At 38.1% G+C, this 288,358-nt stretch overlaps 4 protein-coding genes and 1 long non-coding RNA gene across 13 annotated transcripts; 2 read left to right on the forward strand and 3 right to left on the reverse strand.

Annotated features, from left to right (window-relative positions):
- Positions 1 to 8,771: 8,771 nt before the first annotated feature.
- EXOC5 (exocyst complex component 5) lies at positions 8,772 to 61,449 on the reverse strand. 3 transcript variants are annotated; one of them, XR_007133196.1, is made up of 19 exons: positions 61,174 to 61,449; positions 49,437 to 49,531; positions 48,666 to 48,813; positions 46,653 to 46,847; positions 41,826 to 41,890; positions 39,330 to 39,358; positions 38,215 to 38,324; positions 37,657 to 37,701; positions 37,405 to 37,545; positions 36,248 to 36,330; positions 35,049 to 35,258; positions 33,186 to 33,333; positions 24,125 to 24,233; positions 20,039 to 20,159; positions 18,247 to 18,333; positions 16,326 to 16,434; positions 15,933 to 16,148; positions 13,343 to 14,992; positions 8,772 to 10,447 (listed from the first exon to the last, which is right to left on the reverse strand). XR_007133196.1 is itself a non-coding variant. In XM_047767432.1 (18 exons), the coding sequence occupies exons 1-18, from the start codon at positions 61,198 to 61,200 to the stop codon at positions 14,804 to 14,806; spliced, it is 2,127 nt and encodes a 708-aa protein (XP_047623388.1). In that variant the 5' UTR covers positions 61,201 to 61,449; the 3' UTR covers positions 8,772 to 14,803. The 3 variants fall into 3 exon arrangements, 1 of the variants encoding a protein (XP_047623388.1); XR_007133195.1 differs by having other exon boundaries at positions 8,772 to 9,603; positions 10,396 to 14,992; XM_047767432.1 differs by having other exon boundaries at positions 8,772 to 14,992.
- Positions 61,450 to 61,539: 90 nt separating this feature from the next.
- Positions 61,540 to 86,253, forward strand: AP5M1 (adaptor related protein complex 5 subunit mu 1). Of its 4 annotated transcripts, XM_047767433.1 has the most exons (8): positions 61,540 to 61,927; positions 68,165 to 68,810; positions 73,229 to 73,456; positions 74,240 to 74,379; positions 75,098 to 75,183; positions 75,273 to 75,391; positions 79,732 to 79,828; positions 85,370 to 86,253. In XM_047767433.1, exons 1-8 carry the CDS (start codon positions 61,854 to 61,856, stop codon positions 85,450 to 85,452), a joined length of 1,473 nt encoding a protein of 490 aa, XP_047623389.1. In that variant the 5' UTR covers positions 61,540 to 61,853; the 3' UTR covers positions 85,453 to 86,253. The 4 variants fall into 4 exon arrangements, 2 of the variants coding, with proteins under 2 accessions (XP_047623389.1, XP_047623390.1); XR_007133198.1 differs by lacking the exon at positions 79,732 to 79,828 and having other exon boundaries at positions 75,278 to 75,391; positions 85,370 to 85,492; XR_007133197.1 differs by lacking the exon at positions 85,370 to 86,253 and having other exon boundaries at positions 75,278 to 75,391.
- Positions 68,628 to 158,968, reverse strand: LOC125119871 (uncharacterized). The gene is made up of 4 exons (XR_007133199.1): positions 157,996 to 158,968; positions 153,097 to 153,184; positions 70,316 to 70,396; positions 68,628 to 68,688 (listed from the first exon to the last, which is right to left on the reverse strand). It is a non-coding gene; the product is annotated as an uncharacterized LOC125119871 (long non-coding RNA).
- On the forward strand, positions 158,906 to 191,496 carry NAA30 (N-alpha-acetyltransferase 30, NatC catalytic subunit). 2 transcript variants are annotated; one of them, XM_047767435.1, is made up of 5 exons: positions 158,906 to 159,053; positions 159,319 to 160,087; positions 165,362 to 165,485; positions 167,992 to 168,047; positions 177,906 to 181,337. In XM_047767435.1, exons 2-5 carry the CDS (start codon positions 159,320 to 159,322, stop codon positions 178,041 to 178,043), a joined length of 1,086 nt encoding a protein of 361 aa, XP_047623391.1. In that variant the 5' UTR covers positions 158,906 to 159,053; position 159,319; the 3' UTR covers positions 178,044 to 181,337. The 2 variants fall into 2 exon arrangements, with proteins under 2 accessions (XP_047623391.1, XP_047623392.1); XM_047767436.1 differs by lacking the exon at positions 177,906 to 181,337 and adding an exon at positions 190,794 to 191,496 and having other exon boundaries at positions 158,921 to 159,053.
- Positions 191,497 to 220,918: 29,422 nt separating this feature from the next.
- On the reverse strand, positions 220,919 to 261,209 carry CCDC198 (coiled-coil domain containing 198). 3 transcript variants are annotated; one of them, XM_047767438.1, is made up of 8 exons: positions 260,849 to 261,209; positions 258,468 to 258,559; positions 245,266 to 245,352; positions 243,309 to 243,407; positions 242,082 to 242,241; positions 225,720 to 225,898; positions 222,253 to 222,292; positions 220,919 to 221,324 (listed from the first exon to the last, which is right to left on the reverse strand). In XM_047767438.1, exons 1-8 carry the CDS (start codon positions 261,069 to 261,071, stop codon positions 221,227 to 221,229), a joined length of 978 nt encoding a protein of 325 aa, XP_047623394.1. In that variant the 5' UTR covers positions 261,072 to 261,209; the 3' UTR covers positions 220,919 to 221,226. The 3 variants fall into 3 exon arrangements, with proteins under 3 accessions (XP_047623394.1, XP_047623393.1, XP_047623395.1); XM_047767437.1 differs by having other exon boundaries at positions 243,309 to 243,410; XM_047767439.1 differs by lacking the exons at positions 220,919 to 221,324; positions 222,253 to 222,292 and having other exon boundaries at positions 225,643 to 225,898; positions 243,309 to 243,410.
- Between the last annotated feature and the right edge of the window lie 27,149 nt (positions 261,210 to 288,358).

A 288,358-nucleotide genomic window follows, 5' to 3' on the forward strand; every position in this document is an offset into this window, starting at 1 on the left:
TTTCCTTTCCCTCAAAGGAAAGAGGGGAACTGCTGGGTATGCACATGCAAGAGAAAATAGCAAAATCTCTCTTCCTACCAGAAATGTACGTTAATTTCACTTGCTTCACATTTGCCCACACATGAAACTGTCAAAAGGCTTCTTAATTTTGGCCATTCTGGGAAATGTGTAATAGTATCTCATGTTTTTAATTTGCAATTCCATAGTAACCAGTGAGGTTAAGTACCTTTTTATGTATCTGTTGGGCATTGAATATCCTCTCTGGTAGACTGAACTTCAAATCTTTTGTCATTTTTCCTATTGAAATGTCATTCTCTTAATGATTTATAGACGTGCTTCGTATGTTTTGGATATGAATCTTTTACCAACCATGTATATATTCCAAATATTTTCCCTACTCTGTCTTGTTTCATCTTCTTTCCTTTTTTCTTCAACAGAAGAGATGATTTATTTTACACATTACATTCAGCCACAAATGAGAACAGAACTAGTCCAGAATGTCATAGGTTCAGGGCAAAGAACCAAAAGGGACCATTTTGATATGAGCATATGGGTCTCTCAAAGGTGGTCAAGGCAAGAATAGCGATAGATGTTCTAGATCCACTAAGACAAATTCTAGACAGGAGACATGCAGTCCAACAACCTGTACCAGCGTCCCTGGCCTCCAGCTTTCCTTGTTTCTTCTCCTGTGGCTCCCATGGGTGTACAAGTTTATTTGGCTCTCTGCCTCATCTTTCTTTTGTGCTTCAGCCTGTGCATTTGCTTCTTTCTCCACTTTGTTCTTATGGTGCAGAAGTTTCTGAGAAGATGGTGCTATGACTGAGAGACTTCAATCTCTTAACATACACCAATATTTCTTCAAGAATCTTCATGCTTTCAAATACAGCGTCCCAAACTCCAGGTTCTAGAAATTCAGAGGCTTTCTGGCCTAACCCTCACTCCTAACTGCAACGTCTATTCGTCTTCTGCCTCAGTATGATTGGGAGTTCCTAATTTAAATATAATTCAATTTAGAGTTAGTTCTTTTACCTGCAGATAGTTTTGCCTATTCTATCACAAAGGTATTTGTATTACCTTCTAGAAACTTTACTGTTTTATCTTTCACATTTGGGTACACACAACACCAAGAAATTATTTTTGTGTATGGTATTAAGAAGTGGGGGAGGGATCAAAATTCATATATACTTATTCTCAGCACCAATTTTATCATAAATCAGTATCTCTGTGTTGGTTTATTTCTGGGTCCTTTCTTTTGCTCTATTGGTCTATTTTTCTATTCTTCTATCAACATCACTCTGTCCTATTACTGTAACTTTTCAGTAAGTGTTGATGTCTAGTGGTAAAAGTTCCCCGACTTTTTCTTCTCTAAGTGTATTTTGGCTATTGTTGGACCTTTGCACTTCCATATGAATCTTAGTCACTCTGTCAATTTGCACAACAAATGAGATGAAATTTTGATTTTTTTAAATTAAATCTACAGATTACTTTGTGGAGAACTTATAATGTTGAGTCTCCTGATCCATAAATATGACCTTTCACTCCCTTTAATTTCTCCATTTTATAGATTTAGGCAGAGGTCGTGCATCTTTCATTACTTTTACTCTTGGGCATTTGATGTTTTTGTAATAGGTGTCATTTAAAAATTTTAATCTTCAAATTATTGGTATAAAGAATAATTTGTGTAATCTGTAATATGTAGATTTTGTATCCAGCAATCTTGCTAATTTCACTTATGACAACTTATCTGTAGACTCTTTGGACTTTATGTGTACACAATCACAATATCTGCAAATTCTTTTTCTTGAATTACTGCATTGATTAGGCTCTCCATTACAATGTCAAACAGAAGTGGTGATAGCAAGCATTTACTGATCTCAGGAAGAGAATTTTCAATATTTTACCGTTATTAGTCAAAGATATCATCTGAGCCTAAGTTTTCTTCACAGGAAAGTCTTTAATTAAGAATTTTTATTTTTTAATATATACAAAATTGTTAATATTTTTCTATTTCATATTAGTATTTTTTAAATTTCTGAAGTATAACCTTAATTTTTAAAAGTTACTGGTAGAGTTGGTAATACTAATCTTTCATTTTCTTTTTAAGGTCTGCAGAACATGTACACAAGTTCCCTCTTCTTTCCTGAGATATTTGCACTTTCTCTTTTTTTACTTGATCAGTCTTGCAGGGGTTTATCAGCTTCATTTATTTTTACAAAAAAAAAAACCAAAACCAAAACAAAACAAAACAATGTTTTTATTGATCCTCTTGCTCCTTTTAATATTTTACTGTTTTCTGTTATTTTCCTTCCTTCTTTCATATGTTTAACTTGATGCTTTATTTTTGAAGTAGATTTAAATAGTTGTCTTCTGCTTTTTTTCTTTTCTAATATATTCACATTTAAGGCTTTAAATGTTTATGAATTGCTTTAGCTGCATCCCACAAGTTTTGATGAGTTGTATTTTTACCATTGTTAATACATTTTCTAATTTCCATGGTGACCTTTTTGATTCCTGAGTTATTTAGAAATTGTTTGGTTTAAGCATATGGAACATTTAATAAACTTTTACTTCTAACAATGCCACAGTAGTCACAAAACATACCCTGAAAAATTTCAAACTTTTGAAAATTGTTACATTATAGCCCTAGACATAGCTAATTTTATAAATTTCCATGTGCATCTGAAATGAATGTATATTCTGTGGTTGTATTTGACTATTAACTTACTTTTTAATAATCTCCTTTATAGAAAAATCAAAATATTAAAATTTATTTTAAATATATATTTCTCTTTACTGATATATTTAAATATATATTAAAAATGAAGTATTTACTAAAATTCAAATTTTTAATAAAATTTGTATCCATAATTTTATTAGTAATCACAATGAAAATTTTATTTCATTGTGTAAACAAAATTGCTAAAGCAGAACAGAGGCATTTGAAATATAAGGATGACAATGTGGTTTTTTTTAATCAGACCCAGAAATAAAATAACTCTAGAGGATTTTACTAATCCTTTGGTTAACTAGTAGCCTGCTTTAGACAGCTCAGTCATGTCAAACTTTCAACAGATTAAAAAATATGAATTCAGGGGGGCACAGTCTTTGAGGCATTAGCCTGATATGACCCTCATTTTCCTGGCAAAGCAATAAAGCTGTATTTTCTTCTTCACCCCCTGCCCCCCACCGCCCCAAATGGATTTAGGAGTTCCTGTCATGGCTCAGCAGAAACAAATCTGACTAGTATCCATGAAGATACAGGTTAGATCCCTGGCCTCACTCAGTGGGTCAGTAATCCAGCATTGCCATGAGCTGTGGTGTAGGTCACAGATGCAGCTCGGATCTGGCGTTGCTGTGGCTGTGGCGAAGGCCAGTGGCTACAGCGCCACTTCGACCCCTAGCCTGGGAACCTCCATTATGCCATGGGTACAGTCCTAAAAAGACCAAAAAAAAAAAAAAAAAAGAGTTCAAATTTGTCTCAAATCCAGCAAGTATTTTTAATTTTTGGTAGATCCATTATCTGTAATTACACTTTCACATACTATTGCCAAGGAATCGTTTTTGTTAGCTTCAATGAGATAAATATGCATTCTCTGTTTTTTGTTTTCTTTTTCAGCCACCCCTGTGGTATATGTTAGCTCCTGGGCCAGGGACTGAATCCGAACAGGAACTGTGACCTATATCACAGCTGCAGAACACCAGATCTTTAACCCATTGCACCAGGCCAGGAATCAAACCAGGCGCCTCCAAAGAGACAAGCCAGATCATTAACCCACTGAGCCACATGCATTCTTTGGGATTACAGTGAAATATGACGGCTGAGAACTATGTTAAAGATCTGCAATGTCTTCCCAGAGGAAGATACTTGACACATCCTTAAGGTTAAGGTTAAAATTCTGGCTCAGAATTGGGAGTCAAAATGTAAAGCATTCCTCGCATTCCTACAACCCAACTGCAGGAAGTCATACTTTCCTATTTAAATTTTCTAGAGGATTGGTTGGTGTCTTTCCACTTGAGTGTACCCATTATACCCATATACTAAAATTTTAGAAACCTTTTTTCTTGCTTTAAAAATAAAAAGTCAACAACTATATATTTATGAAATAACGTATTATGCAAATTTCAAAATCATTCCTCTATGTTCCAAAGCTATAGAGAAACAATGGATGTTTTTCTTCTGCCATTTTAGTATTTCCGAAAAAAATGAAGATTAAAAGGTTTACGAAATATTTTTATGACCTTAACCAAGTTCTCCTGGTTAGAAAATAGAATTTCCGGGAGTTCCCATCATGGCGCAGTGGTTAACGAATCCGACTAGGAACCATGAGGTTGCGGGTTCGGTCCCTGCCCTTGCTCAGTGGGTTAATGATCCGGCATTGCCGTAAGCTGTGGTGTAGGTTGCAGACGTGGCTCAGATCCCGCGTTGCTGTGGCTCTGGTGTAGGCCGGTGGCTACAGCTCCGATTTGACCCCTAGCCTGGGAACCTCCATATGCCGCGGGAGCGGCCCAAGAAATAGCAAAAAGACAAAAAAAAAAAAAGAAAATAGAATTTCCTCCAGCACTTACTGACATTCCCCCTAAGCCTACTTTTGCTACTGTATGTAATGTGAGGCAGTAATGTTAGTATTCACCAAGATATGTAAGCTAAGAATCTTTAAGGCAGTAATGTTAGTATTCGCTAAAATGTATGCCAAGAATCTTGGAATCATTTTTGATTCCTTCTCTTCCTTGCCCTCCACATCCAATAAGGTACAATAGATATGTCTTACTGCTTAACCTTCTAAGTGTTTCCTGAGTCCATCACTTCCTCTTCATTTCTGTGTTACTCCTTGACCAACCATCCAGATTAATGCAGTAGCCTAGCTTCGCCTCACTTTTGCCCTCTCATCTGTTGCACACCTTCCTATCAGTCAGCCATCTTTTTAAAAAGAGTCATTCATGTCATTCACCTATTTAATCATTAATGGTTGGTTCTCTATTATTCTCAAGATAAAGCCTAAACAATTAGCATAGCATTTAAGACTCCTAATATACTAACCCTGACCCAAGTATTCCAGCTTTACTTGCCTTTTTGATGGACCACATACCTGAGTTCTACTCGCAGGAGTCTACCCATTCAGTGACTATTCCAGTGACTGATGTGACACACCTTTGCAAGTATGAGTAATTTCTACCTGGACTGCCCAGCTACCTGATCCATTCCTGAAATGCTCCTTGCTTTTTAAAAGTCTAGCTGCACTATTCACAATAGCCAAGACATGGAAACAACCCAAATGTCCATCGACAGATGATTGGATTCGAAAGATGTGGTATATATACACAATGGAATACTACTCAGCCATAAAAAAGAATGACATAATGCCATTTGCAGCAACATGGATGGAACTAGAGAATCTCATCCTGAGTGAAATGAGCCAGAAAGACAAAGACAAATACCATATGATATCACTTATAACTGGAATCTACTATCCAGCCACAAACGAACATCTCCTCAGAAAAGAAAATCATGGACTTGGAGAAGAGACTTGTGGCTGCCTGATGGGAGGGGGAGGGAGTGGGAGGGATCAGGAGCTTGGGCTTATCAGACACAACTTAGAATAGATTTACAAGGAGATCCTGCTGAATAGCATTGAGAACTTTGTCCAGATACTCATGTTGCAACAGAAGAAAGGCAGGGGGAAAAATGTAATTGTAATGTATACATGTAAGAATAACCTGACCCCCTTGCTGTACAGTGGGGAAAAAAAAAAAAAAAAGAAGTCTAGCTGCAATCTAACCTCCTTTTATGAAATATTAGAGGTGACAGAACAAAGTTGTTAAAGCCCTGGTTCTGGAAACCTGTAGTTATAATCTGAATTCTCATTCTTATTTAACCTTGGTCAAGTTATCCTAGCTTCTCTGTGCCTCAGTTCCCTCACTTGTAAAACAGGGATTCCTGCCTCCCACTGAAGTATTATTAAGCACAATAACAAATGTATTACTAGTAAGGTGCCTAACACTTAACAGGTATTTAATAAAAAATAACCATAATGGTTTTAATTACCTGCTCTCCCTGCCAGCCCACAAATTTAATAACACCTCCCTGTGGGCTCTCACTGCACCTGGTTCATGCTACTACTACAGCACTTATTACAGAATCATTATAATTGGTTGCATAGATTAACTTTCTCACTAGGCTAGACTTTGCTTTTTGTCTTTTTTAGGGCCACACCTGCAGCAAGGGGAGGCTCCCAGGCTAGGGGTCGAAGCAGAGTTATAGCCTGGCCTACACACCACAGCCACAGCAACACCAAATCTGAGCCGCACCTGGCTACGCTGGATCCTTAACCCACTGAGTGAGGTCAGTGATCAAACCTGCTCATGGATACTAGTTGGGCTCATTAATCACTGAGCCATGATGGGAACTCTTAGGCTAGACTCTTAAAGGCCAGATCTTTTTACTTAACATCCTTAAGGTCTAAGACAGTACCTGACAAAGAACAGCATTTCAATGTTTGTCAGATGAATAATGAGTGAATGAAGTGCTCCCACACAGGACTGGAGACACCTTCAAAAAAACTGACAGAAGTGGTAAGGATGAAAAATGATCACAAATGTCCTTTCTCCCCACTTTACAACATTTGCAAAAGGCCACAATTAGTAAGTGACAAAGCCAACCAACATGCACAGTTAGGCTCAGAAATGACTTATTATTTATTTATTTATTTATTTTTGATTTTTAGGGCCGCACCCAAGGCATATGGAAGTTCCCAGGATAGGGTCAAATTGGAGCTACAGCTGCCAGCCTACACCACAGACACAGCAACGCCAGATCGGAGCCTATACCACAGCTCACAGCAATGCTGGATCCTTGACCCACCGAGCGAGGCCAGGGATCATACCCACATCCTCATGGATCCTAATCAGGCTTGCTAACTGCTCATGACAGGAAAGCCTATCTATTTCTAACATCATTGTAGCTCTTAACAAAATGCCTGCATTTGGAATTAAGAGTTTTAGCAGTAATCAGAGAGAACCAAATTGAGAGTTGAGCAACTTGGCCAAATATAAACTCCTATTTCACATTAAGTTTATTTTAACATGTATTAAATCTAGTCTGGATATAGACTTCTCATACAAAGTCTATTTGACTTAAATGTATTTTTATTTGTTGGCATATATACAATTTTTAAATTATTTTTCCTTTGAATTTTATTAGTAAAAATATCCTACTGGTATTCAGTCTTTTAATGGCCAGATTTCCAGTCTCGGAAACAGTGTCTCTGATGTACTTTACTATTAACTACTCATAGAAGCAGGGACATGTATTATAGGAAAACCTATGATTTCAAATTTAATTCCTTCAAAATATAAGTTCCATGTTTTGGGGCATAAACACTTTACCAGTCCAATTCAGCTTTACTAATGTGATCATTACAGCAAAAGAAAATACACCCAAAATGGTTGATTTTGAATGATGAAATTATGAGTAATTTTTATTCAGAATTTTAAAACCTTTACATTACATGTTTTGCATAATGGCAGTTTTCATTCCCCCACCTTTGTCCTAAAGCCAATGCCTCAGAGGCTGAGTGCAGTGAGGAAGCCCTCCTCCTGAGTAAGGGAGGAGAGGAGCACAATATGGGGTACTGGAACTCAAATGAGATGAAGAGGGTGTCACACAGGAGTGTGTATGTGTATGTAAATTTAAAACATATAGGTATACACACACATAAAGCCCCAAAGCTTCATCCACTGAGAAGGTGTGGTGGCACAGACACCCCAGTTATAACAGGCACATCTCACACAAATTGTAGTTTCTAACTAACAATTTCCAATAAGAGGTAGAGAAACAGTTGATTCCAGAGCTGGAGCAGGAAAGTAAAAGAAAGTTTGGAAAACCCTGTGTGCTCAAAAGTTAGAAAGTACTTAAAAAATGATAGCAACATGTCAAAAAGACATAGGAGACAACTTGAAGGGGCTCCCACTGGTCAATGGCAAGACAATGTAAGACTCAAATAAATAACAGATTATAACTCACTGACTAGAAAACCATGAATTCATACTGATATTAATAAACTGAAATTTTGATTAGTGGCAGGATATACGCATAGCTTCAAAATACCTCTCCACAAAATACTTACAAAGGGACAAAGTAACTTTACTGTGGAGAAGCCTGATAGGAAGTACCTTAAGCAAATGCTCATAATGACTATTATCAGAAAGGGGGGCAAAATGAAATTGTGCACCACTATCTCATAGGATGCAATAAGAACACAGAACTGCTTTTCTAATACCTCTGCCAAAAAAAAAAAAAAAAAAGGCACAACTGGAATCTATTCATGAGGAAACAGATAAATTCAAATTTAGGGACATTTTACATAATAACTAGCTTATAATCTACAAAAGTGCCATGAGTAGCAAAAGACAAGGAAAGACCGAGGAACTATTTAAGAGTGAAAGAAACTAGAAATACAACCTAAGACAACACATATTTTAAGTGGATCCCTGTAAAACATTACTGGGATGATTGGTGAAACTTGAACAGAATCTTACGATTAGATGGAGTAATATTATCAATGTTAATTTCTTGATTCCGATAGCTGCATTGTGGCTACTATATAGGAGAATTACTTCTCTTTGGAAACAGAAAAGTATTGCAGGGTGATGGGACATCATGACAGCAACTTATTCTCAAAGTGGAAAAATTTTATTTGCACAATATTTACAACCTTTCTGTAAGTTAGAGATTGTTTCAAAAACTTTTCCTTTAAAAAGCAAAAAGCAGAAAATTAATCAATAGATTTTTATTATTCTCAGAGTTGATAAAGGAATTCAATGAGATATATTAACTCCAAAAAAACAATTTTAATAATGATGAATTCTGTCCAATTCCTATGTCCACTGTGCATATACATGGTCTTCAAAACCGTTTTAGTTTTGTCATTAATTCACCCAGAAATTCTTCTCACACAACTTTAAGAATCTTAAACACACACACACACACACACACACACACACACTCTCTCTCTCTCTTCCTATTAAGATAGTGGCATGTTCATAGGTGCTGTTCAGTAGAGAGAAGCTATGTGAGTTCTATTTTTTATCAAATAAAAAAGTATTACCATAAAAATAACTTCTCCCCCTTGTGGCAAAAATTAAAAATACATTCTACTGAAAAATCCTAATATAGAGGCACTTACTTATAAAGTATTTTCACATAATTTCATGTGAAGAGCACACAGCACTTGCAAACAATATACCGAGAGGTAATTTTAGTTTTCTTTAGTTTGGCATTGCCCAGATTCTATTTGGATAATATCCTCTGCAAAAAGCTGTAGGTTTGACAGACTGCCACAACAAAATGCCAGAGTTCAAAGAAACCAAATTTACTCACAGTATCAAAGAAACCAAATTTACTCACAGTATAAAGATTAAAATAACAGGTAAAAAGGAATGGCCCTATTCCAAGGCACCTGCCTATTTAAGATTTTAGGGACATCAAGAAGGCTTCCTACCTCTCAAAGTTTAATCTAAAAAATCTGAAAGTCCACCATTGGAGGTTAATTCCTTGGAGTTGGTTCCATCCAATCTTCAGACTTAGTTTATTAATATGAAGACATTCTGGAAGAAAGACATTTTCCTTCATTTAAGATTGCCAAACAGTCTTGAAAACAAAAGGAAGTAACTCATCTGAGCTAAAAATGAAACTTTACTCATTCCAGATTCTTACCCCTATTCTTAACCCTCCATACTTCTTCCTATTAAGTCACTAGTCACTGATAATTCTATATATTACTGATCTTCCAATGATTATAAAGTAATTTAAGTGGTTTTTGAAAGTAAACTTAATTCTAGTTTCAGACTTTTAAATTGAAAGTGGCTCAGTTGGATACTGTCTCTTCAACACAGTAATATAAATATTAGTATCTGGCTAAAATGAATTATTGACAATTTTAATACATGTTGCACAGTACATATTAATATAGAAAAATACATGTTATCAGCAGCATAATGTTGACCATGTTCTAATCCATTCCACCTGCTCAAATATTAGTGCAAATAATTATATATTTGTAATGCACCACTGCTGTCTAGCGCAATTCTGTGCCTTCTGAATAAATGACTTTCCTCTGAGGTTGTTTGCTGTTTGGAGTATGATGGTGATATATTCATATTTAAATTGGCTTTGTATGGTGAGGCAGACCGCATCTTCTAAACCACTTAGAAAATGAGCAAGTATGGTTAATTACTTGTCTCTCCCCCCAAAGTGTTTACTCATCCCAAGAAATGAAGTTTAGTGTTACCTCCCAGATAACAATGTTAAAGTACGCAGGGCCTAGTTTAAAAATATCAATCTTGTTAAGCCCAGAGTTATCAACCTAGCTGCTCCAAATCACCAATTAAAATTCTTACTCTCTAATGTGTCAAGTTTCTCTCCTATATACACTTGAGGGCTGCTTCTCCCCTAAATTTGGAAAAAGAAAGACTGATCAGTGGCAGGAAGAAAAGTTAAAGAGTTAAGGAAATTTTTAAAAGATTAAATATGCAATTTTTGATGACTTGAAAAATCACTATATATTGCTAATACACTGAGCATATTTTTCTGCTTTTTACTCCAGCATCAACCATTTACCAACTACCAATGCACTAAATAATCAACTGAATTGGCAAACTTATGACATGAAAATGGTCTGCTTTTCAAAGAAAAAATATTGATTTCCTCAGCTCTACCAACTTTCAAGGTAGAGTTGTCATTCACTTCCATGTTACAAAATATGATACAAAATACCTGAATTTTCTGTTGCAAAAATTATTACTCAGAAATAGTATTATGATTATGCAAAACAATAATCATTAAAGTGCTTTCTGATGGAAAGATTTCTAGTAGGTACAAACTTAATAATTAAAATTTCATGACCATTTATAAAAATTTAAAAACCAATTTAAAAATTATGACCACACTGGACACATTAAAAAAAATTTCCAATAGTAAATTAGATATTAGCCCTGTATATCAACTTCATAATCAAAACACTACAATGAGAACCAAACACTGGATGAAAAGATAATTAGATTAAGAAAAACTAATGAGCCTAAAAACTAAAGACTTACTTAATGTTACATAAGGAGAATAGTGTACAGAACATAGGGAGTGAGTGAGAAAGATTCAGGTTTCAATCTGAGCCTTTTATTTAGCTATAGATCTTATGCAGATCTACTTAAAGCTTTTTTTGCACTGGGTGTTCCAGCTGTCAAATGAAGATAAATAATAGTATCCTACTCCTAGGGTGACTCTGAAATCAAATGAGATAATGTAGGCAAAGGCCTATTAGCACAGTGCATGGGACTTAATAAATGTAGCTATAATTATCTTTATTATGCATGAAAAAAATTTTAAATGCTGTTTTACTTTATGTGGTATTATCTACAGTAAAAACATGGACTGGTCCTTTCCGCCAAAATACCCAGTGTATTTCAGGACCGACTTTCTCAAGCAGAGAGAAGTTCTATGGGAACTGAATGAACATAGTTAATAAACTAACTGGATGAAAACACAGAATACTTTGTATGTCAAATTCTTCACTAGAAATCAGGAGAAATCACTATGCTTCTTGAAAACATCTCACAACTCTGAGTTTATGGGTAATACATATGTGTAAAACTTAAAAGTTTTTTGCATTAAAAAAAAAGTTAAATCCCAGATGCACTCAATGAAACTTGCTTAATCTTACATGCAGTTCAAGCACATCTGAGGCACTTCTTTAAACACAGGACTACCTTAAGGGGTTTTGTGCCATTTCAGGAACAAAAATCTCCTTATCTACATATATTTAAATATTCGCCATCATAGATGAGGAAAAGGTATTTTAAGGAAGCAGTAAATTCCCTACTGTGAATCAATCTACTGGCTGATAATTAACTATTTTACTGTGAGACAGAAGGTTGATACTCAGATAGTGCAATACTTAAAGTGAAAGGGGAAAGTGAACGGTTTATAATGTATCATAAATTAACTTACTTAGAAGCTCTTTTTAAAACAAGAAAGGTGCTAGGGACTTACAACCATGGTGATATCAAAATGAGGCTGCTGACTGTCTTGGAATAGTCAGGTAGTCAACTGTTTAAAAGATGCATCCAGTCATTATTTAATAATTCTTCCTAAGTGTTCATCTGCTTTTGTTAGCTGTCATTTTCAGTATCACAACTTAGAGAAGCTAGACTTCCTTCTAAATCTGTGTTCTGTATTTCACTTTCGGTACTATCTTATGAAAATATAATACACTCAATCCTTTTCTTCAGTGTTTCTACATTTTCTAAAAACATGGTGTTTTAGAGCATATTTTTCAACTTCAAAACATTATCTCAACATTGCATGTTAGCTCATATAAAAGCATGGAATATTATAAAGATTCTCCTTATTCAAATGTTGGCTAAACTTACTAATATACCAAGTTCCATTATTGCCATCTAAAATTTTTACCATGTGCATATTAAAAACATTTTAATTACTGATCATCTCTTTTGAGCAATATATTTTGGACAAAAGTTTTAGTGTCCATTAATATGAAAAAATACTTAAAAACTGAATGCAAAGAATGCATATTGATTTAGACGACAATTTTTTTTCTTAGATAAAGAAAATCTGTTTCTAATTTGGGTTACATAATCAAGTATTTTTTCCACTTAAAAAAAGGAAGTGAGAAGACCTACCTATGCTATGAAAAATAACAAACATCTTAAAAGTTTAAATAATAATTTATAACATTCGGTATGGATGTCCTTAATATCTAAAAATAGAGTGAAATAAAAAAAAACAATTGCAGGGAATTTGTTTATTGAGCTTTAATGTTAACACTTCTAAATTAAGTTTTCACTTATGAGTTTTCTTTGTTACTGTCCTATCAATGGACATAATAGAAAATATTGCACAGAACTCAAACACGAAAATAATAAACAAAATATCGAAGCCACAAATATATGCTTTACATCTTAAAAATGAATCCAAACAAAATAATCTGAAGCACTTCTCTGATTTGGAAGTCTTTAAAATGTTTTATGTTTTATTTGATCATTTTTCCCCTTTTTTTTAAACAAATTGACAGTGTGTACAAAGAGTTCAAATGGCCAGTAGAACTACTGCTTTAAAATTGTTGGCTTTTAAGTAACAGAGGTATAATTTGAATTCACATCAGAGCTTTCTAAAATGGCAAAAGTACAAGCCTATGACTTTCTCTAGTATCCAAAGCCTGTTCTGGCTCTCCTTCGGCTAAGGAATAGAAAACTAGACAGCCTTCTAAAGCTGCCATGATTTCCTAAAATGCTTTGATAAAAGTTGGCATATTTCATTTCTCTTGCTTACCTTGATAACACTGGGCTAAACAGAAAATGAAGAAAATTCAGTCAACAGTAACTTAAACGGTAGCTAATTTGCTTTGGACCTGGAAATTTTGGTAAAGTTGATGAATATTCAGAAACATATTCTTAAAAGTAATTTTCCAAAATTAGGCCAGAAAGTCTACATTCAAGAAAAAAAAAGCCAAGAATGAGTTGAACATTAAAGTTTATCTGTTCCTGGAAGACTATGGACAACACAACGGAAACTTAAATACCACATATAGCTAAGAACGCATTCTCACACAGCAAGTTTATAGTTTTCAGAGTAAAGGCCTTTCTAAATTTCCACTTGATGTTTAAAATTTTATAAGTGATTTATTATGTCACCATATTAAGCCAATTCAATTAACTACATTCAGTAGGAATCACTTTAAGAAATGCCTTGAAAAAGGTAATGACAGAAACTACAGATTTAAAAAGCAACTAGTCCTTGCAAAGCTCATCTCAAGACTCAGAATATATAATGCTATCAATTCCCAACTCCTCTTAAAATAGAAGACTACCTGCATGTTTAGCCATTCACTCTTATTCCAGTTTAGCATAAAGACAGAAATCTTAAAGGATTACACTGCTGCTAAACATGGTCAATACTTCCCATATGTACCATTAAGACTATACCTCACTTTTTACTTTCCTTATGGTTCTTTAGTTAAGATCTTCCAGCTTATCTTAAGTGAAATACAAAATAAGGTAGTTTTATTAATTTCTTACTAGCATTGGCTTAAAATCTGTTTACCAAATAAGAAATTGTAAACTTTAAGTTTTTTTAACCCAGAAAGCAGATGTATTCTGATCCAGTGCTAATACCTACCTAAAACACTTCATCATTTTAGTTTTGTTTGCAACATTTTCCTTGGAATAGTATTAAATATAATATTTTTTCTGTACTTCAGAAAAAATCCAATCAACCAACTATAGAATTTATGCTCAAATGTTAACCTTTTGAAAGAGAAAAATGTTCTCCAGGAAAACCTAAAATAACTCGATTAACAATTACCAGTGCTGAAAAATTCATTAAAAATTGATAAATAAATGCAGTTCTGCTGTATTTTACCCATTATTAGTGCAAAACAGGATGGTGGAATCTCCCAATGGAATATGTTAAAGAACATGAACTGGAACACTGTTAACATCTCATCTGCCTTCTGACACCAACATTTTCTAGGATGAAAACAATGACATGTAGTTTCACAGAATTTGAAATTTCTAAGTTCAAAAATGGAATTAAGTTCAACTTAAGGGAAAAAAGCAAAATATGGTTAAGCAGAGCCCAAATTTCAAATAAAATCTCAAGGGAAAATATGGCTGCTGTTTTTCCAAACAGTCATTTTTCCATAAAATGTTGGCTGTGTCATAAGAAACCTCCTGTGCTTTCTGTCAACCAAGACCTGCTGAAGTACAACACATTTCCCTTGTAAATTCAACCTCAGCTGAAATGTCGAGCAAGGCGGGCAGATCTATAGTCAGCACGAAGTTGTACGAAGGAGTGAAGAATGTTCTTGTCCAGGTTAGCAAGTTGTTCTCCTGAGCAGACTTGCTTTAAATTATCTGGGGCAACTACCAGAAGATTGCAAAGTGCATGCAGAGTATCAAAAAGCTGTAATACCAGTGGAATCTGAATTGAAATAAGAGAAGGACAAAAATTATATTGAAACAAAATAATTTCTAGTTTTACTCTCTGTTTGTAAATTCTTCTCACTTAAATACTTGGTAGTTAGGACTTAGTAATGTTAGACAGTTGAATATTTCAGAATTTTTAAAAGCTCTTGAAGTACTAAAACTCAAATACTTCAGATGTTATATAAACTCACTATAATCTTTCTGGTAAGATTCATATTATTTCAGTTTTCTTAAATAGTAATAATCATTATACTCTTGTGGACTAGAACTAGTTATCATTAATTTAACGGTTTTCTTAAATAATTTAAACCTTAAGGGAAACTGGTTTCAGAAAGACGTACATGAAGAAAGAACATATTTTCTTTTCTTTTCTTCTTTTTTTTTTTGTGTGTGTGTTTTAGGGCTACACCTGTGGCACATGGAGGTTCCCAAGCTATGGGTTGAATCGGAGCTGTAGCCACTGGCCTATGCCAAAGCCACAGCAATGCAGGATCCAAGCAGCGTCTGCGACCTACACCACAGCTTATGGCAATGCCAGCCAGATCCTTAACCCACTGAGCGAGGCCAGGGATCGAACCCGCAACCTCATGGTTCCTAGTCGGATTCATTTCTGTTGCACCATGATGGAAACTCCAAGAACATATTTTCTTGATATATGCACATATACAGCATCAGTTATGGATGTTAAAAAGGTCACTTGGCTTGTGGAACTAAAATATAGCCCTGTCTAAAAAAAACTCAAAGCAAAAATGTTTTAATATCAAAAAAATGATTGGAACAATACTTTTTCAGTTAGGAAATGTTAGGTCTGTCTTACTACAATACCAACAAAACTTATAAACTTTCCACTAATGATTATAAGTCATACACATTTTTTCATGATCTGACTTACGTTCTTGAGCCTATTTACAAGTTTGATATTTGTGAATACATACCTTGAAGTCTTTGGCACACTTCCTATATTCAGCTACATCACAAATTGCTAACATGCCACCCATACAACTATAGGAATATTGTTGAAGATGCTCATAAATAAGTCGATGAAAACGTACTCCAAGTTCCATCAAAACTGTATCCACATTCTTCCCATCCATGGAATTTTTAATCTTCTCCACTTGTTTTCTTACATAAGCACAGACTTTAACACAGGCCTGTAAAATTTTTTCTATACTTATTACATAGAAATGTATATCAGCTTCTCTAAGGAGAAAATATAATTTCTCATTAATCTCTAAACATAAAAGAAAAAAACTTGGAGCATAGCATAAAACAATGAAAATGTTAATAAAGCAGATATTTTTACTAGCATATTGAATCATTTTACTCACATTAGTATACTGAATCAAAACATTGTTTTCATCTTCTGGCTTAAAATCTGTTTTCTTTTGTTCTGCAGCCAAGATATGCTTCATCTGTCCAATCATACAATTTAATGTCCTAGAGAATGAGAAAATCACATATTTGATCCATTTAACTTACTTTATATTTGCTTTTATTTATATTATTTATACTAAATTAAACTTATATTATTTAACTTCATGTCACCATAAAACTATTTTACTACTGGTATACTTCAGACTTAAAAAAAGTAAAATTAAGGTCTTGATATCAAAGAGCTTAGTTTTATTAGCTTCCTGCTCAAAACACAGAGCAAAGATTCATTTGCCCATTACTTTATTTAAGGAAATCTTAAAGATTTTAGAAGCCTGTCACTAATTTATTTCCTTAACAACTATATTTGAAGAATGCTTAGGAAGAGGGTAAGATTAAAGGCTTAAGAAAAATGGTCAAAGTTTGGAAGAACAGGTGAGAAGAAAAGAAATTTCAGTCTAAGGACAAGTAAGAGGAGGAACAAGTAACAAGTGGTACTGAAGACCCAGCTGAGAAATGAGAGCATAGGTTTGTAATGGCACCAGTAATGTTTGAGTTATGTCATATTCTCCAAAGCAATCAACCATCTGGTTATAGGAATCAAAGAATGTACACTAACCCAGAGTTTAAGATCTGTAAGGCAGTTATGATTAAAGGAAATGAATTTTAGGGTAATTACAAGGAAGTAATTAAAGAAATGGACCAAGCAATCTAAGTAAACGAGTGAATAAAATAAAGCTGGAAAAAAGTTAATCGATTGGCAAGATTTAATATCTTCAGGGCTTAAGTTCCTGCTTAGGTCTGAAAACAGGCATATGAAGTCTGTTTTGAGGCTTTGAGAGTGATATTCAGATTCAAGGTTTTTGTTACAGATGATATCAAGACCTAACAGGATATGGGAGTAGGAAACTAAAGCAGAGATGATCAAGAAAATGAATGAGTCACACATCTGACAGTGGAAATAACCTAACACAAGCTTAAAAGAAAAATGGTAAGCCAGATGCTCAAATCCTCAATAAATGTAGGGGACTGACATAAATTATTCAGAGACAATAGCAATAAGAAAGGAAAGATGATGTGAGTTTCAAAGGCAAAGGGATTCTGGCCTAACAGTAGATGGATACTGGTCTGAAGATACCAACAGGGATACAGGTGAATTCTGAGCTCATCTCTTAGCCCCACAGTACATGAGTAAAAGAAAATTCCAAGTTCACATTCAAGAGGCCAGCACAGACCACTGTTTCTGTATGTTTTCTATACTTTCTAAGGCTTAATGCATCCAAGTTCTCCAACTCCCAAATACGATTCTCAGGTATTACGATGCAAAGGAAGAAGAAACAACTTAATTATAAGGTACTTAGGTCAGGAAAATACATACTTCTTGAAGTGATGATTCTAATGCATATGTTCACATTATAATTATAGGAAATGAAGTTCTGAACATGTATAATCTCATGTTGCCCTGACTAAAACAAAGGGAGAGACCAGTTTTTAGGGTTCTTTTAAGTATATAATTCTTCAATAAACTAATCTCAATAATTAATTTTACAATATCCTTAATTTTTTCCAGTTTGATTCTTCAATTTTATTTTTCTCTTTTTTATCTATGATAGAGTATCACATACTCTATGGCAGTTCTTATCACAAAAGCATGCATGTGTGGGTGTATATATACACATCTGACTGAGTCACTTTGCTGTACAGCAGAAATTGGCACAACATGTAAATCAACCATAATAAAACATAAAATAAAATGTTAGTACAGAATGGTATAAATCAAGACTTTTTTCTTTTAAAATCATTTTCATGCTATAATACTATAATAGTGTTTTTATAATTTAAAAAAATGCAAGAGAAATAAGAAAACTAACAACTTGCCTATCAATGCCAGTATCCAATTTCATCTCCATTTGTTCAATTATTTCTTTTTTCTTCTGAAGGCATTCAGATAACTTAGGAGAAGAGCTATTGAAATGTTTAAATAGGAAAAGAAGTCACATTAGTAGCCTTACAATTCTAAAAGTTTCTCAAATGCATATGTGTATTTACATATACAGAGAGATAAACACATTATTATTTTGATTTGCTTAAAAATTCAAGAGGCTTATAAACAGTAATTATTCAGTATTCCATTATGCTCAACTCATTATAATAGTCACACTAGGAAATATTAACCAGTAAAAGACAAGGAAGAGGAGGATTTAGATTTCTTCCTTTCATCCCTGAGGAGATAACCCTTTAGATATTTATAAACATATGATTTTGAAATTTTGGAATAAAATAATTTGATATCCTTTTCAATTAAATTTCTGGTATAATAATAAAAGTCAGAGAGTCTTGAGAATATAGTAAATGATACTAATTAAAATTTGGAGACTAACACCCAATCCAGTTGTATTTAACTTTCCTATATTAAAAAAATAAAAAACGAAGAAAAAAACTTGGTAGTTATATTTGCCTTCTAAATGTTACCTAAATGTCAAAATATTAAGGAGTACGCAATCCTAATAGTTATGTGAATTCTTTGCTATGTGGCAGTACAGCTAAAAAGTATCTTTCAGAATGTGATTCAGGGAGTTCCCATTGTGGCTCAGTGGTAAAGAACCCAACGAGGGTCCTTGAGGACATGGCTTTGATCCCTGGCTTCACTCAGTGGGTTAAGGATCCAGCACTGCTGTCGGCTGTGGTGTACGTGGCAGACACGGCTCAGATCCCACATTGCTGTGGCTGTGGTGTAGGCCGGCAGGTGCAGCTCCAACTGGACGGCTAGCCTGGGAACTTCCATATGTTGTGGATACGGCCCTAAAAAAGACCAAAAAAAAAAAAGTGATTCAGAGATCACAAGTGACTTTTGAAATAGTTTCTAAACTAATGATTCTTGGCATATCAATGTTTTAAAAAATGTCTAGAATTTTATATAAATATTTTTCATCTTTAATAATAGCATTATTACACATACAATTATCTAAGGCATGTTCTCTACCTTATTTAATCCTCACATGCTTTAAAAGTTCACATAAATTGATGGGAAGACAGAAACCAAACCTTACTTACTATCTCATCAAAACCTGTCCTACTGATATCATAAAATTTTTGTTGTACATCTTTTTATTATAACTGAGCACAAGCTAGAAGTCCTCTTTCATATCAGATTTAGGATTATGACACATTCAATCCTTTTAAATAAAACAAAATTAATACCCCAGTAGGAAGAGAAAACAGGCAAGAAAGAAGTAAAAGGACTTTTATGTTTAATTTCACACCCTCCTGTCCTGTTTGATGTTTTAATGAAGAGCTATTATTTTTAAAATTTAACAAAAAGAGGAGTTCCCATCCACTGTGGCTCAGTGGGTAAAGAACCTGACTAGTGTCTTTGAGGATGGGAGTTTAATCCCTAGCCTCACTCAAACAGTGGCTTAAGGATCTGCAGTTGCTGCAAGCTGCAGCATAGGTCGCAGATGCAGCTTGGATCCTGCATCGCTGTGGCTGTGGTGGAGGTTGCCAGCTGCATCTCCAATTCGACCCTTAGCCCAGGAACTTCCATATGCCACAAGTGCGGCTCAAAAAAGAAAAAAAAAAGAAATAAACATAAAATAAAATTTAACAGAAGATATGTAAAATATTAAAATATTCACTGACATACCAATGAAAGTCAGACAATTTAACCAACCTTATTAGTGGCATAAGGTGATCATTAAACTGCTTGTCAAAAAGATGAAAAATAGTATTGGCCTGGTGCACAACATCCAAAAAATAGAGATTTGCATTCTTAGAATCCGAAGAAGGGATTCCTAAAGTTGGAAGGCATATATATGTTAGAATCATACTTGAAGGAAATCATCTAAGCAATAAAAAAAAGAACGTGGATTTATACAATATGTTAGATATACAACAGGAATAAAAGTAATTGCTGTTTCAATAAATCAGCAATATTTTTTGTGGACAAAAGAGTAAAATAAGCTTGTTAATAACTTAATAAAATTCATTCCAAGTTTTTATGCCCAAATTTTCACCATCTACTCAAGTCGTCACTATTTGCTAACTCCCCCAAAAATCAATAAATGAATCTATACCTTCCTCTTCCCTTTATCACCCTTTTATGCCCAATGATTCATGTGAGCCATAAATATACTTCTACCATTTTTCTTATAACCAAGCCTTATTATCTTTGATAACAGTTAAAATAATTTTTTCACTAGTACCCTGGTTAAAATATCCTTATTTTTTATGTCATTTATTGTTGCCATAACAATGTACTTATTAAACTTAATACCACCATGTTCTCTACTATTTCCTCAAAAATATTCAAAGTCTCCTCACTGTCAACAGAATAAATCCTGATTTTTAGCACTTTATTCAAGCAACTCCCCAAAGCAGACAGCTGACCTCTGCAGATTTGTTTTATTTTGTGTGTGTGAGAGAGAGTAATAGTCCCTGTTAATTACAGGCATTTATGTTTGTAGCTAAAATTGAAAGGCATAAGGGTCTGGGGAAAATATCCCCTAAAAATGAGAAAATAAAAGTTTAGTACCTAGAGTTCTTTACAGGATGGTGATTTTTTCAAAGTTTTAAAAATGGAAAACAAAGGTGTTTTATTTTCCCACAAATGACAAAATCACCAATTGGTAAGAAAATTAAAGGCTCCAACACAAACTTATAAGAGAAAAAAATAAAGTTAATACACATGTAGAAAATACTAATCCTTGTCACTAATGAAAGTCACAAAAGGCAATGTTTTTAACCACTAAATTATTAAAGCTTTTAAAGACTATTCGGTGATGTGCAGAAAAACTGTACAATCATACACACCAGTAGCAGTATAGATTAGGCAGGGAAAATCTTTTAGGAAAACAGTTTATACATATAGAAATTTTAAGAATTTGTAACACACTTTGATCTGGTCTTTTCACCTCCAGAATTTTATCCAAAGAAAATTCAACATAAGGAAAATATTTTAAGCTCTACAATGTTTATTGTAACATTATCTATATTACTAAATTGCTGAAAAGATCCAAAATGTCTAATAATATGAGGTGGTTAGATGTATAATATATATGCATGACAGAATGTTATACAATCATTAAAAGTAATAGCAGTTATTACTAATTAAATAGCTATATGGAAAATGTTTATAAGAGACATTCTCATCCTACTGGGAAATTTCCCAAGCCCTTCCAAATTGTGAATACTGCTATTAAAATAAAAAAGTTAAGCTTTCATACTAGCTAAAGAACAAATCCTTCATACATATGAAGCCTAATTCATGTTACTTTATTATCTTCTTTAATCTTCATATCTTTGAGGTGAACATTATTATCCTAATACAAATTACCACACTGGGTTATCTGCAAATGGCAAATGTTAAATACTTGATACTTATCAAGTGTCTGCTGTAGGGGAAAAAGGCAGGCTACCAATGCTTACCTACATCTTGAGAGCAACTAGGTTAAAAAAAAAAGGGTAAGAATAAACCACAACGTTACCAAATTAAGAGTGATTTTGCTTCAAAGTTAGAAACGTTATAGAATGATGTCAAGCATTTTTGAGGATCTGCATGTGTTTTCCAGGTACTAACTATAATAGCAATTAAGAAAGGCAAGATTCCTGCTTATATGTTGTTCTCTCCACTTAAAATACTTTCGTCAAATAATTCAGTTTATTCCTTCACTTCATTCAATTCTAGTTCATGTCTCCTCAGTGAGGCCTCCTCTAAAAAGGCCTTCTCTAAAAACTACCCTTTCTAAAAAGCTCTCTGCCCCTGAATTCTCTGTCGTATTTCCCATTACTATTCTCTATTCCTTACTCAATTTTACCTTCATTCATTGCACTTACTAGTCATTTGCCTATCTTTTCCACAAGAATGTAAACTCCATAAGTACAAGAGTAGGCAGTTAATGTGTTCAATGAGTAAATTTTGGTAAGGCAGATATTAACAGATGAAAATTTCATTGCAATAAGTTCTATGAGAAGTTAATTTAATGATGAAATAATGAGTAACTAGGCTGGGAAAGGAAGGTCACTTTAGCTAGGTCAACCAGCAAAGGCCACTTTAAGAAGGTGGCACCTTAATTAAGATCATAAGGTTGAAAAGTCAGACATGAGAAGAGCTGAAGGAAAAGGATTGGGGGGGGGGGGCACAACACCAAAGGCAAAGAGCCTAAGTGAGGAAAAAGAATGAAGAACAAAGTGGCTGGGGTAGTGAGGGGAAATACAAGAGGGTGCCAGATCAAAAGCCATGCTTTTGGAGTTTGTCGTTTTCCCCCTAAGAGCAATAAGAAGCCACTAAAGGGTCTTAAACAAGACAATTTAAGACCCTTAAGTTTATAACATGACCATTAAATGGAGTCAGTTATTTGGAGTGGCAAGAATGTACAAAGAGAGGCCAGTTAGAAATGGATAGAGATGCTGATGTTTAAATCAGAGTAACATAAATGGAGATGGAGAAAAGATGAATGTGAGTTATGTTTGGAAGTACACAGACTTTGCTGACAGACTGGCTATCAGGTTTGACGAAAAGAAGAATTACGGCAACTCTTGAATTTGGGATGTGAGCAAATAGTAAATAATAATGCCTTTTGTTTTCTTTTCTTTTTTTTTTTTTGGCTTTTTAGGGCCACACTCATGACATACGGAAATTCCTTGGCCAGAGGTCTAATCGGAGCTACAGCTGCCAGCCTACACCACAGCCACAGCAATGCAGGACCCAGCCACATCTGCATCCTACACCATAGCTCACGACAACGTTGGATGTTTAACCCACTGAGCAAGGCCAGGGATTGAATCCACATCCTCATGGATACTAGTTGGGTTCATTGCCACTGAGCCACGACAGGAGCTCCCAATAATGACTTTTATTTATTTATTTTTGTCTTTTTGCCTTTTCTAGGGCCACTCCCGCGGCATATGGAGGTTCCCAGGCTAGGGGTCTAATCGGAGCTGTAGCCGCCGACCTATGCCACAGCCACAGCAACGCGGGATCTGAGCCACATCTGTGACCTACACCACAGCTCACGGCAACACCAGATCCTTAACCCACTGAGTGAGGCCAGGGATCAAACCTGCAACCTCATGGTTCCTATTTGGATTCGTTAACCACTGAGCCATGAAGGGAACTCTTCAATAATGCCTTTTAAAGTCATGGTAAAGAATGGGAAAGGAAAAAATTTAAGTGGAAGATAAAGAGCTTCATCTGGGATATGTTAAATTTGAGATGCGCAAATCTCAAAGTCAAGCGAGGCAACAAGATCAAGTGAGAGGTCAAGGAGGCAACTGAATTAATGGTACTGGAATTAAGGGAAAGAGACATTATTATCCTATTAATACCAACAAACCCAAAAGACCAAAAACAAAAGTAAAATTTTATATGAGTCTATTCCTTTCCAGGCTTATTGTGAATATTTTCCTTTCTAAAACTTGCATTATTCAATTGTCTCAACCAGAACTGCTATCACTTCCATTTCTGTTCCCTTGATATTTCATAACTTATAACATTATATTATGTTCTGCCATACATTGCAGTAACTTTATGTAGCTTACCCTGCTCTACTCAATGTGAGCAATACGAGAACTGTGTCTTTGTATAGCTTTTAGGATCTGACAAATCCTTGCATTACAGAAGCTCAAAAAGCATTTCACTGTACTCAACTGATTTTGACACACAGGGTTGAATATATATAAGTCAACATTATACATACAGTTTAACCAAATAGTATCAAAGAAATTTAACACAAAATATAACACAAATGAATGTACTTACCAGCAAGTCCTGTTTCCAGGGCATAATCAATATGCTCAATACATAAAAATTCCACAAGAATAGTAAAAATTCTAAAGGCATTCCTTGGTAAATCAGAAGGATCAGACAGCTTTAAAAACAAAAACCAAATACATCACTCCTCAAGTTTACCTTTAAAAAAAGGGCAATTTTTTAAAGCAATCAACTTTGTGTAAGTCAGTATTCAGGTATCAAAATGTTAATTTAAACCTCTTGCTCTCCATCAAAAATGACTCTCTTATATACATATAGTTACAATGCTCCATATCTATCTACAACTTTCCTGGATTAGACTAAATCAATGTTTTTTGGATCTGGATCACAAACCATTGGTGGACTGTGACAAGAAAATAGAAGCGGAGAGAGAACCAAGAAAAAACAGTCTAATGTCACATTAAAGCCAAATATACTTTAATGAAATGTACACATACAAACATATATAAATACATATAATAAATGCATATTCAACTGCATTGTGAATTTCCTTTATTATTATGAGTCATGGTCAAAGAAGTTTGAGGGCCACTAACTGAACAAAAGCTATTCTAGCAAAACTCAGAACAAAAAGGATTCTTTATTTTATTGGAGGGTGGGGATGTGGGGATGAGAAATCAGTAACAGATACACTATAAAATATGACTGGCTCAAATCCCACCTTCATCACCAACTAGTTCAGTGAATCTTTGAGAAGTTACTTAACCCCACCAAGTCTCAATTTCTTCATCTGTAATGTAGGAATAATAGCATTTACATCCTAGCCTTGAAGTGAAAATAAAGTATGAAAATTCATGTCAGGTATTTTTAGCATAGTGTTTGCTATGTAATAAGTCCACAGTAATAAATGTTTATAGCGATGTTGATGTTGCTGATTAACTACTCAGTAAAAGAATTATCAGTAGTAATGCTGAGAAAATTAAATCCCTTTTTAAAAGAAAAAGAAAATTATCTCTCAACTTCTTATAGTTGCTTCCTATGTTATCAATTGATTGTTGCATATTTGTAGTTTCTATTCATACACGCTCTCAGAGTAAGGCTTGCTGTCTGATATATACAGCTGGGAGCTGAAGTGCGTAACCCACTTTAAATCCCCTAAATCTCCACTGATTATAAACACTAATTTGGTATCACTCAATTCCCTTCTTGGTCTTCATAATACCACCCCAACCTTTACTCTCATCAGTATCTCTATCACCACCCTCACCACCCTTCTTTTCTCACTGATGCTTAACAGATGTCCTTAATAAGTCACAAAAAATAAATTAAATGTTTAACATTGCTCCTCTTTACATTCATAAGTTCATGTATAACTGATGGAAGAGGTAGACTGAAAACTAGTGAGGATGTAGAAGACATAAACATAATGTCCATCAACTGGACCTGACATTTATAATGCTTTCTGAAAACATTAAGATATACATTCTCTTTAAGTATTCACATAACATTTACCAAGATGGATCATATTCTGGGCTAAAAAACAAGTCTCAATAAATTTAAAATTGGTTCATATCACACAAAGTATGTGCCCTCTAAACACAAAAGAATCAAATTTGAGTCAATAGCATAAAGATATCTAAAAATCCCCTAATACCAAGAAATGAAATAACATACTTCTAAGCCACTCATGGGCCAAAACAAATCAAAAGGGAAATTGAAAGATATTTTAAACTGAACGAAAATGAACACAACAAATTAAAATTTGTAGAATGTAGCTAAAACAGTCCCTTAAAGCGAAATTTATAAGACTAAATGCCTATATTAGAAAATATGAAAAGTCTCTAATCAATGAACTCAGCTTCCACCCTAAAAAAGCTAGAAAAAGAAGGGCAAATGAAACCCAAGTAAATAGAAGAAAAAGAAATAATAAAGACTGGAAAGCAATGAGAAACAAAACAAAAATCCATGACACTAAAAGAGAATTCTCTAGGAAAATCAACAAAACTGACAAACCTCTAGCCAGAATAATCACAAAAAAAGAACCAAATTATCAATATCAAGAACAAATATGAGGCATCACAATAGATTGTACAGATATTAAAAAGATAAGCTACCATACATAATATAGATAAATGATAAAGTCCTACTATATAGCCCAGGGAACTATATTTATCTTGTAATAACCTATAATAAAAATATATATATATATAACTAAATCGCTTTAGTGTGTACCAGAAACACAGCACTGTAAACCAACTATATTTCAATTAAAACATACACACACACTTAAAAAAATCAATTGACCATAAAAAAGGGATAAGTCAATAACATGAACAACTTAATCCCAATAAATTCAACAACTCATGTGAAATATACAAATTTTAAGACACAAACTATCAAAGCTCATTTAATACGTAAAGTCAATATTCCTAATGAACATGAACACAGAAATTCTTAACAAAAGTTTGGCAAACCTAATCCAGTAATATATAGAGAGGATAAAACGTGACAAAGTGAGGTTTATCAAAGGAATAGAAGGTTAACTTTAGAAACTGATCAATGTAATTCACACATTAACAGAACTGTTAAAAAAGTATTTGACAGAATCTAACATCTAATCCTTATAAAAAACACTCAGAAAACTAGGAATAAAAGAATATCCTCAATCTAATAAAGAACATCTATGAAAAACTTGCAGTTAGCATAAGACTTCATTATGAAAGACTGACTGAATACTTTACTCAAAAATAATGTAAAGTGTTACATGCTCTCGCCACTTTTATTCAACATTGTATTGGAGATTCTGACAATGCAATAAGTAAGGCAAGAGAACAAAACAACAGGCATCTATATGGAGAGGAATAAGTAAAGTTGATTTTACTGGCAGACAACATGATATTCTATACAGAAAATCCTGTAGAATCTACAAAAAAAGCTATTACAATAAATGAGTTTAGGTAGCTTGCAGGTACAAAATCAACATAGGAAAATCGATTGTATTTGATAATTTGGTATTGCTAAGATACCGATTCTCCACAAACAGAAATATAGATTCAATGTATCCCAGTCAAAATTCCAAACTCCCCCCTTGAAACAGAAAAACATAATCATTATAAGACTTACAGGGGGAGGGAGAAGGAGTGGGATAGGTAGGGAGTTTGGGATTGATAGATGCAAACTATTCCATTTAAAATGGATTAGCAATGAGATCCTGCTGCACAGCACAAGGAACTATATCCAGTCTCTTGGGACAGACCATGATGGAAGATAGTATGAGAAAAAGAATGATATGTATGTATGTATATGTTCGACGGGGTCACTTTGTTGTACAGTAGAAACTGACATAACATTGTAAATCAACTGTACTTTAATAAAAACATATTTTAAAGAAAAAAAAAGACTTAACATAAAAATACTTTCAATGGAAATGTTAGAGGACCTACACGACCTGATTTCAAGATTTATAGTTTCATGATTCAAAACAGTGAAGCATTAAACTCCTAGAAGAACACATAGGCAGTATACTCTTTGACATTGGTCTTAGCAATATTTTTTTGGATTTGTCTCCTCAGGCAAGGAAAACAAAATCAAAAATAAACAAACAGGACCTAATCAAACTTAAAAGCTTTTGAACATAGAGTTCCCATTGTGGCTCAGCGGGTTAAGAATCCAACTAGTATCCATGAGGGTATAGGTTCGATCCCTGGCCTCACTCAGTGGATTAAGGATTTGGCATTGTCATGAGCTGCAGTGTAAGTCACAGATGCGGCTCTGATCCGGCATTGCTGTGGCTGTGGTGTAGGCCAGCAGCTGCAGCTCTGATTTGACCCCTAGCCTGGGAACTTCCACATGCCATGGGTACCCTAAAAAGACCAAAAAAAAAAAAGCTTCTGCACACTGAAGGAAACCATCAACAAAAAGCCAACATGCTGAATGGAAAAAGGTATTTGCAAATGATATGCCAGATAAGAGGTTAATATCCAAAATATATAAAAAACTCATACAACTCAATAAAATAAAAACCCGATTAAAAAACGGACAGAAAATCTGAACATTTTTCCAAAGGAGACAGTTGGCCAACATGCAGACGAAAAGATGTTCAACACTGACTGATCATCAGAGAAATGCAAATCAAAACCACAATGAGATCTCACCTCACACCTCATACAGAACGGCTATTATCAAAAAAAATCTACAAACAACAAAAGGTGGCAAAGATGTGAAGAAAGGGGAACCCAAGTACAATGTCAGTAAGAAGGTAAATTGGTGCAGCCACCATAGAACACAGTATAGTGGATCCTCAAAAAACTAAAACTAGAACTACCATATGATCTAGAAATTCCAGTCCTGGGTATAGATCTGACAAAAACTAAAGCACTAGCTCAAAAATATACATGTGCCCAATGGTCACAGCAGCATTATTTTTTTAAAGTACAGTTGATTTACAATGTTGTGCCATTTTCTGCTATAAAGCAAAGTGACCCAATCATATATACACATATATTCTTTTTTAAGAAATATTATTTTCCATCATGGTCTACCCCAGGAGATTGAATAGAGTTCCCTGTGTTATACAGTAGGACTTTTTTATTTATCCATCCTATATACAATAGTTTGCATCTGTTAATTCCAAGCTGCCAATCTATCCCTTCCCTACAACCTTCCCCACTGGCAACCACAAGCCTGTTCTCTATGTCTGTGAGTCTGTTTCTCTTTTGTAGATAGGTTCATTTGTGCCATATTTTAGATTCCACATAAAAGGGATAGCATATGGAATTTGTCCTTCATTTCTTTTCTTTTTTTTTTTTAGAATGTCCTTGGCATGTGGAGGTTCCTAGGCTAGGGGTCAAACTGGAACTGTAGCTGCCAGGCACAGCAACACCAGATTTGAGCCACGTCTGCGACCTACACCACAGCTCACAGCAATGCCAGATCCTTAACCCACTGAGCGAGGCCAGGGATCAAACCTGTGTCCTCATGGATGCTAGTCAGACTTGTTTCCAATGAGCCATGACAGGAACTCCTGTCCTTCAATTTCTGACTTACTTCACTTAGTATGATAATCTTTAGTTGCATCCATGATAGCATTATTTATAACTGCCAAAATAGGGAAACAACCAAAGTGTCCATCAACAGATGAATGGACATACACACACAAACATATAATGGAATACTACTCAGCCATAAAAAGAATAAAATTTTGAGATCTACAACAACATGGATGGATTTGGAGGGAATTATGCTAAGTGAAATAAGTCAGACAGAGAAAGACAAATATTATATATCACTTATATGTGAAATCTACAAAATATAACAGGCGTTCTCATTGTGGTTTAGCAGTTAAGAAACCCAACTAGTATCCATGAGGAGGCAGGTTTGATCCCTGACCCCAATGACTGTGTTAAAGATCTGGTGATGCCATGAGCTGTGGTGTTGGTTATAGACGTGGCTCAGATCTGGCATTGCCAGATTGGACCCCTAGCCTGGGAACTTCCATATGCCATGGATGTGGCCATAAAAAATAATAATATTAATTAATTAATTAAATAAATAACGCAACAAACTAGTGAATATAACTAGTGACTATAACAAAAAAGGAGGAGACTCTCACAGATATAGGGAACAAACTAGTGGTTACAGGGTGGGGAGGGGCAATATATGAGTGGAGTAAACTTCCTATAAGATCAGCTCAAGGATGCATTTTACAACATGGGGGTAAAAGCCAATATTTTATAATAACTGTAAATGGAAAGAACTCTTTTGAAACTGTAAAAAAAAATTTTTTTCTTCTTCTTTAGGGCCATACCCACAGCTAGGGGTTGAATCAGAGCTATAACTGCTGGCCTATGCCACAGCCACAGCCACACTGGATCCAAGCCGCATCTGTGACCTATGCCACAGTCCACAGCAACACCGGATTCTTAAGCCACTGAGTGAGGCCAGGGATTGAACCTACATCCTCATGGATACTAGGCAGGTTCTTAACCCACTGAGCTACAAAGGGAACTCCTCAAAACCAAAAAAAAAAAATTTTTTTTTCAATTTTTTTAAAGAAAGAAAACAAAGGAAACAAAAGAAAAGAAAGAAAATAAAACAGGACATCTTCGTGACTTTAAGTCAGACAAAAATTCCTTACATATGATACCAAAAATACCACCCATAATAGAAAAGTATTAAATTGGATATCATCAAAATTAAGAACTTCTATTCTTAGAATACTCTTTAGATAAGAAGACAAGTCACAGATGGAAAGAAAACATTTGCAAATGACACATCTGATAAATGAATTTTAACTAGATATGCAACTATCAAAAAATAAGAAAACAACCCTATTTTTAAAATGCACACGAAATAGCGCAGATAATATATATGGATAGTGAATAAGTGTATGAAAAGATGCTCATCTTCAGTCACTAGGAAAATGCAAACTAAAACCATAATAAGGTATCATTACATACTCTACTGGACTGTCTAAAACTAAAAAGACTAATGATACCAAATGCTGGAAATCATGTGGAACAAACAGAACTCTAACACACTGCTGGTGGAATGTTTGAAACAACTTTGGAAAACAGTTTGGCAGTTTCATAAAAGAATAATAATATGACATCATATTGCTACTCATGAGAAACGAAAGTGTATGTTTGCATAAAGATATATATATGAATGTTCATAACAACTTCATTTGTAACAACACTAGAGCTAATCTAAACTGCTATCAATAGGTAAATGAATACACAAATTGTGGTACATTCACAAAATTAAGTAGAAATCAGCAATAAAAAAACATACTAATTAATACACACAACATGAATGAATCTCAAAATAATTATGCTGAGTTAAAGAATCTAGAAACACATGTATAAGTTATGGATATTTTAATCCCAATTATTAAAAATTCTAGAAAAACAATTTCTTGTAAACATCCTATTTAGCTTTGAATACTCAGTCCTGAAGTATCCCCCTTCTTTTTCAAAATTAATCTACAGTGAACAGATCAGTAGTTGCCTGAGGACAGACCCAGAGGGAGGGGACAGGAAGATTTTAAAGGGGCAAAAGGAAATTTTGGGGGTGATAGATCTGATCTCGAGTGCATTTATAGCTCCACAAATGTACACATAATTTACCAAAGTTATCAAACTGTATAGTTTAAATATATGCAGTTTAATGATTGTCAAACTGTATCTCAAAGTTACTAAGTTTTGAAAAAGAAAGGGAAAAAACCTAATCTTTTTAATATCCTTTAAGCTTCCATCATCATCTATAAGGTCAAGTTCAAGTTTCTAAGTATGGTATACAAAGAGTTGTTGCCTACATTTCAACCTCCCATCTCATTACTCTCCCCATGTCTTTTTTTCCAGGCCCATCCAAAGCATCCAGGCTAGGGACCAAACCTATGGCACCAAGCCATAGTAGAGACAACACCAGATACTTAACCTACTATGCCACTACTCTAAAGTTGTTTATCACACCCATGCTCATGTATACCCCTAAACAACACATTGTTTCACCTTTTATTATTTTATTTTTGGTCACACCAGCAGCATGTGGAAGTTTCTGGGCCAGGGGTCAAACCCACACCACAAAAGTGACCCAGGCCACTGCAGTGACAATGCCAGATAGTTAACACTATAAGGAAACTCCTTGTTTTACTTTTTAAAACTTTATATTGTGGTATACTAAACATATCTTTTCCCCATCTTAATCTTCTCATTCAACATTTGAAATTTACTCATGCTGATACATGTTGGTATATAGTTTTCTACTGTATGAACAACTTCAGTTTGTCAATTCTCTATAAAGCACAGTTTGCTTCTAATTTTTCACCATGACAAACAACGTTGCTTTCCATGTTTGATATGTCATGTGCACCTATGAGTTTCTCTAAGGAATTAACAAATTACTCTCCAAAGCATGCCAATTTTTACTTCCATCGGCAATGTATGAGAATTTCTATTGTGTCAATCCTTACCAATACTTAGAATCAACAGGCCTCTTAATTTTTGCCAACCTAATGAGAATGACATAGTATTTTCCTATTTTAAGTTTCATTACCCGGAGTTCCCATCATGGCTCAGCAAAAACGAAAATCTGACTAGTATCCATGAGGACCCAGGTTCAATCCCTGACCTCACTCAGTGGGTTAAGGATCTGGCATTGCCATGAGCTGTGGTGTGGGTCACAGATGTGGCTCGGATCTGGCCTTGCTGTGGCTTTAGAGTAGGCCAGTGGCTATAGCTCCATATGCTGTGGGTGTGGCCCTTAAAAAAAAAAGTCAAAAAAAAAGTTTCATTTCCCTAATAGACTGATTATCTTTGGATAATTTACATTTTCTGCATTTGTGTAGTCTTTGATTTGTTTTCTATTTAATTATATGCATAACTACATTGATTTATTATCCATCAATATAAATATATATACCATATACATCAATACATATAAAAATTAGGACTGCCTCAACTCTCAATTCCATACTTAAAAGGATGCATCCCAGTATTTTCCTCTGTAAAATAAGAATAACAACCTCATAGGTTTGCTACAATGATTAAATGAGTTAATACATACTAAAATGCTTAGAAGAGTGTCTGGAACATAGTATGTGGTATATAATTATTAGTCACTATTATTTGTCTCAAAAATCTTCTGCTAGTAATATTGGTTATAAACACCTTCTGGTAGGCTGTGACTTACCTGTTTACTTTGTTAAAGTGTGTTTGGCGAAGAAACTCTAAATTTTAATGAAGTCAATTTTTCTGTCTCCTTTGATATCTGTGTTCTTAAAACATCCTTTTCTCCCTAATGCTCTATTTCTTTATGAGATAGACAGGTCTAATCTCCCCCCCTTCATATCTTGATTTAATATCTCAAAAAAAGAAAATTTGATTTGCTCAACTTTAAAATAATACATTTTTTATAACTTGTAATATACTTCTAAGTAAGTTAAAACTAATTCTGTTCTCCAAAACAAAAATTTTATTTTATTACAATAAATAATTGTTCCTAACCAGAGAGCAGAGTTACATCTTAGTATAAAGAAGGCAAAAATTAAAATACACAACTATATATAAATAAAACTGATTTACAGTTACAATTTTACCATTACTCTTACCCTATGACATCTTTCAAAGGCTTGTTTGGTTTCTTGTAAAAGATTAACCACCACTTCTTGAGATAGGAAAGTCTCCCCATGAGTATCGATACTTGGCCCCAGTGGTAAGTTGGTACGTTGTCTAATTCTCTCTTTCAAATCTTGAATACTAGTGCATCATACCAACAAATGAAAAAGAACACTTTATAATACATAGATTTCAATTTCAAGTACTCCCAAGTTTAGTATACATGAACTAAAAAAAAGAAGGAAAAATGAACGAATAGCCAGGATACCTATGAGTTCTAATTTCAATAAGTAGGTTCTTATAGTGAAACAAACATTAATCTCTAAACAGAAGACTTTCATCTGAAAAAAGGAGTAGATTTGGAGTTATGATCTCTACAGTCTCTTTCAGCTCTGTAATTCTGACTCAACAGCCAAAGCTCTTTGTTTTCCTTAGTAAGTGGGCTTTTCCGAGTAAGTTACTATTCTGATAACTAAATGGTCCTGCTTAAAACAAACTTTAAAATTTTAAAGCTTTTAAAATATACCTGCCATTTAAATACACATGCATTTCTCATTATCAAACAAGATACATTCTACATAATTTAGCTTTTCTCAATGATGAAGGGTCATTAAGAACATTTATTATATGGTGGTATCTTTAACCAATTTACTTTTTGGCTGCACCCACGACATGCGGAAGTTCCCAGGTCAGGTTCAAACCCATGCCACAGCAGTGATCTGAGTCACTGCAGTGACAATGTCGGATCCCTAAACTGTTGCACCACAAGGAAACTCTTATGGTGGTATCTTTAGGTTAGAATCCTTTTTGTTCCTAGAAAATATAGCTCCGGACTATGAACTAATTTTTTAAACAAATTCTTATTACTGTCCTATAGTTTTTCTGTTTTACTTTCCACTGCCCTTTCAAATGTCACCTCTTATTCCTAATCATCATCTCTCCATAATCATTATTTAATATATGACAAACTGGGAAACAAGAAACTGATTTGGGTATGCATTATGTGAACTGTCAATTCTTACTATACAGCTCCACAGAATCATTTGGCTTCAGCCCAGAATCAACTAAATTCCAGATTACTGAGATTTAAATACCTGAGTCACCACCAATTCTTAATAGCAAATCATTTTCTTCTAGTATGTAAATGCAGATTTTAATGTATTAATTAAACAATTTTATGTCAAGTCATTAAAATGCTAAAATTGAATTATTTGTAGGATTTTTTGGGGGGGTTTTAACACCACACCTGTGGGAGTTCCTGCTGTGGCACAGTGGAAACAAACCCAACTAATATCCATGATGACGCGGGTTTAATCCCTGGCCTCGCTCAGTGGGTTAAGGATCCGGTGTTGCTGTGAGCTGTGGTGTAGTCACAGATGCGGCTTGGATCCCATGTTGCTATGGCTGTGGCATAGGCTGGCAGCTGCATTTCTGATTCAACCCCTAGCCTTGGAACTTCTATAGGCCACAGGTGTGGCCCTAAGAAGCAAAAAAAAAACAAACAAACAAACAAAAAAAAACAAACCCACACCTGCAACATCAATAAAATGATGTGCTTCCTAGTTAATAACTACTCTGTCTGAAAAAAGGAAGGAAAAGAAAGACGGAAGGGAGGGAGGAACTCTTTATGTATCTGTATTCAGCTTTACATTTTAATCATGTTATGTTAGAACACTTTAACACCTGGCTCAAGAGAGAGGATTTAATGAATGGTGTAAGCATGAATTGAATCGAAAGAATTCTTAATAGAAATTTCTAATGACCATCGATATTTCATCGATATTAATTTCTGTCCAAATATAATGAATTTTTTAATATCTTTAGTTTTAACTATAACATTTAACAGAAACACTTACCCTCCTGTGCCAATGGATCTCTTTTGATGGTTTTTTGAATCATAATAGCGCTGTAGGATCATAGCACTTCTGCTTTTCAAATATCCAGTCTCTACTTCAATATAATTCTCCAAATAGGAAATGAAAATGGACTTGATAAGCTTAGACAAGAAAGTCTGTTTATCAGTACCTAAGTTAAACTCCATCAACTTGCTGGAAAGATTTGTGGTTCTTTTCATGGAAAAGGTGGGGGGGAAAGATTAATGTATATTTTAGGTATAGTAACAATATCAAGAAATACATATTTTAACAATGTGAGTTTTTAATAACTTCTGTTAAACAACAATTTATTAAACCTTGGGCAGTTACTTAGGATGCAGAGAGCAATATTTAGGGTTAAATATTAAGTAGAATGAACATTACAAACAATACTATGGTTTTGAAAACTGCTGTGAACTCCTAGAGATGACTTAGGAGAGGAAACTGAGGCAACCACCAGCCTAGAAATGGCAACAGAGGCAGAATGGCTTCAAGTATACCATTCATGACATGGTATCCAAGTTAAAATACAGAAAGGTCTACCCTCTGTTTATTCTATTCTGTCTCTATCTTTGGACTTTCCTCTAATTTTCTGTTTATTGTCGGAGATAGGCTCAGAACAATGCTGCTGTTGAGATGGAGTTCCTGTTATAGTTACTTTTGAAAACACTCCTCTCAAAATGATGACACTGAAGAACATTCTATAGAGCTGGAAAAAAATTCTTCATGAAGCTTCTACAAAGTATAACATTGTTATTTACCAAAGCACAAGACAAATTCTCACATCAGACTTAAGTATGAAATTGTCAATTGACAAGAATGTGTCATTCCTTTCCTCAATTTCTAAAGTTTTTAACTGCAAATAAATGTAATATACTAGTTCTCAAAGAAAGAAATAGTGAACTAGCTTACAATTAAAATCAGAAACAAAATGCTTAAGTCTTAGTGTAAACAAGGCTTTATATTTCATTAAAGTACATTAATATAAAGCATAATATCTAATTCCTTAAGTCAACATACTACGAATATTGCTCTTGTACAATACTAGTCTTCAGCCAAGTATTCAATGCTAAAAGAGCTACTGCTATCCAACAAACTGTTTTTCAAAAATAACTGAATACTTCCCTATGTTTGGAAAAAAAAGAAAATGTGAAATATTATTTTCTAATTAAAAAACATACCTTGTATATAAATCATAGAGATTTTTGAGGTACTGCTCTGCATCAGACTTCCTACATTCTTCTAACTGGTCTTTCACAAAGCTCTAAAAAAGGTCAATATTCAGTCAATTACATAAATATTAAATTACAGTCAATATTTTTTCTCTATAATTACTCCACATTCTTGAACTGCTCTGACTTAATTCCAATGGAAAAGGAAATGCACAGAAAAGAGACCAATATAAAAAATAAGAAAATAGGTTTTAAATTTTTACTGCTTCTCCTACTTGCTTGTACATTTATATCACTGTTGGGAACAAGCAGTAAGAATCTCAAATATGGTGTCTTTTGAAACTGGCCAACTTGCCTCATGAAGTACCTTGGGGGAATAAAAAAAATCCCCCAAAACCAAAACCTGAAGCTATACCAGTATGGTCAATTCCTTAAAGCAGCATTTCCCAAACTGCTGTCTGAGCAACACTGGTATCCCTTGAGACACTAATAGGCATTACTTTAAAACTGGAAAATGCTGTACATTACATTTCCATTTGTAGAGAATCACAATACATATTAAAGGCTATTAAAAGTCCTGAACTGTGTTTTAAAAACAATATTTATTTAATGATGTTCAATCCATTGGTAAATATAGTTTACAAAAGTACAGAGCTAAAGAAGTGAAGGTCATGAGTCCCTGCATTTTTCACGTAAGTATCATATTATTAAAATTGAGCTTGTAATTCCTATTTAATTTCAAAAATGCCATCTACTGATCAAGATAAGAACCAAATGGAATTTCCTGGTGGCCTGGCAGTTAAGGACCCAGTGGTGTTACTGCTGTGATGTGAGTCAATCCCTGGCCTGAGAACTTATTCATGCCACAGAAGTGGCCAGAAAAAAGATGAGAACCCAATAAGTAAAAAAATCTGAAGCTACTCTACCTCAGTCTATTACTACTACTACTACTGATATACAAATTTCATACACATGCTCCAATGATACAATGATTACCACCTTTTTCTTGGTGAACAACAAAACATTTTTTTTAAAGCATGGCAGTGTCATTCCTTTTCCCTATAATGAATAAGTGGATTACTAGTCCTAAATTTAAGGAAACTCAGTTAAAAATACCAAAAAACCCATACTGCCTTAAGAACTACTTAGTCAGTGTTTAAAATTACCTGTAATTTGATTTCAAATACATTTTGAATAAGTTTAGCCAATACAGTTTCTGGATTACTAAAGATATCGCCAACTTGTTTGTTCACCCGTTGACACAGTATTGCTGCATCTTCAAATATATCATTTCTCAAGTAAGCACCCTATACAGCAGAGGAATTTTACATAATGAATATATAATTTTAAAATATTTTTAAAAACACAAATTAGCATAAAATTTTTTAAAAGTCCAACAAAATATATGGCTATGTTACCTCCTGGCACTGCTTTATATAAACATCAACACAATGGGAATAACCCTATGAAAAAGAAAGGAATACATATCACTGTTCTGGTTCATTTAAAATAATAATAACAACAATCTCAATAAAAGAGGTATTATATGTAATAAAGCTATGTCTATGCTCCAACAAATGGCTAACAGTAATAGCTACTCTCTGGTTCCCATACTACCACAGATAGTTAAGGTCAAGCCTTCTTGTTTTTGAATTATTTCATTTTATGTTTGGCTGAAAAAAATACATTAAACACCCAGAGTGCAGAAAATATGACTTTCTAAGTCAAACTATATAAAAATTCGGTGATAAAATATTAATAATATTGACTATAAGATCCCTACTTAAATAATATTAAATACCTAGAATTTAACATAATTTCTGGAGAAAAATACAAAATGCATATTCAAATTATTCCAAACAATGAAAATTAACTTTGTGATATACAACAGAGGAAAATCATATATTATTAATATATAGAATTCATACCTCTACATTCTTAAAGACTAGTCTACATTTGTAATTTTTACTATTTACCTTAAAATGAAGTAAAACAGCTGCTACTTCTCTCATTCTGGAGATTTCACCCCTTCTTTGAGCACTGGTAAACTCCTGGATCAGCTGGCATTCTAAATCATGGTATTTACCTAGAAACAGAAAGTCATTCAGCTACAATGAGACAGGATGTTCAACTTATTTATGAGTATATGGTTTCTTTACAAATATAACGGCTATAATGATTTAGCTTTCTTTTGGAAGAAGTGCAAAAACCATTTGAGATTACAGGCAGTGGATTAAATCCCTATAATAAACTACAGGTAAAACAGGTGAGCTCTTACAGCCTGACTGCCATTTACCACTGTTACGTAAAAAAGAGCTGACGGGGAAAAACCCTCTGGGTGTCACTTCTGACAGCAAGAGATCAGAAAAATCTTAAACCTAAAACTACAAAAAAGGTGAGGATAATCAAAACTTTTATGATTTTAAGAGTTCAGATCCCTTTGCCGTAAATAACGGCAGATTCAACCTCAAATTACACCTTAAGACAACACATGGTATTTGATTCACTATATTCTTGCGACTATTGCATTACACTTTTGGGAAAATAGGTGGTCTTTGAACTTCTTTTAATGGCCTCCCAAAGAGTGACTACTACTACCACGAAGCCTGGAAATACAGTATCTTTTCAAGAAATCTCAAGTGATCTGATTAAAATATGATCTAAAGATCAAGAATCAAATTATCATGTAGAGAGTTAAACAGGTACTGAAATGGTCATACAAATTTAGCTTTAAAAAAGAAACCTACATTAGAAATATATGTATGAATACAAAACAATCTCCAAGATACACTGTTAAATTAACAACATAAGGTATCAAGCTATTTGTACAATACGCCACCAATTATTTCAAAATAAATTGGGGCTGCAGAACTAAATTCTATACAGACTTACATGATTTATGTCCTATACTTGTATGTCCATAGAATACTCTGGAAGAATATCCAAGACAATGATAACAGTTGTTTCAATGAAGAAGAATCAAACCCAGGAATGGGGTGGGAGGATGACATTGCTCCCACTCTCCCCTTTTACTAATTTTTTTCTTTTATACAAGTAGTGTAAAAAGTTAAATAAATATAACCCCACTTACTTGCAATTTTGGATTTAACTTCTGAAAATCTGAAAGATAAAAACCAATGATGAGGCTTATTAGTTGTAACAAATGTACCATAGTAACATAAGATGTTAATAGTAAGGAAATTAGGTTTGTGTTTATATGGGATCCCTCTACACTAAATGTTGTCATAAAAAAGAAGGAATGAAAGCAGGGAATGAAGTGACGGAGGAAAAGATAAAGCTAGGGGTGAAGGAGTACTGACAAGAAGCATGCCACAAAACAAAACTGAATTTGGGCAATGCAGATGGGATATCTGATGCTCACTAGGGAAATTCACACTGAATAACCAATTCCCTTTAAAGAGGGAAGAGTTCTGTGTATGGCATTAACAACCCAGCCAACCCCAATCACCAATTTATGGTCCTGACTCATATTCACTGGCATTTTAAATTCACTTGGTATTTGTCTATTTTCTCCTCTGTTGGGATATTTTCAAATGAAGTTCCATTATTGTTACTTGAAATAAAACAATGATAAAATAAACATACACAAATGAATTATCCTAAAACTAGAAAAATAAAATAAAAACTATAAAAAGAACCCTGCGATGTGCCTAGCAGAGTAACCATTCAACCTCTGCAAATTCAGAAACTAAAATATCTACCTTACACTAAAATTTTTTCAAATCATAAATATCAAGGGGGAATGCACAACAAGTAAAATCAATGTTAAGAGATTTTATATAATCAATTTGAAGAGTGGTTGGCAAAAGAGATGCCAAAGACAAATGAAGAAGGTAAGTAATTTAGAGAGCTATACAAAATTGATATACAAAGTCACAGTGGATCACACACAGAGTACATGTTAGGCCATACTGATCTCTGTGAAAAAAAATTAAACTTGATTAGAATATACTGAATTAATACAGAATCAATTGCAAGGCCTGGTAGAGAGGCTGAACAAAACTGTAAAAGAAGTAACTGACATAGAAGAAGATTAGTACATGACTATGTGTTTGTAGGGGTGAGAGGTAGATGTACAACAATTATCATGAACCTATTGTGAGCCACACATTTTACCCATTTAAGTAAATGGTTTAACTCTAAAATAAAATAAAGAGAGGGGTTTTGTGGCTGACAATAAAAATCATTACTTGGAGTTTCCATTGTGGCTCAGCGGGTTAAGGATCTGGCATTGTTGTGAGCTGTATGTAGGCCAGCAGCTGCAGCTCTGATTCAACCCCTAGCATATTGAACTTCCACATGCTGCAGGTACGGCCCTAAAAGAAGAAAAAAAAAAAAAAAACCTTACATACAGTACTGAGCAAGTATGAGATTATTAATAAAGCTAAGTGATAGATGCTCATGACTGCTAATCTTCATGATGATAAAAAGTTGAGAGTAGGGAGTTCCCATCGTGGTGCAGTAGAAACGAATCTGACTAGGAACCATGAGGCTGCAGATTTGCTCCGTAGCCTCGCTCAGTGGGTAAGGATCCAGCTTTCCTGTGAGCTGTGGTGTAGGTCACAGACGCAGCTCAGATCTGGCATTGCTGTGGCTGTGGCTGTGGCATAGGCTGGCGGCTGAACTCCAATTTGACCCCTAGCCTGGGAACCTGCATATGCCGCAGGGGCAGCCCCAAAAAGCAAAAAAAAAAAAAAGTTGACAGTAAAATGAGATCTATTTTGGGATTAGGGAATTCACTTTCATTCCGTGTTTGGGACATAATGGTGAAGCTTTAAGTATAGGAATATATTTACATTCTACCTCTACCTAAGGATCTTCAAATATTACCAAAGAATAAGATAAATATTATCTATTTTAAAGGAAGACTTTTTTTTTTAAGATATTCAAATGGGAGAATCATTATTAACAAGATTTTATTAAAGAGTGTGATATTCCATGAACTAAAGGATAACATGAAAGAATTTCCTTCTCAGTGAAGTTTCTTTTGGGATGAAACCATTAATATACCTAACTTGGCAATGGTCCTAGGGCCTTGCATCTTAAAACAGTACCTCTTAACCTGAGGTCCCTAAGAAGGAACCTACGGATAGGCTAAAGGGTCTAAAATTCCATGAAACCATATACAACAGCCTGTGTATCTGAATTTTTTAAAGTAATTTCATAACTACTGCCAGCTTTTCAAAGGTGTCCAAGACTCCAAAAATCTTAAGAACGTCCATCTAGAAACAGGAAAAAGCAGCTCAAGAGCCCCCGGTGTAAAACTTTCTCTATCCCCTCCTACCCTGATCATCAAAGTCCAAAAACTAAAAAGCCAAAATCTCACGCCAATCAATTTCAAAATTCTCTACAATTTTTTCTCAAAAGAAAAAAAAGGATTAAAATTATTTCAAGATATATCATTACATTTAGTTAAGAGACCACATTTTTTCAATCAACTATTACATACAAAAGCAGTGCTCATAAGTTCATGTTGAATTAATCAGCAGAATCATATAGAAAAAGTATGATTTTATTCTATAAATTACATTGTATAATCAAATTAGCTCTTGAGGAAAAAACTTGCCTATCAAAAGGTAACTCCTGGGCGATTAGGTGCAACTTCTGAATGATGTCTGCTGCCTCCTTTATCTATTAAAAAATAAAAGCAATAATTAAAAACTTTATGCATATCAAAAATTTTATATTTGAGAACAGCAATATTCTCCTATGTATGCCCAGAGACCCTCACCCAAACAATTTTCTTTTAAAACATACAACAGGAGTTCCCATCGTGTTGCAGTGGAAACAAATCCGACTAGGAACCATGAGGTTGTGGGTATGATCCCTGGCCTCGCTCAGTGGATTAAGGATCTGGCATTTCTGTGAGCTGTGGTGTAGGTTGCAGGCACAGCTGGGATCTGGCATTGCTGTGGCTGTGGTGTAGGCCGGCAGCTACAGCTCCAATTCGACCCCTAGCCTGGGAACTTCCATATGCCATATGTGCAGCCCTAAAAAGACAAAAGACAAAAATAAATAAATAAATAAGTAAAACCTTCTGAGCTACAGAAATACATCTGGAGTATCACCAATGAGTCAACAGGAAAATAAACATTTATCTTTATGGTACTGAAATCTTGTGATTTTATAATGCCATAATCCCCCCCCAAAGAAACCTGCAGATCAAATTTACTCCGAAAAAAGTCAAATCATTGATTGTTGAAAGCAAGATTAATTATCTTCTGGGCTTATGAAAGGATAAACAAGATTTATGAAAATAACTCAGACCACTCAGCTGTATATTTAAGTGAATAAAATGCCTGTCAATTAATTAAGTTATAAACCTTGTTTTAAATAAACCTTGTTTATTAAAGTTCAATACTAAGTCTCTTGAATGGAATATGATATAGAAATGTTTATACTTATTCAAGTCGTGGAACTAAAGGGTTTAGACAAGGGGTCTAAAATTCTTAAAATGCAGATATTTGTGTATACTGACACTAATGTATAGAGGAGTTACATAATATTTACTTTTTTCATTAAAGTATAGTTGATTTACAATATTGTGCCAATTCCTGCTGTATAATGTTTCTTTTTAAAACTGTAAACAAGTATATAACTTCTATTTTGGCGCATATTCAGTAACTTATTTTATGATCATTCACTTTCTTTTACACTGAAAGAACAGAAAAGAAAAGACAAGAAAGGGAAAGAGACTCTCTCGTAAAGGGAGAAGAGCTGAGAACATTAATTTAGAACTTTCTGAGTACTCATGTGAAGTCTAGCAAGCCAACTATGGAAAACAAAGGCAAGGCCAAAAAATATTGTTGTTGCCAAACAAGTCAATATAGATAGCCTTTCTGCTTTAGTTATCACTTCTCTCCTAGTCATCATGTCACTGTCATTTTCAGTTATCACTCTTACCCTGCCACACATGGGCACAGATACCACTGCAGTATCACTTTTCACCAAGCTATTTAGTTGTACTAGCAATGTCCACCCTTTTCTCCTCACCAATACCCCCTTCAGAAAGAACTTGCCTGGTACATGTTTTATGTTCCCATCAGGAGTCTGTTCTTGTTCTTTTAAGAGATGGAAGTTAGTGTTTGCAAACTTCCTTTAGTGTAGTAAAGAAGTAGAGCAGTAAATAACACTTGATTTTATGAAATTCCTACTGGTAATTATTTCATAAAAATTGTTTCAATTCAAGTAGCTCTTAAGGTCATCCACCAGTGAAAATATACTCTAGGTACAGAAGCTTTCAAAACCACAATCTAACAACTTGCTTACATCTGCTATTGATATTAGGGTAAGGTGAGAGACCACCCAGGCTAACAGGTTAAAAACAATCAGGGCCACCAGGCATTATTTATATGAAGAACAATAAGCTGTGAGTCTAAGAAAAATAACTAACATACTTTGTGACAGAGGTAAGAGGGAATATATACTATGGACATAAAATTGTTTGTTTTTTCCACTGAAGAAAATTAGAAGATTCTGAAAAGCAAAGATTAAAAAAAAAATCTTTCAATATTCAAATACATACTTTCCTACCTATATGAGTGATTTTTCCTTTTCTTTCCATTGGGAAGGTGGTTGGCACAGAGTACAGAAACTGAGACAGCCAAAAGTTTATCTGGTAAGTAGCAATCTAGTACCATATATGACATTCCAAGTGTGGTTTTAACACTTCCTTAAGTGTGATAGGCCAAAAATGATTCACGATTAGCTTTAAAAAGTAACCCAAAACTTATGGGGGACATGAGCGAAAACCAAGACAACTGGGAAAAGAGGACTAAAGTATAAGAAAAAAGGAACACACAAAATGAAAGAAAATGGGATATGGCAGAGAGCAAAGCAAAGGAGAGAAAATAGGAATCAGCTTAAACACTGTTTATACTTGCTCCTCAAAAATTACAGATGGCTAGTGACCAAGCGAATGAACCAGCAAGGATATTACTTTTTTTTTCTTTTTCTTTTAATCAAAACCTCAAAAACTAAGAGACAACAGTAACACCATGAACTACACAATTACTTGAGGATAAGTGAAATGTTTAAAGAAAAGTGTGAAGAACATAATTTCATTATGCAAAACATTACAAGCAATACAAGTCAGGTTAAAAATATGTGTAATCAGGAGTTCCCATCGTGGTGCAGTGGTTAACAAATTCTACTAGGAACCATGAGGTTGCGGGTTCGGTCCCTGCCCTTGCTCAGTGGGTTAACGATTTGGCATTGCTGTGAGCTGTGGTGCAGGTTGCAGACGCAGCTCGGATCCGGTGTTGCTGTGGCTCTGGTGTAGGCTGGTGGCTACGGCTCCGATTAGACCCCTAGCCTGGGAACCTCCCATATGCCGCGGGAGCGGCCCAAGAAATACCAAAAAGACCAAAAAAAAAAAAAAGTGTAATCAGTCAATTTTAAAATGTTTATTCTTCTCTAGATTCTAAATGGCTGTCTTGAGCCACATCAAATAAAGAGACCAAATCAAACTGAGAAAAATATCTGCATTTCATTTATAGCAAAGCATAAATATACCATACAATCCAACAGGTATAATCCAAGGTAAGAAGATCTAAAGATCTGAAATCAGAATTATATACAATTTTATAAAAATAAAATAATTTTAATAATATGTATAAATATACACTTGTATAACACATTAGAAATATGTCTACTTATATTTATATTTAGAAAACATAAAATAGAAGCATCCCATAAACCGTCCTGAAAAACAGTTCAGTGTTCAAGTCCTGTGCATGTGTGTGCATACTTTCATAAATAAAAATACATAAAAGCATAAAGGTTAGATATTGCCGCTGTTTTACAAGTGTTTAAGTACGATAATGTTCCTGATGTTAATCTTATCAGTTCTACTTTATACTATGAATATACTTCGTGAAATTCATTCTTTAAAATATTATCTTTAGAGGAATTATCTTTACACATGTAATCATTTCTTTCAAAGATGATCTCTAAAAATTATAAATTCTATAAAAGCCTATGTAGTTCCTACTCACACACAAAAAATGCATTTAATTCAAAATGAACATTAATAATATTTAGGTGTTTTTTGCTTCTTTGTCTTGTTTTTTTTGGTCATGCCCATGGCATGCGGAAGCTCCTGGGCCAGGGATCAAATCCGAGCCACAGCAATGAAAACACTGAGTCCTTAAGCTGCTGAGCCACCATGGAACTCCAATAATACTTAGCCTTTAACATCCCACTATCTGAGATATTCCATGGAATAAAATCAGAATAATTCTGAAAGACTATTCAATGTATACGTGGGCAATGTTACTACGTGCATGTACCATGGATAAGAATATCTATTTTTTGGGAATTCCCGTCATGGCTCAGGAGAAATGAATCCATGAGGATGCAGGTTTGATCCCTGGTCTTGCTCAGTGGTTTAAGGATTCGGTGTTGCTATGAGCTGTGGTATAGGTGGCAGACACAGCTCAGATCTTGCATTGCTATGGCTGTGGTGTAGGACAGCAGCTGCAGCTCCGATTCGACCCCTGGCCTGGGAACTTCCATATGCAGTGGGAGTGGCCCCAAAAAAGACAAAAATATATATATATATCTATTTTTTCACACATTTTGATTTTTTCCCTTGAGGGGAAGAAAACTAAATAATCTTCTTCCAATATTGTAGAGTAGCCAATACCATGCACCCTCAGGTCAGGAGTAAGTGACTAGTGGTATGAAAAATGTTAATATAAACAATTCAGATTTTTGAATTCTCTTTGGTCTAAACTATGCTTTAATTCTTCGTAAGAGATCTTTATTCAAGTAATAAAAACTAGAAGCTCTGAATTCCCTACACAGAAAGAGCCTTCAGCCTGTCAATGATTTAGGTCAGACTACCCTCTTAGCCAGAATGTGACTATTAAATTCTGCTAATATTAAAAGTTAATTATAAGACTTATTTTTTAAATAAATTTTGTAAATTTTAATGTGACATATTTGATTTTAAGACAATATGATTTTATCCAGTTTTTTATTTTTGCCATATTTTATTCTTAAAAAATTTCATTTATTTTATTTGGTTGGGCACGCCCACAGCATGCAGAAGTTCCTGTGCCAAGGATCAAACGCATACCACAGCAGTGACAATGCTGGATCCTTAACCCACTGAGCTGCCTGGGTACTCCAAGAAATACTTACTAATATAGTTACTTCAGCATTTCCAAACCATACATAATTTCATAAACAAAAATGCCAAGCAATCCAATTGAAAATTTGAATATAAACACTTCATGACAATTTGTAGGCAAGTGTACACTTCAGGATACTGAATGATTTGAAGTTGGCTACTCAGTGATTTGAAGTCTGGAAAGTAGTAATTGTAGTTCATAATCAGGGCATTTTTATTAACACTACAATTTGCTATCATCCTTCTGACAGTGCTCACCTTTTCAGAATTTGTAAAAACATCAGATTTCAATTCTCCATCTAGAAACTCATTAAAGTATTTCATCAGTTTCTGAGCTTCTACTGCCCGTTGCCTGGGTGTGTTTACCCCCTCTAACTGGTCTCCAAGGTGACAGACCTTGGTTGCTACATAGCTGATGTGCTCATCTAGTTCTTGGAAATGTTGGAAGGCAACCTAGGAAAAATGTGCAGAAGCATAAAATAAAATCAGGGAATCCAGTTTATACATAAATTTATATCAAAACTAAACCACCAATCTCATCGGCTACTCTCTCAGGTAACTAAAAGTAATATACAATGTTATATATGAGATGATCTAGAAAAACAATTTATATCCATTAGGACTGCATGATCTAAAAGCTTTCTAACCAAATTAGATACTTTTATCCCTTTATTTATTAAAATAACCCATATTTTATCATGATACATTTGTTAATTAACAAAACAGCAAGGCAACTTACTAGCTATCCTAACAAAATTTCTAGTACCATTTAGTCCTAAATAATGATTCTGAAACAAATTTAAGTATCAAAGGGACCAGATACTTGAACAACCTGCTTTCTATTATACTAAAATGAGTCAAAAATATGTAACAAACGCTGATTAAAAATATAGTATTTAACATATATTTTAAATATTTAAAGAGCAATGCTAGTATTACAAATATGGTAAAACGGTTCCTGTCCAGTTTTGTAAACAGGATAGACTATAACGATTATTCTACTGAGGCAAAGGTACATTACTTCCTAGAGTATTCCTCCCCTTTTTTCCAGAGGACACTGACTGTTCTGTGGCAGACGAAAATTATGTACAATGAATGCCTTAGAATTGTCAATAACAAAACTGATGATAACTTAGTTGGTACTTTTATTCTAACCTTAAGTTGAAGAGAAAAAGCTGCAAATATTGACTAAGGATTTCCTCTGTGCTGGACACTATTAAAAGCATATTACATATTTTTACTTATTTAATCCTTAAAAAAAACCTATTTTATTGATGAAAAAACTGAGGCACAGAGGTTAACTTGCTTGAGATGACAAAGCTAATAAGTGGCAGAGTAGAATGGATCTAGAGCTTCTAAGATTAAATAGCAATACTATTATTATTACCAAGGGGAATCTGCATTGGAAGTATTTGGAATCCATCACCTTAACTACCTAAAAACACATTCTCCACCTTATGTAAATTCTCTACCTTTATTAAATATTTTCTAACCACCATAAATACTTAAGTGAAAGAATCTGAATACATGAAATCTGAGCAGAAGTCAGCTTGCTAATCCCTAAGACTAAAGAACAAACAGCCTCTGGAAGGATGATAAAAATGCTCTTCTAACTACAGTTATAAAGGGCAATCAAGTTCCACTTAAGGCTCAGGCTGCGAAAGAGGTTAAGAGGTTCCAGATTAAGTCTAGGGCCTAAAAATGGCTAAGAAGCATGGCCTACTTACCCCACAGTAAGTCTAGTAATCTAGTTCTACCCCAAAATGGACTGAGGAAGAGTTCTGCATATGCACGTCCCAGTTATAACCGAATTCTCATTAGGGAACATAACTTGTGAAACTTGCAGACCAGGTTTCCTCTAGGAAAAAAGCTGACCCAGGCAGTAGTTGATCTGGTGCTTTATGATTAAATAAGAATTCAAATGACTACCTAATTATCCAAACTAATCATGAGCTCCTAAAAATACAGGTCTGGTGAAGTGTCATTCTTAAAAGTTTGCATTATTAGAGAGGAAGCAAGGACCACACTGTACTGGATACCACCACATCTTAAGAAGGGAGTACTGTGATTCCCAAACCAACACTCAGTAGCAAGCAAGTGTACCAAGAGCGCCTAATAACTCATTAACACTTTACCCCATGAGATGGGAACAGTATAAAGAAACCTTAACAATTACTATCATTTGATTGGACTTTTTAAAAAACCTAAAACTGAAAGGAAATAAAGATGTTATAGCCTGTATAAACTATTCATATTTAGTTAAATGTTTACCTGATTGCTTTTCTGGAGCTCTTGTACCTTCTTGGCAAATTCTTTAGCTTCTTTCTGACACTGTTGCTCTAGTTTCTCTACTTTCCTTTGAATCCTTTCATCCATTATCTGGAGTTCCTGAATATGATTTACAAATTCTTCTAATAATCTAACAAAGGAAAATTAGAATATGTATCAATCCATCTATCATTGATTACTAGCAAATGACCAGTTCATTTATAATTGTAAATAAAGTACTAATGAGCATTCCTCGAGGTAGGGATAAACATGTTAATTTATTAGGGATTATCTCTGCTAGGGATTATCTCTGACATAAATGAAACCTCATGGGGAATCTCCCTTAACCCCCAGAATAGAAACCAATTTTATAGAAATAGTCAAAAAGGTAATATGTACTATATACAAATAATACTGTGCATCCAGGGTATGGTGAACTTCTATTCCCCCAATTTAAAACTATTTAAAACAAAATATTCAAGATGTTTTATTTTAGAGACATAGCCAACCTTTTCTAATTTATTACCATTTGGAGAAAATATTAAATTCTTATAACACAATAAAATTCTTTCCCCCATATCACTTAAAGTCCTTCTCTAAAATAAAAGAAATATAAAAAGAACATAATAAATCACAAACCCCTAACACTTCTTCTTTTTATTAGCCAGCTGTTAACTCTCTTTACATAAATGCTGAAAAGAATTCCAAGTCACCTCTATTCCAAACATAAATTTGTACTAGACTAGGTCTATGAAAAAAAATTTTTTACTTCACCTTTTAGGATCAAAAGCTTCAGGTCCCCCTCTGGAGCCTCCTCCTGGAGTTCTCCATACAAGACGTTCAATATACTCATCTGCCACAAAAGGCTCCTAGTTTACAAAATAAAAGTTTTTAAAAAGCTTCATAAGCAATAACTTAATACTACTTACAAAAATGAATAACAGGTGAGAACTTGAAATTAAATTACTAATAATACATTTATATTATTAAAATGTACAGTTTTTTCAATTAAAAAATCTTCAACAAAGTACTTAATGAAAATTCAACTATTAAAATATTAAAGCAATACTATGAGCAGGAACATCTCAATGGAAAAATGAGCAAAGGAAACAAATTCATAGAAGAACTATAAATGGCCAAGAAACCTGAAATATATACAGCCTTACTAGTAATCAAATAAAGTCAGGTTATCACTCCCCCCCTTAATTATGATATGCAATACAGGAAAGGGTACACTAAAATTCATACTCTCATTGTTAGAAACAGGTACAATATTTTTGGAGGACCCTAGGTAAAATTTTAGTAATATTTAAAAACACTACAAATCTCATTCCTTTTAACCCAGTAAATAAATCTACTTTTAAAATTCTAAAGGAGGAGTTCCCATCATGGTGCAACGGAAAGGAATCAGATCAGGAACCATGAGGTTGCGAGTTCAATCCCTGGCCTTAATCAGTGGGTTATAGTGTTGCTGTGAGCTACCGTGTAGGTCACAGACATGACTCAAATCTGATGTTGCTGTGGCTGGTAGCTATAGCTCCAATTTGACCCCTAGCCTGGGAACCTCCATGTGCTGTGGGTGTGGCTGTAACAAGCAAAAAAAAAAAAAAAAAAACCTAAAGGAAAAGCAGTTATGAGCACACAAAATTTCTGTATTTTGTAGAACACTGAAAAATTACTCACATAAATATTCAATAAAACATTACTGAAAAATTACAGTAAACTTACAGGATAAAAAGCAATATGTTCCTATTAAAGTCATACTGTAAATTTTTTTAATGAAATGAGAAAAACTGCTCACATAAAATATCCGATTTTTATAAAGCAGGATAAAATTTTCGCAGCAAAAAAAACTTATTAAAAAAAAAAGTGTATTTCAGGGAGTTCTCACTGCGGCTCAGTGGGTTAAGAACCTGACATAGTACCCATGAGGATGCTGATCCTTGGCTTCACTCAGTGGGTTAAGGATCCGGCATTGCAGGCATTGCTGCAAGCTGTGGTGTAACAGATGCAGCTTGGATCTGGCGTTGCTGTGGCTGTGACCCCAGAATTGCCCTTCATTCACTGGAAGTGCAGCTTTAAAAAAAGAAAAAGAAAAATTTTCCAAAAAAAGAGTAAAAGGCCCAATCAGGAAATAAACATTTATATGTTCACTATCAGCTGACAATGCATTTTTTAGACTAACACACACTGATTTACCTATATTTCATACTACCCTCTTTCATGCAAATAGATAGCATATATTGCTTCCCACTTAGCATGTAACTTAAACTGGTATCGTCTGCTGGTAATTCCAGTTTGAATTTTTATGTGTAAAATTTTCCATTTGTTAATCACGCTTTAAAAATATATTTTCAGTTTGGGGTTAGCAGATGCAAACTATTACATTTAGAATCGATGGGCAATGAGTTCCTGCCGTATAGCACAGAGAACTATGTCCAATTGCTTAGGATAGAACATGATAGGGGATGACATGAAAAAAAGGATACACACATACACACACACACATATGACTGGGTCACTATGCTGTATGGCATAAATTAGCACAATACTGTAAATCAACTATACTTTAATTAAAAAAATTTTTTTTTTCATTGGAATTCCCTAGTAGCTCAGCAGATTAAGGATCTGGCATTGTCACTGCTATGGCCAGGGTTTGATCCCTGGCCCAGGAACTTCTGCATGCCACAGATGTGACAAAAAAAAAATTCACTGATAAACATTCACTGAATAATAAAATTTCCAGTACCAAGCAATCTATTAAGCTTTGGAATTAAAAAAAAAAAAAAAGATATATGAAATAAAAGCTGCATCCTTGAGAAACTCATAGCCTGAAAAGGGAAAAATATATAAAGAACACAATAGTATGTGTTAAGTAAATTTAAACAAATTTCAGTTTTAACATTGCTAAGTGAGTTGTTAACTCAATAGGTAGTTGAGAGATAGAAATGGGATGTTCCTTAGTTCAGCAACTTAGTCTCTGCCAGGCACTGCAGTAGGGACTAAGAATACATTTATGAATTCAATACACAGGTCCCTAAAAGGCCTCACTGAAATGATGTTCAAGGTAAGGATGCAAACACTGAACAAGTAATTACAGCAACAACTAATTATAATTATGATAAATCTTAGAGAAAGAAAAGTTCTGAATGCTCTAAAAATACATTACAGCAACAAGAGACAATGGGAAGATTATAAAGAATGGAAGAAGATTGGCAAAAAAAAATGAGTACTGCAACAGTCTAACTTTCTGAGGATATACACTTTAGCTGAGACAAGAAAAGTCAGCCAGACAAAAACAGAATAGTTTTCCAGACCACTAGAAAAAAAGAAGACAGAGTTTAACCCATTAAGGAACTGAAAAGTAAGCAGGGACTAGATTACAAGGATCACATATACAGACTACCTCAATAATCCAACCAAAAAGTAGCCCCAGTTGCAAGTATCACATACCACATGTAGTATCTTCCAAGTTCATGCTACATGGCCAATGATTTGGCAGATACATTCTTTTCTATCCCTGTCAGCAAAGAGGATGAGATGGTTCATGGTCACACAGAACTGACAATGGTATATACATTTAGTTTTTCTTCAAGGCTGTGTGAACTCTCCTGCCCTCTTTTATAACATGATCTGTACCATGTGGACATTCTGCAGAATTTCTTACTGATCCATCATACAAATTGACATCATGCTAACTGGGCCAAATGTACAAGAATTGGCTAGCACATTGAACAGGCTTGGTAAGACATATGCTCCAGAGACTGAGACATATACTCTACAAAGATTCAAGGGCAGAGTGAATCAGTAAAAATCTTAAGGTAGTGAAGGGAGGCTGAGACATCTCATTCAAAGTAAAAGACAAACTATGGTACCTTACACCTCCCACCAGAAAGAAGGACACATGCCTGGCAGGCCTTTTCAGGTTATGGAGGCAATATATTCCATACCCACTCTGGCACATACATCAGTTGACACAAAAGCAGGAAAGAACTCTATGGAAGTAAAGGCAATACAGCCTAGGAAACCCTATAACTTTAAAGAAACCAGTGTCACACTTAAGTATTAAAGTAATAAATGACAAGAATCAGTGTCATATGGAAGCCCTAGTGAGATAATCACAACACAGATCCCTGGACTGTGAAGCAATATCATGCCATCTGTAGCAAAGAAGTATACATCTTTTAAGAGATGACTCCTGGTGTGCTACTGGACCCTGGCAGAGACAGTACACCTACCAGAGCACACAAAATGACCAGCATCCAGAACTATATAACATCAGGTGGGTTCTAAAAGACTCCCCAAGTCATTATGTCAAGTGGACCCAGAAACTATTCATCATAAGGATCAAACCTGTACACGGCCAGAACGCAAACTGCATAAGTAGGTAGCCCATACTCCCGTCTTCCACTACTTTTGCACTAGCATTCTTCCCTCAATTCACATGTATGGCCCTATGGGGACTCTCTCACAACCAGCTGACAGAGAAGGGAAAAGCATGAGCTTGGTTCATGAAGAGTTAGCTAAGCACCCAGTAAACTATAACTACAAGTGCTGCTTGGGCATTTGGCTATATGGGTGTGAAATGAATGAGGACAGCAGCTGCAATTATAACCTCACTTTGCAGTGGCCTTGAAACTCAGCAGCAAGGAAAAAAAAAAATCCTTCCAAAAGGCAAAGCTTTCAGAAATACACCTGGTCATCCTCTTAGGTGGAAAGAAAACTGACCTGAGGTTAGAATAAATATGGACTCACAGACAGTGGCAAAGGGCCTGGCTATTAGAGGAGAAAGACTGGAAGAAAGAGAAGAGGGAAGGCTGGGGTAAAGGCATGTGAATGGATACATAAGAGTTAGCATGAAGTATGAAGATCTTAGTACATGTTAACATCCACAAGAAGACATATACCACTGAAGAAGAAATAAACAACTAAGTAGATAAGATAACTCTGCCAGCTGACATCAGCCTGCTTCTGCATTAGCATACTGGACTCAAGAACAAAGAGAACACAGTACAAAGATACCATGGCCCCAACAGCATGAGGTCCTGATTACCAAGGCTGATCTACGACTTCAAAGCCAAATACCTAGCTTGAGTGACAGAGATCAGCTCTGAGACCCCAAAACAGTCCCATCCTTCAAGCTGACTAATCAGCCATGTAGTAGCAAGCTGACTACATGGGCCCTTTCTATGCTAGAAGAGTAATTCATTCTAACGGGAACAGAAACATTCCAAACTGAATTTGCCTCTCCTCAGAGGAAGTGTTTGTTCCTTTGGCACAGGATTCCATGTATCACACATCAGACCAAGAGAACCCATTTTACAGCAAAGGTTGTAATCATGGGCCATATCACAAACCATACCATCCAGAACCTGCCAGTCTTATAGAGCACTGGAAGAGCCTACTGAAGGTATAGCTGAAGTACCAGTTCAGAGACAATACTCTATAAAGATAGAGCACTAACCACAAAGATGCAGTATACATTCTGAATTAAAAACCTTTATATGATGCTGGGTTCCCAAAAGGAAAAACACATGAGCCTGGGAACATGGAGTAAAAGCAGAAGTGGCCCTACTTATCATGACTCCCAATTTGTTCTTGCTATTCCTATAATTCTAAGGTCTACAAGGTTAAAGGTCTTGATCTCCAAAACGGGAATATTTTGTCTCAGAAAATAATAAAAGTCCTAGTAAACTATAAGTGCTGCTTGGGCAGTTGGCTATATATATCCAGGGAATAAAAAGCAAGAAGAGGAGTGACAATCTGGCAGGGTAACTTAACATTATCATTAGAAGGCAGGGCTGCTACTACACAGTGGGTGAAGAGAATAATATGTCTGACACACAGATCTCCTTGTTGGATCTTGTGATATTCCCTTGACCAAGTCTGAAAGTACACAGATAGGTGTAGCAATTCTGGCCTAAGAAGAGTAAGGTATGGTAACTGGTTAGAGCCCCAAGAGCGAGTTAGAATGGAGAGCATAGAAAGGAAACAGTAAGTATCAGTTGCAACCTGAGACCATGTACAGGTTGCAAGGGGCTGTAGTTCATCCATCCCACTAACCACCTTCTAATTTTACTCCAGGAAAAGAACCCCAAATGGAGTGCTGGAGGAGCTACTCCCCAAATATGTATGAAGACACAGGGTCTAGTGGCACAGGGGTGAGCTGTGGTGGACACAGCGATGTGTCATCCAGATCTCCCTTCAAGAAGGAAACTTGCAGTAGCTGCCAGAGGTGCTGTCAGCACAGAGCTTTCACCTGGCAGTATTTTCAGGGATTCCCTTAACTACAGAGAGCCACTTCACTCAATATCATACTTTTCCCAGTGTAGTCTATACCCACTCACTAAGATGGGCATATAAAGGCCTGAACACTTTGGTAAAAAGTAGGACAACTTTGACAGGTCATTTTAGTTCCAGAACTTCCCATAGGGGCCATCACCACTGCACTGGGCCTGCACTGCACTGCTTAGGCCCAAACCTGCTTCTTTATCCTGCCCTTTCACATATATTCAGCCCAAGGGTTCTTCCTAATAAATATTCTGCACACTAAAGTCTGTCTCAAAGTCTACTACTCTGAGAAAAATTGCAACTGTAGTAGTCTAGTCAAGAGATGCTATTGACTCAGATGAAAGTGGCAGTGGAGGAGATACTATGATATAGTCAGGTTCATGAAATGTTAGAGGATAAACTCGTACAAAGTGCTGATAAACTGGATGTAGGGAGAAATTTTAAAAGGAAATCATGATTACTCATAGATTTTGCATCCTGAAAAGTGTGTGAATGGTGAGTGGTACCATTTACTGACACTGGGGAAGGAGATGGAAAAGGGAATGGGGACACAAAAACTCTCTTCTGCATACACTGTGTTCAAGAAGGCTATTAGACATGAAAGTGAAAATGTAGAGCACATAGAAAAATAAGTTTGTATTACAAGGAAGAAACTGGCACTAGATATAATTTTATAGTTGTTTAAAACCTCAAAACTGAATGAGATCATCTAAGGTGAAGGGCATGCCAACATTTGGAGATGAGGAGGAACGAGATCTAACAAAAGGGACAAAGTAGGAGAGACCAGTAAATGAGAAGGAAAAATTAGGAGAAAATAGTGTCCTGGAAACAAAATGAAGGTTTTATCCTCAGAAGCAAATAAATTATCACAAGAGTTTAAGATAAATCAGCTCCTGACTCCTATGGAAAAGAAGTTTCAAAAAAGCAAAAAACAAAAAACCTTTTCTGCTGATTAAACCAAATAAATCCTAATAACTAATTTTTCTAATACTTAACACTGCTGCAAAGACAGTTACAATCAGAAAAAGATTAACAAATTATAAGATTTCCAAATGACCAAGTCTTCCTAATAGAATTCTCAAAGACACCTATAAACAATTACCCCAAAATTCTTTTAGAATTTCACAAACCTGACAAAGGGACATCCTAACCTCTATCTTTCTATAGTAATTAAGAGCAAAAATGAGCAAAACAAAAACAAAAAACTAAGCATGCATTCCAGGCTAGGATATTACATTAAGTTCAACTTTACATAATTCCATTACTGGGCTGATCTGTTAAACCAATTTCATAGTCTTTACAAACGCTACCTATTGTAATAAAACATGGGATCTGTGGTCATTTTCTATTAAAACTTAAGATCTCAAGCTCTTGTGCAGGAACATAAATCCCTAATTTAACATTTTTTTCCTTGAGAAAATCCAACCAAACTTTTACATTTTCTTATAGTACCGTTCCAAAAAATAGATCCAATAAAATGTTACAGCCACCCATAAACTTGAAGAAACTATATTTTCCCCTAGCCTGGATTAAAAAAAAAAAAGAAAAAAGGCTCAGAGGATTTCAAAGAAAAGTATTTCTATGTTCTGTTACACCAACTAATAGGTCCTAAAACCTGTAATATATATGGTGCTTTTGTTAAGTTCATTATGCATACCACTGCCAAACTAATCATTAAAACGCTGTTCCCTTTTAGTCAGAAACTTCCCTAAGCAATTCCTAATTCCTAAAACTCTGAAGTTCACGCTCTTAGTATTAAGTCTTTTAAGTTCTTATATTATACTACTTAAACAAATTTCTTTGCACCTAAAAATGAACAGGTACACTTCCACCAGCCTATACTAGTCTTCTCTTCAAATCCATGTTACTCCTGTCACCAGGTAATTCACCCCACAAGGATACTCCTTCTCCAATAATTCAATCACATTTATATAATTATTCAAAGACCATTTCCTCCTTTAAGGTTTCTTTCCCTACATGATTTCCACTGATTTCTTCACTCTTAACCCCATGAGGCTTAAAAATTCAAGTCCCACACAGAAAAATATAGCACTGCCATTTTCATTTATTATGTTTTGGTAACTTTTGTAAGTTTCACTCTTTTCCACACTGGCAAGGGCAGGATTTGTCATACATTTCTCTTGATTTCCAGCTGTGGTCAACAGAATAATGTTGCACATGCCACAATAAATCAAACACTTGTTATTAGGGCCATGGCCAAATCTCCCACAGAGGATCCTGAAAATCAAGACTTGCCTGGAGTTCTCTTGTGGCTCAGCAGGTTAAGGATCCAGCACTGTCACTGCAGCAGCTCAGGTTGCTATGTGGTATGGATTCAATCCCTGGCCCAGGAACTTCCATGGGCCACAAGTGCAGCCAAAAAAAAAAAAAAACTTGCCCCATGCATCCAAAACCAAACAGGCAAGACTATTAACTTCCACTCCAGAAATAAAGAACAGACATTCTGGAGTTCCCGTCATGGCACAGCAGAAATGAATCCTTCTAGGAACCATGAGGTTGCAGGTTCGACCCCTGGCCTTACTCAATGGGTTAAGGATCCGGCATTGCCATTGCTGTGGCGTAGGTTGGCAGCGATAGCTCCAATTTGATCCCTAGCCTGAGAACCTCCATATGCTGTGGGTGCATTCCTAAAAAAATACAAAACAAAACAAACAAAAAAACACAGGCATTCTATGGTGCTATAAATACGAGATCCTAACAAATCAAATATGTGCTTTATGCAATTCTGGCACTGGAAATAAATGAATTTCACTACATTTGGCTTGTCCTTTTTAGCCACATTTGATTTGATTCTCATGAGACTCTCTGTATGGCATGGTAAACTTGAAGGAATTACATTTATTGAACATTGATTCTTTTGAAAAGCACTACAAATGTTTTACTCTGTTTCAAGCTAGCAAAATGGTATTTATTCTATCCAGTGGAAAGGTGGAAAGATAAAGTACATACGAGATAACTAAGGGACTCAGCAACAAGCATGCTAGGAGCATCTTTTGTTTCGGTGTTTGATCTTCACCCCTGGCTCCAGACACAGACCTTCTAAAACTCTTGTAATTTCCTGAGTGGTGAGGTTGATGGGAGTGGCTTACACAGAACTCCTAAATCCCTTGGAATCTCCTGGGTGATAGGAGCATCTTTTGTTCTACTGAAGTAACTCAGTGGGCTTCTGAATGGGGGCTGGTCACCAGAAAGATCAAGCATGATTAGAAGCTTGGAACTTTCAGCTCCATCCCCTATACTATGATGGGAAAAGGAGAAGGGTTAGAGATTGAGTTAATAATTGATTATCCCTATGTGATGAGACCTCCATAAAAATCCCTAAAATGTGAGGTTCAGAGAACTTCCAGGTTGCTGAACACACCAAGGTGCTGAATGGGTGGCATACCCAAGGAGTATATGGAATTGCTGCACTCCTTTCCCATAACCTGCCTTAAGCGTTTCTCCCATCTGGTTGTTTCTGACTTGTATTTTTGATATTAAATCAGTAATCTAGTTAGTAAACTGTTTCCCCAAGTTCTGTGAGCTGTTCTAGCAAATTACTGAACCCCAAGGCAGGAGGGGGGTGGTGGTCATGAGAACCTCCAATTTATAGCTGGTCAGTGAGAAGCAAAGGTAACAACCTGGACTGCAACTGGTAACTGAAGTGGGGGCATTCTTGTGGGAATGAGTCCTTAACTTGTGGGATCTGATGCTAATTCCAGCAGATAGTAGCAGAATTAAAGTGAATTCCAGGACACCCAGTCAGCATCTGTTGGACAAATGAACTGAATTATGGGGGATAAAATCCCCACACATCCCCTTCACAGAAGTGAAGTAATACTAAGAGTAGTGGTAGAGTGCTGAGAAAAGAGGTTTTTAGGGTTTCAATGTGGAGAAAGGAAAGCACAATTCGATTTACTGCTGCATTAAAATCAGGCTGCATAAAACTAAGTAGATAAAACTAAATACATCCTGACTTCTGTTTTCCATAGTTTCCCAGCTGTGACTAAGAAAGGGAAGAAAGAGCAAAAGGCACACCCCCTGACTTGTCCTACAACCTTGGTCCTAAGACAACAGCAACAGGAAGTGACTGCTTTGACTTAAGTTTGTTTTTTGTTTTTTGTTTTTTTTTTCCTTCTCCCTCTTAAGCAAAGAGACCAACTTTTCACTTACGGATGAAAATTATTAGAAGTAGAGTCCACGATAGGGCTGAAAAGATAAATACATTTCTTAATCATAACTATTAGCATATAATTGTTACTAACATAATATGCTTTAAATTTCAATGAAGCAACAAGCTACATCTGATCAAGAAAGAGAAAGTCACATGCATTAAGATTCATACGGTCACTCTATGAATCTTCTGGACACAGGGCCTCTATTATCTCTGGTAAGTAAACATTACCTGCTATCTCCTAACTGGAGTCACTGAGTTAACTTAAACCCTAATTTAGTTTAACTACTTTATACTAAATGGCAAGAGCCTAGAAAGCAAAATATAGTATATATATTTCTCTACCTTGTCTCCTTCCTCCATAGGGGTAGGGAGCAGAAAACAAATATATTTTCAAGGAAGTTACATGGACTCATGTCAAACATTTTTTTTTTTAAGACATAATGTGGTCCAAAACACAACTGGTAATGTCAAGCAGTATTCATAAGCTCAAAGGTTAATGACTTATTTACTGCAGGACAAGACAACAGTTTTCTTTCAATGGCTGGCTAGTCATGTATTCATCAAATTAAAGATTTCAACTTCATAGACCCTTTTCTACCTTTACAAAAATGTGAAAAATAAAACGAGGAACTACAGAACTACTTAATATCTTGCTCAAGAACACAGAGTAAAAGCTTTTAGCAAAAAGAATTTCTCCATGCTCCTATGTCAATCAATAAGCACAATTCTGGAATAATAGAAATTAAAGTGTATACTTCCTTACACTTAAATCAGAGAAAGACAATATTTCCAAATTCTTTCTTATAATTATACTCCTTCGCTCACAAAATACTATCTTAACATAATTTATCATAACAACAGCATATATTATACCTCAACAAATGCGTTTTGGATCCAAAAGCTGACAGAAACCCAAAATATAGTTAACACTAACCAATGAAAAATTGCCAGTTGTTACAGAAACTGTGGCATTCAAATTTTAAGCCAAAAAAGAAAAACAAAACGACAAAACAAAACCTGCTGAATTTGAACGCGGAAAAAAAAAGGATCCAATTTTCACTTCTGGAGATATTCTCTATTGTCGGCTGCAGCCTCCTCAATTATTACTTACACTTTTGTTATTCAATACGAAGCACAAGCACACACAAAAAGGGTCCTTCCTTCCTGTTCCTCCACATCCGTTTTCATTTCTTTCACAAGAGGAATCCCTTATACGTTTCATCGTTTGGTGGTCCCATTACAATTTTTCTATTCTATTTTCTCAAACAGCACAGCTTCTAATATTGGATTTCCCTAAATTGAATTTTAAGTTTTAGAGACTGAAAACGGTCCAGGAAACAAATTAGCATCACTGTCTCAGGTGTTAAGGATTCTCTAGTTAGCGATCGGGGCGGGGGGGGGGGGCGTTAATAGTGCATTTCAATTCCTCAAGACCTGAACCCAAATGTTAATCTTAGTGTTGCCTTCCTTCGGTCGGAAGGATTTAGGAGGCCTTTATTGCCCTAAAAAATACCACAGCCTTTCAAAGGAAGGGTAAACTGTCAGGCCTGTGAGTGCCACTTCTAATACCGGCTAACGGAGTCATTACTCCACCACGAGAAACCCCCAATAGTCCCAATCTGAAGGGGGTGGGTGGCGGGAGCTAGACTATTACGCGGGGATCCTACAATCGGGCTCGCCCGACTTGGATCACGCTCCTCTTCCCGTGCCCTGAGTCAGCCCTTCCCATCCGACTGCCGAGCTCATCTTCCTTCGCCCAAACCCGCGAAGCCGCCGTCCAGCAGGGTGGACAAAGCCAACCCTCCTGGGTTGGGACTTCGGGCTCGCTCCCCTGCCCACCTCCCCACCCCGACCCCCAGGCCACCCCTCCCCCATTCCACGCTCCGCCCGCGCTGCCACCAGAGCCGCCACCCCACCACTTCGCATTCACACCTTCCTTCGGAGGGCTGCTCCCGGGCAGCGGCGACCGCCTGATCCTCTGCCCACCCACCTCACTGCCTGCACCCCGGGCCTGCGACTCCCTGAAGAGCCGGGGGGACCCACCTCGAAGAGCTCGGCCGTCGTGGCCATGCCGGCCGGCTGAGAGGCTCGTCTCGCAGTGGATGCCGTCTCCTCTTCACATACTGCGCCTCAGCGGCGCCGGGCACAGGTTTCTGCTGGGGTCGCCAGCTCCGGCTCCCGGCCGCCGCGGACTGCCCTGCTCTGCTCAGAGCCCAGGCGGGGCCGTACTGCGGCCATGAAGCGAAGCCGCAGACTCCTGTCAGCGGCCTCCTGGCGCCGCCCGCGCCGCTCCCATTGTCTCCGCCTCGTACGCCGGAAGTGGAGCTGCGCGAGCCCGGGGGGCTGTCGGGAGGGGCCGGGAGGAGGTGAGCAGCGGGCAAGCCGCGGAGGCTCGTCGCGCGGGCGAGTGAGGAACCTTGAACCTTACGGGCCACCGTCCCGGAAGTGGACTAAGGAGGAAGAAAGTACTTGGGTTGCTAGGGATAAATAAGTTTCTGAAGATTTTCACTGCGGAATTGCAGAATTTTGGGGGCGTGTGTTGGCCAGGAGGGACTCACAGGTTTTAGTCACTTCACCTGAAGGAACTAGTTTCCCTGATGAGCCCGACCTTTTTGTGAATGCGTGAACCTCAGGGCTTTTGGTAAGAGTACGCCTGAGAAAGCCGGTCTGTGCTCTTCCTCCGTGGCCACCTTAGAGATGAACTGATGCCTTAGTGGTTTATCATGGCCCAGCGGGCAGTGTGGCTTATAAGCCACGAACCAGGAACTTCACCATGTGGCACCATCAAATTCTCCAGGTAAATGCAAATCTGAATCCTCAGGCTTGTTGATCGAATGGATGGATGGTGTAGCATAGTTTTGTGATACTATGTACCCCTGGTCCCACACCAGGGCAAGTTATTTAGCCCCTGTTTCCTCTGTTAAATGGAAATTGTAATACTACTATCTCATAGTGTTTGTGAGAAGTGAGTTGATGCCTAGCACATTTTAAGTATTATGTATTTTCTAATATTAGTATTACTGTATCTTGACTACATTTGCATAAGATTGACACGGAGATGACGAAAGGAAATTTACTGACCAGTAAACATGTTTTACATTTTTTACTTTCATTAATAAAAATTATTCAAGGACATTTTAACCCATTTTGGAAAATCCTTGCTGAGGAGTATCAGACTGTTATTTTCATCTTACTATGTTTCATTCCTAGAAATTCTCAAGTAATTTACTTGAAAGTCCCTAGTTGATGGAGAAAATTGAAAAATCACGAAAAATTAAATTGAATTCACTTTTTCTTAAATGATAATCTGGTTCCACTTTTAGAATTTGCCACATTTTATCAAAATAGCTCTATGAAGAGAAATATACAATAACCCCTTGTAAAATGTGGGTGGCAATTGAGAAATGTTTTTCACCTTTTATTCTCTGTTATGGACAGTTCTTTCTTGAAAACATTCATTCTTCCTTCAAAAAATTTTTGTAGTGAAGTAGCTAGCTCTGAATTGAGATTGAGGCTGATAAAGATGATTGAAAAGTGGTAGACAACATGTATGTGAAAAATTCCTTCTTTGCAACTTAAACAATTGTTACTAAAGGCATCAAGACTTGGAGTTTACCATTTTCTCTGGGATACCTGGCATCTATTTGTTGTTGTTGTACCTTAGCAAGTTAATAATAATCTTTAATAATCCTCAGTGTCATCGGTCCATCTATCCAAGGTTCTCCTGCTTTACTTATGTATTCCCTTTGATATCTTTATTTTTGCTGTTTCCCTCCCTCTCACAGGTACCTCTTATGATTGGTGTTATACTTTTGTTTGTGTATATATTTTACAAATTATATAATTAAGTGTGCTCTAGACTTCATTCCCTTTTCTTTCATTTGTCAGATTTCTCAGCACTAATTTTAAGAAACATCTAGATTACTCATCTAAGGCAGCGCTATCCAATAGAATTTTCTTCAGTGATGGAAATAGGAAATGTTCTAAATCTATGCTGCCTAATATTGTAGCCACTCGCCAGATGTAGTTGTTGAGCTTTCTGAAATGTGGTTTTTGGAGTTCCCGTCGTGGCGCAGTGGTTAACGAATCCGACTAGGAACCATGAGGTTGCGGGTTCGGTCCCTGCCCTTGCTCAGTGGGTTAACGATCTGGCGTTGCCGTGAGCTGTGGTGTAGGTTGCAGACGCGGCTCGGATCCCGCGTTGCTGTGGCTCTGGCATAGGCCGGTGGCTACAGCTCCGATTCGACCCCTAGCCCGGGAACCTCCATATGCCGTGGGAGCAGCCCAAAGAAATAGCAAAAAAAAAAAAAAAAAAAAAAAAAAAGACAAAAAAAAAAACGAAATGTGGTTATTGTAACTAAGGAACTAAGTTTTAAATTTTGTTTAATTTTAAGTAGCCATGTATGGCTAGTGGCTGCTATATTAAATAGTGCAGATCTCTAGGCCATTGCTTCTGCTTCCTCTGTAGTACTCCATGGTTTACATCTGCCACGTTTTACCTGTGTCCTTCCCCTAGTGATGATCTCCCAGATTGCCTCCAACTCAGCTATCAAAACAGTGCTGCAGTCAGTAACCTCAAAACAGTTCCATGGGACATATCTATACTGATTTTTACTAAATATTTCCAAATTGTTACCTCCTCAGAATAGTTTCACCAGTCTGTACTCTCACCAGCAGTATCTCTCTTCTTTCCTAACACTTATTCCCCTTGTTGACATTATTGGTGTAAAGTATATCTCACTTTCATTTGCTTTTCTCTTTTTAGCAATGATGTTAGTTAGCCCTTTGGGTTTCCTCTTCTGCGAATTGCCTGTACACATCCTTTGTTTTTCCTTCAAGTGTGCTGGGTTTTTCCTATTATTTTGTAGAAGTTCATTGCATAATCTTAATATTAATCTTATGTCATTTTCAGTTATTGCAGACATTTTAACTTATTATCATTGGATAGTTAACTTTTTGTTATCTTTGGTTTTGTTGCAAAGTAGTTAAGCCTTTTGGGGGATTTATTAAAGTCTTTCCCTATCCTTATGTCCCAAAGATATCTTCCTACATTATCTTCTCTTGACTTCATCATTTTATCTATTGTATTTAGGCCTTCAGTCCATCTAGAGTCTATCTTTGGATGTGGTGTTATGTAGGAATCCCATTTCGTTTTTCTTTATACTGTGGGCCACTTCTTCCTAATGTCATATTCCAAACAGTATATATTTTCTTTATTGATTTGTGGACCTGTTGACAGTTTATTATGTCTCCCATATAAACCGTGGTCTATCTCAGATCTGTTCCTTTGTTCTAATGCCAATACCATACTGTACTTTATCTATGGTTTTGTAGCTTATTTTAATATCTTGTAAAGGTAAGGTTTGTGTACTTTACAGGAGAGTTTCTTTAAGAGGTCATGCTTATTTTCAGAATTTTTCCCACCATGCTCAAAATATTTCAAAAGAAAAATTCAGGTATGTTGGCGTGAGCTTTTCAACATCTCTATGGAGGCAACAGATTGGGTTCAAATAATTCATCCGTCACTTATTTATTCTGTATTATTGAATGAATTCGTTACATTTCATTTTTTTCTATTTTCTGACTTCTTGGGGCTAGTGTTAGAGTTAAACATAAACTGGCATATTATCCACATATATGCCAAAGGATAATGGCCATCACTTAAGGTTTAAGGATACAAATGATCTTTCCTGTATGTAACTACTTTTTCTCAGCTGTCAAAACAGTGCTGCAGTCAATAACCTCAAACAGTTGAGGACAAAACTTGGTTCAGTTTCTGCTTTAGAGATTTGCTGTCTGGATAGATAGTAACAGCACCAACTTAAGTCAAGTGTAGGTTGATATTGTTCCCCATGGCTAAAGGGCCATTTAAAGTTCAAGTCCTATTTTAGAAAAGATCTAAAATAAATCTGAAATGACAGATTGAGTCATCCAACAAAGTATTTATTTAGTACATATTGAGGCATTGTCTAAGGTCCCAGATTAATTTATCTTTATATTTTCAATCATGAAATTCTTACACTTAAGAAGAGAGATATTAATTATCCGCTAGGGGATAATACCCTGGACTAGATAGAGTTCAGTCCAGAGTTCTTAACTATTCTTATCCAACGACTGAGAGAAAGAAGTGGCATTCACTTGCTAGACAATAACTGAAAGGCTAGCTAATTCTTTCCTTTCCTCAATCAAGAAAATGCATGAAAGTATAAATGAGTGAGGTTCACTGGTACATGGATAACTCTGAATACATTCTTTTTTTCTTTTTAAATTATTAGTAAATATCACTGTTTTTTAGTAGTATTAATGAATTAGTACAAAAACATTTTGCTAGGTGTGTCTTTGATCCTTGATGAGAACTCTTCATATGTTCCTTAGCCACTCTTTTATTTTACAAATAAGAAGATAAACTTAGGCAAGTTAGGTGATTTGCACAGAAGGTAATAACTAATAGATAACTTTGTTGTGGACATTGGCATGGAGCGATAAGGAATAGGAAAGTGCTTTTTTTTTTTAATTAAGAAACTGTGATCTAACATTTTTTTAAAAGAGCAAAAGCATCTTCCGTTTGCTCCCAAGAAAGGATAAATTAGTAACTTACTGTTCAGCCTAGAGCATGCAAACCATAAAAGATTATTCATATTTTATTCTTTTTGTTACCTCATAGTATCACAATCTATCTGTACTCCCACTGATATGTGTATAGTATACAAAGATTTTCTTGTCTTTCCTTTCCTTTCCCCTCCCACTTTCCTTCTTCTTTCCTCCCTCCCTCCCTTTCTAACTGAAGTATAAATTGCTTGTTTGTGCTTTACTAAAGTGTTGAGAAACCTCTGGAAGCATTCATACTGAACTGAACTCATGGTAGTGGGTACTCCTGGAGGCAGGATTGAGTGGGGAGAAGGACATTCGCTGTGATTTAAAAAAAGGAGATGAGGAAATAGTGTTCCAGGGCCATAGAGCTAAACCACTATTACTAAAATACTCTTACATATTTTTATAGGGGTTGGAAAGAAGGCTCAGGGTACCAAGTGTACTCAGGATACTAGTGAATCCAAAATGTGGAAGATTAAATTGAACCTCTTTTTTCAATTCTACTCTACTAAGATGGAATCAGAAAGGAAAAAAAAAAAACCAGTCCTGTGCAGAGATGGGATAAATTTATGAAGGGGGGGGTCAAAGAGTACAAGCTTTCAGTTATAAAATAAAGCCATTGGGATGTAATGTACAGCATGATGACTGTAGCTGAATTATACAGTATTGCATATTTGGAAGTGGCTAAGACAGTGAATCTTTCTTTTATTATTACTTAATGAATTTTATTACATTTATAGGTGTACAACAGTCATCACAGACTAATTTTAAGGCATTTCCGTCCCAAACCCTCAGTGCATCCCCAACCCCCCAACCTGTCTCATTTGGAAACCATAAGTTTTTCAAAGTCTGTGAGTCAGTATCTGTTCTGCAAAGAAGTTCATTGTGTCCTTTTTTTAGATTCCACATGTAAGTGATAGAATTGATATTGGTGTCTCATTGTCTGACCGACTTCACTTGGCATGGTAATTTCTAGGTCCATCCATGTTGCTATAATTGCCATTATTTCTTTTCTTTTAATGGCTGAGTAATATTCCATTGTGTATGTGTACCACATCTTCTTGATCCACTCCTCTCTCAATGGACATTTAGGTTGTTTCCATGTCTCGGCTATTGCAAATAGTGCTGCAATGAACATTGGAGTACATGTGTCTTTTTGAGTCACGGTTTTCTCTGGATAGATGCCCAGGAATGGGATTGCTGGATCAAATGGTAGTTATATTTTTAGGTTTCTGAGGAATCTCCATACTGTTTACCACGGTGGTTGCATCAATTTAAACCCCACCAACAGTGTACTAGGGTTCCTTTTCCTCCACACCCTCTCCAGCACTTATTGTTTGTAGACTTTGTGATGATGGCCATTCTGGCTGGTGTAAGGGGGTGCCTCATAGTGGTTTTGATGTGCATTTCTCTAATAATGAGTGATGCTGAACATCTTTTCATGTGTTTTTTGGCCATCCGTAAGTAAGACAGTGAATCTTAAGATTTTTCATCACAAGAAAAAAATGTGTGACTATGTAAGGTGACAGATTTTAACTAGACTTATTTGGTGATTATCTTGCAGTGTAGACAAATATGAAATCATCATGTTGTACACCTGAAACTAATATAATGTTATATGTAAATTATACCTCAGTTAGAAAGGGAAGGAGGAAGGAAAGAAAAAGGAAGGTGGGAGGGGAAAGGGAAGGAAAGACAAGAAAATCTTTGCAGCATTATTTGTAAAAACAGAAAAATGATTTATCTACCAGTGGGAGTACAGATAGATTGTAGATCCTTAACCCAGTGGAGTACTATGCAGCTATAATTTGGAAAATGAAAAAAGTAAGTTTCACTATAAATGTATCATTCTGTTTTTTTAAAAATGACTGTGTTTATGTTTGTGCTTTGATAAAGCATTGAGAAACCTCTAGAAGGATGCACACTAAACTCATGGCAGTGGTTACTCCTGGAAGCAGGATTGAGTGGGGGAGAAAGACATTCTCTGTGATTAAAAAAGGAAGGAGATGAGGAAATAGAAAAATAAAAGCGAAAGAGAGAAAAGAGCAAAGTTTTTATGGATGCCTAAATATCTACATCTATACACTCCTTGCCTACAAAGTAGGAATCTGAGTGGCCAAGAGACTAGGATTTTTGAATTAGAACCAGGTACTCTACCTTTTTAAAAAGTTAACTAAATTGAATTGTTTACAATAATAGATAATGATACTTTATCATTTGAGATATATCAAGCACACAAGAAGTGGTTACTATAGTAGGAATTTAACATGTGTATAATTTACTTGTGCTTTTTGTGTGGGTGTGTGTATTTGCTTGTTATTGTGTGTTTTGTTGTTATTGGTGTTTGCCTTGTGTTTTGTGTTTTGGTTTTGGACTTTCAGGTTTGTTTGTTTTTTTTTACTTGGAAGAACTAATTATAATCTTTTTGTTTCCATTAATGTAGGCGATATCCAACTGTTGAAAAAAGAGCCAAAGTCTTCAATGGAGCAAGTTATGTGCCTGTTCCTGAAGATGGTCCCTTCCTTAAAGCACTGCTTTTTGAACTGAGATTATTGGATGATGATAAAGACTTTGCAGAGAGTCGTGATAGCTGTTCACACATCAGAAAAACATCCATTTATGGACTCCCAGTAGGAAGTGAAGAACTCTGGCCAGTTGTTGCTTTTCTGAAGAATGGCATGATATATGCTTGTGTTCCACTGGTTGAACAAACTTTATCCCCTCATCCACCATTAATTAGTATTAGTGGAATTTCACAAGGTTTTGAACTTCTTTTTGGGTTACAGGATTTTCTTTACTCGGGTCAAAAAAATGACACTGAGGTAAATACAAAAGTGAGCCAGTTGCCGGACTTGCTTCTACAGTCTTGTCCATTTGGTACTTTGTTAGATGCCAACTTACAAAATTCATTGGATAGTATTAATTTTACTTCTGTTACTCATCCACAAAAACAGCCAGCCTGGAAAGCTGGAATGTACAAAGGAAAACCACAGGTTTCTATTTCTATCACTGAAAAGGTAAAATCCATGCAATATGATAAACAGGATATAGCAGATACATGGCAAGTCGTTGGAGCTGTCACTTGCAAGGTGAGATTTTTCTCTGGTACTTGTTTTACCATACCGTTTAAGATACTTAAAAGTAAAATTTCCTAACTTTATTTTACATCATTGTGTGACATCCTTGATTATTATCATAAACAACAGTCATTAGATATTATATTCATGTGAAATTTTGTTATTTTTTTCATTCCTTACTAGTTGTACTGGTTATATGAAGTTAACCTTTGACCAACATAGGTTGAACTGCATGGGTCCACTTATATGTGGATTTTTTTCACTAAATAACTACGTTGAGTATAATGCTATCTCCATTTGGTTGAATCCACAGATGGCAGAACTGTGGATACGGAGTGCTGACTGTAAATTTATACACAGATTTTTGATTTCACAGAGGGTCAGTGTCCCTAACCCTCACATTGTTCAAGGGTGACCTGCATTGCTGTGTAATGAATTGCCCCATTACCACAATTAATAAACGTTTATTATCCTCATAGTTTCTGTAGGTCAGGACTTTAAGAACATCTTAGCTGGGAACTTCTAGTATGGAGTCTCCCATAAAGTCACAGTCAAGAATTCAGCTGGGGCTGTAGGTACCTGAAGGTTTGACTGAGGCTGGAAGATCTACTTGCAAGGTGACTGAGTCACAGAGCTGGCAAGTTGGTGCTGGTTATTAGTGGGAGACCTCAGTTCTTTTCCATATGACCTTCTCAACAGGCCACTTAAGAATGTTCTCACAGCTTGGTAACTGGCTTCCTTAGATCCAGTGATCAGAGAGACAGGTTGACAGACAGCCACATGAGGCATAGATGAGAGCTATTTTTATTACCTAGGCTGAAAGGTTACATAGCATCACTTCTGCCACTTTCTATTTATTAGAAGCAGGGTACTATGTCTGGGCCATATTTAAGAAGAGTGGAATTAGGCTCCATCTTTTGAAAAGAATAATATCAAAGAATTTGTGAAAATATATTTAAGGTTACCATATCTATTTTTCCTAGAAGGGGTGAAATTGACAAATCTCAGACTTAAGATCTAAAATCATTTTCAAGGGCTCATGTTTTATTTAAACAAGTCACTAGGTTAGTGTAGGGCTCTCAAGTTTAAGGTTAGATAATAGGAAAAGACAATAAAAATAGCAATGCCACACTCAACAATGATCAAAAATAAAAACCCTCCAAGACAATGCCTGTAAATGCATATTAATATTCTCAGATGTCTTTCTGTTATCTTTTTTATTCCTAACACTTATGAATATAAACTTTTTATATATATCATATTAATGTTGAGTGCCTATATACAAATGCAAAAGATAAAATTAGATTTCAAGAACAGAGAATTAGAACAGTTCTGGTGGAAAACTTGGGTCTTTCTTTTCCTTTTTAACCTTAAAGTGACCTAAAAGTTTATGTGTCTGTTTTAAAACAAACTCACTTCTATCATGAAAAAAAGACATTCCAGTTGTTAATTTTATTAGAAGCGAGTATCATAAATGTTCCCCAAATTAAGGTGTTCAGAGATTATGTCATTCATACCTCTTAAAGCTGTAGAATCCACTTTTCTTGTAAGTTCTGTGAAATGAAAGTAGGAAAATTCACCATCTCTGTTTTTTCATTCTGTGGCAATAAACAGAGAATGTTATATATAATTTAATGTTAATATCATAGTGTTTAAATGTCTCAGTTCATTGAAGGCTGGCCCTAGTTTATTGCTTGTAGAAATTTTGGATTGGCTCCTATTCTTAGTCTAATACAAATAATCATTACCCCACCACTAATTTCTCTCTCTTTTTGGAAAAGCCATAAAATTTTCTCAATCTTTTCTCATTTTTAAAATTAGATAAGTACTTAGGTTCCTTCTGTTTTTATAATTGCTGTTTTAAAGTCCAAATTTACATGTGCCAGATTGTTTTAAAGGGTAGTACACAAAATTCTTCTAGAATAGATATCATCATCCCATAGTAAATGGCTAGTGCTCTGGCATTTTAAATGCACAGATAACAGATAATTTGTTGGTTATTTCCATAATGGTTGCAATTTCTCTGATTCCTTTAAGAATGTTAAGAGAGTTACACTATAATCTAAAGTATAAACTGAATATTTTGAAAGTTTAATACTGTTTACTATTAATATTTGATCATTTATTATCTCCACAAATATTTGCCAAAAAATTAAACTTTTTTCTTTAACTCTTGCTATCCACATTTAAAGAGTAAAGTATCCGATAATTTAAAGTTTAAAACATTGAAATATTCTTAAGTTTTGTAGTAGTTATCCAGAATTTTTATTTTCAAACAAGACTGGTATTATTCTTGACTGAAAGACTTTTATAAGTCACTAACTATACATAGTACTGTTCATAATGCCTGCCTGTTCTCTAAATGTTTATACAGCAGATATATTTATGAATTCACACATATGTCAAGTGGTAGATTAAAAAAAATGAAACAATTCATATTAGAATTGCACCCAAAGGTAGGGCTCATAATCCGAAAAAGATATCCATTCAGCCAACATTATGTGAATGTCTCTTGTACATAGCAATGTACTAGACCCTAGAGATAACAAAGAAAAATGTAACAATTCTTGCTTTCAGTAAGTTTAGTCTTAAAGAAGGAAATAAACAGGGGCACAGCCAAATACCCACAGAGAGTGGGCAGTTAATGCGTAATGCAGCCTGTCTATATGATAGTGGAACTAGCGGCTTGCATTTGACATTACGCATTATACCTACTGAGTTCCACTAACTCTTAAAATATTGTACAAGTCTAGCCAAACATATCAGTAAATCATATATGGCTCTCTTGGCCAGATTTAATTGAGTGCTTTAATAAAGGTAAATGTGAAGTTTGCATTGAGTTACAAAGGAAGAACCTGACTGGCCCCCTCCCTCCCCCAACAAGTAAAGTATATTAGTCTGGTTGGGTCAGAAAAAGGGCCACTGTAAGATTTATGGGAGTAAAGGTGTTTAGTACAGGAATGAGGGCTTGCTTAGTCAAGTGTAGGAGGAGCTGGAAGAATAAGTCTCTGATCCTCTGACAGTCACTAATGACTCCAGTCTGGAGACTGGAAGCAGGTAGAGAAGCAGCCACATCTGTGTGACATGCCCAAAGCAGGAGTTGATGGAGACATCTGAGAAAGTACTGTATCTGGCCACCACAGCCTTAAAGCAAAGAGAGAGGTCTCTGAAGCTGTCCTATTTCGTTTCCATGCCCTTCCAAGAATAATGGCCTCCCTTTCCCTTCTCCCTTCAAAATCTCTCATGAGTACCTCTCATTGACAAACAAGCGCAGATCACATAGGGATGAAAATGCCAGACTTCTCTACATGGCAAAGGTGGGCCATGGAGGTGACAACACAGAACCTAAGCCTTCACACAATGCATATTGAGTTTACAAGGAGGAAAGAGCATTTTAGCTGGAGGGAATAGCACATACAAAAGCAGAGATATAAGACATGATTTATTCAGGGAAATTCAAGACTCCAGTATGTCTGTAGCATCATGGGCAGGGTAGAAAACGATTAAAGAAGTAGATGGAGCAAACAGCAGAAGGCTTTAAAAGTAATACAAAACTGAAGGAGAACTACTGAGAGGCTTTGACATGGATACAATATAATTAGAATTATGTTTTATCAAGATAGCTCTAGGGAGTTCCCATTGTGGCTCAGCGGGTTACAAACCTGACTAGCTAGCATCCATGAGAATGCAGGTTTGATCCCTGGCCTCACTCAGGGGTTAAGGATCCCATGTTGCTTGGCTGTGATGTAGGCTGACAGCTGCAGCTCCAATTCAGACTCCTAGCCTTCCGAATGCCACAGTCTCCCCCCGCCCCCACCAGCCAAAAAAAGACCTAGCATTGATGGAGGATGGATTGATTAGATGAAAGCAAGTCTGGATGCCTTAGAGGGCAATGCCTTAGTAATTGTAAGGGCCTGTACCAAGTGTTTGTAACAGAAATGAGAGAAGTAGCTCTTTAAGGGTTTTATTTGTTTATTTTCCTGAGGCACATGGAGGTTCCTAGGCTAGGGGTCGAATCGGAGCTGTAGCTGCCAGCCTACATCACAGCCACAGCAACACAGGATCCGATCTGCTTCTGTGACCTACACTACAGCTGACGGCAACATTGGATCCTTAACCCACTGAGCGAGGCCAGGGATCCAACCCAAAACCTCGTGGTTACCAGTCAGATTCATTTCCGCTGCGCCACAACAGTAACTCCAAGAGTTTTAAATATAAGCAGAAGGCCCTGGAAAGGTGCTCTTGATCTCTGGTGTGGGTGTCCGAGAGCATAGTAGAACCGTTAACCAGAACACAGCAAGGCAAATAGTACCTTCAGAAAAAAGTGGAGTTAAGTTGTCAAAAGTGTCTCAGATAAGTTCAGAAAAGCCTCACCCAGAGGATGTATGTTTTGAAGAGCTTGGTAATACTTTTTTCTGTTTGTATTGCAGTGTGATTTAGAAGGAAGTATGCCAAATGTTACCATCAGCTTGAGTCTCCCCACCAATGGATCTCCACTTCAGGATATTCTGGTCCATCCTTGTGTGACATCCCTTGACTCTGCCATTCTGACTTCTAGTAGCATTGATCCAATGGATGATTCTGCATTTAGTGGACCTTACAAATTTCCACTCACTCCACCTCTAGAGTCATTCAACTTATGCTACTACACTTCCCAGGTAAACAAACTTGGAAAAGTTGGGACTGTGCCAATCTTCATATTTATGAATTCTATTATAAGCAGATCATCTATACTTTTGGTCCAGAAAAAAACTCAAGAACTTTTCATGAATTATTTACCAGAAGATTCACATTGTTTCCCTTCAATCAGTTATTAAGCTACTGCTGATCTGAGGGCAGAGGTGGGGGAATCCTAAAATACAAGCAGAGCAGCGGGAACCCTGGGCAGTGTCAGTGATCTGTGTGTCTAGTGCACGTTCTATGTCGCAGGTCGTAGGGAATCTGGAGGAGGGGGATCTGGAAAGCAAGAGTAGGAAAAAGAATGTATTGCACACCTTCGTAAGGTACCTTTCTCACCTCTGGAAATAAAAAGAGATGGAAGAATCCATGTCCTTAGAAAGAAGGTAGCTCCATCATCTTTTTTTTTTTTTTCTTTCTTTTCTGGCCACCCCCTCAGCATATGGAGTTCCTGGGCTAGGGATTGAAAGCAAGCCAGAGCTACAGCCTACACCACAACTGCAACAACACTGGATCCTTAACCCACTGCACTGGGCCAGGAATCAAACCTGCGCCTCCACAGAAACAAGCTGGATCATTAACCCATTGCGCCACAGCAGGAACTTCTCTATTATATCAGAACAATTTAAAGTAACCCATCAGTCATTAAAGGCATATCGGATGTGATGTCTATGTTACAGCAAGGCTTTTATCTCAATCACCATTGACATTTTAGACCCATTAACCTACAAATTATATAAAAACATGTTTATGTTTATTTCTAGGTCCCTGTCCCACCAATTTTGGGTTTTTATCAAGTGAAAGAGGAAGGAGTACAACTGAAAATAACAGTTAATTTAAAACTTCATGAAAGTGTGAAAAACAGTTTTGAATTCTGTGAAGCTCATATACCTTTTTATAATAGGTAGGAATAAAATAACATGGTGCCATGATTTCTGCATTACTTAGTATATTCCTATGCTCTATAATAAATTGCCCTGGTTTTTACTTTAAGATCTAAAAATTTTGTGTTATTCACATGTATGCTAATTTGGAACCAAAACATAGTCTTAAAAAATAATCGCTTTATTTTAAAATTCTTCATTTTTCTGGTTGAACTTGCTAGTAAATTATAAACTTCAGCCATGGTAGCCTCCTCGGGGATTATTTTACTTCTGGCTTTATTTCTAGCAATTTCTCTGTGCTGTACATACAAGTCAAGGCCAACTATCAACTATTTGGTGAATTAAGCCAATTATATCAAGATTATTTCCTTATCAGTTCTACTTCTAAATTTGTTCTTCAGCATAGTTGTTTTCAAAGAATACCTAAATATATAGTAAAATCATAGTTTTAATGTTTCGTCAACCCGTGTACCTATATTAATACGTTCTATATGATTTTGTAGTTGTCTTACGAATTAGTAATGAAATGTATACGATTACCAGAAATGTTTATTGTGTTTCTGTTTTGTTGAGAAAAAATAACATTTATTCTACAATATTCTGAAAACTGAATACAAATTTGCTTTTATGTTGTCCTTGTATTAACAGTAGCAAGATTTGACTTAAATCTCTTAAAACTGTTGTGTGTGTGATCATTTTTTTCTTTCTACTGTGTCTTTTTTTTTTTTTTTTTTTAAGAGGTCCAATCACACATGTGGAATACAAAGTTAGTTTTGGCCAGATTGAAGTATTTCGAGAGAAGAGCTTATTGGTCTGGATTATTGGTAAACTGGGTTTTGTTTATTTTCTTTCATTCATTTGCTGTAGAATCTATTTAATTTAGAATAGTTGATCAGTGTATGTATGTCTTTAGGACAGAAGTTCCCCAAATCAATGGAAATTAGTCTTTCTGGAACTGTAACTTTTGGAGCCAAAAGCCATGAAAAGCAGCCATTTGACCATATTTGCATTGGAGGTACAGCATATTTAAAGGTAAATATATTTATATGTTTCACAACATTAGAAATCTTACCTTTGTTTCTAAATTGCATTTACCTAATTGATTTTTAATGTTTGTTAGCTTTTTCTTTGGAGTTCTTTTTGTCTGTGCTAAGTCATCGTTCAGTAAGATTCTTTGCTTAGTAAACATGTTTTATTTCAGTTAATACTTTCAAATTTTTTAAGTAAAAGAATTATATAAAACCAAAATACCTCAACTTAACCTAGTTCTACCCAGTTCTTAGATACCACACTTGAGATTTTTATACAAGGAATGTAGAATATAGTCTTTGCCCTCTAGGGATTTTTCAGTGATGCAGATCAGTAACTGACCAGTGCTAACTGCTTTTGGTCTTTCAAAAAAAAGAGTACTTCCAACCAAAGTGATCAAGGAAAGCTTTGTAGTAGAGATGGAATAAGCAAAACTGAGGCCCAGGTAAGCATGAATATGAAGCCTTGAAGACTGACTAACATTTGTATAGGTAAAGAAATGACTTAAAGGTATGTTTAGGAACCCATGCTGGAAACAGTAGTCACACAGAAGGCTGGATAAGTAATTTAGGTCTGGATTGAAAAGGGTTTGGATCTAGCTTTTATTGCTTTGTTAGAAAATGTTATACTTTTTTTTGACTATGAGAGTGGTCTTTCAGAAGGCAATATTTTATGAGGATCAATCTGAAATGGATGTGAGAAAGATGAGTGAAGAAGAAAACTTGAGACAAAGAAACTATTTTTTAGCTATATTAGTATTCCAGATGAAAGTTAATGGTATTGAGCTAGTGTAGTGTCACAGAAAGATAAAGGAAGGGGGGGGGAGGAATAGAGCTGTAATAAAGGTTAAAGCCTTTAATCTCACTAAAGAGGAAATTTTAAAATGCCTAGAAGCAAATGACAACAAAGATACAACACTCCAAAACCTATGGGATGCAGCAAAAGCTGTTCTGAGAGGAAAGCTTATAGCAATACAAGCCCACCTCAGGAAACAAGAAAGAGCTCAAATAAACAACCTAACTTTACATCTAAAGTAGCTTAGAGAGAGAAAAACAGACAAGACCTAAAGTTAGCAGAAGGAAAGAAATGATAAAGATCAGAGCAGAGATAAATGAAATAGAAACGAGGAAAACCATAGAAAAGATCAATGAAACTAAAAGGTTATTTTTTGAAAAGATCAACAAAATTGATAAACCCTTAGCCAGACTTATCAAGAAAAAAAGAAGACTCAAATCAATAAAACTAGAAATGAAAAAGGAGAAGTAACAATGGACACCACAGAAATACAAAGGATCATAAAAGACTACTACATGCAACTATAAAACAGAAAACCTAGAAGAAATGGACAAATTCTTAGAAAAGTACAATCTTCCAAGACTAAACCAAAATGAAATAGAAAAGATGAATGGACCAATCACAAGTACTAAAACTGAAACTATGATTTAAAAACTTCCAAAAAACAAAAGCCCAGGACCAGATGGCTTCACAGGCAAATTCTATCAAACATTTAGAGAAGAGCTAACACCTCTCCTTCTGAAACTATCTTCAAAAATTGCAGAGGAAGGGACACTCCCAAACTCATTCTATGAGGCCACCATCACCCTGATACCAAAACCAGACAAAGATACCTTAAAAAAGAAAATTACAGGCCAATTTCCCTGATGAACATAGATGCAAAAATCCTCAACAAAATACAAACAAACCAAACCCAACAATACATCAAAAGGATTGTATATCATGATCAAGTGGGATTTATCCCAGGGATGCAAGGATTCTTCAATATCCGCAAATCAATCAGTGTGATACACCACATTAACAAACTGAAGAATGAAAACCATGTGATCCTGGAGTTCCCATTGTGGCCCAGTGGTTAATGAATCCAACTAGGAACCATGAAGTTGTGGGTTCAATCCCTGGCCTCAGTGGGTTAAGGATCTGGCATTGCCGTGAGCTGCGGTGTAGGTCACAGGCGCGGCTTGGATCTGGCATTGCTATGGCTGTGTCATAGGCCGGCAGCTATAGCTCCAATTAGACCCTTGTCCTGGGAACCTCCATATGCCACAGGCGCAGCCCTAGAAAAGCCAAAAAAATGTAAAAAACCATATGATCCTCTCAATAGATGCAAAGAAAGTCTTTGACAAAATCCAACACCCATTTCGGATAAAAACCCTTCAGAAAGTGGGCATAGAGGGAACCTACCTCAACCTAGTAAAGGTCATATATGACAAACCCAGAGCTAACATCATTCTCAGTGGTGAAAAGCTGAAAGAATTCCCTCTGAGATCAGGAACAAGACAAGGGTGTCTGCTCTCACCACTACTGTTCAACATAGTTTTGGAAGTCCTAGCCCTGGCAATCAGAGAAGAAAAGGACTCCAAATTAGAAAGGAAAAAGTAAAACTATCACTGTTTGCAGATGACATAACACTATACCTAGAGAATCCTAAAGACTCTACCAGAAAACTGTTAGAGCTCATCAGTGAATTTGGCAAAATCGCAGGATACAGAATTAATACACAGAAATAGACTGCATTTCTATATACTTACAATGAAAGATCATAAAGAGAAATTACCATTGCTTCAAAAAGAATAAAATAAACCAGCTATAATGGAAAAAAATAAAAATAATTATATTAAAAAAAAAGAATAAAATACTTAGGAATAAACCTACCTAAAGAGACAAAAGATCTGTACTCTGAAAACTATAAGACACTGATGAAATAAATCAAAGATAACATAAACAGATGGAAAGGCATACTATGCTCTTGGATTGGAAGAATCAATATTATCAAAATGACTATATTATCCAAGGCAATCTACAGATTCAGTGTAATCCATATCAAATTACCAAAGACATTTTTCACAGAATTAGAACAAAATATTTGAAAGTTCGTTTGGAAGCACAAAAGACCCAGAATAGCCACAGCCATCCTGAGAAAGAAAAATGGAGTTGGAGGAATCGGGCTCCCTTAATTCAGACTATACTACAATACTATAGTCAACAAAACTGTGTGGTGCTGGTACAAAAACAGAAACATAGATCAGTGGAACAGGATAGAAAGCCCAGAATGAAACCCATGCACCTACAGCCAGCTCATCTATGACAAAGGAGGCAAGAATGTGCAATGGAAAAAAGCCCCTTCAATAAGTGGTGCTGGGAAAATTGGACAGCCACATGTAAAAGAATGAAATTAGAACACTTCCTAACACCATACACACAAAAAAATAAAATGGTTTAAAGACCTAAATATGAGACCAGATACTCTTGGAGAAAAACATAGGCCAAACACTCTCCGACATAAACCATAGCAATATCTTCTCAGATCCACCTCCTAGACTAATGACAATAAAAACAAAAATAAACAAATGGGACTTAATTAAACTTACATAGTTTTAAGTCAAAGTGGTATCATTAAAAAATTTGTGATTTAGACCAGACTTGAAGCTCCAGGAGGGGAGAGACCATGTGAGTCTCATTCGTTCCTTGTTTTATTCCCAACATCTAATCTAGTTCAGTACCTGACACATAAATATTTAATGAATGAATGAACTTAAAAGAAAGTTCTGTCTCTTAGAAGAAATATGGAGAATTGTGGGAGGGAGTAGGCTTCATATCATGTAGGTTGCTTGGTGATAGCAACTTACCCCAGTATAGGTGTCCAGTAGGTGGCTAAATACCTAAAGTTTGATTCTCAAGAGAGAGCTCAACTGTTCATAGGATCTAGGAATTACCCATGGATAAGAAATAATTGAGGCAATGGAAATTTTTTTCTGACCTTATTCATAAGAGAAAATAGAAAGATTTGGAAGAATCAATGAGAGAAATTGAAAAAGTGATCAGAAAAGTGGTAGGAAAACCTAAATAGAATGGTAACAAAGAAATCCAAGAAGAGACGTTGAAATGTATACTTGAAAGCAGCTGGGGGAAATGGTGCACCATAGGAGAAGGAGCACCAGCTTTTGTAATCAGTCAGGTCTGAGTTCAGATGCCAGCTCTGCTACACCTGCTGGGATGCTAAGTGCCTGCCTCATCTCTGAACCTCAGTTCCCTCACTTGTAAAATGGAGGTTCTTTGCAGTGTAGATTAGTTTCTATTAGTGAAGGGCCTGGTGCATGTTAAGCACTTCGTAATGGCAACCTTACAAAGAAACAGCCCTGACACAAAAGGGAAAAAGCTAATGTATATGTATACATATTCTTGAGTGCATACACACACATACACTGTGATTTTTACTTTGTCAGCTGTGTGAAATAAATTCCTAAAATTGTGTCAAGGGGAAAAAAGGAACCATCATTTTTACCAAATAATCATCTCAATTTGGTATATTTTTCTTCTTGTTCCAGCTTCATTTTAGGATCTTAGATTACACACTCACTGGGTGTTATGCGGATCAGCATTCAGTTCAGGTTTTTGCATCAGGAAAACCAAAAATAAGTACACGTAAGTTGTGTAGATTCAAACTAACTTGAGAGAATTAAGGTGGTGTTATGTTATTATTAACTAAGATAAAATTAAAATGTAAGAGAAAAATATGAGAGAATAATCCCAATTTATAAAAATTCTGGCCTAATCCCATCTTGTGCAACCGTTTATGTACTTTACATTCCCTTCTTCCTTGTCCGACTCTTGGACAAGTTAGCATGCTTCTCGAAGTTCTGGTGTCCTCATCTTTAAAAGGTAGTATTATCTACCTCAGAGTTGTTATGTAGTTCAAATAAAATTATATTGACTGAGCACTTAGCATAATGTTTATTTTAGCATGTAACAAGGATCCAACAAATGTTAAAATTTTATTGCTTAAGATTTTAAATAATTTTAGCAAATGTTGTAGTCAGTGAGCATTATTTAGTACCTTCTTTACCTATAGGAAGGTAATAGAAAAAAGGTTTCCTGCCTTTGGTGAGTTTGTTAGTATAAATGAAAATACGGAGAGGGTGCACAAAGAGCAATTTATAAATGAATTCAAAATTATTTAGTTCAGACCAAATATAGATATGTGGTGTAGAACTAAAAAGTAGCTAGAATGAGGTACTGTTAGCTAAAAATAAAAATAAGTAGAAACTGGAGTTCCCATCATGGCTCATGGCTCATGGCTCAGCAGTAATGAACGTGAGTAGTATCCATGAGGTTGAGGGTTCAATCCCCAGCCTCACTCAGTGGGTTAAAGATCCGGCTTTACCATGAGCTGTGGTGTAGGTCACAGATGTGGCTCGGATCCTGCGTTGCTGTAGCTGTGGTGTAGGCCAGTGGCTGTAGCTCTGATTTGACTGCTAGCCTGGGAACTTCCACATGCCACAAGTGTGGCCCTAGGGAAAAAAAAAAAAAGGAGAAAACTTTTTGCTTCATATATTAAGGAGAATAAAGCTATCATATTTAGGATAAGTATTTTGTTATTACTTAAGTGTAGTTGATTTGTAATGTGACAGTTTCTGCTTTACAGCAAAGTGACTCAGTCATACATACATATATATTTATATATATATATACACACACACATTCTTTTTTTATATTATTTTCCATCACGATCTATCCCAGGAGATTATTTATAGTTCCCTGTGCTATATACAGTAGGACCTCATTGTTTATCCATTCTAAATGTAATAGTTTGCATCTACTAACATCAATCTCCCAGTGTATCCCACTCCTTTCCTCTTCCTGCTTGGCAACCACATGTCTGTTCTCCATGTCTGTGAGTCTGTTTCTGTTTTGTAGATAGGTTCATCTGTGCCATATTTTGATTCAACACATAAGTGATACATTATATTCACCTCCCTTTTTCTGACTTACTTCACTTAGTATGAGAGTCTCTAGTTCCATCCATGTTGCTGCAATTGGCATTATTTTATTCATTTTTATGGCTGAGTAGTATTCCATTGTATATATATACCACATCTTAATCCATTCATCCGTGGACATTTAGGTTGTTTCCATGTCTTGGCTATTGTAAATAGTGCTGCTATGAACATTGTGGTGCTTGTATCTTTTTGAATTATAGTTTTGTCTGGATATGTGCCTAGGAGTGGCATTGCTGGATCATATGGTGGTTCTACATTTTCTGAGGAACCCTCATACTGTTTTCCATAGTTGTTGTACAAATTTACATTCCCACCAACAGTGTAGGAGGGTTTCCTTTTCTCCACACCCTATCCAGCATTTGTTATTTGTAGACTCTTAACGATGGCCATTCTATCTGGTGCAAGTTACCTCATTGTAGTTTTGATTTGCATTTCCTATATAATTAGTGATTTTGGGCATTTTTTCATGTGCCTACTGTCCATCCATATGTCTGTTTGGAGAAATGTCTATTTAGGTCTTTTGCCCATTTTTGAGTTGGGTTTTTTGTTATTGTTTTTGAGTTGTTTGTACATTTTGGAGTTTAAGCACTTGTCGTTGCATCATTTGCAACTATTTTCTTCCAGTCCATTGGTTGTCTTTTTGCGATTTCTGTTTTTGGTTTTGTTTTTAAATGGTTTCCTCTACTGTGCAAAAGCTTGTAAGTTTGATTAGGTCCCATTTGTTTAATTGTGTTTTGATTTCTATTCCCTTGGGAGACTAATCTAAGAAAACATTTGTATGGTTTATGTCAGAATATTTTGCCTATGTTCTCTTCTAGGAGTTTTATAGTGTCATGTCTTATGTTTAAGACCTTAAGCCTTTTTGAGTTTATTTTTGTGCATGATGTGAGGGTGTGTTCTAGTTTCATTGATTTACATGCAGCTGTCCACTTTTCCCAGACTTATTATTGAAGAGACTGTCTTTTCTCCATTGTATATTTTTGCCTCCTGCATCAAAGATTAATTGACCATAGGCATATGGATTTATTTCTGGGCTCTCTGTTCTGTTCCAATGATCTGTATGTCTGTTTTTGTACCATTACCACACTGTTTTGATTACTGTAGCTTTGTAGTGTTGTCCAAAGTCTGGGAGAGTTATGCATCCTGCCTTGTTTCTTTTCCCTCAGGATTGCTTTGGCAATTCTGGGTCTTTTATGGTTCCATGTAAACTTTTGTATTATTCTAGTTCTGTGAAAAATGCTACAGGTAATTTAATAGGGATTGAAGTAAATCTGTAGGTTGCTTTGGGTAGTTTGGCCATTTTAACAGTATTAATTCTTCCAATCCAAGAACAACAGGTATCTTTCCATTTCTTTGAATCCTCTTTAATTTCCTTGATTAATGCTTTGTTTATTTATTTATTTATTTTGCTTTTAGGGCCACACCTACAGCATATGGAAGTTCCTGGGCTAGGAAGCGAATAGGAGCTGCGGCTGCCAGCCTCTGCCACAGCCAGAGCCACACCAGATCTGAGCTGCGTCTATGACCTACCCACAGCTCACGGCAACACCAGATCCTTAACCCACGTCCTCATGGATACTAGTCAGGTTTGTGACTGCTGAGCCATGATGGGAACTCCTGATTAATATTTTATAGCTCTCAGCATATAAGTCTTTCACCTCCTTGGTCAGGTTTATTCCTAGGTATTTAAATTTTTGGTGTGATTTTTTAAAAAGGTATTTTTTTATATTCCTTTGCTAATATTTCACTGTTCACAGAAATGCAACCGATTTTTGAATGTTAATCTTGTATCCTGCTACTATGCTGAATCCATTTATCAGATCAAGTAGTTTTTGTGTGGAATCCTTACTTAGGGTTTTCTATATATAGTATCATGTCATCTGCATATAGTGACAATTTTACCCTTTTTTTTTTTTTTTTGGCTGATTGCTATGGTAAACAAGTATTTCTTAACCTAAGGGTTAGGGTCCCTAAAATAGGAAGAATAGAACAAGACTTTGTACTTGAAAGTTTCAAAAGAATTATGGAACTCAGAACTACTGAACTCTAAGCAATATAATTCTATGTAACATAACCAGAGTTTCTTTTTTTAACCTCCATAGGCTTTTCCTGTGCTTTCTCTGACATCATTCTTTGGTTGCTTTTTAAAGAAATGTATTTGGAAGAGCCTTCATAATTTTTTTTTCTTTTTTGATTTTTTTTTTTACGAAGGCACAATACAGTTGTTACTTTGGAAACCAGTGGCTTAGCGGTTTTGTCTAAATGTGAACAGACCAGTATTTTATGTTGTATAAGGGAAATATGTTGTCTCTTTAGATAATGTCTAAAATATTACATCTTATTAATGTTAACTAAACATATTTTTAGTGATTTTCAGAGAGCATAATACGGGATAGGATGTTTCAGTAGTATACCTGCTTCTTAATAGAAAATATATTGAATGATGGGGAGTTCCCGTCATGGTGCAGTGGAAACAAATCCGACTAAGAACCATGAGGTTGTAGGTTTGATCCCTAGCCTCTCTCAGTGGGTTAAGGATCTGGCATTGCCATGAGCTGCGGTGTAGGTTGAAGACATAGCTCGGATCCTGCATTGCTGTGGCTGTGGAACAGGCTGGCAGCTGTAGCTCCTATTAGACCCCTAGCCTGGGAACCTCCATTGGCTGCAAGTGCAGCCATAAAAAGCACAAAAAAAAAAAAAAGAAAGAAAATATACTGAATGAAAGAAGTTACTTTAAATGGATAATTATGACGAATCTTTTATTTCCTTCCTCTGTTAATTTCAGAATACAACTATCACTTTGTGCAACTAGGTAAAACCTTAATGTTGTCATCGTCTTGACAATTTCATATCTATATTCATAATATACAACTTAGTTCTGAAGATAGTTTAATAATACTAATAATATTAATTTAAGTAATAGCTGGTATTTATTCCTTACTGTGTGCCAGGCACAGTTCTAGTATTTAATTGTGCTAACTCATTAATCTTTACAGCAACCTACGTAAGTGTTGTTATCTACATTTTACAGATGAGGATGCCAACGGAACAGAGAGATTAGGTCACATAACTAGTAAATGGCAGAACTGGGACTCAAATCCAAGCAGTCTGTCTCTAGAGCCTGACCACTTAACCAGTATGCTTTTGTTGCCTCTCAGTGTTACTAGGTTCTAAAACTGAACAAACAACCACAAAAAAGGCAACAAGGTAATATATCCCCTATCTGTATCCTTTTCATTATAAAGAAGGTAGAAAAGGCAGAATTGGGTATTTAGTGATGTATGGAATGAGAATTTACATGTGTCTAGCTCCAAATGAGCATTATCATCTCAATTTATAAATCAGAAAAGTTTAATTAAAAGAGGTTAATTAAAAAGCTACTAAAGGAGTTCCTGTCGTGGCTCAGTGAATGGTTTGCGAACCTGACTAGGACCCATGAGGACACGGATTCCATCCCTGGCCCTACTCAATGGGTTAAGGATCTGGCGTTGCCGTGAGCTGTGGTGTAGGTCATAGACATGGCTTGGATCTTGCATGGCTGTGACTCTGGCATAGGCCAGTGGCTACAGCTCTCATGGACCCCTACCCTGGGAACCTCTGTATGCCATGGGTGTGGCCCTAAAAAGATAAACAAAACAAAACAAAAAAGCTACTAAGAGCTTTTGTCCAAAGCTGCTAAGAGCTTAAAATAGATTCAAAGCTATATAAGAAACCAATGAAGAAACCTTTTAAAACATTACTAGAAAGTTGGGTCTGTAATCTCTGAAATTTTGGATAAAGAATAACAAGATCAGAATTAGAACTGTGATGAACAAGTTACAGAAGGAAAACCAATAAAGCTATTTTTAATGTTTTTGAAGCTGAAGTAATGGTCCATATGAAACAGAACTTAGGGAAAATGTTAGAAAAAATTGGCAGAATTGGCATAAATGAGGGATATTCTCATAAATTTGGCATATATAATCTAAAAGATAGATTATTCATATATTTAATGAACCTATAATTTAAAGTGGTAAAAATTATAATAAGGCCTTGATAAAAGCTGAGTTAAAATGAGTTATCTCCAAAGTATTGCTGTCCTTGAAATAACTGTGTTCCACACTTTTAAATATCATGACTTTGCTTTTTACTGAATATTTGTTAAGATAATATCATCTTTTCTTTTCTTTTCTTTTTTTTTTTTTAGACCGGAAACTGATTTCTTCCGACTATTACATCTGGAATTCTAAAGCTCCTGCTCCAATAACATATGGATCATTATTGCTATGATTGTCTCATGTTAAATAGGATATATACAATATAAATTAAATCAGTCTTTTATTTTTAATGTGAATTCACATAACCTATGAGTGAACATCATTGATTTAATTATAAAATGCTCTTGTTTAGTGTTTTTAGTCTGACTTGGTTTGAAAGAATATTTTAAAGACTAATATATCCAGTTATGTTACCCTTTTATTTTACTCAGGTATGATTCAGGGCATAAAATGTAGTGATTCACCTTCATCTTATCTTCTACTAGCCTGGGTCATGCTGCCCCACCCATTTTCCTTCCTGCCCCTGTGGCAGACATGGCTAATCAATCATAGCCCTCTTTCTCCACTGAGCCTTCCTGGATATGGGCTGGAACTGCTTCTCAGTGCAGAGCTGCAAGCAGCCACTCCCAGTGGATTGTAGATGACTTGCAAGATAAAAACTATTTGCTCTTCCAAACCAAAGTAATAACTGCTAGTATAATGTGTTGTTACAGAATTCCAAGGACCACATTACAATTAACTGTGAATCTCTTGAGAAAATGAAGGAAAATTGTTTAAATAGTAACCAGTTTTTAATCAGAACTACCCTACTAACTGATAAAGAGTCTGTGTACGTCTGTTTAAGGTGTTCATCTCTGTTCTAGAGTTAATTTTCAAGCAAAGTTATTATTAATCTGCTACGGTAACATTTTGTTTAAGATGTCAGTAAGCAAATTAAGAGGGATGAGATACCCTCAGAAGATGAGTAAGCATAGTGTTTTGTGACGATTGAATATCTGCAGCCAAAATTCTAAAAATAAATTTATATATAATACTGGTTTTTCTCTGTTTTATTATATAATCCTTTAATGAATGAATTCAGGTAAAAATTCAAAAGCTATCCTATGGATAGAGAGTGTCACTTAATCTTATTTCAGTCTCATGTACCACATTTTCTTTAAATTTGTCACTTTTGTTTCCTCACTGGCATGTTCTGGGTTTCCTCAGGCCCCATCCAGTCATATTTATTCTCTTTTTACCTTTACAATTATATGTCACATTCTGTTTTCAAAGTACTTGATTGTCAGGTTGGACTTTAAATGGCCATTCAAGAAAAGATGAAATCTCAAGATCCTCAAAACTTAATCCATATCAAGTTTCTTTTTACAGAACAGAATTAGAAAAGTTATAAAAAATATGCATTACAGATTAATATTCAATTAAATTATATCTTGGCTTCTGGGTTTTTTTTTGAGTGTCTTTAGGAGAAGCTTAGAAAAAGCTGCTAACTTCTTAAAAGAGAGCTATGATAGTTTCAAAGGAGATTGCATATAAATTTAGGATTTGAAACATGATTTTTTTTAATTAAGTTCAATCCTACTCATTATAAACTGATGTTCTGCAAGGCATTATCATGGCATAATGTCCTATGTTCAAAATTATCACAAGTAATGAAGAAAATAGAATAATTTCCAGATCAGGACTTTAACTTATTCTAGCTTAATTATAGCTAATCAGTAGTAAAAACTTTCCTTTGGAAAGAAGAACAAAATGATTCCCTTAATTTTTTTTTGATCTCTCTTAAACTCAAGGAAAGCTTAACATTTCACTTATATTCATATTAATGGAGCCATTTGGACATCTTGATTACATAAATGTTTCACAAAGTACATTATGGTAGGTAAGAAGCATTTATCTAGTGAGTAGGCTGAGATTCAGTATACTAATCCCCTAGGCAAAACTTTATAAGCAATCAGAAAAACCAGTGAATCTTTGATTTGACATTTCTAGAAAGCTGAGGAAAAAAAAGAGTACTGGAAAAGTACAGGGGCATGGGGAACCTGATGCCATCTGTGGCCATTCCATTCTAACATAACGCTACAGAACTAAAACCAACCATGTTTTCATCCTGTTGAGATCAGCTGGGCACACTGTGATGCTTTTGATTTTGTCTAGAAAGCTGTCACTTCAGGATAATTTCTGAAGACAAAGTCTGCTTCCCGTTTGGTAGGTGACCTGTTTAATGTTTTCTCTGTGTCTGGGAACTCCTTAGTGTAATTAGCGACCTTTGAACTCCACAACTAATCCTGAGCTATTTTGTATTCCTTACTCATCTTTAAGGCTGGACCTTTCTTTTCTTCAGAGTCCGCTGCCACAATTAAAGAAGAAACAGCTGCATTTCAAAGGGATTCCGATTCCAGAAGCTTAATCGTGATTGACATGTTCTTATTCTAAGCTATAAGACACTCTAAGAGTCCTTTCTTGGGTTAAAACTTCAATCATTTTCTAAAAAATTATCTCACTATGGATTTTATTCATTTTCTTTGATAACTATTCTTTGCATTTTTTAACTTGAAAGATGCTTTGCATTTGCACTGAATATGAGCACCTTCTTCCAGTTAAAGATTTGGATGGTGTCAGACCTACTCTAGATGCAAAATTGCCAAATTCCCTTTTAGTGCCAAAATATGATTATAAAATCTGATGTCTATCATATGGGTAATTATTCTTCAATAAACCCAAGATGTACAAAAAGTGTTACATTTCTGAAAATGTGCTCCAGAAAAGATAGTTCATGATTTTGATAAAACCCTTCTTCACTTTTTACTAAACAAGTATTTCTTAAACTTTTTAAGTCAGCAGTACCCTTGAAATAATAGACGATCCCTTTACAGTGGTAGACAATTTTTACCTTTTACTTTTTAAGCAATTGATTTCAGTGTCAGGTTTGACATAAATAGCCTTGTCAGGACTCCTTAAATTATTTGTTTTAAAAAAATTTGTACCAAACATAAGTCTTATAAAATTTAATTTTTTATACCAACTCAATATTTCTAATGAATTAAAATTATGGTTTTATACATTGTATTGTATAAGATATTTCAAAGCATAATTTACATAGAACAACTGCTAATATTTTTCTCCTAGTTTTTCTCCTAGTATTTCAAAATCCTTTATAGACATTCATGGACTCCTGCACCACCCTGTGAGGTAGGTAGGTCGAGTTATCATCTAGAGTCTCTGCAGGGACTGCTGCCACAGCAGAATGGTTGTTTCTAAGACAAAGGTCAGAAAAGGGATGTTAATAAACAGCCCTCAGGTTTAAGGGACTTTTTTAGGATTACATCTTAAATTCCAACAAATCAGATTTAGGAGTTACTGAAAGTGAAATTGATCCATCCCTCATCCAAACTTTGCAATACTTTCCTGTTCTGACATCATTTAGATAGTTAGCTGTATTATCAGATTAGAAACCATTGTACCAGGCTGCTGAAAGGAAAAGGAGGCAAAAAGCTAAACATGGGATGAATTCTGAACCTTTTAACCTGGCTGAAGTACGTTGGTCCCTGTTATGCAAATACCTTCAATCCTCTGCTAAGTTCAGTGGAAATAATTTTCTTGAATGACAGGTTTATTCAGCAAGGATTCAGTTGGTGATTAATCCCCCTTTGATCTAGGGTATTTCACTTAACTACCAGTTACCTCGTTCTGACAAAGTGCAACTGAGATTAGGGAGATCACTAGAACACTACCAGTGTGTGCATTTATTCTCCATAACCTTTTAAAGCAGGGGCCAAGAATGCAATTTATTTTCAGTATTTGAAGATGTAAAAGTCCTGTCTGCTAAGTTAGAAAGTCAATTGAATACCAAATGAAGTTTATTTCTTATGTAATAGAACAAACATTTCTTTTTACTTTGCCTAACAATGATTTTAGGAAACATAGGCTTTGAAGAAAGAAGAAAGACTACATTCTAAGGATATCTTCTGTTTCATATCCTAGAGTATATACTTAGTGGCCCGAGATAACCCAAAAATCAAAGAAGTGGCTACAACTTAGGCTGAGAAAATGCTTCTCTTTTATTAAACTGCACAGTTTCTCCCCATCCGCCCCCATTAAAAAAGTGTCATGGTATGTAGTAAAGAAATCCAATTGGGGAGAACATGTCGTAATGCAGAATCATTCATCTTAAGAATTTTGATTTCAAAGCTTTATTTAACTTTGTCCTTTGTTGAGGAAAAAGAGGTTATTATGTTCCCATCATGTTTTTTTTTCATAAAGAAAGGTAAATGATGCCATTACAGAAATACTTAAAACTATTTTAAATTATCAAAATAATCATTTTCCACAGTACTGTTTACTATTTTACAATTTTTTCTGCTTTTTCTCATTTAACTGAAACTTTGAAATATTCCATGAAATTTTGCACAATATTTGAAGAATAAAACTAATGTGTTTCATGGTAGATTTCTCAAAGAATTCCCTTTTAAAAACTATTATCAATATTAATGTCACTGTTTATCTTGCAGGATGCCAAATTTGGAGACTTGTTTCTCAAGCATATTTCAAGATCCTTACAAAAAGAAACTGATTAATAACAGTCTTTAAATATTAACTTTAATGATTAGTTTTATCATTATAGACAAAGCATTCTTTTTTTTTTTCTTTTGTCTTTTGTTGTTGTTGCTATTTCTTGGGCCGCTCCCGCTGCATATGGAGGTTCCCAGGCTAGGGGTTGAATCGGAGCTGTAGCCACCGGCCTACGCCAGAGCCACAGCAACTCGGGATCCGAGCCGCGTCTGCAACCTACACCACAGCTCACGGCAACGCCGGATCGTTAACCCACTGAGCAAGGGCAAGGACCGAACCCGCAACCTCATGGTTCCTAGTCGGATTCGTTAACCACTGCGCCACGATGGGAACTCCAGACAAAGCATTCTTAAACGCTTTCTATCACTTTGCAAGTTACGTATTTGGATAATTTTTTTACATATTTTTTGTCTCAAACTTTTTTTTTTGTCTTTTTCGGGCCAAAGCTGTGGCATATGGAGGTTCCCAGGCAAGGGGTGGAATCTGAACTCTAGCCACTGGCCTCTGCCACAGCCACAGCAATGCAGGATCTGAGCTGCATCTCTGACCTACACCACAGCTCATGGCAATGCCAGATCCTTAACCCACTGAGCGAAGCCAGGGATGGAACCCGTGTCCTCATGGATACTAGCCAGATCCCTTTCTGCTGAACCATGATAGGAACTCCTATCTCAAACTTTTTGAAACAGTGACTCAAGTGCATATCTGGAGTTCCTGTTGTGGCTCAGTGGAAACGAATCTGACTAGCATCCCTGGGAAATGAATCTCCCTAGCATCCATGAGGATGCAGGTTCGATCCCTGACCTTGCTCAGTGGGTTAAGGATCCGGCGTTGCAGTGAGCTGTGGTGTAGGTCGCAGTCACTGCTCAGATCCCTAGTTGCTGTGGTGTAGGCCTGCAGCTACAGCTGTGATTCGTCCCCTAGTCTGGGAAACTCCATATGGCTCAGGGGCAGCCTGAAAACAAACAAAAAGAAGTGCATATCTAATTCATGTAGGTGCCAAATGAACATCTCTAGTTTGAATTAGTAACCAAACTGTTTCTAAATATCTTTTGAGAGCAAGTTACTTAACCATGGCAAAACCAAGGATCAGAAAAATATTAAATGGAAGGCAGGATCCCTTGGTGATTTTGCTAAAAAAACTAGTAACTCTATGCAGTAAATTTTAATTACTAAAATGTTGCAATATATTTTGAAATATGCCGTCAAAGAATATATGTAAAACATATATATAGGTATGTGTGTTTATATGTTTGTTAGAGTGTCCAACTTGGTGAGTTTCCATATGAAATATTTCATTATAAGTTAGAAGAAGAAAATTTAAAGTCAAATATTCATTCCCGTTGTGCTGCAGCGGAAAGGAATTTGACTAGGAACCATTAGGTTGCCGGTTTGATCCCTGGCCTTGCTCAGTGGCTTAAGAATCCGTTGTTGCTGTGAGCTGTGGTGTAGGTCAAACATGGCTTGGATCCCGTGTTGCTGTGGCTGTGGTGTACACTGGCAGCTGGAGCTCTGATTTGACCACTAGCCTGGGAACCTCCATATGGTGCAGATGCGGCCCTAAAAAGACAACAACAACAACAAAATTCAGGTATCTTCCCTCCAAACAATGTTAGTTGATAGTAATGAAGAGGTGCATAAAATGATTATTGCCAAAGAACTCTTGAGGGTACTCTACAAAATGGTTAAAATTCTTTTGAGCTTGAGCTGAAAGCTTTTCTACTAGCTTCTAAGTGTTTTCACCAACTATTTTGTGGTTATAACATTATAATCTATATGTAGCCTGGAGCAGTGCAATGCCTTATCTGTATTACTAGTTTTCTGCCTTGTAAGCAGGTTACTCTGAGGTCCTGGTTGATTTTTCTAAGGCCTTGGCTAATCTGTGTAATTGATGGCAGTGTGGTATTAATATATGATGCTCAGCATTTACAGATTGATGGATGCCTTGCAATGGAAACCACCTGCTGAATTGTTTTTCCAGTATGATGTGAAAAGTTGTCTATCTTATTACTCCATTAAACGTTTAAAATCAAACTATGTTTCCTTTAAATGTGTTCTTAAATGATAGTTTCTCTGGAGAAAAAAGTGATTGTTTGGTTAACACACTATTAATAAATGAAAACAAAAATTTATTGTTTTTTATCCCTCTTAAATTTTTACTTTTTCTTTCAAGGGACTTGAGTGCCCTCTGCAGGTTATAGAGATAACTAATGACTATATATATATGTATATATTTTTTAATGACTATATTTTTTAAACCCTGTGATTGTTTTCCCTTTTAGTAGCATAGCCTGGTAAGTATGATCAATTTTATTTATATTAACTTTGTTAATTTGCCAGTGACTGAACCAAGGGTTTATTTTCTTTGCCAGCTTTATAGTTTTGTTTAGTGTGAAGAATATCATTGAATTTTCCAAAGCACTTAGTTGGTACTCGTTAAATGTTAAAACTATAGTAATACACGTTCCCTCATAGCAGGTTGGGAAAACATTCAGCTATTTTGAAATGTATTGAAAACGTGAAGGATAACTTGATTATTTCCCATTACACTTTAGAATATTATGCATTGGAATAAACAAGCCTTTTCCAATATGCATCATGTATTTTTTTTTTTAATTACAGGAGTTCTTAATCTTGTTGATGAATGATGACTGTGTTCAAGCTCAAAAAGATAAGGCTACGTAGAATTTCTTTAAACAAAGTTAAGATTGAACAGAGAGTGCTTTGGAATTGTTGCATAGGTCTACTAACTAGAAAGAGTTTCTCTATTTGAAGAAGAAAAGGCAAAGTTTTCATATGTGAGTCATTCATTTCGCTGCAGCCGTACTTTCTCAACAAGTTTCTAAAGGATATGGGAATTCATTTTGTATATGAAACTATAGACTGGAGCACCAGTGGTACTTCTGATTCACTTAAAGCTGTCAGGGAAACTGAATATGATGAGAACAAGAGGAATGACTGGATCAAATTAATAGAAACAGATCTTTTTGCAAGCCACATAATGATCCTGATCATCAGCCTTGAAAAGTAAATTAGAACAAGCAAATTGCTGTTGAAAAATTCTTTCAGCACTCTGCTGTTGCTACTCAGCTAGTCATGGCTCAGCCAGAGGCAAGGAAAAAATGCATTCAGTTTTGCATTAACAAAGGAAACATTATTAAAGTGAATGTTTACATTGTGTTTACTGAAGTGTTCAAAGAATATTTGTTGCATCTTCAAGGAACCTGCTGTTCTCCTATTACGTGCATGAGTGATAATAAAAATTAGTCATTTGTACATTTTAGAAAAATAAATAATATTTAACTTAGGTGTTCCTGAGCTATCTTGACAATATTTAAGTGCCAATCTTAATACTTTCTCTTTTGAAGATTTTTGTCACTGGGAAAAGTATGCTAATTAAAACAACAAAAAAAACTCATTCACTTAAATTATTGCAATTATTTCCAAGTGCGTTATGTAACTTTCCTCCGAGAATCTACAATGCAACTGAAAATAACTTTTTAAACAAAAAAAATTGTGAAATTACTTAAATGAGTGTGTAATTGAATATATAAAATGTGCATTGGAGAAACAGCTTGATAATTGTAAGAGCTTTTGTGAGCTATGTTTGTCTTGAACTAGTTCATAGAAACTCAGTTGAGGATTAAACAAGACAGCAATTGAAAGCAGGCATGCCAGTCTGGCATTTAAAAATTTAATAAGTATTATATATACTGTAAATTTGTAGGAAAGTCAATAATTAAAAATTCAGAAAAAATTAGCTTTCATCTGTGGAAAATGAACAATTCAAATCACTTTTATATTTTAGAAGTAGAAATGTAGAATTTAATAGGGATTTAAGTACCATACTTTACTTGGTCTCTTAGCAGGTGTTATTGAATACAATTCAGTATTCTATAATCTCATGGATTGACTAATTTTTGAAGAATTGTTTTCTTATATACACCAAGATGACAACTTGTCAGTCTTCTGCATCTCAGCCTAAAGATCTTTTCTGTCACACTTAGAAGGATTATTATCCCACACTATAAGCTCTTGAGAACCTCTTTGCCAGGTATTTTATTACCTTTTTTATAATATATTTACAGAGCATACATATTAAAATATAGAAATAATTGAAAAATTACTTAATTTATGAGTTAAACTGAGTATTTTTATATTTAAAATGAAGATTTTATTTAGCATTTTCTTAAGGAACTCCAATCCAATCCATAATCTAAAAGAAAGAAAGAAAAGTGAATTGAAAATAAAGCAAATGCTGAACTTCTAACTCTGCTTTTGCTAAGGAAATAACGGGAGAAGTGGTTAGTAATATTTACAGCTTGTTAATGGGTAGCAGCAAGAAGACTTTTTAAGAAATGTGAATATAAGTAGTTTCTGTCCCATAATTAACATATTTCCCGCATACTAAAATAGTACATAATTTTATTTAATGTAAAAGGCCTAAACAAAGTTGAATGTAAAGTATGATTTGTATTCAGAAATTTCTGAGCAATCCAGTTGAAACTGAGATCTTAGTTTAACCAATAAAAAACTAATAATAAACTTACTGCACTCCTATTATAGGCCACCCTAGAACTAGACACAAAGACAAAAAAATAGTACCCGATTTTGAATGGTACATTTTAACTCCTGCAGTGTGTTAGCATTGTAATATGGAAGATGACTTCTCTATATTATTAGTACAGAAACTGTCCAAAGAGGTATGATGGTTGAAGTTCAACAGGCAGATGAAGGATGGGCATCCAAGGGACAAGGTCATATCATATCTCCCATAGGTCTCTGCCTCTGACAAAGAGAACCCCAGAAAACTGAACATCCAGTGTAGCAGGACGGACGTGAAAGGGAATATTTCTTTGCTTCCAGACGTTTGATATTTGGATATTTAGATAAATGCAAATTTCTAAGGAAAGTAATTATTTAATTTCCACCTGAATATACAAATACGAGTGCATTCCTACAGACTTAAATATACACTCCTACACTCTGTCTCCCCTCTTTGCCTCCTTTCGTTGCTATTTGAATGTGTGTTCGCCTGTGCTCATAAGGAACTTAGCCCTGCATTATCAATGAAGAAAATATAATGATGTATGAATAGGATTATATAGAAAATATATATATGAAAAACATATAATTTGTTGATATGCTTATATAAGTATTAAACTCATTCAATTGATGAGCTAAAATTTTTAGTTCACATCCAGTAGAAATATCTTGGAACACATTCTTAGTCTTGTTTCATTTGAATATATACATCCACATACATGTACAAGTGTATGTATGTAAGTAAATCAAAAATGTAAGCTCTAGAGCCCTGCTCTTACATATTAATTTGCAGACCTTACCCCCACCTCCCACACCAACAGTTTGAACTTCTTGAGGACAATTCGTCTTCACCTCTTTGTATTCTCAGTGCCACCTAAAACAAAAGAAGCTTAGTTTTGATTCACTAACATAGCAAAATGCTAAATATGTAATAAAGCAGATTGTCCTCCCACCTAAGACAAATCAATGATGTTGAATGATTTTGGTTTTGCATGTGTATATAAAAAGTCCATTGTGCAAACAGTGGTTCGGTCCACATTCAGCACAGGTGATTTCTGCCCTGTGATTGCCATCTCTAACACTATTTGGAGAATTTGATGTTGTTTATGACACTGCTCTTCAGACACATTGCAGAATTTTGGCTCAACCTGTTAGGCTAGCAACAGCCGAGGCCTGCAGTTGCCGCCCATCATAGGACACATTCTTTGCAGTTATGCTTCAGTGAACCTTAAAGCATTTGGCACTCTCATCCTAGAAATTCCCTTCTGGAGCTCCCTCTGCAGTGGCTTTGTGAACTCCCCACTAGACCAGAGTCGATACTGATTTTGTTCAGTATAATATGACCTGATATGCTCCACTCTCCTCACCATGTAAGGCTACAGCTTTCAGTGAGTCCTGTGTACTGATGAGACAGAGCTGCCAGTATCCAAGAATTCCAAGTGATTATTTTGAACATTTCCATTTATCGTAAAGGCAGAATGGAATAGAGGAAATATACAATCTTTGAAGCCATAAGGCCTGATTTCAAATCCCAGCTCTGCCATTTACAAGCTGGGTGGTCCTGGGTAAACTACTTAACCTCTGTGGTCTTCATTTTTCCTCCAAGCTTCACAGAGTTATTGTGAGCATTGAATGATACAAAATTCTAAGTCCATAGGTATTCAGTTAGTGTTCATTGCCCTCCATATAAAAGATTAAAAATGTCCTTTTCATGCAACTGTCTCTGCCTATAATTAGACAGTTAGGCCTTCAGACTTTCAAAATTATATGAATTGTTCACTTGGCCTTGATTTTTGAATATTCAGCTATTATGTTATATTGCATAAATGCCTATACCATGTTTGACTAGGGCTTTGGGAGTAAATAAAATGGCTGTAGCATTGACTGGATGTGTTTTATAAAGTTTGCTAAAGTTTAACAATTCATTACTCATGGGAAGACACTTATTCAAAATTCACATAAGGTGATTGAACAGTCATTCTACTAAAAGTGGGTTTGAACGAAAAATAAAATTCATTCATAGGAACATTGAACAAATTCAGTAATAACCCACAACTATTAATAGAGCTCAATTAACCTTTTTTGGGGGGGCACACCCATGGCATATGGAGGTTCCTAGGCTAGGGGTCGGATCAGAGCTACAGCTGCTGGCCTACACCACAACCACAGCAATGCCAGATCCAAGCTGTATCTGTGACCCATACCACACCTCACGGAACTCTTCTATTAACTTCTTGAAGGCTTTTTTTATATTGTCCAAAATGTAGTCTGTGCTACATTCGTAACTAATTGCTATGTGTAGAAGTCATTGCTTCATAAGATGAACCACTGATTAAATCTGGTAAGGAAAGAAATACATTCACAATACTCTGACACATATTTTATGCAATATACTGTAATACACTTTAGGGCAGGAAATGTAAGGATTAAACATAGGGCTTGCTTTCCCAGAATTTACAGTCTGAAACATAGAAATGCTTTAAGTATCAGTTGTTATTTCTTCAATTTTCTTGAGAAAATTTTTAACTAAAGTGTTGATTTAGTTGAAAATATAATTTTTAAGTGTCAGATTGATTGATTTATTGATTTAAGGAGACATCATTGGAATCATGAAATTTAGCTTCCTGGAAATCTTAAGTTTTTGAACCAGTAATGCTAAAATCTTAGTAATGCTAAAAAGAATTGAAAATAATTTGTTCTCTTCTCACAGAATAGGGACATTTTGTTTTGTTTTATTCTACCAGCCCTTTTGCCCAAATTAGCTTATTGAATAAAATATTCTGAGCTGCATGTGCAGATTTTTAATAGCAGTGGGCATATTCCTGTATCTTCCATAGGCCTAGCCTACCACAACCCTAAGCCTCTCTGATGTCTGAAAGTGGAAACGTGATAACATGGAGGCCTGGAGGTGGCCATCAGGACACTCCTGCTCCAGATCATGCCCCATGCCCAAAGAGGGAGAAGCTTCCTAACTTCCCAGTCTAGCACTGGAGGGTCCCTGGGGATGCCCACTTGCTGGTTGCCCAGAGCTTCTAGAGGCTGAATGAACTCACATGTATTAACAGCCATTTCGCTTTTTGTTTCTCTTTCTAGCAAAAATACTGGTTTTACATTTTTAATAATAAATGTAAATCCAAATTTAAAGCGAACACACATAAAGAAAAATACCAAGTAAATAATAACTCAGGCAGTATATGGCAATGGAAAGGTTGAAACCCAAATGAGTGCAACAAGTTATCTTGTGCCTTTTTGAAAGGAAAGATTGACACTCAAAGGATCTGAAATTGGGAGGAGTCTTCATTGTGCTCCTTAAAATTGTTTTCCAGTAAAGCCCTTAGAAGGGTGAGTATGCTTGGTGGTCGGTGGAGATTACAGTGTGGCTTTCAGGTTAGGCAAACAGTTCAAATGCCACCTCTGTTTAAGGAAACCTTGGACACACAGCATCCTTATTTGAAAAATAAGAATCTTATTTCATAAGACTGGTGTACGAGTGAAATGACACAGCGCATGTAAAGTGAATAGTACACAGGTGATGGCACAGATTATTCCCTTTGACTCACCCTTGAATTATGGTATCAGCTGTTTCTATTTTCTTAACTTATGAACTGGAAGTAGTCATTGTTATTTATATCCCAAGTATTTTTTTGGTAATATGCAGCAAAATAGGGAAAAGCAAAATATTAAATACCTACATTTACAGCAGGAAAGAGAAATTTGACATTTGTGTTAATGGCAAAGTTAGATTTAGATTTTAATCTAGTTAAGCTAAACAGCCCCACTGCTTCTCCTCATGTGTGTGTGTGCGTTCATGTACACACATACACAGACAGACACACACACCCAGGAGAGAGAGGAGAGAATGAATTCACACACACACACACACACACATATTTTTATTCTTGTTAATAGATCATTTTCCTCTTTGGTAACTTGGAAGCTGAGAGCTGAAATTTTGACCTTTATTGAAGATATGCATAACTTTTTCACATACTTTTTTTGTCATCTTTGTTTGGTATCATTTTATTATTGAAACTTTCCCTTTGCCTCAATTTATCTGTCTTTTTACCCTACTGTATCCTATGGTACTTCCCTATCCTATTATATTTATCTTTATTAACATTATACTATTTATTGTATCCTATATATTTAATTTCCTCAACTCATTTTTGGAAAGGTTGAGAATAGGTACATATGCAAAAGGGCATCATAATCCATCCACCACTGATAATGTTCCAGGCAAAATTTAAGAGAAAAAGATTGAAAAAAAATTTAATATGATGATGAAACTGATTATGTCAGATGGTTGCCTAGTGATTTCGAACCTGAAGCATTTCACTTCTGCTGGACACAGCCACCAGTCATTGCTTTACATTCAAAGCCATTAGAATCTATTTGGCTACCTTTTAAAAAAGGGGACTCATATCAACAACAACCCACAACATTCACATGTTCAAATACATGTTGTCTTTCAAATTAGGTGACTCTAGTGAAGCTAACATAGTAAGAAAAATATTTAGAGGACTTCTCTTTGCAAAAGCCTTAAAAAGCTAATTTAGAAGCTTCAGAAGAAAAATGAACCTTATGATTGCCTCTGTATTAAATAAAACCCCATTTTATCTAGCTTAATCAACCATCTTATAGTCATGGGGCTTAAATTTTAAGAAATCAAATTTTTGGGAGAATATGCCATATGGTTTAAAGGCTATTCACAAAGAAAAAGGAATTCCTAGAAAGATTTGGCACAAAGACAGAAACATGGAATAAGTGTGGTTAACTAAAGACTACTTTGAAGCTCAGTTGCAAATTCTGGTGCGTTTGTTTTTAAATGAATCTCAATAATAAGCACATTCCATATAAGCATAATCCTACATGTTTCCAGCAAGCCAAAATATTTTCAATATCAGGATTTATTTGGGTTCTGTTTGTATAAACCATAAAGATAAAATTTTAAAATAAAAATAATAATTTGGGGGTCTTTTATAGCAAAAATCTATTTTGACAGGAAAATTATAGCAATTGTACCTATAGTTTATAGGACTGGAACTGCTTAAAATGAAGGGGAAATAAGAGTATTTGTGCATGTGTTTTCATATTCGAATGTGGATACTCTCTCAAGAGAAACTAAAAACTATGTTTTACAGGTCATTCTCATGTTTATGACAATCTTGTGATTACTTGCATTTAATGTTAAAAATTTCTTGACATTTTTACTTCAATTATTTTTAGCTATTCACCCACAAATGCAGTAAGGCTGACATAATTACCCCTTTTAATTCACAAAAGACATGTATTTACCTATTTGTTGTAAGGCTTTTCAAGCTAGCATGCTGTTACTGTGACAAGACTCCTTGGAACACACAGTAGGCAAAATCATATCGTATACTGCACAGCAACTCCAGTAGCCAAATGTTAATTTAACCAGTAAAGACAAAGTAATTACGATAATAAGAATTCCTATCTTTTGATGGAGTTAAAAATGGAACTCAAATTGTTCTTCTATACCCATTGGCTTAGTAATCACTGGAAAAATCAACCAGACTGCAAAGTATTTTTTGCCAAGTTACAACTGGTTACTAGAGACCCTGGTAGAAGATCTCAGTGTAGTGTCAGTGAGGATATTAGTGACAAATCTAGAGTATTGGACATTTTTTTTTAACACCTATCACCTCCACATGACTAAAGTACTTTCAGTTATATGAAGGGAACAAGAATGATGGCCAGAAAGGGGTGCAGGTAGTAAAATGATCTTTTATTGAATAGATATGTGTTGGGTTTAGCTTCTCTACAGACAGTGCATACCCCTTATCGCCTACATCGGGGTGAAACCACCCTGCCCTCAACACATCGCTGCATACTCTCCTCTCTACCCACAAACCTGTTTTGTTTTGTGCCATGTACATCAACTGCAGAACACATCCAGAGATGTATGGTACCAGCCTCAAAGTTCACTTTACGTGTGCATCAATAATTGCTTAGTGAGGAGATCCAAGGGTGCTTATCTATTACTAAAATTAACCATTCTTTTTTTTTTTTCTTTTTTGTTGTTGTTGTTGTTGTTGCTATTTCTTGGGCCGCTCCAGCGGCATATGGAGGTTCCCAGGCTAGGGGTTGAATCGGAGCTGTAGCCACCGGCCTACGCCAGAACCACAGCAACGTGGAATCCGAGCCGCGTCTGCAACCTACACCACAGCTGACGGCAACGCCGGATCGTTAACCCACTGAGCAAGGGCAGGGACCGAACCCGCAACCTCATGGTTCCTAGTCGGATTCGTTAACCACTGCGCCACGACGGGAACTCCAAAATTAACCATTCTTAAGTAACCGTGTGGCACTGCTTCCCAGAGCCCTTATATAACATGATTAGTTCTGCACCATATCCCACCATTTACACTATAAAGGCTTTTCCCCCCCTTACCCGTTTAACTGGAGAGGAAACTCAGAGCTGGCATTAAGTAGTCAGTAGACCTTCAGCATTTTTGCTTCAACTTTAAGTACATTCCTAGGGTTCACTCCTCCTAGTTCCTTCCCCAGTCCTGGAATGCAAGTTCCTGTGCTCTTAGATTTCTGGGATCACTTCAAAGTTTCTGCGTCCCCACTAAAGTATTAGGAACCTAGTGTATCTGTTTAGAGGACTAGCTTTTCAAATAGGATTGCAGATTGAGTAAACCTTGGCACAAAGGCCAATAGCGCAATTTCTGACACTGGGAGTGTTCTGTATTGGGGGTTATAGAGTCTCCACCCTACTTCTCAAATCTCACCAGGTCAGCCAGTCCTTACTCATGTGGTTCACCCTGATAAATCATTTCCTAAAGATTGCAAACAGGGGGAATTAAGGCTTGTGTAACTACAGGAGCTTCTACCCTGATGAGAACAGGTTTCCCAATCCTTTTATGAAGTCACATGACTTTTCTATCCTAAAACTAAAGCAAAGGATTCTGGATCCAGGCAGGTTTGGCAGCTATGCAGTCATGACTATATCATTTACTGTCAGTTTCCTCATTTGAAAAATGTGGGAGCAAGGCAAGTGGACTGGATGATCTCTATGTCTCTGTCACCTGCTATACTTCTATTACACACGCAAGGCAAATTTTATGTAAACTAAGTGTTATCATTTGAGCCGTGCTATTCTGGGAAAAGAGATAAGACAAATTATTAACAATAGGAAAGAAGTGATGGTGATGAAAATGATAATAGGGCTCATGTTAGGAAGGCAAATTGTGGAGTTATAAGAGTATTTCTCTTATGGAATTTTCTTGGTTGTGTCACCCACACAGGCACATATGAGGATTTTGGTAAATTCCATCTACAGTTTTTTCTTTAATTCAACAACTATTTATTGAGCATCTACTATATTCAGGCATTATATTAGGTGCTGGGAATTCAGCAATGAATAAAACAAGCCCCTGCCCCTCATGGACCTTATACTATATTAAAGAGAGATAGAAAATAAAGACATATATAAATGTTGAGAGTTTGGCTAGACTACCCCATAACATGTATTGCTGCCTTGAAGTCCATTTTATGTGGTGCCATACTGCCCACAGGGGCCTTGAACTGACACCAGCCGCTGTCTTGAATGCAGAGTCATAAATAAATCTGAGTTTCTGATATGACTCCTTCAATTATGCTAAGCACTCTCCCGCATCTCCCAGGGCCTTCTCCTCGTGTGTCCCTCAGATTAGACCAAAACCCTACTCTTCTCGGCTTGAATTGACCAGTTCAGACTTTATCTGGAAATCCCAAAGCATTCCACCTGAGGACCCTATTAAGGTATGTGCCCTGGATGCTGCTACACTCTCTTTATCTGCACCCTGACTCAGCCTCTCCCCATGGTCCCGCTAGAGAGTCATGTCCTCCAGGACCTGAGTTATAAGCTTGTCTTTTCGCTTTTCCTGGCAGTTTTTGTTGAACCCCTCATAGCTCACCATCTAATATCCCAGGGCTCTACTTAAGAAATGTTAACAAAGTCACAACAATAAGTAAAATATGTAGTATGTCAGTAGTCATAAATTCTTCGGAGTTTTAAAAAAAAAAAGGTGTGGGGAGGAAGAAGGATGAAAAGGTCTGGGGGTGAGGGTGGAAGTGGGGTATAATTTTTACAACATAATGTACGATGGCCATAGAAACTGAGGGTGGGAGTGGCAGGGGGCAAGAGTAAACCTTCTGGTAATTGGGCAAAGAGCAGCAAGTGCTGTGAAAAGTAGCATCCACACGATAAGTAGCCACGCTTGTCACAAGGATTGGTGAAGGCATAATTGAGAAGTACTCCACTTCTCCAACTCAGTATCTTGTTACTAACTAAACTACTTTAAAACAGCTGTGGTAATTTCACCAAATACCTAAAACCTAACTGCAGTCATAACAACCTTCTGAAATATCAGCAAAGTCCACAGACATTAAGGATGATGATGCCTGAAACACTGTATCTTAGGCAAAACTATTTCTCAATAAAGGTATAGTCTGCTATTTGACTTGCCATTTTCTTTTCAGCTTTCTTTCAGTAACTTTTTTTTTTCTTTTTAGGGCCTCAGCTCCAGCATATGTAAATTCCCAGGCTAGGGGTCGAATCAGACCAGCAGCTGCCAGCCTACTCCACAGCCACATGGAATCTGAGCCTCCATTTGCAACCTACACAGCAGCTCACTGGCAATCCCGGATCCTTAACCCACTGAATGAGGCTGGGGATCAGACCTGAGTCCTCCAGGACATTATGTCACGTTCTTAACATATAGAACCGCAATGGGAACTCCCCAATAACTATTAATCCTCCCAATAACCTATGGAGGTTTGGTAACTCCATTCTGCAAAGGAAAGAAACTGAAGCTTGGTGAGGTGACATGGTGGACCAGAATCAGAACACAGGGCACCCATTCTTGAAAGCTCTCTTCTCCCTCCAATACTGTGCCTTCTGGGAGGCAGTTGTAATCAAAGACCTCACATCATTTTTTTTTCTTTTTATTCTATATTCTCTTTAGCAAAGCTAACATGGAAGCTAAATTACTCACTCTGAACCAATACATATTTTCTCTAATTAGGTTGGTGTGAACACCTATGCTTTAATTTTTCTTAACCCTTCCTTTTACAAATGGTGCCATTCAGCTGATGTGTGTTCTCTGGCAAGACTGCCAACAATACTTTGTAGTCATCTCTGAAATAAACTTTCATCTTGACTCCCTCTGCTTTCCACAAGCAAATGACTCATTCAAATTTCATAGGCAAGAGGTGAGAAAAATGTAAATGTGATTCTTTAAATGTCTCGTTTGGGTTCAGGGAACGTACTTTGTAGGGGCTAATTGTCAGAAAGTTTAATTGTTACCCTGCATCTCGAGCTTCCCTCATGTCGCACCATAGGTGCTAATAGTGAGAAAATTTGACCGTACCTCTGCTGTGCTCTCTTCATTAAGCTAATGGAACATTTTCCTCTCATTTTCTCCCTAGGGTGGCTGTAGGAGTACAACCTTATAATTGTTGCTCTTACTGTAATTGGAGGTAGTAGGAGTATATATAATCTTATTGTCTTTCCTATGCGGTGGCAGTTTATTTATGACCTATTGATAATAGGTCCCAGCCAGCAGCAGAAAACTGTGAGTATTACATTAGCATTCCCTCCCAGGAGAATGACTACCAAACAAAGACTATTATTAATCAGAAGGAACACATACTAGGGATGGCCCATCACACCAAATATAAAACTTCATTATTGCAAAGGTTGGACCTTCTGGGTGTCATGGGTTTTTTATTTTTTATTTTTTTTTACTAAAACTAGTGGACACTTTATCCTACCTCTCTCTTCACGAGTTTTTAGGGAGGTTCTCAAAAGCCACTGTCTGCTTTCTTCACAGTGATGAGGAGACTTGTTTGGCCATTGAAATTCTTGGAGGAGATGGCCCTGGAGGAAAACTCAATTCTAATTCAGGGCTACTAGGCTCCACTGAACACAGTTTGGGGCCAGTAGGACCCTCCCCAAAAGAGGGGTGCTGAGATGCTCTGGGAACCTGTTAACTCAAATGCAAATGAGGAGATCTGCTGAGGCACCAACATCTGCATTGCTGCATCTTGACCTCTTACAACATATTTTGATGTGTTTTACAAGATGTAAGGTTCTTCAGGACATTGAATATTCTTTGAAAATTCTCCACAACTTGTGTATTGCATTTGGTCTTCATTAAAGAGTAACTGAAGAGAACTTGCATGTTTATTATTTTGCTGTTTAAACTTCCATTCAAGGGCATCCCTTTACTTTTAGACAGAAAGTATTTTCTAATGGCAGCACACAGAGTTCATAAATGTGAAAAAATTATGTTGGCATCCATGAGAAGTTATCATTCTATATTTTGCGCCCTGCTCAAGATACCGAATATCTAAGAATTTAATGCCAGACAAGAGGCACAGTCCAATATATGAATTGTTAAAACTTGTAAACTATAAATAAGCATTTGTCAAGTGTCTGTTACATGGCAAGCACAGTGCTGAGAATCTTCACAGGTATCGTTTCATTTATAGTCCTGTAGTAGGCAGAATAATGGCCACCAAAGCTGTCTACGTCCTCATCCCTGAATCCTCTAAGTATGTTGCCTTATGTGGCAAAAAAGGACCTTACAGATAAGGTTAAATTAAGGATCATGATCTGGGAAGATGATCCTAAGTGATCTGGGTGGGCCAATGTAATCACAAGGATCATTCTAAGAGGGCAGGAGGAGGATCAGAGAGAAAAAGATGTTGACCACAGAAGCAGAAGTTGCAATGATGCAGCCATGAGCCAAGGAACTGTGGGCAGCTCTAGAAGCTACAAAAAACAAGAGAAGGTATTATTCCTCTAGAGACTCCACAAAGAATACAGCCCTGCTGACTCATTTTAGACTCTGACTGCCAGAATACAGTCATAATAAATCTGTGTTGTTTTAAGCCACTAGGTTTGTGGTATTTGTTCTAGCAGCAATAGGGCACTAATAAAATTCCCACCAGTTTCGCAAAACAAACTTATCATCTCCCTTTTACAGATGAGAAAACTACTATTTCAAGGGATTCAAGTGGCTTAGGAGTTCCCCTGTGATACAGCAGGTTAAGGTTCTGGCGTTGTTACTTGCAGTGGCTTGGGTTGCTGCTGTGGCATAGGTTGGATCCTTGGCCCCTGAACTTCCACATGCTGCAGATGCAGTCAAAAAAAAAAATTGGATTCATTTGAACAAAAAGAAGAGAAGAAAAAAGAATTTTATACCAAGTTTGCCAAATAAATACAGTAAAAGAAAAAAAAGTAGCTTCCTCTCACAATGCACAGCATGCAGACATTTTTGAGTGTAGCTGCGTCCTCTCTTGAAGCAGAACCCATCCCAAGGTTCTGAAAAAGCTGCAAGATGCATGAGTTGTGTAACTCACTAACTGGACATCTACCCTTTTGTCTTCAATCATCAGGTTAAATGATTTTTTAATGAGCTTAGCTGAATCTTTTATTTTCTAAAAATTTGGGAAGATTGTAAAGATTAATGCAGCATTTCTGAAATCAGCTTCTTGCAATTACCCCTCCTTTTGGCAAACATTTTCCTTTGTCTCATCATTTAAGTTTAGATTCTAACACTATTTATACCAGGAGTGAATAGAGTCTGTGAGGGGAGGAGTTCCCAATTGTGGCTCATCAGGCTAAGAATCTGACTTAGTGTCCATGAGGATGCAGGTTTGATCCTTGGCCTCACTCAGTGGGTTAAGGATCCAGTGTTGCTGTGAGCTGTGGTGTAGGTTGCACGTGTGGTTCAGATCCTGCGTTGCTGTGGCTGTGGTATAGGCTGGCAGCTGCAACTCCAATTCAACCTCTAGCCTGAGACCTTTCCTATGCCACAGGTGTGGCCTTAGAAAAAATAAAAATAAAAAGGGTCTGTGAGGAGAAGAGACTTAATGCGTTTCCCAGTTAATAATAACAACTTTAATCAGGTAGGGTCTTAGAGAAAGACGTCACATTCCAGAGAAAGATGTTACATTCCAGTTTCAACTTCACCGCCCACATAAATGGAAAGCTTACTTTCAAATGGTTAATGGTCGGTCATTTTACAGGTGGCTGTCTTCTTGTAGATCCTTGAGTTTTTCAGTAAGACTAGATATAAAGGTCTGAGCCACAGGAATTTGGGTTCTTTCTGGTCTTAAGCACATTTTGCTCTTTAGTTGATATGTGTTCACTGCCCACCATTCCTAGCGTGGGGGAATATTCCTCCCCTTTCTGTGTGGTACAAGTGAGGGCAACCTCACTATCCCCATATGACCTAGGCCTGGCTAATCAGAGTGTTCTACCTCCCAAGCAAAAAGATTGGTTCAGGTGATTGGTTCAGGGATCAGGAAAGATATGTGATCCCAGATTGTCCAGCCTTAATTGCCAGAGAAGGAAAGATTTTTCTCTTCTCTGGCAAGCTCTCAAAGTAATATAATCCTATGACTCATGCATCTTGTGGCCATTCTTCCTGAACCTTGAGGGTCAGCCATCTGCTGCAAGACAGAATGCAGCCAAAACCCAAGAGCTGAAAGTTGAGAGAGAACAAAAACAACAAAGTTTCAATTTATCCAGCCTTGTCTTATCCTGCCCACAGACTCTTCCAGTATATAAACCAATGAAACACTTTCTCAATCTTAAATTAGTTGAATATGTATTTGTGATTAAAATAGAATATATTTTTAAGTTTAATTTTTCAGAAAGGTGATAGCAGGAGTTCCCTTCGTGGCTCAGCAGTTAACGAACCCAACTAGGATCCATGAGGATGTGGGTTTGGGTTCAATCCCTGGCCTTGCTCAGTGGGTTAAGGATCTGGAGTTGCCATGAGCTGTGGTGTAGGTCACAAGATGTGGCTCAGATCCCACATTTCTGTGGCTGTGGTGTAGGTCAGCAGCTGCAACTCTGATTCAACCCCTAGCCTGGGAACCTCCATATGCCGTGGGTGCAGCCCTAAAAAGCAAAAAATAAAATGAAATAAAATAAAATAAAATAAAATAAAGGTGATAGCATACCTGAAGAAAAAGGTGTATCACAAAAGCCGCCTCGTCAAATTGTCCCCTCTGCCCAGTTCCCACCCAGAGGTTCACAGTGGTTCTTCATCTTTTATGGAACTTATAGATTTACTTCATGCTTATACAAGCAACTGGAAAAATATATCTCTTTTAAGCATCACATTAGACATGTTGTTCTCCACCTTGCTTTTCACCTAATGATGTATCTTGTCAATCTTTTCCTACTAATGGTTAAGGAGCTTCTCTACTCCTTTATGAGGATAGATAGTATCACAGGATCCATTTTGATCAGAAGGACCTTGGAAAATCAGATTGGTTTTGAGGAGCTAGATCATTTCTACATAAGAGAAGAGTATAGATCCTTAGCAGGGACCATACAGGATTTCTAGGCCCATTTTTTTCACATCTCCTTTTTTCACATCTTAACAAGCTTACTATTCCCTAAAGATCAACATCAAACTTCATGGTTAACTTTGCTGTGAAAATTATGAATGACTTATGAATCTTGAAAAAATGAACCCAGGGCAAGTAGAAGACCATGGCCTAAGTTGTAAATTAGAGATTTGCCACTCAGTTTGGTTTAAGAATATATTTTCTCTGAACAGCATTTTCAAAAGATTTTTAACTACTCATTAATGTTTAAAATTTTTTAATTGGGCTATTTCATATTAGTATTTTAGTATTTCATTTTTTATATTTCAGTGTTCAGTTGTGGATTGGTGGTTATTTATTTTATACTGTGGATCATACATCTAATATTACCTTACTTTGTTGCCTACGTTTTTCCATATTTGTCCACTGGTAGTTCTTTCAGGGTGGCTTTGATTTCCCTTTGACATGCCTCATTTTTTGGTTTCTTTTTGTTTTTTAAGCATTTCCTCACTTTCTGGTACTACCGGATACTCCAGGTTCATCTTGAATATTCTCTGCTTCAGTCCTCTAATTAGCCATTTTTCTAAGGAGCCTGGTTCCTTTTATTGGAGAATGTCACATACCCCAAATTTATTGCTGTGATTATTATTATTATTATTTTTAATGATTCTGCCCCCCTGTCAACTTAAGAGCTATTTGAAATATCAAGGAAAGGGAAAGATATTGCTAATTTTCCTCAGGATTAATGTAAACTTTAACATCTGACTCTAGCTTCCTACAAGACAAAGACTGCATTAGTTGTCCCTTATCTTAGAAGAACAGTGCTAGAAATTGGAATTTTCAGTCTTAACCTTGGACCCTTAGAAATATTATTTAACTAATATTTTACAATCCATCTGAAGAATGCTAAATAGGTATTCGTAGAATTAGATTCAGTGATACTAAGTATTTTAAGAGCAAGAGCCCCATAAATACATGATAGTTAACATTCTTAGTCTTTGCATTTTTATTAGGAATAGCTAACAGATTTTATAAACCCCATACTCTGAGTTATTCAATGTATACATAGATAGTGTCATTAAAAAAAAAACTTATCTTAAGAGAAAAAAAGATATTTTCACTCTACACATAAAATGAATAACAACACCACAACTGAAAAATTACTTCATAAAGAGGCAGTTAAATTAGTCTGAAATCTATACTATATAAATGTGAATTCAAAGTTAATTGCATTTTTTTCCCAAACAACTTTGACATTTGTATTTACAGATACAAGGCTCAACTCAACTGTCTGTGTCAAATGACATAATCTGGTTATTAGACTTATGATGGGATTTAAACATTTTAATGAAAGGGAAAAAATAAAATGTTCTTTTAAGTTAAGTTTTGCAATTCAAAGGATTTGTTCACTTGGGTCTCCAAGTTCCTTCTTTTCAGCATTAGCGAGACTTGAAGGTAGTTATCTTGGCTTCAAAGGCTTTTGCTTTGGAATCTAACTTTTACTTTGAAACTAACCAAAAAGAAACGAAGTATATCAGAACCATACCTAATCCCCTAGGAGTCAGCATTGCATCAAGTTTATTCAAATTAAATACTTCCTTTTTTTTTTTTTTTCTCCTCCACAAGTAGGCATCTGGTAATAAAAGGCAAATCAGCTGGGTTAGGATAACACAGGCAATGTTCTTCCTTCACTAGTTCATTTGGGAAAGTCGTCTTGCTAATTGAGAAAATTTTAATGAATTTTGCTTGTATTAAAGTAAAGGTGATTGCTTCATGGTAACAATGTACTCATTTGAGAAAATCATTACATTTATGGATTGTGTTTTCATGTAAATACTTTTGCCAAAATGTATTAGCAAGGAATATAATATTATGGTTCATGGTTCATGTAGTATCTGAAAAGAATAATTGTATAACTAATCAGTGAAAACAAAATAAATGTTCCTCTTGGGTTTGTATAATAAAAATGGAATTAAAATTATTCAGGCTCAAAAATGCAAATATAATGCATCTCTACCAGCAGAAAAATAAAATTTTCAAAGCAAAATTTATACGTTAAGGCCAGTGTTTCAAATCCTCTGAAAGTCCTAGTTTGATTCTAGAACTATCTCATCGAAATTCACTGCACACATTTTATAAAGTAATCAAATAGTTCACTGTTTTAAAAACAATAAAATTATCATTCCTTTTCCTGAACAAGCAAGCTTACTGATATTCAGAACACATCTGGGGGAAAATTAATGCTAATCATTGCAGTGGCAGCAACCAAAATAGCAGTTTAATGTATTAAACAGTAATATAAGATTAAATTCACAGTAAACTCAAGAGCAAATAACCAATATCAATTTAAACAGATTAAATCCTGGGAAAGGGCAAAGGTTAGCAATGATCTGAAGAGATAACCAAAGTCTATTGAGAACAACAGGCTTTGTATTAGACAACAGCAACCCCTACCGGAAGCTTGAGGCTGCCCCGACAGGAATACTTGGAAGCTTTGAGGATGGATGTGGAAGGAGAATGGACTTTGTGAAGATGCTCACACCTCCACCTGGAGTGGAGCCGCCATGAAATTCACAAGCATCAGTGCCAGAATCATTTCTTCTCCAGTACTATGTAGTCACAAACCTCGTGTTTATCACCTAGAATGTTTATATTTCTCAACTGTAGGCGAGGAAGAAATTGATTCAGAATGTTTTATCAGTAAATATTTAGAATGCCTTTTTCTTCAAGAAAGCTAAAGTTCTGAGATAAATACTTAACATGAAGGAGCACATCTGCTTAGGCAATGATTTTAATTAGACTTCTTTGGAATTTCCCCATAGTGCTCAAAACTGCTCCTATCCTTAATAGAGAATGTTTCTGAGGGTGCTTTGATCTGACACCCCAACATGCATGGTGGCTATATTTATGCATTTGAATACAGAAATGTAACACACACACAGTGTGTAATCTATGCTTCAAAGTGGAACTGAGAGAAGCCTGGGTAAGAAGGAAAGTCTTCACCATCAAGTTGGTCCTTCCTGTTCAGGTTTATTGCTTTTATTCTGTTATTCCTTGGGTGAGTAGTCATCCCTAAAAACCACTTACAAAAAGAAATATGAAAACTTCTGAGAACCAGTAAAAGGCAATAATTTGACAAACAGACTAACCATGCATACATCCTTTTTTTAAAGTTAATGTAAAAATGCCCAAGAGTATTTTGAATTTAGCAATTCCAATAAATCAAATATTTCAACCAGGTTACGTCACATAACTAAAGGAAACCTCCATCGAGCTGACTTGCTAAACATGTTTAAAAGTCACAAGTAATAAGTATAGTAATCAGAGAAATGAGTTGAAGAAAAATCAGAAGCCATGATTTTAATAGGTGGGGGCAGAATCATAGAATGGAAGAAAGAAGCAAACAGAAGAAAACACTAAAACTAGGTTTGGTTTTATAAAAAGCCTAAATTATTGTGGAAAATGATCAAGGAAACAGCTCTCAGCCCACCACCTCCAGCCCCAAATGCTTTCATGACTAACTTGTAAATGCTTTTTCTTTCTTTCTTTCTTTCTTTCTTTTTTTTTTTTTTTTTTTTGTCTTTTTAGGGCCACACCTGCAGCATATAGAAGTTCCTAGGCTAGGGGTCAAATTGGAGCTGTAACCACTGGCCTATACCACAGCCACAGTAATGCAGGATCCAAGCCGCGTCTGCAACCTACACCACAGCTCACGGCAAAGCCGGATCCTTAACCCACTGAGCTAGGCCAGGGATGGAACCTGCGTCCTCATGGATACTAGTCAGATTTGTTTCTGCTGAGCCACGATGGGAACTCCCATGAATGATTTTTATAAAAACTTACCATGGATGCACATTACCCAACCAAGAGGATAGTATCTCAGAGACCATGTTCATGCTCCCAGCCAGACCAGAGGAGAGGCTGACTTTCCTTCCTTGGATTTTTTGGAGTGCCTGGAGGAGGCCAGGAACAGCCAAACTGGAAGGTATTTCATTTAACCCTCCTGGCTGAAATAAAGAGCATTCTCATTGCCAATTAAAACTTCTTAAAAAATTAATTTCACCATCTCTACTGTGAGTTTAGTTATATGAATTGGCATCTCCAAATCCTGACTGCATAGGTAGATGCAAGTTCTGCAAAGTGTCAGGTTTGAAAGCCATAGAAGAGTAATGCCACCTTATGGGACCCTCTGGCAGCAACTCTCTAGCTGTACACTTGAACAGGATCTCTACAGGACACCTTTGTAGTATTCGAAGAGGAACACCAATTGCTAAGTTAACAAATAGTTATTGACCACACTAAACTTATGCATGGTTATTAGCGAAAATGATAATTCCTCTTTGTTGAATATGTCAAGAGAGGCTGTAGGTAATTTATGGAGGTATACAAAAAAATGCAGGTAAAATTTTTCCCTTGAAACAAACTGAATACTTGCTTTCCTCCAAAATTCAAACGTTGAAACTCTAGTCCCCATCTTTGGGAGGTGATTAGGTCATGAGGATGGGACTTTAATAAATGGGATCAGTGCCATTATAAGAAGAGGCAAGAGATGGGAGTTCCTGTTGGGGCTCAGCAGTAATGAACTGGACCAGTATACATGAGGATGGGGGTTCAATCCTGGCCACGCTCAGTGGGTCAAGAATCTGGCATTGCAGAAAGCTGTGGTGTAGGTCGCAGACACGGTTCAGATCCCATATTGCTGTGGCTGTGGTGCAGGCCAGAAGCTGCAGCTCCAATTTGAGCCCTAGCCTGGGAACCTCCATATGCAGCATTTGTGGCTAAAATCAGACGGTGGCTGTCTGCAAACCAAGGAGACACAACCAGCTCTCACCAGACACTGAATCTATTAACACTTTGATCTTAGAAGTCCTAACCTCCAGAATAGTGAGAAATAATAGATATTTGTTGTATAAGCCATCCACTCTACAGTAATTTGTCAGAGCAGCCCAAGTTAAGACAGTGAAAAACAGGAAGTAATTTACAATGATAAGTACAATCCCAATTGGTAAAAACATATAAATGAAAAGACTGAAGAACTACACATCACAACAGCCAGGGGAGTTCCCATTGTTGGCTCAGTGGTAATGAACATGACTAGTATCCATGAGCACTTGGGTTTGATCTCAGGCTTAGCTCAGTAGGTTAAGCATCCAGCCTTGCCCTGAGCTGTCGTGTAGATTGCAGACATGGCTTGGATCCCGAGTTGCTGTGGCTATGGCACAAGCCAGCAGCTGCAGCTCCAATTTGACCCCTAGCAAGGGAACTTCCATAAGCCAAGTGCGCCTCCCCGAATGCCCCCCCCAAATAAATAAATAAAACAGCCAGTATCAGATGACTTTTTTAAAATTTTTTTATGTGTTTGTATTTTTTTCTACAACAAACATGTATTTCATAGTTGAGAAGTTTTCATTCACTGCTAATTCACAAAAAGAAACTTCAATATTATTATTCAAGTCTTCAGCATCTTCTTTAGATTTCATTATTTCAAAGCAATGTAGTTCTTATAAAGGTTATATTGAAATTTTAGATGAAATAAGGATAGACTGTCCTGAAGACCTAATTTGTCATTTGCTTGCTCATATTTGGTCCCTCATTAAAAACAAAACCAACAGAGCAGCATCAGTCCAATTCTGCTTCATTACCATAGCAACATAATAATGACAAAAGCACACAGCTCCTTCTCTCCCTCTCACATATGTGCCCTGTTACTGTTTCTCCTCCACCTACTTTCATTCGTTGCCATTTTCTTCCATCTTTTTTTCTTCATCTTTTTTCCTATTTTGGCTTCCTTCCTCCCCAAAAAATTTATGTGGCAAAGAGTGTGTGTAGCTAATAAAAAAGCCCTAAACTCTAAATGTCAATTTGTTTGCTCTGAGGGATCCGCTTGGTCACCATAAGTTAAAAACAGCTGTATTTTTCCTGGGAACCTTGTCTAATTCATACTTCTGAATACAAATACTTTCAATATCCACACTTTATTCAAATGAGCCCTTAGACAGAAGGAGAGAATGCAGACTGGGGGAGCCACTAGCAGTACCTTGGTTTAGTTGGATTTTGTTTCATTCCCCTTCTCCCAACACTCCCCCATAAAAATACATGATAAATTCACTATTGATTTTGGCAGTTGAGAAGAGATGGGACTGAAACAGGAGCCAACGCAGACAATCATTTTTTTAAAATTCAAAATGTTTATTTCTTTTTTTCATTTATAATAATTTTTATTTTTTCTATTATAGCTGGTTTACAGTGTTCTGCCATTTTTTTTCTGTACAATATGGTGACCCAGTTACACATACATATATACATTCTTTTTTCTCACATTATCATGCTCCATCATAAGTGACTAGGCATAGTTTCCAGTGCTATACAGCAGGACCTGATTGCTTATCCATTCCAAAGGCAATAGTTTGCATCTATTAACCTCAAACTCCCAGTCCAGCCTACTCCCTCCCTAGACAAAGATTTCAATTGCACTTAAAATAGAATCAGGGATGTGGACCCTGTGGTACTCCATAGAGAGGGTATACAGGTGACCTTGCCTACCAAGTTTACACTGGGCCTTCCTTCTCCTACAGCCCTTTTTCCTTTCCATGAATTCTGACTTCTCTCAGTATCTGCACTCTTCCTGGAAGCCATATCCTTCAGGATGAGATAGCTCCAGGTCCAAGCCTAGATGGTGAGTCTAGATTGATCTAAGTTATTTATTTTTTTTTTTTTTAGGGCTGCACCTGTGGCATATGGAGGTTTCCAGGCTGGGTGTCCAATCAGAGCTACAGGTGCCGGCCTACACCATAGCCATAGCAACGCAGGATCCGAGCCTCATCTGTGACCTACACCACAGCTCATGGCAACACCAGATCCTTAACCCACTGAGAAAAGCCAGGGATCAAAACCAAAAATCTCATAGTTACTAGTCAGATTTGCTTCCGTGCCACAATGGGAAATCCGATGTAAGTTAATTGTGATAGCATCACTCTTTTTTTTTGGGGGGGGGGTCTTTTTTTGCTATTTCTTGGGCCGTTCCCGCGGCATATGGAGGTTCCCAGGCTAGGGGTTGAATCGGAGCTGTAGCCGCTGGCCTATGCCAGAGCCTCAGCAACACGGGATCCGAGCCGCGCCTACAACCTACACCACAGCTCACGGCAACACCAGATCGTTAACCCACTGATCAAGGGCAGGGTCCGAACCCCCAACCTCATGGTTCCTAGTCAGATTCGTTAACCACTGCGCCACGACAGGAACTCCATGATAGCATCATTCTTTTGCCAAGACTGCCCTAACAAGCCACTGATGAAAGAAATCAAAGATGACACAAATAGATGGAAAGAGATACCATGCTCATGGATTGGAAGAGTTAATATTATCAAAATGACTATACTACCCAAGGCAATCTACAGATTCAATGCAATCCCTATCAAATTACCAAGGACATTTTTCACAGAACTTGAACAAAGTATTTTAAAGTTTGTTTGGAGACACAAAAAACCCAGAACAGCCAAAGACACCATGAGAAAGAAAAGTGGAGCTGGAGGAATCAGGCTCCCTGACTTTAGACTATACTACAAAGCTACAGTCATCAAAACCATGTGGTATTGGCACAAAGACAGAAATATAGATCAGTGGAACAGGATAGAAAGCCCAGAATGAAACCCATGCACCTACAGCCAACTAATCTATGACAAAGGAAACAAGACTATACAATGGAGAAAGGACAGCTTGTTCAATAAGTTGTGCTGGGAAAACTGGACAGCCACATGGAAAAGAATGAAATTAGAACACTCCCTTACACCACACACAAAAATAAACTCCAAATGGATTAAAGACCTAGATATAAAACCAGACACTATCAAACTCTTAGAGGAAAACATAGGCCAAACACTTTCCAACATAAACCACGGCAACATCTTCTCAGATCCACCTATCAGAGTATTGACAATCAAAAGAAAAATAAACAAATGGGACCTACTCAAACTTAAAAGTTTCTGCACAGCAAAGGAAACCCTAAACAAAACGAAAAGACAACCCACAGAATGGGAGAAAATCTTTGCAAATGAATCAACTGACAAGGGATTAATCTCCAAAATTTATAAACACATTCTGCAGCTCCATACCAAAAAAACAAACAACCCCATCCAAAAATGGGCGGAAGATCTAAACAGACAAGTCTCCAAAGAAGACATACAGATGGCCGAGAAACACATGAAAAGATGTTCAGCGTCACTCATCATTAGAGAAATGCACATCAAAACCACTATGAGCTACCACCTTACACCAGCCAGAATGGCCATCATCAAAAAGTCTACAAACAATAAGTGCTGGAGAGGGTGTGGAGAAAAAGGAACCCTAGTACACTGTTGGCGGGATTGTAAATTGGTGCAACCACTGTGGAAAGCAGTATGGAGATTCCTCAGAAAACTAAACATAGAACTTCCACTTGATCCAACAATCCCACTCCTGGGCATCTATCCAGAGAAAACCACGACTCGCAAAGACACATGTACTCCAATGTTCATTGCAGCACTATTTTCAATAGCCAAGATATGGAAACAACCTAAATGTCCATCGACAAAGGAGTGGATCCAGAAGATGTGGTACATATATACACAATGGAATATTACTCAGCCATCAAAAAGAATGAAATACCAGCATTTTTAGCAACATGGATGTACCTAGAAACTATCATGCTAAGTGAAGTCAGCCATACAATGAGACACCAACATCAAATGCTTTCACTGACATGTGGAATCTGAAAAAAGGACAGACTGACCTTCTTTGCAGAACAGATGCTGACTCACAGACAATGAAAAACTCCAGAGGAGACAGTTTGGGAGGTGGGGGGATGTGCTTGGGCTGTGGGATGGAAATCCTGTGAAATCAGATTGTTATGATCATTATACAACTACAGATGTGATAAATTCATTTGAGTAATAAAAAAAATGAAAAAAGAAAAAAAGACTGCCCTAGGCATGGGCAAACCATGCTCTCCTGGCCAACAAAACCTAAGAGGAAGTCTGCTGGTGGCTTCAGAGAGAGGTTCCTGAGAGATACTAGAATTGGGCAGTGAATGCTCCACTTAGCCCATAGTAGTAGAAGGCTTAGTTGGCACATGGATATGCAAAATTTAATTTCTCAGCCCTCTTTTGTTGCCCATTGTGGCCTGATGAGTTCTGACCAATAGAATAAAAGCAAAAGTGTGGTGTGGCACTTCCTAGAAATCTTTCTTTCTAGACAACTGGCAAGTGCCCTTTACCTACTCTTCCTCCTCTCCTTTATTTTGCTACGTGAAATGTGGATGTGGTAGCTGGAAGTGAAACAATCTCTTGGGACCATGGATAACTTTGGCAATTGAGACCATGTATGGTAGAACAAAAAATAAGCTGCACTTATACCACTGTTATTTTGTTTATTGGGGTATTTTGGGGGGGTGTCATTTACAATCAAACCAAATATTAGCTATTTCAAAGAAAGAGAAGGCCTATATTCAGCCTCAAGATGTTATTGTGTCTAGATGTAATGTCTAGAACTACTGCAGCCATTCTGCAACCATGAGGGAAAGCAGGCTGAAACCAAAGCCAAACATAAGGATGGCAGGTGATAAGATAGAGTTACAGAGTCAATTAACCCCACAATTACCTTCTGGTGGATTTTTCATTGCGTGAAAAAATATATTTAATTATTATTTAAGCCACTGAGTTGGTAATTTCCATTTCTTAAAGCTAAAGCAATATAGCTAATACAAAGTTTAATAGTTTCTAGTGGTTGTAAACTAAATGCTCCTTCGGAAAAAACTTAGGTAACCAAAGATTTAGAAGAAGTATTAAATATGAAGGGCTGAGGAAGTTGTGTTATAAAACATTTAGAAAATGAGAGGGAAAAAAACATATTCTCACCAGTCCAAAATAACCAAGATGAGAATTTTGACTGTCAAGACTCTTTTTTTAGAAGTACTATATAAAATAACATGTATTTTTACATATATGTAATCACACTATATGTTTCTCTCTCTCACTGAACTCAAAAACTCTAAACAAAGGATAAGAAGCAACTACTTGGGGACTCTGAAAGATAAAAAGAGAACAAGGCAGTTTAAGGAAGGAACTCAAAATATGAAGAAAAACCAGTATGGTGGTGGTAATTTTTCTGATGTTGTTTCTTTTTTCTTTTTTCTTTTTTTTTTGGTGGAGTGTGTGTGTTTCATTTTAAGGTTTTGGGATTTTTTTGTTTCTTTTTTATTCAGCTTTTACTGGAGAGAGGGCAAATCATTGAATAGACGCAGACAGTAAAAACTTTTTGACCAGAGAACTAGGAAGAGGAATCATGGCAAGCTGAAGAGTGGGGGTGGGGGGAGTCCCTATTTTTCTATTTTTAATTTTCTTTCTCTCAGTCCTAACTGGAGGCTGGTTGTAGATCTTTCACTTGACTCTGCTGTGAACTAGTGTTCACTCTGTCTCTGTCCTTTCTTTAGCTCAGGAATGAGCAATATTTTCTGCAGGATGGTCATCTTGGAAAAAAATCAAATTTGACAGCCATATGAAAACATTTTGTTTTAGATTAAAAAAATATCTATAGATATATATATAGATATAGATAGATAGATAGATAGATAGATAGATAGATAGATAGATAGATAGATAGATAGATAGGAGTCTCTGCAGTGGCACAGAGTAACAAACCCAACTATTAACCATGAGCACAAGGGTTTGATCCCTGGCCTTTTTCAGTGGGTTAAGGATCTAGCATTGCTAGGGCTGTGGTGTAGGCCTGCTATAGCTCTGATCGGCCCCTAGCCTGGGAACTTCCATACACCTCAGGTACAGCTCTAAAAATAATAAATAAAATAAAATAAAATAATAAATTAAATAAAATAATATATCTAAAACCAAGCATAGGAATTAAATTTTTTTTTGCTTTTCACTATAGGATTTTTCTTTCTTAGTTCCTTTGTTTTTTTTTCTCTCTTTCTTTCCTTCCTTCTTCCCACCCTCTCACTTTCTCTCCCTTCCTTCTTCTCTTTTTTGTTTTGCATGAAGTTCAGAAACTGCATAGCTAGTGTACACAAACACCTTGGTAATAGTTTCTTTTTTGAGCAAATGTTGTGGTTATATTGTTTTGGTACCTTTTTGCTTTTTCTCTCTCCTTGACTTACCTTTTAATCTACTTAGTTCCAAATATTAGATGCTTCATTAGGCCCCTTCACTGTGCTCCTTAAAACAAGAGAAATTTCTTTCCCATTTTAAATAAAACAGCAACATCCTAACACCCACAGACTGAAACCACAGACTTTATTAGTCATTTTTCTCTGTTGGTAGAAACTACAACAAAGATTTCCATTTTAGTTATACCCCATATTCAGGGTATTTGGCCTCATAATCAGCAAGAAAATTCAACCCACTGTTTTCTCCTGTCCCCCAGGAATGGATAGAAACTCTTGGTTGTTCAACATAGGAGGCAGGAACAAGGCCCAGAGTGGGCCTCGCTGAACTTGACCATCCCTGGGCTGTTCCTTCCACTTCATGAACTAAAGGATTCCTGAAACAAGGCACCAGGCCACAGTTAATCACGATGGCTTCACTCTCACTGCTAACGGGCAAAGAATGCGAAGACAAATAGAAACAGAAAACACACTGGATAAGGAGATAGGATGCCAGTGTCATCTCTGCAACAAAATGTTCGTCAATCGCAAGAGATGTTCTAAATATTGAGAAGGGCAGGCTACTCCTTGGTGTGATCATCCCCTTCCTAGTAGAATGGATTTCCTAATGATCACAGCTCAGAAGAGCTATTTGTCTGTTTTTTTAAGTGACAGCCATTGGGTGCTTTTCTTTAATCCTAAGTGATACTTATTTTAAAGTCATACATGAAGGCTGAAAATAAACTTTTTTTTTCTTTTCCTTTTTAGGGCAGCACCCGTGGCATATGGAGGTCAGGTTCCCAGGTGAGGGATCAAATCAGATGAATCAGAGCTACAGCTGCCCGCCACAGCTACAGCCACAGCAATGCAGGATCCAAGCCTCGTCTTCGACCTACACCATAGCTCATGGCAATGGTGGATCCTAAAGCCACTGAGTGAGGCCAGGAAATTGAAGCTACAACCTCATGGTTCCTAGTTGGATTTGTTTCCACTGCACCATGATGGGAACTCCTGAAAATAAACTTTTAAATATCTTATATGTTTTGAAATATATATATGTTTGGTTTTTGTAAGCTTGGGGTTTATGTTCTTTTAAAAATATTAATTTTATCTATAACAGGGATAAGGGGAATTCAGACAACCCTGACAAGTAAATAAGTCATGCTGCTTCTCATTTTATTACGTGTAAAGCAAGTATCTGTCAAAAGTGCAAAACATTTTTGTAAACACCAGGTACAATTTTTTAAAATGCAGTTGTTTCAGAAGGTATCTCTCTGAACAATTCTTAAACTGGGTATACATAATACAGGCATGTATATGCATATATCTGAACTATTTATAAACTTCAAACAAAGCAAACTGGAGAGTATCAAAGTTTTTTTTTTTAATTATCTTTGGCCTGATACAGTTTAAAAGGTAAGAGCTTTTTGCTCTAATATCAATGTAACAGAAAGATGAGAAAATGTTCACAAATGAATAAAAATAAAGGAGAATTCCAGGCATGAGTAAAAATGGAAAAAGAATGGAAATTGTTAGAAACCTTTACCAATGCATTCATGCTGACAGCACCATCCTAAAGTGGTTGAAATGTTTGTTATGATCAAGAAATTACGAATCAATGAAAAGCCAGATAGGTACATAGAAAGAACTTAGCTGCACCACACTAAGAAAACAGAACATAGGGTCCTCTGGCAAGGAGCAGCGTGCAGGGCGGAAGGGCAAGAAGCCCAGGGGAGTCTGCTCTCAGCAAGGCTGGGTTGTCACCTACAGAAACATCATCTCCCTTATTACCCCACCATGCTTTTGTGCCATACATCAAACACCAGATGGATAGCCAGCTGTCAGAAAATACCGTCTGCTTGCCTCCTAAATGGGAATGTAGTGTGTGGAAGGAACCGTTTTAGAATTTTGTACTTTCATGTGAGAAGTGCTTATAAGGCAGCAGGACCTTGGGGTAGGGGTTACGGGTTGCAAAAATGTCCAGAAACATCAAACATTATGTCCTCTACAGAAAGGTAGGCTCCAGCTTTAGCCGCTGATTCTTTTGGCTCAAGCTGAGGCAAGCAGTACACAAAGAACAGACAGAAGCCTGCAAATGACTGGCAGTCACCATGGGGTACGACAAATGAGTGAAGGCTAACTCCTAACTCAGGACATTGTGCTTTCTCTGTGGAAGAGTGGCTGCACCTGCGTCGAGCTTAAGCTTGCCCACATCTCCTCCTCTGGACTTTTGGAAAACTCCACAGCAAAAAGAGAGGACTCTGGTTGAAGGTCCTTGTTTCTGTATATACTTGAATGCTTATTCATATGGAGATTTTATTCCTCAGGCTTCACTGATTTTAAGCTTTTTTTTTTTTTAATGAAGTATAAAATGAGGCATGACACAACTGTTTAAAATAATTTCTTATTCAATAACCAAACCCAAGTGCAGTCTCCATTTTCTGGAGGCACATGTAATTAGTCACATGCCTCTGATATTAGCACTTATGTCTCCCACATAACCCTTTGACAACCCAAACTAATCATTCTTCCTTTTTTTTTTTAATCACTCTTTCAATTATCCATTTACTGTTTACTGTAATACTAATACTCCTGGACCATTCTTTTGAGTGTCTTCTGCCAGCTGTCATGGTATATCAACTTTATGAAAATATCATTGTTTTCTTCCCTAAGAAGTAAAAAGAAAAAGCATTTTCTTTTATCTAATACCATGGATATCAAGCATAATAAGATATTTATGGATCTTAAGAACTGTCTGCCCATTGGACTCATTTCTCCAATGAACATTTCTTAAATGTGTATAAAGCACCCTATTATATGAGAATCAGTTACCCATTACTCTTCCTATTTTATAGAAAAGTAAAGATCAACTGCGTGATTTCTGCAGATCCCTACCATGCAGTGCAAAGTTGAGAAATTCCAGGAATGCCACCATAAAATAATGTAACTGCTATTATACTGTCATTTATTAGTTTAGGAGAAGTATGAAGAAATCTGCATATTTCCAGCCTTTAGGGAATGGAAAATTGTGGAAAGAAACAACATTTCTTTCACTGCTTCTTTTGGATGTTCTCCTATGTCAATCATAGGATAGGAATGCTGACTGCTGCTCACAGCTCCAGTGTGATCCTGGGCATCTCTAAGACCAGTGCTCCCTGAGCAGGAGATGTCTAGGGGTGGGTAAAGTTCTCAGCATGCTGAGAAAGCAGACACAAAGAGAACTGGTCTGTCATGGTAGTCTTTCTTTCCTATTTGTAGTTATATGGTTGGAAGAGCCTCTGTCGGGTCAAGTATCTGTTCACTCTGCACAAGAACATGGCTATTTTTATGTTCACCAAACACTCCTTCAAAAGTCAACCTTCAAATATCCTCGAAGGTAGAAAGGCAAACAAACGTGTTATTGTTCGCTCAGATGACACAGGGAACCTCCCAATGTTTGCTCCAATCTGCTAATACCCTGCAGCAGGTGGAAACAGTCAAAAGAATTCCCGCAAGAAACATTTTCTCTTTTGAACAAGATGGAAATGGCACTGGATTAAGTTCAAATAACATCTGTGACTGCAGCATATAAAGACATTTAGAAGTTTATAATACTGTGACAGCTACCCTTGCAACTATTACTGTCTCTTAAAATCTACCCTTATAGCCCATTTCCACAATTTAAGAAAATACAGTGTGAAAGGGCCAATAATATAGCTTTTTTGTAGCAGATCTAGTAATCCACATACGTTTTAGCAATTCATTCACAGAGTCCAATTTAAAAAGATAAAACACATCAAAATGACACTGCGATTGTTTTTTGTGGTCAATCACAAAATTCCTCATATGGATTACGATAGTCATCATGAGACATGCAAGAGGCACCAATGGCAGTGAAAGCAAAAGGCTCTAGGAGATACAGATCAATCATTTGCCATAAATAATCTCCATGGAAATCCATAATTGGATATTCCTACATAATATGACATAAAGAATCAAGCAGTAGATAATCTGGCTTCTGAGTACAACTAAACAACTGAACATACAGACAATGCACAAATCTCGAAGAACAGGTATCTATAGTACTAGTGAGATTGTAAGTTCTTACAACTTGGATAGTCACACCAGCCAATAAACTCAATACAGATGTTCTAAGATTTTATAAACCAATAATATTGGAGAAGTAACAGATACCACTGCCTTGGGAAAAACATCACAAAAATAAATGAGGTGAGTTTTGGCAGAGGAAAAGTTAAATGAAGAAGCATAAAAATAAGAAAAGTTATCATCTTGGTAAGTCTGGTTTTATGTAGACTAGTGAGTCATTTTAATAACAATTCAGCAGATAGTATCTTAAGGGTATTTCTATGCTAACAACAAATACTTAGTACATACATACTGTTATGCATTTATAGCTGTTTCAACCAAGGAGTAGTTGTAATAAAAACATGAAAGTACAGAATATAGTATTTCTGGTGTCATAAAAGAAATCTGACAAAATAGGTTAAAGGCTTTACCATATAACAAACACAACTGATTTTAAACTTGATTCATTATTAAATCTTTATTATCTCTGCTACATGTTATGTTCTGAATTGTTGTGAGCTGTGGTGTAGGTCACAGACATGGCTTGGATCCAGCGTTGCTGTGGCTGCGGCATAGGCCGGCAGCTGTAGCTCTGATTTGACCACTAGCCTGGAAACCTCCACATGTCATGGGTGTAGCCCTAAAAAGAAAAAAAAAATTCAGTTAACCAATTAAATAAACCCAACTGCTTTGGTTTACTTGATAGAGACATAGTTTTGACCTTGTTTTGTTTTCATGGTCAAACTTAATATCATATTTTTACTTCTTTCAGGCCCCATGATTTCTTTACCTTGCCATTTTATCAAGAAATTAAAAGTCTAAGAAGATTCTTATATTAATATATCTTAAATTTATTACTTTGACTCCTAAGTTCTCATTTTACAATTTATGAAAATACAGAAACTATTACCAAAATATACAATTTCAACATATTTATACATGTTTTACTTCCAGGTAAGAAGTGAAATAGTATTGCTGAGAAAATTGTTAGAAATATGAACTATATCTCAGTTGTGATCACCTTAAAATCCATATCCTTTTATTTGAATAAATAGCAGCAAAATTCATTAAGATAGAACAGTAGCAATTCAGGATACATTATAATCCAATCATGAATTTGTCAGATCATTTGGACAGATTGTTTCAACTATTTCCATTTCTTACATGGAAATCAATGAAGTTAGAACATATCCTCACATTATACACAAAAATAGACTCAAAATGGCTTAAAGACTTAAATATAAGACATGGTGCCATAAATTTCTAGAAAAGAACATAGGCAAAACATTCTCTGACGTAAATCGTACTGATATTTTCTTAGGTCAGTCTCCCAAGGCGATAGAAATAAAAGCAAAAATAAACAAATGGGACCTAATCAAAACTATAAGTTTTTGCACAGCAAAGGAAACCATCAAAAAACAAAAAGACAACCTATGGACTAGGAGAAAATATTCAGAAATGAAGAATCCGACAAGGGCTTAATTTCCAAAATATACATACAGTTCATATGACTCAATAATGAAAAAAAAAAAACCCAATCAAAAAATAGGCAGAAGACCTAAATAGATATTTCTCCAAAGAAGACATTCAGATGGTCAATAGGCACATGAAAAAATGCTTATCATTGCTAATTATTACAGAACTACAAATCAAAACTACCATGAGCTACCACCTCACACTGGTCAGAATGGCCATAATTAAAAAGTCCACAAATAATAAATGCCAGAGAAGGGATGGAGAAAAGGGAATCCTCTTACACTGTTTGTGGGACTGTAAATTGGTGTAGCCATTATGGAAAACAGTATGGAGTTTCCTTAAAAAACTGAAAATAGTGTTGCCAATATGATCTAGTGATTCCACTCCTGAGCATATACCCAGACAAAACTGTAATTTGAAAAGAAACACACACCCTTATGTTCATAGCAGCACTATTTACAATAGCCAAGACATGGAAATAACCTAAAAGTCACCGACAGATGAACAGATAAAGAAGATGTGGTACACACACACACAAACACACACACACACACACACACACATGTGGAATGGAATATTACTCAGCTATAAAAAAAATGAAATGTCATTTGTAGCAACATGGATGGACGTAGAGATGATCACACCAAGTGAAATAAGTCATAAAGAGAAAGATAAATACCATATGACATCACTTAACATGTAGAATCTAAAATATGATACAAATGAATTTACCTATGAAACAGAAACAGACTCACAGATAAAAAACAGACTTGTGGTTGCCAAGGGAGAGAGGGATTTGGGAGAGAAGGATTAAGCGTTTGGGATTAGCAGATGCAAACTATTATATATAGGATGGATAAACAACAAGCACAGGAAACAATATTTGATATCTTTTTTTTTTGTCTTGTTGTTTTTGTTGTTGTTGCTATTTCTTGGGCCGCTCCCGCGGCATATGGAGGTTCGCAGGCTAGGGGTCGAATCGGAACTGTAGCCACCAGCCTACGCCAGAGCCACAGCAACGCGGGATCCGAGCCGCGTCTGCAACCTACACCACAGCTCACGGCAACGCCGGATCGTTAACCCACTGAGCAAGGGCAGGGACCGAACCCGCAACCCCATGGTTCCTAGTCGGATTCGTTAACCATTGCGCCACGACGGGAACTCCTGATATCTTGCAATAAACCATAATGGAAAAGAATATGAAAAATAATATATATATGTATAACAATCACTTTGCTGTGCAGCAGAAGTTAACACAATGTAAGTCAACCATACTTCAATAAAATTAAAAACAAAAATGACAAAAAACCCCAAACCCCAATTTCCATTTCTGCCTCTTGTAAGTATAAGCATAATCATCCTTGCTGGATGCTATGACTTTAGAAAAACATGTTTTGGGGAAAACTTTCCAGATCTTTAAGTTTCTAATATAAGAGAGGAAAGATATTGTTTACAAAAGTAATATCTGTCAAGAGGCAAATTTTTATCTCATATATTTGAAACCATGTCCCCATCCGTATATGGGTAGCGTTCCATCCAACTTCAGAGGAACACAGTACTTCATGAAACAAAATCCATAATAGGCTATTTAAAAATAAAAGTTAAAGAGCCTGAGGAATAAAGAAGATGAGCAGATTTAATTGTCCACATCCTGAGGATTCCTTTCATTCATTCCGCATGGTGTCTAAATCATGCCAATGCTATAGATTACTCTGCTGATCTTGTTTTGAATTTCCCAAGTGAAAAGCATACCCAGGAGGTAAGATTCAATTTAGAACTAGGTTCAGTGAGAGCCATGGACGTGACTGGTCATGTTGGAACAGTGGCCTCTTCCGCCTACATAAGGAGCTGCCCAGCTGTCCCTACAGCACCCAGTGATCCCAGGGATAATGTTTCCATGGCTATCATCTACCACCTCTCTGCGCCTGTCTCTGAGTAAAAGAGTGCTTGCAAAACCATATAAGTATCTTTCATGGCTTTAACATCTAAAAATGTGATCACTAAATAAAAGAGCCATTTCCCTGTTTTCATAATTTTTTTTCAATTGTATTATTTCTAATTTTTTTCACTTTACGTATCACTGCACTATCCTTCACAGTGCACATCCTGTTTACAATAAAATTTGTCTAAATCTGCCTTAAACCTCAGCTAACAAGATCACCTGTCTGTAACCAGCCATTCCTTTCTTTTTTCGAATGTTCTTAAGACAAACCCCCATGATGATACACAGCTGGCTAAAAGTACAACTTCGGGTGATCATACCACAGATAGAAACCACTAAGAAATACCAGAGGTTAAAAGGAAAGTCTTCCTTTCAGATCCAGTAAGGTAGGAACTGCCTTATAGCAAGTAGCACAGAACTAGCAGGTGTTAAACCTCTGGTCATTTATAGATGTATTGCAAATCATTGACCTTGAGGAGCCCATCAAATTTACCAGAGTAGGGAGATGGGATTAAGATGGCAGAATAGAAGGACTGCAGCTCAACTTCTCTCATCAAAACAACAAAATTTACAACCAAATACTGAGCAATCTTCTGAAATAAGAGTTCTAACTAAGGAACAACCCCCCCTTGGCTAAAAAGGCAGTTGCAAGCCTTTTCAGCTATGCTTCCCACTCTACCACACTTCTTGTAATAATATAGCAACTATGTACCCTATGCCCCAGTCAGCAGCCCTGCTAATCGGGTTCCCAGCATTGCTTATCAGTTTCGCTTCTGTAACCTTGCTTGCTCAGTTTCTTAGGGAGGAACACTGTCTGCTCGGGTGGAAGGGGGAGGTCCGGGATGCAGACATGGGAAAATCAAGACCTTGTAATATATAAAAGTTGCTGAGAACAAAGACCTGGTGCTCAGACTCTGGAGGTGACTCCTCTGAGCCCACACCAGAGCTGAATAAACATTGCTTTTCCATATGTCCGAATGCAGTTTGTCTTCTGCTGCTGCCATGGTTATTGCGGTGTCTGCAACACTTCAACCAAATGGACTGGAAACTTTCAAAAAATATCCTACTCCAGAAGACAAAAGGAGGCCACATCAAGAGGTAGGAGGGGCGATTGTGTGATATAAGCAACCCCATACCTCCCGGGTGGGAAGACCCACAGACTAGAAAGTAACTTTCACAGAGACTCACCTACAGAAGTGAGAGTTCTGAGTGCCACATCAAACTCCTACGTGTGGGGATCTCGCACTGGGAGAAAGAGCCCCCGGAGCATCTGGCATTGAAGGCCAGTGGGGCTTGTGCACAGGAGCTCCACAGGACTGGGGGAAATGGAGACTGCATTCTTAAAAGGCACACACAGACTTTCATGTGCACTGGGTCTCAGGGCAAAGCAAAGTCTCTGTAGGAATCTGGGTCAAACCTGACTGCAGTTCTTGGAGGACATCCTGGGGAAACAGGGGTGAATGTGGCTTGTTGTGAGGGAAGGACATTGGAGGCAAAGCTCTTGGGAATATTCATCAGCGTGCCTTTCTCTAGAGGTGGCCATTTGGGGAAAATCTGGCCCCACCCATCAGCGCTGAGAAACCACAGGGCAAATATCAGTCCAGGTGAGACCACAACCCGCCCATCAGTAAACAGGTTGCCTAAAGACTCCCCTGGCACACAGCTGCCTCTAATCTCACCCAGCAACAAAGCCCCACCCACCAGAGGGCAAGGAATCACCTCCACCTACTAGTGGGCAGGCATCAGTCCCTCCCATCAGGAAGCCTACACCAAGCCCCCATACCAACTTCAGCCAGAAGGGGAGAGACACCAGAAGTAAGAGAGGCTACAACTCTATTATCTGTAAAAAGGTCACCACACCAAAAACCTATAAAAATGAAAAGACAGAGGACTATAACTCAGATGAGGGAGAAAGGAAAAACCCCAGAAAATCAGCTAAGTGAGGAGGAGATTCTCAGCCTCCAGGAAAAAGACTTTTGATTGTTGATGCTGAAGATGATGTAAGACATTGGAAATAAACTGGAGGCAAAGATGGATAACTTACAGGAAACACTGAGCAAAGGGATACAAGATATAAAACTTAAACAAGAAGAGATGTAAAATACAATAACTGAAATAAAAAATTCATTAGAAGAAGCCAACAGCAGAATACAGGAGGCAGAAGAATGAATAAGTGAGGTGGAGGACAGATTAGAAATTACAGATGTGGAACAGAAAAGAGAAAAAAGATTGAAAACAAATGAAGAGGGCCTCAGAGAACTCTGGGACAACATTAAACACACCAACATCTGTATTATAGGGGTGCCAGAAGGAGAAGAGAGAGAGAAGGGGACAGAAAAAATATTCCAAGAGATAATAGCCAAAAACTTCCCTGACATGGGAAAGGAACCACTAAAATCCAGGAAGCACAACAAGTACCATATAAACTAAACCCAAGGAGGAATACACCAAGACACATATTAATCAAATTGATCAAAATTAAAGACAAAGAGAAAATCTTGAAAGCAGCTAGGGAAAAGAAACAAATAACATAAAAGGGAACCCCAATAAGGTTATTGACAGATTTTTCAACAGAAACTCTGTAGGCCAGAAGGGAGTGGCATGATATACTTAATGTGATGAAAGGAAAAAACCTCCAACCGAGATTACTTTACCCAGCAAGGCTCTCATTCAGGTTTTAAGGAGAAATCAAAAGTGTCACAGATAAGCAAAAGCTAAGAGAATTCAGCAACACTAAACCAGCTTTACAACAAATACTAAAGGAACTTCTCTAGACAGAAGAGAAAAGGCTGTAACCAGAAACAAAAATACCACAAATGACAAGGCTCACTGTAAAGGTATATATACATTAAAGATACAAAATCATCCATGCACAATTATGCCACCAAAATCAGAAATTGTGAGAAGAGGAGGGTACAAATGCAGGACACTGGAGATGCACTTGCAATTAAGAGACCAACAACTTAAAACAATCTCTTATATATATAGACTCATATCAAAAATTCAGAATAACTGCAAACCTAAAATCCACAACTGATACACAAATAAGAAAAATCAACTCAAATACAACACTAAGATAGCCATCAAACCACAAGAGGATAGAACAAGAGAAGAAGGGAAGAAAAAAGAGCAACAAAAACAAATCCAAAGCAATTAATAAAATGGCAGTAAGAACATACATATTAATAATTACCTTAAATGTTAATGGACTCAGCGCCCCAACCAAAAGACACAGACTGGCTGAATGGATACAAAAACAAGATCCATATATATGCTGTCTTCAAGAGACCCACTTCACTTCTAGGGACACATACAAATTGAAAGTGAGAGGATGGAAGAAAATAGTCCATGCAAATGGGAATCAAAAGAAAGCTGAAGTAGCAATACTCATATCAGACAAAATAAACTTTAAAATGAAGAATATTTTAAGTGACAAGGAAGGTCACTACCTAATGATCAAAGGATCAATCCAAGAAGAAGATATAACAATTTTAAATATCTACGCACCCAATATAGGTTCACCACAATATATAAGGCAACTGCTAACAACCTTAAAAGGACAAATCAACAATAACACAATAATAGTGGGGGACTTTAATATCCCACTTACAGCATTGGACAGATCATCCAGACAGAAAATCAATAAGGAAAAAAAGGCCCTAAATGAAGCATTAGACCAGATGGACTTAATAGATATTTACAGGACATTCCATCCAACGAAATAGAATACACATTCTTCTCTAAGATTGACCATATCCTGGGTTACAAATCCAACCTTGGAAACTTCAAGAAAATTGAAATCATATCAAGTATCTTTTCTGACCACAATGCTATATGACTAGAAATCAACACCAAGAAAAAATCTGCAAAAAAACACAAACACGTGGAGACTAAACAACATGCTACTAAACAATCAATGGATCACTGAAGAAATCAAAGAGGAAATTAAAAAATACCTAGCAGCAAATGACAATGAAGATACAACACTCCAAAACCTATGGGATGCAGCAAAAGCCATTCTAAGAGGAAAGTTTGCAGAAATACAAGGCTACCTCAGGAATCAAGAAAAAGCTCAAATAAACAACCTAACTTACATCTAAAGCAGCTAGAGAGAGAACAGACAAGACCTAAAGTTAGCAGAAGGAAAGAAATCATAAAGATGAGAGCAGAAGTCAATGACATAGAAACAAGGAAAACCATAGAAAAGATCAATGAAACAAAAAGCTGGTTCTGGAGTTCCCGTCGTGGCGCAGTGGTTAATGAATCCGACTAGGAACCATGAGGTTGCGGGTTCGGTCCCTGCCCTTGCTCAGTGGGTTAATGATCCGGCGTTGCCGTCAGCTGTGGTGTAGGTTGCAGACGCGGCTCGGATCCCCGTGTTGCTGTGGCTCTGGCGTAGGCCGGTGGCTACAGTTCCGATTCGACCCCTAGCCTGGGAACCTCCATATGCCATGGGAGCGGCCCAAGAAATAGCAGCAACAACAACAGCAACAACTACAAAAAGACAAAAAAAAAAAAAGCTGGTTCTTTGAAAACATCAACAAAATTGATAAACCCTTAGCCAGACTTAGCAAGAAGAAAAGAGAACTCAAATCAATAAAATTAGAAGTGAAAAAGAAGTAACAATGGACATCAAAGAAATACAGAGGCTCATAAAAGACTACTATATGCAACTATACGCCAATAAAATGGAAAACCTAGAAGAAATGGACAAATTCTTAGAAAAGTACAATCTTCCAAGACTAAACCAAGATGAAATAGAAAAGATGAATGGACCAATCACAAGGACTGAAATTGAAACTGTGATTAAAAAACTTCCAACAGGAGTTCCCATGATGGCTCGTGGTTAATGAATCTGAATAGGAACCATGAGGTTGTGGGTTCAATCCCTGGCCTCGCTCAGTGGGTTAAGGATCTGGTGTTGCTGTGAGCTGTACTGTAGGTTGCAGACACAGCTCAGATCTGACATTGCTGTGGCTGCGGTGTAGGCCGGCAGCTACAGCTCTGATTCAACCCCTAGCCTGGGAACTTCCATATGCCACAGCTGAGGCCCTAGAAAAGACAAAAAACAAAAAACAAAAAAACCCCAAACTTCCAACAAACAAAAGTCCAGGACCAGGTGGCTTCACAGGTGAATTCTATCAAACATTTAGAGACGAGCTAACACCTATCCTTCTGAAACTATTTCAAAAAATTGCAGAGGAAGGGACACTCCCAAACTCATTCTATGAGGCCACCATCACCCTGATACCAAAACCAGACAAAGATACCACAAAACAAAGAAAACTATAGGCCAATTTCACTGATGAACATCGATGCAAAAGTCCTCAACAAAATACTAGCAAACCAAATCCAACAATACATTAAAAGGACTGTACATCATGATCAAGTGGGATTTATTCCAGGGATGCAAGGGTTCTTCAATACCAGCAAATCCATCAGTGTGATACACTACATTAACAAACTGACCTGTACTCTGAAAACTATAAGACATTGATGAAAGAAATCAAAGATGACACAAATAGATGGAAAGATATACCATGCTCGTGGATTGGAAGAGTTAATATTATCAAAATGACTATACTACCCAAGGCAATCTACAGATTCAATGCAATCCCTATCAAATTACCAAGGACATTTTTCACAGAACTAGAACAAAGTATTTTAAAGTTTGTTTGGAGGCACAAAAAAAAAAAAAAACAGAATAGCCAAAGACACCATGAGAAAGAAAAGTGGAGCTGGAGGAATCAGGCTCCCTGACTTTAGACTATACTACAAAGCTACAGTCATCAAAACCATGTGGTATTGGCACAAAGACAGAAATATAGATCAGTGGAACAGGATAGAAAGCCCAGAATGAAACCCACACACCTACAGCCAACTAATCTATGACAAAGGAGGCAAGAATATACAATGGAGAAAAAACAACCTGTTCAACAAGTTGTGCTGGGAAAACTGGACAGCCACATGGAAAATAATGAAATTAGAACACCCCCTAACACCATACACAAAAATAAACTCCAAATGGATTAAAGACCTAGATATAAAACCAGACACTATCAAACTCTTAGAGGAAAACATAGGCCAAACACTCTCCAACATATACCACAGCAACATCTTCTCAGATCCACCTATCAGAGTATTGACAATAAAAAGAAAAATAAACAAATGGGACCTACTCAAACTTAAAAGTTTCTGCACAGCAAAGGAAACCTAAACAAAACGAAAAGACAACCCATAGAATGGGAGGAAATCTTTGCAAATGAATCGACTGACAAGGGATTAATCTCCAAAATTTATAAACACCTTCTGCAGCCCAATACCAAAACAACAAATAACCCCATCAAAAAATGGGCAGAAGATCTAAACAGACAAGTCTCCAAAGAAGACATACAGATGGCCAAAAAAAAAAAAAGAAAAAAAAGAAAACACACATGAAAAGATGTTCAACATCACTCATTATTAGAGAAATGCACATCAAAACCACTATGAGGTAACACCTTACACCAGCCAGAACGATCATCATCAAAAAGTCTACAAACAATAAGTGCTGGAGAGGGTGTGTAGAAAAAGGAACCCTATTACGGTGTTGGTGGGATTGTAAATTGGTGCAACCACTGTGGAAACACAGTATGGAGATTCCGCAGAAAACTAAAAATAGAACTACCATTTGATCCAGCATCTATCCAGAGAAAACCATGACTCAAAAAGACACATGTACTCCAATGTTCATTGCAGCACTCTTTTCAACAGCCAAGACGTGGAAACAACCTAAATGTCCATCGACAGAAGAGTGGATAAAGAAGGTGTGGTAAATATACACAATGGAACATTATTCAGCCATTAAAAGGAAAGAAATAACGGCATTTTTAGCAACATGGGTGGACCTAGAAATTATCATACTAAGTGAAGGCAGTCAGACAATGAGACGCCAATATCAAATGCTATCACTGACATGTGGAATCTGAAAAAAGGACTCAGTGAACTTCTTTGAAGAACAGATACAGACTCACAGACTTTGAAAAACTTATGGTTTCCAAAGGAGACAGTTTGCGGGGTGGGGGGATGCACTAGGGGGTGTGGGATGGAAATCCTATGAAATTAGATGGTGATGATCATTGTACAACTATAACTGTAATGAATTCATTGACCCATTAAAAAAAATTTACCAGAGTATCTTGGTCTTTCAGTTCTGCCTGGTGTGTCCCCAAGAAAAGAAATTAACTACATTTTAGGTTTGCGACTAAGAGAGATTTATAGATTCATGATGCTTTCCTCGTGTCTTTTAGCTTTAAAAATTAAATTGCCATTTGTTTTGAAGATTATTATTGTAAGTATTCGGCAATGTTAAATACTTCTTTTTTAAACATTAGATCTTCTTTTAAAAAGTGCAATATGAAGTTTGTTGATTATCAGAGTACTTTTTAAAATGAAAATATTTATTTTTTATAAATATGAAAAACTATTTTTAATCTGTGCTTTCAGCTATTTATATTGTGTTGATTTAAAATGTGTAAGTCATTTCTACTTTCCAGGTAAAACTGCCATGATCCTAACAGGCAATTACATATTACAGAGAATGACATTTCCAGTTTTCAATAAGTAGATTTCTTTCTCAGGTCCAGAGTCACATACTGTTTATAAAGATGTGTAAAGAGAATTTTTTAGTTGTGTTGGACTGTGTGCATTGATATTAATAATATTAGAAGGTCAGCAATATATTTTCCTAACTTACGCAATAGTCTCTTCATATTTCTGGAGGATAAAACTAGTTATGTGGGGGTGGGGGATAGGGAGACACGTTAGCTGAAATATCAATTCTTAATCAAACTATCGATTATAAGATATCGATTATGATAGTAATTGTCATAATTACATAGATGCAACCAATTCCAAAAAACAAACAACATCTCTGTCTTTAAGCCACCTCAGTGTCTTGAGTTGCCTGGCATGCTAGCTTCTTCATTCTCCATTTAAGATGCTGTGATGACATGGGCACCTCCTCACTGGGGGTCTAGTTCACTGACACTTAAGTCAGAAAATGCATTGACAAGTGATTCAGTATCACGGCCATGCCTGCAGCATGCAGAAGTTCCAAGCTAGGGACCCAAGTCACAGCAGTGACATTGCCAGATCCTTAACCCACTGATTCACCAGGGAAATACAACCAACATATTCATTTTTCACTGATGGCAGGTGGGGTTCCACATTCACATCCTTTAAACTATACAGTGGTATTTAGGTGGCAAGTGAATCAGCTCATAATGTACCACAATCTAGGTAGTTCAAGGGGCTCTAGTAGTGTGCTTATTCTTTCCTCCTTCAAGTTTCCTGGAGAAGAAGGGGAGGAGCTCATATTTATTGATGTGCTTGTAGAACTCGACTAAGTACTTTACAAATTCATTCTGTTATTAAGTGCCTATTATATACCATACACTATACTAAGTTCTTGGGATATAGTGGTGACCTAAATAAAATAATACAGACTCCAAAAGCCACATATTATATGATTCCATTTATATTCTATTTGGTTCTTACAACAACCCTGTAAGGTATATATTATTAACTCACATATTACACATAAAATTGTACTTTCTAAATATTTTAACTCATATAAAAATATTAAAAATTTAGTCATTTTACTATGTTTTGTTTTTTGGTTTTTCGGGTTTTTTGCCTTTTTTAGGGCCTTACCCGCGGCATATGGAAATTCCTAGGATAGGGATCAAATTGGAGCTGTAGCCGCTGGCCTACCATAGCAATGATGTATCTGAGTCACGTTTTCGATCTACACCACAGCTCACAGCAACGCCGGATCCTTAACCCACTGAGCGAGATCCAGGGATCGAACCTGTGTCCTCATGGATGCTAGTCAGATTCGTTTCCACTGTGCCATGACAGGAACTCCCTCATTATTGTATGTTTAGAAAGGAAATCCAGAAAGTATATGTTTTCCTATGATGAAAGAAAAGAAAATTTGGATTTTTTCCCCCTATTCAAATCTGATAATAGTTTCCTTTATTCTTAAATATTGATGATGTGTGGTGATGATGTGTGGGCCTGGCTCTTGGACAAACTCACAAAAATGAAATTAAAATGATAAAAATACAAGGAACCCGAGTAAAAAGAAAAAATGGGCAAAGGATTTGGATAGACATTTCTCCAAAAAAGATATACAAATGGACAATTAGCACAAGGAAAGGATGCTCAACATCATTAGTCATGAGGAATATGAAAATCAGAACCACAAAGAGATATTACTTCCCACCCACTAGGATAGCTGTAATCAAAAAGACAGACAGTCTTGACAGTGTTGGCAAGAATGTGGCGAGCTTGTGGTCCTCATACATTGCTAGTATGTAAAATGTAAAATGGTGCAGCTGCTGTGGAAAACAGTTCAACAGTTCCGCAAAAAGTTAAACTTACTATACCACTTCCAGGTATATTCACAAAAGAATTAACAACAAATACTCAAATAAATGTTTGTACTTGAATATTCATAGCAGTACTAGTCACATAGCCAAGAGGTGGAAACAATCTAAATGATCATCAGTTAATGAATAGATAAACACAATATGGTATGTTCATCCATACAATGAAATTTAGCTATAAAAAATTATAAAGTACAGATACTCCTACAATATGGATAAAACTTGAAACCATTATGTTAAGTAAAATAAGCCAGACACCATTGGTCATATACCGCATGATTTCATTTATATGAAATGTCCAGAATGGGCAAATCCATAGAGACAGAAATCAGATTAATGGTCGCCATGGGCTGAGGCAAAGGGACAGTAATTGCCAATGGCACAAGATTTCTTTTGAGGAGGAATGAAATATTCTAAATTAGATAGTGGTAATGGTTGCACAACTGTGAATATCCAAAAAGCTACTAAATTGTATATGTTAAATGGGGATATTTTATGGTATATGAATTATATGTTAATTTTTTAAAATTTGCAGTAATCTGGACAGTTGTCTCATAGAAATCTGAAGAATACAGTTCCTATTCCTCTTTACCCCAGAATATATCTAACACTACTGGCCTCAGTGTAACAAGTGTGACAGCACATTTGAGCTCACACTTCTCAGCTTGTTTTAGAAATTATTTCACAGGGAAGTTTTGAGTTTTGAAGAAAGGCAAAAAAATCCAGGGATTTGTGCACCAACCTTGTGGTTTGAGCTTTAGATTCCTAGGAAATAACAAGTCATGATTTATGACATCTCAGGTCTGGGTATTTTATATTTTGTTCCTACAGACATAAATGGGATTAGCTAGAATTCCCTGGTGGTCTAGCGATTAAGGACCTGGCATTGTCACTCCTGTGGCTTGGGTTCAGTCCCTGGGCTGGTAACTTTTGTGTGCCACAGGTGCAGCTGAAAAAAAGGGGGGGGGGATTAGCTTTTTGAAAAAGGATTTCCTTTGGAGATGTGTGAAAATATTAAGGATAGTTTTACTTAAGTCAGCTAAGAAATATCTTGCAATTTCAGCTTTAGTAGAATTTTTAAAAAATATTTTTGTGCGTATTTTACATGTGCACAATAGAGAAAATTTGTATATCTTAAGGTTCCATTGGGCTTGGAGTAATATTTAAGAAAATATCAGATTAATGTTCCCAGTTCTTAGGATATTTGGCATTTTGCAGAATCTAGTCCTGTGTGTGAAGTGAATTTTAAAGGAGATGATATTTTTACATTTCTTCATTAGCAGATATCAAGTCATCTTTGATTTATAAAAGATTTTTTGGTCTCCAAGAATGAAGAATTGGGTTGGAATTACGGATTAATTAATTAGAAATTAAATGGGCTAGGAATTAATTGCTTAGTATCTGGTAAACTTACCAGTTCATTAAACTAGCAGCACTTTGTTCTACCCAAAACATCCTGTCTTTATGCCCTAGAATCCTTGGATTCAGCTCTGCTCTGACTTGGACCAGGTGAAGTGAAGTTCGGAAATGTTATGGGCAAGTTTTGTCTTTCATTAATCCAGCTCAACCTAAAACAGGCCATGTAGTAATCAGACTTGTAATTTCCTATTAAGAAATTTGAAGCTGGAGTTCCTGTCATGGTACAGCAGAAATGAATCTGACTAGGAAACATGAGGTTGTGGGTTCCACCCCTGGCCTCGCTCAGGTGGGTTAAGGATTCAGCGTTGCTGTGAGCTGTTGTTTAGGTCACAGACATGGCTCAGATCTGGCGTTGCTGTGGCATAGGCCAGTGGCTGTAGCTCCGATTGGACCCCTAGCCTGGGAACCTCGATGTGCTATGGGTGCGGCCCTAAAAAGCAGAAAAAAAAAAAAAAAGAAATTTGAAGCCAAGTATAGCTCTCCCAGGAGGTAGGTGTGCTTCGGAATAAACTATTAAAAGAATTATTTGTCACTCTGAATGTAAACTGAGATGCTCCATTCTTCTCTTTCCATATACCCAAAACAAAAAATAAGAAAGAAAAGGAATGCTTGAATTGTTATTAAATTATATCCTCTTCTTTGTAAACTCGTGGTCCTCTTAAAGTTCAATGGCTGTATACTAAGAAAAATGTTCAATACAGAAAGAACCCAGACTCAGCAGTCAGCTCTGTAACCCCTGATCCTTTTCCTTCTATAATTTTTATAATAAATTCTTGTAGTGCATTTATTCATGATTTTCAAAGATATTTCCATTGGTTATGAACTTGGGAAAATAATATTCACATTTTCAGGACAATATTTATCATTAGCCAGATGCAATGCAACATTGATTGTTAACATTTTTGAATGTTAACAATCAATGTTAACTGAAAAGAAGATAAAATACAAATGTGAAATTTGGAGTACTATAACTTTAATAGGCTGTATGATGGACTTTAAAATAAGGTAATATTAAGTAATTTAGTATATCTACATATGACAGAAGAAAGGTAGGAGGCTAAATTGTAAAGCTATAGAGCCTCCTGGAGATAAAAGAATAAAAACAGGCCTGTTTGAGTATAGTTATGCTCAACGGCGGCAAAATAATGAAATAGACCTACGGTTCTATTACTCTAAGACATTGCGATAATACAGAAAATAAGATTATAAAAATTCTTAACACTCAAGGGAAAAATGAACCATTCAATAGGAGTAGGACAATTTGGGACAATTGATAATCCTTCCATACTTTTCAAAGCCAATGGAGAGACCAGATAGAACAGTGACGCAAATGATTACTCTGAACATAAGGGCTTAATGTGTTGGTGCTTTGCTTTTTGTTTTGCCAGTTTTCAGACTTCTTAATGTCCTGAGTCCTTAATGCTAGAGAAAAGCTGAGAATATGCTGGTAGCTCTGGGGATGATGTCATCATGATATTCATGGTCTGAGTTAGCAAACACAAGACACATGCATGGTAATACCCTCCATCACGACCAGCATCTCTAACGGATCATGACCCTTGGTCCCAGATCTGCCCTCGGAACTCTTTTCAGCACAGTACTATAGGCAGTCACTAATTTTCAATTAGATCTGCCTCAAGAGAACAAGCTCATTCAACATAGAATGTTCAAGGATGTCCAGCAGGTGGCGGTCACGGAATGACTCATTAGGAAGGGGGCCAGTAGAGGCGGAGGAAGGAAGAATCCCAGGGTGCTAAACAACGCTAAATTTAAAAATAACAAAGAGTTGACCAAATCTAATTATTCCCTCCCCTTCATAGATAGACACATTGATGACACAGGAGGCTTCTGCACAACTATAAGTGATGTTAAAAAAAAAAAAAAGAGCGAGAGCACTCTTGACTTGAAGTTGGGAGGTAGGCTGCCAAACACTGTAGTTTGCCTGGCATGTTCCTTTGAGTTTTTATCTGTATGTATTATATATTTAAAAGTCTGTGTATTCCTACTAACAAAAGCAATTTATTCTTATTTCGAAAATTTCAGTGTTAGTAAAATATGTAATGAAGAAAATAGTAAAGATCCTCCGTGACACCTCTATTAGGGAAATAACCACTCAGTGATTTTGTGGCTATTCGTCCATATTTTTCATGCATATTTAGTTTCATCTTTTTAAATGTGTAATATTCTACATCTGAATGCCCCATATTTTACTTAGCCACCCCCTTTACTGATGGACTTGAGTTGAGGACAGTGTTATTCCACTGTAAACAGTGCTGAAATGAACATCTTAGTACATATGTTTTTGTGTTCTTATGCAAATATTTCTGTAGGGGGAATCCTTAGAAGTAAAACTGCAAGAATGGAGAGTATAAACATTTGAAGTTATAAAAAAAAATTGTTAAATTGACCTCCAAGTATGCTGTATCAACTTATACTCACACCACAACGTATTAGACTAGACTGCCTCTAGTTTGTTTTTTAAGAAACCCCAAAACGATATGAGAAAATTATATTTAAAATTAGATTCAGGGAGTTCCCATCGTGGCTAGGTGGTTAACAAACCTGACTAGCATCCATGAGGACGCAGGTTCGATCCCTGACCTCGCTTAGTGGGTTAAGGATCTGGCGTTGGCGTTGCTGTGAGCTGTGCTGTAGGTTGCAGACGCAGCTCGGATCCCAAGTTGCTGTGGCTGTGGTGTAGGCTGGCGGCTACAGCTCCCATTTGACCCCTAACCTGGGAACCTCCATATGCCTCGGGTGTGGCCCTAAAAAAAAAAAAGACAAAAAAATTAAATTAGACTCATATAGTCTTAGGCCACACTACTTAATAGAAAGAAAAAAAATATGTGTCCAAAGGGAAGAGTATCACAGCTGCCAGTTGTCAGGGCAAGCAGATATCACAAATGTGCCTTGTTGGATTTAATTGATTTCTGAGATTCCTCAGCATTATCAGAATGGAAAAATAGGACACCACTTATCTGGTTTCACATTAAAGGAGTGAGATAAAAGGAAAAAGTGGAAACATTATTAATAATGTAGTATTTTTTGAATCTTCTGTTCCAAAACTTTGACTCAAGATCAAGACAGTACATTATTGAGAATAACGTAACATAAAAAATTAGGTTCCTAAAAGTGACATCCTATTTTCTTCATGAAATACCAGTGTTTGGAAAAACCCATAATAAATTCGAGTGGAAAAAAATTCACACTTTTTGAAAATCGTTTCTTATTTACTTTAAATACTTATAACACTGCCTAGTTTTATGTGCTGTTTGTATTACTTAATACTAAAGGAACTATGAGGAAGTACAGCTTAATGGACAACACACTAAGAGTGAATACTAGTAACAACTAGCATCTTTGAGTACTAGCCCAAGTACTATGTTAAGTGCATTATGAGCATTATCTCATTTAATCCTTATTATAACCCTACAGGTAAGTACTGTCATTGTCTCCCCTCGCCCCAATTCATAATTCTTTTTCTCTGATGAGAAACACTTTAAGCATATTCTCAAATATAGATGCGTTAGATAGTGATTTGTAATGCTGGAACACACCTTAAATCTCATCTTCCTCCTATGATTCACTTCTCCCTGGAAGGGGATTCTGACTGATTACACCTTTACTTTCCCTTTCTTGGGTATTGTGAGGATTAAACATTCACATGAAAATAGGACATGTAATCTGTTCTGGATTTGCTTGCAAACCCAAAGGGAGAATTTTAAACACGGTGATGGATCCTCTCAGCTGGAGTGAGCTGAGAAGGCTGGAACTCTGTTCTTAGGGTGGCCTTGCTTCACTTTTTTCTTATGTTCAGGTGGGCAGAACATGGCTCTGCTCTTCTAAAGTTTTCTCAGCATGGAAGAAGGTCTCAACAAGTCCTAAAAAAGCAACAGAAATAGATACTTGGTGCTTATGGATAAAGGCACGAGGATAATTTGCTTCACTGATGAATTTTTGTTGGACAATTGAGGGGCTGCATTGTGGTGGAGCAAGGAGAAGAAAGCGTCAATGTACATAAAACCAAAACTACATTTGGCAGGGAAGGGATCCATACTGAAAAAGAAGCTTGCAAATCTTAGTAGGTACATGTTGGGCGTAGCATGAATAATAAATTCCAGGGTTTGTAGAAGAAAAATGGCATCACAGAGGCAAAGGAAAAGAAGAAAGAAAATGGATCAACATTCATTCCGCTTCAATACAAAATTATATTGTGCTTATGTTGAAATACCTATACTGAACAATACTTCATCTGTACCCCAGTCTATTTGTAACAAATGTGTCATCCTGGGGCATACTGAAGAAGTCTGAGAAGATGAATAGTTAGAGGAAAGATGGTAATGAAGCAGCCTTGATGCCACTTGATCAAAAATAATGAAAGAGATGAAGACATGGTGCATCTATGCAATAAATGCTAAATGAAATATCAGGTATTACTGGTATAATCTTTGGCATTTAATGCATTCTCAAATTAGAATCCATCTACATCTCCATTCTTCCTTCATTTGAACATTACTAGTTAATTAAACTCAGTTCCTGAATAAAAATGTTAGGAGTGACCAGTCATGCTTTTATCTAAGATTCCCCAAGAAAAGGAATGTCTTAAAATGAATTTCTGGGTTTTAGGTTTCAAACTATCCTCTCTTTCGGGGCCTTTAATTGCTTTCTGTCAAACTGGGAAGTTAATCTGGAATGTTTTTAGGATGTTCAAGTTATTGCAAGTTTTATACCTAAAGCAGATTCACAGCTGTGCAGAGAACAACCTTTGAAGTTACCATGCTTTGCTAGTATCTCAAATGCTTTGATCTGTATGCACCATTTTTTTCTAGGAAATTTTCTTGTGATTGTTGTATTTCCTCTCATCAAGTATTTTTATTCTACCATGTCCATATTTTTTATGAACAAAGGGTGACAAATATATTTTGCCAGCTGTGCTACCATTGGTAATATAGAAATAAGAGAAACAATATTACTGAAGTTATCTATATGATTTAAGTTCTCATTAGAATGGATTTTGATTAAATAGTCTTTTTTTTTTTTTTTTCCATTTCTTGGGCCGCTCCTGCGGCATATGGGAGGTTCCCAGGCTAGGGGTCTAATCGGAGCTGTAGACACTGGCCTACACCAGAGCCACAGCAACGCAGGATCCAAGCCGTGTCTGTGACCTACACCACAGCTCACGGCAACGCTGGATCATTAACACACTGAGCAAGGGCAGGGACCGAACCCGCAACCTCATGGTTCCTAGTCGGATTTATTAACCACTGCACCATGACGGGAACTCCCGATTTTGATTAAATAGTAATTTTATATTTTTATTGTTACTATCTGGTATTTGAATAAGAACGGTGGAGTCATTTGTAAAATGAGAAAAAGGAAGAAGAAAACAAATACATTTCTTGATGAGTGTTTTTCTTTTCTTTTTTTTTTTTTTTGCTTTTTAGGGTCACACCTGTGGCATATATGGAGGTTCCCAGGCTAAGGGTCCAATTAGAACTACCACTGCCAGCCTACACCACAGCCATAGCAACGCCGGATCCGAGCTGCATCTGTGACCTACACCACAGCTCATGGCAATGCCGGATCCTGAACCCACTGAGCAAGGCCAGGGATCGAACCTGTACCCTCATGAATACTAGTAGGATTCATTTCCGATGCGCCATGACAGGAACTCCATTCTTTTATTTGTTATAGGAGTAGGTTTGGGGAAAGTTTTTATTAAAATATTTAATAATAATATATGTTTAAAATTTAATGAAATAGTTAATAATTATATTGCATATGAAACTATTTATAAATGTGATGGGGGAAGAGAAGAAAAGTCAAGGAGAAAAAGGAAAAAGAAAGAAAAAAAGGAAATGTAACAAAGGAAGATTAAAGTAAAAGTGAGAAGAACCAAAACCAAGGAAGAGCATGAAAGAGAAAAAGAGAGAGAGAGAGACATAGACATAAGAAATAGAGGGAGGAGTTCCCTTGTGGTGCAGTGGGTTAAGGATCCAATATTGTCACTGCTGTGGCTCTGGTCGCTGTTGTGGCATGGGTTTGATCCCTGTTGATCCCTGGATCAGGAACTTCCACATTCCACTGGCACAACCAAAAAAAAAGGAAAAGAAAAAGAAAAAGGAAGGAATAAAGGAAAAGGGGGGTAAACATGAAGAGATTATTCTCAGCAAATCTTACCACAGCTGTTGCTATTACTTTAAAATATCTATACTTTGGAAGTCCTGTTGTGGCGTAGCAGAAACGAATCCGACTAGGAACAACGAGGTTGCAGGTTCATCCCTGGCCTTGCTCAGTGGGTTAAGGAACTGGCGTTGCCATGAGCTGTGGTGTAGGTTGCCGACGTGGCTCAGATCTGGCGTTGCTGTGGCTGTGGTATAGGCCGGTGACTACAGCTCCCATTCAACCCCTAGCCTGGGAACCTCTATATGCCTCAGGTGCGGTCCTAAAAAGACCAAAAAAAAAAAAAAATCTATACTTCATCAGCACTATTTTCAATAGCCAAGACATGGAAACAACCTAAATGTCCATCAACAGAGGAGTGGATCAAGAAGATGTGGTACATATACATAATGGAATATTACTCAGCCATTAAAAGGAAAGAAATAATGGCATTTTTAGCAACATGGGTGGACTTAGAAATTATCACGCTAAGTGAAGGCAGTCAGACAATGAGACACCACCATCAAATGCTATCACTGACATGTGGAATCTGAAAAAAGGACTCATGAACTTCTTTGCAGAACAGATCCTGACTCACAGACTTTGAAAAACTTATGGTTTCCAAAGGAGACAGTTTGGGAGGTGGGGGGATGTGCTGGGGGTGTGGGATGAAAATTCTGTAAAATTGGATTGTGATGATCATTTTATAACTATAAATGTAATAAATTCATTGAGTAATTAAAAAAAAAAGAAGAACCCAACCCTGTCAACACCTTGATCTTAGACTTCTAGCTTCTGAAATTTTGATAAAATAAATTTCTATTGTTTAAGCCAAAAAAAAAAACCTATACTTCATAAGTTTCTTTATTTCTTGAGTACTCACAATACTAGAAAAGAGTGGTCCTGAATGCTTTTCTTTCCTGTTATTATATTTTAAGGGAAAGAGGCTTTTCAGAGTGATCTTTATTTCTTAATGGTCTTGAATACAAGGATAATGCAGTGTGGTTATTATTTCTGGTTTTAAAAAGTATTGCTTGTGTAGATTTTCCTACACTGACATTTGCTGTTGAGGTGTTCATATATTTGTTTATTCTAAAAGATAATTGAATAGTTTAGAGGATACTTCAGCTCCCACTTATGAAAGATGCTAAAAATGTTGAACAAATTAATGAACTCTCTACAAAATCCTTTTGTCTTAAAGTCAAATTACTCTCTTAAAAACTGTTATCATAGTTCCCATCACAGCACAGCAGAGACAAATCCAACTAGTATCTATGAGGATACAGATTCAATCCCTGGTCTCACTCAGTGACTTAAGGATCTGGCATTTCCATGAGCTGTGGTGTAGGTTGCAGACAGGTCTTGGATCCTGTGTTGCTGCGGCTGTGGTGTAGGCTGGAAGCTGTAGCTCTGATTCAACTCCTAGACTGGGAACTTCCACATGCAGCAGATTCGGCCCTAAAAATGCAAAAAAAAAAAAAAAAAAACAAACCCAAAAACAAATAAAAAAACTGTTATCTAACTCTTCCAGAAGGCAATGAATACATCTGAAGTTACAATTTATAATACTGCATTGAGAGAATGCATAGCAATTAAGACCTGGGCCAGGGATCAAACCTGTGCCACAGCAGTAACTCAGTCACAGCAATGGCAATGCTGGAGCATTAACCCGCTGCACCACCAGGGAACTCCAGTAGTCACTAATCTTAATAGGAACATTTTCAGCATTGTTTTTGTGTTTTAAGTCAGCCTTATTACCAGGGTCATGTGGTGATTACAAATGCCTACTTCATTGCCTCTATCTGGGCAATAGCTTTTTGGTTTACTGAACATTTTTAGCATACACATTGGCTACAATGGCTACAGACAGAGGTACAGTGTCTGACACAACATACAGAATATTTTCAAAACAAGTATTAGGGCTGGGATTTGGATCTGAATTTAAGTTGACTTTTTAAGGTTTCCTACTAGTAAGGCGGTATCCTTCTGAATATTGGCCAGCTCCTTTCAACACTGGCACTCAGGCTAACCTGTATCAGGCTTATAAAGTTTTGCTTTTCTTGTTTGCCACTGTGTGCTGGCACAGTGTGCTATGTTTGAGCAACAGAAGTAGCTAGGGATTAAGCCAATTGGCTACATGACTTTGAAAGTCAATTGCTGAGAAAGGTGAAGCCAAGTGCAGACTTCTCTGTAAAGAAGAGCCAAGAAGATTCTAAATGTATTTGAGGCTCTCAAGAGAAACAGCTGCAGATAGGAACACTACTTAGTCTTAGATGATAGTTGATACTTTATATATACTTTATATATACTCAGCTCTTCTCCAGAAAACAGGACATTTTGAAATGTGCAACAGTCCTGCTCCAGAACACAAGTGCACCTTTCACCTATTTCTGATGACTTTTATTTTCTTTTGTTGTTGGATCCCCTACATAATTGCAAGCATATCCGCAGGCAAACACAATGGTAAACAGTAGATGGACACCTCCTCCTCAGATGCAGACAATATCTTCCTGGCTGGCACTGCTTCATTCAGCCATTAACCCACTTTTATATGCTCTTTTGAGCTAACGGTGCAGGAAAGCTCTTAAAAACTTAAAGGAAAAGATGTTTCTCAAATTTCATGTTTTGGTCCAAGAGGTTTTGGTGAAGCAGTCTGAAAATGCTAAGAAAAAAGCAGAAAGAAAAGCCTTCCAGAGAGTCATAAACATCCCTGGGGCCTCTTTCAGAGTAAGCAACATGTGCAACCTTTGTCAAAGTACATTACTGCCACAAAGCAACCCAGTCAGCTCTTCCAATGGGGCTAAGAGATCCCTCTGGATAGTGGGAATTTTCAAATCACAAGCAAGCAGCCCTTCTGTACTCTCACTGAAGAGGGTCTGAGGGTGAGTGCAAATGCCTGGACCCTCTATCCTCAGAAGTTCATTGTTTGTTGTCTGCCTTCCTCAGAAGCAGCTGTAATCACTTGCTCTCCAGTTTTCCTGCCTTTACAATTTCCCCATCCAATTCATTTGCTGCATGGCTATACCACAACCACCTTAAGGCACCCGTAATTGAACCAAGCACCCTCTGATTGAAAGCTTCAGTGGATGCCCATGCCCTAGAGAATGAATGGGCATAAGACTCTCTTCCACAGTTTTCTTACTTGCAACATGCTCTTGAAAAACTGGACAAAGTACTTGATGTTTTCTGAACATGCCCTGTGCTTTCTACTGACAAATCTTTACTCATTTCATCCTCTTGTCCTAGGATACCTACCCTCCACCAACTGCCCCTCACTCTCCTCTACTGAGGAAAATGCCTCTGAAAGTGACTTTATTTGGAAAGAGAGTTTTTGTAGATGATCAGATTAAATTAAGATGAGGTCTTTAGGGTGAGTCCTAATCCAATATGAATGGTGTCCTTATAAAAAGAAATATGGACACAGACCCAGACAGGCACAGGGGGAAGATAATGTGAAGAGGTAAGGTGACAACAGAGGCAGAGATTGGACTGATGCAGCCATGAACCAGGAAATGCCAAGGATTGCTGGCCACCACCAAAGGCTGGGAAGAGGCAAGGAAGGGTTCTCCCCCAGGTTTGAGGCAACATGGGTCTGCCAACACCTTAATTTGGGATGTCTATCCTCAATAACTGTGAGGCAATAAATTTCTGCTATTTTAAGGCACTCAGTTTGCAGAACTTTATTATAGCAGCTGTAGGAAACAAATACATTAGACTGTCAAAGCCTAGTTCATATGGCACCTATTCTATTAAACCTTCCTTGATTTCAATCTGTCCAAGTAATTTCTTGTGTGTTCCTACAACCTCATGCTACTTTAAAATTTTTTAAATTTTTTATTTTACTGGCCACACCTGTAGCATATGGAAGTTCCCGGGCTAGGGGTCAAATTGGAGCTGCAGTCACAGGCCTACACCACAGTCATGGCAACACTGGATCTGAGTTGCTGCACCACAAGAGAACTCCCCAAAATACCTATTTCTATTTCTTTTATTCTTTTCTCCTTTTTATCCTGTTTGGCATTCTAAAACTCCAAGTTAGTTTGAGTAGAAAAGAAGCATGGGGGTATGGGATGTAAGGCCACACAGATACTATCTCTGTGATTGCTTTGTAGATGAAATCAAGATCCCAGAGAATATGAACTTGCCAAAGTGCATAAAATTACCTTAAAGCTCTCATTTTCTCATGCCCTTAATTTTTAAGGCCTAGTGAGTTAACTGAAATTATAGTCCTGTTAGGTGTCATGAAATTAAAGGATGTAAAAGACCATATGTGTTTTCTGATCTAATCATTAGAATGGGCCTTCCTCTAGCAGTCATTTTTTTAATTTAAAAAAGTAGCCTTTTATTGAGATTGAATGGATCACATATTCCTAATCAGAAAAAGAAATCAGAAAAAATTAAACAATTTCCATTTTGATATATATATATATATCAAATATCACTATATATATATAGTGAATCCAGGAGAAAAAAATTGGATGGGGTGTCTCTTCTATAGCAGATCTATTTCCTTGCTTTCCTATCAATTGAAACCATGCAATATGGTTTGAATAATGGAAAATAGATACATTTTTTTCCAGGATTAAAAAATATAATTGAAATGCATGCAAAATTTATCTTACAGTTGTTGACATGGAATTTCCTTGCATAGCCACACTTGTATCACTTTTACTAAAAAGATAATACATACTGACAAGACTTTAAATGTCTTTTGAAAAAATCAAAGTTGATTAAAAATATTGAATTAAGGAGTTCCCGTCGTGGCGCAGTGGTTAACGAATCCGACTAGGAACCATGAGGTTGGGGGTTCGGTCCCTGCCCTTGATCAGTGGGTTAACGATCCGGCGTTGCCGTGAGCTGTGGTGTAGGTTGCAGACTCGGCTCGGATCCCGCGTTGCTGTGGCTCTGGTCTAGGCTGGCGGCTACAGCTCCGATTGGACCCCTAGCCGGGGAACCTCCATATGCCACGGGAGCAGCCCAAGAAATAGCAACAACAACAACAACAACAACAAAAGACAAAAAAATATATATATATATATTGAATTAAGAGTTCTCTTGTGGCACAGGGGTTAAGGGTCTGGTATTATCATTGCAGCAGTTTGGGTCACTGCTGTGACATGGGTTCCATTCCTGGCCCAGGAAGTTTCACAGCCCCTCCAAAAATATGTTGAATTATTTTTTTCTTATGCAAACATATTTTATTATTGTGCAAGATTGCCCTCTTGTGTCTTCTCTAGTTATGTCATTATGATTTTTATCAGTTTAATATTTACCTTTTAACTTTTCAATCTAAAATTAACTTGGTGCTAAGCAAATTTCAAAGCCTTATATTCAAAACCATATAGATCAGAAATTAATGTTAGTGCTGCGAGTTCCCATCATGGCTCAGTGGTAATAAACCCAACTAGTATCCATGAGGATGCAGGTTCAATCCCTGGCCTCACTCAGTGGGTTAAGGGTCCAGTGTTGCCATGAGCTGTGGTGTAGGTCATAGATGTGGCTTGGATCTGGAATTGCTGTGGCTGTGGTGTAGGCCAGCAGCTGCAGCTCCAGCTCCACCCCTAGCCTGGGGGGGAAAAATTAATGTTAGTGCTGTAGTTTGTGGTATATTCTATACCTTTAAATCTATAAATTCACATATAAAATATGATGTCCTAAAGTTAAGAAAAAGTAGAGAGAGGTAAGCAGAGGTAATAACAAATAAAATTTTAGAATTATGTCAAGGAATACTAAAACCTTAACACTAACTACCCAGTTTACCAAGTTATGGGAAATGAGGCCAATTCACTTATTAGGTCTGGCTTAATTAATATCCTTGGAGTTTCTCAATTTAGCCTACTTAGTTATTATGGGTATATAAAAGCACTATTAACATTTTTAATTATTTAAACTTTTTTTCCTTGTGTATTAAATTTAGCAGTTTTCTTTTTAATGTTGCCTAATTAAAATAGGTACTTTCATATGTTGAAATGTAAATTTGGTGCACTCCTTTTTTTTTTTTTCTGTCTTTTCTAGAGCCACTCCCACAGTATATGGAAGTTCCCAGGCTAGGGGTCTAATCGGAACTGTAGCCACCAGCCTACCCCAGAGCCACAACAACGTAGGATCCGAGCTGTGTCTGCAATCTACACCACAGCTCATGGCAATGCTGGAGCCTTACCCACTGAGCAAGGCCAGGGATCGAACCCACAACCTCATGGTTCCTAGTCGGATTCGTTAACCACAGCCACGACAGGAACTCCCAGTGCACTCCTTTTTTTGTAAGTCAAACTGGCAGTATATATTAAAAGCCTTCAAAAAGGATTATCAGGTTTGCTCCTAGGAATTTACCTCAAAAGCACAAACTTAAGTACCCCCCCAAATTTTATGCCCAAACTACTCCTCATAGTATTATTTGTTGTGTAAACACTGGAAACAACCTAAACACAGCTGCATGTTGAATTAGAATATAATCATACAGCGAAATTTTCTGCAACAATTAAAATTTTAATGCAATATTTAAAATAACATAAATTTTTGTTATAACAAGTTTAAAAGATTCAGGATATAAATACATATATTACAATGATCTAAAAGCAATTCTCCCAAAAGTAAAGAAAGACTGCAATGAAGTGCCTTAAGATATTAATAGTGGTTGTCATTTGGGGGTGGCACTTTGGTAGCTTTTTCTCTATTTTTCACTTGTCTGTATTTACCACAATTTTATGTTGAATAATGTATTACTGTTATCATGGGGGAAGTCCTCATGTTCCTAATATCAGGAGAACTGAGGTACTGCTCTCTTTATATAGATCAGGAATTTTTTGGGCTTTCTCTGCAAGCTCAAAAAGCTTTTGTAAAGGAAACCAGAACTTCAGCAGCTACTTCAGGATATAGCATCCAGTTGAGTCATTGTAGAAAAGTGGAAGGGGGGCCCTTAGAGCACTAAAAAGAGTGGGGAAGGTTCTTAAGATGGACACTTTCTCTCTCAACACTCTATCCTTTGCAAGAGGAGAAATACAGAGTCAAGTGATAAATTCCTCTTCCAAACGCATAAGAGCAAACAAAGCAACAACCATATATTGAGTGCTAAATATATACTAGGTTGGTTGAAAAAGATCAGAAGCTAAATGTGATGAATGGCTAAATGAAAATAAGGACAACTACAGATTTTCACCTTCCTGCTTGCAGTCTTACAACAGTTTTCCAGCCTGCTGCAAGAGTGATCTTTTCAGAGAGCAAAACTTCAACAGATTCCCAGTGCCCCTGGGGATAAATCCTAAACTCCTTACGGTGGCTGACAAGAGCCTTTATCATCTGGCTTTGGCTTATTTCTCTAGCCTCCTCTTCAGCATCCACTCCACATCCCAAGCATTCTGACCAGTGGGCTTTTCTTCTCATGTTATCCTAGGTTGGACTCATCTTGTCTCTTTTGTCTACTAACCCCTGCTTATTTCTCAAGTCTCTGGTTAAATGCTGCCTTCACTGGGAAATCTTAGCTGACCCTGCTATGTGCTATGTGCTTCTATTGTAATCACTGCTTTCCTTGTCATAGCCCTTTCTGTATATCATCAAATTCTCTGGTTTAATTGTCCTTCTCATCTGGACTGTAGGCTCTGTGACGGCCAGGGATGAGTCCGCCCGGTTCACCTTGATACTCTAATGGCTAACTGGGGAACAATAAATATATACTGAATGGATGAATAAGTGGATAAATAAGTGAAATAGCCTAATTGTATTTAACTTCTCCAAAACTTGCCTTAAAGACATATTCTAATTGATGCAACTGCATATCAAAATAAAGACTGAACACATGTTGTGATGGTGGTGGTCCTGGGGATGCTGGCAGTTCTTCACTCAGCACTTTAGTCTTGCAACTTGTCCTCACTTAACAGATAGATATTTAGGTGCACATATACTTTAAGAGATTTTTCAAATTAAAATTTCAAGCTCCTTATGGGGAGGTGGAGGGAGGAAAGAAACATTCTGATATGAAATTCCATGGTGGTGTAATGGGTTAAGGATCCAGCATTATCACTGTTGTGGCTCTGGTTTGATACCTGGCTCTGGAACTTCTGCATGCCATGGACATGGTCCAAAAAAAAAAAAAAGGATATCTTCATTCAACAATAGAGGTGTAGGAGTTCCCATTGTGGCTCAACGGGTTAAAAATCCGATGTAGTCTCTCTGAGGATGCAGGTTCCAACCCTGGCCTTGTTCAGCGGGTTAAGGATCTGGCCTGCCTTGCTGCAAGCTGCCGTGTAGGTCACAGATGTGGCTCAGATCAGGTGTTGCTATGGCTACGGCGTAGGCTGGTGGCTACTGCTCTGATTAGACCCCTAGCCTGGGAACCTCCATATGCCATGGGTGCAGCCCTAGAAAAGACAAAAAAACAAAAAACAAAACAAAACAAAAAAAACAAAAACCCACAATAAATTTAAAAAAAGAATAAATAAAATGATGATTCATAAAATAGTTATAAATAATCTTTAAAGACATGGGGAAATAATAATACAATATTATTAATAAGTTCCTTTGTAAAGATTACAAACTATATATACAGCATAAGTTAATCTCTTCCACATAAAAATAAATTCACATAGTATATACTGTATTTACATAATAAAAAACTGAAAGTAAATGCATTGAAAAGTAAATTGTCATTATTTCTGAGGATCATCACATATAAAATACTTTTCTTTCCTATAATTTTCAGGATTTCTCTCAGAATAAGCATGTATTACTTTTGTTAAAACACCGAGTTATCAAAAAAGATCTCTATAATAAAATGAATTCCTTTATGTATAAGCAGTTGTTTTAAAATGTGTTTTAAGACTAAAGGATAGGAATGAATATTTTTCATATAGCACACATATATTTTAAACTGAATAGATTTAATAATTCTATGACCTTTAATGCAGATGCTATGAGAAAACACTATAAAATTATAATCATCTTAAATTTGACTTCTCAAATATCCTTATGTTAAAAATTTTTCTTATTTCTCAAGGGAAAATAATTTATTAAGGGATATTTTATGAAATGTCTTGGAAAGTAAATTAATGTACATATTACTATGCCAAGCACAAATACAATGACATTAAAAAAGAAAGAAAGAAAAGACAAAAGGATAGCTAGAGGCAATTAACTAACTGTATAGTTAGTTGAAGTGGATCAGGGGAGAGGCTAACTTGGGCAGAATTACCTTTTAAAATAGGCTGTAAAAACAGCAATTCAAAGCTAGTCTGGGAATGTCCCTCACCTGCACCACCTACATCAAGAGATCTAGGAAGTTGCTTTTCCTTTTGCTTAACAATAGGTCCAATGATAAGCAAAACTGCCCTCCTCCAAAACTCCCTGAAGTGCAAAAAGACTAAGATCAAAGGAACCATTAGCCTCTCCCTGAACTTCAAAGCCTTCTCCTATGGGAACTCAGAGAAGCAGCTGTAAGACAACTTCGAGATTTCCATTACATTGTATAAATACAACAAGACTAATACCTCGGTGACCATATTCTGTTTACTTCTTCACTATGGTTGTATTTTAAGTTTTACAGTTTTATACACATATTAAAATGAGTAACAAATCAAAAGATATTAGGACTAGAGACCTACCCACACCAATGAGCACTGCTGTACTAAGCGTTACTTTATTTTTGGGCTTTCTAAATCTAGCTTTTTAGTGTCTTGATCATTTCTATATTTCCCCATTCAGAAAAAAAGTAATAAAACTAGCATTTTGTTTCACACAGTTTGTGTTTTAATGCAATATTCAAATAAAGTCTACAGAATCACTTACCTTTCCTGGAGTAGTTTCACAGACTTGGTCCCAGGGACAATGAAAGAGTCTCTTCTAAACTGGCTTTAGGATTAGGATGGAGCTGGCTCTAGGAATGGCAGAAGAGAGGAAAAAACCTGGATTCTCAATATAACTGAACCAACTAAACTTAAACTTCACCATGCCTTGATCTCTTTCACATGATTTAACTCACTTTTTGTTTGTTTGTTTTTTAGGCCCACACTCATGGCATATGGAAGTCCCTAGGCTAGGGGTGGCATCTGAGCTGCAGCTGCCAGCCTAAGCCACAGCCATAACCATGTGGATCTGACCTGCGTCTGCAACCTATACCATAGTTCACAACACCACCAGATCCTTAACCCACTGAGCAAGGCTGGGGACTGAACCTGAGTCTTCAAGGATACTAGTTGGGTTCGTTACCGCTGAGCCATAACAGGAACTCCTAACTCACTATTTTTTTTAAAAGCTAGTTGAGTTGTTTTTTTCTGTTATTTGTGGCCAAAGCAACCCGGTCAAAGTTTAGATTTGATCATTAGGCAATAGGGAGTCACTGAAGAAGTTTAAGCAGGAGATTGACATAATCGGTTTACATTTTATGAGGACAGCAGCGGCAGAAGTGTTGAGGATGGATGAGTAGGTTGGGAGACTGGCTAAAAGTTACGAAGGGCTTACTATGTGCTTAGTACTAGTCTAAAACAATTTACATATATTAATTCATCTAATCCTTCCAAAATTCTACGAGCCATATATTATCCATGTTCAACAGGAGGAATCTGAAGTCCAGAGACATTAAACTGTTCAAGGCCACACAGCTTGTAAGTGGCTGAGTCAGGATTTGAACCCAATTATAGACATTCCTTTAAGCCTCCCACTCCCCCAAACCATATATATGAGGAGAAGCTCATCTCACTCTCACTCTCACATCAAGACCCAGTTGGTATAAGAGTAAACCTGGCCCCATTCCAGATTGATGCAGAAAACAGGCTGGCAACCCAATCCTGGTCCAGCTTCCAACCGCAAGTTCATACTGCATATTTCATAGGGTTATTATGAGAACTGTGTTAGTGGAAAGGCCGAGGTGGAAGACAACCAATTTGTTGAAGAGAGAACTTGCACCTGAGTGGAGACCTATTTATTGTAGGTTAGCAGTTTCACTGTGATGGAAAGGAGAGGAAGAAATCATGGCAGCTGGTCCCCAGAAGGAGCATATTTATAAACTTTGAAGCAAAGCTAGCAAAATTACTATTGAAAATTTAGGAGAGAGAAAACATGATGGGACAAGTCCCAAAGGAGATGGAAAGAGATGGCATCGAGCTCATAGGTGGAGGGAGGCATTAGTCTTAAAGAAACGGGTCACCTCCCTCCCACTAACAGTAGTGAGGGAAAGAGGTTAAGAGTAAGTTCAGATAGAGATGCATTTGTAAGAGGGAAGAAAGTTGAGGAGGTGCACCTATGGAATACTCCATTTTTCTTAGTGAAAATGGAATTAGTCCCCTGCTGATCAGGAGTGTGAAGCAAGCACTGTAGTGGTCAAGGATAGTCACTGCTGGATGAAGCAAGCTGGGAAGACAGGTAAAATCATTCTAGAGTGCTGTGCTGAGAGCATAGCTAAATTAAAAACCAAGAATTTTCAAGGGCTTTAATACGTAGGTAGGAATATATGATTCTCCTCAGCACTTCTCACCAATTCAGATGGAGATATGAGAGTCAGCTTGTCCATGTCTGCAGGCAGGTTATCAAAGTTAGTATGAGGTTGAAAGTAATGGAAATGGAGCCCATTTAACCATAGCACTTTCTGGGTCCCTATACTTTGCTGAGGCCTCGGTTCTACAAACAAAATCTGTGCCTAGAAGTGGGACTGTAAACCACTGTTCTCAAAGGGAAAGAGGGTCAAAAAACAGACTGTTACTACTCACTCCTTCACTCCCACAAATTTAAAGGGAAGAGTCAAACTGTTAATAAAGCATTTTACCTGGGAATCTCAAAGTGTTCCAGGATTACCGGTGGCAAAATAATATACTAATATGAATCCTTTGATTAAATTTTATAGTCCTCAAATTTGATGTATGCCTTTTCTTTCATCTAGAATAAAACAAAGCTAAGGACACTCATATTCACAGCTTTAGGTATAGTAGATAGGATTAAGAACCACATGGCTTATAAAATAAAACTACGAATATGATGAATTATTCAGTATGTGTGCCTATGGTACACAGGATATCATCCTGCTGAATTAATGGAACTTAAACCATGTCTCTGTTATCCATATCTTCATTCCCACAGTTATCTTTCAGGTCAGTACGCTAGGCCTCCCCTATACATCTAGGCAATAAAAGAAAAATGTCTAGTTGGAGTTCCTGTTGTGGCTCAGTGGAAACGAATCTGGCTAGTAACCATGAGGACGCAGGTTTGATCCCTGGCCTTGCTTAGTGAGTTAAGGATCTGGCGTTGCCAGGAGCTGTGATGTAAGTTGCAGATGAGGCTGGGATCTGGAGTTGCTGTGGCTGTGGCATAGGCCAGCAGCTATAGCTCTGATTCGACCCCTAGCCTGGGAACATTCATATGCCATGGGTGCAGCCCTAAAAAGACAAAAAAATAAATAAGAAAAATCTCTAGCTATTAAAAAGAATTAAGAAGGAACTTTTCTCCTTCTAAGTTAATTTCAGGAAGTTTCTTTAGGATGTTATATTGAAATTGCTATTGGTTATTTTAATTGACTTAACGAAGAGTTTTTCCTTCTAAAAAATTAAGGCGTGCCCTTTCATTGTTCAGAAGAGAACAAAGACAATAGTTTAGAAAAATGACTACTGCAATATAGGATAATACAAAGCAATAAAAATACCAACTATCCTGATAAAAGAGTGTCACTGGTTACACTTCCCCTGCTCTGAGCCCACTCCTTGCTATGATGTCATTGCTCATGGAGATAGCAGTCTTTTCAGAGTTGCAAATACGGCTAAAACATTAAACAAATCTTACTTCTTTGCCCAAAATAATGCTACCATCATATCAGCATATTACTCATGAACATAAGTAAAGAAGAAAAAATTGCATAAGTATAAGGAAAGAATTCCTAGAGAAGTTATCTGACTTAGAAGGTCATCATGGTATTTCAACACTGAGATATGAAGCCAAGTCACTGGTGCTTAGATATCAGAAATCTTAGTGGCTTATTAATTAGCATGAGGTCAGAATTTACCTTGTAATTATAATCCTAGACTGCTGAATGAGGGAATAGCATAATTCAGTCCAAAAACATATCAAGTCCAGTTTTATGTGTTAGGTAAGTGAATACAAAATGAGTAAGACTCAGTTCCCGATCTCAGGGAGGTCTTTAAAAAAATCTCACCTTTCTGAAAATAACCCTGAAACAACCTCAATTTAGTCCCTCAGTGTGAGAAAGCTCAATGCCAAGTTACAGTGTAGAAAGAATCTGAAGACTTGCTTCCAAACTCATTCACTACAATGGAGTCACATCTTTTAAGGAGAGGGTTATATTCCACAGTTAATGACTGATACTGTTCTCAACCAAAATTACAATTAAGCATGTCTTGGGACCTTTTGGCCATTTTTTTCTACATGACTTGAATGGATCATTGTTTCTTTGGCTAAACACCCAGGTTATACTTAGAAACTATGTTCTTTGAAAAATATCTATCTTTAAATAATGTATGTACATCTGGAAATATGGTTTTGTTCTGTACTTTTTAAAAAAACCATAAATGGGATCACAGTGTACTTATTATGCATCTCATTTATTTTATATCCCTGAGGCATTTACAGATCTTTCCAAGTAAACAGCTGTGGCAACTTGTATTTTCCAAAAACGCCACAGCAATACCTCTGGTCCCACGTGATCTTTAAGGACTCTGCCTCTCCCCATCAAGAAATAGGCTCAATTTCCCCTCCTCTGGAATGTGTGTGAGATTCTGTAATGGCCTGAACAAATAGAATACAGCAGAAATGATACTACGTAACTTCTAAGGCCAGGTCATAAAAGGGAATATGCTTTCACTTGGAGCGCTCTCTCTCCCAGGATACTTGCCCTTGGAACCCAGCCATCACCGTCTGAGAAGGCCCAAATCAGCCCATTCTAAGAGACCACATGGAGAAGTCTACATGAAATCAAATTGAGGTCTCCAGCCTGCAGCCTCCAGCCAGAATCAACTACCAAGGAAGAGTGAAAAGTTTTCAGATGATTCCAATCCCCACAGTTGAGGCTCTGTGCATAATGGAGCAGAGAAAGTCATCCCTGTTGTACTCTGTGTGAATTCTTGACCCACAGAATCTGTGAGCATGGTTGTTTTATACCACATGTTGTGGGGGTTATTTGCAATGCAGCCATACTAAGGTGAAAAGTACCAATGTATATTTATTTCAATCTCTTAAACAATAGCATAATTAATAATATTCTGTAGTATTTGTGTATCATAAAATCATCCCTGTATTGATAGATCCTTAGGTGCTTTGGAATTATTTATTCCTACTACAGACAAGGCTGAAATAAATAAGCTTCTACATGTCTATTTATGCACACATGTATTTCTACAAAAACCTACAAATGAGTTTTTATAAAAACCTATACATGAGTACATGTAAGATATTTAGGACAGTGTCTGGCACATAGTAACACATTTTATTATTACCATTTTTATCACTATAGTTTGACCTTCTATATAGAGGGTTATAGTTTTTCCTTAACATCTTCAGTGACAAGGACCCTAACAGTTGTACCTAACAGCAATGCTACAATGTATCTTATTTTTTAGTTTGGATTATGGCAAAAGTTGCGAATACTCAAGAGAATTATATCCCTGAAAACATCTACCTGCTGCACACCTGCCTAGCTCTACAGTTTAAAAAACTTAATTTGCTCCGTGAGCTGGTGAGTTACACTACCTGCGTTCCTCTTCAAACAGATGGGCTGAAAACCGTCCGCTGGGGATTAGAGCGGAAAGAGTGGAGCCTGGCGCTCAGCGCGTGCAGCAGTTCTCTTCCCTTTGCATCCACTCTCTCCGGCCGACCACTTGGCAGAGGGCAGGGAGGAGGTTCAGGACACCTCTTGACCGGTGCTTTTCACCTCATCACAATTCGGGTCACGTTTAGGAATGTGCCTCTTAGCTATTGTCACTCTCTTTCACCATCTGTAACTCTGCCCCAGGTATGCTTGCAGCTGCCCAGCACCTGTAAATTCCATTTACCGCCAGTTTTCCTCGGCGGGGTGAAGGGGATAAGGAGAGAGGCAGCTTCTTCTGCCTCGAAGGGGTAAAGCCTAAACTTAATTCACATAGCATACCACCAGGTTTCAACAGCCATTCCCATGTTTTCACAGTGCAAATCTTTTAACTTCTCCTTTTCAAGGATTTTTCTCTCCTGATTTGCTCCATTTTTAAGGGACTCGGGTAACCTGCCCCCTGACCCCAGTCAGGGCAAAGGTTAAAACGTCATACAGCTGCGGAAAAGCATTTCTAGATTTGCCCAAGCCCGGGGGAGCAGGCCCCGAGCTGGCGGTCTACGCCGCAGCTCCTTCGAACGCGTGTCCCGTCCAGCCCTCTCCGGCCCGGGGCTGCAAGGTCCACGGGCTGAAGAGTCCCAAAGCCGAGGACTGTGGGTTCAGAGCTAGCTACTCCACAGCCTTCTCTAACTTCCCCACCCCACAGCCCCACCCATTAGCACGCGGTCTCCTCGGAGGCCCTCAGGAGACACCACCGTCCCCGCCCCTCCACAGGTCATCTCCTTCCACGCCCCTTTCCCTCGGCCCCGGCAGCCGGCAGGCAGGGAAGTGTCGTAAAGCCAGGCCCAGGAAACTTTACCCGGGGTAACAGCCGAGGCGCTTTACGGCGACGGCGGTAGAGTGTGAGCCTTGGTGGCGGAGGAGGCGGCCGCGGGGGCGAGGGAGGCGGCGGCGGCTGAGGAGGAAGAGGAGTGGCGGCAGTGGCGGCGGGGACCTGTGCGGGGTGAGCTGCGCGGAGGGGACGGGGAGAGGCCGCGGTGACAGGCCCGGCGGATGGGCGCGGGCGGACCAGGACGGTGGCCGGCTGAGCTACTGGGCGGCGCTGAAGAGCTGGGGGGGGGGGCGCGAAATTGGGGGGCCATCCCTGTGAGGGACGGTTTCTGCCTTTGTTTCCCCCCAACCCCCGGCGCCCCCGCCCCCCGCCCCCTCTGCTCCGCGCTAGTCGGCTGGGTCTCATGGCCTCCTCTCTCTGTCTGTGTCGCCTCTAGGATGGCGGAGGTACCGCCTGGGCCTAGCAGCCTCCTCCCACCACCAGCACCTCCGGCCTCGGCGGCCGCCGAGCCCCGCTGTCCCTTCCCGGCGGGGGCCGCCCTCGCCTGCTGCAGCGAGGACGAGGAGGACGACGAGGAGCACGAAGGCGGCGGCAGGAGCCCGGCGGGCGGCGAGGCGACGGCTGCGACCAAGGGGCGTCCGTGCCTCCGCTGCCCTCAGCCGCCGCAGGAGCAGCTGCAGCTCAACGGATTGATCAACCCCGAACTGCGGCACCTACGGGCGGCCACCTCTCTCAAGACCAAGGTTTTGAGTGCGGCCGAGGCGGCCACGATCACGGCCACCCCCGACGGGGGTCCCAGAGTGACTGCAACAAAAGGAGCCGGGGTACACTCGGGCGAGGGCCCCCCTCATTGCCTCCCCAATAATGCGAGAACTGCGCTCCCCAGCCCGGCAGAGGCAGCGGCGGCGGCGGCGAGCGATCCCGCGGCGGCCCGCAATGGACTGGCGGAGGGCACCGAGCAGGAGGAGGAGGAGGACGAGCAGGTGCGGCTGCTGTCTTCATCCCTGACCGCCGGCTGCAGTATAAGAAGCCCCTCAGGCAGGGAGGTTGAGCCTGGGGAGGATCGGACGATACGTTATGTCCGATATGAATCCGAGCTACAAATGCCCGATATCATGAGACTGATCACCAAAGATCTGTCTGAACCCTACTCCATTTATACCTATAGATATTTTATTCACAACTGGCCACAGCTGTGCTTCTTGGTAAGTGGATGGAATGAAAAAAGGGTGAACCCAGCAGAGAGATCCAGGCCGTACAGGGCAGGGAGTGTGAGGGCTGGAGTGGCAGTGGATGTGAACTGCCTTTCCTAGTACCTTACATGATGTAAAGTGCGTGTACACACTGCTAGTTATTTAATGAAACTGTTTTGAAGGTAAGACTTCAGGATCCGGGTTAACTTGATATTGATGTAAATGCAACCAGCCTGTATGATGTATGTTGGGGGTCTTTGTATCCTGTTTGCATTAGCTTATAATCATGTTTGACTGTCTTTAATTATCCTCCCTTATACTCAAAGCACTTTGCAATCATTTAATTTGAACACGGTTCTTTTCGGATACAGGCCTTATTAATCTTTCAATTACAGCCATAATCAGGGAAGAGTGTATGCATAAACATGTTTTGGTGAATTTGATTGTCAGTAAACTTTCTGTGGCCACATTGGAGAATTAAATCTTACAAACATATTCCATAATTATGGAGATTGTTTCCTTTTACTTTAACAGGACAGTTAATTTAGTTGTAGACAGCCCCTTTCTGGTGCACAACTTCAGAAGGTGCTACTAACACTTCTGATGGCTGAAAGACTCTTGAAATTTGAACAAAATACCCATTTGGGGAGTGTAGGAAACATGTGAAATTGTTTCTAATCTAATTTTTTTTAAGAAGCAAATCAGAGATATGCCTAAATACTAGTAGTAGTACTAGCTTGTGTGAAATATAACTGACAGAAATTTTTTACTTATATATGGTAAAAAAGACTTGGCTACCAAACAAGCTGAATAATTTTTTTTTAAACTTTTGTAGTACTGATAGTACCAATAACTTCCCAGTAATATTGACCTATTTCAGTCTGTATGAAACCTTTCACTTAAATATTGACAGCAGGTATGTGCTTTGTATGTTGTACTCACAAGCATGTCATTTCCATTGAATTTTATCAAGGAGAGGCCACATGGTTTTAAGGAGTATTTTATTATGTGTGAAGGGAAAAGCCACTACCATTATTTATTGTTTTAAAATTGACTTACCTGCATTTATTAATGCCCTGCAAGATGCTTTAACAGTACTTTAGAAATCTGTCTTTTTGATTCTTCAGGTTGGTGGTAATCTGAAAATATAACTTCAGTATTTTAGATTATGATGGTTCTGCTAGTTTCTGTGTTCACTTTGCTAAATTTCAGTTTAGTATGTTTGTTTAAACTGGGAACTATTTTATATTCTACAAAACTGCTCTTACAGGATTCTAACCATTTCATCAAAATAGAAAACCTAAGACATGATCTGTGTTTGTGAATGTGGGAACATGACTTCTTTATATCACTATTATAAATCATATCAAATGCCATTGTAAATCTAAACATTGTAGACTGACTTATGTTACCCACAAAAGCATACAATTTAGTCACACTTTAAATCGAAATAGTGTATGTATTTCTGTTAATTATAGAAAATAGTTTTGTATATATGATAGTCAACTTTTGAGTTCTGCTGTTACCTAGATCTCTCTCAACTTGTCTGCCATTTTAGACTCTGATAAAACCAAATATTAATATACTATAGTTTTTATTTTACATAGGTTCCTTTTAATTCACCAGCTGATTTTAACTTTATCCAATAAGAGCCAGTATAACATTAAATTCTGATTATCTAGAAATTGTGATATTTATAAGTGGTTAACTTATAAGATTTATATGAATCTAGAGATATTGAATATAAAACTATTGTTGAACAATCAGGCCTTTTAAAACTGGGGTCTTTATATTGGCATTTTAAAAATATGAGTTTCTTATGAGAACTAATTTAAAATAAATATATGTTTATTTCAAATCACATTTTAGGACTAAGGGATCCTAGCAATAATCTAATTCAACTTCTTTTTATTTAAATTAAGCACCAGGGTAACTTAAAATGTTTAAATCTTTAGATATTTATTGTCCAGAGATGTAAAGCTAGAACCCAGGTCTCCTGGCTTCTCATTAGGGAAACAACTCCGATCTTGAAAAATGGCATACCCTTGACTCATTCAGCTAAGATCATTGTGTCACCAAGTTATGCTTCATCAAGGGACAGTTGTCCTTACAACTCATCAATCTCAAGAGATTAGAAATCTCCAGAATGTTCCTGGTTTCATGAGTAACCTGCAGTGGATCACATGGAATGTGTGAGATTGAACCATAGAAAATTGCCAATACTTGACCATATTTGACTAACAGAAATGACAGTTTCTAATGATTCTTCCTAACAACTGTAACAGATGTGAAAGTACAGTACTATACAAATAGGAGGCACTGTCAGTTACTCAGTACTTTAATTTATCTCTGCCTCTTTTGAGTTTCTGGCATTTTCAGTTGTCGGTGCCTTTTTGTACTTTTAAAACTTATTACCAATGACATACTATAATACTTCCATTTATTTGTTCTCAATTTAACTTCACAGCTTCCTCTGTCTTCCTATTTGTAGACAACTTAAATTTTTCAAATTTTATAGATTGACAAAAATTTGGCCTTGTAGAGTTAAATTTTAATCTTGCCTGGAATTTTTCAGTTTCCTTCCTTGAAAAAACACATTTTAATACCACGAGTTCCAAATGTATGTGCAGAAGCTTTTATTTGGAAAAATTGACATGTAGTTTAGTGATTCTTATAAGTATATTCATCAGCAGTCTATCATGAAGAAATATAGCATTGGCTTTCCTCACTACCAACATCTTGCTAATAATAGTGTATTGTATATTGGGCTTTTATTTATTATTTAAAAAAATTTTTTTTGCTCTTTAGGGCTGCACCCATGGCACATGGAAGTTCCCAGGCTAGGGGTCAAATCAGAGCTACAGCTGCTGGCCTACACCACAGCCACGTGGGATCCGAGCCGCATCTCTGACACACATTATAGCTCATGGCAACACCGGATCCCCAACCCACTGAGCGAGGCCAGGAGTCAAACCTGCATCCTCATGGACACTAGTTGAACTCGTTTCCACTGAGCCACAACGGTAACTCCCTGGGCTTTTATTTTTAAATGATGTGTAAAACTTGATTTTCGCTCCTGTAGATTCTTGATTAGTAAGAAATCAGTCTAGTCCAGGAGTGAACTAATATGATTATTTGGCTTGTTTATTCTTTTCTTGGTCAAAGGACAAAGAAGATTTGTTTGAAATGCCTATCCAATTTGATAGTATTGTCCAGTTGTATTGTGTCTAGTGGATTTAATTTTTTTCTCCTTTGGATAATTTATTAACTGAAATATGGCTGTCCTACAGTTCTGTGTCATAGATTTATATGGATTTCTATTTTCCCTAGCTTATGAGATCAGGTTGAAAAAAACTTTTTTTTTTCTTTTTATGGCCACACCTGTGGCACATAGAAGTTGCCAGGCTAGAGATCAAATCTGAGCTCCAGCTACAAGCCCATGCCACAACAACACTGGATCCGAGTCGCATTTGTGGCCTGTGCCGCAGCTTGTGACAATGCTGGATCCTTAACTCAGGGATCGAACTTGTAACCTCATGGGCACTGTGTTGGGTTATTAACCTGCTGAACCACAGTGGGAACTCCCTGAAAATTTTTTTAATGTACCACTTCATCTCTGATATATGCATACACACACATGTATTTGAAATAAGTTCAGAAAATACTGTCAGAGTTGTTTAAGCAGGCAACTTTTGTATACTATTTCAGGTCTTAATATAGAAAGAAATAGTTTTCAAAAGAATTTTGGAAAAGCCAGATGGGTATGAATAAAAATAGAAATGTGTGTTCTCTTGTGTCACAGTGGGTTTAAGGATCCAGCGTTGTCACTGCAGTGGCTTGGGCTGATGCTGTGGCACAGGTTTCATCCCTGGCTCAGAAACTTTCACATGCTGTAGCCATGGCCAAAAAAAAAAAGAAAAAGAAAATGACAGTTTTAGAGGTTTGTTGCCCCCAAATAATTTTGGATTCTGTTGAAATAATGAATTAGTGTAGATTTTTGAATTTTATTTCCCTTCAAAAGGATTTTTCTGACCTAGTTTAGGTTTGTGTGAAATGGATTAGAATTATTCTTGCCTAAAGATTTTTCCATAGTTGAATAAATGCTTTTAAATCAATTTACAGAATGATGAACTTTAAAAAGTAATTGTAACAAATTCAAGATAAAATACGTTAAATATAAATTGGGCTTTGCTTATTGATTTTTTTTAAAACGCATTCCTAGTTTTTGTTGTTAAAATAGTGTCTTCTGAAAAGTTAGTTCTATTAAGAATAATTTGAAGTTTTAATAATTTTTAATGATGGCTCTTTACAACAAACAATTATTTCTCTCTGACACATTATTTAACAATTGGAACTATTGCCCTATTTATATTTACCAGAATGAAGTATTGCTGGAACTTGTCAGTGATAGAACTTTTGAAAAACAAGTTTTTAATGGTGATACTGAAAATTGTAATGAAAATTGAGGCTGATTAGCTCTAATTTAATATGTAATTTTTAGCTCTGGAAGGCTGTACATTTTTATTAAGCTAGAAAGCTGTAAAAATTATGTTAAAGCTTTTGCTTTAATATGAAGTTTGATTTTGAGTTCTAGGTATTCTATGAGCTTTATGGCAATGACTCACACTGTCAGGAGAGTCCTAAAAATGAGACCATTGTATATCTAGTCTTTGTAGTCCTTCAGTAACAAAAACTCCTTAGGTAGGATCTTAGGAATACCTTGAAAAAAATCTTTTTTTTCTGAAAATCTCTTACATTTTTTTCTTCCTGATTAAAATCTAACTCTACCGTGTAGTATAAATACTTTATCCTATAGCTGGCTTTCCCTAAAACTTTATTATAATTAAATATAAATTTATAGTACTCTGTTGATAGCTTTAGCACTGTTTTATCATATCTAATGAAAAGACTTTTTCTTAAATTATTTTCACATGTTTTCCCTTTCCCAAATCTTAAACATGTAAGTCTTTATTACAGCTAATTATAAGCACTTCTTATAAAATACTTGAATGTTTACTATGTGGAAATTTTGCTTTTTTTCCCCCAAGGCTTTGATAATGAGCATAACAAATTCATGGCCTAAAGAATGTTGAAAGATTGTAAAACTGGAACATTTGAAGGAGTTCTGGGATTAGACTTCTGAAACTTAAATGACTGCTCTCTTGCTAAAATTCTCATTTCTTCCTGCCTCAAAACCCCTGAGCAGCGGTTGGTTGCTGTTTCCCTCCGTAATTGTGCAGTACCTGATGGCAATGTATTCTTTGTAACTGTCTGTTTATTTTTAAGGCCATGGTAGGGGAGGAGTGTGTAGGTGCCATCGTTTGCAAGTTGGATATGCACAAAAAGATGTTCCGCAGAGGTTATATAGCCATGTTAGCCGTGGATTCCAAATACAGGAGAAATGGCATTGGTAAGAAAAGTATTATGTCACAAAAAGAATGCCTGTTATTTTCATTTTTGTTTTTTTGAAACAAAAGACTTAAATGTGAATAATATGTAGAAATGAGCATGAAACTAAGGGAAGATAATTGTTTTTATTTCCAAAATATTTTCAAAATCATCTTACAATGAATTATTTCCTTTATTAATGTTCAATTAGGAGATGCCGTTGTGGTTCAGTGAGTTAAGAACCTGAGTAGGAGTTCCGCTCATCCAACTAGAAACCATGAGGTTTTGGGTTCGATCCCTGGCCTCGCTCAGTGGGTTAAGGATCTGGTGTTGCTATGAGCTGTGGTGTAGGTCGCAAACTTGGCTTGGATCTGGAGTTGCTATGGCTCTGGCATAGGCTGGCAGCTATAGCTCTGATTAGACCCCTAGTCTGGGAACTTCCATATGTCGTGGGTGCAGTTCTAAAAAGACGAAAGACAGAAAAAAAAAGAACCTGTCTAGTGTCCATGAAGATGCGGGTTCAATCCCTGGTCTCGCCCACTGGGTTAAGGATCTGGCATTGCCACAAGCTTAAGCATAGGCGGAAAATGTGGCTCGGATCTGTGGGCTGTGGTATAGGTTGCCGACTCGATCAGGATCCAGTGTGGCTGTGGCATGGGCAGGCAGCTGCAGCTCCGATTCGACCCCTAGCCTGGAAACTTCCATATGCTGCAGGTGCAACCCTAAAAAAAAAATACTAAAATAAAATTTTTAAAAACGTTTCATTATTTGAGAGATGTCTTTTTAACAGTTAGTAGATGATCAGTTTTCACCTCCAAACATTTTTTTTTGTCACATCCAAAATGCTTTGTATTATGCTAAGTTCTGCAGTTTTTAGTAGCATATTTAGGGCACTTGATCATAGCCCTCAAGCAGTTATCTGTACTTGGGTTAAATGGTTCTCAGTGAAGGCAAAGTTATGGAGAAATTGTTACCATTATTTGGTGTACTTGTCATCAAACATTATATTAGCAATTAGGGAGAACCAGGAGAATGAAGAATTATTTCTTACTACTATTCCCAAATTCATGTCTTTCCTGGTATGTTCTTATACTCATGGTTTATAATGGTCTTTAGAATCATCTAAGTGGTTTAAAAACAAATGCTTAGGCCCCTCCCCTTGAGAATCTTGTTTGTCCTGTTAGAAGTAGGGCTGAAGTATCGCCAGGTGACTATGATGTAAGCCTGGTTAAGAGCCACTGTCCTCTTATCTAGGACCTACTGGCTCTTTGTTCAAGGTGGAGGATCAGGTAGACAAGCATTTGTCTGAGCATGACAGATTCTGAAATGTACTGAAGCTGAGTGAGTATTCATGAAAGAAGATTTGATGCCTGTATCAGTATTTAATTACTAGCAGTTTTATAACTTGTAGGTTTTGTTTTGTGTGTGTGTGTGTGGTCTTTTTATGGCCGCACCCATGGCATATGGAAGTTTCCAGGCTAGGGGTTGAATTGGAGCTGTAGCCACTGGTCTACACTATAGCTGCAGCAATTTGGGATCCTAGCCGGTCTGTGACTTACACCACAGCTCAAGGCAATGCCAGATCCTTAATCCACTGAGTGAGGTCAGGGATGGAACCCGAGTCCTCATGGTTACTAATTGGGTTTGTTAACCACTGAACCACGACTCCCTGTAGTTGTTTTTTAAAACTATGAGTGTTAATGTCCAACTTAAGCCTGTTTCATACCAAGACATTATGAGAAATCATCATAGATAGGTCCACTTAATTAGGTTTAGTCAACTTTTCTTACAGTATTACAGTTTGCCACTAAGATTTTTAATGAATTTGGCCTGTTGTATAAGCCAGGTTTGAGTCTTTGATGTAGTTAAAAGAGCTGATTAGGACTCAGGGCAAATGGTAGCCAGATTAGCCTACTTCAGAGGGCAGAAACCAGTGCCTTAAAAGATTGCATCCTGGCCCTCAGACATGTTTTGTATGGCCCATGTAACGCGTGCTGGTTGTATACATGGTTTTAAAATTAAGAGATTTCTTATAAAATTTGAATTTCTTCTCTTAACGTCAGATTTGGATATAGACACACTACTAACATCATTTGGGAGTGCTGGACCTTAGTGTGCCCAGGCTTACTAAAAGGTTTGTAGGAACTAAGCCAGTGTCCTGGGCCCACTCTGGGTCCCAGCAATTCTGATGTGATTTTTGGCAAGCTTGGCTCAAAAGTCATGTACTACATTCCGAGTTCCTGGCATGCTCTGGCCATATCTTGCCTTTTGGAACAAAATAGCATGTACACCTGAGAAAAGGATGAATCAGGAGCTAGATCTTTCAAGAGGAAACTTACATTGCTATGGAAGGTTCTATTAGTCTTTCAGTTTAAAGTTTTCCCCATTTAACTTGAGATAATCTGTGTATCTGCATTCAAAATAGAACTTAGCATTTGATGTTTCTTTGCTTATGAATATTATAATTTAGGCATCTTTGAGAAACTAATTACATTTTTACTTCATTAATACGCAGCTCTATATTCTAGGTACTAACTTGGTTAAGAAAGCTATATATGCCATGGTTGAAGGAGACTGTGATGAGGTAAGTCTAAATGTTTAAGACCTTTTTTCCTGGACAGTATTCTACTAGGCATTTTTATAAATATCCCATAATAAATTGTACTGCATATTTCATTGCAAACTATACTATGCAAATGTAACATGTTGAAAATTACATTCCATTTAAAAACATGAATTTTGACCTAGAACAAATTTTAATATGCAAATGGGAGCTAAAATTTGTTCTGTGTCAAAATATAAAGATAGTTTTAGATATTTGCAGTAAATAACTGGGATTTAGAGTTCTGATTTATTATCAGTTAAATCATTTGAGGTAGCGCTTATTACAGACCTTATTGTAATTTACTTGGATATTGACCTTGATTTCTCTCTAGTACTTTTTTTATTTTTTTAATATGTGGGCTGTCAGCCCATTTGAAGAACATTTCACATTTAAAAAAAAATCAGCATTAAATAGTAAGGCTAGAGGGGGGAAGACAACCACTTTTTAAAGGTAGAGCTATCTGTATATTAACATAAAAGCATCTCTCTCCAGCTGGTTTGTAAGGTCTGATGGCAGGTATAATTTCTTTGTATCCTGCAGCACTGTGCTTTGCACATGGTTGATGCTCAGTAAGTAATAGTGGTGGTTGGGAATGTTAAGAATGTTACTGTTATGTAGTGTGGAAGGAAATTAATATAAACTAGGGAAGATCATCTTTAATATAACAGTGGTGACTAAGAAGGAACAGAGTTGTATTGTGCTAGTAATTTTGTGAGCAGTACAACTAACAATTGCCTTTATTACTGGAGGGCAAATGTGCTTTAGAGAGTTCAAAACACTTGAAAATAGGCAGTTTTTTCCTCAACAGGTGGATCTCAATAAGTATCTTGTTTTGGTTACTTTTTTTTAAGTAGGTTTTTTTTGGTATGAAATTTATACACAATTGTTAGCCATTATATATTTGTTTATATTTTGGGGTACAGAGTCCCTTCTTTTACCATCTTCACACATTTCAACTCTTTCTTTCAACTTACAGCTACTATTAAATTTTTGCTTCCTCCCATTTTCTTTTTTCTTTTTTTTGGTCTTTTTAGGGCTGCACCCGAGGCATATGGAGGTTCCCAGGCTAGGGGTCAAATTGGAGCTGTAGCTGCCAGCTTACACCATAGCCACAACAACACGGGATCTGAGCCGTGTCTTCGACCTACACCACAGCTCATAGCAACGCCGGATCCTTAACCCACTGAGTAAGCCCAGGGATTGAACCTGAGTCCTCATGGATACTAGTCGGGTTTGTTAACTGCTGAGCGGGAACTCCATCCCACTTTCTAAGCACATTTGAATGCAACTATTTACACATAGTCTTCTATACAAATGATATCACAATTATTATTTTGCATTAACTACTTTTTCCACTTAGCAGTATCTCATGAGCACGATTCCTTGTTAGAATAGAGATGTATTGTAGGGTACTCTCATGCTCCTTACTCACATTTGTAGTTTGTATTCTGACAGATCACACTAAATGGTGGTTGTATGAGAAGGACTATAGACACATTGGACAGCACAAGGAAGTCATCCCGGGATTTAAGGATATTTAATTTTACTCCAAATAAGACAATTCACATATAGTTAAGGATCTCACATTCACAGCTTTTAGTTTCAAAAAGTAAAAGGTGCAGTGAACCTAACTATATCATTGGTAATGAAAATTTAAGTATAAAATTGTGAGTGTACATTAGAATGGCTTAGCAGTTAACGAACCAAACTAGTATCCATGAGGACACCAGTTCAGTCCCTGACCTCACTAAGTAAGGATCCGTCGTTTTCACGAGCTGTGGTGTAGGTCAAAGACGAGGCTCGGATCCCAAGTTCCTGTGGATATGGCGTAGCCCGGTAGGTACAGCTCCGATTCGACCCCTAGCCTGGGAACCTCCATATGCTGTGAGTGCGGCTCTCAAAAAGACCGAAAAAAAAAAAAATGAGTATACATTTGATCATTAGTGTAAATTTGGACCATACCCATATTGGCTTAGCTAATCAAGAAGAGAAGTCAGACTTTACAAAAGTTGCTCAACAATTTGGAGAACTCTTTGGGATGATAAAATCATGTGATTTTTCTTGTTGTTTGTTTTGTTTTGGCTGCACCCACTGACATGTGGAAGATTCCTCGCTGGGGATCAAACCCACACCACAGTTGTGACCTGCCCCACAGGTTGATAACACCAAATCCTTAACCACAAGGGAACTTCTGATGAGACCATGTTTTGATCCTCTACTGAACAGAGTAGTTCTCAGTGAACAGCGATGTTAATGAGGAAAGAGTACTATGTTCCTATTGTTAAGCCTTTTCTTTGTTGTCCTAGTTACTACCTGTGAGACAGGTAGTGTACTTTACCCATAACTGATCAAATGTTTAAATAGTATTGGTTTTCCTTTGAAAGTTCTGAGGAATGATACAGAGATTTTGGTTATATTGTTATAGTCTCAAGATTAAGTCTCAATAAGTGATACATCTTATGGTGGAAATACTCTTCACCGTGGGCCTAAAATTCTTTTTTTATTTTGCCTAAAATTCTTTTTTCTTTTTTTTTCTTTCTTTTTTTTTTTTTAATGGCTGCACCTGTGGAAATTCCCCGGCTAGGGGTCAAATTGGAGCTGCAGCTTCGGGCCTATGCCACAGCCACGCTGGGTCCTAGCCACATCTGTGATCTGTGCTGAAGCTTGTGTCAATGGCTGGATCCTTAACTTACTGAGTGAGGCCCAGGATTGAATCTGCCTCCTCATAGATGTTATGTTGGGCTTTTTTGTTTGTTCGTTTTGGTTTGTTTTTGTCTTTTGTCTTTTTGGTGCCACACCCACGGCATATGGAGGTTCCCAGGCTAGGGGTCCTATTGGTGCTGTAGCTGCCAGCCTACGCCAGAGCCACAGCAATGCCAGATCCGAGCCGTGTCTGTGACCTACACCACAGTTCATGGCAAGGCTGGATTCTTAACCCACTGAATGAGGCCAGGGATTGAACCTGCAACCTCATCGTTCCTAGTCAGATTTGTTTCCACTGAGCCATGACAGGAACTCCTGTGTTGGGTTCTTTACCTGCTGAACCACAAAGAGAAGTCTGTAAAATTCTCATTCCAATTTTTCTTACTTTTGAAGCAATGAGTTTTATTCAGTTGTAGAATGAAATGGGAACAGTTCCATGAACTTATTTCTGTTGTATGGTTTTATTTTTTATTTATTTTGTTTGTTTGTTTTGTCTTTTCTAGGGCCAAACGCTTGGCACATGGAGGTTCCCAGGCTAGGGGTTGAATTGAGCTGCAGCTGCTGGCCTACACCAGAGCCACAGCAACAGCAACGTGGGATCCGAGCCGCGTCTGCGATCTACACCACAGCTTACGGCAATGCCGGATCCTTAACCCACTGAGCGAGGCTAGGGATCGAACCTGCAACCTCATGGTTCCTAGTCGGGTTCTTTAACCACTGAGCCATTGATGGGAACTCCAGTTGTATGATTTTAAATGGGTTGTTTCTTCCCTGCCTCTTTGAATAGCTCTCCCTCTGGATTAGGGAACTCCTCAGTGATTTAAAAAATTAGTTGTCTGGTCATGTTGTTCAGGTAAAGAATTTGCCGTAGGAAGGGACAGAGCTCTTGTTTACTTAAACTTTTCTATCCCCTTTCCCTTCTCATTTTTGATGGTAGTGTGTTTATTTCTACTTACTTATACATTACCATTTCATCCCATTTGGTTTGGTTTCTTCACCCTCCACTCCAGTGTAACTACTTTATATTTGCTAGATCCAATAGCTTCTTGGTCTTCCTTTGCTTATTAAAGTACCTCTCAGTCTATATGACTCAATTCAGATATTAACAGCTCCTTTTAAGTTTTCCTGGACAGAATCAATTGCACCTTCTGTAGTTTTCTTTTTTTTTTTTTTTTTTTTCTTTTTTTTTTAAAGGTCACACCTGCAGCATATGGAAGTTCCCTGACTGAGGGTTGAATTGGAGCTCCAGCTGTGGGCCTACACCACAGCCACAGCAACACTGGATCGTAGCTGCATCTGTGATCTACACTGAAGCTTGTGGCAATGCCAGATCCTTAACTTACTGAGCAAGGCCGGGGATCAAACCCACATCCTCATGGATACTAGTCAGGTTCTTAACCTGCTGAGCCATGATGGGAACACCTCCTTTTCTTGACCTCCCTTTTTTGTAGTACTTTTAGTTCTTAAATTTAGAGTTTGTGCCTTAGCCACTGAGAGCAGAGATATCTTTTCTTGTTTACTGCTGTATTCTTAGTACTTAGTTTAGCATTTGTGATAAGAGTACATAGTTCATTAATATTGGTTGAATGATTGGTTATGTTCTTTCAGCGTCTTATCTGTTCCCTTTTTTGGGAGCGGCGGTGCACTTCTAAATTTTGATTTGTCTAATTGTTAGCTTGTCTTTCTAAGCCTTCACAGAGTTGCTTTCTAGGAACAGCAAACTTTTTTTTTTTTTCTATATAAAAGAATGTACCTGCATGGTTAACCAAGTTTTTAAAATATCTTTCAGTAAAAAACAATTATATATAAAAATAGTCTCAGAGTTCCTGCTATGATGCAGCAGGTTAAGGATCTGGCATTGTCTCTGTGGTGGTGTGGGTTTGATCCCTGGCCTGGCACAGTGGGTTAAGGATCCAGTGTTGCTGCAGCTGTGGTATAGGTCGCTGCTTGTGGATCAAATTCAATCCCTAGCCTGGGAACTTCTATATACCAAAATAAATAAAATAACCAACTTGTGATTTTACTTTCATTAAGTTAAGCCAACCTCCCTTTCTTTTAAATTGTCAAGAAATTTTGACAAATCATCAGAAAGACATTGAAGAAGGGTTTTAAATTACATTTTCCACGACTTAGGTTATGCTGCTGCTTTTTTATTCTTACAGAGGTATTTTTAAATCTATGAGCCTGTTAAGAAAGATATATTTGGAAATCTCTATTAAGCTTTACCTTGCACATCTAGTCAGGTTTTACTTTCTTTTTTTTTTTCCTTTTTTTTTTGTCTTTTTAGGTCTGTACCCTTGGCATATGGAAGTTCCCAGGCTAGGGGTCAAATTGGAGCTGTAGCTGCCAGCCTACGCCCCAGCCACAGCAACATGGGATCCAAGCTGCTCCTGCGACCTACACCACAGCTCATGGAAATCCCCGGGTCCTTAACCCACTGAGTGAGGCCAGGGGTCAAACTGACATCCTCATGGATACTAGTTGGGTTCTTAATCCACTGAGCCACGTTGGAGCTCCTACCACTTGTTTTAAAATAAATTCAGAGTAAATTAAACCAAGGTTAGTAATCACAGAGTTAAACTGCAGATCATTCTTTTGTCCAAATAATAATGATACTACTCTTCTGGCCTAATATTTTCATTTTGCTTTACTATGGCTTTCGTAACTTTTTATATCAGAATTAGACATGTTTAAACAGTGTGTTAAAGATCGTTTTTTCATTTTCTGTGTATTTGGAGCTGACTAAAAAGTTTTAGCATCAAAAAAATGGGTAGATTCATTACTTCATGAGTAAAAAATGCATTTCCTATATTGCTAATCTGGCTTGAGTTTGATTACACTTCTATATGCTCTGGCTGCCGTGTATTTAGTGGCTACTAGAACAAGCTTCTTGAGCTTGGGTTTTACATTAGGCGAAATAATAAGAAAAATACAAGTAGTATGAATGAGTTTTCTTGTGTACCTAAAACAATGACCCCACATGGTGGCGATTTACTTTTATGTACAGAGTAAAATGGAATTATTTAAACTGTAAGGGTTTTTTGGCGGCATAGATTGGCCTAAAGAAGTAGGGAGTTCCCGCTGTGGTTCAGCAGGGTAAGAACCTGACTAGCATCCATGAGGATGTGGGTTTGATCCCTGGCCTCGATCGATGGGTTAATGGTCTAGTGTTGCCGTGAGCTTGTATAGGTCACAGACACGGCTGGGATCTGGCATTGCTGTGGCTATGGTGTAGGCCAGCAGCTGCCATTCCGATTTGACCCCTAGCCTGGGAACTTCCATATGCCGTGGGTGCAGCCCTTAAAAAAAAAAAAAAAGGAACTGGATATAAAAAGCCTGGGTTCTAGATAGTATAGTTGTGTGATTGTAGGAAGGTCATTTAACTTTTTCTCATCTGTCTCTTTGTCTATGCAGTGTGATGGTAATTCTGATCTTAAAGAGGGATGTTACGAAGCGCAATAAAATTGTTCAATCAGGAATATCAGTCTGAGGCCTCTGAGGTGCTAGACAATAAGCGAGTGCTTGCTCTCCCTCCAGGAGCTACTAGCCCCATAATATTAAAAAAGTTTTTCCAAACTTTAATAGTTTGGCTCATCCTTTTTTTTAATTTATTTTTTATTACTCAATGAATTTATTACATTTATAGTTGTACAGTGATCATCACAGTGGCTCATCCTGACAATGGTTTGTTCTCGAGAGAATGCATAGAAATTCACTGTAACCCTTTTTTTCTGTTTAAGTAGACTTCAACTTGGCCAGGTTTCTTTAGGATTAAAATAACCTTATTATCCTTTGGCTTTGTATGTAATACTCCCATGATGTGGACTAAAACAATAGGTTTATGGTGAGTTTCCATTATAAACCCAGGTTCTCTTTTAATGTATTTATAAGAATTTCAATAATTCAGTAAAAAGTAGTACATTTTGGTGGCATTTTCCATCATGTCAAATAATACATGATCTCTTTGGAGAATATGAGTGTTGTGAGAGGATCTTTTCATTTTAACCAAGGTGTTAGCCCTTTGTGTAATGTTATTCTAAGTAATTGGGCTTTATTTTGTTAATCTTTTAGGATGCCAGCAAACCTGAATTCAACTCATAATTTACACCTCATGTGTATTTTTGTAGCCATAGTTAGCCTCAGATGTATTTTGACTATTTTAGGTTGCCAGGTATTAATGAATTTGGACTTAGATCCCCTTCATCATTTTAGAGCTCCCATTCGCTGCTTTGTTGTATTTCAGGAAACAATCAGAGGTACAGAAGAGTAGATATTCTTTAGCCCTACTTCAGATTTGGAGTGTGATCTATTCTTGTTCTTCTGGTGGCCGAGGGTTTCATTCACTTGTAAATTGGAGATATATCTATTTCATAGACTTATTGTGAAAATGACAAATCTATGAAATATGACATAATGCATGTGAAATGCTTTATTTAGCACTTAGTAAACCTTCAATAAATATTATTTTTTTTACACTCACTTTACTTTTTAGTTCTATGAAAGCAGTCCCAAATTTTGAATTGTTGCAGTTTTATTGCTTCTCATATTGTTTTGATTTATTGTTTTAGCTGTAATTAGGTGCTGGCCTAAAACAGAATGCTAGAAATTACTCAAGAGAATAGTTCAAAACTGGTAAATTGCACTGACCAGATTGGAAGGTGGCATACATGGTTTTTTTTTTTTGGTCTTTTTAGGGCTGTACCCCATGGCATGTGGTGGTTCCCAGGCTAGGGGTCTAATTGGAGCTGTAGCTGAGGGTCTGCACCACAGCCACAGCAATGCGGGATCCAAGCTGTGTCTCTGACTTACACCACAGCTCACGACACCACTAGATCATTAACCCACTGAGCAAGGCCAGGGGTCCAACCTGCGTCCTCATGGATATTAATCAGATTCGTTTCTGCTGAACCACAGAGGGAACTCCACATTTTTTTTTTTAATGGCCATACCTGCAGCATATGGTAATTCCCAGGCCAGGGATGGAATCCGAGCCACAGCTATAGTCTATGTTGCAGCTGTGGCAACCCTAGATCCTTTAACCTACTGCAGTGGTCTGGGGATTGAACCCATACCTCTGCAGTAACCGAAGCAGCTGCAGGATGTATGTAATTAACAAATGTTTAAGAGCCGTGTGTGTAGGGTAGTGTGTTAGGTGCAGAGGAAACAGCTGTGAACAAGGTACCCATGATTGCTGTCCTTGTCGGGCTCACCAGCTCAGAAAGATGTCATCCTCATCCACTGCTGAATGAGAGTGCAGTTGAACTGGGAACAGTGCAAAGTGCTATAGGGAAAGGAATACTTTACCCAGTCAGGAAGTGACATGCTAAGGCCCAAAGCAAAAAGAAGACTGTAAGAAGAGCATTATTACAGCAGAGAAAATGGTTTTTGTGAAAGGTTTAAGGTGGGAAAGATAATGGTGGATTCCAGAAACATAAAAGTTTACTGTTGATCATGGTGAACAAGGAAGGGAGACCTAAAGCATAGTTAGCAAGCTAGGTAGAGGCTATATCTAATGGACTTTAAGTCTCTATAGATTGCTGTTAGATTGAGGACTTTTTCTAGAGTACAAAAAGGTGTCAATAAATGGTTTTAAGTAGGGAATTAACAAGAGCATCACTGTACATTGAATAGGAGACCTTTTGAGTTAGGAGGTTCTTGTATTTACAATGAAAGTTGATGGCAGCTTAGACTAGAATGTTATCAGTGCGGATAGAAAGAAGAGGATCGGTTTGAAAGAGATTTAAGAGAATTGAAGAACTCAGTGTTTGGATGTATGTAGTGGATGAAGAGAGAAGAGGTGCAGAGATGACTCCCAGGTTGTAGCTTTGTGGCATTGATGGGATGGAGATACTGTTACTGATGTGTGGAATTGTAGAGGGTCATGAGTTCAGTTTTGAATACGATGAGTTGAAGTACAGTCTTCTATTATTTATATCTGATGCTTGAATTCTTGTCACTTTTTTTATAGCTTGCAATAGAACAGAATGAGGCTTAACTTGGGCCCTTGTTTAATTATACTTTGCCCTTCTTTTCCATTTCAAACACCTGAGGATTATGACATCCTAGCAGTAACTATGGCTCACTATGTTGATTCTCAGTGAGGTAGGTTGAGAATCAATAGAAAGGCAAATAGAGCTATGTATGTAAAAGTTGGGAGGATGGGATAGCAGTTGGTGGAAGAAGGTAGAAATAAATTAGAAGAAAATCACATAATATTCAAAAGTATCAGTTCTTTATTGTCAGGGCCACTGATTCAGTAATATTTAAAAAGACCCAGATAGAAGTTAATACTTTGTGTTCCTCTTTTAGCGTTGATATCCATAATATCTGAACAGTGGTTCTCAATGTAGTCCCCTTACCAGCAGTATCCATATCACCTGGCAGTTTTTAAAAAATGCGGATTTTTGGGCTCTACCCCAATCCTGCTCAAAAATTCTGGAAGTGAGGTGCAGGTAGCCCTCCAGGTACTCTAAAGTTTCCTTGCCTTTGGTCTAGGTTTGGCAAACTTTCTCTGCAAAGAGCCTGGTGATAAATATTTTAGGCTTTGCAGACCACAAATCTCTTGTGCAGCTGCTCAACTGTTGAGAAAGCAGTCGTCATGTCAACCTTTGGGCACAGCTATGTTCCAATAAAACTTATTTACAAAAACGGGGAGTAGGTGCATTTGTTCCAAGGGCTATAGTTTTCAGACTCTGCTCAGTCTGAAAACAATAGTTTCAAGCATTTATTTTCTTAAACCTTTGATTATTCATTTTTTAGTTTTCTTCATCTTTTTGTCACACTTTTTTTTTAAAACAGGGAACTGATTCATTTTTTAGTATAAAATATATATTCTCATTGCTAAAAATTCTAAACATTTCACAAAAATCAGTAGAACAGAAAATGTTCCCTGTGTTCTCATCCCCTCTTGCCCTGAGAGATAGTTGCTTTTATAATTCTGGTGACTGTTTTTCTGGGTTTTTTCTGTACATCATTAATATTTATTGTTTTCACCATCAATTTAAAAACAATTAAATGCGGTCTGTTTTTGTTAAGTATTTGATCTTAACTGGTTATAAGTGAATTTCTTGCTATGAAATTATAAATTAGTTTCAAATACATAAAAATATAACTTAGTTTTCTCTTTTTTTGAAGGTTGTTTTGGAAACGGAAATAACGAATAAGTCTGCTTTGAAACTTTATGAAAATCTTGGTTTTGTTCGAGATAAGAGGCTGTTCAGATACTATTTAAATGGAGTTGATGCACTGCGGCTTAAATTATGGTTGCGTTGAGAAACTGACATCAAGGAACAACTTTCCAACCATGCAGAAACGACTTTTGCATGCAATGCAATTTGTACAGAATTGCTTTGCAGGTGGATTTAGTAATTTCCATGCAGCTCTTATCTGTCAGTGTCTCATTTGAGTGTCGCACAATATTTGTTGCACTTTGGCATGGCGCATTTGTTCTGAATTAAAAGAGGTCGTTTTAAACTTAAGGAGTTCTTTTGGTACCAACAAGATGTGCCAGTTGATAGCCAAGATTTATTTGTTCATTTGCAAAGTCTGGTGACAATGTTATTTACACAGTGATAATTTCATCACAGAACCAGTAAGTGGAACATGATTTTTGTTCCTTAAAAAAGCCAATGTAGATGGTAAAAATCTCTGAGTATACTAACATTTTACATGAAACCTGCCATAGTTTTCTGAAGGGGGTGGGGGAAAAGCTTCAATTTTAGGTTTTATTTTTTCAATATTAAATTTTCCATTCTTGAATATTGGTACCTCAGTGATTAGTGAATGAAAAATTGTTATGTAGGCTTGGGTGTATCTTACAAAGAGTAAAAGATAACAATTAAATTGCGTCTGCCAGTGCCTGTGTAGATAAGTATATTTGTCTCCATCTCTGGTTTTTTAATGCATGCTATCTTTTCCTTTTCTTTAAGGCCTTTGCAAGCAAACTCTTATTTTTATTTAAATTCTAAATTTGATAATAAATTATTTCAGATTTTTATAATTTGGATACTTTTTCCAGGTGAGTGATAGCGTGTTTTACTGTAGAAGTCCCTTCTTTCCTTACAGTAAGAAGTTGAATCTACTTGGAAAATCTTTGAGAAATAACTCGAAAGGGATGAGAAAAGTTAATGAAGCCGGGAATTGCTGGGTTTTGGATGCACTTTTTTTTGAGAGGGATTTTCGGAAAGAATAGAAAACTAATGTAAATTGGTATGATTTTATTTAATCAATTATTGCTAAACTGTGAGGAATAGCTTTTACAGAGTAGTTGGAACTTTTTTCCCCACTTGATTTGGATTCCCACTGCTTCCATTTCTTGAAATGCTTCGCTTTTTGTTCTTGGTCTTGAAAATAAATTTCAAGGTGCACTGTATCCATTTTAAACTGATTTTATTTTCTTTTCACTTATTTGTGCAAATTTGGGGGGGGGAGCTTTGCTTAGTTCCCAGAAAATCAAAAGGGAAAAATGGAAATATTTTTTTGTAATGAGTTCTATGGGTTTTCTTAATAGCCATCACCATGTTCATTAGTTCCATTGTGTTTTGGCCAGTCTGTGCAGTGTAACAAATTTTAAGGTCGATTGCTTTTAATTGAGTCAAGAAACTTGTGATGGATAATTTATTTGACTGGAAAACCTAGGTACCCATTTAAAAAAAAAAAAAGATTCATTCTCTGTGAAAAATGTTTTGTAGGAATCTATTGTTTTTTTTTCCTTTAATTTGGGTATGCTTTACTTCTGCTCTAGGATTTGGTTTGAATTTTATTTTATGGCTATAATTACTGTATTTTTAAAAACCCTACCTCCATTAACAGTTGGCAAAAGCCCCCTTTCAGGAAAGTTTGTTGCCTTATTTTTTTTTTTTTTTTTTAAGGGAAAGCTGCTCCTTGCTCAGTGTAGTGTCTTGAAAGTGAACATGGTGACAGTACTTTTAAAATAAAGGTACACAAATTTGGTGAAAATAAAATTTTCCTGTTGTTGATGGAGTCATTTATAGTTCTTATTTTTAAAGAAAACCTTTTCTTTCCATTTTATATTGCTCTTGAAAGTTTAATGGGCAGAATACTGGTTACATTAAAAATATGATGACCACACAATACTCAGCTTTCCAGCTGACCATTTTGAGTACATTTTTGGTCAAACTTCCTTTGGGCAATAGTATTTAGAGGAATATCAGTCATAGTGATGCTTCTGTCATTTTTAATATGGAGGGAATTGAAGTAATAAAATAGCTCAGTACTTTCATTATCAAATTTTATCTCACCACATTATATAACTTGCTGATTCTTAGGTAATGATTGTTGATGAGCATACATTTGCTTGGCTCACTAATGGGGATAGTTCTAAAGTAGATATATGCTAGATTTTTAGCTCAGCCATTAATTTTTGTGGCAGATTGTTAGTGAAACCATCACTACTTATCTTTTCACCCAGAATTGACCAGATTTTGCTTAAGTGTTTTAAACATGAACTTGACCATGTGATTGAAAAGTCAGATGGTTTTCATATTGTTCAACTGGTGTGTGTTGAATATCTGTGTCTACCTTATGTCTTTAATTGGGTGTGCAGAAACTGTTTACTTAAGTAGGCTAAAATTTCATCCTCTAGGTGTGATAACCCAGCACCAGAATTAAGTCTCCATTCCAGTTGAAGGAGCATCAAACATTAATTTACTTTTTGATATTGGGCTTTCATTTTTCTTATCTAATCTTAAAACAATTCCATTTAAAATCAATAGAGTTCACTTGACTAAAACTGAGCAAAATTGGTGCAACTTTCTTTTAACGGGGTGCTGCCTCTTTTAAGACTGACTGTACTATCCACTGACACTGGTTTGGCAGTTGGTACTGCTGAACATTTTAATATACATGCTACCATGAAGCTATATATTATAGGTATTGAAGAAGCTAACGGGTATACTACCATTTTTGATGTGTGGGCTGATTATAATTTCCCTTACATTAGAATGAAACTACTCTACTAAAGAAGTCCACAGATCATAAACCAGACAGTAGTTTTGAAGCCAACAAAATAAAGAAAAAGTTACTATTAAAAAATTGGCTTTAATATTTTCTGCCTCTTCCCCAAATTAACCCTCCCCATTTGCTCGACAAATCTATGTAAAGAAGTTTGTTTGTCACTTGTTTTAACTTTACCTTGCCCTGTGTTATGGTTTTGGCTGACATGTATAAGACTGGATGTGTATATTTATTATGGTATCTAAAAATCATGAAGTTCATCACTTTCCAGGAGCATAGATAAAAGCAAATTGGTAGTGCATCAGAGTTACTTTTCAGTGCACCATGTCATCACTAAAATGAGTGCTATAATGTTACAGGGCTTTCAGGTTTGTAAAAACATAACCATAAATTATATTGACGTCAGATATGAGTTGAGTATCTATAAACTATCACGTGTATCTCAAATATTGGACTGCTGTTTGATGACTGGATATTGCTGCATAATTTTCTTCTATTGTCCCATATCCTTTTGGAGAGAGAGATTTAATGGGATTTGAAATGTGCAAGCTGTCTAAATAAGATGCAGTCAAATAAAGTATGGTTAAGTTGTGTTTGCATTTTTCTTTTAGATGCAGCTGTGTACCTTTTTTTTGAGTTGTTTTTTTTTTTTTTTTTTTTTACCTACTGAGAAAAACAAAAAACACCCAGGCAATCTATTCTGTTCCCCACTTCCTGCCTCTCATCCAAGAGCTATTTGGAAGAAGTGATAAACAGTTGTTATCTCCCTCACTTTGTGTTCTGACAAAGTAAGTTTGAAAATGACAACATGAACTTGATTTTCCTAAAGGTATTCAAAGTTAGTCAGCTCATATATCATCTGTGAATACAAATGAGAGCATTTTTGCATGCATTGAACCAAAACCTCTTTTTTGTCTTTGTTCCATAGCAATTTATTCCTAAGACGGTTTTTATTTTAATTTACTTTTTTTTGGTTTATACTGAAGTAATGTTTTTTTCACCTTGGTAAGACCAAAGTAAAATAGAGCACTATCTAAAGGCTTTTTTCCCCATTCTTGTGAGAAGCTTTAAATGGTAGTTACGCATCCTTTCACATTTTAATATTTACGTATATTAGTGGAAGAAGAGATCTGTTTTAATCATGACTGCTAAATTACTTGCATCATGCATGCCAAATCCTCACTATGTTTTTTTTTATAGTCATGTAGTGAAAATATCTGAGTTCATGTTTTACTTAGGCCCTATATATGGAACTTAATACTTCATACATTGTCTAAATAAAAACCAGAAAGTTGATATTCTTTCACACATGTGAGCAGAGATCAGTAATAATCTGTAGCCTGGAGATATTGTGATGCTTTTAAACAACTTTTAAGAAAATGAGTTTAAAAAATTTCATAAGCATGTAGCACATTGCACTTTCTTCAGATTAGTGCTATCCAATAGCACTTTGTATGATAGAAATGTGTTCTCCAGTATGGTAGCCTAGTCACATATAGCTACTGAGCCCTTAAGAGAGGCTAGTATGAAGAACTGAATTTTTAATTTAATTGAAATTTAAACAGCCACATGTGGTTAATGGCTCCCATACAGGGTAGCTAGCTTAATATTTAGGCAGTAATAATTGAAAGCATTTTTTGAAAAGAATTTTTTAAGACTGGACTATGTATTGAACGAAATAGAAGGATCAGGATTAAAAATTGCCTCTGAACAGTATACTCTATGAAAAGTATAGCTACAGTATTTATGTTGACTATTTCATTAAAACAGTGTCACCACCTCTCTTCATGCAGTTGTGATGTAGCCCTTCTGAGAAAAGCTAAGCCCTTTCTGTTTTTATTATCTGGAAGTTCTTTGGGTTGCAGAGATATGCAGATTTCAAGTGCCAAAAATTGGTTTCTGATGAGACTGTCATCTTTTTAGCATTAAAACATTTTATACCATTAAAACCTAATAACTTCCCATTTTAGATGAATTTGAAATCATTTCACCTCTGAGAATTGTCATTTCTCCATTTTACCAGTGGTTAAACGAACATGGAGGCTTACCATGTTAATACTTTTTAAAATTCTATAAGATCCATTAGTGTCGATACAAAGGCAAGTGCCTTTGTTTCTGAGAGAACCAGATTAATTTTGCTGTGTTCTCTGGCTAGTGTGTCTGTCACCCTTGATTCTAGCAGATCATCTAGTACATCAGAAGAGCAGGAGTGGAGATGGGAAGCACCTGGCCAAAGGGCATGCTAGGCTTGCTAGGTAGGGTCTGGGAGCACTGCTGGGAAAAGAACTCAAGGCACACATTCTGTTGATATCCATGTTCAGTTTTCATATGAAAAGGATCCAGGGCTAACAAAGACCACCAAAGTGCCAAAATTATCTTCTACTAAAAAAATGTAAACAGTGGAGGGGTTGGGGTTGTGATGTAAGGTTTTGTTTTGTTTTGTTTTGTTTTTTAATCTAAGAAATATGCTCATTTTTAGTTGATGGTGGATTTTCATGACTACCTCTTTGCTGTATGAATTTATCAATTTTCTAATACCTCAATTTCCTGAGAATCTGTATGTATGTTTTTGTAAGTAAAATAATTTATCATATACTAGAAGAAATACCTGGCTTTTAAACAAATTGTATAATGACATTGTTACTGGATTTGTTACACAGTGAATTAATTTGCAATTTCTTAAAACTTAGCTACTTCTGGTCCCCTTGACTGAGGTTTTCTTGTTTTGTTTTGTTTTTATTTCTGTCTTTTTTTTTTTAGTAAACATAATCTTTAGTGAGATTTGTGTTCCAGGAAGTGTGTGCTCTCATTTGTTCATTTATGACTGCAAAGATTTGTATGTCTCTTATGTTGTCCTTTCATGCCAAAGAAACTCACCCTTTTAAAAAGTCAGCAGGTTGCACGAACTGAAAAAAATTTTGCCCCTTAAATAGGCATTCTTAAGTTTTATCTCCTGGAATTGAAATATTTTTCAAAGGAAAATATCTTCAATGTTTTAGTTAATCCAGTAGTAAAAATCTGTAAAATTGCATGTTGTTTCTAGGAAATGCACCAGTTCCATAGGAAACTATATTGAGAGCTTTACGGAACTGTGCTTCATTAAAATCTATAATTGTATGAAACTTAAAAGCTGATATATAAAGCAATCACTAAATTTAATGTATGTTTGTGAATTGCTTAGGGTTCAATGCCCTAATGTAGGGGATTGATCACTATCATCTGTAGGGCCAGATATCCTGTGATTTTTACATGTTTATTGATCATTTTAAGGGAGCTGAAGCTGCTGCCTTAAAGCTAAACCTGCTGCCTTAGACTTTGCTACCTCCCTCTCCAATCATGACTGTAAACAGTGACTCTGAACAGTCAGCTAGAGTTATACTTGATTTTTATTGTGAATGCTAATAAAATTTGTAAGTCCACCAAATATTGACTTAACTAGGTGAATGTAAATTGATTTCAACCTTGTCTTTGGCCACATCTACTTGATAGCCTATGATAATTTGAAAAGAAGTACATCAATATGGATGTGAGTATCGTGTTTGAGTTATTGTGAGAATAATTATTTTCTTTATATTTGGAACTTGGATAATGAGCATTCAGGGTGTTTGTTTCCATCCGAATGATACTGAGCAAGTTTCTTAATCTTTCTGAGCCTTTAGTGATAACTGCTTGATAAGCTTTGTGTGAAGAATAAATGAGATAATTTATGTGAATTCACCTTAACAGTGCCTAAGCCTAGTACATAGTAAATAATTAATGATAGCTATTATTTTATATATATATATAAATATATATATATATTTATATATATATTATTTATTTATATATATATATATATATATATTTATATATATATATATTTTATATATATATATATATAAAATATGGTATTTATATATACCATGGTAGTATATAGTAATTTTGTACTTTGGTATTGGGTTTTGTAGTACCATTTACAAGGCATCTACATATTATATTAGCTCTTATGAGAGTAGCAAGTGAAGAGAAAAACTTCGTCTCTATTGTGGAGAGTATTAAAATAGGTAAACTGAAGAGTGTAATGATCTTTCCATGTACTTACCAACCAGGCCCAATACCTGTGGTCAATCTGGATCTCTCCATTCCCCATTTTCCCTTGCAGTATTTTCAAAACAAATCCTAAAGATTATATTTTACCTATAAATATTTTAGTACTTATCTCAAATGGTAAGTTGCAATTTTTAGAAACAAAATCACAATATCATCACACACACATACATCCTTCATCATCATATAACTTATTAGTGCTCTGGCTTCTAGGAAATTATTTTTAGTAGCAGTGTTGAGATGCACAGGAAGTAAGGTAAATATAATGAATACAGAGGAGGTTACTCTTTCAAAGAGGGAAGATTTCTGTTACAGGACAGTAGACGAATTTGGAGGCACAAATGATTAAAGGAAAGAAGTAAGTGGAAAAATAGAGGTACAGTTGAAAATAGAAGGCTGTGTCTTGCATATCCCAAATACCCAGTGTCTTCTCATGGGCATAATAAGACACAAATGTTTATTGGGGGAAAATGGAGTAGATAAATATGGTGCATTTGCCAACAGTGGCAAATGACTTAAAAGAAGTTTGATTTTTGTTGTTGTTGTTGTTGTTGTTATTGTTGTTGTTGCTGTTTCTTGGGCCACTCCCGCGGCATATGGAGGTTCCCAGGCTAGGGGTTGAATCGGAGCTGTAGCCACCGGCCTACGCCAGAGCCACAGCAACGCGGGATCCGAGCCGCGTCTGCAACCTACACCACAGCTCACGGCAACGCCGGATCGTTAACCCACTGAGCAAGGGCAGGGACCGAATCCGCAACCTCATGGTTCCTAGTCGGATTCGTTAACCACTGCGCCACGATGGGAACTCCGGAAGTTTGATTTTTGAAATTTAATCAGCGAAGCATGGTAGGAAAGATAATTGAGCAGAAAAGAAACAATAGGTGGTAATATAAACAATTTTTTTTGGGGGGGGTCTTTTGTCCTTTTTAGGGCTGCACCCGCGGCATATGGAGGTTCCCAGGCTAGGAGTCCAGTTGGAGCTACAGCTGCCAGCCTACACCACAGCCACAACACCACCAGATCCAAGCTGCATCTTCGACCTACACCATAGCTCACGGCAACGCCGGATCCTTAACCCACTGAGCGAGGCCAGGGATCAAACCCACAACCTTGTGGTTCCTAGTTGGATTTGTTTTCTGCTGCACCACAATGGGAACTCCCATAAGCAAAGATTTTTGATAGAGATTGTTAAGCAGGAGAAGTTTTTTTCTTTTGGAAGAAAGGAAGGTGGGGAAGGGTAAGAACAACGCTGTATTCTAACACCCCAATATTGTGGTCAAAAAAGAGATCAATAGAGAAATAATTCAGATAAATTCATTACAGCCATCATCTGAATTTATAAATAAACATTTAATCACATGGCTGACTAGAGTTGCCATTAATGCCTAAAATCAGGAAAGGATCTGATGTAGAGTATGAGCTACAGAATTGTTCTCAAACTAGGGAGCCCAATTTTGCACCTGACCATAGATGCAGAACACTTGGACATCTTTGCCCAGCCTACTGAGTAGAGGGTCACTGTGGTCTGGACTGATTGTAGGATGCTTGTCACTGGGATCCTCTCAGCTTGGAGTGGAGAGACCTATGGTTAAAATTCTTCATTTGACAATGGAAGGCAGTAGAATGATAATAAATAGCATACAATGAGATTGCCTTCTGACAGTTTTCAGAGCAGTTTCAGCTGCTTTTACTCAATCTTTAGATCTTTCGAGATGGAAACATTAATGCTCAAAGTGCTTAAATGACACTCTCTGTCTAAGGTCACAAAGCAATGGTGAGGCTTAAACCCAGGTCTGAGTCTTCTAGTTTTCTTCCCATCATACTCCATGCTTGATGAAACCCAAAGAGAATAGAATCCAATGTATTTAATTCTGTTGGATAAAATTAAAATTTTAATGAATCCTACTCAATTCTTTAAATGCAGCTGTTTGATTCACCATGAAATTTAAATGCTCTCTTAAAATGTTTAATAGGTCTAATTTGTAAAATCCATTAAAGGATTTAGAATTAAGTGGTTTTCTTAACATCTAATTGGTTTCTAATAATTAGGTCTATTATATCGTTCAAGAATATCAATCACTGAAATTGATTTCTTCTTTAAAAACAAACTTTCTAAATATATTGTCCTATGAAAATTGAATCCTTTTATGTAATTCATTTATATTTAACATTTTCTAAACATTGTGTTTTATCATGTAAATTTTGCCATATTTCCAGTAAGCTTTTACTTTGTCTAATTTCAAATAATCCAATGGAAACACTTTTTCTGAGGGAAAGGAGTTCATAGGGGGAAAAAAAAACCCTACCAGATTATTAATCAAATTTGAAGTCTAATTAAAATATGTAGATATACTTAAAAACACTGCCAAGTCAGGTCATGTTAGTATTCTCTTTAAAGTGCTAAGCCTACAAAAATCAAACAGGAAATTACTTTTTGTATATATGTGTGTATACATGTGTATGTATATATATGTATATAATGGGTATATATGTGTAAATATATATATATATAATAGACCCTTTTCCTGGTGGCAAAAACTTGCTTTAATTAGAGTATCACCTGTTGGTGATACTATGTTAAATAATTAGTTTGGTCTGTAGAGCTTCCTTCAAATAAAGTAAAATAATTATATGCAAAACCAATGCCACTTAAAACACTGGACGGGGAGGAAGATCTCTATGAGAGAAAACGTTTGTTATTTCTTTTTTTCTTTTTCTTTTTCTTTTTTTTTTTGGCCATGTCCACCATATGTGGAAGTTCCCCGGCCAGGGATGGAACCTGCACCACAGCAGCAATCAGAGTGACAACACTGGATCCTTAACCCACTGTGTCACCAGGGAACTCCAACCTTTGTTCTAGAACCTTTTATGTGCAGAACCTTTTTGTTCTGCTCATAAAAATGGTGTAAATACTTACCTTTCAGGGTAGGGAATGTGGATTCCACTGGAGGGTAATTCCATGACAGTAGAGAATTCGTTCATGGCTGTATTTATTCACTGCCTAGAACAGTGCCTGGAGGAGTTCCCGTTGTGGCACAGCGGAAATGAATCCAACTGGGAACCATGAGGTTGCGGGATCTATCCCCAGCCTCTCTCAGTGGTTAGGGATCTGGCTTTGCTGTGAGCTGTGGTGTAGGTTGCAGACATGGCTCGGATCCCGTTGCTCTGTGGCTGTGGTGCAGGCCAGCAGCCATAGCTCCGATTTAACCCCTTAGCCTGGGAATCTCCATATGCTTCAGCTGCTAAAAAGCAAAATAAATAAATAAAAATAAAAGTAGAATAGTGCCTGGAACATAGTAGGCATAAAGTAAGTGCTTATTTCATAAATGTATTAATTGATACAGAATGCTTTTAAAGGTGCACAACAAAGTTTTCAGGCTTAAAGCCATCAAGGGCATCAAAGTTGTTATTGGCACACAATTAGTCTCTATGTGTTTCCCTCCCCCGCTTCTCCTTTGGACCCTACATTTTTCATGAAATATACATCTTCTTCTAATGTTCTTTACCTTTATATCATAAGGTCATAAGAGGTTATTTTCTGCCACAAGGCAGTAACTCTATTCAGTTATCCCTTAAACAATTACTCTGGGCCAGGCTGCTTGCTAGGCACTAAGAAGACAAAGACAGGTGAGTGGATTTTTTGGGGCTCACAGATCTACCTGAAGCTCTGTGTGATATACGGAGATGGTTTTTAGGATGCCAGAGATGTTGACCAGGCAAAAACTCTGCAGAATCAGTAAGCTCCTAAGAATTTTTCTTTCCGTTTTATTTTCCTGCATTTTTCAAATAGAAATAAACAAAGACCTACTGCACTTTTTGTGAATATAACGATTTTTTTCCCCCACAGTGTCAAACATTTAACTCCTCAGACACATAATTCCAGATACAATTAATCCTGAATTGTAAATTAGACCTGGGAATTTGAGCAAGAAAGTTTTATGGAAATTGAGAAATCTAATTTATATATTTTACCCAATGAACTAGTTTTTATAAACATAACACCGTTGGACACGTATTTTGCTTTAATGTTATTTATACATACTCTCAGTAATGAGGGAATAATTTCAGTGCTTTATAAGCAGCAGTGCTTTTAAAATATGCAGTGTACATTTTGAAGTTTTTCTAGTCTGTAGTTTAAATTTTCACATTCCTTGGCCATCTCATATGCCACTTCTGCCTTCCCCACCCACAGAACCTTGCCAGTTCAGCTATAAAATCAATGTGCTTGTAGAGCCAAGAACATGAACACACCTATTCAGTAAAAGCAGCCTACTGACAGCAAGGAGAATCAAGGCCAGAAAACAGCGTCTTTTTTATGTATAGAAAAATAGAAGCAGAGGGGATCCAGCAAGGGCCAAGAGTCTGGTTATTTAAACAGGCAGAAGAAGGGGAAAGAATATTAGCAGAGATTTTGTGGATTGAAATAAAGGTTTCTGAGTCCTAACCCAGAATGATCTTATTTTTCCAAAAATTCTAAAAAATATTATAAGGATATTATTTTTTTTCCCTCAGCCAGCAAAAACCATTACATCGCCTTTGAAAAACAGGTAGCTTTTTTGGCTAAATTTAGTTTGCCTTTTCCAAGGAAGAGATATGGTTGGCTTTTGTCAACCATATGTGTGAGTCAACCATATTTTTGGCTCAGTTGCAAAGTACTGAAGTCTCTTTTGAATGTGTGAGCCTCACTTTTGCTTTTTTGTTTTCAAATTTCAGGGATTTAACTAAATTAACTACTAGCTTATACATTTGGATACCTGGGGATGCTTGAGAAATACCTTAATCCTTCTGGTCCCAAGTCTGAGCATAGTTCCTGGAAAATGGCTCTGTGCCTTGGGTAGTCACTGGGGAGCCATGTGGCACAAACACTGAGGGAGTGGTAAAAGGTTGCCGGCATCAGAAGACATGATTAAGTTCCCAACCAGAACACACCATTTAGTCATTTGACCGATCTTATTGAGCACCTACTATGTGCCTGATATGGCACCAGTTACCATGGAAGAAAACCTCCACTCCTTTAGCATCAAATAACCTGTGAGGTGCAAGATAGCAGAAGTCCAGGAAGGGAAGAGAAAGTGCTAACTGAAAGCCTAAGGGTCCCTGGAGTTACCTTGGAGCAGATAGTCTTGGAGTAGTGTAAGTCCCCAAATTCAAATGGGGAGCTTGGAAACATAAGCATTCAGATATATGGTGAATCAGAGTTATGGAAGGTATTTTTTGAAAGGTTAACTAGGGAGCAAGGGAGAAGTTCTCTTCCTTGTAAGCACTTTAAAACTGGGCAATGCAAGTGATACAAATGTGGCTGGATCTTTTCAGCAGTCTAATTCTCTCTTTTCAGGCCATAATCACCCATTTGCAGCATCTATTTCTCCTCTTAAAAAAAAAAAACCTATAAGGCATTGATTTGTGCCATGGATTGTGTGTGTATGCACTCGAGCATATGTGTCTGTTGGAAGAGGTAGCAAAAGCAAAGATCCCTCTGACATAATCCTGTCACCCTTCAGGAATGAAAACCTTAATCTTCCCCAGTGCTGTGAGTGCTGCTGGCAAAAGGCCCTCAGCTGTCAGCTCCCTTCAGGAAGTACCTCAACCAAAAAGAGCTGCTTTACTCAGTGTTACACCCCTTCTCAGGACAGCCCATGTTCAAAGCCTAGCAGTCGTGGGCATGTAAAGGATTAGCTCTCTCACCCCAAGTCTAAAGAGCTACTTCAGTGTCAGAATTCCCCCTAAGATTGGCTGAGCCTTTGTGGAGGCTGCTGCTCAGCTTGGCTTCATTCTCCGCTCAACCCTGGTTCTGAGGGTACTTCCTAATAAACCTCCTGCCTGCTGATCTCCATCTCAGAGTTGGCTTTCCTGGGAACTCCATTTGCCACACACGGTGTGGCTGGAAGGGGTCACAGACTTGGACAGGTGCTCTTCCTAAACAGCTTCAATACTAGCCATCTTTGCATTTCTTCCCACTAGGGAATGATGGGACACTGCAGGCTGTGGCAGGAAGACCAGAGCTGCTGCCAGGCTCTCAAGAAGCACAAAGTAAGGACTCAGCTCAACTAAGTCTGAGGAAGAAAAGCACTGCTTGGGAATCAGAGAGATTTGGGTTCAAATCATGACTGTTTGACTTTGCATGGGTTATTTAAATACCTTAAGCTTCAATTTTCTCATCTGAAAAATAAGAATAATAAAATTTACTGCATACATTTGTGACTGTTAAATGACATGGGCTATATATAATGTACTTAAATTTATGGATACTATTATTGCTATTGTTATTACTATTATTAGTATTTAATGCTAAAATATTCAGAGTCTGTCTCACACAGGGGCACCAAGGGCAGAGCTTGGAGGTGGCACTTGAGGCATCAATCTGTCCAGCTCTCTGGGTTCTGGTAAATAAAAGGTAGAACCCAAATATAAGAATACACTGTAGTGGCTGCCAGCTGGTCTATGGAACCCATTCTCTGATCCTTTTGGACCTTGACCCCTATCCTGTCACCTTTGAGTCAAATGTGCCCACCAGAGTCTGGATATAATGTTCTACAACCTGAGGAGTCCTGTATGTGGGAATGACATAGAGAGACAAATACTGCATGGTCTCCACTATATGTGGAAACTTCAACAGTCAAATTCATAAAAGCAGAGAGAAGAGTGGTGGTTGCCAGAGGCTGGGGGTGGGGGTGGGAAATGAGGAGACACTGTTGGTGGGAATGTAAATTGGTGCAACCACTGTGGAAAACAGTATGGAGATTCCTCGGAAAACTAAAAATAGAATTACCATCTGATCCAGCAATCCCACTCCTGGGTATCTATCCAGAGAAAACCATGACTCGAAAAGGTACATGTACTCCAGTGTTCATTGCAGCACTATTTGCAATAGCCAAGACATGGAAACAACCTAAATGCCAACTGACAGAGGAGTTGATAAAGAAGATGCAGTACATATACACAATGGAATATTACTCGGCCATTAAAAGGAATGAAATAGCATTTTTAGCAACATGGAAGGACCTAGAAATTATCGTGCTAAGTGAAGTCCGTCAGACAGTGAGACACCAATATCAAATGCTATCACTTACATGTGTAATATAAAAAAGGGACACAATGAACTTCTTTGCGGAACAGATACTGACTCACAGACTTTGAAAAACTTAACGGTTTCCAAAGGAGACAGTTTAGGGGGTGGGGGAAACTTACGGTTTCCAAAGAAGACAGTTTAGGGGGTGGGGGGATACTCTGGGGGTTTGGGATTGAAATGCTATAAAATTGGGTTGTGATGATTATTGTTCACCTATAAATGTAATAAAATCCATTGAGTAATTTAAAAAAAAAGTCTGATGCAACCACTTAAAAAGCTTGGGATCCTGGAGATTTGAATCACTCAGACCATCTTGTTTCCTTATCCATAAAAAGAAGAGAGTAAGAATGGTCCCTATTTCATAGGGAAAGGGAGATAATTAAATGAAAATGCACGTAACACATTGAGGAGAGGTTTTGACCCATATTAAGTCTGTAGTACATGCTAGTTGCTTGTATTGTTATTATTGTAAAATATAAGAGCTTTCATTTTGCAAAATAGATAAGCAAGGACCGTGAAGATCTGAACATTATGTTTCTAAGAATATAGGCAAGGAAATCAAACTGTGGACACAAAGTCATCTTTGCAATAGGTTATAACCCAGGCAGTTGTCAGCAGAGCCTTAGGCTGAGTGATTATCGTACACTCAGTTTGAGATCTGCTGTCTGACAGAAACGGCTGCATTTCTTCCTGAGGAACCTGGATAATACCCCATACTATCTGGACTGAGTTACCAATGTTCCTTACAGGCTCGCTTCATCAAGAATAGATGATAACTACTCATTTATTTATGGAAATGAAATCTTTCCTTTAACATTTAACCCATCCCTCAGAGTTAATCAACAGATGTAGTTGATTAACAACTTTAATAAATGAATGATCTGGCAATATTTTGAAATTAAATTTCCAATTTGTGAGGATGGGGAGTATATACCTTTAAAACTTTGTTTTGCATTGTTTTGGCTGCACCTGCAGCATATGGAAGTTTCCAAGCTAGGAATCCAACCTAAGCCACAGCAGTGATCTGAGCCACTGTAGTGACAAGACTGGATCCTTAACCCACTGCACCAAAAGGGAACGCCAGAACTTTTTATTTTCAAATAATTTAAAATTTACAGAAAATTTGCAAAAAGGAGTACGAAGAACGTCTATACATCTTTCAGTAAGATTTCCTACTTGTTAATGTAGGGACTCACTCAAAACCCCAGAGTTTGAATCAAGATTATTTTAAGGTCAAGACATTTGAGAATCAACAGATGTAGAAGAAGTCTTCTTGGAGCTTCCCATATCTAACTAAAAGCAGCAATGTCTGGGGAATAATGCTGCCACAAATCCTCTCTTTGAGGCAGATCTACTCCCAGAGGGAAGAGTGTGAATAAAATCTACCCCCAATTTCTTCTCCAGAGGAGTTTTATGGCCCCAATGGAGGCAAAAAGACCATTCACACCTGTACAGACAAACATTATCATTAACTTTATCTTTCGATTGTTTTTCTAGAAACCCACTTGTCTTTCCCAAATAAACCTATTTATTTTTCTCAGAAAAGCCTTTTCTCCCCTTTCCTTTCTCCTACTAAGTTAGGTATATAAGCTTTTAACTTAAATCATTTAGAATGGATGAGCAATGAGATCCTGCTGTACAGCGCCGGGAATTATATCTAGTCACTTGTGATGAAACATGAAGGTGGATGATGTGAGAAAAAGAATGTATATAAATGTATAACTGTGTCATTTTGCTGTGACCCAGAAATTGACAAAACATTGTAAATCAACTACAATAAAAAAATTTAAAAAATAAACTATTTAATGAGTCAGCCACTTCTTTTCCTGCCTTTCCTGTGTATATGAATAAATCTTTTTCTCCTGTTAAGCTCTCTTTTGTCAGTTTAATTTGCAAGCCTCAGGGAGAGAACATAAGCAAATAGAGGACAATTTTTTTTCTCCCCTACATTAATATTTTACAACTTTTGCTTTATTATTTCTTTTCTCTCTATATATATATTTTTCTAAACCATTTGAAAGCCAAAGACATGATACTTCATTGTCCCTTTATATGCATATTTTATGGCCCCACCCATGACACATGGAGGGTCTCAGGCCAGGGATTGAATCTGAGCCTCAGCTTCCACCTATGACACAGCTGCAGCAATGCTGGATCCTTAAACCCACTGCACCTGACTGGGGATTGAACCCATGCCTCTGCTGTTGGATTCTTAACCCACTGTGCTGCAGTGGGAACCCCTGTCTCTTAATAAAATGTGTATTTCTTATAAATAAAGACTCTTGCACTGCATAGGAGATTAATGTTGAAAAATACTATCATCTAATCCATAAATTGATGTCCCTAAAAATTTTCCAGTTATCCCAATAATGACCCCCTGATATACTTTATAAGTCTGAGATCCAATCTAGGATCATGTGTTGTAGTTAGTTGTCTCTTATTTTAGTCTCTCTCTCAATCTAGAAGAGTTCCCAGGTCCTTCCTTTTCTTTTACAACTTTGACAGTTTTTAAAATTCACTCAGTAAAATGTTCCTCACCTTAGTTTTGTCTGATTAAACACGACACATTTCTGGCAGGAACGCTACAGAAGTAATATGTTCTTCTCAGTATTTAATATCAGAAGGCACATGATATTTCTTTGTCCTATTACTGTTCATATTTATTGTATCACTGGGTTAAAATGGTGTCTGTCTGGTACTCTATCACAAAGTTAGTAACTATTATGTACTTGTTTATGAATAAGCATTGAGTAAGTATTTTGTGGAGACAGGCTTTGAGACTCATGTAAATAGTATGCTCATCAAATTTTTACCTATTTGTTTCAGCATCCATAGATAACTCATGATTAAATCAATTAGTGCCACGACAGTTGCCAAATAGTGATTCGCTAATTCCATTGTTTTTATTTATTTATTTATTTATTTATTTATTTATTTATTTATTTATTTATTTATTTATTATTTTTAGGGCTGCACCCATGGCATATGGAGGTTCCCAAGCTAGGGGTTTAATCAGAGCTATTGCTGCCAGCCTACACCACAGCCACAGCAAAGCCAAATCCGAGCTGCATCTATCACCTACACCACAGCTCACTGCAATGCCAAATCCTTAACCCACTGAGGGAGGCCAGGGATCGAACCCACAACCTCATGGTTCCTAGTCAGATTCATTTCCGCTGCGCCACGATGGGAACCCCTCCTTTATATTTATTTTTTGACATTTTCTCATAAGATAGAACTTTGCATTCCCCCTCATTAGTTTATATATTAATTCATATACATAAATATGGACTCAGGGATTTCTATTTTATTCAATGTGTTATTATCCATTACTACTACTATTATTACTATTACTTTTAGTTTCTTCTTCTGAAAATACTCATGGCATATGGAAATTCCTGGGCCAGGGTTTGAATTTGAGCCACAGCTGCCTCCTAAGCCATCGCTGAGGCAATGTGGCATCCTAAACCCGCAGTGCCACAGTGGGAAATCCCTGTTACTCTTATTATTTATTAGATCCCTCAAGCTGATTCCTATCTCCTTTTGACATGGCCTCGTCATGTTTTGAGCACCTCCTTACTTTCCGACATAACACAATGTTCTGGTCTCATCTGCCATTTCCCTGGCACAGCCCTGGAATCAGTCATTTCTTTAAAGTCCTGGTTCCTTTAGGGCATAATGTAATTTAGAAACTATGATCTGGGTGTCATTGCTATTAGTTCTTCTCAGCAGGCTAGGAAATATGTATGTGCACACACATATTCACATATATAGACACATTCCCCTATACCTATCATCTATGAATTATCTATCTACCTATCAACTATCTTTTATGTTAAAAAACCATGAATTCACATTGACCCCTCTAATTCCAAGCCAACCCAAGGTTTATCTTCGCTTCTTTTACGTGTTTGAAATGCCCTTCAGCACTGCAACACCTGGCTTTCATTAACCTCAGTGTAGTTACTTAGTTGGTCAATTCTCCTGCATTTAAACAATGTCCTAAACACACAGGCTGCCTCTTTGGCTCCAGCCCCACTTGTCATGCTAGCAACATCAGCTAAATTCTTGGTCTTGACTAAGGGAAACGGAAGGGAAAGGGATGGTATATTTTTTCTCTAATAAAGCCTGAAATGGAAGTTCTCCTCGGTCTAATGTTTCTCATACTTAAATCCAATTCTAAGTTCAAAACAAATGTGTAAAAACCCAAAGTGAAGGTTCACATTCAATTATCACAGCCGGCAATTGACTCCTCAAGTGATTATCTACTGTGCTATTCTTATTATCAGAGACTGATTAACACCCAACTGAAGTCATTAAAGTCAATCATTTTATTGCCAAGTGGACAGATCTCCCCATTTGATCACCATCAATGTGCCTGATTAATGTAGGTAAAATTCCCCAAATCAGATTTTTCCTTTATTTTATGCTTCTCAGATAGCACTCATTTAAAAGAAATCACAAGCAATGTTTTGGAATTTTCGATATACCTAATGTTGTTCTAATTTAAAGTATTATTTATTACATTTAGCCCTTGAAACCTTAGTAATTTGAATGATAATTGTGAGTTTGCTTAACCACTCCTCAAACTGTTAACAACCCTCCCAAATCAGACCCCAAAAAGTGTCCTTCTGCCTCTCGGTGCCAACAGAAGGAGACCAAGTTCTTTGGTTGAGAAGCAAAGGAAAGTTTTTATTTTTAGGGCCGAAGGGGCAGCATATGGAGGTTTCCAGGCTAGGGGTCAAATCTGAGCTGTAGCTGCCTGCCTATACCACGGCCACAGCAAATGCCAGATCCTAGCCATGTCTATGACCTTCACCACAGCTCACGGCAATGCTGGATCCTTAACCCACTGAGAGAGGCTAGGAACTGAACCTGCTGTCCTCATGGATCCTAGTTAGATTGGTTTCCGCTGCAATACGATGGGAACTGGGAACTACAGGGAAGCTTTGTTTTTGATAAAGAAAGCAGAGGCAAGAGCTCCTGCTTGAGAGCACTTTTTCTCATGCCCTCAGGATGTGGACAGGGCTGCTTTATAGGCAGGGTGGGGAGTGGAGGGGGTGGAGTTCGGCGGGGAGGGGGTGGGGTACATGCGCAGGCCCAAGATCAATGCTCAGGCTCCAGCTTGTGGTCCCTGGTGTAGCAGCTCTGCTTGCGATCGCTGTAACTGAACTGTGGGCATTTTTCACTGGAGGAACTCTGGTCTGAAGGGCCGGGTGCGAGGTGTCAGGAAGAGGCATTCTCTGAACATGAAAAGCTGGATGAAGCACAAAGGAAAAAAAGGTTAGACTTTATCTTACCCAGATTTTATTTTTATTTCCTAGGAATTGTTCATGGGCTTTTCTGGTGACAAAGCTTGAAGGAGCTTGCAAACTGCTGTGTACTGAAGCAGATTCCTGGGCCCATACCCAGAGATTCAGATTCAGTAGCACTGGGAAAGTCTGCTTTTTAATGAGCTCCCCAGCCGGTTCAGGAGCGGGTGGTCCAGGGATCACACCTCGAGAAAGACTGGCTTAGCATGTTTTCACCCCAGTCCAGGAAAGTTCTAACTTAGAAGTGGTGGTCCTATGTAAGGATGAACTGGTCATTAGCACCCAGCAAAGCTTTCATAATCAGTAAGCAAATCAGTGTGTTGAAACTTGCCTGCCAACACTTGCAGTTAATTACAGGACAGATATGTCAGTTTGTTCATGCACTTTCATGTGTCAGAGCTGTGCTAGTGTGTCTGAAAGGGGTGGCATCAAAGCCAGAGCCCTGGCCTGCCTCTTAGAGCTGCAGTGTCCCTCAGAGTGCCACTCCAACTGGCAGGCCTTCAGGCCTTTGGGTTTAGTTGGTTGGTGTTGTTATTCACTAAACCTGAGAAGGGACTAGAGACAGATTGAGGCCACGTGCTCCATGATTGTCGGTTCAAGTTTGTTTTCTTTCTTCAGTTTTCCTTGTGGCACAAGGAGGGATGACTGGAAAAATTACGCTCTTCAGCATAAAGAAAGCAAACTGTACTTATTTAATCATTTCTGCTGAGTACTTTCACAAAGAATGTTGCATGCAATCATCATAAATCTCCTGGTAGGTGGATGGGATGGTTTATTATCACAGTTCCACAGATGAGAAGGAAACACAGTGTCTGAACTGAGCCCATGATCCCACAGCTAGTAAGTGTCCATGAAGAGTTTCAACCCTTTTGTCTTTAAAGCCAGTGCTTTATCCTGTAAACTCTATATGGACCAACCTCTTGTGTTTTGACTTTGTTTTCCCTTCCCAAGGGGGATGCTTTTCAAGAAAAGAGAGACACTGTCATGGATGAGTTTAAGCTTAACACTAGGACTTATGTATATTTCGAGCTTCCATACTAAGAGACTTATTCTTTGAACATTAAAGCAGAATATAGAAATAAGGGTTAGTGATGAAGGTGAATACAATTTTTTTTTTGCCTTTTCTAGGGCCGCTCCCGTGGCATATGGAGGTTCCCAGGCTAGGGGTCGAATCGGAGCTGTAGCCACTAGCCTATGCCAGAGCCACAGCAATGCGGGATCCGAGCCGCGTCTGCAACCTACACCACAGCTCACAGCAACGCCAGATCGTTAACCCACTGAGCAAGGGCAGGGACCGAACCCCCAACCTCATGGTTCCTAGTCGGATTCCTTAAACACTGCGCCACGACGGGAACCCCTGAATACAATTTTTAAGGCAATTAATGTCTCTATGCTTAATGTACTGTGGCGGGCAGGGGGTGGGGGTGGGGAATGAGAGTGATTTGATTGGTTTCACTTGAGGGTAGGGATCTTGCACCAACAGATAGTCTTTTAGAATGAGGGTATAAGTGGTTACCAGATTATGTTGTTTTTTCCCCCCCTGCATTCTGAATGTAAGATCTTACTGCTGCACAGTCTAGTTTTATTAATCATGTACATGAGATATGTACTTTGTCAAATGGTTTTACTCTTGTTTTATAATCTCTCAAAAGTAATGCCAAGGAGTTCCCCTTGTGGTGCAGTGGAAACGAATCTGACTAGGAACCATGAGGTTGTGGGTTCGATTCCTGGTGTTGCTCAGTGGGTTAAAGATCCATGAGCTGTGGTGTAGGTTGAAGATGTGGCTCCAATCTGGTTGCTGTGGTGTAGGCTGGCAGCTGTAGCTCTAATTAGCAACCCCCCGCCCCCAGCCTGGGAACCTCCATATGCCACAGGTGTGGCCCTAAAAAAAAAAGTACACACAAGTAATGTCAAATGACATTAAGTGTTTACTTGTAGTGCTGCCTGGTTTTGGTCATGCAAATTTAAATCAAGGACCCTCTTTTAAAATGGAAATATTTCATAGAGGTTATTTACTTTATATTTGTACAATAAAAAGGACCATTTGGATGATTTCACAAGGAGAAAGGACCAATCTGCCTTCAGAGGATTACCAAGAGCTCATCACTTCCAGATCTGAACTGCTATTTTTTTTTTATTTGTCTTTTGTCCTTTTAGGGCCCCACCCTCAGCATAACGGAGGTTCCCAGGCTAGGGGTCTAATCAGACTGCAGCCACCGGCCTACACCGCAGCAACGCTAGATCCAAGCCGCGTTTGTGACCTACACAACAGCTCATAGCAATGCAAGATCTTTAACCCACTGAGCGAGGCCATGGATCAAACCTGCAACCTCATGGTTCCTAGTTGGATTCCTTTCCGCTGTGCCAAGACGGGAACTCCTGAACTGCTACTTTTGATGCCTCCCAACACTATCAGCTTCCTTCCCTCAGGATTTCAGCCCAGGTGCCCTTAATGGAAGGCAAGGGCCCCTTAGACCAGGGTCAATGGACCTCAATGGCAGCCCTTGTGTTTGTGACCTAGAAGCTTGAACTGACCGCTGTCTCAGCTCATGAGAGCCAGAACCAAAACTCAGAGCAGATTTCTTTACTCAGGTGATTCCTCTTTCCTTAGAGCCTGGGCAGTGGGCATGAGTATAGGTGAGTGCAGTGGGAGGGACGTTGAGGCTAGACAACTACTTTTTTTTTTTATTGCTCAAATGAATTTATCACATCTGTAGTTGTATAATGATCATAACAATCTGATTTCACAGGATTTCCATCCCACAGCCCAAGCACATCCCCCACCCCCCACCCCCCTCTGGAGACCGTAAGTTTTTCAATGTCTGTGAGTCAGCATCTGTTCTGCAGAATTTCAGTCTGTCTTTTTTTCAGATTTCACATGTCAGTGAAAGCATTGGATGTTGGTGTCTCATTGTATGGCTGACTTCACTTAGCATGATAGTTTCTAGGTCCATCCATGTTGCTAAAAATGCTGGTATTTCATTCTTTTTGATGGCTGAGTAATATTCCATTGTGTATATATGTACTGCATCTTCTTTATCCACTCCTCTGTCGATGGACATTTAGGTTGTTTCCATGTCTTGGCTATTGCAAATAGTGCTGCAATGAACATTGGAGTACATGTGTCTTTGCGAGTCGTGGTTTTCTCTGGATAGATGCCCAGGAGTGGGATTGCTGGATCAAATGGTAGTTCTATGTTTAGTTTTCTGAGGAATCTCCATACTGCTTTCCACAGTGGTTGCACCAATTTACAATCCCGCCAACAGTGTACTAGGGTTCCTTTTTCTCCACACCCTCTCCAGCACTTATCATTTGTAGACTTTTGGATGATGGCCATTCTGGCTGGTGTAAGGTGGTAGCTCATAGTGGTTTTGATGTGCATTTCTCTAATAATGAGTGATGTTGAACATCTTTTCATGTGTTTCTCGGCCATCTGTATGTCTTCTTTGGAGACTTGTCTGTGTAGATCTTCTGTCCATTTTTTGATGGGATTGTTTGCTTTTATGGTATGGAGCTGCAGAAAGTGTTTATAAATTTTGGAGATTAATCCCTTGTCAGTTGATTCATTTGCAAATATTTTCTCCCATTCTGTAGGCTAGACAACTACTTCTACTAGAGTACTAGTTCTCTCCTAAGAGTCTCCCCAGATTAATGTAAAATGCCTAGATCCAACCTTTTTTGAGACTGGCTCATGGTCCCTTTGCCTGGCAGCCTACAACTCAATTCATCCAGTGGTACACTGACACAGGAGCCCCCAAACTCATAGCTGTAGCTGGATACCTGTTGGTTTGCAGCCTTGGGAGCTTCCTGCAGAAATCTGAAACTGGTTCCTATACATGGAGGGCAAAGACAGACCAAGGGAGAGGCATATCCCTCCAACTTGGCAGGTGGCAAGTTTAATGAGCAAGGGACCTTACACAGGAGGCTTATCTTGGGTGACCACAAGATGAAGAGATCTCTGCATCTGCCTACCAAAATCTTAAGTTTATAAAGATGCCTTAACTGGGTTCAGTCACATATCTGTCCAGGTGGTCTCAGCAACACCTTACTTTCTCAAGGCCAGGTCCTTGCAGTGGCTTCCAGTGTGGAAATAGTGGGTATGACATAGTTTCCAAGGACAGAGGAGAGGATGAGGAGCCTCCAGTTACCCAGGTCCAGCTGGCATATCAACTGGTAGTTACAGCTTCTTGATGACCTCCTCCAACAATTCCACAGAAATAATACTAAGAATACAATATGAAACATCCATACCCATCATCATATCAGATTCATCACCAAGTATGGTTAATTTCATTCACCCCCCCTAAATATCACTTGGCTGGATCCCCTTCAATTCATATCCACTACCGCTGTTACGTCTAGAGGGGCCCCTGCAGGGCTCTCCCTGCTTTCTGTGCTCTGATCTCCTCTCTGCATCCTAGGGCCAAGGCTTGTTCTCTTGACTGTCCTAGAATAGTTCTCCTCAAACTCTTTTTACTGTGTAACAGCCACTTGCTCTTATAGATCTCAACACCAGCAAGAGTCCACTTCCTTGGGGAGTTTGTCTTTACCTCCCAAGTTCTTTGCTCTTTGCTCTTACAGAACCATCAATAAACACTCATGTGTGAGACTATTGGATGAATGGATGTCTCCTTTACTAGACTATAAAGTCCACGAGAGAAGGAAACATCTGTATCAGTTTCCCCCTCTCCCTTACTCCCTCTTGTCTATCTTACTTTTTTCTTTGCCTCTTAGGAATTCTTTTTCTTTTTTTTTCTTTTTTTATCTTTTTAAAGCCACACCTGTGGCATATGGAGGTTCCCAGGCTAGGAGTCTAATTGGAGCTATAGCTGCCAGCCTATGCCACAACCACAGCAATATAGGATCTGAGCCATGTCTTCGACCTACACCACAGCTCAAGGCAACGCTGGATCCTTAACCCACTGAGCAAGGCCAGGGATGGAACCCAAAACCTCATGGTTCCTAGTTGGATTCATTTCCGCTGAGCCATGACAGGAACTCCCCTTGTAGGAATTCTTATCTTTTCAATGAACAAGTGGTATAAACAATCCCATGTTGGAGAGGAAAAATGGAGGTTATTCTCTTTTAAAGAGTGTGCTTCAGAAGACCTGTGATGTTCCACTAAAGTCTGTTAAGGCAGCTATGCCAAGGCCCTCAGCAATTTTGTTTGTAATTTATTTCTCTTAGCCTTTTCTTCAAGTTTTTTTTTTTCCCATTCTTCTATGGTTTCATTTGTTAAATTTTTAAATAGAAAATTGCAACATGACATTGAAGAAAATAGTATTACAAACCTTCAGGTCCTGTCACCCAGCCATTAGCAAGTAATAATATTTTGCCAAGCTTATTTAAACTTTCTTCTTCCACTTTTGTTATTGTTGGTGATAAAATAATTTAAAGAAGATACTGACATCATATCACTTTACCCATAAATAGTTCAATAACTGACCCTACACACAAGAATTTTGAAAAACATAATCCCAATATCATTATTATCTCTAACAATAATTCTTTCATATGATTTTAATTATACCTAACACCCTACCCTTGCTTAAATCTTCCTCATTGTCTAAAAGTTGTCCTATAATTGTTTTATTTAGGTTAGGCTCAAACAAGGTCCACACGTTGCATTATTTTCTAAGTCTCTGTTAATCCATAACTATTCCTTCTCCTCCCACTTTAAAAAATTCCATTTAGTTTTTGAAGTAACGAGGTCATTTTTCAATACAATTTCCTATCTTCTAGATTTTGCTGATTGCTTCCTCATCCAACTTGGTCTTTAGTTTTTCCTTAATCCTCTGTACTTCCTATAAGCTGGTAGCTAGAACTCTAGACTTGACTAGATTCAGATACACTCACTTTAGCAAGAATAACTCCCAGGTGGTGCTGTGTAATCACATCAGGAACATGATATTCCATTTCTAGTGATGTTAAGATTGATACGCTGATTAGACTGCGGGGAGCTTGCATTTCTCGCTTTGTTGCAAGAACAGGCCCTAACCACCCTTTGTCTGCGTCCTCTTTTCAAAGATGTTTGTAGGTGAACAGTCTTTCTTTCTGGGAAGAAAGTGATAGTGTCCCACTGGAGCAAAGAACTGGCAAGCCTGTACAGGATAGACTATTAGAATTCCCTAAGCATGGGGTTCCTTTCCCCTAATACAGTCTGCTAATTGTAAGGATCATCTGACCCTCTTTGCATCACTCTGTTAGAATGGAGGCTGTGGGAACCAGTGTGAACATGATGGCTGGCTACCACCTTTTCTATGAGCAATAGATGGTCCTTGGTTTCTGTATTAGTGGATTCTCCAGATTGGCTTAAGATCTGCAGTCAGCAAGCTGGAGCCCCAGGAGAACCAAATGTATAAGTTCCAGTCCAAGTCCAAAGGCCTGAGAAACAGGGATGCTGATCGTTTTAGTCAGAATCTAGGTCTGAAGGCAGAAGACCGATGTTCCAGCCCAAAGATTCCCAGCTCCTTTGATTCTACTTAGCCCTTTGACACAGATTGTGAGAGGCCCACCAGCCCTGGAGAGGCCAGTCTGCTTTACTTAGCCTACTGATCAAGTGTTGGTCTCACCCAGGAACCCCCTCACAGACACACCTAGAAATGATGTTTCACCGAGTATCTGGGTACCCCCTGACCCCATCATGTTGACAGACCAAATTAACCATCATAGTCTCTGATTCAGAGTCTGTGTCTTCCATAAACTTCTATGAAATTGTGGCAGGTTAATTAATTGGCAGATAGAATAAAATTTTAGACTTTCAAAGCTCTTAAATACTTAAAAAAAAAATAGATTCATCAGTATGTTCAGATGGTGTCAGCCTGACCTGATTACAAATCTTCCATTAGCTTTTCGCCTAGATTTAGTATCCCTGGGTGTTTATTGCTCAGATTCATTATTTTATTAGGGGTTATAACATGGTGTCATTCTAACATTCTGTTCACATTTATTCCTGGGAATATTTCTATAAAGAAGAATTTTTTCATCAACTATTTGATGATGCTGAAATACAATTTGTATAAGAAAGGCAAGATTCATAGATAGTTCTTTCCTATTATTTATCACTTTTAAGAATATGAGTTAGTATGGTAGACATCTCCAAGGCAATCTGTGTATTCATCTTTTGAGTGTTATGAGTTAACATATATTTTTACATATTTCATATTTTAATCCATTGCAGTTATATTTTCAAGTTCAAATTGGCCAGGTGGAATCCCTTCACATGGCTGCTATAACTTTTAAATATAATATCAATAGTATTCGATAATTTTCTTTCTCGTACAACAGAACAGTTCAGGATCATCCTATACTTTCCTGCTGTTTACTGGAAGCAGTCATTTCTCCAAGTAGCCCTGATTCTTTCTAGTAGGAAATGGTAAGAACACAACTGGGTTGGTGATGGTGCTCATAACTACTGGACTTGTTCAGGCTGTTTTAGTGGCTAGAGATATATTTATATATATTTAAAGAAAAAAATTGTGTATTGAAATTTCCAATTCAGGAGTTCCCGTCGTGGCTCAGTGGAAATGAATTGGACTAGCATCCATAAGGATGCAGGTTCGATCCCTGGCCTCGCTCAGTGGGTTAAGAATCTGGGGTTGCTGTGGCTGTGGTGTAGGCCAGCAGCTGCAGCTCCGATTTGATTCCTAGCCTGGGAACCTCCATATGCCATGAGTGCAACCCTAAAAAAACAAAACAACAAAAAAAGAGAAATTTCCAATTCAAATTTTAGAGTATAGAGTTTTAATGAACTATGGTTTTACATTTAGCTGTCATTTATGCTGAAAATCTTGGTTCATAATTACCTGTTTTATTTTACTATATATGATAGTTACAAATATTATCACTATTAGTAAGATAACTGATGCAGTTTTCTTCGTGGTTCTTTTATCCTTTAGACATTCATCTTATATCCCACTCAAGATGTGGAGTCAAAATGCTGTGTTTAACAGTTACTTGAAATAATATTCTCTGTGTGGTTATGCTACCAATTTTATATCCCTTTGTTTTTAATATTTAGAGATTTTTCATTTTTTTGGAAATTTTATTATTTTTGTTATAGAATAAAATACATATATTTAAACACAATTACATTACATTCACACAGATTATTATACCATGGATCTTAAGAAGCAGATTAAGTTACTCCCTCTGGAAAAGTGGAATGGAAAATATGCTGAGACAAATAGGAAATTTATTCTATACTTTATCCTGTTTTGTATGGCTTTCATCTTTACTATTTAGCATTATCTATTACATTTCAATTTTTCTTTAAAAATTAGCGTTATATTAAAATTGTGTATATTATGCAACTAAAATTAATAAAGAAGAAAGCCTTACATACCATTAAATATTTTATATAGCATAATAAAAAGAATAACTGGTAAGAATAACAAAAATAATACACCCTCTGAAAATAAGTAAAATATAAAGTGCATAAATTGGTTGAAAAACAGTGTAACTATAAAAATATGTCCTCACAATTTGTTACATCTTATTGATTCTTCAATATAGGCTATTCCACCATTCTAGGTGATGAGATAAATAAGACATTATAGACCTTACATTGTACCATGGAGAGAAATAGTTATTAAAAATACAATTGTAGAACTGTATTATTTAATCATACAGTTGCATTATTTAATTATAATTATCATAAATTCTTTGATGGAGAGGAAATCAGAATCAGCTCTAAGAAGACTTCAGCATTCCAAGAATGATGTCAAATGACCCCCTTCATGGTAGATTATGCACTTGTTTACTATAAGATATATTTTTTCTCCAGAGATTCCTTGTTTGTGTATCAATTGTAGATTTTTATTTTGCAGTTATTCTGAAGTTTTGATATGAGTCTATATGTATATGAGATTGTTTTAAGTTGTTCTTTTAATTTCAAGTTCATCTACAGTGTCCTGCCTTTGTACCCACCTCCTGTCATGATTTCTGATTTTGGTGGTATAATTGTACATGGACGATTTCGTATCTTTACTGTACATATACCTTTACTAGTAGGCCTTGTCATTTGTGGAATTTTTGTTTCCTGTTGCTGATCTTTTCTTTTCTGCCTAGAGAAGTTCCTTTAGTATTTGTTGTAAGGCTGGTTTAGTGTTGCTGAATTCTCTCAGCTTTTGCTTATCTGAGAAGGTTTTGATTTGATTTCTCCTTCAAATCTGAATGAGAGCCCTTGCTGGGTAAAGTAATCTTGGTTGGAGGTTTTTTCCTTTCATCACATTGAGTATATCATGCCACTCCCTTTTGGCCTACAGAGTTTCTGCTGAAAAATCTGCTGATAACCTTATTGGGGTTCCCTTGTATGTTATTTGTTTCTTTTCTCTAGCTGCTTTCAAGATTTTCTCTTTAATTTTGGTCAGTTTGATTAATATGTGTCTTGGGGTGTTCCTCCTTGGGTTTATTTTATATGGTACTCATTGTGCTTCCTGGATTTGAGTCAGTGGTTCCTTTCCCATGTTAGGGAAGTTTTCGGCTATTATCTCTTGGAATGTTTTTTCTGTCCCCTTCTCTCTCTCTTCTCCTTCTGGCACCCCTATAATATGGATGTTGGTTTGTTTAACGTCCCAGAGTTCTCTGAGACTCTCTTCATTTGTTTTCAATCTTTTTTCTCTTTTCTGTTCTGCATCCATAATTTCTTCTAATCTGTCCTCCACCTCACTTACTCGTTCTTCTGCCTCCTGTATTCTGCTGTTGGTTGCTTCTAGTGAATTTTTAATTTCAGTTATTGTATTTTACATCTCTTCTTAAGTTTTATATCTTGTATCTCTTTGCTCAGTGTTTCCTGTAAGTTATCCATCTTTTTCTCCAGTTTATTTCCAATGTCTTGCATCATCTTCAGCATCAACAAACAAAAGTTTTTTTCCTGGAGGCTGAGAATCTCCTCATGGCTTAGCTGATTTTCTGGGGTTTTTCCTTTCTCCCTCATCTGAGTTATAGTCCTCTGTCTTTTCATTTTTATAGGTTTTTGGTGTGGTGACCTTCTTACAGATGATAGAGTTGTAGCCTCTCTTCTGATGTCTGCCCCCCTGTGGCTGAAGTCACTATGGGGGGTTGGTGTAGGCTTCCTGATGGGAGGGGCTGATGCCTGCCCACTGGTAGGAGGAGCCGATTCTACTCCCTCTGGTGGGTGGGGCTCAGTCTCTGGATGGGATTAGAGGCATCTGTGTGCCTGAGGGGTCTTTAGGGAGCCTGTTTACTGAGGGGCAGGGCTGTGATCCCACCTGAATTGTTGTTTGCCCTGGGGCTTCTCAGCACTGACTGAAGGGTGGGGTCAGATTTTCCCAGAATGGCCACCTCCAGAGAAAGACATGGCTGCTGAATATTCCTGAGAGCTTTGCCTCCAATGTCCTTCCCTCACAACAAGCCACATTCACCCCTGTTTTCCCAGGATGTCCTCCAAGAACTGCAGTCAGGTTTGACCCAGATTCCCTTGGAGACTTTGCTTTGCCCTGGGACCAAGTGCATGTGAAAGTCTGTTTGCACCTTTTAAGAATGCAGTCTCCATTTCCCCCAGTCCTGTGGAGCTCCTGTGCACAAGCCCTACTGGCCTTCAATGCCAGATGCTCCAGGGGCTCTTTCTCCCAGTGCCAGATCCCTTCATGTGAGGGTTTGATGTGGGGCTCAGAATTCTCACTCCTGTAGGTGAGTCTCTGTGAACCAGTTAGTTTTCAGTCTGTGGAGCTTCCCACCCCAGAGGTATGGGATTTTTTATATCACATAATTGCCCTTCCTACTCTTGATGTGGGCTCCTCTTTTTCTTCTGGAGTAGGGTATCATTTTTAAGGTTTCCAGTTCATTTGGGTGGAGATTGCTCAGCCTTTAGTTGTGAATTTTGTTGTTTTTAGGAGAGAAGTTGAGCTCAAGTCCTTCTATTCCATCATCTTAATCTGGTCTCCTGATTTTTCATTTTTGATGTTTTTTTCATAATTAAAACCAAAAATAATTGCATAATTCCAATTCATTTTCCTCATATGTTAAGCTTCATCAAAAGTTGAAGTTTCATACCACATATTCATTCATTCATTCATTCAATAGGTATTTGTAGAACAGTTGTGTTGGGCTAGTGCTGCATCTTTGGCATTGAACGAACCAGACAGAAACCTTTACTCCTGGAGCTTGCATTTTAGTGTGATGTTTGGGAGTCTCTGTAGTTATCCCTTGCGCCTTTTCTTTCTGTAGACTTTTCCTTCTCATTGCTTCAGGGCTTCTGTGTGAAGCAGAGGTTTTTGTTGGTCTTGGGTGGTTCAGGAAAAGGAAAACTTCTTCAGTTCTTTTTTATTTCTTTACACTAGTCAGTTAACATTTCTGAGGCTGAGTTTACACATGAAAACCAGGAGAAATTTATTTTTATTTTTTTTTATTTTCCCACTGTACAGCAAGGGGATCAAGTTATCCTTGCATGTATACATTACAATTACATTTTTTTCCCCACCCTTTGTTCTGTTGCAGGAGAAATTTTTCAAAGTGGAAAAACTGATTACCACTTGATGGGGTTTTGAAGACAAGCAACAAAGGTGTCATTTATCCATATTTATGCATATATAATCTTTTTATACTATTATATAAATATACAAAAGGATGGGGAAGCAGACCAATCTCTCAATGGAGAGAGTAACAAAGAATTTGTAGGTATAGCAGCACATCCTCTTGAATCTGATTAGGCTTCTGATAGCTTTGAGCAACCCAATGTGGCAAAAGTGACGCTGGGCCAGTTTCAAGTCCAGTCTTTAAGAAACTGGTGTTTCCATTCCCTTCTTGGAGTCGGTTGCCTTGCCGTGAAGAAGCCCAAGAAGCCACATAGAGAGATTCATGCTGAAGAGAAATGAAGCACTGGACTGACAGCTCCCAGTTGAGAGCCACCAGCAATTCTGTCAAGCATGTGAGTGAGCCATCTGGGAATGGATCAGCAGCAGAAGTGCCCCAGACTGTAAGCCCCTCCCAAACCTCTCAATAGATACTCATTGAGATTTGGTTTTATTCTGAAATATTTTAAAGAATTTACAAAACTTAAATTTCAATCTCTGATGAGAAACAGTGAGTTTCTGTTCAGGGTTTGATATAGCCACATCTTATCAAGGATTTCTGTTAAAGTCTTAGCATTTAGATTAACAAATTGTGTCAGTGACTATCACCCCAAATTCAAAGATTTCTGGCTCTGGTAATACCTTTTCTAGTAGGTATCTTCTACAATCTCCTTATTCCTAGTTGTTGATTCTCCATGCTGTTTTGCTAATGGTCAGTTATATTATCATTATAATTACATCTTAGTTTTCATTTATCTGAAAAAGTCCTGCTCAATTAAACCTGTGTTAATATGTTTTAAGTCAGCTCTGCAGTAGATTGACTTATCACCATAGAATCAGATGACCCTAAGGTATTTCAAAAATCCTCTGATCCACTTTCCTCCTATCCCTAAACAAATAAACAGATATTTTATTTTCCAGTATTTACAAGGACGATCCTACTTTGCAGGCTAAAGGAAAGAGATGCAGAGTAGCCCAACAGATTCTAAAGAGGAAGTAGGGATGAGGAAAATTTTAAATGCAAGTGGGGAAGGGAGAATAAATAGTGGGACAGACTATCCCTCAGAATTTGGTGGGTGATAGATCTCATCCTGACATGTTTGAAACCTAGTCTGCAGGGGGTCCCTGTGTAATAACTGGGGATGCTGCAATGCATCTGCGAGTTCCCAGCCCCTTAGTGATTAGATAGTATTTTAAAGCCTTGGTATCTCCATTATACGCTAGTTTTTAGGACCACCACTGGAACATTAGGTCAGGAAAGAGGCTAAAAGCTAGATAACAGGAACTTTGCAAAGAATGATGGAAAAACTGAAGCCAGCTTTTTCAGAAGGTCAGGGCCAGATCTTTTGATCTGTCTTCCAGAAATGGGTAGTAAGGAATTCCTGGGAACTGATTCAAACTCCAGTGAGGAAAGAAGTGAAAAGAAATGCCTGAGCTGGGCGAGGGCACTGGAAGCAGAGATCTTAGGAAAAATCTTCACTGTCCCCCAATTTTGGTGATTGGCTTCATTGGTTTTTTTTTGTTTGTTTTTTTGTTTTTTGTTTTTTAAATTAGAGTACATGTAATGAGAATGGCCAGCAGAGGGCCTTCAGATGAATAGGAACGCTTTTATATTCAAGTGGGATCTTTGCGCTTTTGTTCTCTTTCCTTTTTAAGAAAATGGAAAACAAAGAAACAAAACTTCACATTTTATGGGGAAATAGTTGCAAAATGCTACAGCCCCAATGTGTGCTGCTAGCGTCGCTGACTAATAGCACCCTCCATTTCATGGCAGACAAGGTACTTTAGCCACAGGACAGTAGGTGGCAAACTTCTACAACCCTTAGATTGAAGGAAGCTTTTAATGACTAGATCCCCTTCTAGGGGTTTGTGCTTCTTTGGGGAGGGGGTGGGTGATGTTAGTGGTGTGTGTGTGTGTGTGTGTGCGTGTGTTACATTGTGAAGGCATGTCAAATGAAAAATAAGCCTCTTTTCAAATACTTATGAAGACATTTACTGATTAAGCTAAATTAGTATGTATCAAAATGTTGGTCAACCAGTCTGTCTTGAAGTTCATCTATAAGCTGTGGTTATCTCCACTCCTGTGGGAGATAAAGTGGAAGAGAAGGTCCCTAAATTCCCCTTCAGTTCCAACAATGTGATTTGAGATGCTCCCACCTTGATCCTATGTCTCACTTGCTCTCAATCAGCCTCCCAATATCTTGTGATCTGGAAGCAGGGGTAGAGAGTTCCCAGCAATACATGAGGGCTTAGACTTGCATTATATTTTGGAATAAAAATTTGGGGAAATGTTGAAGGATAACAGGAACATTTGAGTAAGTCCATTGGAGTATGAAATGTAGGACATTATAAAATGTCTTCTGTTTCTGTACTGAAAACTTGGATTCAGTGTTGACATCTTTCTTCATTCCAGAGGTTCTCCAACTTTTAAATTTATGCTGATAAGTTCTGGGAGAGAACTATTTCTTCATTTATTCATTTGGAGAGCCATTTCCTGGTAAAAGGTTATACAGCAGTTCCTCCTTATTCAAGGTTTTTGCTTTCCATGGTTTTAGTTATTATCAGTTGTGATTTGAAAATGTCAAATGGAAAATTCCAGAAACAAACACTTTATAAGTTTTAAATTATGTGCCATTCTTAGTAGTGTGATAAAATCTAACAGCATCCTGCTCCTTCCTGTCCAGGACGTGAATCATCCATTTGTCTAGCACATTCTACTTGTTAATCATTCAGTAGCTGTCTGTTGAGATATCACAGTGCTTATGTTCAAGTCACTCTTATTTTAGCACAAGAGTAGTGATGCTGGCCATTCAGATATGCCAAAGTGAAACCCCAAGTGCTTTCTTGACATGAAAAGGTGAACGTTCTCAATAGGAAAAAAAAAATCATATGTTAAGACTGCCGAGATCAATGTTAAGAACAAATTTTCTATCCAAGAAAAAAGAGATTGGTGCTAGTTTTGCTGTCATACCCCAAATGTGTATGTATAGGAAAAAAAAAGCATAGTGTATATATAGGAGGTTCATTACTATCCACAGTTTCAGGCATTCTTTAGGGGTCTTGGAACTATCCGCCATGAATCAGGAGAGACCACTGTGCATTGTTTTCAGAACTAATAGGTACTTTAAACCTCCTCTCATTTTCCCCTACCATGTCAAGTTGTTCTTGGATAGGACCATGCCATCGCTCTGCTTTACACCCAGTGTAATGTGTGATGTGTTAGGAAGGTAACCAGTCCCCAAGCAGAAGATACACCTGCTGCTTTTATTCAGTGTCTTTGAATCTGTTCTTTGGGAAGCTACCCATCTCAATATCATGTGACTCTGTGAGGCTCTCAATTATCTGGACATGCTTTCCCAAAGAATACGGGTGTGATTCAGCATGGCTGTCAGATGCCTTTTGGGAATTTGAGTTTCATGCTTGTAGGAGGTGTTGGGGGGAGTTTCAATACAGTCTTTTATTTCTGTCCTTGCTAAACTGGATGGATATATAACTTTGGCTGCTAGTGGTGATGATGCTTGTTATATGCTCTGAGGTCTACTTTGTTTAACACTGAAATGGCTACTCCAGCTTTGTTTGGTTAATGTTGGCATCATATACCTTGTTCCATCCTTTTACTTTTAACCTATCTGCATCTTTATGTTTAAGGTTTGTTTCCTAAAAATAGCATAGAGTTGATTCTTATTCTTTTATCAAATTTGACCATCTTTGCCTTTAAATTGTGCTGTTGACTATTTACATTTAGTGTTTATTGATAGAGCTAGGTTTAAATATGCCACTTGGTTTTTGGATATCCTTTTTAATAGTGATTTTTATTTTTTCCATTATAGCTGGTTTACAGTGTTCTGTCAGTTTTCTTCTGTACAGCAAGGTGACCCAGTCACACATAATGTATATATTCCTTTTTCTCACATTATCATGCTTCATCATAAGTGACTAGGTATAGTTCCCAGTGCTTTACAGCAGGACCTCATTGCTTATCCATTCCAAAGTTTGCATCCATTAACTGCAAATTCCCAGTCCATCCCACTCCCACCCCCTCTGCCTTGGCAGCCACAAGTCTGTTCTCCATGTCCATGATGGATCTCGTTTTTGAATCTTATCTCTTGTCCATCTTTTCTTTTTTGCCTTTTTGGATTGAGTATTCTTTTATGATTTCATTTTATGTCTTATTTACATTAGCCATTCCTCTTGTTTTTTTTTTTTTTTTTTTTTTAGTGGTTGCCACGGTATACTTATAGTATAGTACATTATATATCACAGTCTACATGTTAGTAATATTAAGTCACTCATGTATAGTGGAAAAACCTTAGAAAACAGTATACTTTGATTAATGATTTCCTGGCCTTTATGCTTTTGTTGTCAACACAAGTCAATACACACATTTTATATATATATATATATGTAAAATATATATGTAAATATAATATAATATTATATAGTAATATAATACATAACATAAAAAATATAAAATAAACCTCACAATACATTGTTATTATTTTTCTTTATGTAGTCAATTAACTTTTACAGAGATTTAAAAAATATTTTATATTTACCCACATATGTTACCATTTCTATGCTCTTAATTCCTTTGGGTAATCCATAATTCCTTCTGATAGCGTTTTCCTTCTGCCTAAAGGACTTTGACATTTTTTTCAGTGCTGGTCAGTTTATGATGAATTCTTTCAGCTGTTGAATGTCTAAAATAGTCTTCACTTTGCCTTTATTATGAAATATATATATATATTTAAATATTTATTTATTTTTATTTTTTGTTATTATTTTTTAATAGTTATTTCCCCAATACAATTTTTTTCTACTGTACAGCATGGTGACCCAGTTACACATACATGTACACATTCTGGTTTTGCACATTATCATGCTCCATCATAAGTGACTAGACATAGTTCCCATTGCTATACAGCAGAATCTCATTGCTAATCCATTCCAAAGGCACTAGTTTGCATCTATTAACCTCAAGCTCCCCAACCACCCCACTACCCCCCTCTCCCCCTTGGCAACCACAAGTCTATTCTCCAAGTCCATGATTTTCTCTTCTGTGGAAAGGTTAATCTGTGCCTTATATCAGATTCCAGATATAAGTGATATCATATGGTTTTTGCCTTTCTCTTTCTATGTTACTTCACTCATTATGAGAGTCTCTAGTTCCATCCATATCGCTGCAAATAGCATTATTTCATTCTTTTTTATGGCTGAGTAGTATTCCATTGTGTATATATACCACATCTTCCTAATCCAGTCGTCTGTTATGGATATTTAGGTTGTTTCCATGTCTTGGCTATTGTGAATAGTGCTGCAATGAACATGTGGCTGCATGTGTCTTTTTAAAGGAAAGTTTTGTTTGGATGTATGCCCAAGAGTGGGACTGCTGGGTCATATGGAAGTTCTATGTATAGATTACTAAGGTATCTTCATACTGATCTCCATAGTGGTTGCACCAGCTTACATTCCCACCAACAGTGCAGGAGGGTTCCCTTTTCCCCACAACCCCTTCCACCATTTGTTATTTGTGGACTTCTTAATGATGGCCATTCTGACTGGTGTGAGGTAGTATCTCGTGGTAGTTTTGATTTGCATTTCGCTAATAATCAGTGATGTTGAGCATTTTTTCATGTGCTTCTTGGCCATCTGTACATATGAAATATATTTTTTCTGGATATAAAATTCTAGGTTGACAGATTTTTTTCCTTTAATACTTTAAAGATGTTATCCTCTTCTCACTTGTATAGTTTTTGGACAAAAAGCCGTCTTTGTTCCTCTGTATGTCCTATGTTTTTTCCAAGGAAGGGGAATTATTAGATCCATCTTTCACAGTTTACCTCCTTTCCTCTACATCCTTGGAGATTTCCTTGGACAAATTTTTTAGCTCACTAAATTATTCTTCAATGTCAATTATGCAGTTTACCTCATTTATTGAGTAGCTATTTTTAAAAAAATTTATTTACATTTTCAAAATTTTGAATTGTCTTTTCCACCTGTTTATATTTATTTATTATTATTAATAATACGCCAGAGCCACAGCAACACAGGATCTGAGCCACGCCTGCAACCTACACCACAGCTCACAGTAACGCCGGATCCTTAACCCACTGAGCAAGGGCAGGGATCGAAGCCGCAACCTCATGGTTCCTAGTCAGATTCGTTAACCACTGCACCGTGACGGGAACTCCTATATTTATTTTTTAACTTTCAAAAACAAAAGTTTAGTTGATTTACAATATGTGCCAATTTCTGCCATACAGCAAAGTGACCCAGTTATACACACACACACACACACACACACACACACAAACTCATTCCTTATATTATCTTCCATCATGCTCTATCCTAAGAGGTTGGATATAGTTCCCTGTGCTGTACAGTAGGACCTCATTGTTTATCCATTCTTTATTTTATTTTTTTTTTATTTTCCCACTGTACAGCAAGGGGATCAAGTTATCCTTACATGTATACATTACAATTACATTCCCCCCCCTTTTGTTCTGTTGCAACATGAGTATCTAGACAAAGTTCTCAATGCTACTCAGCAAGATCTGCTTGTAAATCTATTCTAAGTTGTGTCTGATAAGCCCAAGCTCCCGATCCCTCCCACTCCCTCCCCCTCCCATCAGGCAGCCACAAGTCTTTTCTCCAAGTCCATGATTTTCTTTTCTGAGGAGATGTTCATTTGTGCTGGATATTAGATTCCAGTTATAAGTGATATCTGTTTATCCATTCTAAATGTAATTGTTTGCATCTACTAACCCTAAACTCCCAGCCCATCCCACTCCCTTCCCCTTCTCCCTTTGTGACCACAAGTCTGTTCTCCATGTCTGTGAGTCTGTTTTTTTTTGTAGATAGTTTCATTTGTGCTCTATTTTAGATTCCACATATAACAGATATATTTAAAGTTTTTTGCTTTTGTAATGCTTAATCGAATGTCTTTGTATTCAAATCAGTGTTTACATGTTCATATCTATAGGAATTTATTCTATAGATAGAATACTGAGACAAAGAGGATAAAAATTTTGCAAGCTTTCTTGGAAACTTCTAGTCTGCTTCCTGAAAAAGTAAAATCATTCTCATGATCATCCATCTATCCACAGTTCAAAATAATAGTCATTGAGTGCATATGTTATATCTGGCATATGGCAAGAATGTCTGTTTTGTCACACTTTATAATGACCCCAAAGATGTAAAATATATAAATTGCACTGGATCATCTCTGCCTCCTGCTTGGTAGCATATACTGTTGCTCCTCCAGACCCCCTTGAATACCTTTTGCTATTTGGTGTGCTCTTTCTTTTCTTTTCTTTTTGCTTTTTAGGGCTATACCCACAGCATGTGGAGGTTCCCAGCCAAGGGGTCGAATCAGAGCTGTAGCTGCTGGCCTGTGCCACAGCCACATATACCACAGTTCATGATAATTCTGGATCCTTAACCCACTGAGCAAGGCCAGGGATTGAACCTGTCTACTCATGGATGCTAGTCAGATTCGTTTCTGCTGAGCCATTATGGGAACTCGCCATTGTGCTCTTTCTTTGTGGCAACTTGCTTTCACTTTCAAGGACCTTCACTTGAGCCTCCTCTTCAGTCAACTGCTTTGGGCTCCTGGAGCTCATTGTCCCCATGAGCAGAAGGCTGGACATACCAGGTAGTTCCTCTCCATCAGGCATCTAAGCCAATGACTAGAAGTTACAGGATTATGAAGAGTTTCCTAGTGTTGGTTGCAACAACTCTGAGTTCTCAATTACATTCCAGTGTCTCTCATGAGATAAAGTTGCCTTCCTCAGAACTTTGTCTGAAATTGCCCATTTGCTTCAGTTCTTCCACTTTCTTTTCCTGATCCCCCTCCATTATTAATTTCTCCTGGGATCTCTTCTTTAACACATAACTTGCACTCAAATCACCTCAGGGGCTGCTTCAGGGAACCTGACTTGTATCAGGTTCCAATCACACCCTACTGTAAATAGGGTTAATTTGGAGTGTTTTGTCTTATACTTTTTCTCTTCTACAACATATATAGGTATAAAAAAATTTACAAATTATACATTATCATGTAATTTGCCATATATTATTTAGTAATATATCATGGACATCTCTCTAAGTTAATACATTAAAAATTCTCTAAAAAATGTTAAATTGATTTTATTGAGGATCCATATTATAATTTTGCAATTACCACTATAGATGAACATTAATATTATTTCAAATTTTATGTTGTCACAACCTTGAAATCTTGGTTTTCTAAAACAAAAATCAGGTTCTTGAGAAGGGGCCTTTTGCATTTAAAAAAAAAAAATTTCCCTTTAGATGTTCATAGCTAGATCCGAACATAGCATTTGTGTTCTGGACAAGGGGTGGGAGGTTGTAAGGTAGTGACTCAGGATTAGGTGTCCAAACACATGCAGAAGAAAGAAAAATTCCTTCTTGGCTTGGAGGCAAGTATTTTGGAAGAAATTTAGAGAAGAAATTGAAAGAGCTCAATAGCTCATGTGGGGCCTTCTCCCTGGCCCCTCCTTTGGTTTAAAAACCCGAGAGATGGGCTCATATAGACTCAAAGCAGGTTCTCATCCAGTGGGTCCTGTTGAGAGGACCACGGCAGAGCAGTTCTGACTGGTTGCTGCCTGTGCACCGAGCATAGTTAGTTTGACTATCACTGCTGCCATCATGATAATTTGTTGATCTAAAAGCCAAAAAGTTATGTCTCTGTCTGCTGGGTGGCTAGAAACTTATATTTTGAGGGCATCCTCTTTGCAAAAAAGAATAAAAATTATGGGGTGTTCCTGTCATGGCTCAGTGGTTAATGAACCCGACTAGTATCCATGGGGATGCAGGTTTGATCCCTGGCCTTGCTCAGTGGGTTAAGGATCTGGTGTTGCAGTGAGCTGTGGTGTAGGTTACAGATGCAGCTCGGATCTGGTGTGGCTGTGGCTTAGGCTGGTGGCTGCAGCTCCAATCAGACCCCTAGCCTGGGAACTTCCATTTGCCGAGGGTGTGGACCTAAAAAGACAAAAAAAAAAAATAAATAAATAAAAATTGAAAAAAAAATTATGAACCTGCCTTAAAGCAACATCTGGAAGTGCAGCAGAGTTATCAGTGGCGACAAGATAGGTTTCGGTAGAGAGGGCCTGCACACCCAAGCCTTGACTCCTGCAGGCAATGGAAGGAATATGTGAAAAATTTCTAAGGCCTCCAAAGAAGGATGGGAGAGATCTGAGAACTGAGAGCCTGGTGCATGCCTTTGCACAGCATGTGGGATGGACAGCCCATCCTTGAGATTGGATAAAAAATATAGTTGATTCTTAGAGGATGAGTAGCACCCTCCAAACTGAGGTGGAGCCCAACAGTAGGAGAAAACCACAGAGCATCCTCATAAGCAGTCACTATACAAGACCAGTGCAGAGAGTATGGCAGGAGGTAACATAGCTGGGGAGGGGCTTTGGGGTGCACACTAAAGAGAAGGAGGTCGATGCCAAAGAGCATCAAGATGACTATCTTTCAGTCAAGGCTGGAGTGGACGGAGGACAGCATCGGGATGTTCTTCATACCCCACAAGGATAGGGCCGTGAGCAGGCCTGTGTCGCCCCCACCCCCACCCCCCCCCGAAAACCTGGACCCTGGCTGGGGAGAGGAAAAGGGAAGTAGAGGAGAATCTTAGGAGAATGCATTTTAACCAAGAAGTGGCTGCAGTACTTCAAACTGGTGAGAGACTAGTAAGGAAATGGAAGCTTGAGAGCAAGAGTTAGAGGAAAAGAAATAGCATGCCAAGAAACACACACCCTGAGACATTTCTCTTATGATTAGCAAACCCACTATTTATCCTTGAACTTTTGTCTTTGCATACTGATATCTGTTGGCTAACTTCTGAGAAGTGGTGTGTAAAAGCTGTTGGTTTTCAAATATACCTTTTAACCAGACACACCAATTTTTAATTCCATTATTCACATAAGTTTTTTAGCTGATTGTTTTGGGTGGTCTAGGCATGTAGTCACATCATCTGCGAATCATGGTAAATCTGTTTTCCTAATTGCACAGTTATGTACTTGCAGCTTTTATTTCATGTCTTGTTCAACAGACTAGACTTCTAAAACCACAACCATTTTTTTTTTATTTTATTCCTAATTTCAAAAGGAATAAAGCTGCTAGTTAACATACACATAGAAAGAAGTTATTATGCACTGGGTGCTGTTCTAAGCACTTTACATGTATTATTTTATTTCTGTTACAGCAACGCTGTGAGGCAGGCCCTAATGTCTTCTTGATTATACAGTGGGGAGGCTGTGGTCAGAGGTTAAATAACTTACCTAAGACAGAAAGTGGCAGAGCTGGGGTGTGAGTGCTGACTCTAGACTCTATTTTGGTCTTTACCCTAGACAGGTGTGCTGGCAAATGTTTAAAATCCTGCTCTTTGGAAAAAAAATACCCTGATTTGTAACATTGGCCAGTTTTTGTGATATAACTACTCTCACCATGGTTAATGTGGTAATGCGGAAGAGATGGTTTGGTAAGAGATCCTCCTAATTCTTCTTTGAAATCAGAACTGGCCAGACTTAGCAATTCCAGCGCTCCAGGGCTCCAGTGTTACATCAGAAGGTGGTTGCTGTATAAGTTATCTTTTGGTTGAGATCCTTTGGCTTTATGCAACAGAAATCAGGAGGAGCTGGCCCAAGCAGAAGGTGTATTTACTGTAAGGATACACTCTTGGAAGCACAGGAGGCCGCAGGGCCAGAGGAAGGCTGGGAAGGAGGAACAGATGTGCTGTGAGGTCTCAGTGGATCCCTTGTCTCTGATTCTGTTTACTGTAGGTCTGTATTCCTGCAGCTCTGGTCCACAGAGCTGAATGCTACTATCCATTACTCTTGAATGTGCTCACCGAGGCTCTTGCCACCAGCAGAGACTGAGATCCTATGTGACTGGCTCAGCTGGGGCCAGGGTCAGCCCCAGGCCACTCAGCTATGGACATATGACATTAGTGTTTGCCATAGTCTGTCTGTCTCTGTCCATGATCATATTGGAGATGTCTGTTTAGACCTGGATCAACCCCTTCTGTCTCTGATATTCTGCTACACTTAAAATCCATTGTCACACCATGGTCCTCTGGGCTTCTCACCACCTGTCTTGATGACCTTTCTGAGGTTGTCCCTGCCAGGGTCCCCTTTGCTCACTTTGCCATTCCAACCTTCTTGTTGGTCCACAACTATTACAAGCTCATCTCCCCTCAGGACCTTTGTACTTGCTTGTGTGAGTCTTGTCATGGCTTACACCCTCACTTTATTCAGGTCACTTCCTTGGAGAGTCTAAAACTATGGTCACATCCATTTCACCTGCCTTCACTAATCTAGGTCTTTGTAATTGTTGCTACAAAATACTTGCATGTTCTCCAAGCAGCACTTAGTCTGAGTTGTTTTCTGGGAACTTGGAGTTACTGTGCCTAGTTCAAGCGGAGTCAGTTAAGACTGGATAGGAGAACCAACCCTCCAACCGGGCATGTGTGAATATCCTCTGGGCAACGTTTTGACTTGAGAGGGCTGAAAACTCCACCCTTAGGTTGTGCTAAGCGCCTGTATATTTGAATGTGCCAAGGCCTGTAGCTTAGTCACACCTGCGCAGAACCACGATGATAGCACCTTTTTTCAATCACGTTTCCCTATGGTTCCCATGCCCTCCATGTCCCAAACCTGCTGCTTTATGCTGTGTCTCGTAAATAGTCAAGCCCCTTGTCTTCTGGGAGGCAGATTTGAAACTAGTTCTCCTGTCTCAGCTGCCTTGAGAAAAACCTTCTCTTTGTGGCAAACCTTGTCTCCTTGGTGTTTTGACTTGCATGTCAGGTAAAAAAACCTGGTAACAAGTCCCTCCCTGAGCATCCTGCCTGAAACAGTCAATTCTGTTGTGCTTATCCTCATACCTGATTTATTTTTTTCTTAATAATGCTTGATATTTACCTGTAATTGTAGTATGTATTATCTACTCAAGATCTCCTCACTTGACTGTAACCCATGGGTCCAGAGACTGTATTGTTTACGGCTGTATTTTCAGCTCTAGTAGACACTTAAAACCTATTGTTTGAGTGCTCCATTACATGAATGAGAGAGTGAATTGCAGAGTTATTTATTTAAAAATAAACATTAACTCGAGACATTTTCAAATCTGTTTTTCATTTTGTGCTTAAAGAGCATAATAGTATTTCTTTGAAAAATGAAATGTAATTCAGATTTTTCATGGTCTAAACTTCCCTAATCTACCTCTTAGCATATTTTCTCTCCAGCCCTCCCTATAGTATTCTAAATTAGGGAGGTTTTGCAGTAATATGTGGAAATATGCTTTTGTTGTTCATTTGAGGCAGGAAATAGTTGACTTTAATTATGATTTGATGATCAGTTTGCTTCTCTGGTAAGAAGGGAAGTGGCATAAAGAGCTGGTGTTTTGTTTTCTGTTTTTTAAAGGCTCTGTGCAAGCAGAAATGATTATCTCCTTGTTTACAAAACTATTTCATAGGTGATTCCTTTAAGAGTCATCTTCCATTCACTCTCAGTACAGTAACCTGGAATCCTCAAAATCGATGAAGAATGGCCCTCTGCTTGAAAAAAATAATTGAGAAAAATAAATTTCCAAAAGTGCTTCAAAAAAAAAAAAAAGATTTTTCTTTTTTACTAAAAATTCAGAGCAGGGAAGAAAATGTTATTTTCACAAGAGAAAGTGTTCTATTTGGCTATAGACAAGCCTCCCCCCTCTGCCAAAAGCTGAGGAGATTTTCAGTTGGAGAAAATTGACAACTTTGCCTTGAGGCTTAATTTTATAGTCTTTACCACCACCAGCAGCAGCTGTGTTTACTGACAGCCCTGCGTTGCCCCTGGAACAAATTCAAGATGAAGTAAAGGACTGGTGTTTTCAGACAATTACCAACAAAACGAACATTTCTCTTACTCTGTGTGGACCTCCAGGCCTTGTGTCCTTATCTTTAAAAATTACCTCAGAAGTTGTTGTTTTTAAAGACAGAGATTGGTATATCCACTAAAATAGAATGTTTGCAGCCCTGAAGCTATGGTTTTCAACCTTAGCCGCCTGCTAGATTTCACCTGGGAGCTTCAAGAGAAAACACCCACCCAGTGCCAGAAATCTACTCCCGTCCAAATAAGTCAGAAGGTGGGCCCACAAATCCTACTTGTTAGCAGGTGTTTGATCCCTCACCAGGTGATGCCAGGTGGTTCTAACACAGCTAAGCTCTGGAGGACCACCCCCCTCTGGCCTGGCCACGGTGTGAACCTGAGTTCCATCCTGGATGGGGCACCGGGTGAGGTTGTTCCCCGGTCCTGCTCCCAGGCCAAATGGTGAAACCAGTTAGGTGTGCCTTTACCCTCTTATCTGCTTTTCTGAACCCCTCACCCAACCCCTGGAAACTTCCCCTTCTGCCATATTTCTAGGGAGCTCTTATCCCGCCCTGTGGCCACAGATAAGTGCTCAGGCTGCAAGGCAATTCTTTCTTGCCGAAAGAAAGCACTCACCCTCTCCAGTGTAGTAGTAGTCTCCTCCAAAAACAAAAAGCTGTAACAGAAAAGAAATGTGAAATGCTACAGAATGTGACTGGTGAGTTGGAGGTAAAATGAGGGAGAAGAAGGAAGCACTTCTGGTTCCCACTGGGACCCTTCTCTTGAGCAGTGGTCTACTCAAAACCACTCAGGTCTGCTGGGTCACTCTGGCAAATCAGTCTCTCTTGCCTCAGCTTCCTTGTCTGTAAAATGGGATTAACTCACAAAATTGCTGTGAGGAGTAAGTGTAAAAAATTTGAAGTGTGCTTGACACACCATAAGCAGTCAATGCCCATTAGCAATTATTATGTTATAATGGTTGTAATTTCACATTCTTGAATTTAAAGTTGGGTGAGAGGGAGTTCCACTGGAGCAGGCACACAGGGAAGGCACTGTGACTAATTTTCTTGTGCAGTAACACACTCTGATGGAGTCTTGAGAAATATTGTGAGCTGTGGCATCCTCATCAGCACACATGTGTCTAGCTCCTGTATCCCAAGGCAAGTCTAACTTATACTTCCATTTTGATGTATAAATGCCAACATCTTTGGAAAAAATTTCCTTTTTTTAAAAAGCTGTATAATCAACCTTATATATCCAAGACTCTTGGGAAATGATGGAAACGAGTGAGCAATTGTGTAGCTGGAGAGAAAAACAAGTACCTCTCTAATTGACTAGTTTAACACACAAATTAATGACTCCCACAAATATTTAATAATAAACTCTGTGCCAGATGTTGTGTCGCAGGGGGTGAATACCACAGGGAAGAGACCTGGGCCATGCCCCCATGTACCAGAGAGTGTCTAGAAGGAGATGTCGTCCAGTTTCAAGTCACATAGCCATGAAGACATGCTTATTAGGCCCTGCCATCTTCAGCGCTGGGAGTTGCCTGTCCCACTTGGTCTAAGCCTCCCAGGTCAACCAGAATAAGAGGACGTTATGAATGGGTTCAATTCATTTCTCCTCTCAAGGATCTTACTTTTCCAAAAAGGCTGACTAGTTGAACAATCTCTGCATTTCCTTGTAGGAAATCTGCTTTTTACCTGCCACAGAGAAAGTCAGAATACTGCTTGCAAGGAATTAGGAGCACAAATGTTTGGGAATGACCTAATTAATTGCCTTTTGTCCTCAGAAGAAACGTGTTCCCTGACACAGCAGTCTTTTTCTTAGTGACTGATCTGAATGCATGGAATGTCAAATTCAGGGGGTGTTTCTACTGTTTTCTTTTTGGAAGTTTCCTAGGGAAGGCTTAAAACTGTATTTTTGTTTTACTTGGTTTTAAAGTTCTCTAAATTCTTAGAATCTTCTGGATGGCTTAAAAATATTTTTAGGTGGGAGTTCCTGTTGTGGCACAGTGGAAGCAAATCCGACTAAGAATCATGAGGTTGTGGGTTTGATCCCTGGCCTCTCTCAGTGGGTTAAGGATCTGGCGTTGCCCTGAGCTGTGGTGTAGGTCACAGACACGGCTCAGATCTGGCTTGGCTGTCGCTGTGGTATAGGCCAGCAGCTGTAGCTCCGATTAGAAGACCCCCCAGCCCGGGAACCTCCATATGCCATGGGTACGGCTCTACAAAGCAAAACAAACAAACAAACAAAAAAACCAAACAATTTTTTTTTTTAGGTTATGCTAAAAGTAAAGTCTAATTTTATGCAAGGGAAGCTCTTAAAATTGCCGAAAAATTGTGGCCCTTTTAGGGAGCACAAGAGATTCTTGTGATGGAACTGTTCTGTATCTGATTGTGGTGTTGAGCACATGAATCTGCACATAGGATAAAAATACATAGAACTAAACACATGCACGTACAAGTGAGTGTGTGAAACTGGTAAAATCTGAATAAAGTAGATTGTTCGAAGGGTAAAAAAAAGAAATCTAATTTTTGTAAATAGAGTAGTAACTTTTGGACTAAACATTTCCAAATTTCTTTTTAAAGAGTCAAAGATGTACATCATCATAATCTAAAAGATCTTCACCTCATTTTGACATTTCACTCACTGTAACCTTCCATCATTGACATTATTTTACTTTTTTCTTATAGCCTCTCTGTTAGGAGAAAACAAGCTTCTAACTCACAAGAAAGTGACATAAGGGAGCTTGGTGTCTAAGGTACCATTACCGTGACTTTTCTTTAAAAAGTCGTTTTTATTTCTATCAAATCTACTCTCTCATCTATTTTTTTTTTGTCTTTTTTTAGGGCTGCAGCCTTGGCATATGGAGGTTCCCAGGCAAGGGGTCCAATCGGAGCTGTAGCCGCTGACCTACACCACAGCAACACCAGATCTGAGCCACGCTTTCAATCTACACCTTAGCTCATGGAAACACTGGATCCTTAACTCACTGAGCGAGGCCAGGGATCAAATCTGCATCCTCACAGATACTAGTTAGATTCGTTTCCGCTGAGCCACAATGGGAACTCCCTCTCATCTCTTCGTTTTATGAGACCTGATTTGCTTTTTAAAAATATGATGGGGTGGCACGTTTCAAAGATGGATTGCAGTAGACCACACTTTGGAATTGATGCCCTGTACAGCCCCCTTTTCATTGCCTGTGAACTGGCCCATGACTTGCAGTAACCAATAGAGTGTGAGGAGTCGTGGTGATTCGGGGCCCATTCCAGGGGTTAGATTTAAGAGGATTGGCAACTGCCTCTTCCTCCTCTGGGGAAGTTTGCTTTTGGGAGGCCTGGGCTGACATAAAAGCAAGTGCACTACCTTGCAGGAGAGGGCACTTCAGGAATCCATGTGAGGAGGCCCTGGGATGTTACAGAGAGGGGGCGAGGTCAGTGGTCTCAGTGTCTCCTTGAGTCTCCAGATGGCTGTAGTCCTAACTTCTATCTGACTTCAGCTGCATGGAAGACTTCAGAAGAGACCAGCAGAAGAACCCACCCCTCTGCAACTGAACCCAGCAACCCCCAGAGAAGTGGGCCAAGAAGTGGCTGTTATTTAAGCCCCAAAGTTTGGAGGCAGTTGGTAATGCAGGGTAATTAATATATCTCATCTTTAATCTTTTTTTTTTTTTTTGTCTTTTTGCTATTTCTTGGGCTGCTCCCGCAGCATATGGAGGTTCCCAGGCTAGGGGTCGAATCGGAGCTGTAGCCACTGGCCTACGCCAGAGCCACAGCAACGCGGGATCCGAGCCGAGTCTGCAACCTACACCACAGCTCACGGCGATGCCGGATCGTTAACCCACTGAGCAAGGGCAGGGACCGAACTCGCAACCTCATGGTTCCTAGTCGGATTCGTTAACCACTGCGCCACGACGGGAACTCCTCATCTTTAGTCTTAAGCCAACTGGTGTCCTCAGGATAATTTATATACTAACTTGAAGAATTTTTTACAGGAAAGCAGGCTTTCAATGCACTCCATGTCTAGGTTAGTGAAGAGCAGTATTATTCTCGATCAAAAAACTCATCAAAAAGTGGGATTCTCTCTGTCCTGGTCCTCACCAATGCTCGTGGTTTCTTTTCAAATTTCCCCAACTCATCTGAGTCAGAGCTGGAACTGTCCCAGAGAAGCTGTCCCCGAGCCTCTTGTTCATGGAGCCATGTTTCCATTTTGCCAGTTTTCCGGGGACAATAGTCATTCCTTGGTTGATGTTCCAAAAATTCTGCATTTTGTGAATTTCCTACAAAGAATTAAAAGTTCATTTATTTTTTTTTCCCTTGACAATGATGAATTTGTTTAAATGCTTAGGCTTTTATGAATACAGAATAATCTGCTTGGTGTTCTTTCCAAAAATAAACACCACACATACATTCATACATACACATACACACATATTTTCAGCTAAACCATTTGAGAAATGCAGAGTCACTTCCTCCCAAAATACAACACCGCACATCTAAAAATGAGGGCGATGCTCCTCTGTAACCATGGTATAAATTATTACTTTGGATATTTAAAATTGATATAATATTTTTTCTACCGTATGGTTCATATTCACATATCCATGGTTGTCTCAATAATGCCCTTTATAATTACTTTTGTTTGCCTATTTGTGTTTTATTTTTAAAATTTTTTGTGAGTCTGTATTTATTTGTTTGTTTGTTTCTTATGACTGCACCTGAGGCATACAGAGGTTCCAAGGCGAGGGGTCAAATCGGAGCTACAGCTGCCGGCCTATGCCACAGCCACAGCCATGACAGATCCAAGTCATGCCTGCGAACTGCACCACAGCTCATGTTAATGCTGGATCCTTAGCCCACTATGCAAGGTCAGGAATCAAATCTGCATCCTCATGGATATGAAATTCGTTTTCACTGAGCCATGACAGGAACTCATATTTATTTATTTTTTTATTAAAGTATAGTTGATTTTCAGTGCCGTGCTATTTCTGCTATACAGCACAGTGATCCAGTCATGTGTGTGTGTGTGTGTGTATTCCCTTTCTTATAGTATCTGTCATTATATTCTATCTCAAGAGACTGGATATAGTTCCCTGTGCTATACAGCAGGACCCCATTGCTTATCCATTCTAAAATGTAATTGTTTGTGTCTACTAACCTCAAACTCCCAGTTCATCCCATTCCTCCCACCCCCTTGGCAACCACAAGTCTGTTGACTAGGTCTGTTTCTGTTTTGTAGATAAGTTCATTTGTGCCATATTTTAGATTTCACATATGTGATATTATATTTGTCTATCTCTTTCTTACATCACTTAATATGAGAATTTCTAGTTGCATCCATGTTGCTACAAAGGCATTATTTTGTTCTTTTTATGGCTGAGTAGTATTCCACTGTGTATATGTACCACATCTTAATCCATTCATCTGTAGATGGACATTTAGGATGCTTCCATGTCTTGGCTATTGTGAATAGTGCTGCTACAAACATAGGGGTGCATGTATCTTTTTGAATGAAAGTTTTGTCTGGATATATGCCCAGGCATGGGATTGCTGGATCATATGGTAGTTCTACATTCATATTGCTTTGGGTAGTATGGCCATTTTAACAATATTAATTCTTCCAATCCAGGGGCATGGATATCTTTCCATTTCTTTGCATCCTTTTTAATTTCCTTGATTAATGTTTTATAGTTCTCATTTTATAAGTCTTTCCTAGGTATTTAAATTTTGGGGGGAAATTTTGAAAGGTTTTTTTATATTCGTTTTCTAATATTTCATTGTTAGTATACCAAAATGGCAACCAATTTCTGAACATTAATCTTGTACCCTACTAATTTGCTGAATTCTCTTATCAGTTGGAGTATTTTTGTGCAGAGTTTTCTATATGTAGTATGATGTCATCTGCATATAGTGACAATTTTACCTATTCTCTTCTAGTTTGGATACTTTATTTCTTTGGTTTGTCTGATTGCTATGGCTAGGACTTCCAGCACTATGTTGAATAAAAGTGAGAGTGGGCATCCTTGTCTTGCTACAGATTTTAGCAGGAAGGCTTTCAGCTTTTCACTGTTGAGTCTCATATTGGCTGTGTGTTTGTCATAAATGGCTTTTATGTTGAGGTACATATCCTCTGTACCCAGTTTGGTAAGAGGTTTTTTTTTTTTTTCATGAGTGTATGTTGGATTTTGTCAAATGATTTTTCTGCATCTATTGTGATGATCATGTGGTTTTGGACTTTACTTTTGTTAACGTGGTGTGTTACATTGATTTGTGTGTGTTGAACCACCCCTGTGAACTTGGAATGAATCCCACTTGGTCATGGTGTGTGATCTTTTTTTTATGTGTTGTTGGATTCTGTTGAATAAAATTATGTTGAAATTTTGCATCTATGATCATCAAAGATATAGGCCTATAATTTTCTTTTTTGGTAGTATCTTTGTTTTGATTTGGTATTAGGGTGATGGTAGCTTCATAGAATGTCTTTGAGAGTGTTCCTTCTTCAATCTTTTGGAAAAATTTAAGAAGGATCCTTATAAGTTTTTCTTTGTATGTTTAGTAGAATTTGCCTATAAAGCCATCTGGTCCCTGACTTTTATTTGTAGGGATTTTTAAGAATTACATATTCAGTTTCATTTCTAGTGATTGGTTTGTTCAAATTATCTGTTCTTGATTAATTGTTGGTGGGCTGTATGTTTCTAGAAAGTTTCCCTTTCTTCTAGGTTGTCAAATTTGTTAGTATATAATTGTTCATAGTATTCTCTTATTTTTTTTTATTTCTGCAGTATCTGTTGAGATTTCTCTTTTTTTCATTTCTTATTTTGTTTATGTGGGTTTTCTCTTTCTTCTTCTTGGTGAATCTGGTCAGAGGTTTGTCAATTTTTTTTTTACTGTTTTCAAAGAACCCGTTCTTTGTTTTATTAATTTTTTCTAGTTTTTAATATCTATTTATTTCCTCTCTGATCTTTATGATTTCCTTCCTTCTGCTGACTTTGTTCTTCTTTTTCTAATTCTTTTAGGTGGCAGGTTAGGTTTTTTTTTTATTATTTAAATTTTTTTTGTCTTTTTAGTGCCACACTTATGGCATATAGAAGTTCCCAGGCTAGGGGTTGAATCAAAGCTGCGGCTGACAGCCTACACCACAGCCATAGCAATGCTGGATACGAGCCACATCCGTGACCTATGCTGCAGCTTGCAGCAGTGCTGGATCCTTAACCCACAGAACAAGGCCAGGGATTGAACACCCATCCTCATGGGTACTAGGTGGGGTCTTAACCTGCTGAGCCACAACAGGAACACCAGTTAGTTTGTTGATTTGAGATTTCTTTCTTTCTGTCTGTCTGTCTGTCTGTCTCTCTCTCTCCCCCTCCCTCCCTCCCTCCCTCCCTCTCTTTCTTTCTCTCTCTTTCTCTCTTTCTCCCTTTCTCCCTCTTTTTTTTTTTTTGTCTTTTTGCCATTTCTTGGGCCGCTCCTGCGGCACATGGAGGTTCCCAGGCTAGGGGTTTAATCGGAGCTGTAGCCACCAGCCTATGCCAGAGCCACAGCAACGCAGGATCCGAGCCGCGTCTGCAACCTACACCACAGCTCACGGCAACGCCGGATCGTTAACCCACTGAGCAAGGGTAGGGACCGAACCCGCAACCTCATGGTTCCTAGTCGGATTCCGTTAACCACTGCGCCAAAAACGGGAACTCCCCTCCCTCTTTTCTCTTCTCTCTTTCTCTCGTTCTCTCCCTCTCTCTCTTCTCCCTCTTCTCCTCGTTCTCATCTCTCTCTCTCTTTCCTCTCTCTTCTCTCTCGCTCTTTCTCTCTCTAGCTTCTCTCTCTACTCTATCTGTCTCTCTCTCTCTCTTATCTCTCCTTCTCTCTCTGTGTCTCGTCTCTTCTCGTCTTCGTCTCTTTCTTCTTTCTTTCTTTTTTCTTTCTCTCTCTCTCTTTCCTTTCTTCTTTCTTTCTCTTTCTTTCTTTCTTTCTTCTTTCTTTCTTTCTTTCTTCTTTCTTTCTTTCTTTTTCTTTCTTTCTTGCCACACCTGCAGCATATGGAAGTTCCCAGGCTAGGGGTTGAATTGGAGCTGCAGGTGCCAGCGTACACCATAGCAACACTCAATATGTGCCACATCTGTGACCTATGCTGCAGCTTGCATCAATGCCAGATCCTTAACCCACACAGGGAGGCCAGGGATCAAATGTACATCTTAGTGGACACTATGTCAGGTTCTTAACCTACTGAGCCACAAGAGGAACTTGATTTTTCTTGTTTTTTTGAGGAAGGCCTGTATTGCTATGAACTTCATTCTAAGAACTACTTTGCAGCATCCCATAGATTTTGTATGGTTGTGTTTTCATTATCATTTGTATTGAGGTATTTTTAATTTTTTTCTCTATTTGTCATTTTTTTCTCATTTCTTTTCCTGTGGTTGATTTCTAGTTTTATGCCATAGTGGTTAGAGAAGATGCTTGAAATGTTCTCTACACTATTAAATTTGTTGAGGTTAGTTTTGTGCCTCAGTATGTGGTTGGTCCTAGAGAATGTTCCATGTGCACCTGAAAGGAATATATATTCTGACTTTTTTGGATGTAGTGTCCTGAAAATATAAATTCTTACTGTTCTATTGTGTCATTTAGGATATCTGTTGGCTTTCTGATTTTCTGTTTTGAAGATCTCTTCATTGATGTGAGTAAGGTGTTAAATCTTCTACTGTTATTGTATTCCCATCAATTTCTCCTTTTATGTCTGTTAGTATTTGTTATATGTACTTATGTGCTCATATATTAGGGGCATGTATATTGACAAGTGTAATATCTCTTCTTGAACTGATCATTTTATCATTAAAAAGTGTCCTTCTTTATATTTGTTTATGAACATTGTTTTAAAGTCTATTTTGTCTGATAGGAGTATTGTGACTCTTGCTTTCCTGTCATTTCCATTTCCATGAAAGACCTTTCTCTAGCCCTTCACTTTCAATTTATATGTGTTCTTTGCCCTAAGGTTAGTCTCTTATAGGCAGCATATTGTAGGTTCTTGTGTTTTTTAATCCAATCTTTATATGTCAGTATATGTCTTTTGATTGGAGCATTCAGTCCATTGACATTTAAGGTAATTCTTGATAAATACATATTTATTGCCATTTTAAACCTTGTTTTCCAGTTGATTCCTTGTTTCTCCTTTGTTCCTTTCTCTTTTTTTAGTTGGATGATTTTATTTTATGCTTGTGTCTTCTTTTTGGTTTTTGTGAATGTGTTGTTTGTTTTTGATGTGTGGCTGCCTTTTTTTTTCTCATACATTAACCCCTTCCTATATCTGCTTGCCTTAGACTAATATTCATATAGGCTAAAACACATTCTAAAAGAAAGGGTCTAGATTTTCTTACTCTCTTTCCCCACATTTTATGATTTTGATATCCTTTTTTACATCTTCATGATTATCCTTTTGCTGTTCCTTGTGTTTATCAACACTTTCACAAATTTTTTTTTTCTTTTTGATTTGTACACTGGCTTATTTAAGTGATTACTTTCTAATCATGATTTCCTCTATCCTTTCCAATCATGATTTCCTCTATCCTATAACTATTTACTTCTTTCTTATTTAGAGGAGACCTTTCAACATTTTTTTTAGATTGGATTTAGTGTTGCTGTGTTCTTTTTATTTGTGCGAGAAATTCTTTTTTTAATTTCTATTTTTAATGATAATCTTTCTGAGTAGAATATTCTAGGTTGCAAATTTTTCCCTTCTAGCACTTTGAAAATATCTTGCCACTCTCTTCTTCCCTATAGTGTTTCTGTAGATAAATCAACTGATAGCCTTATGAGGGTTCCCTTATAATTAAAAAAAATTATTACTCAGTGAATTTATTACATTTGTAGTTGTACAATGATCATCACCATCCAATTTTATAGAATTTCCATTCCACACTCCCAGCGCATCCCCCCCATCCCCCAAACTATCTCCTTTGGAAACCATAAGTTTTTCAAAGTCTGTGAGTCAGCATCTGTTCTGCAAAGAAGGTCAGTCTGTCCTTTTTTCAGATTCCACATGTCAGTGATAGCATTTGATGTTGGTGTTTCATTGTCAGACTTCACTTAGCATGATAATTTCTAGGTCCATCCATGTTGCTAAAAATGCCGGTATTTCATTCCTTTTAATGGCTGAGTAATATTCCACTGTGTATATGTACCACATCTTCTTTATCCACTCCTCTGTCGATGGACATTTAGGTTGTTTCCATGTCTTGGCTATTGCAAATAGTGCTGCAATGAACATTGGAGTACATGTGTCTTTGCGAGTCATGGTTTTCTCTGGATAGATGCCCAGGAGTGGGATTGCTAGATAAAATGGTAGTTCTATGTTTAGTTTTCTGAGGAATCTCCATACTGCTTTCCACAGTGGTTGCACCAATTTGCAATCTCGCCAACAGTGTACTAGGGTTCCTTTTTCTCCACACCCTCTCCAGCACTTATCGTTTGTAGACTTTTGGATGATGGCCATTCTGGCTGGTGTAAGGGGGTGCCTCATCATGGTTTTGATGTGAATTTCTCTAATAATGAGAGATGTTGAACATCTTTTCATGTGTTTTTTGGCCATCCATATGTCTTCTTTGGAGACTTGTCTGTTTAGATCTTCTGCCCATTTTTGGATGGGGTTGTTTGTTTTTTTGGTATTGGGCTGCAGAATGTGTTTATAAATTTTGGAGATGAATCCCTTGTCAGTTGATACATTTGCAAAGATTTTCTTCCATTCTGTGGGTTTTTTCATTTTGTTTAGGATTTCCTTTTCTGTGCATAAACTTTTAAGTTTAATTAAGTCCCATTCATTTATTTTTGTTGTTACTGTCATTACTCTAAGAGGAGGATCTGAGAAGATGTTGCTGTGGTTTATGTTGGAAAGTGTTTGGCCTATGTTTTCCTCTAAGTTTGATAGTGTCTGGTTTTATATCTAGGTCTTTAATCCATTTGGAGTTTATTTTTGTGTATGGTGTTAGGGAGTGTTCTAATTTCATTCTTTTCCATGTGGCTGTCCAGTTTTCCCAGCACCACTTGTTGAACAAGCTGTCCTTTCTCCATTGTATATTCTTGCCTCCTTTGTCATAGGTTAATTGACTGTAGGTGTGTGGGTTTCATTCTGGGCTTTCTATCCTGTTCCACTGATCTATATTTCTATCTTTGTGCCAGTATCATATGGTTTTGATGACTGTAGCTTTGTAGCATAGTCTGAAGTCAGGGAGCCTGATTCCTCCAGCTCCACTTTTCTTTCTCAAGATGTCTTTGGCTCTTCTGCATCTTTTGCGTGGGTTCCCTTATAATTAACTCTTTGTTTTCCTCTTGCTGCCTTTAGAATCCTGTCCTTTAATTTTTGCCATTTTTAATAAAATAATTTTTCTTGGTGTAAGTCTGTTTGGGTTCAACTTGTTTGGGGCCCCCTGTGCTTCCTGTATCTGAATATCTGATTCCTTCTTAAGATTTGGAATGATATGGAAAGTTTTCAGCCATAATTTCTTCAAATATATTTTTCAGTCCCCATTTCTTTTTCTTTTCTTTCTGGAACCCCTGTTATGTGTAGATTGGTACACTTTGTATTATCCTACAGATCTTTTATACTGCTTTCATTTCTTTTATTTGGTTTTCCTGTCTGCTGTCCTGATTAGGTGATTTCCATTATTCTATCTTCCAAGTGACTGACTTGTTCCTCTGCATTATTCATTCTGCTATTTGATGACTTTGCCCCAGTTTTCATCCCTCCAAATGAATTTTCTAATTTTTCTTAGCTCTGTCTTATAGTTTCTAGTTCCTTTTTAAAACAATCTGTTTTGATTGTGATGATCATTGTACAACTATAAATGTAATAAATTCGTTGAGTAATAAGAAAAATTAAAAAAATAATAACCTGTCTTACTGTTGATATCCATTCTTCATTCCGCCAGTATTTTTATCACCTCCTTTTTGAAGTCAGTTTCTGTTAGACTACAGAGGTCTGTCTCATTGTTTGTTCCTTCAGGGGAATTCTCCTGTTTTTTTAACTGGGAATTTTTTCTGTACTTCCTCATTTTGCTTATATTATTCTTATTCTGTGAGTTTAGGGGACACAATTATCTACTATAGTCTTAGAGGACTATTTTTATACAGGAGTGTCTTGGATTCTTGGATGGCTTGTGAGGGCTTACTGTATTTTTTTTGTGTGTGTGTATGTGTGAGAACAGCTTGTGGTTTGGATGCTTGCTAGAAGCACTCTTCCCTCAGTGTATGCAGGCTGTTATCCCCTTGATAGGGGTGTGCTGGTGTATGGCCTATGTGTGCTTCCAGGGGATGGAGGCAATGGGCAAGGCCTGTAGCCAGTGCCTGTTTGCTGTGCCTGTGACAGTGAGGAGGACCTATGGGGAGGTGGGGTGCAGACTGCTCCTGGCTGCAGGGCACTGGGAAGTGGCACTGACCCTCAGGGAGGGTGCCCAAAGCCTTTGGCAGTGGCAGCAGCAGGCTGTGCACCTTCTCAGGGGGTTGAGGGCAACACATGGCACTCAGCTGTAGGGCCCTCCACTGTGGTGATGACTCCTGAGGTGATTGGGGCTACAGATAGTGCCTGTTCACAGAACCTTTAGTAGTAGTGGGCCATGCCCACCTCAGGAATCTGAGATGGCTGTGGTGGTTTGCACTTCCCCACCTCCACCTGCACAAGAGGTGCCCCACCACCTGAGAGCCCACCCATGTGCAGAGAAAGATAGATGTTCCTATGGAGGTCCCACCCTTCCTCCTCTCGCCCTCCCCAGCAGTGGCACCCTGCTTTTCCTGTGGGCCAAACCTCCTCCTATATTCCCTTGGCTGTGGCACACTGCTCCCCAGCCCTTGGCGCACCACTCCCTATCCCCTCAGGCTGTCTCCACACAGCCAGCCCTAGTCTTCTTTTTGGAAAAGACCTCCAAGATCTGAGTCTCAGTGCCCAGCTCCCACCCGAGTGTCTCAGGTTGTGGTGCACTGGGTGGTGGTACCAATGGTCTGTGTGGCTCTCTCTCTGCTTTGCCCCCCTCTGACTGGCTGCTGTGTTTTCCTCCGAGGCTTTGAGGTTCCTGTTCTCTTCAGGCTGATCTCATCAGTTGGGTGGCCTCCCAGGGTGCAGATTGCCTTCCTCTTTCACAGCTCCCTCTCAGGAGTGTTGGTCTTGTCCTGATTCCCTTTTTTCCTCTTCTCTTCTTTTTTCATTTCATGCTACCCAGTTATGTGGAGGGTTTCTTACCTTTTTCGGAGGTCTGAGTTCTTCTGCCAACATTCAGTAGATGTTCTATGTGATTGTCCTACATGTAGGTGGTTTTTTGATGTGTTTGTGGGAGAAGGTGAGCATCACGTCTTATCCCTCCACCATCTGGATCCCACCTCATGTTCAATTTTTTAGATCCAGGATCCAATTTAGGATCATAAGTTGAATTTCCTTTTCTGGTCTCTTAGTCTCCTTTAATTCAAGAACACTCCACTATCATTTTCTTCTTTCTACCCTTCTCCTTCCTTTCTTCCTTCCCTCTCTCCCTTCCTTCCTCTTCCTCCTCCATTTCTCCCCACTTCCTCTTTCTTTCCTCCCTCCACTCCCTTATTGACTCTCTTCCTCCTCCTCCACCTTCATTATCTTCTTTTTTCCTAACACTGACATTTTAAAGAATCCAGGTTAATTTATGGTAGAATGACACTTAATTTGGGCTTCTCTGTTTCCTTGTGATTAAGGAGAAATATTTTTGGCAAGAATTTTGCACAGGTGATGTTGTCGAGCTACTTATTGAACAGCTACTATGTGCTAGGCATATATTGTACACCTTGCCTAAGCTGCATATAAGCTCTGACTTAATATCAGAATTACCTACAGAGAATTTTAGAGAAACAGATGCCTGGGTCACACCCCAGACCTACAGAAGGAGGGAGCTCAAAATGTCTATTTTTGGGGGAAGAGATTTAACTTATTTTTTGGTGTGGAATTTTATGCATTATATCTTCACTTCAGCTTTTTATTTAGGTAGTATCCGAGGCCCTTTTAGAATGCACTTCAGAACAACATGGCTTTATTCAAGGAAGGTGGCTTTTAAGAAAAAATCTTAACGACCATGAACAAGCTTGGAAAATCATCCTGGGTCAAGTCCAGGTTTTCTCTTCAATCTGACAGAATCAGCCATAACTTTCTGGAAGTTGTCTTAACGATAATTGTTTATCAAATCTTATGGCATTTTTTTAAGCCCTTGATATCTGAATTTGCACACTGTTATAAAAGAAAATCAAGCTCTGTTTACACAGTACTGACCAAAAAACAAAAACAAAAAACCCCACAAAAAACTATAGTTAATTTATGCCTCTTTCTCCTGAGCTGTTTTTTTTAAAAATGTAAATAATTAGACACTTCCCCTTTGATGTCTCCTGGCAATAAGTCAGCTCCACCTTCTCTTTCTCAAACCTGCCTCTTTTCCCAGTTACCCTCATCCAGCCCACACACCTATCTTGGCCCGATCATCTTTCTAGTTCTTCAGGAGAAACCCAAGAATCCTCCTGGCCTCCTCACTTCCTCCATGCCACTCAATTCATCATCAGGTTCTGCCAATTCTTCCTCTAAATAAGCTTGTATCTGCCTCCCCTCCCTCCTCACTGTCACCCTCTCTCCTGGTCTAGACACCACCTCTCTCTTAAAAACCTGCTATGTATTTAGAACTTGTCTCCCCACATCCGCTTCCATTCATTTCCCATTATTCTCCACAGTGCAGAGTGATATTTAAAATATCAACCTAAGAGTTCACTTACCTGCCCTTTCAGTGGCTTTCCATTGATCTTAAGACTGAAGTCAAAGTCTTTATTTGACCTGATTTACAAGACTGTGTGCCCTGGACCCTGACTACGCCCCCAGAACCATCACTGATCACTCTCTATCTGACCTTTTCTTCTCCATCTGATGTCTAGAATCTGTCAGGCTCCTTCCCACTCAAGAGCTTCTGCACGTGCTCTTATCAGCCACAGTTTTGGATGTTCTAGGACTCCATTTCTCACATTCATGAGCTCACATCCCCCCTTCATCCAGCTCCTTCCTGTCTCAGCTCAGATATCTCTTCCTCACAGAAACCTTCGAGCTCCTCAGATTAGGAGGTCTCCCAGTTATATTCTCATTGGACTTTCCTTTGTTCATTGTCTGTGCTACTGTGTAAGTACCACATCTACCCATTCAGTAAATGTTCAATGAGTAAATGAATACAGGAATGAACAGTGAATCGTCAAAAAATTTTGGGAGGCGGGAAGTGTTGGTAACTAGGACCTGGGAAAGGCTTCATTCATTGGACTCAGGGAGTGCCAATCTTCTCTGCTCTACAAATGAGCCTGATCTATTTTAGAAACATCACTCACATGGAGAACAGGATTTTCTGCTGACTAGAGGCAGCAACTTTGAAATAGGAAGAGAACGTTTGTTAATGGTGGGCTCTAATGTAATATTAACAATAGCTTGAGTCTCGCAACACTCCTGGTGTTATGATAATTCAGGTCTAAATTTAGTGTGTGAGGCAAAATTCACATGTTCAGTTTTATCTTTGAAAATCCCTTAGTTACTCACAAAGCATTACATACAAAGTTTTATATACAAAGCATTAAAGTTTGAGAACTTCTAGGAGTTCCTATTGTGACTCAGTGGAAATGACTCCAACTAGAAACCATGAGGTTGTGGATTTGATCCCTGACCTTGATCAGTGGGTTAAGGATCCAGCATTGCCATGAGCTGTGGTGTAGGTTGCAGATGCGGCTTGGATCCTGCAATGTTGTGGCTTTTGTGTAGGTCAGCAGCTTTAGCTCTGATTAGACCCCTAGCCTGGGAACCTCCATATGCACACACACACAAAAAAAGTTTGAGAACTTCCATGCTAGCTATCTTATTACTTGTTACATTTTGATAAATATCTGTTTGTTTCTTTATGGTGGCTAGACTTAAAAAGTGAACAATATAACCCTTAAAACCTAAATTTGTTTTGGGTGAGCAGAGTAGAGGAAAATGTATCTCCTGCAAAATTAATTTGGGGAGAGAGGAGAGAAACAGAGGCCAGTGGGTGAAAAATATGGCGTGATTTTAAGTAGTACAAAGATCATACAAAGCATTAAAAATCTTTGATGGTTATATATTTTATGGCATGTGTTTTAGGAAAATGTATTGCCACTGTATCAAACCCATAATTTAACAGTTAATTCACAGACGGCTAAATTTTAAAAAGAAAACAAGATACCTTAAAGGAAAATACTAAGTAAATAATAGTACAAATAACCAGAATTGTGAAGGTGACCTTTAAATGACATACCTAGAGTGACACTTCTCCTAAAGCATGTAGTTATTTTCATTATAAGCCCTCAGTTCTGTATTTCCCCAGTTTTGTCCCTATCCATGTGGTACTTAAAAAAAAAAAGGACCATACTGGCAGCATATGGTAGTTCCCAGTCTAGGGGTTGAATTAGAGCAGCAGCTGCCAGCCTATGCCACAGCCATAGCAATACCAGATTCAAGCTGAGTCTGCACCCTACACTGAAGCTTGCAGCAACCCTGGATCCTTAACCTGCTGAGTGAGGCCAGGGTCACACCACATCCTCCTGGATACTATCTGTGTTCTTAACTCGCAAGTCACAATGGGAACTCCCTATGCATATTATTTAAAGTTTACATAAATTCTGCATAATGGACACAAAGCTTTATTCCCATTTACAGATGTGGGAATAAATTTGGAGAGGTTAGACAGCTGGAAGTTATCTATAATCTCTCTCTCTCTCTCAAATAAAGCTATATGAAGAAATATGCAGCTAATATTTACTGAGAGGCTACTGTATACCAGGCACTGTGGTAGGAACAAGAAAAGATTCTGGCTCCCATGGAACTTCAATTTAGTAAATGTACTGTCACGGTTCAAATAAAGGACTTTGATTCCAAGTCGTCCTTTTTCTACTCACTAGGCTTCTGGAAAGGGTAGGAACTGCAGCAACATGTTAAAACTCGTAGAATTGGAGTTCCCATTGTGGCATAGCAGAAACAAATCTGAATAGGAACCATGAGGTTGCGGGTTTGATCCCTGGCCTCGCTCAGTGGGTTAAGGATCCGATGTTGCCGTGAGCTGTAGTGTAGGTCGCAGACATGGCTCGTATCCCATGTTGCTGTGTCTGTGGCGTAGGCTGGCAGCTGCAGCTCTGATTTGATCCCTAGCCTGGGAACCTCCATATGCCATGAGTGCGGCCCTAAAAAGCAACAAAATAAAACCTCGTAAAATTACTTGCTTTGAAGAGTGATGTTTACTGTGTAAGTTATGTGTCATCATATATTATGATGTATGTAATTGATTATGTACAGATGTATACATAATAGATATAATTCATTATGCACATATGTGTAAGGTGTGCCGTTTTAAATAGGGAGCAGAAAACACGGAGTGATTTTGTTGCACAAAAGACATGAAACTCTCATCCTAGCTTCCAAAAGAGGAAACAAGAATGGACACATATAGCCTTAAATAGGAGACTCCAGGTAGGGAGAACCTTAATCACCAGAACCCAACTAGCAGAACACTCACGGAGGCTTATGGTCTTGGCTACGTTCCACATCTATGAGAAAGCAAAGTGAGGTGCTTTTGGAAGACAGAAAGAAATCAACGATGCTACTTGAGAAGAAGCTGAAAGGAATCATTCCTTGAGCACATGCCTATGGAGTGCTGAGGTCTCTGGCTTGGCAGTGGGAAGCTTTCTGAGAGAGAGGGTTGAAGGGTCCTCAGCTCTACATTTACAGACATTCTCAAGGTTGTCCAGGACAGAGCTCTGAGGCACTGGAGTCCTGCTGAGTCTACATGAGGAGGTGGGTGCAAAAGCACCCTTTGGAGTCAGAAAGACCTGGCCTTGTATCCTGACTCTGTCACCTGGGGGCTAATAGTAACTCCTACCTTATAGGGTTGTGTAAGGCTTAAATGTGATAATTCATGGGAATTCCCATTGTGACTCAGTGGTAGTGAACCCGACGAGTATACATAAGAACTTGGGTCTGATCCCTGGCTCCGCTCAAAGGGTTAAGGATTCAGTGTTGTGGAGAGCTGTGGCTTAGGTCGCAGATGTGGTTTGGATCCCGTGTTGCTGTGGCTGTGGTGTAGGCTGGCAGCTGTAGCTCTGATCGACCCCTAGCCTGGTAACTTCCATATGCTGCACTTGCAGCCCTAAAAGGACAAAAAAAAAAAAAAGTGATAATTCATGTTAAGGGTGGACCATGCTGCCTAGTTCTAGAGCAAGCTCTTGATAAATCTTAGCTGAAATGAAATAAAGCAACTTTAAAAAGTATCAGCAGAGCAGAACCTCCTTCTCCATGAGCCACACTGCTTCTCCTGCCCAGCACCTGCCCCCCTGAACTTGCAAACACTTCACCAATCTTGGTTTTTTTGGCCTGACCTCAAGCAATGACTCTCTGTGTCTAATTTTAGCTGAGGCACTTTGCTTGGTTGTTTTGCCAATAGTTTTTTAAATGGTAAAAGTTGTTTATCTATGTGACTGCACAGCAGATTTCATTCTGGGGCTCAAGAGTAAAGGTTAAATAGATGCCCCTAGTAGATTTTCAATTGTTCAGCCTTTTCTTATTTAATTCACTTATTGATTAACCATCTCGTTCCTCTGAGCAGGGGCAGTGTCTCTTTCAGCTGGTGTCTTTGCATCTGAGAAGCACAAGCCCTACAGACACTTGGCCAGCATTTCTGTAGATCTCTCAGTGGTCAGTCTTGCTGTTGGGATTTTGGCCCACGGCACAGCAAAACAGTATTATACATTTGCAGTGGTGGGTTTTCTCTGAGGGGAGTCCAGACAGGGAAAATTTAATGGGACTCTAATTGGGGTTGGGGTGACATAGCACAGAGTTTGTGAACACAAATGTCTATTGGAAATCACAGAGTGGTCTGAGACCACCAGGCAACCTGGCCTGGCTGCAGTGTGGTGGCTGTGTGTGGTAAAGGCAGGAGATGAAGCCAGGAAGGTGGGCAGAGGCTGGATTGTGAAGGCTTTTAGAGTTTATGGTAAGAAGTTTAGACTTGGTCCTCAGGCTGATGGAGACTCACTGGAGGATTTTTTTTTTTTTTTTTAAGCAAGAGAGTGATAAGGTCAGATTTGCATTTCATGAGATTATTCTCGTATTAGTGCAGTGCTTTTAGGACACTACTGTGCTTGAGAATCATCTTGGGATTTTGATAAAATGCAGGTCTCCTGATTCAGTAGGTCTTGGGTGGGGCCTGAAATCCTGCATTTCTGATAAACTCCCACGTGAGACAGATGCTGCTGGTCTGTGGACAACAATTTGATGACCACGTAGAGCAGTGGTTCTTCAACTTTAGGGGCATTGGGATCATGGCGAGTGAGGGTTGTTAAACTCAGATGGCTGGGCCCCACTCCTGTGGTTTCTGCTTCTTTCACTCTGGCTGGAGCCCTGACTGGTTCCCTGGTAAGGCTGGTGCTGGTGGTCCCCATAGAGGACCCCTGAGGGTGGAGGGTTGATAGAAGGAGGGTAGAACCTGAGGGAGGAGGGCGGTCAGGAGGTTGTGGCAATAGCTTCGAGGTGACATGACCACCTAAGGGCATGAGGAGAGAGGGGGCAGAGTTCAGCTCTAGGTGACATCAAGGAGACTGTGTCTGACCATCTGCCAGAAGAGGGAGCCACAGGGGTGGGAAGGTGCTGGGTCTCTGGCACCTGAGTGACACAGAGTGTGGGGAACACATGCACAGTGGCAGCAGAGGCAGCATGAGTAAGCCTGGACAGGGCAGCGATGCCACATTTACTTTTAGACATTCCGAATGTGCAGAGGGCTGCAGAGGAAAGTGCAGGAGGGGAGAGTGTCTATATGCAGCACCAAACTGCTCAATGCCACTTTGCTGTTTAATATCTCCAGGTGCTTCATTCTCTTTAACTGTAAGATGAAGCTCTTCTGCCTTTTCTCCTCATAAGAAGGGTGCCGGATTGCCGTCATGCATGTAAAGTACAGTATATTTCTTTCTTTCTTTCTTTTTTTTTTTGGCTTTTTGTCTTTTAGGGCTATACCTGTGGCATGTGGAGGTTCCCAGGCTAGGGGTCAAATCAGAGCTACAGCTGCTGGCCTACACCACAGCCACAGCCACACGGGATCTGAGCCGTGTCTGCGACCCACACCACAGCTCATGGCAACGCCAGATCCTTCTCCCACTGAGTAAGGGCAGGGATGGAAACTGCGTCTTCATGGATGCTAGTTGGGTTTGTTAACCATTGAGCCACGACAGGAACTCTGAATAGTATATTTCTGAAGAAAGATGTCTTACCATAGCGCAGAAGCTTCTGCCATCCAGAATTACATGACAGCATGCCCATTATATTCTAGGAAGGAAAATCTCAGCAGGAGCCCAAGGACGGCTCTGTCCTTCCCCACTCTACCTCAGAAGTGTATTTGATGAAGTTTTTAAAACACATGAAATAATTTATTTTATTACATGACTTACCTGGACTTCTGTTCAAGGTTTCATCAGGCAACGAGATTAGAGAGTCACCGTCATCATTTCTTGGGATGCTTTGAAGGATTTTCTTGGTTTTGTGGTCCCTCTGTCTCTGCTTATTAATTTTTGCCTCCTTGTGAAGACTTTTCTTCAGTTCCACTTGGACCTGAAATGGACCAGCTATAAACATTAGAGTTCTCTCCCCAAGTTACTTTCACCAGAATAGGTCAACAGATCAGCCACTTTGCAAATCATGTGTTTGACATCTGTGATCCTCTAAAGAGAATACGTTTTTTCCCTGTAACTTTTTCCTTTTAGGTGATACGACAATTTCCTTCATGTGCAGGTTTGTTAGGAGAAAGGGCAGCATGCTTATGGTTTTGAAAAGATGAGGACCTTTGTAAAACCATTTCTCTGCAGGCTAGCTGGTAAATCATAAATCTAGCTGATGTGTTTGGAATTGTGCAAGTGACTTCAGGCTTATTCACTAGTGTGAGGAATTTGGAATATGACATCTACAGGAGACATTACTGTAAAGGGGTTCGCTACAAGAGATCTTGCTTGTAGGATGATTCTATGGCACAAACTATAGAGAGGTGCTTGGGTATCAAAATAAAGACCAACTCATCCCCTTCTGTTTTTATTAAACCAAGAAAAATGGTCTAACCGCATTTTCCTACTGGAGCCAGAATGTCACGGAAGCAACAATTAAAAAAAAAAAAAAAAAGAGAGAGAGAGAGACTCAGGAGTTCCTCTTGTGGCTCAGTGGTTAATGAACCTGACTAGTATCCACGAGGATGCAGGTTCCATCCCTGGCCTTCCTCAGCATGTTAAGGATCTAGTGTTGCCATGAGCTGTGGTATAGGTCAAAGATACAGCCTGTATTCCACATTGCTGTGGCTGTGGCATAGGCCGGCAGCTGCAGCTCTGACTCAACCCCTAGCCTGGGAACTTCCATATGCTGCCCTTGCAGCCCTGGGAAAAAAAAGAGAGAGACTTGAGACACAGATAGATCCTTGAGAGGGCTGAACACAGAGAAAAGACTCAGCAGTGTTGGTAACAGAAAGGGTCTTGCTGTTTCAAGTCCAGTAGTTGAAACTTTGGCTCCAGTGACTGAATTTAAAATGCCAGGTAAAGACTGGAGATGAATGTTTAATTATATTCATGTGCCAGGGCAGCTGTTCTGTAGAGTAAATTTGGTAAATATGACACTCTCTTCCTCCTCATAGTTACCTCTTGTCTTTTGTGGTTCATTTCCAGCATTTGCATCTTATGTAAATATTGTCTTTTCCCAGAAGGGTACATGGGAATTTGCATTTTCTTTTCCAGTTCCTGCTATGAAAGATGACACACTCGTTAGCATGGGGGAGTTAGTGTCGGCCTCTGCAATCCACAACTTGAAATCCTTTTCGGAACAGAGCAAGCTCTTAATCAATCAGTGATCATAATCCATAGACATCTTTTGTGATGTCAACAGTGGGTCACTGCAGCTCCCTGACAAGTCCATAGCCCAGCTACCAGTGAATGAAGTGGAAGTTTGCTATGTGTATCATGTTGTCTCTAAGGTTCCCAGAGAGCTCTGCAAACCTTGAAATATCTTCCTGCATCTCATAGTGATGTCAAGATATCCCTTCCCCTGTTGACAGATGATGTAACTCTTCCCAGAAATGTATTCTGGTTGGATGAGACATGCTTCTCTCTTCCTGTCTCTTATGCCATTGAGTAATTGTCTGGTTATAAAATTAGAGGGGAGCCATTGAATGGTGAAATGGAAACTATTTCTGTAAATGGTAGCTATACCCATATTCCAAGATAAACCCTGTACACTGCAGTTTAGGAAGAATTTTTTTATTATAGTCGATATGCAGTGTTCTGATAATTTCCAATGCACAGCAAAGTGACCCAGTCATACACACACACACACACACACATTCTCTCTCTGTCTCTATTATATTATTTTCAGTCATAATCTATCCTAAGAGACTGGACATAGTTCCCTGTGCTATACAGTAGGACCTCATTGCTTATCCATTCTAAATGTAATCATTTGCATCTACCAACCCCCAATTCCCCATCCATCCCTCTTCTTCCCCCTTGGCAACAACCAGTCTGTTTTCTATGTCTGTCTGTTTGTTTCATGGATCGGTTCATTTGTGCCATAATCTAGATTTCAAATATAAGTGGTATCATTTGACTATTTGTTCTTCTCTGTCTTACTTCACCTAGTATGATACTCTCCAGTTGGATCCGTGTTGCGGCCAATGGCATTATTTTGTTCTTTTTTATGGCTGAGTAGTATAGGAAGGATTTAAAGTGGATTATTTGTGACTTGAGTGATCTCCCCCAGTGCATCATAACCTCCAGTGGGACAATATGGACAGTGATTGATGGCAGCCAGGGGTAAATACACACTCATTCATCACTTGCTGTGGCTTGGAAGGGAAGAGACATGGCAGCCAGATGTGATCAGTGGTCCCTTTTATGTTGCCTTGTGGACAGTGATTATGTTGGCTGACATGAACCTCAGGAACCTGTGAGCGCTGTCACCATCAAAAGCATGGCCTTGAGAATCTACAAGTACCTGGACATCTTTTATCAAATCAGCCAGCCAAACATAACAGCATCTAGATGACACTGAAATGAGCCCGGAAAGTGTGGAAAATCTACTCCTATGTCAGTTTTTTTTTTTTTCCCACGTGAAGGGATTTTTCTCAGTAGAGTGTGACAAGATTATAAAAGGAAAAAGCTCTACAGAAGACCCTTTCCAGGGTGACTTTTTGGGGAGGTTGTGGTCAAGAAGCCAGGAATCACTTATAGATATGACTTCCTTCCCCTGGGAGCTGAGAACAAAGAATAAGTTTTAAACTGAGGGAAAGAATGAACAGGGAGAGTTATGCTGCAGTTTTCACAAATCTGAACACTTATAGAATCACCAATTTCCAAATAAAAGTCCTCTCTCTCCTCTACATCTCCTTGTTTTCACCAGGTGGCAGAGAAGGGCTTGGCATTCATCTGAGAGGCAAAAATAATCACCAGTTTGAGGGAGACCCAGGAGAGAATGACTAGTTTTGGAAAGTTCTAGCTCTGAATGACATGATAGTTTGCTTTGCCTTTCAAGTCTTCTGCGCAGGGAGTTTATGAAAAGGCTGCCTGCAGTTGCCCACCCTCTCCAGGTTTTGCTGCCTCTCACCTTTGCCTTTTGAGTCCTCGCAGCTTCTTGCTGGCTCAGGAGTCTTTCAGAAGTCATTACTTGTGGCAGGTCAATGGGTTCAAGCTTCTAGAAGTCCAACATTTAAAGCATTCAGCATTCCTCATGCCATGAGATGATGAAACATAAAAGCCAGACATTAAACTACCTTATTACTCCGAACATATTTCTGAGAGCACACAGGGAAGGCAGTTTCGACAGGGTTAGTAATGACTGTGCAAAAGGCTTTTCAACCTGTCTGGGTTCCTTAGTCTTCCACTGCACTGTTGGCAGTGACTCATTCATCTAAATATTGGTCAGGCAGTTAAAGGACTAGAGACCATGTCTGTCTACATCAAAGGACCACATCCACAGTTATTAAACAACAAGGGTCTTAGAATATTAGCAATGAAAGAGGCAGAATAAAGTTTATCCCTTAATTTCCCAGCTAAACTATTCAGATCCTTAGGAAAATGACCTGTTTTTAAAATTTCCAGAGAAGTTTCCTCAGCCTCCTTAGTACTAATCACTCACTTGTACTTATGAGGCACATTGAACATGGAAGTGTCATGTGCTAATAAACCTCAGATAGGGATTTTTCCAGCAGGGGCTTGGCTTTATGGAGGAGATGATGCTAGAGTTTTAAGAGGTCACAAAGACTATGCAGCATTTGATGAACTGGCAGATCTGCCTCCAGCCCTACTTATCTCTGATGACTTTACATTCCATACTTGTGTGCCAGCAAGTGGATGAGTAGGCTTGGGAGAAAAAGGCTAGTCTTCACAGACTTTTCCATGTAGCCCTCAGAGGGAACGCACCTAGCCAATACCTTAATTTTGGACTTCGAGCTTCTAGAACTGTGAGATGACACATTTCTGTTGTTTTAAGACATGTAGATTGTTATACTGTGTTATTGCAGCCCCAGGAAACTAATTTAAGGGCAGAGGGGTAAGCAGGCAGCCCAAGAAAATTTCCTGGGGAAGTAACTTTTCAGCAGAAGTTGGAAGATGCAGAGATTTCAGGGTATTAAGGTGTCCAGGCAGAGAGAGCCACATGAGCAATATCCCGGAGTCAGGAAAGAACATGATCTTTTGGAGGAACAGCAAGAAGTCAATGGGCTGCACTTGAGAGTGAGAGAAAGAGTGGCTCAAACAGGCTGGAGAGGCAGGGAGGGGCCAGCTCAGGCTGGCTGATGGACCTTTTGAAGACAACTCTTTTAGAACAGTGAGTAGCCATTGACACACTTTAAGCAACATATTGATATAACTACATTGACTTTAAAGGAAATGATCACTCTAGCTGTTTGTGGGAACTGGACTGAAAAAGAGCAAGCAGTTATGGATGTGGGCGAGCAGTTAGGAGGACAAAGATGATGGGGGGAGGGTGATGGGTCTACAAATATTTAAAATGGACCAAGCAAGATTTGGGATGGTTCCTGAAGCTGAGTGAAGTGTCCAGATGATATTCAGATACATGGAATGGGTAACACTGTCATCTCCTGAGATGGGGATTCTGGAAGAGGGCCAGGTGTGGATGGAATGTGGAGGAGAGGTCTGCCCTGGAGCTGCAGGTTTGGGAATCAACCCTGGGTAGAGAATGACTGAAACTATGGGATGAATGAGGTCAAGAATGGGAAGAGCGGGCCAAGGACCAAGGACTTGAGGTGCTCCATCACTGAGAGGCTGGTGGATGGGGATGAGCTGGCCAAGGAGACTATGAAGCATTGGCTTGAGAAGCAGAAGGCAAACCAGGAGGATACTGTGCTGCAGCAAACCGTCTGAGCACCACCCCCGCCTTAGTCCAGCACTACAGGCAAATCCCAATATATTTTGAAAGTATTTTCCATTGTGGTCTAATTTGTTGCATTATCGAGGGGTTGGCCTGGAAGACTTGGCTTTCAAGGTAACCCGGTGGGAAAGAGAGAGACCATGGAAATGGATGCTGTGCACCTAGCTCTCATAATGGGGAGCTTGACTGGTGCGTCCTGCTCCTTCCCTGTGAAACAATTTCCTGGTCCCTAGGCTGGGCCTAAGCTTTTGTAGGGAAAACAGCCAAAGATCCTTTCTGGCAGAAAGGACCTGGCAAAGAAGAAAGGAAGGGCCAAGGTTCTGGAGACAGAGAGAGAAGCAAAGGGGGAAGAACTCCTCTTTTTTTTTTTTTTTTTATCTTTTTGCCATTGCTTGGGCTGTTCCTGCGGCATATGGAGGTCCCCAGGCTAGGGGTCTAATTGGAGCTGTAGCTGCTGGCCTATGCCAGAGCCACAGCAACGTGGGATCCAAGCTGCATCTGCGACCTACACCAGAGCTCACGGCAATGCTGAATCTTTAACCCACTGAGCAAGGCCAGGGATTGAACCCACAACCTCATGGTTCCTAGTCTGATTCATTAACCACTGAGCTATGATGGGAACTCTGGGAAAAACTCTTCTTTAGGCTGCGTATGTGCTGGCCATTTGCCTGTGGAAGGAAGGGCTTCTCTGTCTGGTCTCTCCTCAGGTGAGGAAGTGATTTTGTTGTTGTTTAGCATAATAACTGAGCCGGGAGATGATGAGAGGTAATCAGTATTAGTTAGAAAGAGGCTGGCCTGTTGGCTTGGTTTGTAGGCCCCCCGAACATAAAGATGCAGGGCAATGAGACCGGCTGGCACAGGAAGCAGCTGCTGATCAAGTCAGAGCCCTGAAGGAATGGAGAAGAAAAGGAAGGGGGAGGGAGGCCAAGAGGAAGGGATGTCCAGGCAACCATGGAGGGAAGACTCAGCAATGGCCGAAGGGGGCAAGGAGAGAATAAGGAAGTGTCTGTGCTATCCCCTGGATCCCGTCCCCATGGACCATTACAGTGATTCTCTGTTTCCCAGAGGTTAATGACTTGTGTGAGCTTGCATGGCTAGAAAGGGCCCACTCTAGGATTCAGAGTCAGGTCTCTCCATTGCCAAATCCCAGGTTCTTTTCATTTTTTTTCCCTTTGTCTTTTTAGGGCCGCACCGTGGCATATGGAGGTTCCCAGTCTAGGGGTTGAATCAGAGCTACAGCTGCCAGCCTATGCCACAGCCACAGCAACGCCAGATCCAAGCCACATCTGCGACCTACACCACAGCTCACGGCCACACATGATCCTTAACACACTGATTGAGACCAGGAATTGAACCTGCATCCTCATGGATTCTAGTCAGATTTGTTTCCACTGAACCACAGTGGGAACTCCTCACGTTCTTTTCTCCATACTTGTTTCTAAGCCTGGTTTATCAGCAGAATCTCCTGGAATTAAAAAAAATTCATGGGAGTTCCCATTGTGGCTCAGTGGGTTATGAACCCGACTAGTATCCATGAAGATGCAGGTTTGACCCTGGCCTTGCTCAGTGGGTTAAGGATCCTGTGTTGCCATGAACTGCAGGAAAGATTGCAGACATGGCTCAGATCTGGCATTGCTATAGCTGTGTAGGCCAGCAGCTGTAGCCCTGGCCTGGGAACCTCCCTATGCCATAGGTGTGGCCCTAAAAAGAAAGCCAAAAAAAAAAAAAATTTCTGGGCTAGTCATTATGAATTGAGATTCAATAGGTCTGGGATATGTCCTGGCAGGAGGTAATATACATATATATGTATATGTATGTATGTACATATAGTGTATGTACATATGTATGTATATATAGTGTATATATACTATTTATAAATATAAACCTGTAAATTTGTATAAATGTACGTACATAGATTTTAATTTATTTACATGTACGGACTAATTAATAAGCTCTGTTTTTTAAGAAGATTTAAGGTCATAGCAAAAAGTTGAGTGGAAATTAGGGTTCCCATGTATGTCCTGTCCCCCCCCCCCCAACACACACAACCTTCCTACTGTCAACATTCCTCACCAGAGTGCTGCATTTTTCACAATCAATGAGCCTACATTGACGCATCATTACTGCTGAAAGTCCATGGCTACATTATCTGGGTTTGGACAAACGTGTAATGACATATAGTCATCACTGTAGTATCACATAGAGAGCTGTTGTTCCATTCCCAAAATTCTCTGTGCTCTGTCTAGTCATGACTCTCTCTCTCCAAATCCCTGGAAACGACTAATATTTTTACTATAGCCACAGTTTTACATTTTCCAGAATGTCATGTAGTTGGAATCATATGCTATATAGTTTTTCCAGTTGGTTTCTTTCACTTAGCAATATGCATTTCTTTCCTCTCTGTCTTTTTCTGGCTTGATAGCTCATTTCTTTCTTTTTTTTTTTTAAGTTTAAGACTTATTTGCAGTTTTATTTGATTATAAAATACATTCAGCTAAGAATAAACTGTTAAAACACAGAGTTCTCTACAGACCCTGGAAATAATTCCTTCTCCAGTGTGGTTGTGTAAACAGCTTGATATATAGTTAGATTTATTTATTTTTAAAACTTCCATTTGATTTTTTTCCATTTTTTTAGTTTCATTGAAGTGGAGTTAATTTACAATCGATCAGTCATTTCTTTTTAATATTGAGTAATACTCCATTATCTGGATACATTATACTTCATTTATCCATTCACCTACTGAAGGACATATTGGCTGCTTCCAAATTTTGGCATTATAAATAAAGCTGCTATAAAAATTCGCATGTAGATATTTGCGTCAATACGGGTTTTCCTTTCATTTGGGTAAATACTAAGAAATGTGACTGCTAGATTGCATGGTAAAAGTATGTTTGGTTTTGTAAGAAACTGCCAAACTGTCTTCTAACCTTCCTGTACCACTTCACATCCCTACCAGCAATGTATGAGAGTTTCTGTTGCTCTACATTCTTTTCAGTATTTGACGTTGTCAGTATTCTGGACCTGGCCATTCTAATAGGTGAGTGGTAGTATTTCACTGTTGTTTTAATTTACAGTTCCCTGAGGACATAGCATGTCGAACATCTTTTTATATGCTTGCTTGCCATCTATTTTCTCTTCTCCTTCTCTTGACATTGTCTTCCACAGAAGTTCTTAATTTTAACGAAGTCTAGCTTATCAGTTGTTTGTTTGGAACATATATTTTTCAAAACTCTCCAGGGGATTCTGATGCTTTCCTAGAGTGGGATCCACTGGCCTCCATACTGCCTTGCCTCAACAAAGGAACACATCAAAATAGACCACGGAGGATGTGCTTGTGGAGCATTGTTGAAAAATTGAGTCTGAAGAAGCCAGCTATTTAAATATTTTCAGCTATGTCAGATAGTCTATCCATCAATTCTAGGACCTGGTTTTTCTTTGAGAGTATGAGTATATATTATTCTATCTTTGGCCTCATTTTATTCGGATCTGCAGTTCTGGTAAGGGTTAAGGAATATCTGTCTTTAAATACGCTGTCCAGGCAATTGCTCTCTTTTTGCCCTTTGAAAAGTTAAAAGACTATTCCTTCACAAAGGGCACTAGATGGCAGCAACTAACATTGCAAATAGGCTCCCTCTGTTAAATCATTTGCACTTGGCCTGAGAAGCACTGCAGAAGAAAAAAAGTGTTGGAAAATTGGCTTCTCCAAACAAGCCAGTCAAATGAAATTGCCTCCAAATTGGGTTCATTTCAATGTTCCTTTTCCCTGCCTGGGAAGCAAGATGCCTCACCTCATCATCTTCGGAGAGGATACAATGGAAGGAATTACTGGAAAATTGGTAGAATGACACTTTTTACAATTTAATGATACAAAGAAATTATTTGTCTAAAGGTTTCTGGACTATTTGGCTTCTCGAAACAAATGGTCAGGATAATCAGTTGGAGTGTCGGCTAGGAGGTTCAGGAAAGGAGATTAAGTCAAGTATAAGTCACCAAGCTTGGTGACAAGGGCTAACCTGAGATGGTTGCTTCTGTTTACTGGCAAGAAGAGAAAGATGGGTAGGAGCAACTCAAAGAAAATGTAGTTTTTTTGGCACTGTGACTTAAGAATATGTCCTTTAAAGTTCTGGGAAGAGGGTGAAGGTGTCCAAGATAGACTGGAACAAGAAATTGTCAGGCCAAGGAAGAATTTCTGGTCGAGGCATTGCAAAATTTTCACATTTCAATAACATTCTTTCATTCAAATATCCAGCAATGAAAAATAAAATGTAAAACCAAAAAGAATGTGGTCAGGCTTTAATATAAGATAAATATCTCTTTGGATCAGGAAACAACAGAAAACTTGTGGGAAGCTGATTTACAACTCATGTAGGGCTCTTGATAGGTGTGGGTTATTGCTATAGGCTAAAGGAGACCTAAAAATGCTTCACATAAGAAGGAAAACTAGAGGCAGGTTCACAGTTTTGGCTCAGGGGCTGAGTAGTTCTTACCTCTTTACGTAGTCCAAGAGTTATATCAGACTGTAAGCTGGAAGGCATGTCTTACAGGCATTACCAAAAAGTTGGAATATAAAGAAGATAAGACGGGAGTTCCTGTCGTGGCTCAGTAGTTAACAAATCTGACTAGCATCCATGAGGATGGAGGTTCAATCCCTGAGGCCTTGCTCTGTGGGTTGAAGATCTGGCATTGCTGTGAGCTGTGGTGTAGGTCACAGACATGGCTCAGATCCTGCGTTGCTGTGGTTGTGGTGTAGGCCAGCAGCTATATAGCTCTGATTCGACCCTTAGTCTGGGAACCTCTATATGCCACGGGTATGGCCCTAAAAAGCAAAAAAAAAAAAAAAAAAAAGAAGCAGCTAAGACTTTGTACATTATAACAAATTCAAAAACTTAAGATATATGCATAATTTCTGGGTAATATAAATCAATAAAATTCAATCAAAAAGAAATAAGATACCTATAAGGATTTAAATCAACTAAGAACTAGGAAAGAAATTAAGTTAGTAGGAGAATTTCTCACTTCTCCCAAAAGTCCAGGTGGCCAAAGATGGTTTCACAGTCCTCTTTTATTAAACTTTGAAGAAACAGATAAGAACTATGTTAAATGTTTTAGAGAACAGAAAAGAGGGAAAAGTAATCAACTCATTCTGTGAAACTAGTACAACCTTGAGAATAAAACTGGAAAAAGACATAGGGAAATTATAGAATAACATCACTTATGAAAATAGATAAAAACCTTAAGCTATAAAATATAGTTTATTTATATATGCATTTTATGAACAAGAAGGATTTATATTAGGGATGCAAGTATGGTTCACATCATAAAATCTATTAATATAATGTATCAACTAGTCAAAAAGAAAATCTGTAAGTTTATTTTAGTAGATTGTTTAGTAGATGGTGGGGGAAAAAAATCAATTAAATTTTTAACACTTAGTCCTGGAAAAAACTCTTAGCATACCAGGGATAAGAAAAATGTCAGTAAGTTAGTAAATGACATTGTGCCAGATACTTTCCACTTGCTTCTCCAGATCTACTTGCCATATTTCTCTACCCTTTTCTCTGCCTATAAAAGGTAAGCAGTTTCTCCTGCCTTCTGGCTTCCCATTGGGTTCAACCACTGAGGAACCCTGGTAGGAAATCTGAGAGAAGAAAGAATGAGGTCAGGATATTTCTTCCTCTGTCTCCCTCCCTGCAAGGTCACATTGAGTTGGCTGTATCCCATTTGATCCTCTCAAAGCAGCTTCTTCTACCTCACTTTTCCCTTCCAATTCTAGAAGTCCCTTGGCTTAGATGTAGCTACTTTTCTGCTGCAATATTGGTTATTGCAATATTCCCTCTGGTTTCCCTCATCCAAACCTCAATAAAATTTTAAAGAAAATCTACCTGAATTATCTTAATTTGAATGAGGCATCTGTTTCCTTTTGGGTCTCTGAGTAGTATCTATGAATATCCTATTGCAAATGAATTTCATTTTGGAACTGGTTCCATTAACATCATGGATATGACAAGGATGCCCATTATTACTGCTTCTGCTCAACATTGCAAGGAAAGTTTCAGTTAATGCAAAAGTCAAGAAAACCAGTAAAAGGAACAAAAATTGGGAGGAAAGAAAAAAAAATATTCTTGTTTATGGAAGGTACTGTCTACATAGAAAGTCAGGATGAATCTACAGATAATTAGAATTACCAAGGTATTTATATCAAGTTGAAGAATACAAAAAGCATTAGGTTTCTTATTCACCAATAAGAATCATTTTGGAAATTAGATGGGAAAAATACTTCATTCATAATAGGATGAAAAAACCAAATGAGATATTGTGATGGCTAGCTGTATGTGTCAACTTGGTTAGGTTACTGTTTCCTGTTATTCAAATACTCATCTAGGTGTTGCTGTGAAATTCTTTTGTAGATGTGATTAAAGACCATAATCAGTTGACTTTAAGGAAGGAAGCTTATTTTAGATAATCTGAGTGGGCCTGATTCAATCAGTTGAAAGGCTTTAAGAGTAAAGCCGAGGTTTTCCTGAACAAGAGGGAATTCTACTTGGGGACAGCAGCTTCAATTCATGTCCTACAGTTCCAGTCTGCCTTTCCAGACAGCCTGCCCTGTGATTTCAAACTTGCCTTGCAGGCCTCTATAATCATGAAGGTCAATTCCTTGCAATAAGTCTCTGACTGCTACAGGTACTGAGAGACAAACCTAAAAATGTATCACACAAGACCCCTGTGGAGAAATTATGAAGCAGTTTTGAAAGATCTAAAAAAAATGTGAGTGGAGTTATCCTGTGGTGTAGTGGGTTAAGGATCTGGCATTATCTCTACAGTGGCCTGGGTTGCTGCTTTGGCATGGGTTGATCTCTGGCCTGGGAACTTCCACATCTTGTGGGTGTGGCCAAAAAAAAAAAAAAAAAAAAAAGAAAAAAGAAAATGTGAGAAAATGGAGATTCAGGCCATGTTCATGGTTTAAAAGACTCAATATTTTAAACATGGTTAATTTTCCCCAGATTAATCTATGAATGCCTTCCAGTCACAATACTGACAAGGTATTTGGTGGAACTTGACAAGAAGATCCAAACTTTACATGGAAGAGCAAAAGACTATAAATAGCAAAGACAATTCTGAAGAAGAATAAGGTGAAGGGACTTGCCATGTTAGATATTAAGACTTAAAGGTGCATAATTAGGACAGAGTAGAATTCATGTGGACACTCCAAGAGGCCAATGCGACAGAAGAAAGCCTACAAACAGACTCATTAAGCTCTGGATATTGAATATATGGTAGAAGTAACATTTCAAATTAGTGGTCAAAGAATGGATGATTCCATAAAGAGTGCTGGGATAATAGATTAGTCAAATGGAAAAAACATAAAACTAGATTCCACTTTCACAGCTGCATCCAAATGAATTTCAGATGGATTAATGTGAAAAGTTAAATATTATAAACTTTTTTTTTTTTTTTTTTGGTTTTTAGGGCTGCACCTGCAGCATATGGAGGTTCCCAGGCTAGGGGTCTAATCAGAACTGTCGCTGCCGGCCTACACCACAGCCACAGCAACACCAGATCTGAGCCGTGTCTGCGACCTACACCACAGCTCACGGCAATGCCAGATCCTTAACCCACTGAGCGAGGCCAGGGATCGAACCCGCAACCTCATGGCTCCTAGTTGGATTTGTTTCCACTGCGCCACGATGGGAACTCCAAATATTATAAACTTTAGAAATAAAGAACATCTTAATGAACTTAGGGAGTTTAAAATTTTTTAGATAAAATAGAAACAAAACAAAAGATGAAGATTGAGAAATTTGACCTTAAACTTGTGTACCCGCAAATACACACATAAATGCAAACAAAATGAAAAGGCAAACCATGGATAGAAGATACTTGCAACATGTGTTAACTAACAAAGGGCTAGATCTAAAATATATAAAGAATGCTCACAGATCACGAAGAAAATAACAGAAAATGGGTAAATAATTAGAAAAGGTAAGAAAAGGGAATAAGTTTGTGACAAATTGTCTAACTCCAAAAATAGTATGATGAAACCATTTAGGTCAGAACCACTGTCCTTATATCTCACCATCTATCTTTATGCGTATTTTTCTCTCCTCTCCATGCCTTCATTCACCATTGGTTAACACATACTTATTGATCATCTGTTATATGCTGGCTACTGTTCTAGATACTTTGGCATATTAGTGAAGAGAACAGACAAAAATCCCTGCCTCTGTGAAGATTATATTCTAGCATTGGGGTAGAATGTTGGGGATGGGGGGGGCGATGGGAAAAACACACAGTGATCATCCTAGATAATGAATGTCATAGATAGGCAAATTGCTTGGTGGGTTAGGTGGAAATAGGTGCCCAAAGAAGATAGTGAAGGGTCAGGGGCATCAGGAGTGCCAGAGTAAGGGTTGCAGTTGTCATGTAAGCCTTCTAGGGAAAATAAGATTTAAGCACATCTTTGGAGATGAGGGAGGATTTGCCGCAGAGATCTCCTGAGGAAACTCTATTGGGGGTGGTGTGGGGGACCATCTCCACCTTAGGCTGAATCTGAGATGGTTGGAGGAGAAGGTGAATCAGGCCAGAAGGGATGCGGCTGATCAACTCTTCCACATGGGGCAGGTACATTTGATTCAGAGTTCCCTGGCAGAGCTTCTCCAGCTCCTAGCAGCCCCCAGTTAGAGACCTTTAGTTCATGACCTAGTCTGTACTTGAGGAGTAGATGTTCAGGAAGTGGAGAGTGCCAAATATGAAACTCAAAATTATTTAGGATGCAATTAGATTTGGTTTAATAATTAAAAATACTTTTAGAATTTTCTTTGGCAGAGGTTAGGCTATTAATTAGCATGTCATGGGAACCCAACATTTATTATTCTCCCAAAAACCCATTTGCAGTTGGAAAATGTGCTGAGCCTCATTTGTGAAGATAATTATAGTCGATATCTTTGGGAGTGTCTGCCAAGTTCCCAGTGATTTCTCTGTTCTCTGGGAGCTGCCTCTAGAATCTATGGGGAGTGGAGCTTGGTGGGGAGTGGCAGTTGGTGGTGGGGGCTTTTCTACCCACATTTCTACTGCACGAGCATGTTCTCTGGGCATAGCCCATTGGAACAGAGCTAGAATCAAGGGCAAAGCTGAGGAAATAGCTTTTCTCCCAGGAATTGGGAATTAGCACCAAGAGGGCCAGGCCAGTCAGCCTATTCAACTGAAACTATAAGATGCAAATTCAAGGTGGCCATATTTCACCTAGTAGTCTTGAGGACCAGAAAAAGTCAATCTGCAAGGAGAGATTAAAGCAAATCCACAGAGTTCTTCTGCCTTTTAAATTCCAAAGCATAGCTCTTGGCTGAAATCTAGATGCCTCTCAGCTCTTGAGTTCAAAAAAACACTCCTATATCCTTTGGAATTGATCACATTTGTTGATTTGGCTGGTCCATTTAGCTTCCAATACAGTGATGGTATGGGTCTGAATGAAGAGGGAGTGCACTTCAATTTTTTTTCTCCCACTAGGGATGGTATGCCTCATTTGTTCCTCTGTTAAGTCATTCATTTATTCATAAACTTTCATGGGATGTGTATTAAGTGTTAGTGACTAAAGCTCTAAGACTGAATGAGATAGTTTTTATGCTCAAACAATTCATTTGTCCTAATTGTTCATTTTTAAGGTGGTTGATTAGGATGTGGGGAGGCAGTCTCTGACTGTGAAACATCAAATTTCTCTTTTTGAGTTTGGTTGACTTGAGAGAATTAAAGCCTAACTTCAGCTTATTTAGAGTTTATAGATATTAAAAATACTTTGTGGACTATAGACAGCTACACAAATATTTTTCACTCGTTCTAGTAATAGCTGCTAGAGTTATTTAGCTTAGAGCTCCTTTGAAAGGATGCCTTTGACTTAAGAATAAAATATAGGTTTTAGGGAGTTCCCGTCGTGGTGCAGTGGTTAACGAATCCGACTAGGAACCATGAGATTGCGGGTTTGATCCCTGGCCTTGTTCGGTGGGTTAAGGATCTGGTGTTGCCATGAGCTGTGGTGTAGGTCGCAGCTGTGGCTCTGGCATAGGCCGGTAGATACAGCTCCGGTTCAACCCCTAGCCTGGGAACATCCATGTGGCGTGGGAGCGGCCCAAGAAATGGCAAAAAGATAACAAACAAACAAACAAAAAAAGCCCATAAATTTTAAAATTATCCATTTTAGCTAAAGATATGTTCAAAAAATTTGAAATTAGGTATCAAATTGATAAAATTACACTTTATTTTCCATTAACCAAACAGTATTTTGAGGTTTCTAATATTTTGGGAAAAAAATGCTTTTTTGTGTGTATGACCAAAAGATATAATCACTTAAAATAATGTTTGTGAGCTTCTGGAGAGGACAGGTAAAGAGAAACCAACTTCAATAGAGATAATCCCCAACAAATGATCTCAGATACCCCTGGGATTGGTCCAGACACCTGGGTGACTTGTGCAGTAGGTGGATTTTGGCTTTTTCAAATGTCAGTGATAGATCTTGCTCACAAGTGAGCCCCACACTCTCCTTTTAGCTGATACTCCTTTTAAAGGACCCACTCAGATGTCTTTCCCCGTCTAGGATGAGAGGTCCTAAAAATTTACATTTCTCTACAGGGAATTCATTAAATATTTCTCAAGGTGAATGCATATAAAGCCCTCGCTTTGCTGCCTTGGAATCCAATGTCCTCAATTTTGACAACTAGTTAACATTTAGACTGATGAAAGGTTAAAGAGAGAAGGGCTGTAGGGATCACGCATGCTGCTGGTTAAGAGCGCAGGCTTTGGAGGGCTGGTGGACACGTGGCCTAGTTGTCCTTGTGCAAGCTATTTAACTCTCTGAAGCACATGTATAAAACAAAGGTAATACTTCCTCTCAAGTAGAGGGACCTGAGGATTAAATGAATGACAGATCATTGTTGCTTAGAATGTATCAGACTTGTAATAGGTGGTAATTAAACAGTAGTAGTGGTTCTTAAGGTCATTATTTACTAGAGTCATTTGGCTACAGTCATCCAACGAATCAGTGCAAGATTCAGGTTCTTTGTGCCCTGTCCTGTCTCTATCTTGGGTATTTTTTTTTTTTATTACTCAGTGAATTTTATTACACTTATAGTCGTACAACAATCATCACAACCAAATTTTATAGCATTTCCATCCCAAACCCCCAATGCATTCTCTATCTTTGGTATTTTACTTCCTGCTCTTGGTGGTGGTCTTGAAGGTGAAATCATTACAAAAGGAATCCTAAGGAAACATGATCTGTGCATTGACAGCATTCTTTTTAACAACACCGTCATTCTCATTAGATTGGTCATTGTCAAAATCCCTCTTTTATGGTTATGGTTAAAAAGGGATGTTACCATTAATTCCAAGAAATTCCTTATGAAGCCTTTTTAAATTCATCTTACTTGGAGTCTTCGAGGTGGATGCCTTTTAATAATACTTGTTTCTCCCTGTTCCAGTGGGATGTCAAAATACATGGCCCTGGGCACATGAAGGACTGGGGAGAATAAAAACAAACCATTAAAAACAACTTACTATTATATTAGACTGACCATTAGTTATTAGACTTTGTTAACACAATTTTGTATCTTTTCAGTTCTATATGTCTAACCAATAGGTTAACTATAAAGCTGAAACATACAGAGCAGGGGCCCTACATAAGTGCAAATGAGAAAATATTAGCCTAGACCCAGGATTCAATTTCTGCTTTCCTCATTTCCTCTCCACATTAATATTTAGAGGAAGAGTTGAACAATTAACAATGTATTGACTGCAAATGTTATTCAGACACAGAATTTGGCCTGAAAAACAGAAATTTATTGATTTGTTTAATTTCATGAACTCTCCCCTAAATCAGATAGGAAATCAAAAAATACAGTTTAAAGAAATGAAAATAAATTCTCTTTTCAGATGTAGCAAGTAAATAGATGGATAGGTGTTAGAGACATGATAGATAAATGGAGCTTAAGTTTGTAATAGGAGTATGCACAGCTTAGCATTGTATGTTCCCAAATATACAGTCCCCTCCAACTAGGGAAATACATTCCCTTGAGTTGCTACTATCATAAAACATATCAGTATTCTTTACTGATAAAAATATCGAAGGGCTACATAGTTAAGCCTTGTTAGGAAACAGAGAAGCTCAAGAGAGCGTATGAATTTCATTTTTCAGCTTGATTATCCTGGGCCCTTGGGACTACCCACCATGACCAGTGCTACATGAATGATATTCTTGTCCTTTCGTCTTTCAATCTGAAGGCATTCTGATTTCTAGATGTTGTGTAGACTATCTTAGTGTTCCACTTTGCATTTTAAGTGGAAAAAAAAATCCCTGGGTAATTATGTGTTTCTGTCCTTAAGACATTTGAATGATCACCTTAAGAACTTCTCCATGTCCTTATTTTCTTTCAAGAGATGCCAGTATATTGAGCAAGATAAAAAACATGTTGGATTTAAATACATAAGTACTTTCAGCAAAAACTTTTCTCAGCAGTCTGATGACTCCTTATTTTTATCCCATGATTTGAGTAATATCACCCCATTATTTAATTTGATTCTCCTGAAATGGCATAGGCTGTGTTAGTTTTACCCCTGATTTATAAGTGAAGAAAACTGATGAAGTAACTTGCCCAAAGTCATATTACTGGATATTTGGTAGAGCTGGGGTTAGAATATGGGTTCCTTGAAAATAGTGGTCAGAATGCTTTCCATTCTCTTGTTATTTATTTTTAATGTAATCTTGCAATTTCAAAAATAACATTTTCTAGTTGGGACTCTAACACATTAGAAACAGCTTTTACCATTCAGTTACCAAAATCTTAAAACGAGATCGAAGGTTTGTGTAAAAAAGGAATTCTTCAATAAAACTAGAGGAAATATTCTTACTTATGTGCTTTGCAAGTTTAAGAACATAAAAAAAAACCCCAAAAAACTGGCCATATAAAACCAGCCAAAGGCTGTCAGTTCTGTAGAAAGTAGCCATAAAAATCATTCTAGTTAAGATCTACTAGATACTGAAAGAAAATATATGTCTTTCTGGCCAGGGATGGGAACTTACTTGTGTTAATGATCCAGAATGTGAAGAAAAGAGAAAAAGCATACATATATACATATGTATACATTATGTAGGTATATATCTCCTCCCAAGTTAGAACATCTGGCTAAGTACCATCATGGTTGTCATTAAAACATTTTATGTCTTGTAAAATGTGCCAGGAGAATTTATAGCCACTTCTGGCTCAGAGCTTCCAATCATAATGAGAAAAATTCTCTTAGTTCTGCAGATGACCAGGAAGAATATGGGGTCGTGGAGAGGGTCCCTGCAATAAATCAATTCAATCTAGAGTGGTTTCTAAATTCACATTAGAATGGATTCACTCCTAAGGTACTGCTTTCCAAACAACAAAGCCTGATGCATGAAACAGTACTGGAGAGAATGACTGAAATTTAAAATCCAACTGAAACATACGATTGTCATAATTACCACATCTTTATCTATAGACTTTTAATTATCTGGCAAAGCTAGATATAAGCATCAAAAGCGCTATCAACCAAGATGACACAAAATGACATTTTTTTTCCCTGCTCATATGAAATGGTGAAAAGGTCTTCATACACAGTTTACACACCCATTCTAATGTGCCCAGAATGCTTACAATTCACAAACATTGTCCCTGATATTTCAGTAATTTAGAAACTTTCAGAGATTACAGAGATAAACAAGTAAATCTATCAATAGCTCTCCTTGGCCCATATCCACAAATCTCATGCTGGGTTTTCCATTTACCTGCAGAATATCTTCCATACCACGTCTCTCGTAGAGGTGGCAGCTGCCCTTCCAAAGCTTTATTGCGGTCCTGCAGTCTTGTGAATGAACATGAACTCTTTTCTTCCAGATTCTGAGTGAAGGCAAAGTCCACCAGGCCTGCGGAGGGAGTCTCTTCCTCTTTGTCTTGCAAAGGTGCTACTTTGGTTACCCTCGGATAAGCCTTAGAGTGGCTCAGGCCCATTTCCCATTAAAACCACACAGGGTAAAACCATGAGGTTAGTGGTTTATGGCCTTTAATGTGGCTTATTTTAGTCAAGGTATTCCCAAAGTTAACCCAGCTCTACAAAGCAGTCGTTTCCTTCCTGACATTTGTGTAGCTTTATTTCACCACACACTAACCCTCGGGCCACTTCCTGGGAGGCTGGTTTCCATGGAGACTTCCCTTCAACTCCTACTTTTGCCATTTCAGACTCAAAGAATCCAGTTAAACATTGACTTGGTTCTGCTACTTTCTGAAAGACTCAGTGGTAGGAAGAGAAACCACTATTGATCATTAAACAAATCCCTAACACCAGGAAGGCCATTAACAGAGATGGTGAGCAGAGGTTCAGAGAAGTCTTAAACTTGATCCTTTCATTATGTGTACTTTTTTTTTCATTTTTAAAAATTTTATTGAAGTATAATTGATTTACAATGTTGTGATAATTTCTGCTGTATGACCAAGTGATTCAGTTATATAGTACACACATCCATTCCCTTTCCGATTCTTTTCCCACAAAGATTATCACAGAATATTGGGTAGAGTTCTCTGTGCTATACAGAAGGTCCCTGCTGGCCAGTCGTTCCATATACCACAGTGTGCATGTGCCAGTCCACAACCCCCAGTTCATCCTTCCCCCCTCCCCCACCCTCTCCTTTGGTAAACATAAGTTTGTTTTCAAAGTCTGTTACTCTGTTTCTGTTCTGCAAATAAGTTCATTTGTATCCTTTTTAAAAAAGATTCTATGTATAGGTGATATCATATGATATTTGTTTTTCACTGTCTAATTTCACTTCCATCCATGTTGCTGTGAAAATGGCATTATTTCATTCTTTTTATGGCTGAGTAATATTCCATTGTATATATACACTGCTTCTTTATCCATTCTTCTGTCAGTGGACACTTAGGTTGCTTCCATGTCTTGGCTATTGTAAGTAATACTGCAGTGAACACTGAAGTGCATGTATCTTTTCAAATTATGCTTTTCTCCAGATAGATGCCCAGGAATGGGATTGCTGGACCATTTGGTAGCTCGATTTTTAATTTTATGAGGAACCTCCATACTGTTTGCCACAGTGGTTGCACAATTTACATTCCCACCGACATTGTTAAGAGAGTTCCCTTTTCTCCACACCCCCTCCAGCATGTATTGCTTGTAGATTTTTTGATATGGTCATTCTGGGTGGTGTAAGGTATTACCTTACAGTAGTTTTGATTTGCGTTTCTCTAATAATTAGTGATGTTGAACATCTTTTGTGTGTGTTTTTGGCCATCGGTTTGTCTTTGGAGAAATGTTGTCTTTAGAGAAAATCTTCTCCCCATTTTTTGATTGGAATTTTTTTTTTTTGATACAGAGCTGCAGGAGGTGTTTTTATATTTTGGAGATTAATTCCTTGTCAGTCACTTCATTTGCAAATATTTTCTCCCATTCTGTGTGTTGTCTTTAAATTTTATTTACAGTTTCCTTTGATGTGTGAAAACTTTTAAATTTAGGTCTCATTTATTTATTTTTGTTTTTATTTTCATTACTCTAGGAGGTGAATCTGAGATAATATTGCTGCAGTTTATGTCAGAGAGTGGCCTATGTTTTCCTCTAAGTTTTATAGTATCTGGTCTTTATTTTTATTTTAATTACTCAATGAATTTTATTACATTTATAGTTGTACAGTGATCATCACAACCCAATTTTATAGCATTTCCATCCCAAATGCCCAGAGAATTCCCCTACCCCCCAACCTGGCTCATTTGGAAACCGTAAGTTTTTCAAAGTCTGTGAGTCAGTATCTCTTCTGCAAAGAAGTTCACTGAGTCCTTTTTTTTCAGATTCCACGTCAGTGATAGCATTTGATGTTGACGTCTCACTGTCAGACTTTACTTAGCATGATAATTTCTAGGTCCATCCATGTTGCTAAAAATGCTGGTATTTTGTTCATTTTAATGGCTAATATTCCATTGTGTACATGTACCACATCTTCTGGATCCACTCCTCTCTTGATGGACATTTAGGTTGTTTCCATGTCTTAGCTATTGCAAATAGTGCTGCAATGAACATTGGAGTACATGTGTCTTTGTGAGTCATGGTTTTCTCTGGATAGATGCGCAGGAGTGGGATTGCTAGATAAAATGGTAGTTCTATTTTTAGGTTTCTGAGGAATCTCCATACTGCTTTCCACAGTGGTTGCACCAATTTACAATCCCGCCAACAGTGTACTAGGGTTCCTTTTTCTCCACACCCTCTCCAGCACTTATTGTTTATAGACTTTTGGATGATGGCCATTCTGGCTGGTGTAAGGGGGTGCCTCATCGTGGTTTTGATGTGAATTTCTCTAATAATGAGAGATGTTGAACATCTTTTCATGTGTTTTTTGGCCATCTGTATGTCTTCTTTGGAGACTTGTCTGTTTAGATCTTCTGCCCATTTTTGGATGGGGTTGTTTGTTTTTTTGGTATGGAGCTTCAGAATGCGTTTATAATTTTGGAGATGAATCCCTTGTCAGTTGATTCATTTGCAAAGATTTTCTTCCATTCTGTGGGTTTTTTCATTTTGTTTAGGATTTCCTTTGGTGTGCAGAAACTTTTAGTTTGATTAGGTCCCATTTGTTTATTTTTGTTTTTGCTGTCATTACTCTAAGAGGAGGATCTGAGAAGATGTTGCTGTGGTTTATGTTGGAAAGTGTTTGGCCTATGTTTTCCTCTAGGAGTTTGATAGTGTCTGGTTTTATATCTAGGTCTTTAATCCATTTGGAGTTTATTTTTGTGTATGGTGTTAGGGGGTGTTCTAATTTCATTCTTTTCCATGTGGCTGTCCAGTTTTCCCAGCACCACTTGTTGAACAAGCTGTCTTTTCTCCATATTATTGCCTCCTCTGTCATAGATGAGTTGGCTGTAGGTGCATGAGTTTCATTCTGGGCTTTCTATCCTGTTCCACTGATCTATATTTCTATCTTTGTGCCAGTACCTCATGGTTTTGATGACTGTAGCTTTGTAGTATAGTCTAAAGTCAAGGAGCCTGATTCCTCCAGCTCCACTTTTCTTTTTCAGGATATATTTGGCTATTCTGGGTCTTTTGTGCTTCCAAACAAACTTTAAAATATTTTGTTCTAGTTCTGTGAAAAATGTCTTTGGTAATTTGATAGGGATTGCATTGAATCTGTAGATTGTCTTGGGTAGGATAGTCATTTTGATAATATTGACTATTCCAATCCAAGAGCATGGCATGTCTTTCCACCTGTTTGTGTCATCTTTGAATTCTTTCATCAGCATCTTATAGTTTTCAGAGTACAGGTCTTTTGTCTCTTAAGGTAGGTTTATTCTTACGTATTTTATTCTTTTTGATGCAATGGTAAATGGGATTGTTTCCCTGATTTCTCTTTTTGATCTTTCATAGTTAGGTCATAGAAATGCTGTCCATTTCTGTGTGTTAATTTTGTGTCCTGTGACTTTGCCAAATTCATTGGTGAGCTCTAACAGAATTCTGGTAGCGTCTTTAGGATTTTCTCGGTATAGTATCATGTCATCTGCAAATAGTGATAGTTTTACTTTTGCCCAATTTTGATTCCTTTTATGCTTTTTTTTTTTTTTTTTTTAGGGCCTCACTGGTGGCATATGGAAGTTCCCAGGCTAGGGGTCTAATCAGAGCTACAGCTGCTGGCCTATGCCATAGCCATAGGCATGTGGGATCCGAGCTGCATCTGTGACCTACACTACATCTCACAGCAATGCTGGATCCTTAACCCACTGAGCGAGGTCAGGAATCGCACCCGCAACCTCATGGTTCCTAGTCGGATTCGTTTCAGCTCAGCCACTATGGGAACTCTGGATTCTTTTTATTTCTTTTACTTCTCTGCTTGCTGTGGCTAGGACTTCCAAAACTGTATTGAGTACTAGTGGCAAGAGCATACATCCTTTTCTTGTTCCTGATCTCAGTGGGAATTTTTGCAGCTTTTCACCATTGAGAATGATGTTAGCTGTGGGCTTGTCATATATGGCCTTTATTATGTTGAGGTAGGTTCCCTCTATGCCCACTTTCTGAAGGGTTTCTATCAGAAATGGGTGTTGGATTTTGTCAAAGGCTTTTTCCGTGTCTTTGAGAGGATCATATGGTTTTTATTCTTCAGTTTGTTAATGTGGTGTATCACACTGATTGATTTGCAGGTACTTAAGAATCCTTACATCCCTGGGAAAAATCCCACTTGATCATGATGTACAATCTTTTTAATGTAATGTTGGATTTGGTTTGCTAGTATTTTGTTGAGGATTTTTGCATTGATGTTCATCAGTGAAATTGGCCTGTAATTTTCCTTTTTTTTTTTTTTTCTTTAGGGCCACACTGGCGGCATATGGAAGTTCTAAGGCTAGGGGTCGAATCAGAGTTGTTTTTGCCAGCCTATGCCAGAGCCACAGCAATGCCAGATCCGAGCCACGTATGTGACCTACACCACAGCTCAGGGCAATACCAGATCCTTAACCCACTGAGCAAGGCCAGGGACCAAACCCGCAACCTCATTGTTCCTAGTTGGATTTGTTTCCACCGCACCATAATGGGAACTCCTAATTTTCTTTTTTTGTGGTATCTTTACCACATTCTGGTGGCCTCAAAGAATGAATTTGGGAGTGTTCCTTCCTCTTCAGTTTTTTGTAATAGTTTCAGAAGGATAGGTGTTAGCTCCTCTCTAAATGTTTGATAGAATTTGCCTGTAAAACCATCTGGTCCCGGACTTTTGTTTGTTTGAAGTTTTTCAATCACTGTTTCAATTTCAGTACTTGTGATTTGTCCATTCATCTTTTCTATTTCATCTTGGTTTAGTCTTGGAAGATTGTACTTTTCTAAGAATTTGTCCATTTCTTCTAGGTTTTCTGTTTTATTGGTGTATAGGTGCATATAGTAGTCTCTTATGATCCTTTGTATTTTTGTGATGTCCGTTGTTACATCCTTTTTTTTTTTGTCTTTTTGCCATTTCTTGGGCTGTTCCAGCAGCATATGGAGGTTCCCAGGCTAGGGGTCGAATCGGAGCTGTAGCTGCCAGCCTATGCCAGAGCCACAGCAACACGGGATCTGAGCCATGTCTGCAACCTACACCACAGCTCACAGCAACACCAGATCGTTTACCCACTGAGCAAGGGCAGGGATCGAACCCGCAACCTCATGGTTCCTAGTCGGATTCGTTAACCACTGCTCCATGACGGGAACTCCCATTGTTACTTCTCCTTTTTCACTTCTAATTTTATTGATTTGAGTCCTCTCTCTTTTTTTGATAAGTCTGGCTAAGGGTTTGTCAATTTTGTTGATCTTTTTAAAGAACCAGCTTTTCATTTCACTGATCTTTCTATGGTTTTCTTTGTTTCTACTTCGTTTATCTCTGCTCTGATCTTTATGATTTCTTTCTTTCTGCTAACTTTAGGTCTTGTATGTTCTCTCTCTAGCTGCTTTACACATAAAGTTGGCTTGTTTATTTGAGCTTTTTCTTGTTTTCTGAGGTAGCTTTTTATTGCTATAATCTTGTGCCTTAGAACTGCTTTTGCTGCATCTCATAGGTTTAGGAGTGTCGTATATTTGTTGTCATTTGCTTCTATGTATTTAATTTCCTCTTTGATTTCTTCAGTGATCCATTGGTTGTTTAGTAGCATGTTGTTTAGTCTCTACATGTTTGTGTTTTTTTGCAGTTTTTTTCTTGTTGATTTCTAGTTGTATAGTGCTGTGGTCAGAAGAGATGCTTGATATGATTTCAATTTTATTAAAGTTACCGAGGCTTGATTTGTGGCCCAGAATGTGATCAATCTTAGAGAATGTTCCATGTGCACTTGAGAAGGGTGTATTCTGCTGGTTTTCTCCTAACTTGCTCCCTTTGCATTCTGCACACAATTTTCTCTGTGGCAGAAAGACTCACAAGAAAGAATCATGTATTAATAGTATCTGCAAACAAAATTATCTCTGATAACTTGAGACTAGCTATAAAGATCATAAATATTAAAATACTTGAACAATATCCAGTCAGATTTATTTTTTGATAAAATTAGTTTAAGTATTTCTAAGGGGAGGGCAATGTATTACAATCTAACAAGTGAACTAAAAATTATACTGAAAACTGTTGACTTCACAGATCTTAAGTGAGAAAGATTCAGCTCTCATTGTTTGCTGTATTATTATTTAATGTTGATAGGTATATCTGTGGAGAATGATGCTTTATAGAGGGAAGTTGATTAGCTGTTAAGGAAATGATTAAATAAATGAAGATTCATTATTTATTTGTTTCCCCCGATTACTAACCATGTCCAACCTTTGTAGTTTATGCAGGTTACTTAACCATTCCATGCCTGAATTTTCTCATCTGTAAAATGGGGTTAATAAAATTACTTCATGAGGAGTTCCCTGGTGGCCTAGTGGTTAAATTATCCAGCATCACTGCTGTGGCTGGGGTAACTGCATTGGCACAAGTTTGATTCCTTGTACAAGAACTTCCATATGCTGAGGGTATGGCCAAAAATACAAACAAAAACAAACTTTAGAAGGAGTGGATCAGTTGATTTCATTCATAGCTCTTAGACTAGCCCCTGATACACAGCAAGCTGCAGGTAAATATTAGCCAGTAGACTTCTCCTCCTGAGGAAATATTGCTACATGTAATAGGAGAGTCTTTATTACCCACTGGTCAGAATCTGTTAAAATAGACATATCCCTGTCTAAAGGAGTGTACACCTAAGTATGGAAAAGACCAACAAGGGAAGGGTATATTAATTGGGCCTATTTAACTGGGAAAATAGAAGTAGTTAAGATCTATTATTTAAGAAGTCCTCATATACTAGAAGGATTTTCTTAGAATGATAGTGAAAAATAATTTCCATTTCACTAAAAAGAGTAACAGAAGAATTTAATCTCACCTATAGAGTTATATATAATATAATTTCTTAGCCAGAAGAGTTGGAAACCATTAAAAAGCTCTCACTCACAAAAAACCTTGCCCACTCCTCCAACTACCAGTGATACTTTGTGATGATCAGTCCCTAGTTCGAGGCTAGTTATGAATATGCATTATAGCATGCTAAGATGATAAGACGTGTCACTTGTGATAGTCAGCATTCGTGAATAAGTAATGAGAATAAAAGCTTATAAATCTATTAGGAGGTAAAAAGGGATACTTTTTCTAAGGATGAAGATAATGGCCAGAGCAAACTGTATTAAGACAAAGGGCGCAGAGAAAAGAGAAGGTGGTGAGGTGGCGAAAGAGATAGAGGCTGGGACCAGCCAGGGGTGCCATTTCCACCAGAGGGGTGGAAGACCCTCCTTGGAGAAGCTCCATAGGCAGCCTGCCCACACAGTTAGCAGGGAGTGTCCTTGCACAAGGTCCAAGTGCTGGGATCTTTCTCCAAATGCAGCCAGTTCTGGAATGAACCAGGCACCAATTAGCCCTGCGCCTCCTGTCCTTTTTAGTCTCTAGTTCCAAAAGCATGAAGGAGAGGAAGGCAAATGCTACAAAGCTGCTTTTTGCAGCCAGAAATCTCTGCTTTTGTTCTGGTTCACTCTTTTTTGTTGTTGTGGTTCACTCTTAACTAGGGAAAAATTGTTCAGGAATCTTGTTTAATGAATTTAAATTGTATAGAAATGCAGTGCACCTTTATAGGAGATATGTGGCTTTTCCTGTAATAAGAGAAAAATTTGCCTTTGAATACAGAGGGCTGAATTTGGTAACAGAGAGCAGGTTAGGTACCCTCAAAGTTTCCTTACAACCTTTTACAGTCTGATTCATATGACAATACCTCATCAGAATCAGCAAGACTGAGCCCCCCCCCCCGCCCCTTGGTGGAAACAATTCCTTGGGTCTCTGATTTGATAGCTCTCACCATCATTTTGGTGGACTTCCCAGGGTCATCCATACTCTCCTGGCCCCTCACCTGGGTAAAATGGCTTTTAGAAGATTAAGAGGCTGCCCTGAAGAAAGGCAGGGTTCCTGAAGGTAGCTCACCAGGTACCTTATGAATCAAGTAGGATGTGGTGACTAAGGTAGCAATAGGCGCTAAGCAGCTACAGACAAATAGAAAACCATGCACATGCTCAATGGCTGTTTATATTAATGTTACTGAAATCTGGCCTCTGTCCCCTGGTGCTGAATTGAGAGGTGAAGATAAGAGTTTTGGGTAAAGGAGAAAAAGATAGCTTTTATTGCTTTGTCTGGCAAAGGAGGCCACAGTAGGCTAATGCCTTAAGGACTGTGCACTCCGTTGGGAAGAATTGCAGGAAGTTTTATAGTAAAAAGGAGAAAAACAGGTTTCTGGATAAGAATCAGGGTAGAAATCGAATATACATTCTTCTTCCTTTGGAGGGGAATCTTTAATCATTGGGGTTGGTGTCATGAGAACTTAGCGTGACACTGGTGATCTTCTGGGCTATTGTGTCTAGCTTTCCTAGAAATAAAAATACTTATGAGAATGGCATATTGGTTAGGGAAATTTAGGAAAGTCCTCAAAAGAAACATCCTGTGCTTATAATTTGTGACTCATAGGCAATTGTGCTCAAGGTGCCTAATCTATAGCTTGCGGGTAATTGTGTTTAGGGTACAATTAAGCCAGGGAGAAGGACAAGGAGGGATTCTAGGCTTTTCAGTTTTAAACTAGTCATTTCTAAAAGAAGCATAAGGAATATATGCTTATTCTAGAATATATTTTCTCTTAGAAATATGAGGTGCCTGCGTCATTAATGAGAAGTAAATTAAAAGAAAACAACAACGTAATATTGGACAAATGAGTTTCTTTTTTAAAATGGGCTATGGGCCTGTCCATTTGGATTTTTTGTTTGTTTGTTTTGGTCTTTTTAGGGCTGCACTTGCAGCACATGGAGATTCCCAGGGTAGGGGTTGGATTGGAGCTGTAGCTGCTGGCCTACACCACAGCCACAGCAATGCAGGATCCGGGCCACGTTTGCAATCTACACCATAGCTCACAGCAACACTGAATCCTTAACCTGCTGGGTGAGGCCTGGGATCAAACCTGTGTCCTCATGGATACTAGTCGGGTTCTTTAACACTGAGCCACGACGGAAATTCCCCCATTTGGATGTTTTATGTTAAGCAGATGACGATCGCTCAGGTTCTATTCCTTGGAATACGATGGTGGCCGTCTGGAGTTAGGTTGGCGAAGTTGCCTTTTGATTCCTTGGCATAATTTTTTCTTGGAAAGGCTTCAGATTGGATGAAAACCAGCATGTATATAAATATCCCATAGGGTTGGATTTAATTTCACACATGGATTAATTACTATGCATCAGCCATTCTGTAAGCGGGATTTAAATCCTGAGTGTTTGTAAGATTCTTAAATTATGCAAATAATAAAGTGATAACTTTTCTGCAATTGATCTGCAATGGATAAGCCATCATGGGAGGTTTTTAAGCATGTGAATTATGTGTTTGGATGCCAACTAAGCAGAGTTGATATATGACCCAAACCTTAGTTTTCTTCCTAGTGATTATTTCCTTCTGTATTTATCCATACATTGGGTGTGAGTGTGACAGTGTAACCAGACCTTCTTGGTTTGGAAGTGCTAAAGCAAAGCAAATGGAAAAAATGTGAATTTAAGCTTCTTGTATAAACTGTTAAATGAGATCAGTTATATCAAATTTATACCTCTACCTTTAAATGCAGTCTGCAAGTGCATCACTGAATTAAATGCTAAAATCAAACCATCCCCTATCTGCTTATCTAAAGGCAGCCAGTATATGAGTTTCTTAAAATGCATTGTTAAAGGATTTAACTTAGGTAAAAGATTTTTTTGTATATTTTATCTCTCACTGGGAGAATGTCAACTTTTTGTTGTAGTTATCGTTTTTAAGACATCTTTAGAAAATCTTATTCTCTCCTTCCTTCTTTCCTTGGAACAAGATTATATATTTAACTGTTAATCCACAGATGTTTGTCTCAAGAATTTACACTGAAATTTAACTTTTAATACACAGTATCTGTCTGATCTAAAGATTCATTGAGGATATAAGCCTAAATTGAGTAATATGCATATTTCCCCCTAAGGCAAAAAGCTTACTCTTACAGGTGGCTACTAAAAACAAATCATGGAGTTTCTTTTTTTTTTTTTTTTGAGAAATTTGTGAACATGGAGGTGAAGACATGAACTTCTAGCTTTCAAGGCAGTCAGTATAGGGACAGGGTGGAGAGAAGCGTGGTGACCCAAATGTCCCAAAGTTCCAGGGGGGCAGGGCAAAACTTAGCTGGTGTCATTGAACTAAATACTGCAGCTGGTGTCATTGAACTAAATACTGCCTGGCCAGTGTGAGTGCCCCAGCTCAGAAATCTCATCTGTCAGCCATGGGTTTTAAGAGGCATTTGCTCTGGGGTCTGCCCAAATAAGAGAGCTCCTGGGAAAGTGTGTACTTTTATCTTAAAAAATTACAATGAGATGAAATCCAGAGGGTACGTAATAAAGAGACCTTCCCCAAATCTTTCCCTTCCCTCATTCCCTCTTTTATTACTTTCATTTTCCATCAAATGTGATACCCAGCAGTGGTTGTGAGATGTACACTTACTGCTCTGATCGTTTGCCTGACAAACTCCTTTCTTTTCCTATGTGGCTTAGGTCACTAGGCAGGGCATGAACCCCTATGTGGCTTAGGTCACTAGGCAGGGCAGTGAGGACAGAGGGCTTCCTGTCACCTGGGGCGGAGCTTCTGCCACAACAGTCAGGTGTCCACTCTTTATTGCTTTCCCTGAGGCAGAAATTATGTGTCCATGTTGACACCCAGTCTTAACTCTGTGATCTCTTTAGGGATTCTGTAGGGCAAGTTTCTCCTTTCCTTTTCCGTCCCTTCCCTTCTCCTTCCTTCCTTCCTAGAAAATACAAATAGAAAGTAGATCAGCATGATTGCTAAACAAGTGGATAGAGGTCAAGGATTTCCAACCCTTAAATTGACTTCCTTGCTCCCAGTCTGTAGCCTAGATATAGATCTTGGAGTATCTTGCCTTATGACAATGGAATAATGGAACAATAAGTGCAGTCTGTTTATTCCATCTGCTTCTTATGAGAAGGGAAAAAAATATTATCCAGAAGGGTGGAGGGGATGATCTTAGGTTCTACTTTCCCAAGGATCTTCTTTTAGAATACCCACTTGGACCCATACTCTCTCTGAAGTAGTTCCAACAGCAGTATGCAAAGCCTTGCCAACACATTGGCCAGCCACCTGATCTTCTTGCTGGTGGCTCATCCTGCTCTCATCAGCATGCTTGTGGGCACTGCTGCTGACACAGGACAGGGGCTTAGGATTCTCTTTATTAGAGCAGTGCGGTTTACCACGGGTCTTTCCCAGGGCTCTCTCTGTTATCCCATGGACTCACAGGCAGCCAGATGCTTCCTCCGACCATCATCCTGTCTAGATGTTTTCTTACTACAACTGGTATCGAGGCAGGAGATAGTTGGGCTCCAGGACAGACATTTACAACCAGCCACCTATCTATACTTCAAGATAGAAATCACAACAGGCACAAGGCAAATGACTGGTACTTGTCTTCTCTGAGCTTGTTAAACAGTGGGAATCGCAAGAGCAGAGAGGGGCTGAGCCCTGCTTGGGCAAAAGACTAAGAGGCCACATAGTTCCCATCCTTGGGGTCAGGGAGACCTCAACTCCACATGCGCAGAGAGAACCCGCTGGGTTAGGAAGGGAGGGGATGCCAGGCTATAGTAAGTTGAGCTAACCTTCCCATGAGGGCTTGCTCTGGAATCCGTCTTGTCCAAAAGATGTACACACATATCAGGGAGGGCCCTGGGTCTGATCAGGTGTCAGAAATAAAACAAGATGATTGACCAAAGAAAAACAAAACCTCAGAAGAACTACCCCATATAAGTGATTTAAATCACCTCTCTGGCACTCTCCTCATTCAGGGGGACCCTGACCCTCACTCTTCCTTTGGGTGTGTGTTACTGCTTTGCTTCTGCCTTAGATAAACAGACTACTTCTCCATGTGTCTTCCCACAAATTGTACTGCGTTTCTAACAAAAAACTTTGTACCTGTTCTCATGGTCTTTGTCACCTTGAAACATTCTTGCTTTCAACAGGGGGCAAGAATCCGGGAAAACTGCTTTTAGTCTCTAGCTGGTCTAGTTGCTAGAATTCCTGGTTTTCACCCACACTGCCCAGGTTCAGTTCCTGAGCAGGGAAGATCTTGCTTCAAGCTATCACTCACTGCTATCTCTCTGAGATAAGTATGATGTCATCGGCAGTCTGTATACTTAAATTTCAGACATCTCCATGTGGAAAGCAGCATATAATTTGTCTGTTTTCAGCCATCGTGGCTACAATGTATAAACTCTGTATAACAAACTCTTTGGGATTAATTTCAGTTTCCATGTCTGTTGCTTCAGTTGGGAGGCAGAATGGGGATGATGCCATCAGGAAGATGGAGGCAGTCCACTGTGATAGGCACTTAATGGGGTGTATCTGACGTGAATGAGACACAACACTTACTACTCTTACTGGATTCGGAATCTAGCACTGATAGTGAAAAGCTAAGGACTGGGACAGAACTTGGATCTTTAGAATGATAGGAATATTTGCAGTTTAGTGAGTATTTCAACAGCTTCCTGCTGCCCTTATGGTAAAATCCAAAATCAGTGTCTCAGTGTCGATCCCCTTAGACAAAGCTTCCAGTGCAAGTGGTTTGTTTGGTAGGTGATCCTAGAACACAGAAGTGTTGGGTGGGGAGGTGATAAAGGGAAGGGAAAAAAGCTAATAAGAGAGGTGTTAACTTGGTTGTTCCACTGTGTCTGAGTAGAACTCCACTTTGCTGTGGATTTCTGGGAGACAGTATAGAATTAACAGCTCAGAAATAGCCCAGCAGAGGGGCAAGGGAGCTGGGGTATCTGTACCCTGCTCCTGTCCTTCTTGGATGGAGAGCTGCTGAGTGGAGGGTGGGGTGTGTGTATGTGTTAATTCCCTGGCACTGCCAGCTGGCCATACTCCTCAGGTCCAAGTGGGTTCTAGCAGTCGAAGAAAGCCTTGGGATGGAGAGATAAGTGTGGGCAGCATGGCCTGAAATGGCAAAGGTCCAGGAGTCAGGGTGGGGTCCCCACACTGTCTACCTAACACACTCTTACGTATTCCTGCTCAAGCAGACCTCTGGTGCCATTTCCAGCCTGAACTCAGGGAAGAGGTAGTATATGAGGGGGGTGTTTGGGAGGTGCTATTTCCAATGGTCTGGGTTAGGCATCATTAGGTAAAGAAGATTGTAAGTGGTAAGTAGGAGGGCCCAGTAGCATGAGGCTGCAGGGTATGCCCTGGGAACAGTTGAACTAATCAGCAGATCTCTGGTGTGCTGCTAACAGCTGTATGCCCAGGTGCTGTGTGTGCATCTTCTCAGTTCATTCTCACAGCAGCCCTGTGAAGTACAATGCATTATCCCTTTTTTGCGTGTAAGTAAATAGGGCTTAGAGCAGTTCAGTAACTTGTCTGAGGTCTCATGCCTATAAGAGGTGAAGACCAGGTGCAAGGAAACCCTGCCTGTCTTATTCGACAGTCTTTTGTTTTGTTCCACTATTTTTTCTTCTGATTTTTTATCTAAAATGTCAAATCTTTTCATCTAAAGCAATCCCCTTGCCTTTCACATGCCGACAACTTGCTGAAAAAGAACTAGTTCTGTGGAATGTGCCATGGTCTATATCTGATTGTTTCCTCCTGATATCGTTTAACCTATTCTTCCAGCCCCTGGATTTTCTGTAAACCAGGAGTTAGGTCAAAATGTGTTCAATCACTTAGAGACTCCGATTCTAGCTGCACGGCCTGCTGCATCAGTGGGGAGGCTGGATGCTGAGGGGGATCAGTGGGTTTGGGACGTGACATTGGGTCTACCCCACTGCAAAGCTGCTTCCCCCTTTACTGTCAGTGAGTCATCATCCACAGAGTGATACTTTCAATGCCTGTGCTATTAGCCATGATATGGTAGAACTGTCTCAACCCCACCGATTCAAATTAGATACAGCCATGCGAAACCTTCTCCCACCAAGGTGCAGAGCCTGAACTGACAGAGGGGGTCTCAGACTTCAGACAGTGTTGACCTCTGCTTCAAAAGAAATGGAGAATAGGTAGGCTGGACCCCCTTCACCTCCCTAGACCCGGTCTTCTCAGGCTCTAGGTAGAGGTAACGATCAGACCCCTGAGGGCACCAGGAGGTCCATACAGGAGATGCTGGTTCAAGGGTGAGGACACCAGGGTGGCTCCGTCTTCACTGCAGGCCTGCTGAGAGATAGAGACAGTCCTCCCTTTTCCGGACTTGTCCAGATTCATTCCAGGTGATACTGGGGCCCCCTTTGCCTCTCATGCCAGCCGCTACAGGTCCCAAACAAACAAGGAAACTGCCAGCTTCCATTTCCAATTATGTCAAGTGGGCCTATTATGCAATCAGATCTGGTTGAGCCCCAGAATAGACCCCAAAGCATCAAGTGATTTGATGACATTCCCACACACTCTGTCCTCATTAACACCCTGCCTGGCTGGGTGAGCTGCCTTACAACATCCAGATGTGTCCTGGGGGCTGGAACTCTACAGGGAGAGTCCAGGGCTGAATTGCTGCCACGGTTTCCCCCCTGCCCCCACGTGGTGCCTGTCATTCCCTCTGCCCCCCCTCCCACCCCATCACTGCATTTCCTTGATGTCTTGGTCCAAGAAAAAAATTCACAGAAGGCTCCGCTCCGAAAAAGTGAGATGCCATCAGTAATGAAAGGCAAGCACAGGGCCTCGGAGCCTCTGAACACTGGGCTGGGCTGCCCCACCTGGAAGGGACTCCTAACAAAGTCATCGTCACCATTCCCCCCCGCCCCCTCCGCCACCACTGTACCAGATTAGCCAAAGACACATAGACTTTCCCTAAGAGAGGAGAGTCATTGCTCAGACTCTTTTGGTCACATTTCTAATCTTACTTTGTTCCCAGAGGGCAGAAGAAGAGTCTGCATGAAAGAAGCAAGTTTTAAAGGAAGAAAAAAAGATTTTAAGGCTAGAGGATGCAATGTGAATAGTAGAAAACTGGCAGAGACAGCCCTGGGGTCAGGGGAGTGAGGAAGGCGGAATTTAGATGATTAAGATCCAGGAAGACTGCTGTTGCATTTGGAGGGACAGGGTCCTAGAGAAAAACTCTATGAAGTCAGATCCCAGCAGAGAGTGCCCAGCTCTGGGACACAGTGGGGTTAGGATAAGTAGCCATCTGGAGGCTGGGCCTGAGGTAGCATTGAAGAGAGGAGGTTGTCCTTATTTGGGGACAACTTAGCGCTTTCATTCTTACCATATGTTTTCTGAAACTTCCCATCTTACAGGGGCCAAATGTTTTCAAACCTTATTCCTATTTAAAACATTGATTTTTCTATGAACACCAGGACGAATGTGATTCTTATCTCTTTTAGTAATTTGCAAGAATAATAATTCACATATAATGAGCTCCAGCTATGTGTAAGAGACTCTACAAAACCTTTAACAAATATTATTTATTTATTAATTAATTGTATGGGAATATACTTACCAAGTTGATTTACAAATTTGTATTTGTTTTAGGTATACAGCAAAGTGAGTCTGTTATACATATACGTCTATCTGTTCCTTTTTAGATTCTTTTCCCATATAGGTCATTACAGAGTATTGAGTAGAGTTCCCTGTGCTATACAATAGGTCCTTGTTACTTATCTATTCTATATATAGTAGTGTGTACATGTCAATCCCAACCTCCCAGTTCATCCTTTTCCCCCAAAGGATGAACTGGGTGACCATGAGTTTATCAAAATCTTTGAGTCTGTTTCTATTTTGTGAATAAGTTCTTCTGTACCCTTTTAAAAATTAGATTCCACATATTAAGTCGTCTCATATGATATTTGTTTTTCTCTGACTCACCCCACTTAGTATGATAATTTCTGGTTGCATCCATGTTGCTGCAAGTGACATTATTTAATTCTTTTTTATGACTGAGTAATATTCTACTGTATGTATGTACCACATATTTTTTATCCATTCCTCTGTTGGTGGACATTTAGATTGTTTCCGTGTCTTGGCTGTTGTCAACAGTGCTGCTGTGAACACTGGGGTTCATGTATCTTTTTGATGTATGGTTTTCTCCAGAGAGATGCCAAGGAAGGGGATTGCTGGATCATAAAGTAACTTTATTTACAGTTTTATAAGCAATCTCCTCACTGTTTTCCATGGTGGCTGCACCAGTTTACATTCCCACCAACAGTATAGGAGGATTATTTTTTCTCCACACTTGCACCAGCATTTATTGTCTATAAAACTACCTAAGTGCATTATTTCACTTTTCTTAGCAACGTGATGGTGATGGTCCTATCACTGTCCCTATTTTACCCTTGAGGAAATAGAAGCTTGGAGAGACTAAGCCGCTTACCCAGAGCCCCATGGCATGGATTCACTGGGACATGAATTCAAGCATTGTGACCACTCTAGGACCCTAGCCCTATCTGTCCCCTTCTGTGTACCGAGTCATAATTTCATGAAGAAGAGCAGCTCTATCCTCCCCTCATCTTTGTACCATCTCTCAGCCCTACCCTCTATGTACTAATCCAGAACCTTCCATATCACAAACTCCTATAATTGTTCATTGGAAGAATAAATATCCTACTGCTCTTCCCCTCTCTTCTTCTCCAGGATCTGGGGAAAGAAGTCAGGGTTTTTAATTAATGCTAATTAATCTTCATAACATAAAGGAAAAAAATCCTTAAATTCTCATTAAGTTCCTAATGAGCTTTATTATAGGCACAGAGAAGAAAGCAGTGACCATTTTGGGTCTTGCAGCTGTTGATCTGTAGTTGTCTTTGTTGTCACATACATTGTGAAGTCTACAGTGAAGCATTTTAAGTCCCTCCATTTGAAGAAAATCTTGGATGCAGAAGCTTCTTTTTAAAAGCCAAGATGCATGTTGAGGGGAATAAACCATGAGGGCTGGGGTGTGCCCCCCTACCCGGGAAGGTAGAGGACCACTTCCTTCCCATAGTGTGTCTGTGCTGCCTCCATCCCAGCTGCTCAGCTGAAACTTTTCCTTGCATATCTGGTCCTTTCACAAATGACTGTTGATGAGAACATCCATTTTGTCCAGGGGGAGCCTTCTTCAATTTAAAAGGGGAAGGAATATTCCAGAATATTTTGCTGCCTTTTTTTTTTTCTTTTTAGAGCCGTACCTGCCACATGTGGAAGTTCCTAGGCTAGGGGTCAAATTGGGGCTGTAGCTGCCAGCCTACACCACAGCAATATGGGATCCAAGCCATGTCTGCAACATATACCACAGCTCACTGCAATGCCTGATCCCCGACCCACTGAGCAAGACTAGGGATAGAACCTACATCCTCATGCATGCTAGTCAGATTCATTTCTGTTCTGCCACAATGGAAACTCCCCACTTTGTAGCCTTTATTTTTTGAGGGGGGCCACACTGAGGCATATGGAGGTTCCCAGGTGAGGAGTCAAATCAGAGCTGTAGCTACCAGCCTACCCCACAACCACAAACTACAGCACAGCTCACGGCAATGCCAGATCCCTAACCCACTAAGCAAGGCCATAGATTGAACCTGCATCCCCATGGATACTAGTTGGATTTGTTTCTGCTGAGCCACGATGGGAACTCCTTTGCAGCCTTTAAATGAAGATGATTTCCAGCTGCCACTGACTTGAGTAGACCAGCTTGCTGGAAGCCACAATGATCTGGAACTACTCTGTCATATGTTTGAACCCTCATGATGAGGTACCATAATGGAAGATAGAAAATTCATTTGTGTCGCCTATTGCATATGGAATGGATGGTCAGTGCGGACTTGCTGTATGGTGCAGGGACATCTACTCAATCTTCTGTGATAACCTATATGGGAATGGATATGTGTGTATGTCCAACTGAATCTCTTTGCTATATGGTAGAAATTAACATAACATTGTAAATCAACCATACTTAAATAAAATTTAAAACAAATCAGTTGTGTTGCAGCTATCAAATTGAGTGAAAATCTCCACGTAACCAGGAAGTCTACCAAAGTGTAAATCATGATCCCCGCATTAAGTGATGCCTGACTCAGACCAATTCCAATAGAACCAAAGAGCTGAGATATCCCTTGAAATAGGGGTTGACCTATAAAGCCCCTGTGCTTAAGAAGTTCTCATTCTGAGTCATTTGGGCCCTGCCTTCCTCTGTGGGGACAGCAGCTGTTTCTTTTTGTCATTTCTCCTTCTCCAGGATAGTTTAGAACATGATGACCAGCACAGTGTTGTGTACAGGAGTGAACCTGTGCACCAAGAAGCCTGAGTTCGCATGCTAGCTCTGTCTCTAGCTGGCAGTAATAGTCACATTTTGTACATCTCTGACCACATGCAAGGCATTCTATCAGGCACTTATCATGGCCCAATTTAGAGGCAGTAGCTGAATAATTAAGAACTTGGACTCAGAAGCCACCTGCCTGCTTTGAATCCTGGTTCCGTCACTTTTCTAGCTGTGTGTATGCCTCAGTTCTGCATTGTAAAAAAGGGAATAGAAATGGTTCTTACCTGAAAAGGTTGTTATGAAGATTAATGTGTGAAGCACGAGAAGAGTGCTGGCATGGAGGTTTTTCAGAAAACTGAGGATAGAGTTATCATATTATCCAGCAATTCCAATCCTGGGCATATATCCAGACAAAACTATAATGGGAAAAGATATATGCACCCCTCTGTTTATAGCAGCACTATTAAAAATAGCTGAGGAGTGGAATGATCCTAAATGTCAACATTTAGGAATTGACAAAGGAATGGATTAAGAAAATGTGGTACATATACACAAGGAGTATTACTCAGCCATAAAAAGAATGAAATGATGCCATTTGCAGCAACATGGATGCAACTAGAGATTCTCATACTAAGTAAGTCAGAAAGAGAAGCACAAATGCCATGTGATATCACTTATATGTGGAATCTAAAATATGGCACAAATGAACATAACTACAAAAGAGAAACGGATTCAGGGACAAGGAGAACAGACTTATGGTTGCCAAGGGGAAGGGGTTTGGAGGAGGGGTGGGAGGTTGGATTTAGCTATTATAAGCTACTGAATATGAGGGGATAAACAACAAGATCCTGCTGCATAGCACAAAGAACTATATTCAGTGTCCTATGATAAAGCATAACGGAAAAGAATATTTAAAAGCTTTGCGGGAGTTCCTATTGTGGCTCAGCAGTTAACAAGTCTGACTAGTATCCATGAGGATGTGGGTTCCATCCTTGGACTCACTCAGCGGGTTAAGGATCTGGCCTTGCTGTGAGCTGTGGTGTAGGTTGCAGATGCAGCTCGGATCTGGCATTGCTGTGGGGTAGGGCAGCAGCCACAGCTCTGATTTGACCCCTAGCCTGGGAACTCCCATGTGCCGTGGGTGCATATTAAAAAAAAAAAAGACAAAAAATAAATAAACCTTTGTTGTACAGCAGAAATTAACACAGCATTGTAAATCAACTACAATTAAAAAAAGTGCTGGGCATGGTAAATGTTCACAGGTGTTAAGTAATAATAACAATAATCGTGGTGGTGAGGTGGTGATGGAAATAGAGCTTCACAACTCTATGAAATAGGCAGGTTTTATTTCTGTTTCAAAAGATGAGGAATTAGCAGCTCAAAGCAGTTTCTAAGCTGCAAAGATGATGGAGTCTGGATTCCAAAGCCTGATCTTACTCACAAAACCTCCCTAGGCCTCAGCTTCCTCGACTCTAAAATAAGGGGCCAAGGTGGCTCTGAGGTTCCTTTTGGATCCTAACATTCAGCAGACCCCCTGCCCTCTGGCTCTGGGCTCTCCACAACATTTGCAGTTTCTCTCTTCCCAAGGGCTTTCCCTTCTAACTTCAAACATACCCAGATCGTCCTTAGTCTAAAATTTTCCATTGCACCTTTCTGTCTGGGCCAGGGTCCTGCTTCAGTTTTCCTCTCCTGTCTTTAAGTTAGCAGGTATAAACTATACCCACTAACCTCCCAGTGTCTCCCTCCCTCTGCAGTCTTTTTCTCACCTCTACTGCTTAGTTTGCAGCGCTCTCCTGAAGGTCAGTGATGACTTCCTTCTACCCAAACTCATTCACCTTGTCTTGCCTTTTCCCTGACTCAGCATCTTTGTAGTATGGAATAGGTCAAAATGTAAGTATCTATAATAACAGGTTTTATCCCTACAGAACCCTCTATATTTGGCAGACCTCCTTCTCCCTCTTGCTTCCTCTCTCTCAAAAACAGAGTTTCTATATAGCTCACAATGTGCCACTTTTTTACCCCCACAGCTTCACAATATGTATTGAGATTGTCCCATGTCAATCACTAGGAACCACGTCATTATTTTTGCTTGCTGTGCATTATTGCAGTATGGATATGCATACTTATTGTATGTATATTATTCCTTTGTTATTCCTTTGTTGATGGACATGTTCTTTGATTGCAAAAAATGTTTTAATGAGCATCCTTGAATATGCTTCTTTGGACATATGTGTGGGTATTTTTCTAGGGTAACTGCCAAGATGGACTTGCTGGGTTATGGAGTATTAAATTTTAATAGATACCTTTATTTTAGTGGTTACATTTTAGCTCAGCTGAGTTCAAACCTAGGATTAAGGCATATTCCTAGTAGAAAGGCCATTCAGAGTTCCTACTTCAGCAGTTTCTGTTTTACCTGACCAAGCTGATTCTGCTGCTGCTCTGCCTCTGACCATGGTAACCCATTGTCTGAGCCGCTGCTTTCATATTTCTTCTCTGTCTCTGCATCTTGCCCTAATTTCCCCCAGGCCCGAGTCTCTGAACCCTGTACGTGCATCTCAGAGACACTCAGTACCTACCTGTTGGAATCTCCACCAGTTACTGCTCTTCCCTCCTCCTCAGCAACACTGGCCGGGATGGACTTAGTGGTTATTGACCTTTGCTCTGATCTTGACTTGCAGGATTCTGATTTCACCTGTCCTTTTCCCTTAGTCTAGTATACCAGTGTCACAGACCTCCTGAAAGTCCACATTCTTCAGCTTTAGTTATGATATTAATACTCTAAAGCAACCCTTTTCTTGGCTTCTTGCTCTATCCTGAAGTTCTGTCTGGACTCAGCCACCTCTTGGCCTGGCGGCTGTCCAAGCTTGTGCACTGTTACTGGGTTTCTTATTATCTCACAAAACTGATCATTTTCCATTTCTAACTGTATCTCTGGTATTTTCTTTTTTTTTATAATTTTTTTTATTTTCCCACTGTACAGCAAGGGGGTCAGGTTATCCTTACATGTATACATTACAATTACATTTTTTCCCCAGCCTTTCTTCTGTTGCAACATGAGTATCTAGACAAAGTTCTCAATGCTATTCAGCAGGATCTCCTTGTAAATCTAATCTAAGTTGTGTCTGATAAGCCCAAGCTCCCGATCCCTCCCACTCCCTCCCCCTCCCATCAGGCAGCCACAAGTCTCTTCTCCAAGTCCATGATTTTCTTTTCTGAGGAGATGTTCATTTGTGCTGGATATTAGATTCCAGTTATAAGTGCTATCATATGGTATTGGTCTTTGTCTTTCTGGCTCATTTCACTCAGTATGAGATTCTCTACTTCCATCCATGTTGCTGCAAATGGCATTATGTCATTCTTTTTTATGGCTGAGTAATATTCCATTGTGTATATATACCACCTCTTCCGAATCCAATCATCTGTCGATGGACATTTGGGTTGTTTCCATGTCTTGGCTATTGTGAATAGTGCTGCAATGAACATGCGGGTGCACGTGTCTCTTTTAAGCAGAGTTTTGTCCGGATAGATGCCCAAGAGTGGGATTGCGGGGTCATATGGAAGTTCTATGGATAGATTTCTAAGGTATCTCCATACTCTTCTCCATAGTGGCTGTACCAGTTTACATTCCCACCAACAGTGCAGGAGGGTTCCCTTTTCTCCACAGCCCCTCCAGCACTTGTTATTTGTCGATTTATTAATGATGGCCATTCTGACTGGTGTGAGGTGGTATCTCATGGTAGTTTTGATTTGCATTTCTCTTATAACCAGCGATGTTGAGCATTTTTTCATGTGTGTGTTGGCCATCTGTATATCTTCTTTGGAGAAATGTCTATTCAGGTCTTTTGCCCATTTTTTCCATTGATTGATTGGCTTTTTTGCTGCTGGGTTGTATAAGTTGTTTATATATTCTAGAGATTAAGCCCTTGTCGGTTGCATCATTTGAAACTATTTTCTCCCATTCTGTAAGTTGTCTTTTTGTTTTCTTTTGGGTTTCCTTTGCTGTGCAAAAGCTTTTCAGTTTGATGAGGTCCCATGGGTTTATTTTTGCTCTAATTTTGATTGCTTTGGGAGACTGCCCTGAGAAAATATTCATGAGGTTGATGTCAGAGAGTGTTTTGCCTATGTTTTCTTCCAGGAGTTGGATGGTGTCCTGTCGTCTATTTAAGTCTTTCAGCCATTTGGAGTGTATTTTGGGGCATGGTGTGAGGGTGTGTTCTAGTTTCATTGCTTTGCATGCAGCTGTCCAGGTTTCCCAGCAATGCTTGCTGAATAGACTTTCTTTTTCCCATTTGATGTTCTTGCCTCCCTTGTCAAAGATTAATTGACCCTAGGTGTCAGGGTTTCTTTCCGGATTCTCTATTCTGTTCCATTGGTCTGTCTGTCTGTTTTGATACCAGTACCACACTGTTTTGATGACTGTGGCTTTGTAGCATTTCTTGAAGTCTGGGAGAGTGATGCCTCCTGCTTGGTTTTTGTTTCTCAGGATTGCTTTGGCGATTCTGGGTCTTTTGTGGTTCCATATAAATGTTTGGATTGTTTGTTCTAGTTCTGTGAAAAATGTCATGGGCAATTTGATAGGGATTGCATTGAATCTGTAGATTGCTTTGGGTAGTATGGCCATTTTTACAATATTGATTTTCCCAATCCAGGAACATGGACTATCTTTCCATTTCTTTACATCTTCTTTGATTTCTTTGATTAAAGTTTTATAGTTCTCGGCATATAGGTCCTTTACCTCCTTGGTCAGGTGTATTCCGAGGTATTTGATTTTGTGAGGTGCAATTTTAAAAGGTATCGTATTTTTGTATTCCTTTTCTAATATTTCATTGCTGGTATACAGAAATGCAACTGACTTCTGAATGTTCATCTTCTATCCTGCTACTTTGCTGAATTTATGAATCAGTTCAAGTAGTTTTGGGGTTGAGTCCTTCAGGTTTTCTATGTATAGTATCATGTCATCTGCATACAGTGACAGTTTGATCTCTTCTCTTCCTATATGGATGCCTTTTATTTCTTTTGTTTGTCTAATTGCTGTGGCTAGGACTTCCAAAACTATGTTGAAGAGCAGTGGTGAGAGTGGGCATCCTTGTCTTTGGTATTTTCCCCAGTGAAAAAAATCTTCCTTTTTCCTTTCTCCCCCCTGCTCTTTGATATTCTACAAGGCTAGGTCTTTGTCTTGCTAGTCTTTTGAAGCACTTCTTCTATATTCCCCTATTCTTACTTACTTTAATAGACTGAAAAACAGTTTACTCCCAAATTTATATAGTCTTCACTTTTCCCCATGCTCCATTACTGCATTTCCAACTGTCTACATAACATCTCCATTTGAATGTTTCCCATCATTTCAATTTCAATATGTCTAAACCCAACAGAACCATCTGCTACCATATCATCCCATCTGTTCCCTTTCCAGTTTGCTCTGACTCTGCAAATGACATCACACTTTCTTGATCATCCAGACTAGAAATCTTGGAATTATATCTGATTTCTTTCTTTCTTCACTTCCTATAGATAATCCATAACTGAATCCTGCTGATTTTTTTTCCTTTGAAAATAACTTTGTGGGTGACTTCTGAAAAAGAAATTGTTGAGTAACTTCTATATGCTGGCCCCTATGATGAAAAATGGAATTTATTTTCCTCAAAACCATTTGAAACATTGAAACCTCTGTTTTACAGATTGGAAAACAAAGTCTCTGAGAAGTTTTGAGAATATTTCATGTTAACACAGTTAATCACTACCAGAGCTGGAATTCAAGTCCAAGTTGTTACATTAAGAGAAAGCCTGGGAGTTCCCGTCGTGGTGCAGTGGTTAACGAATCCGACTAGGAACCTTGAGGTTGCGGGTTCGGTCCCTACCCTTGCTCAGTGTGTTAACGATCTGGCGTTGCCGTGAGCTGTGGTGTAGGTTGCAGACGCGGCTCAGATCCTGCGTTGCTGTGGCTCTGGCGTAGGCTGGCAGCCACAGCTCCGATTAGACCCCTAGCCCGGGAACCTCCATGTGCCGTGGGAGCGGCCCAAGAAATAGCAAAAAGACCAAAAAAAAAAAAAAGTTACAAAGAACAAAATAAATGAGAAAAATCTTTAAAAAAAAAAAAACAAAAAAAACCCAGAAAGCCCTATCTGTATCATTTTAAGATTTTGGTAGATTTTGATAATGTTCCTCTCATTTAGTCAAGATGGAAATACTCATCAGTACAGTTCTCCTCTTGATGCTTCTTTTTACTTTTTTATTGTTTCATTTTCTTTTTGGACTTTCTCCAATTCTGTTGTTTTTTTCCTATATTTCGAAAAAAATCTCAAATCATAGATACTACAGTTTTATAAAAATGTACAAATATCTTGTTTTATCATTATGCCCATTAAAAACATCATTTTTGAAAAAGAAAATAACCTTGTGGGTAACTTCTGGATGAAAAGTATATTGTGTACATGCATTTACTTCTACTCTTTGAAATGTCACTAAAGTGGCGGTCAAAGTATGTTTTAAAAGGCAAAACCCCATGCAAGACAGGGAAAGGAGAAAAGCACAAGCTGGACAGTACATGATGAATGATAACTTATTTAGCATACCCCTGAAAAAAAGTAAACTGTAAGCCAAGAGCAAAAAAGATTCTAGGAACCTCCAATTTTTTAAAAAAAATTTCTGAGCAACTCAATGGCTTATCAAACAATGGAGGTTTATCAAAAAGTGGGTCTGTGGTGTAGGTTGAAGACACCGCGCGGATCCTGCGTTGCTGTGGCTATGGTATAGGCCAGCAACTGATGTAGCTCTGATTTGACCCTAGCTTGGGAACTTCCATATTCCATGGGTGCAGCCCTAAAAGCACAAAACAAAACAAACCCCCCAAAACAAAGAGTCAAATGGTACCAAACCTCTCCACAGGATTGACAGAAGCTAAGACAGTAGAGCCATATTCTAAAATTCTGAAGGACTATGATTTCCAATGTAGAATTTTACACTTAATCAAACAAGCACAGTTGAGTATAAGAGTATAATAAAGACATTTCCAGACATGCCATATCTCAAAAAACTTAACTGTTCTCCCCCTGTCTAAAGAAGACAATGTGAATCTAATCTACAAACATGAGATGATACAAAGAGAAGTGAAAACCTGAGACCCAGGAAAATGCGATTCAGTGTAAGTGATAGACAAACAAAACAAAACAACCTCCACCCCAAACCAAAAAAAATTTGAAGATGAGAGTGAAAGGAAAATCCAAGATGACAGCTGTGCAGGAAGCATGGCACAACCTGTCCACCTTGGAGCAGGTCATAAGGCTCAAGAAGAGATTTCTTCAGAATAAAACCAATGGCTGTTTTTTGCCTTGTCCCCATTCGAATCCACTTCCTCCTTCCTCCACATTTCCCTTCTTTTTCTTTGTTCCTTTAAAATTACTTTTACCTTGAAATATTTTCCCTTTATTTATTTCAGAAATACTACTGGATCACTGGATCAAGTCAAACAAAACACTAATAAAAGCTAACGTTCATCAGGTACTTGCTAAGTGTCAAGTTGAAGTGTATTCTATTATATGAAGATTGAGATAATCTTCATCCCAGCCCTGTGAGGTTAGAAGCTTCATGATACCCATTCACATTTAGGGGAACAAGGCCCACCGAAGTTAAGAATTTGCCCAGAGGAATTCCCATCATGGCTGAGTGATTAACGAACCTGACTAATATCCATGAGGATGCAGGTTTGATCCCTGGCCTAGCTCAGTGGGTTAAGGATCTGGCATTGCTGTGAGCTGTGGTGTAGATCACAGACATGGCTCGGATCTGGAGTAGCTGTGGCGTAGGCTGGCAGCTGTAGCTCCGATTCAACCCCTAGCCTGGGCACCTCCATATGCCTCTGGTGCGGCCCTAAAAGAAAAGACAAAATCAAAAAAAAAAAAAAGGATTTGCCCAGTGACACAGGAAAAGTGGTAGGCTTGGGATTTAAGAGAAGCCTATGATTTTGACTACTGTGCCATATTTGAAAGGAAATGTTAAATTTTCTCCCATTGCCTTAAATCCATGAGGTATTTCTTTGTAAAAGTTTGGCATGTATATTGCCACCTTTTCCACCCCCATGTGTATACGAATAGATGAATGTATATGTATATGAATGTATATGTGGAGTTCTTTTCTTTTTTAAAAAAGATTGAACCAGGAGGAGTTCCCCTTGAGGCACAGTGGAAATGAATCCGACTAATATCCATTAGGATGCAGGTTCAATCCCTAGCCTTGCCCAGTGGGTTAAGGATCCAGCACTTTTGCCATGAGCTGTGGTGTAGGCCGGCAGCTGTAGTTCTGATTTGACCCCTAGCCTGGGAACCTCCATATGCTGCAAGTGCGGTCCTAAAAAGCATAAAAAAAAAAAAAAAACTGGACCATATTGCAAGTTTTCATTCTGTTTCAATTACATTTCATTGAAAGTACATTTGGGGCTTGGCACAGTGCTAGGTATTGGAATGGAAATAAGAGTTACATGGTCCTGGAGTTCCCATTGTGGCACAGCAGAAACAAATCCGACTAGCATCCATGAGGATGTGGGTTCATTCCCTGGCCTCACTCAGTGGGTCGGGAACCTGGAGTTGCTGTGAGCTGTGGTGTAGGTCACAGATGCAGCTCAGGTCCTGTGTTGCTGTGGCTGTAGCTCAGGTTTAGCCCCTAGCCAAGGAACTTCCATATGCCGCAGGAGTGGTCCTAAAATACAAAAAAAAAAAGAAAAAAAAAGAGTTACATAGTCCTTGCTTGTAAAGAGCTCCTAGAATAGTAAATGGAAGTCCTGGTTTATGGCGCATTATTATCAAAAGACATTTTTTTTCAAAGAATTGGAATTCAGTAAATATATTCAATGTTAAATTACGCAAAACCTAAGTCATTCTTTGATTCTGACCCCACTTTACTCTCTTAAAATCCCTTCGCTTTTCTGGTACGAACATCAAATATTTTTTAATATTAGAGCAAAAAATTGTTATTTGAATTTTCAGGTGTTTTGATTCTAGGGAGGTAAGTCTACACTGTGTATTTAATCAACCTCCCTGCCAATCCTCTTC

Source organism: Phacochoerus africanus, chromosome 2 (genome assembly GCF_016906955.1).
Source record: "Phacochoerus africanus isolate WHEZ1 chromosome 2, ROS_Pafr_v1, whole genome shotgun sequence".
NCBI classification, from domain to species: domain Eukaryota; kingdom Metazoa; phylum Chordata; class Mammalia; order Artiodactyla; family Suidae; genus Phacochoerus; species Phacochoerus africanus.

Bases quoted from the DNA above. Each gene is read 5' to 3' on its own strand.
- EXOC5 (XM_047767432.1), bottom strand. From the start codon at position 61,200: ATGGCCACGACGGCCGAGCTCTTCGAG. The intron at 20,160-24,124 runs GTAAGTACATTC...TTCCAACTTTAG, and splicing joins CCTGGAAACAGGACTTGCTG to GAATCCCTTCTTCGGATTCT. The intron at 14,993-15,932 runs GTATGTATTCAC...ATTTCAATTCAG, and splicing joins AGTGTGCCAAAGACTTCAAG to ATTCCACTGGTATTACAGCT.
- AP5M1 (XM_047767433.1), top strand. From the start codon at position 61,854: ATGGCCCAGCGGGCAGTGTGGCTTATAAGCCACGAACCAGGAACTTCA. The intron at 61,928-68,164 runs GTAAATGCAAAT...CCATTAATGTAG, and splicing joins GGCACCATCAAATTCTCCAG to GCGATATCCAACTGTTGAAA. The intron at 79,829-85,369 runs GTAAGTTGTGTA...TTTTTTTTTTAG, and splicing joins AAAACCAAAAATAAGTACAC to ACCGGAAACTGATTTCTTCC.
- NAA30 (XM_047767435.1), top strand. From the start codon at position 159,320: ATGGCGGAGGTACCGCCTGGGCCTAGCAGCCTCCTCCCACCACCAGCA. The intron at 160,088-165,361 runs GTAAGTGGATGG...TTTATTTTTAAG, and splicing joins GGCCACAGCTGTGCTTCTTG to GCCATGGTAGGGGAGGAGTG. The intron at 168,048-177,905 runs GTAAGTCTAAAT...CTTTTTTTGAAG, and splicing joins TTGAAGGAGACTGTGATGAG to GTTGTTTTGGAAACGGAAAT.
- CCDC198 (XM_047767437.1), bottom strand. From the start codon at position 261,071: ATGGGCCTGAGCCACTCTAAGGCTTATCCGAGGGTAACCAAAGTAGCA. The intron at 245,353-258,467 runs GTAAGATGAATT...TTGGACTTCTAG, and splicing joins ATCCACCTCGAAGACTCCAA to AAGCTTGAACCCATTGACCT. The intron at 242,242-243,308 runs GTAACTATGAGG...GGTCCATTTCAG, and splicing joins TGAACCACAAAAGACAAGAG to GTCCAAGTGGAACTGAAGAA.